We start from the raw sequence: 287,905 nt of genomic DNA, 5'->3' as shown, positions 1-287,905 counted from the left end.
ATATTATGTCCAGCAGCACAGTAAATCTCTTTACCACATGATGAATTCAAATGCATGAGTAATGCTTTATTCTCTGACACATGTCTACAATGTCAACAGGCGAGAGGGGGAATTTTCAGTTCTTAAATGTGATCCATTGTTGACTGGGATGTCTTGTGGCACATTTTCTGTCTTCTTTCCTCTCCAACTGAATCCTTCTTTTCCTAGCTGAAGCCTTGAGTTTGGTTTTAAATCTTAGGGCCCACCCTCCCACACTTGGAACATGCAGTGTGGAGGGTAATGGTAGGGTTTAGATTATTATAGTTGGGTCTGTGCTGAACCAGCTGACTCTTAAGTCAAATCACATGTTGGCCTTTTCCATAATTCTAATAACTGACCTTCAACCTTCCTTGAATCACCATTCTCATGCCATTTTTTCCCCTTTGGTTTTGATTACTTTCTTCTTAACTCCTTTTACAAGTCTCTTACCTCTGGAATTCGAAGGTTATTTCTCCTACCCCATTACACGCCAATATAGTTATTATCCAATCTACTGTCTTAGTTATGGTTTCTATTTCTGTGAGAAGATATCATGACCATGGCAACACTTATAAAATAAAACATTTCATTGGAGCTGGCTTACAGTTCAGAGGTTTAGCCTATTATCATCATGACAGGAAGCAGGGTAGCACACAGGCAGACATTGTGCTGGAGAGGTAGCTGAGAGGTCTCCATCTGGATCTGAAGGGTGCAGGGAGACCTGACTTGAGCATTTGAAACCTCAAAGCTCATCCCCGGCGACGTACTTCTTCCAACAAGGTCACATATTCTAACAGTGCCACTCCTTGGTGGCCAAATATTCAAATACATGAGTCTACGTGAGCTTACATCTTTAATGTTCTTTTGACCTAGATTTCCAGCTCGCCGTCCCTTCTCTGACACGGCTGTTTCTTGTTTTCTAGTCTTGAATGCTATTTCCTTCAACTGCCAGCTGCTGTCTTGCTTAGTCATTCAGCCCGAGTGAACATCCTGCCATTACCCCCAGTTATGTCCTGCCCCCTGTCCATTACCCCCAGGTAGGTATATCCTGCCTCCTGTCCTTTCCAACTGCAGTTAACCCATCTATGTTTAACTACCAGAAGATGTGACATAGATGATTAGTTGTATGTGTGTAAAGAGTCTTATTTTTCATACACGAATACCATGATCCAAGAAATAAAAGATTTTGCCCATAACTATTATGACTCTGATCTCCACATTTGGACTAAGGAAAATCAATCCCTTACCCAGTGTTGAGAATCGAAAGCCCCAATGCTTCAAGCATGCTAGGCAAGCACTTTAAACACAAAGTCACATAACAGCCCAAAAAGTCTTTTATTATTGAATTTTTTAAGTTAAAATATAATTATACCCCCACCAAATGTTTCCTCCCTCCAACCCCTCCTATATCCTACAATTGCTTCTCAAATTCATGACCTCTTTTTCTTTAATTATTATTGTTACACACACATACACACACACTCATGTGGGTGCACACACATTTGCATAATTATATAAATAAAACCTACTGTGTCCATTTAATACTGCTTGTAAGTATATGATTGAATGGGTGAGCACTTAGAATTGGGTGACCAGTTAGGGGGCTCAGTCATCACCGAGGAAGCCTATTTCTCCCTTTCTTAGCTCTCTTAGCTGCCTGCAGTTTTTTTGTCTAGGGGTAGGATCTTCTTAAGAGTTCCCCTTCCATGTTTGCATGTCTCTGGTGTCCTGTTTGTTCTGGTCCTGTTTAAGCAGTTATGCAGTTAAAGGGTCTTGGGTGAAGCTTCCCCGTTATTTCTTGGAGACATACTTTCACAGCAGATTTTTTTCTGGTCTTCTGGCATTTCCAATCTTCCCACCACTCTACCCTGGTGTTTCCTGGGGCCTGGGTGCAGGAGATGTGCTGTAGATATATTCATTGGCACCCCAGGAAGTCTTAACAGCATTGGTTGAGTGTGCTAATACGGCCAAATACCAAAGGTATTTGTCATTTGTATATTGGTAAATCTGTTGACTGCAAATGAATGATCTCAGTATAACAAACAATTCTTAGATTTAATATATGTATAGCAAAGAGCTTAAAAGAATACTGTTTTTAAAAGACATCCTTAGTACAGGCAATTCATGTCTAACGAACAATAAAGATCACTCAACATTGGGGCACATATAGCACGGAGGTTTGCAGACTTCTATATAGAATATTTTTTAAAACAATTTAACTACTTTATTTAATGTCTACACCTACTTCGTAGAATACATTGTTTTCAGGTTACAGGTGGCAAAGCTGAGGCACAGAAAGGATTAGTAACAAACTCAGAACTGATCAGCTGTGTGATGTTACAGCCACCATGTAAACCTCTTCCACTTTGAGATTATGGCGTGATCCGTGTGAAGCTGAATCAGGACAGAGGTGGGGGTGTTGATCCTTGCCTGGAACTACTGTGGAAGGATCAAAGGAAAAGTCTGTGTGTAGTAAGGCCCAAGTATAAAATGATTCTTAGCGTAAGGTTCATATAACACTAGGACATTAAATCGAGCAGTTCTAACTTACTGCACTGTGCTCTGGCCTAAACGCCCCCCTTCAGGGTAAGTCAGTCGTTGGGAAGACAGAAGAGGGGAGCAGTAAAAGGGTCTATCATGCAAAATCACTTTTGCCTTGGCTTCAGAAAATGGCCTTCATTTTTTTAAATATGCAAAGTTTTGCTTGACTACTGATCGTTAAGTCTTCCACTGGGAATGTGAATAATTTTTAAACATTCTTGATTTTTATCAAACAGCAAAAATGTCCATAGGAAGAGGCCAGCAGATTATCTCTGAACCTTAAGAAAAACTTGAAAAAAAAAAAAAAGTCTTGAAGAAACGCATCCTAAAAAAATAATCGTTTTTCCATCATCCAATTCCAGCTCAATTCCCAGCTGATTAAATTCTTATTATAGGGCGACATTACCCACAAGCGAAAACACAAGGGAGATTTTAAGTCGCTTTGTAAACAAATACTAACGTTTCAGATGAACGTTGCTAAACATGACGATCGTGGAGCAGAAAGAATTTTATTATCAGGACAAGATAGTACAGGGGAGTATGTGGGAGGAGCTCTGGGTGTAGCGGGTGACTGTTTTCTGTAACACTCAAGCTCGCCTCCGGCTTCTGTACAAGGGACACCCTCAATAGCAGCCTATCTGATAGCTTCTGCGAATATCTAAGAAAATCGAAACAAGGGCGAAGGCGTGGAGGGACAACATCTTCTGAACAAAACATTCTCAAGGATATGCGTTCGTTATTTTGTTTTACGGCTCTAGCTTTTATCACTCTCTTGTCTGACTCCTTCCCCTTGGCCAGTTCCGTTAATCCTCTTGAGGCTCCACCCTCCTCTAGCTGGTTCTTTCTCTCTGGGCTCATTAAAGCTGCTGCGAGCCTTGCTTCCCTCTGCCCTTCGCCTTTGTAGAAATCTTAGAGACGGGATGTATATTCTGAAACTTCGGAGGGTTTCTAAGTGGCGCTGAGCATGCTCAATAGCTCCGAGGGAAGGTTTGCTCTCCAGCAGCTGACCTTATTCGACCTCTCCAGAAATAGATATTTAACTCTCTGAACTCCTGTTTAAGTATAGGATTTGTTTTGGCTCTCTCTTCACTTTTAAGGTTCAAAGGGAAGAGGCGAGGAGTCCAGGGTCTCACCGCCCACGCAGCCAATGAGAAGCCTGGGGGGTGGAGCCTGGCCAGCTCTGGCTGCTGAGGGACTCGCCCCCGGTGGATGCGGTGGAGTTTGAGCTTTTTGCTGCATCCGTCCCTGAAGAACAAAATAAGAGTAAGGGAGACAAGCTGCAGAGCATGGGAGGCTGTGGGGTTTTCTGAAACCTTTGCTGGGCTCTCCGCGGAGCATGAGCTTTTAAAAGGAGTTCTTTGGAGAAAAATCCATTTGTGTTCGCTGGAAAAATGATACACATGCTAAATGCAGCAGCCTATCGGGTGAAATGGACCAGATCCGGTGCTGCTAAAAGGGCTGCCTGCCTGGTGGCTGCGGCATATGCTCTGAAAACCCTCTATCCCATCCTTGGCAGGCGTTTAAAGCAGCCTGGCCACCGGAAGGCGAAAGCAGAAGATTACCCGCCTGCAGAGAACAGAGAAAGACTGCATTGCACAGAGATCATCTGTAAAAAACCTGCGCCGGGACTAAATGCAGATTTCTTCAAACAGCTACTGGAACTTCGGAAAATCCTCTTTCCAAAACTTGTGACCACTGAAACGGGGTGGCTCTGCCTCCACTCGGTGGCTCTAATCTCACGAACGTTTCTGTCTATCTACGTGGCTGGTCTGGATGGGAAAATCGTGAAAAGCATCGTGGAAAAGAAGCCTCGGACTTTCATCATCAAACTAGTCAAGTGGCTTATGATTGCCGTCCCCGCTACCTTTGTCAACAGCGCTATCAGGTACCTGGAGTGCAAACTGGCATTGGCCTTTAGAACTCGCTTAGTGGACCATGCCTATGAGACCTATTTTGCAAATCAGACTTATTATAAGGTGATAAATATGGACGGGAGGCTGGCAAACCCTGACCAGTCTCTAACTGAAGACATTATGATGTTCTCGCAATCGGTGGCTCACCTGTATTCCAACCTTACCAAACCGATTTTAGATGTAATTCTAACCTCCTATACCCTCATCCGGACAGCTACATCCAGAGGAGCAAGCCCCATCGGGCCCACCCTGTTAGCAGGGCTCGTGGTGTATGCCACTGCTAAAGTCCTGAAAGCTTGCTCGCCCAAATTTGGTACTCTGGTGGCTGAAGAAGCTCATAGAAAGGGCTACTTGCGGTACGTTCACTCCAGAATCATAGCCAATGTGGAAGAAATTGCCTTCTACAGAGGACATAAGGTAAGACAGGCATTAAAGCAACGGGTGAAATGTGAGACTGTCCAAGCAGCCACTCTTCTGCTAGATACCATCTGTTGTCTTGTTGACAGACCCACTTTCCAAGCATTTTACAGTCCTCTGGTAGCTAAGTCATGCTAAAATACATTAGCCCTTTAAATCATCAGCCGTTAGAGAGCTAAAGAGTCTGAACTTTTCTGGAGTTTCAGGAGAATAAAATGTCTGATCTTTTTTAAGTGGTCTGCATAGCTTCTGTTACGCCAGTATGACTGTAATGAATGAACTCAAAGGCATTTTCTTAAAACTTAAGCATTAACTTGGTGAAGGGTTCTGTACACTGTGAAGAAAACGCACATCTGGGAGCTGAGAGTAAACCTCTGGGTTGAAATGGAGATGTCAGGGTAGTCTCCTTTGTTGTTCTTTTGTGTTCAAGGGGGATAACTGCTTTCACCAAGGAGATGGCTCAGACAGTTCTGCAAAACTGATCAATGAAAGTGTGCAGATTAAGAAATGCAGAAAAGTTTCTAATAATGGCATTTCCTTTATTTACTTTTAGCTCATGCCAAGAACGTAACTTTGACAGAGATAATTAAATTTTGCCTAAGAGAGGAGTAAAAACTAAGATTAGCGGGGACAGGAGGAGGAAGGAGCACTATTTTTTTTTTTTTTTTTGGTTCTTTTTTTCGGGGCTGGGGACCGAACCCAGGGCCTTGCGCTTCCTAGGCAAGCGCTCTACCACTGAGCTAAATCCCCAACCCAGGAGCACTATTTTTAAATGCTACAGATCCTTAACAGTTGAATAATTAGCCCAGTTATATAAAATTGCGGTGTATTATAGTGGCTTCAGAATGATATAAACTGAGTACGATATAAACTGAGGGTGGGGACATCTGAAATATAATACCAATGGTTTGGCAATACATACTAAAGTATTTAAAAATATTGTTTAACTACCAAGCAGAATGATGTTCCTTTTAAAGCACCAAGAATTATCATTGTTTCTTTCTCAATAGCAGAAACAATCCAAAGGAAAAAAAAAAATCTAAACTAATTTAGGACTTGGAATATGCTTTGTGTTCTGTGTCCTGATTTGTTGTTTTTTGAACCATTGAACTCAGTGTAAATTAGTAGATTGTTTACTTAAAAGACAAAAATCAGTGAAATTGAGCCAATTCAAAAATGGTCTAATTATACACATTTTGTTCGTTTTCGTATATTTTCAAATCCTCAAGAATGATATGGGTTTAACAATGCTTACTTGTATCTTTATAAAAATATTTAATTTTAACTTCTCAAAAGTATTAAATTATAATTACACCTCTCTCTCTCTCTCTCTCTCTCTCTCTCTCTCTCTCTCTCTCTCTCTTGAGAATTATACCCAATGCCTTATGTACATCAGCAGTAGGCTAGTGTTCTAACACTGAGCTATGTTTCTATCTCCCTCCTGTGTATTTCAAACAATATTATATTTACCAGATAATGTGTTATCATAAGTAATGCTAAATTACGACTAATTCTAGTTGTAGACCTGTATCAACAGTGGCTATACTAAATACAGCAAAATAATACAGCTACACCATGAAAGAGAACCTTAATCAATGGCAATGTTCGTTTCCACAGCTCAGGCTGCACTCATTCTTGTCTTTTCCCCCCTTTTCAGGTAGAAATGAAGCAACTGCAGAAGTGTTACAAGGCTTTAGCTTACCAGATGAACCTTATTCTATCCAAACGTTTGTGGTACATCATGATAGAACAGTTCCTGATGAAGTATGTGTGGAGCGGCTGTGGACTAATTATGGTGGCCATACCTATCATCACTGCAACAGGCTTTGCAGATGGTGGTAATAACATTCACGCTTAATCTTGAATATACGCTTAACATTGTTTCTCTTGAAGAGGCCGTTGCATGTCCCCTGTGTTACTATGTAGACAGCTAGTATCTGTTGTTGCTTGTACTCAGAAACAGTGACGGGTTTTCACGTTCAATAATCAGACCACCAGTAGGAAAGAAGCAACAGGTAGCTCAAGGAACCTTACTCACCAAGGTCTCTAACCCAGTGTCTCTGGAAGTCTGCCTTAGAGCAATTTCAGTTATACTGCCCAGTGGCTTTCCAGTTTACATTTAACCACAAATCAAATCAGTATCTTCAGAAAGAGTATGACGTAAGCGTACCTCGTGGTTTGGTCTTAGCATCCCATAGGATTAAGCATGTAAATGTTCTGTAACTGAATGTATCCTGATTCGTGATTTGAAAGCTGATTGGCTACATTAGATAATCAGGAATGCTATTTCAGGGTGTATGTGTGCATCTTGGAACGGGTTCTCCTCTATTTGTAGTAATACAGACATCTTCCCATGACATGATTGGGTTTAGGAGGTTGGGACTCACCAAGCTGCAGTTACGTAATTCTATCCTATCCCTGCCTCTATAGTTTTTTTCTTTTGGTATAACAAAGAAAAGTAAGGGCAAGAGAGACAAGGGCGTAATGCTCTTTCTGTATGAGTTTTGAGTCTTTACTGGTAGGAAGGAAGGGGTTACAGCTAGAGTTCAGCTTCCATAGGTTCACATTCAAGAATTCAGCCAAGCGCAGAACAGAAATCAGAGTCTAAAGCAAAAGCAGAGAAAATGTGTCCATGACCAGCACATAACTTTTATTCTCAACAGAGCTCATTATAATGACTGTTTCTATAGCATTTACGTCACATGAAATATTGCAGATAATCTGGAGACATTTAAAGAACATGGGGTGATATAAACCCTGTAATCACTATAGTGGTTTCTCTAAGCAACTTGGATCTCAGACTCCTCAGGGGCCCTGAACCAGCCTCCCCATTCCCCACAGATGTGCAAGAATGGCTTTAGTTAATGAAGAAGGATTTTCTGCTCTCCAAAAACCAAATATCCCCCTTCTTTAGAAACTACTTGATCAAAAACTTAGGGGTGAACCTAGAGCAGAATTTTGAGGGAAACAGTGTTTGATTTCAAACCTGGCCCCAATGATTCCTACTAAGACCCTCAAACTCTCCCAAGCCTTGGTTCCCTCTTCTGGGAAAGTAAAACGGGAAAGATTTCTTCAGAGGGGTTTGTGAGACTTAGCACAGAGATGCTTATGAAAGATATAGCTGTTATACCTAAGGTTAGGTAGAAGCTACTAGAACACAAAAGACAACACTTAGAATAATGTTGATGACGTGGAGTCTTTTATAGTTGTTTATATACAGCTCAGTCTTAATGACTATTGTTTAAATTAAGGTAATAAAAACAAGGGAAAATATAATATTTTTATTTTTAAAGTTACTCCCATGGCTTAGTTCATTTTATTTTTAAAATGTCTATTTGAGTCATTATTAAGCTAAATATGTTCGTTTAGGAGAACTGTGACCTGCAGGTACTTCTTTGTGGACAGCACTAAACACATAGTAAATATACTCCACAAGGAAGCTGCCAAGTAGAAACCGTGGAAATTGAGTTTTATCTGGTTTTATGTGTTCAAATTTACCAAGAAAACATTTAAAATTTCTATTGTAAAAGTTATTCTTAGTACTAGTATTTGAGACAAAATCCGTTTGTAAAGAGAGAACTACTTTTCCAAAGGAGTGTTTACAGTAAAAAAGAAGACACTGAAAAATGTACACCCTTAAGATTTGCTAAGAAATTGGCGAAATATAAATTAAAAAGTTATTTCTTAAACTAATCACATTCATCGAAAGGTTCCATATCTAATCCACATTAGATCTAATGCCCACAAGAAGATTATAATACAATGTTGTTGGCAGTGTTTGGTCTTATTAGAAACCTCTGGTGTACTCCACACAGAATAGAAAAAAATAATGTAGCTATTAATGGTGACAAATTAACCCCACAGAGGTTAGTAAGAAGTAAACATGTATGCCATGAAACTAACTAGCTCACTTACGGAGAGGTAATGAGGTGTCTAAAAATAAACCCTACAAACAGCGACAATAACAGCCGAAAGAAACATGTGATGATTCAATTGGAAGTGAAACAGAGTAGCAGAGAAAGCTCATTCCAAAGAACGGCTTGCAGATGTAGGCAACCGGAGAGCCCCTCAGAAGACAAAAGGACCCATCTGCAGAACGAGACTTGAGAGTGTTTCAGAAATGAAATGAAAGTTGCTGTGTGTGAACATGTGTTCAAGCTACTAAATCGATGTGACTTCTGGTGACCTAACCAAGTGAAAATACCATTTCACTCAGTGAAAACAGCTGTTTTTCACGTACTGATACCAGTTTCAGGTTTCAGGTCTAGGAATTATATGCCACATTCTCTAGTCTCGTCTTAAATGTTAATTTAAGGTCAGGGGTGGTGGTGCAAGCCTTTAATCCCAGCACTCTGGAGGGAGAGGCAGGTGGATTTCTGGGAGTTCCAGGATATCCTGGATCTACAAAGCGAGTTCCAGGACATCTAGGGCTATGTAGAAAAGACCCTGTCTCAGAAAATACATATAATTTAAACTTAATCACTTAGGTGCCTCTTTTGTTACAGATAAAATAGTTGCATGATACTGTATTTCAAAGAGTAAGAAGGTGGCAGGGGTTTGGTGGTGAGAGAATCAAAGGCTAAGGCAGCGCCCAGTGGTTAAGAGCACTTGCCGCTCTTACAGGAAACTGGAGATTTGTTCCCAACCCCAACACCTCTGTTGAGTAGTTCACTGTGTTTGTATCCCCAGTGCCAAGACTCCTTTTCTGGTCTGCATAGGTAGCACCTCTCCTCAAAGGCACATACCCACCTGCCCCCAAGTACATAGGTAGTTGGAAATATATAATCAAAGTTTCAAAGTATGAAACAGAGTAGCAAAAAAAGAGAAAAAGAGGATGAATAATATTGAGGAAGGGGTGGGTAGGAGGTGGGGATAAAGAGAGATGAGGGGGAAGCATGGCCTGATGGACTAGTTAACCAAGCTTTAGGGGGACTATATAAATGTATAGGCCTTAGTTTTCTTAACCGTGTGGATATCCTTCGGAGCTGCTGTGAAATTGTAATGTGCTGGTATGCTTTGAAATGGCGCTTCGTGAGTAGTAAGTCAAGTGTCGGCTCTTGTCAGCGTTCATTATATTCCCAGTCTCTGGGCTCTGGAATGAGAGTGCTTGGGCTTACATATGGGCAGCTCTGCTTACAAGTGCCCATTCTGCTTTTCTGTGGTTCAAATCCCTCCTATTTAAAATAGGGGAAGTTAGCAGGATTGTGCTGAGGATCAGTGCTAAGCTTAGTACGGTGCCTGCCCGTTGGAAATGCTTAATGGACAGTTGCTGGTGTCATTACTATTGTTGAAAGGAGCAAGGATTTGAAAGTGTCTAGGAAGTCAGAAGTAGGAACAGTTTGGGTCAGTGATTCTCAACATGACCCCTTTGGGTCATGACCTTTCACAGGGGTCGCCTATCCGATACCCTGCATATCCAATGTTTATATCACAATTCATAACAATATCAAAATTACAGTAGTATCAAAAATAATTTTCTGGTCGAGGGTCAACACAACACAAAAACTATATTAAAGGGTCACAATATTAAGAAGCTTGAAAATCACTGGGTTTGGAGAAAGAAGCTGTATAATTTTTGTCAACAGGAGAAAAAGATAGCCATCTCTGTTGGGGATCTACTGGGCCACCCTTTTACAATGTCAAGTGAATGTTCATAGTTAGGATAGGCTATTTATATTTAAAACAAGAATTACTACTAGAAGCATGTTGCTTTCCCCTTCAGAAGAGGGCCTCGGAGCCTCTAGTCTGGAGCTCTTGGATTGTCTAAAAATCACATAGGAGCACTAGGAATGGGAGACACTATATAACTCCTGGCATACTGCCTTTCCTCCTGGACCACAGTCGCCACACTGAAACTTGCTCTGTAGATTGATAGGAGGAACTGTTGGGCCAATCACTGAAAGGGAAACATACGAATATTTATTCTGTTTATTGTTTTAAGGCTATGTATCCCTTTCTTTGTACTAAGAGAGAGAAAGAGATTACAGATGAAAATGTTAGTGGTGTCTTTGCTCTTCATTAAAGAATCAAATTGTGCTGAGAAATGGCTAGGTAGGCAGCTTAGGTCATGGGTTCATATGTGACACTAAGGCAGTTGATGGCTGCATGCAGGACTAACGTTACTGGCTCCTGCTTCCGTGATGCCTACATAAGAACGAGGCAGTTTAAAAGTTACACACTATGAGAAAATATTTATTTTGTTGCTGAAAGCGTGGAGAAAACCCAGAAGGCATTAATCTGCCAAAGTAACATGGAAGCTATAATTCCGTATCAACCTTTATCCCTCTGAGCAGTTGGGTTTTTTTTTTTTTTCTCTTGACAGAGGTTGCCAGTGAAAGGTCAAACCCCTTTTAACCCACATTCATAAATTCCAGCGATCAAGTTGGCCAGATGGTAAAAACCCAAGCCTTTTCTTAGTTTAGCTCAAGAGGAACTCACTATTTTGGTAGCTGGCTGAGAATCCCACGGGCCTTTCTCTTGCCATGAAGCGCATCTCGTTATATTTTGGAAGTAGAGTCAAGCATGGGCTACACCTGTAACCCTAGTACCCAGGAGGCTGAAGCTGGAGGATCGCAACATAAAGACTAGGCCAGTCTGGACTACAGAGTGAGAAGAATCGAATGTGTAAATCCCAAAGGACTGACAGAGAAGGGCACGTCAGTGACTCAGCTGAGCTATAGAATGATAAATGTTTGGGAAAGAAGAAAAATGTCAAAATCATGAGGGTCAGATCTGTTTAAATTCCTCTTAAAGAAACCATACCATTTTTTTTATTCTGGTTAATAGGTTGGTATAAGTGTATGGGTATATGGTGTACATACATGTTTGAATGAGCCAGTGCATGTGTGCATGTGTGCACATTGGTGCATAGGTACGAAGACCAGAAGTCAATGTCAGGCATCTCTGAGATAACTCTCCACTATTATTGTTTATTTACTTTTAATTTTTTAAATAATATTTTTTATTATTTAAAAATATCATATGTGAATCTATACATTTATTACTGTGCGTGTCTCTGTGTATGTATGAACCGTAGGCACATGTGTACCGACCGCATCGTGCACATGGAGGTAAGAAGACAGCTTTTGGGAATCGGTTGTCTCCTACCGTGTAGGTTCTGGGGATCAAACTCAGGAATTAGGCTTGGCAGCAAGTGACTTTACCCACTGAACCATCCCAACAGCAACCCCTCCCCCACCTCTCTTCTTCTTTTAAACCTGATGCTCGTTGATTTTTTTGCTGGCTGGCCAGTGAGCCCCAGAGACCCTCCTATTCCTCCAGTGCTAAAGTGAGCACTATGCCCCAATATTTTTAAACAGTAGGGGTAGAAGAAATCCAAACTGGGGTCCTCACACCCACACAGAGGGCACTTTACTGAGCCACCGTGGCAGCCTCAAGTGAGCACTTTTCCTGAGACTGGCAGGAGAGTTTGTCACACAGCTGTAAGAGTTAGCAGGAGCGGGGGATACAGGAAAAGTCCAAAGGAGGCTAAATGGAATAAGCTAATGGATTTATTTCTGCTCATTCTTGTTCTAAAAATAATACCGCGAAAGGAAACTTCTAATAAAAGCGAATACACACATGGTGTTTATTGTATTTAATAATATAATAATTAAGTATTGTTTCTAGGAAATTGCCGATAGTCATGAGATATCGTTATTTTAGCCATCATTTAATTGGTATAAAATAAGACAGCAACTTGGGGGGAAAAAAAACTCAATAGTTCTGTGATTTTTCTCGTAGATCTGGAGGACGGCCCTAAGCAGGCTATGGTTAGCGATCGGACTGAGGCCTTTACCACTGCTCGGAATTTACTGGCCTCTGGAGCTGACGCGATTGAGAGGATTATGTCTTCATACAAAGAGGTACTTTAATTTCTTGCCTATTTGCTTAAAATATGAATGCATCTGAAAATAAAGCAAAATGTAATGCACTGCAACTTTAGAAACAGGTCTCTCTCTCCCTCTCTCCCTCTCTCCCTCTCCTCAAAACTGCCCAGGGTATAATTGATGTCAAGGGAAGAAACTGAAGTGAGGTGTTCTGTTATTCCTGCTTACAAGCATGACTTTACCTTCTTTAAATGAAAAGAACAAAAAGGAATTATTGCTCTTATGTGGCCTGGAGAGCCCATGCTTCATTTCCATTCAGACTTCATCACTTACGAATCACATGATCTCCTCAAGCTTCTTGTCTGTCTGTATCCCTGTTTCCGTGCTTGTAAATTGGAGTCGTGGCAGCAGTGATTTTGTAGGGTGTTGAAAGTTCATAATGTGGAGTGCGTGGGTCAATGCATTTCAATGTTCAATGCGTGTAAGTTAATAATGCCAGCTTTATATCTTGCAAACTTTGTTCATCCTCCATTGAGGTAGTCTCTCCAGTAACATGATTCCGCTTCCGGCCATCTTTGAAGCATGGGTGGGCTTCTCTGTCTCTCTCACATCGACATGGTTCTTTCCTCTGCACCTGACCCTGAACTCGCTGAGAGCAGGGGCCGATGTACCCATCTTTCTACCATCCATTTAAAATTCCATTAATTAATTTTGCAGATAATACAGCCAAGAGAGTTGTTAGAGTACCATTGTGAATTCATCTCTTAAATTAACTAGAGTGTGATACCATTTCAAAGTTTCCAGAGTTTCTTACAGAACTGACCTATTGAATTGGATCTTATTTTTCCATAAAACCAATGGTTCAGTACCTCTTATTGAAAACACTCATATTTTAAAATGTCAAACAGAAGTCTTAATCATCTGGGGACCTGGTTTTTGGGAAAACTTTTTCCACGAGTTCATTTTAAGATTAAAATTATTATTATAATTATTTTTATTTTAACTATTATTAACGTTAAAGGGAAAAAACATTACCCATCTCCCATCAAAACATGCTACATTCCATACGGACGGTCACTTAACCATTCTAGATTATCTCCAGTGATAAAAATGACTTTATTTATCCTGACTTTGCAAGCTCTGAGTCTAAGAATATTCATTCTTACAAGCTCAGTGCTACTAAGACAGGAAAAGAAACATTGTGTCTTCTCCACAAGCTCCAGGGGAGCAAAGCTTCGTTTGCATTCAGGATTTGACATTCCACCACAAACCCGTGGTGTCCCAAAGCGTTCTGTCTTCTGTACACTGTTAGTCTCTATAGATATTCCTGTGCCCACCCCAGTCTGCTTACCCATTGCCTCCTGTTCTTTTTGAATCTCTCCGTAATCTTTGTTCTATTTTTTTTCTATGCCAGTATTTATGTTTGCCCAATGTGCTGTTTGGTTTATGTCAATCGGACACAAAGCCGGCCATAACTGGAAAGAAGGGACCTTAATTTAAACAATGCCTCCACTAAGGCTGGCCTGTAACCAAGTCCATGTGGAGTGTCATATTGGTTAATACTTGATGTGGAAGCATTAAGCACTGTGGGGGGTTAGTGCCACCTGCTACCCCCTAGCAGGTGGCCCTAAGTTCTATAAGAAAGTGCACTGTGCATGTCATGGGAACAAGCTGTGAGCGTCATTCCTTCATGGCTTCCGCTTCAGCTCCTGCCTTGACGTTCTGCCCTGACATCCCTCGGCGATAGTGTGACCCATGAGCTTTAAGATGTGGTAAACCCTCTCCTCCTCAAGTTGCCTTTGGTTGTGGTGTTTTACCATATCAGTAGAAATCCTAAGACACCCATGTTTCTTTTAAATCCGTATTTTGTCAAACCACCCTCTCTATGCCTCTTTGTAAGAGCCCAAGACTTTCTTTCAGATGACATCTCAAAAGCGGTCCTTTAGATAGCATCAAAAATACATCAATAAGTGGTCAAATTACAGGTTTCCCTTCTGTGGAAGGCCTGTGACACCTACTCATTATGTAGTTTAAGCTCTCCCCACACAAAGATCTCAGCCATCTGCCGGCTTCACCCAGGTTAATCTACATATGACAGTTAGGAGGAGACAGTCTTTTGTGACATGCATACTTATCGGTGTCAGGTTCCCTATTCTCTTTCTGAGGCAAACGACGTGGATAAGACTGTCACCTTTCCCAGCCCCCTGAAAGCAAGCTGTGCTGACATAATAGGACAACAGCAGGAGCTTGACCCAGATGGACAGCTGGCTGAACCAGAGGGAAGCATCCTTCCTTCCTCGCAGCTTTGTGAGCGAAAGCATCTCATAATCTTAGCTAGAAAAAAAGAATTCATGTATTTATAGCTTCCCCCAAGCATTTAAATCACATTCAGCCTGAAAAGAAGCCAGAGTGTGGGACTAATACAGAGGCCTCCAGACGCCTCTCCCCATGCTCACTTTCGCAACCTGTGCCCTCTAGCACATATATTCCTCTGCTCAGACAGGAACTGTGGCAATATTTGGCTTAGGAGCATTCATTTATAAAGAAGGGGGGAGAAGTACTTTTCTGCTGTTTAAAATATTCATCTCCACGTGTGCCTAAACACAGGGCTCTTGGTGCTGTTTGTGCTGAGGGGAAAGCTTCGGACTGTATTTGGAGACCGCACATCCAGCTGGATGACTCGTTTGCTTTCGAAAATGTCAGCTAGTCAATAGAATTAGGGCTTGTGTTATTGTTCTGTTTCAAATTTTCGAAAATACGTGTGTAACCGTGGAGGCCTGAACCTGGGGCCTCACGTATGCTGGGCAGATGTTCCACCTGTGAGACACTTACACGGTCTGATCGTCTACTGCAAAGTATGAGGCCAGTCCGCACTACATAGCGAGACTCTGACTGGAAACAAAGAGACTAACCAACAGAAACATGTCTAATGCAGGCCAAATCAGACAATGTAACTAGGAGACCCTCACAGCTCACTAATGTTGTGAAAGTTTCTCGTTTCATTTTGAACACTAAAGTAAACTAATAGCTTTGTTTTACAATGCCAGTGACTTCCCTTACTGTCCCCAATAAGGCTCTTGACTATTGTTCCCTTCGGTCATCTGATATATTGGGGTTTTTGTTGTTGTTGTTGTTGTGCCCAATAAAGTGGAATCTTTAGCAATAAATCAAGAAGTTTACGTAGTACATGTTTTTTAAAAATCGTCTACCCTGGCTCTATTAACTCACCCTTTATATGTTAATTTCAGATCACTGAACTAGCGGGTTATACTGCCAGAGTGTACAACATGTTCTGGGTCTTCGATGAAGTGAAGAGAGGCATTTATAAGAGAACTGTCACTCAGGAGCCTGAAAACAATAGCAAGAGTGGAGGTGGCCTGGAGCTGCCCCTCAGTGACACCCTGGCAATCAAAGGTGATTCACTTCAAGGTTTGGTGTTGCTTTGTGTAGTTTGTTGGGTTTTTTTGTTTGTTTGTTTGTTTGTTTTTTGTTGTTGTTGTTGTTGTTGTTTTGTTTTTTTACAGTTTTCTTATCGGTTATTGTCGTTTTATGAAAAGAACTAAAGGTTTCTTCTTTAGGAAGCAGCTCTCGGTAATTACAAGAAACTGGTATTTAATTAGCCTCTGTGTTCGTGTTATAGTTGTAGGAGCAGGGATGAGTAGTGGGACCCTAAGGAAATGAGACACTTAATCTCAGGGAAACCGTGTTTGCCTTGTATTCGCAGACAGCTCACGTAGCACACGTGGCTGCATGAACTGTCTGCTTTTAAATTTTGAACTGATAAATAGCATTAGTGATAGTGCCATATTGTTTCTCATTATTCTGGGTTTCTAAATGTTTACCATGTCTTGACATATATCACTTCTTGATTCCTTTCTTGGAACTGTACTTTTTTTCCCTCTCTTGTAGGAAATAGGGGAACAGAGTAACCCTAAACGTTGGGGCTTGGTTACATCAGCTATAGCTTATGCCTACTAGGCCAAAGATATTGATATTCGATTGTAAAGCTATTTTTATCAGACAGATTTTCTAAATCGATTAAAAACAGGTAGATAGTAAGCTGACTTCACGTGTTTTTTCTATGACTTACTAGTGTGAATTATCTTTATAATTGAGTTCGCCCATCCTGTTGTATCATTCTTCCAGTTAAACTAGAAGTAATGAGGTGGTAGCCTTTGCAACTTCAACCGTTCTTTGGTTACAGGGACAGTCATTGATGTGGACCATGGAATCCTTTGTGAAAATGTTCCCATAATCACGCCAGCGGGAGAAGTGGTGGCTTCCAGTCTGAACTTCAAAGTAAGATGATATCCAAGAATCTTCTGATTGTTGGCCTCACACTAATAGAAAACAACTCAGAATTCATGTACCTTATGGTAAATGCTTGGAGAGGAGCGTGTGGAAAGGGGAGATCCGAAAGGTATGCACAGTGTCTCAGTTGCAGACGCAGTAACTTCCTCAGAAAGCAGAGTGGAAAGAGAAGCGCAAGCTCTGCCGCTTTGGTGCCAGACTGAAAATCAAATTACAGAACACTGGGGACTTGGGACATAGCTCTGGGCAAACAAGAGGAAATCTCGGAAATTAGTATCTGGGAATGAATTTTAACTTCGTATACAGGTTGTCAGGAAATATGTTAAGACGATACTTTTACATGCTCTCTGAAATACAGTCATTCCCCAGAGGTCCATTATCAAATTTAGTTTTACTAATCCAGGTTTCCTGACTTTCATTTTGACTTTAAATGATCAGAAGATTCGTGGACTCGACTCTAGTTTTTGATCCTGTTGAAAATAATTTATTTAATATCCTGCATCTTAATTGCAAAAAAAAAAAAAAAAAAAAAGAGAGAGAGAGTGCCAAAAAACATTTTGGTAAACTGGAGGACCTGGTTTTAAGGCTTTGTGAGACGTAAACATACACATTACACTTCGTATAAAATGGCTGACGGGCTGTGCTAGTTGCTTACGTATCCGTACACATGCAAGTGTCCCGTCGGGTCCTGCTTTCAGGGGATTTATTTGGGGTTGAGCTATCTCGAGGCTTTCGGAGTGAGGCACAGCTGAGCACCAGGCAGGAACGTGTTGAAAGGAAGGTCCTTACTGCAAGCTGGGTGGAGAACAGAGAAAGAGAATTTGTGTCAGGCCGAGGTATGGCCCAAGGACACATTCCTACTAACCTCCTTCCTCCACATGGGACTCATGCCTGAGGCTTTCCACCACCCTCCAGAATGTGCCAGAAATTGGAGATTTGGTGATCAACACGTGATCCTACGGAAGACATTTCAGATTTAAACTATAGGAACTATAATAAAGACATTTGAGCTGTTTGATCAAAGGCATGACCAGTCCCCCATTCAAATTATGAGCATCACAATACTAATGATTTTGGAGTAGATCCTAGCCTAGGCTCAGTTATTCGAGATATATTTGCAGTTGTACAGGTTTACTGGAAGTTGAAAAGAGAGGTCGAGATGTGTTGAACACAGGGAAATCCTGTTAATAAATTGAAGAGGAATTGTTTGGCTGGGATTTATTATTCAATTATAAACCGGTAGAGTGGTTTTATTATTAGGATATGACATGTGCACCAATTAGCTACTTGTTGCAAATATGTAACATTTTATTTCCTCTTACTAGTTCAGCAGTTTAGCTAGCTAAGTGGATGAAGTGCTTGCCTAACCCACAAAGCTCGAGTTCAGTCCTCACCCTGAAAAAAAGGAATGAAACTGGTTCTGTTACTGTTTGGGTCCATTTAGGTAACATAATACTAGTTCTCATTGCTTTAGTTTTTAAATAAAGAGATGACAAAGCTTTCAAAGTTGCTGTCTTCTAACCGTGTCTCTGTAAAAGCATCATACACTGAGGAAAAACTCAGAGCTAAGTCTCTTGTATGAAATAAGCAATAATCCACCGGGAGAGTCTTACAGATTTTTAACTGAAGATAGACATTGTTGTAACATACTGTTTATAGGTTATTACTTTTCTCTTCAGAACGTGTAATTTAATTCTAATCTCCCTGGAATAGGATAAAAAAAGTTGTGTTTCTTCCATATTGGTTGGGAAATATATACTTTTTAAGGAAAATTACATTTATCCCTTTGTTGGTCTTCAAAATTAAAGTTATGACTTACGGGGGGAAAAATCCAAAATGTGGGATTTTCTTTTCCTCGCACTGTCTTAACATAAGTTAACTGAGAAGTTATGTTAAGAAAATGTAATCATAATTTACTGAGAAATTACGTTAGGAAAATATTAACATGAAAAAAGTCCTCAGTTATCAGTTTTAAAGTGTTAAATTTCTAAGAACTCCTGACGGGAATTGATAGTTTAAAACATTTTAGGAATGCGCTGCTCACCGTGGCATGTACCTTCCAAAACTCTTTTTGGATGGTGCTCAGGTATCTATCAAGTGAATCACCCGTCATCAAGAAGTCTAGCGGAAGAGAAGAACCAAGACAGAGCTCCTTCTTGGTAGCTTCTCCCAGAACGTTCTGGAACACTAGCAATCCACCTTTGCTTTGACTCTTGGTGTCTTCCTTTTTTTTTGGAAACATGGATGTTTGTATCCATTCAATGAAAATACACATGCATAGACATCCTCCATTCCATGAAAAGGTGCATGCATAGACATCCTGTGGATTTCTATCTCTCTTCCCCTCATCTTCATTTTTGCATCCCTGATTAGAAAGCAAGTCAAATTTGTAAGCTGCGTCCTGCTCCTTGCACATGTGGTCCCCTGCACATGTCTGATAGGAAGGCAACCTCTCTACCCTATCAAACTGAATGCAAGTCAAGAAGTCTAACTATTTAAACTTAATAGATAACCAAGACAAGTGATAGAGGGGAGCTTCCAGTTAGTGATTAATAAGTAAACTTGTTTTATGGAATGAATAATATATGGATATGATCTCCACTTAAGAGAGAGGGTGATTATTATATGTATATATGTTCTTCCCAGATATCCTTAAGGGATAGGTTCCAGGACACCCAAATCTGATAGCATTCAACCGTTCAGTTTTATACAGGAAAAGAGTCTGTATATATTTGATACAGATGCAGCCTTTCTTTTCTTCAAGTAATTACAATCCCCAGTTGGCTGACTCCTCAGAAGGGCAGTTCTGACTATACGGAGACTTGGCTATACGTGTTTAAACCCAACCCTAGGCATATGCTACACTACAGTTCCCTTGCTTTCCTCTGTCTTGGCTTCATAAACATATTTTTTACATCTATAAATGCACCAGACTTAGACTAATATTATCTTTCTTATTATGTGCTTTTGTGATCTTTCAGCATTCCATACACTAATATAAAAAATTAAGAACCCACCTGGCTCCTGGGATAAATGTGCTTTTAGTATATTCAACTTTCAGTTGCATTGGATTTTATATTAGTTTAATTAGATAGTAATATAAGTAAAATAAAATCTAATTTTAACTTAAACCCTATGATTCGATTTTCTCTCATGTGTAGTTAATTTCTCTATCTGTGTGCAGATTCAAAATATCTCAGTTGAAGTGTCGGAGAGCCAGTGTTCTTTCCAAAAAGTGTCAATATTTTTGCAATTAATTATTTTATGATACTTTTAGCTCCAGAGAATAGCCGAAGTTAAACTCGAAGTTGCAATCCTGATATATATTATTTGCTGTCTTCACTATCCAAGATTATCATAGGGTTGGATACTTAAAAAAAAAACATTTTTAAATGCTCCCAGATGAAATAATTATTGAACATTGCAGCTTATGATTCTATTTCTGACTTCAGGTAGAAGAAGGGATGCATCTTTTGATAACCGGCCCCAATGGTTGTGGGAAAAGCTCTCTGTTCAGAATCTTAAGTGGGCTCTGGCCTGTGTATGAAGGAGTCCTTTATAAACCACCTCCCCAACATATGTTCTATATTCCACAGAGGTAAGACTTTTTTTTATATCAATTAGAAACAGTTGCTTTTGTAATTAAGTTGCGCTCATCTCTCAGGCTCTTCGGGTTACGCTCATTTAAGGTATTTTCACGGAGAGAAACTGTTGGGGAAATAAGGTGAGGCTCAGTTACTCCCTGAGTTCCGTCTTACTGCCTTGACGGTAATAGACCCTGGATCCATGCCACTTCCTGTAGTTTTCAGATCTGACAGCACGTTAAGAGTGTTCAAAGACTTCAGATGTCTTAGGAAAGAGTAAATGGCTCCAAAGAATAATTCGATGTCATATTGCCTTCTTACAGACAAAAATATAGGGCTCCGGTTCTACTCAGGCCTTTCTATCACGTTTTATACTTTAGTGTCCTGAGGTTGTCCACTCATGCTGCAGGGCCTTCTTAAGATCTTTACTGTGACTATGCTAGATAATAAATCTTAACTACCTTAACTGACAGTGCATTAAGACACGTTGTTTTTCCCCAAAATCGTTGGCCGTCTTCCCTCATAACCACACAGAAGCATCTGAACACAAGGTTATATCCTTGAGAATTAGAGTACTCATTGTGGCGACAAAAAGTCAACTGTAAATGAAAAATTAGCTCCCTTGGTCCAGAGATTTCTCCAAGTGTCCGCCAGGTTCAATAGACACTCCGTGTATTCTCTCTGGGTCATCTTGTGTGTCGCCCGGGTTAAGCAGACAGTCACAGTGTTCCCTCGGGACCAGAGGACTGCTCTGAGGTGAGCCACCACACATCCAGGATGGGGATGTAAGGCTGGAGCACAAGGACGTGTCACACCGATGCCACACAACATCGGACACTTTAGTCCGCTCTTTGCTAGTACACGGTGCGACCATTCTTCAGTTGGCCTGAGTTTTAGGCCATAAGCAGCAACTGGGTTCTGCGAACTTATTTTCTTTCAACTGAGACTCACGGTGGAGGCAGCAGGATGCTGTCTGGTGTGCAGGAAGATATTGTTAGCACCTGTGTTTGACACAGCTAGAATGCCACACGGCGCCAGGAGCATCGTTTCCTTTCTGTCCTTTTGGAAACCTTGGCTTTATCGCCTCCGTTTATGTTTTACAAGTGAATGTAGCATATAGCTTTACTTCAGCTTTGTACTTAAGCAATAAATATAGAACCATGAGGAAAAAATGGTCTATAAGAAGCATATTCTTGGGGTTGGGGATTTAGCTCAGTGGTAGAGCCTTGCCTAAAAGGCCCTGGGTTCGGTCCTCAGCTCAAAAAAAAAAAAAAAAAAAAAGAAAAGAAAGGAACATATTCTTAACAAAAATAAGGGTGTAAAGAAAAACTACCATTTTACCCTTTAGATATTTCACATATTATATGAATGAAACACTCCTTGAATATATTTGTGTGTGTGTGTGTGTGTGTGTGTGTGTGTGTGTGTGTGTGTGTGTGGTGTGTGTGTGTAGTGGCAGGAGTTTTCGAAGAGATGGGCAAGTTTATGAAAGTGACCTTTACCCTCAGAGTGAACCAACCATGATGTTTTATAATAAGCAGAGATCATTAGGAAATTTTGTCTTATGAAATGTATTTTTGCCTAAGCAAAAATGTCAACTCCAACCCAGTTAAGAAAAAAAAATAAGCAGGAGTGGTCTATATTTTAATTTTTAAATGATTTTGCCTTCAATCAGTTCACCTTAATTATATGCATCTAGAGGCACGGGGAATTGTGTTTAACCTTACAATTTTACAGAGTCCCAATCCTGTTTTTGCTTAACAATTACTTAAAACACAAACGTAAACTAAGAAAATCTAATTGTAGCATTTATTACTAGTATCCTGGAAGGAAGTAGGTTTTTTTTTCAAGTAGATTCTGAAATGATCACATAATATTTTATTACGTAAAAGAAGATGACAGTCTGACCTCTTTTAAAATATGACACTAAGTGATCTAAGAGGATCACATAAATGGCTCCTATGATTAATTCTTTACTACTTCTTACTGCCCTCTAGTAACAGAATGTAAGATCACTACTAGTTTGGCAGAAAAAAAAAACAAAATAGAATTGGGGGCCCAAGTATGAACTCTGGAAGTCATTAAATAGTCTCACACTTAATCACTATGATTGAAGGATTTCTCCTTAGAGGCTGGGTCTCCTTATACATTGATTAAATGGAAAATACATTGCTCCTTTCACTGGGATAAACTCAGTAGGTTTTATGAGAGCGGGTTTCTTATGTTGTGTGGTAAGCAAAATAACACTGTTCAGGGTGGAGTCAGCACTTGGGTTTTACCAAACTTTCACACACAGAGACCCAAACAAAAACTCTCTGGCTCGAGTTGTACGTTGGGAAACAAGCATTCCTGAGAAATTATGAAACCGCCCTAGTATTTCCCCAGTTGGTGTCTTCTAATGTGTTAGCAATGCTAATAAGAAGAAGCAGATCTTTAGAAATCTGAGCCATAGTACAAGAATACAGAGTTGTTCTCTGTAAACTGAGTTCAAACCGTTTTCCCTCACCCCGTCTCTTCCAGGACAGAATAGAAAAGCTGGCACATCTGTAGGATTTAACACAGAGCATTTTGCCTGAAACATACATTAGGCGGTGAATGGCAGGATCTAGGGGACTTTGCTCAAATGGTACTGAGATATATATTCTGGCATTTCCAACCGAGACTGAATGTCCTGTACATTATCACTGCACTCCTTAACCAGGTGACTGATGCCCATCACCCCTGCTGGATCAGCTCTCCTGACTCTCAGGAAGCATCATCCACTTGGGCATCTCCTGAATTATTTCGTCAGTTCTCGGTGTGTTTTCCTCTTCTTCCCGGACCTCTGAGGATAAAGCTTATGACCCTCTGTTCTTGCTTTCATTTCTCTGCTAATCTATGACCCATCACTCACCCACTTATGCCTTGGCGAGTTTCCGTGTGCCTGCCGCTGTCCCAGCCCCCAAAGCCAGAATTAACCTGTGTTTGTTGAGTTTTCTTCCTCATCAACTCTATCAATGCCCTAGCAGTCCTCAAAGTGGGACACAGAAATGGGACTTTAGAGAAGGGATAGGAATTGTAGAGGGCAGGGAAGAACGGCAGACTGGCAAACCTTTCCTTGCTTTAGTTAACCCTCAGAGGATCATCTGTGTGCTTCACACTCTCTTCTCGGTGACCTACCACTCAATACTTCAAATGTCCCCACTGTCACTATTCTTACCTGGAAGAAACCTCTCAGGCCAGGAGTGTTAACAGATCGTCTTACTCCTCAAAACCACCTGTCCATATGCTACACATCAAACAGTCTGAGAGAGATTCGGTCCTCCTACAGTCATAAATCAAAATCTGTATAAATTCTATCCAGCTATAACTCTTGAGTCTTGGGAAATAAAACTTCTGCAAAACGAGAGAAGAAGTGTTCTTATAAGGATTGTGTTGACATAAACCTCCTGGGGTGGTCAATGCTTGTGCTGGATCCACACACACGCCCAATGAGCTTTACCCCAGAACGGAATGACTGACAGACAGATTTCCCTTCTATTGGCAAACCTACCCGGCATTTTACACTGTGAACCGTCTGTCTGCTTCGTTACTCGCGCTGGGTATGTTGCCTACTCCTCTTTTCTGAAGCAGTGAACAGGGCTCAGTAGACGGAGGCTGATTTAGGCTTTATAAGTTCTAGACGCGAAGAGTCAAATGGCGTGATTTTCGTAAGAGTAAATACCTCTTTTGAGTTGAGTAGCTCTCGTTTTGCTACAAACCATAAGAGTATTAGGAAAGATATTATGCATTCAGGACGCAGATCCTGAGCTTGCTATGTATGAAAAAGAGCGGTGACATGATTGGTTCAAGCTGCGCATTTTTCAGTGACTGACAGCGAGTATTCATGATTAGCTCCGCCTTCTTTCTGGCCAAACAGCCACAGAAATTGGCTATAACTCTTCGACCGTACACTCCCCATAGCTTAGAGTTTAAAATGTTGTCGACTTTTTTATCAATATTGTCCAGTGAAACTTTATAATTTTAAATTTCCACCTTCTATTCATTTAAATCATTCTTTTTCCTCTCACTTCTTTAGAGCGATTTGTGCTCAACTCAGGAAGTATTTAGCATTTTAAGTTATTGTTTGAGGGACTCTGAGCACAAAGATGGGGATCCTTCTTTTCAGTGTTCTCTCCTTTTTCCCCCTTTGTTTCAAATATAAAATAATAAAAAAAACAGAAAAATCTAACAAACAATAAATTTATATAAAAAAATCAGTTCAATGCTAGCACAGAAAAATAAGAATGTAATGCAAATTTTTAAAGTAGCTAAGATGTTTGTAATAACTAGTAGCCATAAAACATAATTATTGGGGAGGGATCTCATCTTAAATACCCTTACTATGGGAGCTAATAGTTTTTTAAAAATAAGTATATATGTACGATTTCACAGAAAAACAATTACAATTTCTTGCTAAAACTCCTTCCCAGGAGGAGCAAAAATTATTTCAGGAGTACGTATTTCAGATGTTTCTACTACAGCCTTGAAAACCGAATAGGAAATTAAGCATTACGAAACTATAATTATTTTTGCTTCATCTGTCAACCACAGAAAATAGCTGTTTTTCAAATTTAAATATTATTACAATGTATTATTCATGTATGTGAACACAATAAAGCTATCTTCAGACACACCAGAAGAGGGCATCAGATCCCATTACAGATGGCTGTGAGCCACATGTGGTTGCTGGGAATTGAACTCAGGACCTGTGAAAGATCAGTCAGTGCTCCTAATCGCTGAGCCATATCTCTAGTACCCCTGCAGTGTTATTCATAATTATGTAATACATACTTTTATTGTTCAAATACATAAAAATTATTTCCAGCATGTGATTTATATATAAATATATAAAATAATACATAAATATGTTAAGTACTAATATATAATTATTCATTCTTGATCTGAGTGCTGTATTAAAAATACAGTATTAAGAAATCAAGGCTTAAAAAATAAGAAATCGTAAGTACTAAGTACTTTGGTGACGTTGCAGGGTTACCCTGCTTCTATAACAATGAAGGCGTCTGAGGACTCTAAGCGTTTTGAGCCCTTTGAAGCCCTGTAAACTGCATCAGTGAACTACACGGCACCAAAAGAAAGGATCCAGATAAACTCAAAGTATTTTCCTACGTACTCAACCGGATCTATCTTTAGTCTCCCACAGATGCCTATTGCCCACTAACCATATTATGTCTAATAAAATTTACCATAGGGTAAAAGCGAGCAGACAATACTCTGAGGAGGTCAGTTACTCCACATTCACTTGTTTTTCTTTCCCCTCAGGAGACTTTTTCTCAGTGTTAGGGATCAACCAGCACTGAGCAGAAGGCAAGCACTACCTCAGGGAGCTACACCTCCTTTAAGTTTCGCTTTCACTTGGAGAACACAGGAGAAACAAACCATTTTGTTGAATTACAGACCAATCATTGAGTGCCTTCCTTGGTGCCTGTGGGTTTTTGGGTTTTTGTTGTTGTTTGTTTGTTTGTTTTGGGTTTTTGGATTTTTTTAAATTTACATTTCAAATGTTATTCCCTTTCCCAGCTTCCCCTCCATAAACCCCCTTATTCTATTCCCCCTCCCACTTCATCTATGAAGGTGTTTTCCCCTCCAACCATCCACCCCTTCCCGCCTCCCTGCCCTGACATTCCCTACACTGCAGGGGAAGGGTCAAGCTTTGGCAGGACCAAGGGCTTCTCCTTCCATTGGTGCCCAACAAGGCCATTCTCTGCTACATATGCAGTTGGAGCCATGGGTCAGTCCATGTATAGTCTTTGGGTGGTGGTGTAGTCCCAGGGAGCTCTGGTTGGTTAGTATTGTTGTTCGTATGGGGTTGCAAGCCCCTTCAGCTCCTTCAATCCTTTCTCTAACTCCTGATGGGGACCCCGTTCTCAGTTCAATGGTTGGCTGCTAGCATTCACCTCTGTATTTGTCAGGCTCTGGCAGAGCCTCTCAGGAGACAGCTATATCAGGCTCCTGTCAGCATGCACTTCTTGGCATCAGCAATATTATCTAGGGTTGGTGGCTGTACATAAGAGCTAGATCCCCAGGTGGGGCAGGCTCTGAATGGCCGTTCCTTCAGTCTCTGCTCCAAACTTTGTCTCCATATCTCCTCCTATGAATATTTTTGTTCCCTTTTCTAAGACACTTTGGTTGTTCTTCTTCTTGAACTTCATGTGGTCTGTGGATTGTATCTTGGATAATTTGAGCTTTTGAACTAATATCCACTTATCAGTGAGTGCACACAGTGTATGTTTTATTTGTGATTGGGGTTACCTCACTCAGGATGGTATTTTCTAGTTCAATCCATTTGCCTATGAATTTCATGAAGTCATTGTTTCTGATAGCTGAGTAGTACTCCATTGTGTAGATGTACACACCTTTTCTGTATCCATTCCTCTGTTGAAGGGCATCTGGGTTCTTTCCAGCCCCTTGCTATTATAAATAAGGCTGCTATGAATGTAGTAGAGCGTGTTTCCTTGTTATATGTTGGAGCACCTTTGGGTATGTGCCCAGCACTGGTATAACTGGGTCCTCAGGTAGTACTATGTTCAATTTTCTGAGGAACCTCCAGACTGATTTCTAGAGTGGTTGTACCAGCTTCCAATCCCACCAACAATGGAGGAGTGCTCCTCTTTCTCCACATCCTTGTCAGCAACAGATCAAAAAATGGCTGAGTTTTTGATCTTAGCCATTCTGACTGGTGTGAGGCAGAATCTCAGGGTTGATTTGATTTGCATTTCCCTGATGAATAAGGATGTTGAACATTTCTTTAGGTGCTTCTCAGCCATTCTATATTCCTTAGCTGAGAATTCTTTGTTTAGTTCTGAACCCCATTTTTAAACAGGTTTATTTGATTCTCTGGAGTTTAACTTCTTGAGTTCTTTGTTTATATTAGATATTAGCTCTCTATCAGCTGTAAGATTAGTAAAGATCTTTTCCCAATCTGGCGGTTGCCATTTTGTCCTAATGACAGTGTCCTTTGCCTTACAGAAGCTTTGCAATTTTTTGAGGTCCCATGTGTTGATACTTGATCTTAGAGCATAAGCCATTGATGCTCTGTTCTGGAATTTTTCCCAGGCCCATGTGTTTGAGGGTCTTCGCTGCTTTTTCTTCTATTAATTTGAGTGTATCTGGTTTTATGTGTAGGTCTTTGATCCACTTAGACTTGAGCTTTGTACAGGGCAATAAGAATGGATCGATTTGCATTCTTCTACATGCTGACCTCCAGTTGAACCAGCACCATTTGTTGAAAATGCTATCTTTTTACCACTGGATGGTTTTAGCTCCTTTGTCAAAGATCAAGTGACCATAGCTGTGTGGAATTGTTTCAAGTTTCTCTCCATTTAGTTTGATGTTGGCTACTGGTTTGCTGTATATTGTTTTTACTATGTTTAGGTATGGACCTTGAATTCCTGATTTTTCCAAGACTTTTAACATGAAGGGCTGTTGAATTTTGTCAAATGCTTTCTCGGCATCTAATGAGATGATCATGGGTTTTTTTTTCTTTGAGTTCTTTTATGTAATGGATTACGTTGATGGATTTCCGTATCTTAAACCATCCCTGCATTCCTGGGATGAAGCCCACTTGATCGTGATGGATGATTGTTTTCATGTGTTCTTGGATTAGGTTTGCGAGAATTTTATTGAGGACTTTTGTGTCAATATCCATATGGGGAATTGGTCTGAAGTTCTCTTTCTTTGTTGGGTCTTTGTATGGTTTAGGTATAAGCATAATTGTGGCTTCATAGAAGGAATTGGGTAGCATTCCTTCTGTTTCTATTTTGTGGAATAGTTTGGACAGTATTGGTAGTGGGTCTTCTATGAAGGTCTGAGAGAATTCTTGTGCCTGTGTTATAGTCAACAATCTCACCGCATTACTTCATTCTGCTGCTTCATTCTGTACCGACAATAAACTGAATGAAATCAGTGACGTTACAAACAAATTAGGTCAAGTTCAGAGTCGAGTGGCAGTACTGTCATAGTGAGACTGGGTATATCCCAGAACCACCTCTCTACAGCTCATCATCACACCCGTTGCTGTATACCGTATAGCATAGAGCATAGTAAGCATGCCAAAACGTGGATGTGAATGATGACGTCACCGACTATCAGCCCTCCGCGAGGCTGCATGGCGAAGCCTTCAGAGGCACTCATAGACTGGATGCGCAGCCGTGGTTTTATCATTGCAGTCTTGAGTGTGCCACGCGGCAGGGCTGCTCTTTGCGTTAATGTCTATGCTTTAGGCAAAGGTGGAAGGACATCTACATCTCCTGATCTGTGCTAAATCGGAGCTAGCGTCCATTTAAAGGCAGTAAGCGTTTGCTTTCCTAAGGTCCTGAGTAGTTGATGAGCGCCCTGCGACAGCCGCTCAGTGGTCCTACTTTCAACCAATGTGACTGTTACTATTCTTAGACGTGCATTTAAGAAACATCCGAGGGGTTGGGGATTTGGCTCAGTGGTAGAGCGCTTGCCTACCAGCTCCGGAAAAAAAAAAGGAAAAAAAAAAGATATAAACCAAGAAACATCCGCATGCGACTGCTTAAGAGGATTACATAATCAAATGAACGTGGACTGTAGGCGTGCTATAAGAAAACATAGAACGGAAAAGGAGAGTAAAGAGAAGGAGAGTCTTTAAATGTATAGGGGAAACGTGACCGGAAGTGGTGCAGCCATCTTGGAAAGTTGCCTAGACAGTTCTTTGCCCCCACAGTTCCATTCACTGTGGAACGCATCGTGCCCCAAAGAAGGAAACTCTGAAATATCCTTCAGTAGATGAATGGATGAAGCAAATGCGGCACCCACCCGAAATACAATGTTAGAGTGTGATTCAGCCCTAGAAAGGAACGCGGCACATTCTCAAACACACTTGTCGTTCAGAAGGACTCAGTCACAAGAAGGCACAGACTGTGTGAGTCTGTGTGTTTGGAACAATCAGAATAGACGAAACCATGGAGACAGAAAACAGATTAGCTGCACCAAGCAGCCAGATGACAGTGTGTGATCCCAGCTATGGAGCTACGGAGTAGGAGCCAAGGGAAATATTCTCATATTGGGAGTGATGGCCACCTGAATTTGTATTAAAAAAAAAAAAACCACTGAATTATAGATATTAAAGGCTGATATAATATTTGAATCATGTGCCAAGTTAAACAAAGATACTCAAGTGGTCCCTTGTATTACATATATGTGTAGCTGAAACACAAACTTTCATTTCAAATACTCATTAAGTATGTTACAAAATAATTGCACACTAGTTAGCCCTCAAAGAAACACTATAAATACTGTGAAAATGTAAGTGGGCATTTGGTCTGCAAAACATATTTGTATTTAAAGACTTCTTTCTCCTCAGGAAAGCACATAGAGCTGGTGTGATTTTTTTAAAGGATTTTTTTAAATGTGTGTAAGTGCTTTGCCTGTGTGTGTTTCCATGTCCACATGAGTACCTGGTATGTATGGAAATCTGAGCAGGATATTAAATCTGGTGGGACTTGCAGGCAATTGTGAACTGCCATGTGGGTGCTGGGAAGCAAATGTGCTCTTAGCTGCTGAGCTGCAAGGGCTATCCCTTGCTGTCTGTATAAGACAGACCCCTCAGCTAAGATGGCCTGATGTTCCTCACAGAGCCACTCAGGTTGTACAGGCTTTACGGAGTCTCTGCCTGTGTTAGTTTCCACTGCTGCTACCACAGAAAACCAGTAGTTTGCAGCAATGGAGAGCCATTCCCTCACAGTTTGGGACTTACAGGCCAAGCTCTTATCAGTTTACCGTTTGTGTGACGGATCAGATGGAAGGCAGAAAGGTGTTGCAGTAGGTAAAGCATTTTCTATGTAAGCAAAAAGAAGTCCACCATATTGCCTACAGGATGTGACCTTCTGAAAGGGTGGCTTTCAGATGTCCCAGATGGGATGGAATTAGGAAACTGTTTTTAACCACTTTATAATTAATTGAGGCTATGTAGCCAAAGTTACTTAATTTTTTCCACTCCTATACCTCTCTTCCTCTGTTCTGTGGCCATCATATCTCTCTGATACTTAAAAACAACATCCAGTTTCTTGCTTTTCAACTAATTGTTTAGTTAATTTTATTTATCAATTAGTAACATTTTAACGTGACCATAAAATCGAAAGTTGTATTGAAAAGACGTGGCACACATCTTTAACCCCAGCACTTCAGAGACAGCAGCAGGCAGATCTCTATGAGTTTCAGGTCAGTGTGGTCTACAAAGACAGTGTCAGGACAGCCAGGGCTACAAAGCAAAACTCTGTCTCCAAAAATAAAGAAAAGAAAAAGAAAGAGGGAGGGAGGAAGAAAGAAGGAAAAGAAAATGAAAAGAACGAAGTAAAGATATAGAAAGAAGAAAGAAGAAAAGAAAGAGAAAGAAAGAAAGAGAGAGAGACAGAGAGAGAGAGAGACAGAGACAGAGAGAGACAGAGAGAGACAGAGAAAGAAAGAAAGATGTTTAGAAAGGATGTTTTCTGTCTGTTCTACTCTATCCATTTCACCTCCTTGGGGGACCTCACTAATCTCTGGTTCACTTTTCCTGTTTCTTTCCGTAGGTGCAAACAAATGTATGTATTTATATCACCCTTCATTTTCTTTTCATAGAAGGTGACATACTGTCTACCTCTGGTTCTCAACTGGGGACAGCTTCATCACCTAGGGATATTTGTCCCCTTGGGGAGACTTGTAGCCAATTCTTTGATCATGTTTGAGAAGATGCTACTGACATCTAGTGGATAGAGTCCAGGTATACCACAAACCTTCCCACAGCAGGACGCCCTAGGCAAGGACAGCTCACCCACAGCCAGCCTGTCCGGGCTGCCTTTGAGGTGTCCTGATCGGGGTCTGCCTTTACATTTTCCTTTTGAGCTGAATGATGGTCACAGGACTGACTCTGTAGTACTTATGTGTGCCTGCCTGGTCCTTTCAGCACATCATAGTAGCTACAGACAGACAGTGGTGCGTCATAGTAGCTACAGACAGACAGTGGTGCGTCATAGTAGCTACAGACAGACAGTGGTGCGTCATAGTAGCTACAGACAGACAGTGGTGCATCACAGTAGCTACAGACAGACAGTGGTGCATCACAGTAGCTACAGACAGACAGTGGTGCATCACAGTAGCTACAGACAGACAGTGGTACATCAGAGTAGCTACAGACAGACAGTGGTGCATCAGAGTAACTACAGACAGACAGTGGTGCATCACAGTAGCTACAGACAGACAGTGGTGCATCATAGTGACTACAGACAGACAGTGGTACATCACAGTAGCTACAGACAGACAGTGGTGCATCACAGTAGCTACAGACAGACAGTGGTGCATCACAGTAGCTACAGACAGACAGTGGTGCATCACAGTAGCTACAGACAGACAGTGGTGCATCACAGTAGCTACAGACAGACAGTGGTGCATCACAGTAGCTACAGACAGACAGTGGTGCATCACATGACTACAGACAGACAGTGGTGCATCACAGTAGCTACAGACAGACAGTGGTGCATCAGAGTAGCTACAGACAGACAGTGGTGCATCAGAGTAGCTACAGACAGACAGACAGTGGTGCATCACAGTAGCTACAGACAGACAGTGGTGCATCACAGTAGCTACAGACAGACAGTGGTGCATCACAGTAGCTACAGACAGACGGTGGTGGATCACAGTAGCTACAGACAGACAGTGGTGCATCACAGTAGCTACAGATAGTTGACTCAAGGATTCTCTCTGCTCAGTCTTTCCCTTGGTTTTCATGCAATTTGCATTATAATGGGTAAGCTTAGGCAAGTTTCCCTTTGGGGCGTTTTGAGAAGATATCCTCCTCCAAGAAAATTCCCCAAAGTGAGTCGAAAAGCAAATGGCACGTCAATTCGCCCCATTTCCACCAAGGAGGTCGGATATTCAGCATTGTAATGGAACGTCTGTTTTACCCCATGGGCCTGTCAGCTGACAGAATTATCAAGCTGTTGAAGTTTTGCCTATCTGATGCACAAGAAAACTGATGTCATTTTAATTTATATTTTCTTATTAATATCTTGCCTTTTAGCTTATTTGGTTACATGACTGTCAAAACTCCAGGTTTTATGTTTAGTGCAAATAATTTTAGATGTTCAGAAACAGTTGCTATCAAACATGTATGTATTAATTCAGGTTTTCTAGATGAACAGAACTAATGGAACATAGACAGACAGACAGACAGATAAGAAATAGGTAGAAGAGAGATTGATAGAGATATTGATTTAATTAAGAAAATGATTCAATTAAAGGATATATATATATATATATATATATGAAGGATTTATTACAGTGGTATACAGGCTGTGGTCCACCTAGTCCAACAATGGCTGTCTACCAACAGAAAGTTCAGTAATCCAGTTGTTCAGTCTACAAGACTGGATGTCTCAGCTGGTCTTCAGTATACACTGGAATCCTAAAGAAGTAGTCTCTGATGCCAGTGAAGGAATGGACTTGCTAGTGAGGAGAGAGCAAGCAGGCAACGACGGAAGCTCCCTCCTCCCCTGTCCTTTATATAGGCTGTCACCAGAAGGCCTAGCCCAAATTAAAGCTGGCTCTTCCCACCTCAGAGATCAAGATTGAAAGTCTGTCTTCCCACTTCACATGGTTTACTCACGAACGGAAGTTCCTCACTGCTGCACCCAGACTCTTGAGTCTTAGTTAGTTCCGGATTTAAATGACAACCAAGAATAGCCCATCACGATGGTAAAACAAAATATTTTTATAGAAGATATCAAATGGTTTCTTAAAAACTTTCCTGCATGTATATCGCAGTATTTTTTCCATAAAGCAGGTATTATTTTTGAAGCGCGTCCAGGAAACATAATATAATCCTATAATTTAAATGTTATAATTTAAATGTGTGTTCCAGAATGTCACTCGGGATACGTTAACATAACCTCTACACTAGGATTCACATGCGCTTGGTGTTTCGTAGGCCGTACATGTCTATTGGAAGTCTTCGGGATCAAGTCATTTATCCTGACTCGGTGGATGACATGCATGAGAAAGGTTATACAGACCGAGACCTGGAGCGCATTCTGCACAGCGTCCACCTCTACCACATAGTCCAAAGAGAAGGAGGTAGAATGCGTCATTAATCTTAAATGTGGTTCAACTTTCTATACTATGCGAGTTTGGGCTGTGTGTGATGGTGTGTACCAGTCTTCTTAGCACTTGAGACACAGAGAGAAGAGGAGCAGGAACTCAAAGTCACCGTCCCCTCTGCGGCAAGTTTGAGACTAGTCCAGGTCACATCGAAACGTCGTCTCAAAAAGAAATCAATTAATTGAATCAATAAACTTCTGTTTGGTATTGGTTACCAGATACCCAGATACCCAACGGAAGCAGCCTACGGGTTGACTTCCCCTTTCGCTCATAGGTGTCAGATTGTCATGGTGTCGATGTTCGATGAGCTCGATGTTCTCACCAGAGCTGGCTTTCTCCTTCTCCTCCTTTGTCCTTCTTGGGCTTAACTTTAAGCCAGATCTTCTCTGTCAGTCAGTCCTCTCTGGAAGCACCCTCACTAAGACACACAGGTGACTTCCACAACGGGTGACTCTAACTCTAGTCAAGCTGACAATGTGACGACCTGTGTCCCAGGTGTCTATGAAGCCTGTGGTTTCATTTGAATATATGACATTATTAGACCGTAAGCATATAAGTAGAGGTTTATGATTTTTTTCCCATTATTGATATCTTGGTTTTGCTTAAATTGTGTTTAATACAGCACACTACAGTCCTCTTATTGAGTAACCATAACACCACATGTAGCGTCTAAAGACCTTGGTATTTAAAAGCACAAGTGTCCTGAGTTCACTGACGTGCTTGCTAGATGTATGTGAAGTCTACGATGAACCATGTGCTTGCCAGCTCTCTCAGGTTACATCAAATGGAATTTTTGGAAGTGGCTCTCACACAACTTGTTTGTTTTTAGTCCCACAATTTTTCTAATACACACACACACACACACACACACACACACACACACACACACACGCAGGCACGCATGAGCGCAAACACCCGCAGACATAGTTAGACCACAAGTTAGAAATTACAAAACACAGACCTTTGTTGTAGGTTCCTTTAGCATAAGACGTATAGGAAAGAGTGGGACTATGCATACATAGGAGCTTTCGATCCAACTATTTCCTAACAGTTGTGCTTTCAAATGTATCGATAAGTCACATGATTTTATAGCACAGAAAACTACCTAAAGAGCAAGCCAGAGTTCTAGGTTGATCTGTGCATGTGTGGATCTCATGCTCTGTTTCCCAGCCTAATTACATTATTTCGAGGGGAAAAAAAAAGTACAGTAGGTGCTTATGAATATCGGCTTTAGACTCAGAGTCAAATCCTAATTACCACTGCTTTCTGCATCCTTAATGGTAAGATGGAAATACATTTTTAACATGTCTGTGAATATGTAAATGACACTATCTATACGTGTAGCGTTTACTGTGAGGGCTCATGCATACCAAGCACACATGAATCCTGATCCTTACAGTAAGCAAATGAAGCAGGCAGGAAAGGCATCACTACATTTCTCTTTACGGCGTCTGCGCTTGGAGGGAAGCAGATTTTTCCTTTAGTGTCACATGGCCAATGCCTTCTCGGTTTCAAAAGACCTTGACAGTATAAGTTCTACATATTATGGGAAGATTAATTGAGTTTGGAATCCAGTAATCCAAGTAGAAATTTAAAATAAACATGAAATACTCAATTTTTTTAGTCATGACATTGTAGAACTATTTTTAAGATGTGCCAAGCCTAGAGTTCTATACCTCCTTGCTTTGGACACATAACAAACTTCATTTGTTCTTTTTCCCATAAAGAAAGAAACCAAAGCATCTAAGCGGTGCGGGGGAAAATACTTCCAATTCTTAGTCTACGGCTTCCTTTGGAAGAAGCCTGTTGGAATTATGTAGATTAGCTGAAATGGGAAAATAACTACGTCTCATTCCCGTAAACAGGTTCCAAAGTAGGGAAAAAATACAACAGGTACAAAGAGACACAGTGGGAACTCTACGCATGCTCAGGAAGCAGGGAAAGGCTTTTCCGGTCAGCTGTCTTGGTCACGGTAAACGAGCATCAAGCATGGTGGGTGTTGCCAGGGCTGCTGATGGAAGCCTCGCGGTTCAGCAGAACAAAGGGTGCCGTGAATTAAAAATAGGTAAAAGTTAGCTTTCCTTTGACTGAAAAAGACTTTTCTCTTGTGCTCTGTTCTCGGCGCAGGGAACAGACCGTTCCCACCAGCGCCGTCCTCAGCAGCGCGGTCCTCAGCATCCTCAAGACATCAGTTGCATTTCATAATTACTATAACGTTGGGCCACAGAAAAGTATTGTTTCAAATTTTATTTTTCCCAGAGGCAAGCCAGCATTTTTAAGTTTCAATATAGCCGTATAAAGATCTTTTTTTAAATAATGTCGAACAATATTCCCTCTAAAGAGATCAACCTGATGTTGTCAGTTGATATTAAGGCCTTTCACTCCAGATACTACTGTATTAATTTTATTTTTTAAAAAATTAGTCATCAGTTGTATGTATGTAAGGAAGTAAGGTACCTGGGGAGGCCAAGCGTTGGATCATTTGGAGTTGACCTTACAGGTGGCTGCGGGCCACTTAACATGGGTGCTAGGATCCAAACTCAGGTCCTCTGCAAGGCCAGTATGTGCTCTTTCTTAACCACAGTCCTGGTATTTATTGTGTCTTTGGTTTTTTTATTTGATATATTTGTATTGGATTTTTATTTACATTTCAAATGTTATCCCCTTTCCTGGTTTCCCCTCTGCAAACCCCCATCCCATCCCCTCTCCCCCCTGCTTCTATGATGCTCCCCCACTCACCCACCCACTCTCACTTCATCGCCCTGCATTCCCCTACACTGGAGCATCGAGCCTTCACAAGACCCCTCCCATTGATGCCTGACAAGGCCATCCTCTGCTACATATGCAGCTAGCATCATGGGTCACTCCATGTGTACTCTTCGGTTGGTGGTTTAGTTCCCGGGAGCTCTGGGAGAAGGGAGGTCTGATTGGTTGATATCGTTGTTCTTCCTATGGATCTGCAAACCCCTTCAGCCCCTACAGTCCTTCCCCTAACTCCTCCGCTGGGGTCCCCGTGCTCAGTCCGATGGTTGACTGTGAGCATCAGCACTGCATTTGTCAGACTCTGGCAGAGCCTCTCTGGAGACAGCCATACCAGGCTCCTGTCAGCAAGCTCTTCTTGGAATCAGCAATAGAGTCTGGGTTTGGTGGCTGCATATGGGTGGATCCCCAGGTGAGGCAGTCTCTGGAGGGCCTTTCCTTCAGTCTCTGCTCCACTCTTTGTCCCCTTATTTCCTTTAGACAGGAGCAATTCTGGGTCAAAATTTTGGATATGGGTGGGTGGCCCCATCCCTCATCCGGGGGCGGTGCCTAACCTCTGGATACGGTCTCTAGAGGTTCTCTCTCTCTCTCTCTCTCTCCTTCGTTGGGTATTTCAGCTGATGTCATCCCCATGGGTCCTGGGAGCCTCTGGCTTTCTGTATTATGTCTTCTTCTCTCTCGTTTCTCTCACCTCCCCTAACTCCTCCTTTCTCACCCTGCATTTACTTCAAATATGTTACTTTTATTGTATTTCCGTTGTAACTTTTGGAACACAGAACACTTCCAGACTTTTTCAAATTTCAAAAATAACATAAGATGTATCCTTAAAAATATCCTAACCATCCTTGTTCTCTCTAATTTCCATCTTCCTACTTTGTTTAGTTTCTTATTCATAAATCCAGGCTCTTTTTTTTTCTTTTGAAACAGAGTATCACGGCATAGCCCAGGCTGGTCCCCAATTCATGATCCTCCTGCTCCTGCCCCTGTCCCAGGATTGCAGGCATGTTACAATGAGCTTGGTTTAATTTTTCATGTTCTAAACTATGCGGCAAATTTTATAATAATTCCCAAAGAAAGAACCCATAAAGATGACTCCTGACTTAACAACATACGTTATTCTGTCGAAGGTGCTGGCTGACCTTTTGCATTCTAAAAGATAAACCCATGTTCTTTTAATCCACAAAAGAATTAAGTAATTGATCTGATCATTTGTTTTCTCAGGCACCCATGGTAATAAAACAAAGATTCTATGCCTTCCTGTACCTAAAGCCAGGTTTACTTAGACAGGTTAATAATGATACAGCTAAGGGAGAAGGTGGGTGTGTGGAGCGTGGTCTTCCTCCAATGGGAGAATTAAAGCCAGAGCAGCGAAGCTGTGGAAATGTTGCCTTTAATGTTTGTCAAGTGTGGGCAGTCATTTTTTTCTCCTCTGAAAGTTGGAGTCTGCAAAAATAGAGCCATGGTTTTGTTCTCAAGTCGTCTTTTCAAGACAATTATGTAAGATAGTCATTTAAAAATTTTCAGCTATTACAGAAGTGTTAACTTACAACTATCAGATGTGTGCCTGGTATGTGTGTCTCTGCATTTTCAGAAGCACGGCCATGGTATATGCTGTTCTGAAACTTGGGTTCTCGTTCAAATGTTTCTGGTCCTGTTTTCACATTAGGATAGCGAGATAGTCATATAGATACATATGCCTGCCTTGCAAAATGATATTGAGCAATCAGTCATTAGAATGTTCTAAGAGATAGAGCTGCATAAACTGTGAAAACATCAAATAAACCTAGATATGGGCCCTAGCTCTGAGAGACAAGTGTAACTCAGATGTTTCTATTTCTCCGTGAGTTTTTGGATCACCCACTTGTAAAACGCAAATAAAGGCCGCTATCTCGTAAGCTGTGGAATAATGGAGACTTGCATAAAGTACCAGGCTTGTGGGAACTGTTTAACCTAGTTCCTCCCACACGGTTTTGGGACTTGGCAATCGTCCTATGCAAATTATTAGATCTTCTCTCCCACTGCCCTCAAAAAATCAGCATATGCTCACCAACCCTTTGAACAGACTGAGTAACAAACACACTTCATCGGTGCCAGTGCTTACAACTCTTTCAAGACGTCTATCCGTGTGAGGAATTACTATCATATTTAAACTAAAATACTCAGACACATGGCTCTTAAGGCTGGCCACCTGCTCTACGGAACACAGGGCCCCTCCTGTTTCCAATCAAAGCAGGCCAGGAACCACTCGTCCAGAGTAGATGTGGTGACAAGTCAACGAGTCTCTGCAACCTGTATGTTTAGTTGTTTGTCTGTCTGCTTTTACTTTCCAGGATGGGATGCAGTCATGGATTGGAAAGATGTCCTTTCAGGAGGGGAGAAACAGAGAATGGGGATGGCACGGATGTTTTACCATAAGTAAGTGCGCCGCGTTCAGGGAACCCATCGTCATTACTGATAGAACAAGACAGGACTCAGCAGGACGAGGCAGTCTCGTCTTAGGTTAGATAACAACTGACCGGGAGACTGGACAGATGGCTCAGTGGTTAGAGATGCTCCCACCAGCGAGCCCTTAGACCTTCCTCGTGTCGCCACCCAATACAGTTCCTCATGCTGTGGTGACCCCCAACTATAAAATCATTGCGTTGCTGCTTCATAACTGTGATTTTGCCTCTGTTATTAATCGTAATGTAAGTATCTGATATGTGACACCCCCCCCACGGGGATCACAGCCCACAGGTTGGGAACCCCTGCCCTAGACCCATGTGGTGGAAAGGGACTCAACAGCTACTGCACATTGTCCTCTGCTTTCCACACACACCGTGGTGCACACACCACACACGCGCTCACACACACGCGCTCACACGCACATGCTCACACACCTGCAAGTAAATGACAGACAGTCAATAAATCCGAGAAGTACTTTTAAAACCAGAGATAGGAGAAGACAGGGGGACCGGATGGCATGTTTAAAAATAATGTATCTTAGGAAAGTTGTATAAAATCTTTACTTTTAGGTTTGCTTACGTTTTATTGTAGTAGATTCCCCAGGTGTTTTAGTTCGTTAGGTGCCTTCCATTGGGTAACGTAGATAAAAGACTATCTGGAGTGCTAGGTTAAATGTCCATGTGTTCTAAAGTTTGAGATAGGATTTTCACGAGATTTCAAATGTGAAGAATATGTAACCTCAGCGTCACTGGTTAAACCAGTGGCTGCCCATTTGGGAATTTCTCTGAATTGTTAAATTGGATCTAAATCAGACTCGCTGAAATATATTATCAATAATCATACCTCAAATACATTATTTTATATGTTATACATTATAATTAATTATAAATAAAACATAATTATTCAGGTGGATCTAATTCAAGTTTAAGTAGTCTCTTAATCTACTTTTCCTTCCTCAACTGTTTAGAGTTAAAATTAGTAAAAAAAAATAAAAGAAAGAAAAGAAAAGAAAGAAAGAAAGAAAGAAAGAGAAAAGAAAAAGAATGTGCTCACACATCTCAGTGAACTCAGAAAAATCGAGATGCAAGAAATAATTTTAATTAATTATTTTATTTATCTGTATCCCAAATGTTGCCCCTGCCAGTTCACCCTCCCAGAGTTTTTCACCTCCCCCCATCACCTCGTCTTCGCCTCTGAGAGGATACTCTTCGTCCTCCTTCCAAGTCTCTACAGGATTAGATATATCCTCTCCCACTGAGGCCAGACATTGCAGTCCTCTACTACACATGTGCTGGGAGCCTCGGACCAGCCCATGTATGTTCTTTGGTTGTTGACTTAGTCTCTGGGAGCTCCCAGGTAGACCAGTTAGTTGACACTGTTGGTCTTCCTAAGGGGTTGCATCCCCTTCAAGTCCTTCAGTCCTTCCCCTAACTCTTCCCTGGGGACCCCCAACCTCAGTCCAATGCTTGACTGTAAGTATCTGCATCTGCCTTAGTCAGCTGCTGGTACAGCCTCTCAGAGGACATCCATGCTAGGCTCCTGTCTGCAAGCACAGCATGGCATCAGTAATGGAGTCAGGGTTTGGTGCCCACCCATGCTATGGATTCTAAGTTGGTCTAGTTACTAGACGGCCTTTCCTAGTCTCTGCTCCATTTTTGTCCCTGCATTTCTTTAAACAGGAACAATTCTGGGTCAAAATTTTTGAAGATGGGTAGGTGGCTCCTGTCCACTGGGGGGGCCCTATCCTGAGGCAACCCAGACCCAAAAGGACATTCATGGTTTGTACTCACTGATGAGACGTTATTAGCTGAAGAGTACAGAATACTGTTGCTAGAACCCACAGCCCATAAGAAGTTTGACAAGAAGGGAGGCCCAAGTGTGGATGCTTCAATCCCACTTAGAAGGGGGAAAGAAATATCACGGAAAACAGAGGGAGTGATGGTCCTGGGTGGGAGATCTGAGGATGAGGAAAGGGGGACAGGATCGGGTGGGGGTGGTAGTGGGGGAGACAGGAGAAAAGCCCAGAGGGCCAGGAGAATGAATGGAAATATGCAGCTGCCAGGGGTAGGGGGAACCTCTAGAAAGTTCCAGAAACCTGAAATGTGAGAGGATCCCAGGATTCAATGGCGTGACCTTACGTGAAATGCCCAACAATGGGGAAATGGAATCTAAAGAGACCTCCAGTCTTGTGGTATAATTAAAAAAGCACACGACCAGTTCTGCAAGTTCCCACTCCTCAAGGAGCAGAGAAACGCTCTAGCCATTTCTCTGTCAGCCAGTTTCAAACACTGTCCCCTTGGCGGGTTGTTACCAAGCCTGACACACACATCACGTTCCACTAGCACGGCCCCACACCACACTAGCCCCAAGCACTCTATAGCCTAGCATGGCTTCCTGTCACGGACCCTGCGCACCCTCCCAACAATCCAGTTAAGTCATGACTCAACAAACTGTAAGCCAACAAGATTTATGTGTTAAATGATCAATGTACAAGAACAATCCACACAATTACCTTACAACCAATTGATAAGGATATAAACCGCCCACCTATATAAGATAAATATGCCTATAGAAATCCATCCCTTAAGAAACATTCATAACAACCTGTATCTGTGTAGAGATGCATGGCGAGGATCGTCTGCCTCCTTGGTGCTTCTCCCTTTCTGCTCCTCCCTTCCCTTCTAAAACTGCTCCCGCATCCCTTTCTTCTCATCCAATGACAAGCCTCGTTTTTTTTTTCTTGTGTCTGCCTTCACTTGCATAAGGACATCAACCTACAATCTGTAGATGACAAGAAATAATTTTTATAAATCTTTTCTTTGTGACTTCAGCTTCATAGAGTTCAAGAATTTCTAAGCAAAAGCGCTAAGGAGGAAATCCAGACACTGTTCTCATCCATCCATTCTGTTTCTAGTGTTCTTCTCTGGAATAAATTTTCAGCCTCACTTAATGCCTAAGTTTCTCTTGTGGTCTAAAACCCTTTTATACCTATCTATTCAACACAAAATCAGTTTTACAGATAAAGAAAAGATCTTGCCACAGTCAAAGATGGTCTGAAATTCTCTCCTGAGAGCTGAGATTGGCAGTATGTTGCACTACAGGGGGCTAAGTGTTGTATTTTGTTGTTCTCTCAGTTACATTGTAATCTTTAAAGGTCCGATCTTTGCTCCCTCCTGCCTCAGCCTAATTTTATTATTACATTTTATCTATCTGTCTATCTATGTGTCTACCTGTGAATCTGTCATTTATCTATCTATGCGTCTAACCTACCCACCTATTATTTATCACATGTATATCATTTGTCTATCCGTCATCTATCTGTCCATCCTTTCACCCATATATATTCTCAGTGTGTATGTGTACATGCGTTTGTGCATGTGTGCGTATGTGCATATGTGTATATGTGTCTCACCTGACTATAAGAACAATTTGCAAGAAATACACTCTCTCCTTCTACCTTGTGAGTTCTGGGATCCAACCACTGCTGTCAGACTTGGCAGCCGGAAGCTCTACCAGATGAGCCATTTTTTTTCTAGCTTACATTTCATATTACATTTCATATTACTGACTTTTGTCATTTAGGGTGCTGCACATTTTAGGTTGGTCAATTGGCTTATAATCTCATTCTTCTAACTTCCTTTTTTTTTTCATAAAGGCAGGCAATCAGAGCAAAACGATTGGTTAGATTTAGGTCCAAGCCTTTTTCCTGAGATCATAGCACATATTGTTTATTATCAACAGAACACACCTTAATCATATGTTTCTTTAAGAAACACAGATAAGTAAAAAGAATGTAAAACTTCCTATCCCATTAGCTGTGAGGAAACAATGTTAACATTTTGAATAAATTTCTTCCTGGTCTTGCTGCACACAGCTGGCTGTCATCTTAATTGTTCTCATAATTTATAGCGTATATATCCCTTATGCTTATATGTTTCACATGCTATCATATGCCTCTCTTTGTTGTTATATGATGCTTGGCTAGAGTTTATCATCATTATAATAATTATATACTAAGTACATTTTAAGTATCTGATTCAATAAGTTGTTACAATGTAGGGACATTAAATGACATAATGTTCGCCTCACCCAACATCTCAACCAAAATAGAGAATGTTTCTATTACCCGGAGAAAGGGTCTCAGTTCCCTTTTCACTCATGTTCTACATACACCCACTTCTGCTTTTATTGGTTTCTCTTCTTTACCGTCTCATGTAAGTGAAGTCATACACTATATAGTTTTGTGTTCAGCTGTGGATTTTAGTGAGAAATGTTAGTTGTCTTAGTAATGTCTTAATATATGTATTACTAATAATAAGCTTACATTGTTAGTCTAAGGATAGAGGGTACATTTAAAAAAAAATGAACCAAATTCTACCAACTCTGGATTTTTTCATGCTGATCTTTGAAATGCTCGCTCCAAGGAGACACAAGGACACACTGTAGCTTGACAGTTCGGACCAGCTGTTAGCCCATCTCTGTGAGCTGGCTTGGGTTTCGTCCATAAATACTCAGTAATATGATCAGCAACACAGCCTGCGAGGTGTGCTGCAGTGAACTGCAAATGTGACCATTTTTCCGTGTCCCTGTGTCAATAAGACAAGCCCTTCAGTGAGAACAAGAGACATGAGTAAAGAAAGGATTTTAACCCAATGTTTCAAGTATTGGACTAATCAGTAAAATGTATTAGGTATACCATAACAATGAGTGAAAATTAAGTGAATTCTGTGAGATCAAGGACAAGCAAATAGTAAACTCATTTTGCAAATGGATCAAATAAATTAGAAAGTTAAAGCCAGTGAAGGAAAAGAGTAATGTTGAGTAAATGCCTCTTCCCCTGCTCTCGGGGTCAGTGCAGTTATGACAGTGAGATTATAACACAGAAGCTTTGATAGGAAAGATCTGAGCTAGCGACAGCAGAGAACTCCGGTCAGAAATTATAGGAAGCATTGCAGTAGAATGTGCTCTGTGAGATCCTTACAATTCTAACATTTAAAGAATGACCGGGAAAATCCTTTCTTGAGGGGTTAGGTTTCTTCCTTCACATATCCTACACTATTTGTGATTCGTCGAGAGGGAGAAAAAGGAGCAAAGGTCTAGGAGATGATGTCATTTAACACTGTAAGTGTTAGTTTTACAAGTGCCCAATCCCAGCTGTGTTGTTTGGTATATTTACACACACACACACACACACACACACACACACACACACACACACACACACACACACACACACACACACACACACACACACACACACACACACACACACACACCTAGCCTAGCCCTGCCAAGGAAACAAAAAGCGTATGACTCAGCTTACATTCCTTACAAGTTGCTATGACAACAGAAAATAAAATATACATCTTTTTTTTTTCGAAAATCTTCTTTCACTCAAAGTGCTCTAAAAAGGAAGGCACAAAGTTCGATGAACAACGAGAAGAGCTTTATGCAAAGAGAAGGATTTATTACATCTTTCTCTTGCATACTTTTCTTCGCCTTCTCTGTTCAAATCAAGTCACAATCAATAATTATCACGCAGAAAAGCAATATTCGATACAGAATAATCAAACCCCCAGAGCTAGTTCTTCACGGTTGTCTTCAGGGAAGTGCATGGGGCGACAGAGATGTCGTTAGCTCTTGTATCTGTCAGCCTTCAGCTCCGTCTCCAGAACAGGTAACGGGATCCCATTAATAAACAAACGTATGTTAGGAAAAAGAAATTAGGAAGCTAAGAAATCATTTATGTAAAATGAGAGCTTTCTATTAATTTGGTTTTGGAGGCCATGAATTTGAAAATAGCACAAGGTGGGGTACACAGGAGGGTGTGGGAAGGGGAAATTATATGATATAATTATATTAGAATCTCAAAAAAATCAAACTATAGAAATAAAATTAATTTCATGGTGAAAACTGCCTTCGAATACTTGGAAACTAATCTTCAAAACTAAAATGAAAACATCCAATGACGGTGTTCACATCGACTTTAGTCTTGTCGACTAAGCTAGGCTGGGTTGCTGGCCAAGTGGAATAAGAAAACAGCTGCTTTTTGCTTTACCAATTACCAACCTGAATATTGCCACATTTTTCTCAGCCCCTCCAAAGTTGTCAGGGTACAACGGTTGTCCGAAGAAAGACACAGTTCCAGGGCAGATTCACTCAGTTATTTCTCTCTTCTTTTTAGACCGAAGTACGCATTGCTGGACGAGTGCACCAGTGCTGTGAGCATTGACGTGGAAGGAAAGATATTTCAGGCTGCTATCGGGGCTGGCATTTCCTTACTGTCTATAACGCACAGGCCTTCTCTGTGGTAGGTGCTCACGGCAGCCTCCTGTGGGAGGGACGTGTTGTCTCTTCTTCTTCTTAAAAGATAACGTTGCTAAACTTTTCTGTGTAGAGTATAAAACATTTCATTTGTTTTCTACCTGTATTTCTCTGATATTCCTCCTAATATTTTAACTCCCTCTGGCCTAAGGTAACCTTAATGCGTTATGTGGAAACGAGCATCACCTTCTAGTCATTTTGAAAAGCCACGAGAGAATCCGATGGTTGATCTGTACTAAAAACTATTTATCATAACACTAGAATGTACTGTGAAAGATTATGGAGTGGGTTAGGGTTAGGGTATGATTACAAAATTCTTTTAATATTTACTTTAAAATGCAGTGGTGGGGTGTATGTTAAAATTCTATAGCTTAGTATTTCTAAAATTATCAAGTTAAAGGAATCATAGGAAATAAAAAATAATAAAATAATAATAATAATAAAGTTTATTTTTTGTTATTTGTTTTAAGAAAATAAAAAAGAACCTGGTAGGAGCAGGCATTAAATCTCTCATAACCATTTATACGATGGTGACGAATCAGTGGAGATGGCAGACATCATAAACAGTGCCATCCATCTTCTTAAAGGGGAACGACCTACTCAGCAAGTACCTTTAACCCACTGAGCCATCTCACTGTTCCTGGCTTCCATAGTTTAGTGATAGGGTTAGGGGGCTTTTGTTTTGTTTTTTTATTTTGTAATCTTCAGCTTGCTATATAAATACTATATATATATATATATATATATATATATATATATATGAAGGTCAGTATTTTCCAATGTATATTTTTATTATTGTATATGTTTTTTCATACAATATATTCTGACCAGGGTTCCCCTCTCCCCAACTCCTGCCACATTCTCATTTCCCTACCCACCCAATTCACATTCCCTCTCTCTCTCTCTCTCTCTCCTCTCCTCCTCCCTCCCCCTCCCTCCCTCCCTCTCTTTCTCTTCTCTTCTCTTTTCTCCTCCTCCTTCCTCTCTCTCTCTCTCTCTCTCTCTCTCTCTCTCTCTCTCTCTCTAGAAAAACCAACAGGCATAGCAATAACAACAGGCAAGCAAACAAACAGGAAAAAGAACCAAAGAAAAAAACTACATACAAAAGTAAACACACACTTTTGCTCATACAATAATCCCATACAATCACAACATCAGAAGCAATAATACATAAGACCTGTAAGGTTTAAAAAGAAATACCCAAACAAAGCATTATGGGACACAAGAACCTCCAGAAATGCCATTGAGTCTGGTTTGTGTTGACCACCTGTTGCTGCCCACAGGGCCTGCCCTAAAGTGTGGTTTATATCGGCGTGGTGAGGTGAGGTTCGAGAAAAATATTTTTTATTTGCCAGTGGTTCTTGATTGGATCTAGCTTCTTGGTGAGGGATGGTGGTTTGTGTCTACTCCCCCCTCGGCACTGGAACCCTCCCATGGCTTATCCCTCCCGTGCAGGCCCTGTGCATGCTTCCACAGTCTCTGAGTTCAGTGTGCATCAGTTCTGCAGTGTCTGCAAGGCCTCGTTTCCTAGGAGCTCTCCTTCCCCTCTGGCTCCTTAGTTCTCTCACCATTCTTCTCTACAGGGCTGCTCTGGCCCTGAGGGGAGGCATTTGATGGAGACATCCCATATAGGATTACGGGTTCCGAGGGCTCATACTCTCCACGTGTTGTCTAGCTGTGGGTCTCCGTATTTGTTCCCGTCGACTGCAGGAGGAAGCTTCTCTGATGCTGGCCGAGCACAGTGCTGATTTACGAATACAGCAAAACATGATAGGAGTCGCTTTATTGCTAGTTCCTTTAGCAGAACAGCAGCATTCGATTTAACTTTAGGTCACGGCCTACCTGGTGTTAGGTTCTTGGACAACCAAACCGTGCTGGTACGGGTTCCGTATCGTGGTGTGGACCTTAAATTCAACCAGGTAATAGTTGGTTATTTTGTGCTACTATGGCACCGGCAGGCAGGTGACCGTTGTGTGGCGTTTATAGTGGTGCACGTTTCATTGCTGGGTTAGTATTTACCTGCCTCCTCCGGTGATGTGCAGAGTACTTTCCAGTTCTGTGACATGAACTCTAGTCAGTAGCGATGAACCCTCCAGGTAGGCACTTGCCGGACATCTCCATGGGTAATGAGTTATGCAGGTGTTGTCCTCAGCAACAGGGCTTCACAATCAGTTTGTGGCAAGCAACTAACAGACTTACCCGGGGTTGTCTGGGGGTTTTCACGGGGCCCCTTTGGACAACAACTCAATTATGTATATCCCATCCCTGATGCTGGAGTTTTCATTTGGTGACAAGTGACATCAATACGGAGGCTTTGTCTCCAACATTACGTGGTGATTCCATTCAAGTTTCCTTTTCTATATGTGTATATACTTTAGGAAATGTCTAGTGATAGCTTCCGATAGCCCTCAAATGTCCCTTAGTCTTACCTGTCTCTCCACGTCTTCCCTGCTTTACCTTCCTCTCTCCCCCACCCCCCGTTAGCCCTCTCATTCCAGCCCTTTCATCGGCCCATAACTGTCTATCCTATTTCCTCTTCTTTGGGAGTTCCTTCCCTCCCCGACTGACCCACCGCTCTATACCTAACCTCTGTGGTTATAAGGATGGCGGCCTGTTTATTGAAGGCTAAGCAGCTCACCTCCGCATAGAGGGTAGAAGCTGATTGAGAAGGCTGACCGTTCATAATAAATAACAACTACTTGAAGTAAGATGAAAGACTGAAGACGGAAAATGTGGAGAATCATGAGCCAGTCGATCTAAGTGACCCTGTACAGTGGCTCACAAATGGATCAACTCTGCCAGCCACGGTCTATCCAACCATCCCACAATCCTCTGCTGGTGGCCTGGGCTTCCCTTAAGACAAGGATGGATTCCCTCCCATCTTTCAGTTCTGTTCCTCTACGCAGCTCCTAGGTAGCTGAACCATGAGAGAAGAGATCTATGTGGCAGTAGGAGGCTGTTTCTAAAAGACTCCCGCGGCAGTCGTGTAAAAGTGATTCTACATTATTATTACCGAGAAAGTTGCACTCAAGTAGAATCCGTCCCAGGGGGGCGGTGTTACGTAGATAGAGAAGCTTCGCTGGTGGTTGCTTTACTTCCTTTCGTTTTTCTCGGTGTGGTCTTTTTTCCTCAGTTCCCTGTCCTTACTTCTGTTCTAAGGACGCTTCATTATTTATTCAAAACACGTATTCATTCAGAAGATATTATGGGGGTAAATTAAAACAAGAATGGTCTTCCTGGGGCTGGACAGATGGTTCAATGGTTAAGAGCACTGACTGCTCTTCCAGAGGTCCTGAGTTCAAATCCCAGCAAGCACATGGTGGCTCACAACCATCTGTAATGAGATACGATGCCCTCTTCTGCTGTGTCTGAAGACAGCTATAGTGTGCTTATATATAAATAAAGTAATTCTCTTTTAAAAAAATAGTCTTCCTTTGTAAATTATATGTACTCAAAATATTAAGCAAATTCAGGAACATCAAGAAGAATTTCTTAAAGATGAGAGACTTTAGACTTTAGCAATTCCACTGTTCACCTTAGGTAACATTAGAACTCAGATGTCAATTAGCCACATTTACTAAAATTTGCCTTTGAGCATCAGCTAGAACGTTCTATAGCTAAAATGACTTTTAAGATTATGACGAATAACACTTCGTTTTAATTACACAGGAAATACCATACCCACCTATTGCAGTTCGATGGAGAAGGAGGTTGGCGCTTTGAACAGTTGGACACTGCTATCCGCTTAACGTTAAGCGAGGAGAAACAGAAGTTGGAGTCGCAGCTCGCTGGAATTCCCAAAATGCAGCAGAGACTCAATGAACTGTGCAAAATTTTGGGGGAAGACTCGGTGCTGAAAACGATCCAAACTGCCGAGGACACATCCTAACTGACCTTGACATGTTTTAAGTTAACTTCTAGGTGACGCCTCAGAGACTCTTTCTTTACTGCATGCAGTATGTTAAGCTAAGTGAAGAGAAAGCAAGCCAGCAAAAAAAAAAGTATTTTGTATGATTTTAGCATCGAGGAAATATGATAACTTTTTCGAATGAAAAAGAAAAATCGAAAGAATTAGTTGCGGTTAGTCATGACTCAGGTTAGTGCCCCGTGAGAGGGTAGCTCACCTGTAAAGTGGGTTTCTAGACTAGGAGAGTGTGTATGGTTCTTCCTGGGAGAGAATGCCCCAAAACAAGACAGCAGGGGCACCAGCTGGGCTGATGTCATCTGTGTGGAATTAGAACTTTGAGGGCTCTTTCAACCCAGGTAACGGGGACAATAGGTGCAACACCCTGAATCTATAGTCAGCACTGCTAGGGGCCAACTCAAACTGTGTACAAAGTAGCAGGCGGTTTGATACATAGTTTCAGTCTGAAAAAGGTGTATCTGAATGACAGTGGTTGGAAACAAGCACGGCTAGACAAGTATAAAGTACTGTATTAAATTTTTTCATACCTTGAGCATCTTAATACAGATACAGAAATTAACATTAATAAAAATTGTGTGTATGTGTTTAAAAAAAACCCTTTTATGTTTTAAAAAGAGAATTGCCCATACATAAGAGGACGGTCTGAACAATACTTGTTCTGGCTGCCGCTTGACTCTGCAGTCCTATCTAGTATGGTTGCTGTTCAGAAATACTGCCTGTCTGGTGCCCAAAATGGCATTTTAGAAACTTGATTGCTGCCCTAAATATGGATCCTGGAAATCACAGTTATGTTCCTACAATCATTTTATCTTACTCCATCTTTGAAGCAATCTTTTAAGACATACAAGTTTTTGTTCCTTTTTCTTCTGAAACGCACACACACACACACACACTCAGATTTACTTTAATCACATGATTTATTTTGGAAGAGCTGTAGAGATCAATGAAGGTCTCCCTCCCCCACACACCAGATCCAGTGCTGTCATCACTAATGGCCCTTAAATTTAAATGGGATATAATGTTGGTTTTAAAATGATGTGGACCAGGCAGATGGCTGGAAATGGTTGTAGGCAAAGCAGGGCATAAGGGAAAAATTAAAGCAGATAAATAAGTTTTATTCAGGCATAAAAGAATGACAGTTGCTTCTCTTGTAGGGGACCTGAGTTCCATTGCCAACATCCACATGGTGGCTCAAACGTGTGTCTAATTCCAGCTTCAGGGGATCTGACAACCTCTTCTGGACTCCAGGGATCCTGCATACATGTAGTCCTCATACACACATACATGCAGACAAAACATTCATAGCATTAAAAATCAATAAATCTGAAAGATAGTAAGGATATTGAAAGCTGGCAATGTTGATGTTATCATCACTTAATTACTGTTTGCGAGAAGTGAAAATTGAGTGAGAAATGCAATGGGCGATGGTCAATGCAGCTCGGCTGTGCACACCCACCTGATGCCGAAGTGTCTGCTCAGGAGGGCAGTACATTGCACTTCCGGTAAGCTTCACGCTGCTGAAGACGACCGAGACCCTCACGTCATACGAAATACAGTGCATCTGGAGTACAAAACCACGACTAATGCTTTAATCTCATCCTCTCTCAGACATGACGAGGTATGTGAAAACCCGAGATGAACAGTTTTAGAGGCTTAAGGTTTTGTTTCCGTATTTAGACAGCGCTTTAGCAGACACTAACTCTCAATAACAGACGGTTTGGAAGACAGACCCCCTAGAAGTCATTCACAATGATGGTCGTGAGAAATTGCAGCATTTCCACATTTTCAATTCCACAAAAATCTACACAATTTGAATTACCAATCACTGCGACCACCTTACACAAAACAATACCAGGTCATAATCGGTACCTTTGTATTTGTCTGTTACTGCTACTTCTTACTAATAATGTGGGACACGAATGAAATATTTGGTTTAGCAAAAGTATAAACCCAGAAATTGACACTGAATTTAAAAAAAAAAAAAAAAACAATTCACTAATCTTTAACAACCGTTACCCAGGTTATAGTGCTAAAGGAGAATCATTTGAAGCAAGGGTCTTCTATTAGCTCTGACAAGCACAAGAGGAAAATTGAAAGTTCACGTTTGAAATTATACCATTTCAGACTTAAAATAAACCATGTAAGACCTGATACCATACATTTTCAAGCTTTGCGAAGGATGCCAACATCAATGCTACATTTGGAACTAGACCTTATTTAATAGATGTTACCAGCGAGCTGTATCAAATTAAATAAGACTCATTACACAGTGGACGGGGTTCAACGATGTTTGGAATTCTAGTCACGAAATTTAAATGTTAAGGTTTCAGGACTAACTGTCTGTTTCCCAGCAGTCTTTTGGTAACTACTGATTTTTCTGAACTGCTCTTCTGAGCCAGAGTACCCTCCGTCTTAGAGGGAGAACCCGATGTGAATCTGTGTTGTGTATAATCTGACTCTTTCCAAAGTGCTCCCACGGGAGACCAGAGCTGATACTCTGACAGGCATACTTGTGAAAACACAAAGACCACTGAGACCTCTTCTTTGACTAGGACAAAGAATAATAAGGAAAACGAAGGATAGCTTCATCTGTCAAACTACTTTTTATTTTCCTCAGAAGAGGTGTAAATGTATGGAGTTCGATTATTTCGGGGAATAACTCAAAACCTGCATTGTGACATCCGATCTCTGGAGCATGCTATGGTACGCCAAGCACCCAAGCATGAGTCTCACACTGTGTTCACTCTTACAGATGAGATAATTGCTAAAATACTCTTGAGTCACAAGGTCGGTGATCGTACTTGAAAACCAGCCCAGTTTACACTATGTTTAAACGGGAAGAGTTTTCCTTTGATAGCAATTTGACTTTTGACCCAAATTTTGGCGTGTCAATAAAGGTATAAACAAACGTGTTGGTTTTTTATCTGGGGCATTAATCCCAAGTAGAAGTATGTATTTGCGGAAGGTGAAGTTTAATCTCCTTTTCTTGGAATAGGTTTTTGACTGTGTAGCCTAAAGGGTGTGTTACACATTGGAACCCTGAGGAAGTTTCGTGCTTTAAGTTGTGATGAATGTGGTAACGGATATTAAATTATTTGTGTAAAGAGATGCCTCTGATATAATTACTCTGAGCAAAGTGTCCCTGATTGAGTGTGGAGTGCTTCCCCACGCCCAGCACATCACGGAGCCGCCGCTCCATGTACAGCAGCTGAGAGTCTGCCTGGGAACTTTAAGTACTGCCACGTGAAAGTTTGCAGATGGATCTGTGTTTAAAAAAAAAAAAAAAAAAAAACATATCCCCTTCACTTCTGGTGAGTTTTCTTATTGCCTGGTGCAAAGGGATCTCCTTTAATGCAAAAACTTCAGGAGCACTTGTCCTCCAGTCAGCTTGAGCTGTGTGGGTGAAAGTGAACAGGAAGAATGTTTCCATGGTGAGCATCACTGTGACGGTGGGGGAGAATAGCACCGTGGGTACCTGATGGTCCTCTCTGCCGTCCACGCACCAGGACTTGAGGATCTTAGGTCTGAATGTTTGGTTCCTAGTTGGTGGTCAGTATTGGAAGGATTAGGGGGTGTGGCCTCATTCGAGGAGCTGTCTCACTGGGGGCGGGCTTAAAGGTTCAAAAATCCCACATACCAGGCCTAGTCTCATCAGATAAGATGTTTAAGTTCTTAGTCACTGCTCTAGCCCCTGCTTTCCTGTCTGCCTGTTGTCATGCTTCCCTCTGTGATGATTATAGACTCGTCTCTGAAACTGTAAGCATTCCTCTAATTAAAAACGTCCTTTTATTAGTTCCCTTGGTCCTGGTGTCTTCTCGCAGCAATAGAAAAGTAGCGATGGCAAGATTCATGACAAATTCTTTAATCACCCTGAAAAGAAAAATTTCCTCGGTTTTCAGAGGAGTTACAAGTCACGTCAGTGATGTAAAGTGCCTGATTTCTATTCGATGAGTAACTGTTGGGTTTGTGACTACATATACCTGAGTTACACCTTGAGCGGTGGTGCCTCACACATAGTCCATCATTTAAACAGAGGCAGGAGGATCACCATAAGTCTGAGGACATCCTGGGCCACACCATAGGTCCCTGGCTATCCAGGGCTACAGGATAAGATCCTATCTCAAAGGTGGAACAAAACAAAACTGCATAACATTTCCCAAATAGTTGTTTAAATAACAATTTTTCCATTAATCATTATGCCCGGTGTTGTGCTGAACTCTAGGAATGAACGTGACCTCTTTTCCAGGCTTAAAGCCCATAGAACCTGACAAATGGAGATTATTAATGAGAAGGAAAGTCAGTAACTGCGCCTTGTTTACTAAGTAGACGTGAAGCACTGCCCGTACATACTTTGATTCGTTAAATTGCACAAACTAAGCTCTAATACTGGAGAGAAAGGTTGAGGAGTTCATGCCTCTTAAAGTGGCATCTGAGCTGCTTTGATTCAAGTTTGATACCAGCAGCGTGTGAGTGCAGCTCTGTGTCTCCATTCAGTTGTGTTAGGGCCGTGGGAAATTTGTGTAACATATTATAATTTTAATATTTTTATTCTCCATTAAGAATGTGGTTGTATCGAAGGGGGATGGCATGAGGCGACTTTTAAAAGTTCTGAGGAATTCATCCCCCATCCAGTTACAACTTATAGACTGGAGAGATGACTGAGCCCGGCTGCTGATCCGGAAGACCCAGCCCAACTCCTAATACTCCTGCGGCAACTCCCAATGGCCCGAAACTCCAGTTCTGAGGAGCCGATGTCCTCTCTCCTCACCTCCAAGGACATGAGTGGTGAACAGACTTAATGTGAAGGCTAATTACCCATCCACATAAAAATAAAATAAAATAAAAATGTTTATTGACACTTTCAAGTTACCAGCTACCGTGCTACTGATTCAGACAGACAAGACACTGTCTCGACACTGTGTTTGAAACACTTTGGTAGACATACTGAACAACTGTCAACCTATAATGCAGATAAACAGCCTATGTGTTTTGTAGTAATCTGTATGTCCTGCTTACGCTGCTCTGTTCTAACTAGTAAGCAATAAATATATTCTCAGAGCAAGTTCTCTTGATTACACTGAGAATCGTGTGACCTACTTTGCCAGTAGGACCTCTAATGCATTTTGTCTCTAAAATCTATGAAATTATTTTAAGTTCAGAACATCTATAATGAACCAATTTTGTAGATCCCAGAGTATGTGTTCTATATCAACACAAACTATAAGCTAGAGTGTGAAAACTGTAAAATGCAAAAGCAGTCATTACAAAAGCAAATAGATAAGCATGTTGTCATAGGCTGCGATCCCAGCACTGAGGGGTATAGGCAAAGGATCACTGAAAATTAGAGGCTGCTTGGGCTACATCATGAGTTTTAGTCAGTGTTTTCTAGCCTGACTCTGTCTCTACCACAACAACGACAACAAAAAATGAAACAAAAGACTTCCAAAGTTAAACACATTTAAAATTACTTGAAAATCTCAGTAATTAATACAATTCATAAGATATATGGTGGTTTGAATAAGAATGCCCCCATAGATTCAGATATTTGAAAGCTTAGTCATCAGGGAGTAGCACTACTTGAGAAGGATTAGGAGGTGTGGCCTCGTTAGAGGAGGTGTGTCACTTCCTTGAAACTTTGGGGTTTCAAAGGCCCAAGCCAGTTGGAGAGATGGCTCAGCGTTTAAGAGCTCCGACTGCTCTTCCAGAGGTCCTGAGTTCAATCCCCAGCAACCACATGGTGGCTCACAACCATCTGTAATGGGATCTGGTGTATCTGAAGAAAGCTACAGTGGACTCCCATACAAAAGCCCAAGCCAGTCCCAGTGTCCCTCTCTTCCTGCTGCCTGGATATCCGGAATGTAGAACGCTGGGCTATCATATCTGCCTATGAGCCACCAGGCTTTCCACCAGGAGGATAATGTACCAGACCCCTGGAACTGTAAGCAAGCCCCAATTAAATGCTTCCCTTTATAAGAGAGTTACTGTAGTCATGGTGTCTCTTGACAGCAATAGAACACTAAGGCAAGGTGATTAAGTGTCACTGATTTCATATCAGAAAATAGGTCACATCCCAATGAAACAAACCAAAAAAACCTACTAAATACTAAATATTCTTCTGGCTCGACTCTTTAAAAATACGTGGCTTAATCCATGTAAAACAGGGACAGTGATATATGTCAAATATAGTTCCTTTTGTAAAAGTAAACAATATTCTAGAGCTATCTTGGGGCTCCCAATAGAGAGGGCTAAAAGAAGTCCTATAGGAGGCATTTTACTGGGAAGCTGTTCCAGTGAGATGCTTTCTGGCGTACAAATGCTCATACCTTCAGAGTGACAGAAAGTGGTGACGGTTTCTATGTTGAGACCGCCTTATATTCCTCCCTATGGAATATGTTTCTAAGATCTACGTGGAAGGGGTTTAACCAAGGCTTATGTAAATTCAACCACTGGTATTTTCCTGGAGCCTATGGACACGTGTGCATGCCTGCATATACATGCATGATCGGTTTCATACATAGCAATGTAAGATTTGAGGACTTAAGTAAATGAAGAATTCTTTTTGTACTATGGCTAAAAAAAAACCCAACATTTATCATCTTTAGCTCTCTGTGTGTGTGCGTGTGCGTGTGTGTGTGTGTGTGTGTGTGTGTGTTAAATGTATTCACATCACCAAAAACAGATCTGTAGACCTTTTTAATCAAGCAAATCTAAGACTCTTGAACCATTAAACAACTTCCATTTCTCTTCCGACATGACTCCTAGTTAGGTTCTATTGTCATGCTAAAACACTAACCAAAACCAACTAGGGGGAAGGAAGGGATTTTTTTTTCCTTCCAGGTTACAGTCCATTACTGATGGAAAGCTAAGGCAGTAGGTAAAGCAGAAACCATGCTGTCTACTTGCTTGCTCCCTCTGGTTTACTCAGCTACTTTTCTTCCACAGTTCAGGACACTCCTTGTAGTGGTCTGGGACCTCCTACACCAACCAGCAACCAAGAAAACACTCCACAGACATGTTCCTGGGTCATTCTGATGGAGGCCATTGCTCAGGTGAACGTCCCTCTTCCCAGGTGACTACAATGCATATCAGATTCACAAAAGCTGACCAGCACAATCACCATTTCCTTTGCGTCTCTGTGACTTTGACCACACTCAATGGGATATACACTATTTGTCACTTCTCACTTAGCGTGTTTCACTCAGTGTGAAGGTCTCAAGCAGAGTGCAGCACATTACAGGATCCATCCCTTCTTATGGATCAGTGAGGACTTGACAGCGTATTTTGCTTGTGAGTTGCTTCTCCCCTTTGGCTCCTGTGAAGCACTGGAGTGCCTTCAGATTCATGCCCAACGTGGTACTGCAGAATTTAGCATTCCCATGAGGAATGCACAGGGCTTCCAATCCCACCCCCACTGTTTTTCCAGCACTGGCTGTTTTTTGGCTTTTTGTTAATAGCCATTCTAAGACACATGGATGCTTAACATTGGGGTACACTATTTCCCATTTGTATAAAATCTTTGGAGAAGTGTCTTTTCGAGCCTCTGCTTAAAGAACTGTTTTTAGAAAATTAGAATATGTTTCATGGTATTCAAGGTCCATGTTGCTTGGACCTCAATCTATCTTCTGTAGATAACCTCATTATTCCTCTTCTAGTCCTGTTTCTCGCTTCCTTAGTCCGGCATGCTTGGTGTTATTTTCTCTCAGATTATTCATTTATTTTATTTACTACTTTTACTTGTTCTTCATCCAAAAATGTCCTTCTCTCCAAATTTTCATCTTTCGAAATCGTATTTTACTTTAAAGAAATCTAAAATTCTTTTTATATGCTTTTTTTTTCTTTCTTGTCCTGTTTACAGAAGGCTTTCATTCGTTTACCAATACACGTTTACTAATAATTAATTCATTTAAGCATTCGCTTATCACATCCAAAATTGTCTGTCAAACAATGCCTTGTCAACAAATCATCCAGTTTTATTTTTTATGTACTGTATTATTTTCATTAATCTTTTGCATTCTTTATGTCTAACACCCCTTTCTCTCATTCTATTCGTTCTTTGAGAACTTCGTTCAATGTATTCTAATCATCTCCACCGCTCCCCCAGGTCTCCTTCATTCATCCCTTCTCCCCACCCCCTTCTTACCTCCCAACTTTCTGGCCTCTTGTCTTTTAACAATCACTTACAGTTTGTACTGTCCACTTGCTCTTGGGTGTGTGGTCTGTGGAGTGTGGCCAACCTACTAGGGACCACACCTTTAAGAAGACAGACTTTCCTTCTCCCAACAACTATGCATTTCCAACATCTCCTTAGCTAGGGATGGGACTTTATGCCCACCTACCCTCTCCACGTTGTTTGTTCCGGCTTGAGTTTGCCAAAGGTTTATGCATGATGTCACAGTTTCTGTGAGTTCTATGTGCGCCTGCCTTACTTTATCCAGGAAACACTAGTCATGCACTGTCCCATGCCCTTGACTTCTTGATGAGATCGCTGGTTACGTGAGATTATCCCCACCTTTACAGTGGCGTGTTATTCTAAGGAACGTTTGTGTGAATAGATGGGAACATATATAAATTCCCAAGCAGCTCACAGGCCCCTGGCTCTGCTCAGCACCATTAGCAGGTTTGGCCTGTACCATTTGGAAGTCTGTGGAACCTCAGTGACCAATGCTCCAAAAAGAGGTAACTCATTTACTTCTGCCTGCCACACCCTCTTCTTAGATGATATGCAAACGATTATTACCACCTGCACTGTTCATCACACATAGAGATACGCATACCCAGAGGGAAACCCTTAAAAACTGCTTGTTCAATACGGTAGGAGAAGATGATTGAATTGAAATGTGGCACTAAAGCATCCAAGAAAAAAAACATGAAAGTGACGGTGAGGATGAATATTATCCCAGGTGAGGGAGAGAATTCACCCTTTCCCCCCACATCCTATGTGCTAAACTCCAGTAACTAAAACTGCAATGTTCACTCTTTCTTTTTGTCAGCAGAAAGCTGGAGCTCTTGGTGTTTCATTCTGTTTGCTCCCACTCTTTTTCTCCTCTTCCCTACACTAAGAATCCGTCCACTGCGTTTGATACTTTTTTATCCAACTGGATGCTCTCATGAAAGTACTGAAAATGTTTTTTCTCACTTAAGCAGCACATATACTAAAATTGCAAAAAATGCAATAAAACATTAACTACTTTATTTAAGTCACTTAGTTCCGCTCGCATTCTCTCTCCTGCCCTACTTCCAAAATCCCACAGCACACATTCTTCTTTCTGCTTCATTGAGTGGTTCTCAACATTCCTTATGTGCATGAGGACAAGGTCCAGGCATCTATATATCCTGCTATTTTTATGGATCCCACTGACCATCTGAGATGTCTCTGTGAGTGAGAGAAATTAAAGACATGAACAAATTTCTACCTTAACATTTACATAAAGTGTAATACCATCTGAACAAGGATAGCTAACTCCCAACGACTATAAATTAAAGCAGAAATACATTTAACTGACAGTTGAGCACATTGGAAACACAGCCCTCTCCCCTGCCTGTGGCCAGCTGCTTGGTTGATCCTAACCTTTTGTAACCTCAGGCTGAGCATGCTACTGAGTTAGCTTTTCTGTGCCTTGGGTTTTGGACTCTTTAGATGTGAGGATTAAATATATTGGTACTTACGGAATACTAGAAGGGAGAGAATCCTTATGAACATTCCCAATGCTACACATACTGGAATGACTAATGTTAAAAGACGTCTAATCAGAACCACTCTGGGGATCATTGTGTTTTATGAAGTCACGAAAGAGGAAACGCTAATTCTGGGCAACTACAAGTCCTTTTGGATTGAAATAGCCCGAATGTGAGTCGCTGGAGGACAGAGTCCAGGGCGTGCGTGTCATACCCTTTTGTTGGTGGAGTAAGTAATGATGGGAAGGCTGAACGAGTAAGTGTATGGGGTATTAAGAAAATAAAGAGATAGGTACACCCCAAGGGCATGAAGCTGCCTTCTTTGTTGTCGTTGCAAGAGTCCACACATAAAGAGGATTGTCAAGGGGAGTTCAGAGGTCACTCTGTGACTAGTGGAAAGAATCAAACATCCAGGAGAGGCAGGAAACCTAGACGCAAGGAAAGGGAAGCAACGCCTTCATCTCTTTAAGATGGGAGGAGCCTAAGGCCTAAGACAGGAAGTCAGAGAACGCCCTTGGCTTTGGTGTTTTATGTGGGGCCTGGGTCTTCCACTTCACACCACCGCCTTGTTCAGATACTCCACCCTGCTCTTCCACCCTCTCCCACATTTCTCTTCACAATGTCTACTGGGGACGAGAGCTCTCCCCTCAGGGAGCCTGCGTTCTCTTTTCTTGTCTACCCATGTCTCTTTAACGTTCCTTTACGAGGGCAAGCCAGGTGCATTCCTGCAGCTGCACGCTTTTGCTGTTATTTGGGACAGAATTCTGGAATTACAGGTAAAACGACAGCTAAGGACAGCTGAACCGTAACTCAAATCTTCCAGGAACCCTAACCCTGTTAGTGTGTCCACTTCACGGTTATACCCTCTACCCGCTCTGCCAATGGAGAAAGGGACCTGGGGAGGTGGAAGAGAAAAAAATAAGGATGGGGCTAGGAAATGTCCTCATGTGGTTGCGGTGCAGCAGCAGGGGAAGATGCTTGAAGAGGTGAGGAGAGGCAATCTGGATGCACACGGTCACCTCGCCCTTACTTTCTCAAGTGAAAGTTCCTTTCCAGAGGAACTCAGAAGTGCGGACCTATTTACTACCTACTTTCTCCTTTCTAATCAGAAAATTGGACTTCGGGGCATTATCATTGTGGGGCTTTATTTTGTTTTTGCACGTTTCGTTGTTGTTTATTTTTATTATTTTATGAGACAGCATCTTACTATGTAGCCCATCCTGGAGTTAAGCCCGCAATCCTTCTCCATCAGCGTCCCAAATGCTGGGATTACAGACACACGCCGTCCTGTGTGGTTTTAATCTCTTATATTTGACTAACTATGCTACCTCGAACAGGCTACTGACCAAACCCACCTGGAAAACTCCCAGACAGCCATGACCCGAATGAAGGCTTCTCTTTAGAGTCCCCCAGTAGGAGCTGGGTGCTACTGAGGCAATTCCTCCTTAGGCTACTACAAACCCAGGATGGTCAATCTCAGAGGAACTCCCAACACCACAGTTCAATTCCACCACATTTTTTTCTCCTTTCTTCTTCCTGTCTCTGCAATTTAGTGTCCCAAACATTCATTTCTCTGTACATAAGTATGACAAATAGACCTCTTCTTCTCTTCTCATGGATGGCTGTTGACAGACCCATCGGTTCCACTAATGCCTCGTTTTAGCTATCAGTCCTTCCATACATGGCCCCTTTCTCTCCAAGAACTATTTACCAGAGTTTTCCTATATACAGCAGTTGTTCCTAGGAGTTATCTCTGGCATCCCATTCATAAAGAGGAGAGAGAGAGAGAGAGAGAGAGAGAGAGGAGAGAGAGAGAGAGAGAGGAGAGGGAGAGGGAGAGGGAGGGAGGGAGAGGGAGAGAGAGAGAAAAAAAAAGAGAGAGGAGAGGGAGGGAGAGGGAGAGAGAGAGAACAAAACCTGCTTCTCTTACCTCCTAAGCCATAGCTTCTTTCCAGATTCACCATCAAGTTAAAGAAACATTTGTTTCCTTCTAGTTCTGCCATTGAACCCTCTTCCATAATTCCACCAACCTATCCCTAGCAGATTTTAAAATGCTATGTGAGAGTGAGCACAGACTGAAAATTGCAACAACTTTAATTTCAGTTCAAGTCACTGCCACAAGTCCAACACCAGGTTAACAACCCCACGCCGTTTGTGCTTGGCAATTGGGAAGCACAGGGTTCTCTGTCTCTCAAGGGGCATCGAGGTAGGGCAATGAACACCGCTAGAACCCAGCACAAAGAAATCAGAGTGATTTTTCACAGTCAAAAGCAAATTCTAAGCTGTTAGAAGGAAGAGCACTGTCTGACGTCAAGGATCCTGATCATGAGACTTGGTTGAAAGAGTGGTCAGTGAGGAAATGAATGAATGGGTCATAGAGAAGTAGAGGAAACAGGTAAAAGCACTAAGTGATTTCAAAATGCCAGCTATGGGTGAGGTCACACTACAAAAGCCATAAGGGCAATGTGGCTGTCAGTGGCAAGATCAGCACAGCCTCCATGAGCAGAGAAGCAGACACCAGCTGTATTAGTTACTGTTTTCATTGCCCTGACAAAAGCAACTCGAGGAAGGGTTCGTTTGGGCCTGCAGTTCTAGGGTACAGTCCATCATGACGGTGAAGGTCCGACAGCAGTGGAGTGAGACAGCTGACCACTCCACATCAGGTACAGCTCTCTGGTCTCCTGTCCACCCTACTTGCCTGCTCTGCTCCTCTGCCTTCCCTGCCTCTTCATCATAGTGACTTTGGGAGCTGTGGTGTGCCCTGTAGTAAACCTTTTTGCTTGCAAATGCTTATCGTAATAAGTCATTGGTCTGGTCCAAAGCCTCAGGCATCTGCGACTCCAACAAGGCTGCCTTCCCATCTCTCCATCGCATATTCGTTAATCATAGTGAAGCCTGCTTCCCCACCCCACCCCCACCTGCACCCCTACCCCAAGGGCCAGCACGGGTGCTTGGGCATCTCTATCAGCATGTTCATTAGTTTCGGTTAAAATTAGATTTTGGCTTATTTCATGTTTATAAATCGTCGATCTAATTTTAAACATCATGGTATGGGAGGCTTGTGTGTGTGCTTTTTTGTAAAATATTATTCAAACATAAGACTATATTCAAGTACATTTAAATAAATGTGATGCTGACAGCAAATTTTTCTGGCAGGTTTTTTTGAAAATTTCTATACTTTCTTTTAAAAAATATTTTTGTTAATTGAATTTGTCCATAGATAATTTTGTATGGGTATGAAGTACAATGAAGTACACACTGACCAATCTCACTCCATACCTCCCTAACCCTCAACCCCTTAGTCTCATTCTTTCTCTCTCTCTCTCTCTCTCTCTCTCTCTCTCTCTCTCTCTCTCTCTCTTTTGCCTGCTCTCGCTCTCTCTCCTTCATCTTCTATTTGCTCTGTTTTGTGACCCACTGAGTGTAATCAGGGCTATGTGTTTCCCCATGAGTTTGAGTTATCCATTGGAACTTGATAGGTTCAGAAGTTGACACATATAACATGGATTCATCTTCTTCCAAAACCTATCAATAGCCAATAGAGATTTGCCCCGTCTACCAAATAGCCAATAGAGATTTGCCTCATCTACCAACCTGTCTTCAGCATAGAGTCCTACCAGAACTGCCCCTTCTGCCTGCCTGATAGCCACCCCATCTACGACCTCACCCAGTGCTCATCGTCTGACCAGTGAGCTGAGACCACTTCAGACACTCCATTCACAAACCAAGAAGGGTGGCCCCAAAACTGAACGCCGAACATCATCCAGCTGGCTTACACCTGACAGACTTGGAATAATACCAAACAAGGATCCAAACAACCAATCCACAAAAGCAGACCGGTTATCCACACCAAGGAACACTACCAAAAAGCTAATTTCAGATTCCCAGGTCCTATTACAAAAATAAAAACAACATAAATAACCAAGACAGTGTGTCTCGTTCACAAACTATAACTCCTATTATAATGTTCTCTGAGAAAAACCATCTAGCTAATATAGAGAATGATAATTTCAAAACAGAAACTTTAATATGTTCAAGGAACTCAAAGGAGGTATGAACAGGTTCCTGAATGGTACCATGGAAACACACCACAAGTTGAGTGAAACAATTAAAATAATTGAAGATGTAAATACGGAATTTAACAAAAACGAAAAGGTAAAACTCAAAAGCTTAGGAGACAAAACAAAGAACTCAAAGTATCAACAAAAGAAAATTATATCATGTAGAAAATGAATATATTCAGGCAAGGAAAATTTTAAATCTAAAAAAAAAAAATGCCCAAAGACAGTAACAAACATGTAAGAAATCTGACACAGTATTTTAAAAGACCAAACATATAAATAATAGATAGAAAACAAGAAGAAAACCATATCAAAGCACAGGACATGTTTTCTACAAAATCATAAAAGGGTTCTCAAACCTGAAGAAAGAGATTGCTATTGAAGTATGAGAAGCAAAGTACAACGACACCAAATAGACAGGGCCAGAAAAAGAACTGTCCCAGGCCACAGAATAATCAAAATATCAAATGTACAGAACAAAAAGGAGGACATTAGAAGCTGCAAGAGACAAAGACCAACTCCCATCAAATGGTAGAATCATCAGAATAACACCTGACTGTTCAGTAGAAACTTGGAAGGCCAGGTAGACCTGGACTGAGGCCAGTCCAAACTATCACAGCCAGAGAAATGATCAGTCATGATAAATGGAGAATAAGAAATGTTCCATCACAAAGGCAGATGTAAGAAATCTGTGTTCGCTAATCAGCTTCTCATAGGACACTGGAAGAAATACTTCTGTCTGGAAGGAAGATTAAGCACCCTCGAGGACACAAGAAAAATATAATCCCGCAACAGTTAACCAAAGGAATTCGAAGAATACAACAATGAAGTAAAAGAAAGTAAAATTATTCGATAATAACTCATAGTATCACTTACCTAATAAAAGGGCACAGAATGGATGAGAAAACGGATCTATGTTATTGCTACCTTCAGGAAACACACTTCACCATCAATGATACACAGCACCTTAGGGTAAAGGATTTAAAAAGGTATTCCAAGCAAATGGAGCAAAGAAACAAATAGGTGTATCTACTCCAATATCTGACAAAATAGACTTCAAACTAAAACCAGAATAAGACAGAGAAGAACCAGAGAAAGAATATTCTCTGAAAGACAGAGAAGAATATTTCATCATCAAGTGAAAAATCCAATTAGAGCATAATAGAATTCTAAACATTTATGTGCCAAGTACAACAGCACACCAATAAAAACCAATATTAGATCTAAATTTACAGATTGACCACCAACACAGGAATAGAGGAAGATTTCATTCTCACCAAAAGACAGATCATCCAGACAAAGACTAAATAGAAAAACGCTGGTGCTAAATGACATCATAAATTGCAATGGGCACCACAGATGTCTACATTCCATCAAAATACCAGGATACATGGTAACTCAGGAACTTTCTTCAAACTTAGTCACACATTAAGATATGGAGCAAGTCTCAAAAATTTAGAAAAATTGAAACAATACCTTGCATATAATCTGATCACAAAGAAACAAAGCCAGTTATCAAAACTAGAAATTACAGAAGGTACAAAACTCATGGAAGCTAAACAACAGACCGCTGGGTGGAAACCAATCCAAGGGAAAAATTGAGAAGGAAGTTAAAGATTTTCTAAAATTTAATTAAAATGAAAACCCAACCTACCAGACTCTGTAGAATACAATGAAAAGGCAGTACTAAGAAACTATTTACAGCACCAAGAACCTACATCAAAGAACTGCAAAGAGTATAATAAATAAGTTCATGCTGTACTGAAAGGACTTGGAAAAACAAGAACAACCCAAAGAAGACAATGAGAAGAAATAATAAAAGTTATAGACACAATTAGTGAAATAGAAGTGAAAAAAAATCAATGACATGAAGAGCTGTTTATTTGAAAAGACTAAGAATACTGAGAGATCATTTGCTAAATTAAAGAGACAAAGCTGATCTAAATCAAGAAAACCATAGATGAAAATGGAAATAATCTCACAAATACTGTGGAAATGCAGAGAACCATACAGACATACATTTTTAAAATATATGGTACTGGAGAGATGGCTCAGCGGTTAAGAGCACTGACTGCTCTTCCAGAGGTCCTGCGTTCAATTCCCAGCAACCAGATGGTGGCTTACAACCATCTGTAATAGGATCCGATGTCCTCTTCTGGTGTATCTGAAGAGAGCAACAGAGTATTTAAATATAATAATAAATAAATCTTTTTTTAAAAAAAATTCTATACTCCACTAAACTGGAAAACCAAAAAAAGATGGATGAATTCCTTGAAACATAGGGCCTACTATAGTCAAACAAAGATGAAGTAAATGAGTTAAATGGATCAAGAGCAACCAATTTGATAGAAGTAGTAATTAAAAATTTTCTAACTAAAAAAATAGCCAAAGTCCAGATAGATATACTGTAGAATTTGAAATACTGTCAATGAACAACTAACACTGATACTCCTCAAATTATTCCATAAAATAGAAAAGGAAGGAATACTTTCAAACTTTTTGCCTGAAGCCAGGATTACTGTGATACTAAAACCAGATAATGACACAACAAAAAATTGTCAGTCAATCTTTCTAATGAACCCGGATGCAAAACATTCTCAACAAAATACTTGTCTCAATAAAATACTTGTAAACCAAATTCAAGAACACATAAAAAACAAACAATGACAAAACAACAGCAGCAGCAGCAGCAGCAACAACAACAGCCCTATCCCTCAGATTAAGCTTACTTCGTTTCAAAGAGTCAGGGATAGTTCCATTGATAAATTGATAAATTACATAAGGACACTCAAAGACAAAATTCCCATGATTATCTGATTGGATGCAGGAAATTCTGAAATTCTTTTGACACAACCCAACTCCCCTTGAGCCCTAGAGACTCTAGGGCTATATGGACGTAACTCAACATAATAAAGACCCAAGCCCACAGCCAAAGTCACTGTAGTGGTTTCAGTAAGAATGGCTGGCCCTCATGAGCTCATATGTTTGAATATTGGTTCCCTAGTTGGTTGAACTGTTTAGAAAAGACAAGAAATGTGACCTTCTTGGACAAGATTTATTCTTGGGTGTGGGCTTCGGGGTTTCAAAAGCCTAGGCCATTCCCATTTAGTGTTCTCTCTGTCTCTGTCTCTGTCTCTGTGTCTCTGTCTCACTCTCCTCTGTGTCTCTATCTTTCTCCTGTATGCCTCTCTATCTCTGTCTCTCTTACTCTCTCCTCTCTGTCTCTCTCTGTCTTTCCATCTCTGTCTCTGTCTGTCTCTCTGTCTCTGTCTCTGTTTCTGTCTCTGTTTCTCTCTCTCTCTCTCTCTCTCTCTCTCTCTCTCTCTCTCTGTGTGTGTGTGTGTGTGTGTGTGTGTGTGTGTGTGTGTGTGTGTGTGTGTGATGTTTGAGATTAGGATGTAAGCCCTCAGCTACTGCTCCAGCACTATGCCCACTGCCATGATACCCAGCATGATGGTTGTGAACTTACGCTCTGAGGCTCCAAGCGCCTACTAAACTAGTTCTTCTATAAATTCTCTTGGTGGTGGTATTTTGTCACAGCAACCAAAAAGTAACAAATTCAGCACAGTGGAAGAGATGGAGTCAGGATTTCCCCCCAAGGATTCAGGGTGATAACGTTCAAATAAGAGGATAGTGTGAGCAACAAAAAGAAAGACCGAAGTCTCCCACGTTGCGGACACCGCAAAATGTGCTCCTTATAGCCAGGTGTGCTGGTCCATGCCTGGAGTCCCAGAACACAGGTGATAGAAGTGGGAAGACCAAGGCCAGCCTGGGCTACGTGAGATGCTGTCTTAAAAACTAAAATTGAAAAGCTAAATACAGTGTTCCTTCTAAACTACTGCTTGTTTGATAATTTCAATGTTTGGAAGGAGGCTTCACTCACTCCCTCACTCCATAACCCAGACTGGCCTGGCACTCAAGTCACCCAGAGCAGTCTTGCACATACAGCAATCCTCCTGCCTCTGCTCCCTGAGTGCTGGGATTACAGGTGTAAACTGCTCATCTCACTCGTGTCTTTATTTCTTTATTTGTTTATATTCCAAACCACATTTTTGACCTTGTAGGATATTTACATTTTAGGGTTTGTATTTGTTTCTGGGTATAAATACCTTTCTACAAGCCATACATTTTAAGATGTGATTGCTCAACATTAAGATATTATTAAGACTTAAAGTAGCTTAGAGACCTAAGTAAAGACAAATTTTAATTTTTTGAAACTTACACAAAAATCAACCTGAGTTGTTTCACGTATAGAGGTGTTGCGTTCTTAACGAATATGAGGGTTAAATTCAATAGGATCCGTTGAGCTAGAAATGATAGGTCATGCCTGCATTCCCCGCACGCAGGAGGCAGAGGAGAAAGGTCACTAGTTCTAGGCCCGCACTGACCACAGAAGGACCACACCTCAAAGAAAACAAAGCAGGTGCAATCCACAAGCTAGCTTTGCTGCTGAGAAAGAAAAATAAATATTTTTACTGTGGCACAGTGATTCTCAACCTCCCCGATGCTGTGACCTTTAATACATGTTGTGGTGACCCCCAACCATAAAGTTATTTTTCTTGCTACTGTAATTTTGCTGCTGTTATAAATTATGCTGTAAATACCTGTGTTTTCCAATGGTCTTTGGCGACCCATGTGAAAGGATCAGTTACTCTTCCAAACGAGTCGCAACCCACAGCTCTTCTAACACGGATTTAAAGGTACAGTGCACAGGGAGCTGGACGGATGGCTCAGCTTTTAACAAAACTTGCTGCTCTGGTACCCAGCTTTGTGGTACCTTGCTGCACCTACATGGTGGCTCACCACCATCTGTGACTCTAGTTCCAGAGAAACGGACACTCTCTTCTGGCCCCTGCAGGCACCAGGCACACATGTGGTACCCAGACATACATGCAAGCAAGACATAAATGAAAAACAAAAAGCAAATAATTAAAAAAGTTAGTTCACAAGGGAGAAAACTTGGAAAAGAAAATTCAACCTATATGTAGTGATTTAAGATAGCAAATTCCGTCTCGTCTTAACAACAGTAAACAAGGACAGAACTTACAAGAGAGCTAAGATTTGGTTTTAACCCATAGATAAATTGTATGGTTTTAATTAGAAATTCGTGGATGATTTGAATGCCCAGTTTCCTGTCTTTAAGTCGGGAGGTGGGAGAGATGATTTCATGCAGCTGGGTGCGCTGAAGTTTCTGATTCCCAGTGTGCTCAGGGTGAATGGACTACAGAAGCAAATGGCCCGGGAGGACAGATGGACAGGCAGAAAGTCAGGTAGTAAGAGGAAACCTCGAAGTGGAGGCAGGGTCAGACAGCTTGAATCAGGGAGAGAAGAAACTACAGATCACTGATTCCTGAGCGGACTTTGTACCGTGAGCTTACTTATTTTTCTTTGTACAAAAATCCTGTGAGGTCTTATTTTTACAAGACTTGGAAGTGGGAGGACAAAATAGCATTCCAAATAAGAGACTTGAAACTACACTGTTACTTTTTGAAATTCAAAGTCAAGGCCCTTGCAACATTTCGTAACAAGGGAGCTTGCGAGCACTGAAGGTAAACTGGAACCCAGCTGGCCTTTCCTCGTCAGAGCTGCAACCCCTAGTTGGATCAACAACTGGACTAGCAGAGGCATGATCGATGTGACAGGGCCACCACCCTGCTGCACACCTACCCACCTACTTAGGTTCCTGTGGAACTGGAAGTCAGGGGTGGAGTCCACTAATGACTCCCAGATTTACAGCTTCTAGCACAGCACATCAGTTTAAGTGGGCGGGGAAAAACTACAACGATTTGGAGCAAAGGAGCGATTTCTGCTCTCTGGTTCCACAAAGAACGGCTTCCCACGGAGAGATTCTTTGTGGCTTTTGTTTAAGGAGGATAGCTTTATCTTCCTTCCTGTCGGCCTGATGTTCTTGGTTTTACTTTATTCCATTACGTGCAGTAGTGGATCTATAGCCAAAGGCTAAGGATGGGTTGTGTTTGGTAAAACACTACGCTGGGTTCCAGGCAATACTTAGAGACGGTAAAGAGTTTTAAATGGCATTTCTCAGTGAGGCAAAAAAAAAAAAAAAAAAAGACTGGTGCCAGGGGATGCCTTTGAGTTCTAAATGCTGAATGGCATGTGGGTTTTTTTTCTTTTGTTGTTGTTGTTTGTTTGTTTGTTTTCTGGAGCTGAGGACCAAACCCAGGGCCTTGCGCTTGCTAGGCAAGTGCTCTACCACTGAGCTAAATACCCAACCCCAGGGATGAGAACTGAACCCACCTTTACATGATGCATAAGCACTCCAATACTGATCAACAAGCACCAAGTAATATTTAAGGAACATTTGAGGAGGCTGGACGGATAGCTCAACCGTTAAGAACACAGATTGTTCTTCCCAAGGACCTGGGTTCAATTCCCACCACCCACATAATGGTTAACAACTGCCTATAACTCTACTTCCGGGGATCCAACACCCTCTTCTGGCTTCAGTAGCCAACACATGCATATAGTAATGCACAGGACTACCTGCGGGCAAAAGACTTGCATACTTAAATAAAAATAAAATCTCATACAAATAAAAATATTTTAAAAATATTTGAATTATCTCACAAAAATACATATGGAACATATGTGGAAGTATTTCTATCTGGAAGTGTATATACGGTATTTTCCCTGTGATGTAGGTCTCGCTCAAGCAAAAGCTTTATATGGATATTTTAAATACATTTTTCTTAAAATATTATTAAATACCAGAAAAAAATTTGAACCCTTGATGCTACTTTATTGCTCTCTTGAGGAAATACATTTTGAGTTCATCACAATAGTTCTTTTCATTTATTACACTAATTGTTTGATATAAAGAGAGCAGTTGCCACAGTGTGCATATGGAAACGAGGATAACTTGTGGGAGTTGGTTCTCTTTTTCCACCAGGTAGGACTCGACTTAGGTCATCAGACTTGAAGTCAAGCGCCTTTACCCACTGGGCCACAGTAACTTTATTACCAATAGTAAGAATAAGCATGTTTGCAATACTAAAAAAAAAAAAAATCAAGATATATAAAGCAAAACCCTTGAATCTTTCTCTTTAACTCTATCCCATAACACATCCCCTATGAACAATTTAACTTGTTAATTTCCAATACCAACAGATATGTTGCTTCTATGTTTTTTACACTGTTTTTGAAGATTACAATAGACATCTTTGTGCAGAGAGGCTTCCACGGGGTTACTTCGCCATGTCTCTTTCCAAAGAGTCTAGCGTTCCTTCTGGGAATGCACCTCTGGTACTTGTGATTTAAACACAAAATGTCCCTCACAGGCTCAAACATTGAAATACTTGGTCCCCAGTTGGTGCTGCTGTTTGAGCAGGCTTAAGAGGTGTGGTCTTGGTGGCTGGAGTATGTCACTGGCGGTGAGCTTTGAAAGTCCATAGGCTCTCCCTACTCTTAGTTTACTCTCTTTCTTGCGTGTGATGGATGAGGAGCTCTGATCTTCTTGATCTTGTTGCTGTGTCGATTGCTTGCTGCTATGCCTTCCTTCCCTGATGAACTCTAATTTTTCTGGAATGATACCCAAAATAAAGTCTTTTTTCTTTATTTTACCTGTCTTAAGTAAAATAAAAGTAAGTCACCTTTGGTCATATGTTTTGTTTTGTTTTCTTTTGTTTTTTTTTAATTAACTTGAGTATTTCTTATATACATTTCGAGTGTTATTCCCTTTCCTGGTTTCCGGGCAAACATCCCCCTCCCCCCTCCCCTTCCTTATGGGTGTTCCCCTCCCCACCCTCCCCCCATTGCCGCCCTCCCCCAACAGTCTAGTTCACTGGGGTTCAGTCTTAGCAGGACCCAGGGCTTCCCCTTCCACTGGTGCTCTTACTAGGATATTCATTGCTACCTATGAGGTCAGAGTCCAGGGTCAGTCCATGTATAGTCTTTAAGTAGTGGCTTAGTCCCTGGAAGCTCTGGTTGCTTGGCAGGTCATATGTTTTATCGCGGCGACAGAAGAGTAACTAATAAAAGATCGAGCTGTTGTCGTCGTTACTGTTTTTTGAGGTGGACGTTCCTCCTGAGTTGCTTCTGCTAGCTCAAAACCCCTGTATGCCGTCACCACCTACACACGCCCGACTTCTACAGCAGCTGGGATTGGAAGCCAACGTGCCGCCACACCCAACATCACTTTACCTCGTCCTTCTCTGACTCTTTAGAACACGCTTTCAAATGTCAAGTTTGTTAGTTCTGTCTGTTGATTTTTGTGGTTCTGTGCTGGCAACTGAATGCATGGCCTGAATGAATGAGAAACGTGCTTTCCCTCTGGATCCCTGCCATGCAAACTCACTCTGGAAAGTTCCATCGACTATGCTTCCCGTTCATCTCAAGGCCTGCCACCGCGCTGAGGCTTCTCACAGTCCACAGTCCTTGGTTTCTTGACTTCTTTACCAAGATGTCACACATTCCTAAACTTTCTTTCTTTCTTTCTTTCTTTTTTTTAAAGATTTATTTATTTATTTTATGTACAGCATTCTGCCTGCATATGTGACTGCAGCCAGAAGAGGGCACCAGTTCTCATTACAGATGGTTGTGAGCCACCATGTGGTTGCTGGGAATTGAACTCATGACCTCTGGAAGAGCAGTCAGTGCTCTTAACTGCTGAGACATCTCTCCAGCACCCCCCCCCCTTTTTTTTCCGGAGCTGGGGACTGAACCCAGGGCCTTGCGCTTGCTAGGCAAGCGCTCTACCACTGAGCTAAATCCCCAACCTAAACTTTCTTCCTCTACATGGAACGACTCCCACTTCTGAATTTTGATTTCTCCTGATGCCTTTTTCTGCTCTTGCTTCTTCCCCTCCCCCTCCCAAGTGGTCCTAGGACACCTATTAATCCAACTAACTGAGTTTTCGAATCCCATCTGTTCCCTCAGACATGTTAACAATCTTCCCCAAATAAGGTAATTGAAGCTTTTGGGAGTGAGGTTTCTTAATCATCTTTGGGATTGTGTGATAGGTGAGTGGCCCTAACCACTGTCTGGGAATATAGGAGTCATGCTAGGTTGTCATGAAGACTAAGAAGGCCTGGACAGCATTTAATGTTCAGACTTCTCAGAATACATGTCCTCCACAACCCAAGGTGTACACAAAGATTGTTTCCCAACAATAAATATTGAGTCTTCTAATAATCCAATCAAAACAGGAAGGTGGTCTACAGCTCAGGGGTTCCATAGACAGGATGAAGCCTATCCTTCACCCCACTGTCTGAACTATGTATCGCTCAAAACTGGTCAGCAGCACCTAGCACATTCTGTGCCTCCTTGTGTTAATCTTTCTGCCCTACTCAAGGGAACTGGTCCTTTCCTGTCTTTTAACAAATCTAGTTAAGCATAAACACAATAACTACTGTACTGTCCAGACTTGCTTAGAGCCACTGAGAAATTAGAAGTGTCACAAGGAACTTCATCAAATCCAGGGTTATTTTCCAAAACATCATAACTTAGATGATCTTAAATAAATTACAAATGCCCTCTTCCATTTCGTACTCGGCCTAAAGAAACTTGTTGTTAAGGAACACCTTTTTCTTTCTGTTTCATGAAGGATTGGGTAGGGTTTCAGCTAGACTTAAGCTGTGATACTGTAGTAATCTTGGCAGGGTTTAATGAGATACTCGTTCAACACACACACACACACACACACACACACACATAAAACAAACATTGTAAGGGCTCCTTTCCTCTTATCCCTCTCAAAGTTGGTGGAGTCACTTTCGCTGTCCTCTCAATGGTAGGAATAAATGCTGGCCTCCATGTGTCGCATCATCTCCCTCCCTCTCCCAGTGCCCTCAGTCTCTGTGCTTCCAATGTTTTAGATGACAAGTTGAGGGTGGAGACATCTTTGGTTCTGTGCTTGGCTATTTCACTTAGCACAGTGTACCAAGGGTTGGTCGATTCATGCTGAAGCATCCATGCTGAGTCATTTTCCTTTCAAGGGTGAATATTATAAATTCAATGTGTTTACCACATCCTGCTTACTCACTTGCTAAGGGTCTCTCTTCCACACTTCAACTTCGCTCAACAGCAATGCTGTCAACACAAGGGCATACTTATCTCCTGAGACTCTGCTTCCTGTCTGTCACCCACAGGTAGAATTGCTGGCTAAGACAATACTTTATTTATTTACTTACTTACTTACTTTTGGAGGAATCTTCATATTGTCTCTCACAGTGACTGAGCCATTTTACATTTCTCCACATGTTTATCAGCGGCTTCCATGCTGACGTTGTTCTTTTAACAGTAGCTATCTTAAATTAAAAAGCGCTCCAGCCCTGTTAGTTACCGAGGAGGTAGAAGAACGGAAGCAAAGGAAACAGACAGCAGAAGAGAGCGTGAAGATGTATAGTGTTCAGTCAAGGTGTGAGGAGGACTCACCTGTCCATCGAGGAAGTAAATTTTAAAATCACAAGAGGGGGTGAAGCAAAAGCTAAAATGCCTCCCAGTGCTAGGTGTTGGAGAGGATAGGTAGGCTCCCTCGGTGAGCTTGCAGACACTATGGCTGAAGAAGTACATCCAGTTCTACTCCTGCACCGCAAGCCAACAGCGCCGTTCCCAGGCCGTGCAAGACCATGAGGAAATGTATGACATAACTGTGTTTAGGCTTGAGCTTTCGGGTTGCAAGCCTTGGCCCTTGACAACCCTGACAAGCTACATTTAGCCGCCCACCTAGGGAAAAGCGGAGAAAGATTTACTCAACCACACGTGGAAGAAAAACGAGCAAAGGGTCCAGATACCCCAGGTTAGTCTTGCTGTGTGTGGGTTGGGGTGGGGTGTGGGTACTGATAAGAGCTAGGTATAAATAGAAGAACTGGGACAAGAGATAAGTATAATTAGTCAGTCCCGGTCAAGGTGTTGTCACATCCATCGTTATGCCAGCCTCTGTGAGAAAGTTGTTATATTCGTTAGTCTTGTTTCTACAAGATGATCTGCTCCGGGGAGTAACCCATTTCACTTCTCACAGCTCTTTGGTTTTTACAGAATCCCAGTTTCCATGCTGTTATTTTTCCCTCTGTGCTTTAAACTTCTCCTCCAAATGGTTAAATGCATTCCAGACGTTAAAAGGAGACCACCATTACGGCTGAAGGGCCTGAACAACCCAACCGTTGTTTGGTGAAGTGGGTGTGCCTGGGAAGAGCCAACACTGAGGCACGTGACCATTGGCTTTTACTCTAACTCAGGAACTGGCCGTGTCCTTTCCCCACTGACTGGGTTCTGACCTCACAATCTTATTTACTTGGCTAGTCTGAGGAGAGACATAGAGGACAGGAACAGAAAGAGGAAGGGAGAAAAAGGTCACTACTCCGGGCCATCAAATTCCCAGAAAAGAGCAGTGGGCCTTACTTTGTGTGAACAAAGGCTGATCTGCCGAGGATGATGAACACACTTACGTCAAAATCTTACAAGGTAGGGGAGATTAAAAGGATTTTAATTCCTTGTCCTAAACATGAGTGGTATAGTATTTGAGAGAAAAAGACTGTTTGGTCTTTCTTACAGCACCCTGGACATTTCTTCCACCTTGCTAATGTCCTCGTGTGCGACCTGAGTTGATTTTCTTATTCACCGATCTCCATCCCTATTTTAAAGATGGCGTCCTGGACTCTCTCTCGTGTGCTGCTATTTTTGTACCTTTGGCTTCAGTTATTGCCGAATTGGTGGCTTGTGGAGGTGACACGGTGGCTTTTGTCCTCTCACCCCCTTTTTGTATTTGTCACATTTTATGCACTCATTGAAAGAGATTTGTCCAACACTTTTTAGTTTTCATTTTTTTCCTACCCCCACTTACGTTTTATTTTATGTGAGTCCTTTTGACCAGTTATCCTCCCCTGGGACTCTAATATCCACAACTATGTAAGGAATGTACTGACTTCAGGGTAACAAAAATAAAAGATAAAATTTTAAAAAATGACTTGACAGCAGTCCTGGTGCTGCCATGTGAAAGACACTGACGGCAAAGGACACTGAAAGAAAAAAAATAGTTGCATAAATAGCGAGGACATAGGTGTGGTTGAGGAGAAGGGTTTATTGCAGATATGAGGGAGAACACAGGCAGATTGAACTGGGCCAGCAGAATGACCCAGTAGTGAAAGGGAAGAGGGGGTTGGGGGAAAGAGGATAGAGGGAGGCAAGATGACCAAGAGAGGTCGGGAAACACAGGCAGCCAGGAGCCAAGAAAGCCTGTGTAACTAAAATGGCCAAGTTAGCTGGAGAAGAGAAACAGAAGCCCAGCCTCTGGGGTTTAGGGTAGGGAGCTGACTGACTCGCTGGGCAGAGCCACAGGTACTCACTCAGTGGTGCTGGAAGAGCTGGCTAGCATCTGCTCTCATATATTAATAAGCCTCTCAGTTAGCCATTTTCCCTGGATTTCTTTACCACCTAAAAATAGTTCATTTTATTTACTTACTTACTTGTTTATTTTTGACCTAAGACCTATCCATGTGAAAACACAGCTCTTAACTCAAAGGAGAGCAGAAGTAATTTATTCAGGAGTAAATCTGAATCATCGTGGCCTGAAAACACAAATTCAGCACAACTCTCCTTCCATGGTTCCAATATGGAAGCAGTTTGATGGAGTAAGGGAACAAATGGTGCTATAAATCAAGGCATTTTAAAAATAAATTGGGGGAAACATCAGAGAGGCAAGTTACACTTGATGGTAAGAACTGCTATAGGTTTTTGATACTGTCTAGCAGTACCCTTGGCCCCCTGATTAGTATGAAACTGGGGTTTTACTAAGCTAATACCTTCCTAAAAGGTTTTCATCTGTTTTTCAGGGTGTTAAGTCCTGGGTTCTAGCAGGATGCTAGGTCGGGCACAGAGGGGAAGCAAGGAATGGCTATTTAGAACTACAAAGATTACCCAAGATAGCTTACAATTAGGGTCTACATTTGCAATACTCGAAGCTCTCCAGTCATTGAAGTTCTAATCAACTAGTCTCTTCCAGTGCACTTTCTGTCGTGAATTCTCATTCACAGACTGCTAATAATTAGGAAATAATAACAGTCATGGTTTTTGTTTTTGTTTTTTGTTTTTTTTTTTTTGAAATACGGCTGTGCTAGAACTTACATGTAAACCAGACTAGCCTAGAACTCATAGACATCTATGTGCTTTCACCACCATTCCTGGCTACGGAAAAATATTTTGACAAAAATCATAGAAAAAGTTTCCTCTAATTTAAAGAAATAGATCTCTTCCAAGGTACAAGAGGCATATAAAACACCAGATCGGACCAGAAATTTCTCACAACATATAAAAGCCAAAAACACTAAAGAACAAAGAAAGGATATTAAAAGCTGCAAGAAAAAATACCAAGTAACATCTAAAGGAGGCACGTTATAATAATATCTGACTTTTTTCAATGGAGACTCTAAAAACCAGAAAGGCCTGGGTTCTACAAGCTTTGAGACACCACCGATGGCAGACCAGACTGTTATACCCAGAAAAACTATCAAGTCAACAGAGATAGAAAAACATTGCAAGGTGTAAACAAACCGAAGCCATTTACAGCCACCAATCCTGCCCCATAGAAGGCACCAGAAGGAAACTTTTGATCTGAAGGGAAGATGAACGACACACAAGGACTCAAATCACCTCAGAAGAGTTAAACGAAAGAGAGAGGGAATCCCCAAACCACAAGAACAAAACAACAGGAACCAATAAATATTGTTTGTTAATAACTCTTAATGCCAATGTATCAAAATCCATTAAAGAGACACAAACTAACAGATTTAATTTGAAAATAGGATCCGTTTTCTGATGCGTTCAAAGAACCATCCAGGACAGATATCTAAACTTAGAGTCAAAGGATAGCAAAGGGTATTCCAGTCAAATATACTCAAGAAGCAAATAGGTATAGTTATTTTAATTTTGACAAGATAGACTTCAAATTGAAACTAATCAAAAGAGACAAGGGAGGACAATGCATACTTCATCAAAGGACAAAGATCCAACAAGAGGCTACTATAATTCTAAACATTTATACACAAACACAAGAGTATCCAATTTCATAAAATAAACACCAGTAAATCTAAAACCATAATTGACTCTAACACTGTAACTGTAGGCAAACTGATTATCCCACTCTCACTACTAGACAAGCAATCTAGGCAAAAACTAAGTAACGACATAAATCAGTTGGCCCTAACGGACATCTACAGAACATTACCCCCAAACTTCTCAGCGCCTTTTCTTCTCAACACCTCATGGAACTTTCTCTAAAATTGTTGTAAAAATATAAAAAATAAAAAAGTATTGTTGTCTTTTACCCCGCTGGGTCCAGCACCGTGGTGCCCCAAGATATCTGCTAGCTATCTTGGTGGAATCACATCCTATACTCAAACCCTCACATGAAAGAACACACAACACAATAATCTTAGATCCAATTGATAAGATATTATTGCCCACTTAAACATACAAACCCCAGTACCATCCAACCCTTAGGAACATTAATAACAACGTGTAAATACACAGAGCACAATCTTAACATCACCAGCCATGGCTTCTCACCCTCTCCTCTCCCTCTCTTCCTTTCTCTCTGTCTCCTCCTCTTCCTTCAAACTTCTCTCCCGCCCATCCTTCCTTCTCCTCCAATGACAGGCCTCCTTCTATCCTGTACCTGCCCCTCACCTGTACTTTACAAATTCAATGGGGAGGTGGTTCTGGTGAAGTCACCTGAGTTCTGAGTACGTGACTAGGCAGCTGTCCTTGGGGCAGTGGAATTAGCATCAAAATACAGATAACTTCAAGGCAAACCACAACATTAAATGGGCCACATATTCGGACACAAAGCAAATATGAAAGGGTATGAGAGAATTAAGATAACACCACACATCCTATGTGACCACCAAAGATTAAGACTGGACATGAACAATAGAGATGCTAGAAACTGTACAAACCCATGCCTTTCGTAGATAACTTATTCCACCAATAAATCCATCAGTGCTGGAAATGGGCTAAATCTTGATGAGTCATTTACCAAAAAGGGTCCCATGGGCCTCCCCAAACATCACAAGCCACTGTCAAGGTTTTTGGTTACTCTCCCTACCCTGATGCTATTGTAAAGAACACACCTTCCTCATCTCATTAAACATGGAGAGATTGAACTGGTGCCCAAATAGAAGTTTCACTCCTACGGAGTAGTATTCTTGGTCTTTGCACATGGCTGGAGGGGGAAAGTTATCACCAGTGTGCACCAGCTACAAATCTTACAGCAGAGACCTGCCTGCAAGAATACCAAGGCGGTAATGGCACGGTGTTGTAGGAACAGCAAACCACTATTTTGTTGGATTTCAGGCTCACTCCAAGAGATGGAACCCATGCGGGATGCTGATGATGTGGGCGAGAACCCGAGACTATATAGGTCATTGGCCTAAGGGGAGAGCGGTTGCTATTACTCTGCAAAAGGAAGGCAGTAATAAAATTACTCCTAATGACATATTTCTGTACCCACATGTCAGGGTGTTGCTCAACCTTCATCAAAGAAGCTTCATCTTGAAGTATATGATAATTAACCCAGAGACTCACAAGTGCACGGGATGTGGACAGTGAGAGGCTTTAGAGCACCCAACCCTAAATGGTATGTCTTTATCCCACCCCTTCCTTCAAGGCTCATGCGTTTATGTGGAAGGAGGAGACAGAAAGATTGTAAGAGCCAGAGGCCCTGGATGATTCCAAGGAGACAGCGTCTTCAAGGGACAACAAAACTGATAAAGCCATCTGGAGAGATCAGAAGTTTATGCCTAAGACCTGCACAGGCTCAAGCCAGATGTGTTACCAGTACCAACAGGGGAAGCAGTCATGAGTTTTCATCCCTAACTAGGAAGCTATGGGCATTTGATACCTGCTGGGAAAGGGATAATCAGTTTTCTCTAATGCAGTGTCCTTGTATATATCCAGCATATGCTAGGGTAGGCCTCAACCGGTATTCGTTGGCCAACACAAAAGGGCTCCATGTTTTTCTGCACATGTTTTGATTGGTGTGTGTTTTGATTCACTATAAAAGGGGATGTTCATCCAGTAATGGGGCCTGGAAAGATGTCTCAATGATTGAGCTGCTCCTGCAGACAACCTCAGTTCAGCTTTCAGCACCTACACAGTAGTTCACGAGTATCTAAGCCACCAGTTCCAATGAGTCTGACCCCACCCCCACCCACTGGGCCTCCACAGGCACAGGGCACACATGTGGTTCACAAACATACAAACAGGCAAAGCACTCATATGCATAAAACAAAGATAAACAATTCTTTCCAAAAAATTAAAATGTTTAAATAGTAATTAAAACATTGAAAGCCAGATGACTTGTTATACTAATGGAATTTCTTCAGGCATAATTTCTTGCTCTGATCTCCTGGTCTGGCTTCCTCCAAGTGACCAACTGTGACTTGGGATATAGAATATTAATAAACCTCTTCTTCTCCATGTTGCTTTTGGCCATCAGATGTCTTTATCATCAGGTACCTCTAAAACATAACAAATATTTTTAGCAAAGTATCAGGATATAAAATGAACACAATAACCAAGAGTTTTCATATATATATCAGTGATGAATTTTCTAAGAAAGATTTCTTTTTGCCAATGAAGTTTTTTTTTTTTATTCACATTTTTTTTAGCTTTAAAAGTTCCAGGAATAGGGTTGAGGATTTAGCTCAGTGGTAGAGCTCTTGCCTAGCAAGCGCAAGGCCCTGGGTTCGATCCTCAGCTCAGGGAAAAAAAAAGTCCCAGGAATCAAGTTAAACAAGGAAGTAAAAAAACAAACTTTTATGGTGAAAATCTTAAGACACTAAGGAAGTAACTGGTAGACAATAACTATCTTACTGAAATTAAGCTATAGAGACACTATTCACAGAACTGTAAAAGGCAATCCTGAAATTCAAACAAAAGCACAAAAGGTTTTAAATATCTAAAGTAACTCTCATTAGAAGGAGCAACACTACAGGTATCATAATACCTAACTTCAACTTGTATTTTAGAACCAAGAACAGCACAATGCAGACCCAGACTAGAAATGTAGACAATGGAATAAGGGCCCAGAAATGAACCCATATGGCAACAGTGACCTGATTCTAAACAATAAAAACAAATCTTTCAAAAACATAACTTAGCTGAGAAAGAAGCCTCTTAAACAGATGGTGAGGTTTCCACAGACAAGAGTATAGAACTAGTTCCCTGTTTCCCTTTCTGCACAAAAAAATCTATTAAATTCAAATTAATAATCCTTAATGGGATCTCCTTAAACTTTGAAAGTTGCAAACAGGAAAACACACTGGAGATATAAGCAAGGATTTTCTGAATAGACCCCAACAGCACAGGAAATAATCTCAAGAATAATACATGGGATGGTATGAAAATTAAACGCATCTCAGCACTAAGAGCGGTCCATGGAATGAGGCTAAGTCTCTGTGAAATACAGAACAGACAGACGATTATGTCCAGCGTGTTTAGGAAGTGCAAAGGTAGACACTGCAAACTAAATGTCCCAATCAACAAATGGCCTAGATAGCTAAATACAATTGGTCTCAAAGGATTCTGACAGTGCTGAGATAGAATCGCTAAGAGATTTTTTTAACTTAAAAAATGTATCCATTGTTGTTGTCATCATGATCGTCGTCATCATCACCATTGTCGTCATCGTCACCGCCATCGTCAACATTGTCGTCATCATCATCATCACCATCTGTACACACACATGCCAGGCACACATGTTCATGCTAATCACGTCAACATGCTCCTGCAGTAAATACTTTTACCTGCTTGATCGGTCCCACCAGAACCTTCAAGGTGGTTTTAACTTTCACTTCCCTGGCAGCTGGGAGGCTAACCACATCTTAAAGTATTTATTGGCATTTGTATTTCTTCCTTCAAGACCCATTTTCTTCAGTTATCAGAGTCTTCTGTTGATTGGGAATTTTAGTTTGTGGTGTTTTACGTTCACGTTTCTTACACATCCTATGTTTTAATCTCCTGCCTGCTTTATTTCCATATTTTTTATTGTTTTATTTTGTCCCTTTTCTTTGGTTGGGAATTTCACACATGCACATATGTTTCATATGAGTTTTGGTCAAATCCACTCCATTCCCTCACCCACCAACTCCTGCTCTGCCACCTTCCCTTTCCAATTTCATGAGGTCTGGTTTCCCAAACCCACTGAATCCACTTTGTGTTGTCTGTGTGTGTAAGCTTTAGGAGCATGTCCGGGAACACACATAGCCTCTCGGGTTCTGCCTTCCAGAAGAAAGGCTTCTCCCTCTCCCAGTAGTTACCAACTGCCAATAGCTGCACAGATAGCAACACTGTTGCCACCCCCCTCCTCCAAGCTGGAATAACTTAGCCTTTGACAGGTCTTATACATTCTGTCACAAACACCGAGAGGGCATGCGTCCAGCTGTGTGGCTGTGTCTGGAAAGCAGTTTCTTTATGGTCATCCACTGCCTCAGGGTCTAATAATTTCCCCACTCTCTGGATGAGATGATTCCATAGGCGAGGCAAGAGGAGTATGCTATATATGTCCCTCAGTGAGGAAAGGAAGGAGCTAAGGAGTTTCCCCTGCAGGACAATAAACTCCAGCTCTCGGGCTATAAAGGAACCTATCAGCTGTAGTAGCAATCCCTCTTCCTGTAGCTAGGCTACCAGAGTATGTCAACACTGAAATCAAAACACAACTATTTTTTTCTGTGGTGTTTCATTCAAACCGAGGTAGCTAGCCAGTTCTTATTAGTTTGTTTTTACATTTCAGTCTCCAATAACTTTAAATCAAAGTAATTATTAGTACATCCTGGAATACTGTATAGGTTGCCTTGGTTAGAAATGTGTTCATGTGTTCACCATTTAAAATACTAATGAGTGTGTGTACACATGCACATGTGCATGTGCACACATACGGGTATAGATTCTACAGTGCAAACTTTATTTCTGTCTAGATTTTACCTGTGATTTTTCTTTTTTTTTTTTTTATTTTCTTCGATGCCCTTCACAAAACAGTCAGCAGGTAATAATATCACAGCTTATCTAATGTATTTCATAACGCATTAGAGCAGAGGAAGCAAGCACAATGGAGTGAGTTTAGAAAAAAAACTTTAACCAGAAATAATAATTATAAACCACAAAATGTGATATTTTAGCATAAAATAGGGGAAGAAGAGTAATGGGTTGTTGTAGAAGCCTCCTAATCAGATCTGTGGATTCTGATCAGTTCACCATGACTCACTAGGAGATTCTGGGTGTGTCCCGGTGTCATTCGGCATTTTGTTTCCTCAGAGGCAAGCAAGGCAAGGAGGATATTACTCATCCTACCTCACAGGGAAGATGTTTGGACTATCTAATTAGGAACTGTAGAGGATCATTAAAACGCACCATATAATTACTTTTGAATGCACATCTTATCCTATGCAATTAAATGAAAAAAAAAGGTAATTTGTTTCATTTTCCTAGTTATCTCTATTTATTTCAAATTTTTAATATTTTTGATATATACATATTTTTTAATTACTTTCTTCCCCACCCCCTCCTATCTCTCTCTCACCCCTATCAACCTTCTCTCCTCCGGTCCCTTTCTCAAGTTTATGACTTCTGGTTTTGCTTTGTGACAAATTTAGTTCAACTAGGGCCATCTGTGGCACCTCTGGATAGGACGCGTTCATTGGGGACTGATGAGGTCATTAATGGGTACACAAATAAAGCAACGATTGCCCTACTCTCTAGGCCTATCCGTTGTAAACTGTTAGTGGAGGGCTGGATGCCTTGAGCACTTCCTCCCCCTGTGCCTTCCTGCTCATGCCCTGTTCCTTTGTAGTCCATATTCATCCATGCGGGATCCATGCTACGCCCGGGGTAAGAAGGCAGTGCCCAGTCTTACTCCCTATCTTCCCGCTTTCACAGTCTTTCTGCCCCTTCTTTTGCAATGTTCCCTAAGCCTCAAAGGGGTTGGCGTAAATGTCTTCTTCATCGGCTGTACACTCACCTGTCATCATTCTTAACGCCTTGGGCAACCCCAAGTTCCCGCATTCCCACTATTTACTGGAAGCGGGAGCTTCTCTGATTCAGGATGAGAGTCCATGTGTATAAATGATAGGCATGGTGGCACTCGCCCTTAATCCCGGCACTTTGCAGGCAAAGACAGGCAGATCTCTGAGTTCAAGGCCAGCCTAGTCTACAGAGTGAGTTCCAGGCCAGAAAGCAAGAGAAGACCTGGCCCTCCCCCCAAAAAATAATAAAATAAATAAATATATTGATAAATGGCAGCTTGATGTTGCCAACTTAGCTAAATAACAATACGAAGTTCCTCGCCAGGGTCTGGCTCTCCCCTGATGTGGGCTTTTGACCAGGTTGACTGAATCATGCGTGTGAAACAGTTTTAAAATCCAATCCAAGAACGATTTTTGTCCTGGTTAGGTTTTTTTTTTGTTTTTGTTTTTTTGTCAACTTGGCTCAAGCTAGAGCCATCTGAGAAAAAGAGAACCTCAATAGAGAAAAATGCCTCCACAAGACAGGCTGGTGGCAAATCTTTAGGGCTTTTCTTGATTAATGATTGATACGGGGAGAACCCAGCCCATTGTGGGCGGGCCCTCGGCTGGGAAGGTGGTCTTGGAGCGTGTAAGAAAGCAAACCAACAAACCGAGCAAGCCAGGGAAGTGAGCCAGGAAGCAGTGTTCCTCCACGGTCTCGGCCTCTAGGTTCCTGCCCTGAGTTCCCGCTTTGACTTCCCCGGGTGATGGGCTGTGCCCTTTAAGCCAAATAAATCATTTCCTCCCCAAGTTGTTTTTGGTTGTGGCGTTTGCCCCAGCAATAGAAACTTAACTATTATGGCTATTTCACAAGCGGGCACATCTTGCCTGGCAGGTTTTGATTGAAGTTCATAAGATTCACAGCTGAGCAGGACCGCTGACGTCCCTTCTCCCCAGCAGCCTGCATAACATCTCCAGCACTATGAAGGTTTGCCAGTGGGAAGGCAGCTTCCGGATCGGTCCTCGCTTGTTATATGGTGTCTTCAGCAATAGAGTCTTATCTAGTTCCGGGGGGAGGGGGGCCACAACAAATGGTGAGAAGCTGTATTTTAAGGGGAGCCTCTGGAGCCTGTCGGACCAACTCATAAGGAGGGCGTTACACATATCTTAGCTGATATGGCTGTGATGAAACACCACGACCAAAAGCAGCTTGAGGAGGACAGGGTGTATTTCGCTTACATATTCCAAGTCCACTGATGGAAGACAAGGCAGGAACTCAAACAGGGTGGGAACCTTCAGGCAGGAAGTGAGGCAGAGGCCATGGAGGAGTGCTGCTTTCTGGCTTGCTCCTTGAGGCTCGCTCAACCTGTAGCGCCACCCACAATGAACAGCCCCTCCCCCATTAATCACTAATTAAGAAAATATCCTACAGGCTTGCTTACAGCTCCATCTTATGAAGGCATTTTCTCAACTGAGGCTCCCTTCTCTCAGATTACTATAGATTTTATCAAGTGGACCCAAAACTAACCAGCACATACATATAAATGGGACTGTTTAATAACCCATGGTTTCTGCGTGTAGTAGAGATTTCCAGCCATGCACAGTATCTCCCTTAAAATTATTTTAAAATAATAAATCATGTTTTAAAATGGTGTTTTCAGGTGGATTTTCCAGATTGTTATTGTTTTAGTTAACCCTCCCCCATCTCTTCTACCCTCCACCTTATCCTTGCTTAAAATTCTTCACCCTCAAAATTGTTGGTCCATGTTTCCTACATTCATACTTTCATATTCCCTACGTTCTACTACATCCCAATCTCTTAAGGCCCCTCTCCGGTTCTCTGGCCTCTACACCCAATGTTAGGTATTTAAGGCTAGGATTCACGTAGCAGGGAGAGAAAGAAATATAGAAGCGGCTAATAGACACCTTTAACAGTGTTCAACATCGCAGCCATTAGGGAAATGAACTGTTTAGCTCTTCACGGGCTCTGAGGAGGATTTTATATGACGTCTTGCATTCCTCCTCACGAAAGAATCTTCGCGATAGGATGCTTGTGTTGAATATGGCGGTGTTTTTCTAACTTCAATTTGAGAAGGAATTGGAAACCCAATGAATCATCGTTGTGCATGAACGCAGAAGAAGGTCTAATATACCGGGGTTTGCAGTGCAATCCATCCTTTAACAACTCAGGAAGTCTTCCTGCACACTTAACTTTAGATTCATCGTAAGAGGTCACCGTGAGGTAATATCTCTTTACTATGTAAGTTATTCTCAAATTACCTTATACAGTGAAGATATCAGACCTGAAGTCACATTATCACTTAGTGAGTAGAACATTGGAATTTAGGACTGAACTTCAGCAATTGGTATCTATGAACTATTTGGATAATTCTTTAAAATTGCTCCTCTTTGCCTCTGATTATTTATTTATTTATTTATTTTATTTATAAGTACACTGTAGCTGTCTTCAGACACACCAGAAGAGGGCATCGGATCCCATTACAGACGATTGTGAGCCACCATGTGGTTGCTGGGAGTTGAACTCAGGACCTCTGGAAGAGTAGTCAGGTGCTCTTAACCGCTGAGCCGTCTCTCCAGCCCCTGACTCTGATGTTTGATTTACAGAAATCAACCTAAACACAATAAATACTCTCAAAACTCCAAACATGAAATCACATTTGCCAGAAGCTTTTTTCAAATTGCATGTTGAAAAAAAATTACCTATATTCCTGGAAGTGAGCGTCATAAAGCTGTCACACTGGAGAACGTTTGCCCTCGATAAAAACACGTATGTGAGTGGCGGCCCTGCAGAGAATGTGTCTGAGAAGACGAGTTGGCACTGAGTCCAGAGAATACAAATTGTAGCAAAAATACTTACAACTAATCCACTGAAGAATTTCAGGAAATTGTCCCAGGCTTGCAGAACCTAATTTCACGAAGCCTCAGGTATAGACAAGTACTGACAGATCCATTCTTAGAGAAGTAGTGTCTTGGTGGTGGCCAACTTGCAAAGTAAGATTAGAGACCTGCTAATAGGAAGGGAAAAGCAAATGCAACTGTGGTTCTTCTTGGCTCTCATTCCAGTACCAGACACCCGTGGTCTAAAACTGTCTTCCGAGGTTTGATTACTTATTCATGTGGTATGGGGGGCGGGATAAAATGGGTGGGGGGAGTAGGTATGATGTCTGCATATATGTGCACAGAGGCAGAGGCCAGAGGATTACGTCCAGTATCTCACTCTGTTACTATCCGCTTATTACCTTGAGATGGGGTCTTTTGTTAGACTTGGAACTAGGCTGGCGCTCGTCAGCAAACCCCAGTGATCCTCCTGCCTCCAAACCCATTCCGGCTACAGAGGCTGCAGCTGTGAGGTTAGGTCTCGATGGCTGATGGTTTTGCTTTTTGGTGGTTTTCTTTGTTTTTGTAAGTGGTGCTGGGATCTAAACATGGGTTCTCGTGCCCAAGCAGAAAATTCTCTTACTTATTTCTTTAGTCCCCATGATGGTTTTTAGAAAGCACCAGAAGCTTGCCCATTTGCCTTTTTTTGGTATCTATAAGTCTTACAGGAACTGTTAACATTTGCTAATAGGCTACTTTTAGTTTTAGAGAGAGGTTTACTATCCATTCATAGGCGGTATCTTGAGAGGCTGAGCTAGTGAACAGAGGTCCCTTCTAGCAGGAAGGGTCCCAGGAAACAGGACCGCATGGAGCTGCTAGGGGATTTTATAGGATGGGAACCAGAAACCGTGGCGAAGTACTGGAAGAGGATTGGCAGTGCATTCTGACAGTTCAGCTGCAGGACACCCAAGAGCCTTTTCTTGGTTTCAGTCACACGGCCATGTGTAACCTCTACGTAGGAGTACACCTTTAGAAGACAAGCAAGACACGTAGGCCAGAGCCCTCTCCAGACATTCCTGGACTCCTACAGGAACATTCTCAAGCCTGCTGTTTTGAGGTCCCTGCCTGGTGTTATCAGCTTCACTCTTCTCGCCTCCCCTCAGGCCGAAGAGGAAATCCTGAAAGCAGTTCTCAACCAGACCTGTGATCAGAGCTTCAGACACCCTTGGCATTTGTGGCCTCCAGTCACAACAGAACCAACGATATCTTGGGCTTATAGAGGAGGGCATGAATCAAGGTCCTTATCTCTAAACAGCCCGTCCCTACATAGGCTCCGTTTTAGTTGATAAATTATTTAAATCGGCATACCAACTTTGCTTGTAGCTGGGAGGTACTCCCACATCTGGGCTGGGGAGCTACACGGGTACGGAAAGACGAGACATCATTTAACAATTCACTCACAGTGCTTTTCTCGTTCCTGTTTTACTTTGGGTGTGTGTGGGTGGGTGGGGGTTTGAGGTTTCCTTCACACCGCAAGTCAGCAGGGTGGGACCACCTTTGTGCCATTCCAGTGGCTGTCAAAACTAAGCCATTAACCATAGTGACCAGGGAGTTTTGAACAAATACATACAATCCCTCCTTGGCCCTACGCTTAGTTGGGCATTAATAGATCGAGATGTGAGACCCGGAGAGCCTGTTGTAGAGAACGCTGTTCCATCCAGGCCATGTTTTCTGTTCATTCCCTTGGGAATCATCTTCTAACTGATGACTTACCACGTGCTCTGTGCACGATCCTTCTCATTTGATGCTTTAGGTCCTGTGCGGAGTACGTTTTATTCCTTCATCGCTGAAGAAGAGACTAACACAGAAATCAAATGGGGGGCTTCAGAGTCAATCCCCAATATGTCTAACATCAGAACACTTGCTCAGACTTGACCCAAGCAGCTTTTTTTTTTTTTTGGGTTCTTTTTTCCGGAGCTGGGGACCGAACCCAGGGCCTTGCGCTTCCTAGGGCAAGCGCCTACCACTGAGCTAAATCCCCAACCCCCAAGCAGCTTTTATTTCATCGCATTTTTTTTCCCTTTCTGGCTCCCTACTTACTCAGATTTTATAAGTTTGGCAACTGTTTCCAAGAAATTTGTTGACAGTAGTTTTCAAATGCTCCTTACCCCAGTAAATATTCACAGAACCTTAAAAACAGGCTTTCCTCTTCGGGTACTAAGATGTATTTTTAGGTCAGAGTTTTCTATGCACGCTTTAGTATCTCTGACCGATCACATTCTCAAATATTACACTAAGCTGACTGGGTTTAGAAGATGCATGGCCCGTGGAATTCTTTTATTCTATTGCAACATTAAAATAAAACACGTCCGTTTCTAAGGAGCATCAAAATTCAAATTCCTTGCTCATTGGAACAATAGTCTAGGTAGATAATAAAGACTTAAGTCTTTATAAAAAGATTGTATTTTTATTTTTAATTATGTACATGCATGTGTCTCTCTATGTGTGCCTGCTTAGGCTAGAAGACAACACCAGATGTCCTGGGGCTGAAGTTGGTTGTGAGCCACCCAACCTGGGCGCTAGAATCCAAACTGGTCCTCTACAAGAACAGTGTACAGCCCTAACTGCTGAGCCATCTCTCCAGCCCCAAACCCAAATGCTAATGGTGATTAAAATATAAATATTAGCCTATTATTTACTAGTAAAATTTGTTGGGCCATGTGGTAGTTTGAAAGAGAATGGCCTCCATAGGCTCTTATGTTTGAACATTTGTTCCCCAGTTAGTGGAACTGTTTGGGAAGGATTAGGAGGTATGGCCTTGGTGGAGGAGATGTGTTGCAAGGCGGTGAACTTTGAAGTTTCAAAAGCCCATGCCATGCCCAGTGCCTACCCCCTTTGCCCCCTCAGCTTGTAGATCTCCATCCACTATCCACTATCATGCCTGCTGGTCTGCTGCCCTGCTACCCACCAGGATGACAGTGGACTAACTCCCTGAAACTATAAACAAGCACCCAATCAGATGCTCCCTTCGATAAGTTTCCTTGGTCATGGAATTTCACCACAGCAATAAAACAGTCTTTAAGACAAAGGTCCTGAGTTCAATTCCCAGCACCCACTTGGTGGTTCACAACCACCTATAATGAGATCCGACACCATCTTCTAGTGTGTCTGAAGACAGCTACAGGGTACTCACATGCACAAAAAAAATAAATCATTAAAAAGAAATAAAGACAGGCAATGGTGTAAAAAAAAAGGCACGCCCATTAAGCATATTATGAACAAAACATAAAAATCCTACACACTGTATCTCATCTTTCAGAATTAAGAAATGCAAACCTCGGGTTTGGGAGATAGCTCAGTGGTTAAGAGCACTGGCTGCTCTTCGAGAGGTCCTGAGTTCAATTCCCAGCAGCAACATGGTGGCTCACAACCATCTGTAATGGAATCTGATGCCCTCTTCTGATGTGTCTGAAGACAGTGGCAATGTACTTACATATATAAAATAAATAAATTATTAAAAAAAAAGAAGTGCAAGCCTCTATTTCTGGCTATTTAGAAAACGAAAACTCCATACACCCACGTGTTGAAACATGAAGGCTAGGAACTGTTTCAAGTGCTATTCTGTATGGTATTTTAGTTGCTGGGAAGTTTGTCTCTCCCGGATTTTACAACATCCACATTCAACAGACTTCACCAAGCAGATCTTGCTGCTGTGTGAGCATAGTCTGCCCAGCCAGAGAAGACTTTCCTCTGCCACAAGAAGACAGCTTTCCACTCTGTCCTTTATAACTATAAACTCTCCTCATTCGCTGTTCTTTCAGTAAGAATTATTTATTGATTTCTATGTGCCGGGCGTTACAATCTGCTTTTACGTCACATATCAGAGTGAGGTCAACGAAAAAGCGCTGAGAGCTTCGCAGCTTTGAGTTTTTCCCTCCTAACGGAGCATAGTGAACAAGGGGTTCATTCTCGTACCTACTTTATGATAATTCCTTATACCTATAAATAGAATTCATCAAGTCCAATAACACAATTGCACCCAGCAGAGCAAAACATGAAAAAGTAATCATTCTGACAGGTGACAAAGAAAACGTCCTTCCTCATCAAGATTTCCAGCACCTTCATCTTTAATATCCAAGATCAAGGATCACTTATTAAATTAAGTCATAGTTAACAAGAGCCTATCAGCTGCTTTGAGACTTAGATAACGTGTAGGAAAGAAATTGTCTGGGGTTATTACTCGATGATAACCTCTCTGGTTAAATAGTTCATTTTTGATGTTTTTAATTGAAATAGTTAATACATCACTTTTCCCATTCCCATCCTCTCCCCATTCCCCCATATACCCTCCCTCAACTCTTCCTACACCCTCCACTCTCATTGATAGCCTCCTTTGCTTTGACTATTATTGTTACACACACACACACACACACACACACACACACACACACACACACACACACATTCATACAAATTCAATCTGATAAGTCCATTTGGGTGGGTGATGTGTATTTGTTATATAAAATATCAAGGCTACTCACACTGGACTGGACAACCAATACAAGGTTTCATCCACGGGAGAGGCTAATTCTTCTCCTAACAGTCACTGATTCCCTGTAATTCTTTATGTAAAGTTGGGGCCCCAAGATATTTACCCCCTTCCGTGTTAATATTCCAGTCATGTTTATGCAGCCATTTCTAGGAGAGACTGTTTAACAACAGACTTCCTGGTGTTCTCGTTCTTACCATCTACCAAGCCCCTGTGCTGTGTTATTCCCTGAGCCATAGGTGCAGAGACGCACTCATGGAGCCTGGACTCCCCTGCTCCGGTGATCTCTGCATTGTGTCCTGTATGGTTCTCTGTGATGCTTGCCATTAGAGATAAAAAAGAGGCTTCTTTGGTGAAGGGTTAGTAACCGTACTTCTTTGTGGGTATAAAGGTAAGAATTAGATGTAGTAAAGAATTATACTATTCTTGCAAAGTTGCGGGTATATTTTTGAGGGTCCATGAGATCACTAGCCCCTGGAAGCTGGTCAGATGTTCAGGATCAGGGATAATTTCTCTCCTGTTGAGTTGTCTTAAGTCCGGTTAGGTAGCCGTTGCCTTGTCATTGATTCGCAAGTGCTGTTTACTGCTCATGGCTCACAAGTTGTAGCTGGGCAGGACTATTTAATTAGCTCCATCACTTGGCAGCTTGCACAGTATTTTCTGTAAACACAGAAGCTAGACTACAAAAGGGGAGGCAGTCAGTTAGACCTAGTTTGGACCGTGCAAGTTTTGTGTCCTCAATGTGCTCTGTCTTCAGCAACAGGTGCTGTGATGGTTCGAATAAAATGGCCCCCATGGGCTCACAGGGAGGACCTCTCTTAGGAGGATTTGTTGGAGTGGGTGTGGCTTTGTCATAGGAAGTGCATCTCTAGGGGGTGGGCTTTGAGGTCTCAGAAGCTCAAACCAGGCCTAGAGCTGCCTGATGCCTGCAGACCAAGATGTAGAACTCCCGGCTCCTTCTCTAGCACCATGCTTGCCTGTGTGTCCCCATGCTTCCTGCCATGATAATGATAGACCAACCCACTAAACCTGTAGGAGAGTCCTAAGTAAATGTTTTCCTTTATAAAACTTACCAAGGTCATGGTGTCTCTTCACAGCAATAGAAACCCTAACTAAATCAGGGACCCACCCTTGACTGAAAGGTAACCAAGGGCTGCATCAGTAATCTCTTATTGTTTTGTGAGTCATTTGGACTAACCAGGACCAACTTATTAGAAAGGAGGTACTGGGGTCTTTGCTAGTGTATGGTTTTTATGGGAGCATTGTCAGTCCAAGTGGTTTAATTTCCATATATATCCATATATTTAGATTTAGTAAGTTATTATATTTAGATTTAGTAAGCTATATATTTATATTTAGTAAATATAAAATAATAAGATTGCTTAAGACTTTACCAAGAAACCTTGTTGCTATTTGTCCCTTGTCCCTTCTTCATCTGGACTGACCTCCCTCTCCCCTCCCCTGTTGGTGTCCCCCATTTCCCAGTTTATTTCATCTGTATCCTGCTATTCTCCTCCCTTCAGGCCCCATGGTCCCTTTATACTTTCCTGGGTTTTCACTGTGATATACTTATAGCTGAGGATTTGGAGGTGGGAACATCAGGTTGGGGGAGACAACGTAATGTTTGTCTTGCTGTGTCTAGGTTAACTCACTCAATAGAATCTTAGGCCTGTTCATTTACCTGCAGGTTTCCTGGTTTCTTTGTTCTTTATAGCCAACAGCATTCCATAGTGTATCTGTCCCACATTTTCAGCATCCATTCATATGCTGAGAGGCATTTGGGTTTTCTCCAGTTCCTGGCTAGCCGTGAGTATGACCGAGCAGATATCCACAGAGTAAGATGCTGAGTCCTTTGGGCATATGCCAAGGAGCGGTTATAGCTGGGTCACACGGGAGACTTGCTTTCATTTCCTGAGGATTCTCCAAACTGATTTCCAGAGGGTCCTGTGCCAATGTGCATCCCCACCAGCACTGAATGAGGGCTCCATTTCCTCCACCTGCATTCGTCATCAGTCGCCTTGTTGACTTTAGCCATTCTTACTGGCGTGCGATGGCAACCGGATTCACATAATATATTGGTAAAACAGACAAACATTGATGAGCAGATAGAATGGGAGGTAGGAGAGTTACAAGGGATGGTTGAATGGTCAGGGGATCAGATCAGAAATATGCAAAAAAACAAATGTCTATGAGATGCACTTGGAATTCCACTTCCTTTTGTATTGCCCCTGCAAAAAATTAATAAAACCATACATAGGAACAGATTAAGTATTATTTATTACATTTGTGAGGCATGTTGGGGGTGCTGACAAGAGCTAATTAGCTTCTGAGGAGTCTGACTTAATGAACAGAGCAGTGTCATTGTTTTATGATTCGGTCACTTATCAGAACAGCCTCCGTTAAAAGCCACTCCAGCCCCCTGACCCATTGCCGTGTCTCCCTTTCTGTCCCTTAACTTCCACCCTCTTATGATTTGGTAAGACCTCCCTCAGATCTGTGTCTGTCAACCTTAGACTTCCCAATCTTCCAAACTACAAGAAATGAGTTTCTTTACGAAACTCCCAGTCTACAGTGTTCTTGTTGTAACAACTCGAAGACACTTGGAAATAATAATAATAATAATAATAATAATAATAATAATAATAATAGTAATAACAGCCAGTTAAACTGGACTTGTATTCAACACAGCAGTTCATCACAGACTTAAGCAATCTCTGTGTTAACCTTAATGCTGTTTACAGTCTTTTAATATTATGAATAGCAAGAGATTAATGTAAGCACACTTCTGAGTGTGACCTTGGGCTGCACCCCGGAGGCAGAGGTGAAGGCTTTGTGCCTTTAAAGCACTTTGCCGTAGAAACTGCTGGTGAGCATGTGCGGGCAGTGCAGAGAAAGCACGCTGTTGCAGCTGAGCCATCTTGGGTAGGCTTCAGGTTTCAGGACAAACAATACGACTGCTGCTACTTCAAGCATGACTAACAGCTGAATGTCAGGGGCATTCATTCCTACAGAGAGAAAGAAAATGTGAGAAGCCACAAAGTCTTCACAGAGCACCAGAACTAAGCTGTGGGAGGGACTGTGGCTGCTAAGTAGTCAGTCAGCCCTGTCAGCTCCAGAGAGGGTGGGGCTGGGAAGGGTCAAGCCATCTCTGGAGCTGCATTCACCTTAGCTGTGCTGTTACCTTCTATACTTCTGGTATGGTTTTCACTGAGCTCCAGTCTAGCTTCCTATCTGTGAAAAGGCATTTCCCCTTGAAATGGCCACAGTGGTAGTCTGATCCCAGATCCTAATAAAGACCTACTAGTTTGTTGGTACTATTGGTACATGACAACCTTATTACACACATACTCACACACACACACACACACACACACACAGAGAGAGAGAGAGAGAGAGAGAGAGAGAGAGAGAGAGAGCACTTCTTAGGTCCTTACATAGTCTTCAGCCATATTGGGAAAGAAATGGTTTTGCTTGAGTCAGGAATGAGATTAGCTGCTGTTAGGGGACAATCAAGGAAATATCCCAGAAGCAGAAAGCAGGTTTACTGAACACACTGTATGAGTAGAATTATCCCTGCATGGGAGGGACTTGGAACATTCTCATTCATTTGTGTACTTATTCACGGATTCATATGTACTGAATATCCGTATAGAAGCCGGCTGTCCATCACAGGAGGATCAAAGGGAAGTATTTCAAAGGTATGGCTTTAAAGGAGATGACAGTCTGAATCAGGGGTCCAGTCTTTTTCACCTACATTTGAACTTAGACTTTAAGCAAACTGTATATTTGTACGTATATACTTGTGTGTGTGTGTGTGTATAGTTTATAGATCAAAACAAATTGTTTATATATGTGTGTGCATATATATATATAATATATTCTATAAACTGCTGCTACTGTATACATACATATTTTTTTATAGATTAAAGCCAATTGGATATATGTGTGTGTGTATGTGTATATATACAGTTTATAGATTAAGATCAGTTGGATATATGTGTGTGGGTATGTGTGTATATACAGTTTATAGATTAAGATCAGTTGGATATATGTGTGTGTGTATGTGTGTATATACAGTTTATAGATTAAGATTAATTGGAGATATATATATATGCATATATATGCATGTGTGTGTCTGTGTGTGTGTGTGTGTGTGTGTGTGTGTGTGTGTACACATTTTCAAAGTGTGGTTTCCTGTGTTCAGCTTCCAGTGGGATTGAAGAAGCAGAGGGATTATCAGGGCCAGGACGGGCTGAGTGTCTTGTAGAGCCCGCTGGGAGGTCCTGCAGTTGAGCTTCAGAGCTGTATTTGGGAATATGTTCATTTCATACGTATCTAGAGTTAGCAGGTGGTGGTATGTCACAGCCCTACATTCTAAAAGCAAGTATGCCTTGCCTCAAAGCTACGTCTACATCAGTTTATCATTACACAGGTCAGAGAAAAAAATGATGTGCTTGGTGTGAGGCAAAAAGTTATAAATAAAATCAGTACTAGATAGGCTAAGGAAGTTTTCAAAATAGATTAAGACCAATTGGGTTTATTCTGGGTGCCGCCTACATGCACTAAGGAAAACAACACATAAGGTTACGCGTTGGCTACTTCAGAGAAGTAGGGAAGCCTTCCTGTCAGCCATTCTGCCATGTTTGAAGGCACAGAGAACAGAGGCTGTGCACACTGGGAAGGCTGACAGTGCCCAGTCACCAATCCCAGGATGACGCAATAACAGAAAACTGCTTTTTTTTTTAATTTATTTATTTATTTTATGTATATGTGTACACTGCCTTTGTCTTCAGACACACTGGAAGAAGGCATCGAATCCCATTACAGATGGTTGTGAGCCACCATGTGGTTGCTGGGAATTGAACTCAGGACCTCTGGAAGAGCAGTCGGTGCTCTTAACCCCTGAGCCATCTCTCCAGCCCAACAGAAAACTTCTGATGAGAGGCAGCGCTGCAACTAGATAAGAGGCAGATTACCCCACTGGCTGTGCCCTCCAGAACCCAGATATTAAAGAAGAAAGAAAGAAAAATTGCAAAAGCGAAAGAAATCTGGCATCCTTGAAGGTTGTAAAGAAACACACTGGTTTATAACCAGAATTTTTTGTTTTATTATTTTAATTTTTTAATTTGTTTTCATGTGCATTGGTCTTCTGCCTGCATGTATGTCTGTGTGAGGATGTCGGTCCTCTGGAACTCAAATTACAGACAGTTGTGAGGTGCCATGTGGGAGCTGGGAATTGAACTCAGGTCCTCTGGAAAAGCAGCCAGTGCTCTTAACCATGAAACCACCTTTCTAGTCCCTTTTTGTTTTATTTTTGAGATTATGATATAATTATATAATTCTTGCCCTTTACCTCCCTCCAAATCCCTCAAATACTGCTCCTTACATTCTTTCAATACCCACTTTTAAAATTAATTATATTTCATGCATATGTGTACAAATCTATCTACATATATATTCCTAAATATAATCGTCTTGGTCTACGTAACGTTACTTATATGTATATTTTTAAGGCTCACTATTCGGTTTTGGACACCCAGTTGGCGTGCTGTTCCCTAGGGAAGACTATTTTCCCCACTCAGGTTTCTCACTGGCCTCAAGTTGCTTGTGTGCAATTGAGGCCTTATGACTTTCCAACATCCATGTTACACATCTGATAGCCTCATTACTGCTCAGCTCACGCTCAGGCAGCCCTGTTGGTAAGCCTTTATGGTTGTAGTTTCTGACGTCACTAGGAGACACACTCTCAAAGCAAACACCCTGACCCTCTAACTGGCTTCAAGGAAGCCCATGATAGGGCCTTTCCCAACCACCTCACAGCTCACTGGGAACCTCTGCTGTGTGTGAGAGAATAATTTATTTACTCCTTTCTTCCATTTGCATGTTTTTCCTTTCACACCCATATCAGAATTAATGAAATACCAACATCATGTATTCCTGCAGTTTTGTGGCCCGTAAGTTATGTTACCAACGGCCTTGCTTTGGCCACAGCGTCAGGAGAGATGACTTCTTTGTGTTTGCGAGTCACCGCTGAAGAACGCCTTTGGTTTATTCCCCTGCTCGGTTCTTAAGAGGGCAGAACAATTGTGATTTCTGTTGTTGTTATTAATTTGAAAAGTCACCCTTCAGTTAGCACCCACCCCAAGGCTTGCCAAGTCAAGTACTTCAATAGAGAGGGAAGGTGACTTTCGGGTCAGGCGCCAACCACAGGGGAAGTGTTCACAGGTCACACGTATTGGGTTCACTTGTTAGGAAACTCTTAGAGATGGAGGGCAGAGCCCTGTGGCGGGGAAGCGTGGAAACGCTTTGGTTGCTACCACTTCGAGAGGTTGCTCACAACACAGCCTTAGGTGTGGCTTAGTACCACAGGTCCTGTCTTGCTGCTTGTTAGTGCTAAAGACACAGGGGGTGTATACCCAGTACTCCTGGACAAACTAAAACGAAGAGCAGCCGTTGAGAGCACAGGCGAGAAGTGGAGGGAGTAGAAAGGGAAGAACAGAAAGAAAGGGAGTTTTCTGGCTCTAAGGCCACTATTACTCATTAGTCCAGGAATCACTCAGAAATATCAGGGTATCTGTCCCACTTCGACGACTAGAAATCCTGTTTAAACGTCTGCTCCCTAACTGTTGCTTTTTGAGCTGCACTTTCCTGCGTGGGTGTAGCTGGTAACAAGGGTGGACAGCACACACTCGCAATCCCAGTACCCAAGAGGCTACGGGAGAAGGATTGTGAGCTGCAGAGCAGGCCGAATCTCAGAAACAATCCAACAAAATACATTGAGTCCCACCTGCAAAACTCAACCGAGGTCATCTGAGCCGCCGACCCACCCGGAAAGAATCCGTAAACACTCCCAAGGGATTCTAATGGGTAGTCAATGTTCAAAACCCAGTGATTTGGAGGCAAGAATTCAAGTAGCTACAAGAAAGTAGTACACGGCGGCGTAGAACCGGAGGGAGGGAGGCTGCGCGGATTATGCTGCGCGATCTGAATTTCTCTGCAGCGCGTCGGGACCACTTCCATACTGTAACCCTTACAAACTGTGGTCGATGTCTACTTTAATCTTTATTACTGGCTCGGAAAGCTGCCTACTGAGTGAAAATGAAAAAAAAAGGTTTGGGAGAGCAATGCAGATGATGTCATAATACGGGAGGGAAAAACTGTGTGTGGGTGCAGATAAAAATCTGCAGGGATCCACAACAGAATTCATTGTAGTCGCTTCTGTTGGAGTTAGAGCTGCTCGGTATTTACAACGGATATGTTTACGTTAAATGGTTAATTACAATTTTTCCCCCTCAACCCGGTAATCAAGCCTTCACTGATCAGCCGAAGGCACAGGCGATACAAAACCTCAGTTTAAATTCATCGCTAGCTTCAGGGTTGCCAGGGCTCAGAGCACTGAGCCGGAAGTGAGTGCATCAAGCAGAAATGTATTCATGCTCCAGTTCTTAGCGGGTCTGATGGGGGTAGGCTGGCTTCCTTAGCTATGTTAACCCCACAGTCAGGGAATCCCAGAGCTCAATTGTGCTAGCTGCCCAGGTCCCCTGATAGCTCCAGGACACAAGAGCATGAAACAGCCCTCCCAAGGGTTCAAGTGTTTTTAAATGGAATTTGGGAACTTAGTCTGAATGTAGCTGCCAGGAGACTATTCGTCCCAACTTGCCTTTAATACACGCTTCTCAACAACAGCAGTATCAACGAGATCTGCAAACACCCCAACTAATCTTTGATATGGCATCAAGGAGAAAAAAAAAAAGAAAGAAAAAAAAATGACAGCACGTTCAGCAAAGGTACCTAAAATGCTGAAACAATTATGGTATAAAAAAATGTGTGTCATTTGGTTTATGCAAACCCTCAGGGAATTAAAAATAAAAGTTCTGATTCCTGAGAATGTTGACCCTAACCTAATGCCAAGGTCTCTCTATGAAGTTTCCTCTCATCGCCAAAAGTCAGTACCTCCCTTTGATGATGCCATGAGCACCTCCCGAATGCCAGTTCACAAATGATTTGGTATTTCAAAAGGAACGGACCTGTCCAGTTAGTAATGGTTGGATTTTAGCTTATGTTTACTGCAAAATAAAACCCGTTTGGAACCTTGAAAGAATAACACAGTGCAGAGGAGGACACTTGTTTTCCTTCCACGGAAGCTGGGAAAAGAAATCTTGCTACCAAAGAGAGTCACTTTGGCCTGAATCCTTCCTGCCTCGCCTTCCTTCTCTCCCCTGGGTTTAATAACTATTATGACTTTATAATAGCCAGGCCTTTGATTTTTATTTTTGTTAGGGTTTTTTTTTTTCTTTTCTTTTTTTCGGAGCTGGGGACCGAACCCAGGGCCTTGCGCTTCCTAGGCAAGGGCTCTACCACTGAGCTAAATCCCCAACCCCTTTGTTAGGGTTTTAAAAACACCTACGAACGTACTTCTTTTTCCTGAACTTTAAATAAATCAATATACCTAATAATTTTGTGTCTAATTTTTTTCCCTCAACCTTATCGTTTTGTATGTTGGTCATGGTTGTGTGAAATGTATTTGTTTTGGTTGCTAAACAGTATGCTGGTGCACACATACATACTTGAAAATACATTTTTATTAGGTCTTTGTGAAGTTTGTGTGTGTACAATGTACTTTTATTGTATTTAGACCCTTAGTGATCCCCTATTCCCACCCCCACCTCCCCAGCCCTGCCCAATTCTGTGTTTTTTACTATTATTATTATTATTATTATTATTATTATTATTATTATTACTACATATAAAACTCTAACTTGCGTTACCCATATACTCATGCGTGAGGAAACATCCACTGGAGCACGGTTGACTTGCTACTGACCACACCCTTTAAGAAAACTGACTCTCCCTCCTCAAGAAGCCATCACCTGCCAACATTTCCTCAGCCGAGGGTGGGAGCTTCTGAGGCTCTCTCCTCTTCTTGCTGGAATGACGACTGGTTTGGTCTTGAGCAGGTCTTGCACAGGCAGCCATGGCTGCCGCGAGGTTCGCTAAGTGCACTGGTCCTATCCTGTCCGTCCTCTCGGACCTCTGCTCATAGAGCATTTCTGCCCCTTCTTCACCAACGGCCTCTGAGCCTTCAGGGGACGATGTAAGAGACAGATGCCCCACTTGTGGCTGAGCCCTGAGACATGCTTACAGTCTGTGCTTTGACCAGGTGCGAGCTTCTGAATTAACCCTTTGTCCACGCACAAAGACGCTTCTCTGAAGGATTTGAAAGCGGCACTAGTATAAGGTACTGAAAGGACCCCGGAACCAAGTTCTCAGCACAAAGGAGGTTTACTTGGCCCAGGAAGGCAGAGGGACAAAGACAGGAGACACAGGAAGAGGGAGAAGGGAAGAAAGGGAGCAACGGAGAGAGGAAAGAAATGTTTGTCCTGGGGTTGGGGATTTAGCTCAGTGGTAGAGCGCTTGCCTAGGAAGCGCAAGGCCCTGGATTCGGTCCCCAGCTCCGGAAAAAAAAAAAGAAAGAAAAAAGAAATGTTTGTCCTCAGTGAACAAAGGACAGCTTCCGGACAGAGAGGAGACAGACGTGGCAATATAGGCAAAGGGCAGTTTATAAAGATCAAAGGGGAAACCCCGTGTTAGGATGAGGTGTTTACTTTTAATTGGGCATGTTAGTTAGGTGAGCCAAAGGGCGCTTTAGATTGTTGACTTCAATATTTTGATAACTAGACCTTGGTAGTCAGCCTCAGGAGGAACCAGCAGCCAAATAAGGAAACAGACCTTGGTGTGTAGACTTAGGAGTGTGATCTAATGATTTTTAACATGGCAGAGGGAATGGGAGAGAAGGGCAAGGCCAGCCGGAGCCATCTCGAGTGGGCTAGCGTTCCTTCAGGTATAGAAATACGAATTTTGAAAACAGTGCAAAGATGACTGTAGTGGGTTCACACCCCGGGCCTGTGAACTCCCCAGCCATAAATTATCGAGCAGATCCCAGTACTAGGCACTCATCCTATAGAGTGGGCCTTAAATCCCATCAGAAAGCAGGTGGTAATCTTCATAAAGTTCCTGTCAGTATTCACTCATGGGCAAGTCTTACTACGCCGTGAACCATGTTTTTAACTCTTGGTTTCTCTGCCTTCAGACATCAACTCTTTATTCTTTCCATGGTTAAGGAAGCTAAAGGGCATGGTAGAAGTACAGAGACGCTTGGTAAATCACGGCTAGGCCTGCCACTCTGCTGAGGTATTCTTGAAACAGCAGAGCATTTGCACCTCCTGTGAGACAAGTAACTGCTCACTCCCTGCGCGCTTTGCTCCTGTTAAGCTGCTACCACAGCTGTGGGACAGGTGCATGGACAATTCTTTAAATGTGGCAAAGAGCCTTCCTGCCTTCGCCCACTTCTCAGTGGGTGGTCCTGAGACACTGGGGTGGGGGGAGGCAAAGGCATGTGCTTCCACCAATCTGTTCATTAGGAATGACCTCCCAGGGAGACCATGGGCCCCACTGATCTGCTCATTAGCAATTACTACTCTATAGGAATGACTCCTTTTCAGAATGAATGTAGCAAGGACAATTGCCATTTTGTAACATTGGAAAGTTCCTTCTTGGGCAAGCACAAGAGTAAACTGAAATCTAGGAATTTCTGCCCTGTTAACAGTGAAGCCGGTAACCAAACTCTGAAAGGGAGAAGAGTCATTGCAACCTAGCAGCAAAAGTACAAGTCATCTTGATTAGAAGCGATAAATCCTCGATTGACATAAAAGGCAAACATGGGAACAGATTTCCACACACAGTATTACGTTAGGGGGCTTTAGAAACAATTTATAGAATCATTGAGATTTCTAACCAGTAGATACCTCTAGTAAACAGCTGTCTCTTCTTCAAGGTTCCCACCCTATTTGGATTAGAATAGTCTTTGGGAGTTGCTGGCTGGGACCCGTCAGTTCAGTAATGAAACCAGTGACTCCAGCAGCAAGCAGGCAGTGGGGGAGAGATCCACAAAAGCAGGTCACAGTGTGGAATGGAGGCGCCATCACCGTAAAAATCAGTGATAATACATTTAGGGACAATCTCTTGTAGATCAAATAGAAAATTTGGCTGGTAAACAAAGAAAGTTAATGCTTTAACTGTTATTTCCGAAATGTTCCCATCCTCTACTGAGACCAAATTTCCTATAACTGTAAAGGAAGATGTTTTGTAAGATTAGTAGGATAAATGGAAACTTACATTCAAAGGCCACGTTCTGGCAGTATAATAGAGGATTTCAAAAAAAAAATCATTTCTCAATCTCTACAGTCTAGGCTCAGCTGTAGTCAAGATTTCATACTTAATCCACTGCTATGTGCTTGCTTTTGTGCATACATGCATACATGCATGCGTGCAAGTGTGTGTGTGCACTCATGTTGTATGTTGCATGTGTGTGCATGTTGTGTGTGTGTGTTTGAGTATGCATGTTGTATGTTGCATGTTTCTGTGTGTGTGTGTGTGTGTGTGTGTGTGTGTGTGTGTGTGTAAAAGATGGTAAGATCGAGTCTCAAGGACTGAATATTCACCCATAATAGTCAGCATGAAGAATTCACCATGCTGAAAAGACTTCACACAAATGCCAGGCCCGTCCATTCTTTTTTGGTTGGATCTGACCTACCTGTTGTCACATCTGTAGAAGCCCATTTTCTTAAGCACTAAATAATCAAAGCTGGTAACAACTCAAGGGCAATGTGGAAGCCCCTCTGTGTAAGACACACCAGAAGAGGGCATCAGATCTCATTTCAGATGATTGTGAGCCACCATGTGGTTGCTGGGAATTGAACTCAGGACCTCTGGAAGAGCAGTCAGTGCTCTTAACCGCTGAGCCCTCTCTCCAGTCCACATTTTTAATTTCTAGTAAAATAATCTTAAATGTTTTACACTTAGATATCTGACACATTTTACTATCTGAGATATTTGAGGACTCTTCCTTGAGCTGCTCAGTTCTCCCTGCAGAAGACAAACAGAACTACCCCACTCCTGCATCAATGTGCCTGGGGATGGCCAGAACAGGAACAGTGTGGCCAGAAGAGAAGAAGAGCTGATGTGGTGCCCTGGGTTGAGTGTGTTAGTTTTTGACCCTTGGATGCTTGACTAGAAAACTACCCTCTTTGTCAATGACCACATTTGGAAGCATTAAATGAGAACCAGGGCGGCCTGTCACAGAATACACTTCCAACTGGACCATTTTTTCCTCACCTCAGTATTGTCAGTGATCAGGGAAATGATTGTAATATATTTAAAATATGATTTTACTACAAGAAGAAAGAAAAAGAAAAGAAAGAAAGAAAGAAAAGAAAAGAAAGAAAAAAAGAAAAAAAAAAAGGAAAGCCACAGGGATTCTATGTGTTTATTAATAAATACACAAATGCATGTGTATGCTATAAACTGACACTCATGCTGGGGTGAGTTGTTCAGAACCTCCTAACTAATGATCAGGCCTCTGTTAGTGTGAGATTAAACTCTCCTTTTTTTAAGTGAAGATGGACGCTTAAACAAATTGATAAAATGCTCATCAGTGTGAAGTTCAAAGCAGAGGCAACAACATATCATAGCAGATATCGCTGGTCTATTTTACTGATAATTTTCTATTTTGTTTTAAATTCATATTAAAAGCAACTGAGGGGGCAGGAGGATGGGGAGGGGAACACCCACAGAGAAGGGAGGGGAGGGTTAGGGGGATGTTGGCCTGAAACTGGGAAAGGGAATAACATTTGAAATGTAAATAAGAAATACCCAATTTAATAAAGATGGAAAGAAAAAAGAAAAGTGAATTTAAAATATTAAAAAAAAGCAGCCCAGGAGCAGCAGGAGCCCTGCCTGAGACACCGCCGGATCCTGAAGGAAACAGACCGGGTAAACAGTTCTCTGCACCCAAATCCCATGGGGGAGAGCTAAACCTTCAGAGAGGCAGACACGCCTGAAACCAGAAGAGACTGCTCTCTGCACACATTACTGATTCCAGAGGAAAAACACCGAGGCCATCTGGAACCCTGGTGCACTTGAGAGGCTCCCGGAAGAGGCAAGAACCCCGCAGAACTCGAGCCCTGGTCGCTGCCAATCCAGGAGAGCCAGGCACGCCCTGTGTTTCATGAAGCAGAACCCCGAGCCCGAACTTGAGCCTCAGGGCCACAGGTAAGACCAACTTTCCCTGCTGCAAGGCCCTGTCTTGGGGAGGGTCCTGCCTGGTGAACTCAAGGCACAGGTCCAAATTCAGGAACAGCTGAAGACCTGTAGAAAGGAAAAATTACCCAGGGAGGGCCCCTGGTGCGGAGCCCCAAAGGCACTCTGTCCCACCTATAACTGAGAACTGAAAGAGAGGAAAACAGGTAAGACCAACTTTTCTGCTGCAAGTGACCTGCCTGGACTCAGACATCCACAGGCCTGAAGACCAGGACAGTTTAAGCCACTGTCCCCTTAAATAAAGAGAGAACAAAGTAAGCACTCCTGAATAGGACAGTTTGATGGCAAAGTAACACTAGAGATAATTTGATGCGAGGCAATATGGAACCCAAGCAACAGAAACCAAGACTACATGGCACCATCAGAGCCCAATTCTCCCATCAAAACAAACATGAAATATCCAAACACACCAGAAAAGCAAGATCTAGATTCAAAATCATATTTGACCATGATGCTGGAGAACTTCAAGAAAGACATGATGAACTCCTTAGAGAACAAGTAGAAGCCTACAGAGGAATCTAAAAAATGCCTGAAAGAATTCAGAAAACATAAATAAACAAGTAGAAGCCCATAGAGAGGAGAGACAAAAAATCCCTGAAAGAATTCCAGGAAAACACAATCAAACAGTGGAAGGAATTAAAATGGAAAATAGAAGCAATCAAGAAAAGAACACAGGAAACAACCCTGGATATAGAAAACCAAAAGAAGAGACAAGGAGCTGTAGATACAAGCTTCACCAACAGAATACAAGAGATGGAAGAGAGAATCTCAGGAGCAGAAGATTCCATAGAAATCATGGACTCAACTGTCAAAGATAATGTAAAAGCAGAAAAGCTACTGGTCCAAAACATACAGGAAATCCAGGACTCAATGAGAAGATCAAACCTAAGGATAATAGGTATAGAAGAGAGTGAAGACTCCCAGCTCAAAGGACCAGTACATATCTTCAACAAAATCATAGAAGAAAACTTCCCTAACCTAAAAAAAGAGATACCCATAGGCATACAAGAAGCCTACAGAACTCCAAATAGATTGGACCAGAAAAGAAACACCTCCCGTCACATAATACTCAAAACACCAAACGCACAAAATAAAGAATATTAAAAGCAGTAAGGAAAAAGGTCAAACATATAAAGGCAGACCTATCAGAATCACACCAGACTTTTTTAAGCCAGAAACTATGAAGGCCAGAAGATCCTGGACTGATGTCATACAGACCCTAAGAGAACACAAATGCCAGCCCAGGCTACTGTATCCTGCAAAACTCTCAATTAATATAGATGGAGAAACCAAGATATTCCATGACAAAACCAAATTTACACAATATCTTTCTACAAATCCAGCGCTACAAAGGATAATAAATGGTAAAGCCCAACATAAGGAGGCAAGCTATACCCAAGAAGAAGCAAGAAACTAATCGTCTTGGCAACAAAACAAAGAGAAGAAAAGCACACAAACATAACACATCCAAGTATGAATATAACAGGAAGCAATAATCACTATTCCTTAATATCTCTCAACATCAATGGCCTCAACTCCCCAATAAAAAGACATAGATTAACAAACTGGATACGCTACGAGGACCCTGCATTCTGCTGCCTACAGGAAACACACCTCAGAGACAAAGACAGACACTACCTCAGAGTGAAAGGCTGGAAAACAACTTTCCAGGCAAATGGTCGGAAGAAGCAAGCTGGAGTAGCCATTCTAATATCAAATAAAGTCAATTTTCAACTAAAAGTCATCAAAAAAGATAAGGAAGGACACTTTATATTTATCAAAGGAAAAATCCACCAAGATGAACTCTCAATCCCAAATATCTATGCCCCAAATACAAGGGCACCTACATACGTAAAAGAAACCTTACTAAAGCTCAAAACACACATTGCACCTCACACAATAATAGTAGGAGATTTCAACACCCCACTCTCATCAATGGACAGATCATGGAAACAGAAATTAAACAGAGACGTAGACAGACTAAGAGAAGTCATGAGCCAAATGGACTTAACGGATATTTATAGAACGTTCTACCCTAAAGCAAAAGGATATACCTTCTTCTCAGCTCCTCATGGTACTTTCTCCAAAATTGACCATATAATTGGTCAAAAAACGGGCCTCAACAGGTACAGGAAGATAGAAATAATCCCATGTGTGCTATCAGACCACCACGGCCTAAAGCTGGTCTTCAATAACAATAAGGGAAGAATGCCCACATATACGTGGAAATTGAACAATGCTCTACTCAATGATAACCTGGTCAAGGAAGAAATAAAGAAAGAAATTAAAAACTTTTTAGAATTTAATGAAAATGAAGGTACAACATACCCAAACTTATGGGACACGATGAGAGCTGTGCTAAGAGGAAAACTCATAGCGCTGAGTGCCTGCAGAAAGAAACAGGAAAGAGCATATGTCAGCAGCTTGACAGCACACCTAAAAGCTCTAGAACAAAAAGAAGCAAATACACCCAGGAGGAGTAGAAGGCAGGAAATAATCAAACTCAGAGCTGAAATCAACCAAGTAGAAACAAAAAGGACCATAGAAAGAATCAACAGAACAAAAAGTTGGTTCTTTGAGAAAATCAAAAAGATAGATAAACCCTTAGCCAGACTAACGAGAGGACACAGAGAGTGTGTCCAAATTAACAAAATCAGAAATGAAAAGGGAGACATAACTACAGATTCAGAGGAAATTCAAAAAATCATCAGATCTTACTATAAAAGCCTATACTCAACAAAACTTGAAAATCTGCAGGAAATGGACAATTTCCTAGACAGATACCAGGTACCAAAGTTAAATCAAGAACAGATAAACCAGTTAAACAACCCCTGCTCCTAAGGAAATAGAAGCAGTCATTAAAGGTCTCCCAACCAAAAAGAGCCCAGGTCCAGACGGGTTTAGTGCAGAATTCTATCAGACCTTCATAGAAGACCTCATACCAATATTATCAAACTATTCCACAAAATTGAAACAGATGGAGCACTACCCGAACTCCTTCTATGAAGCCACAATTACTCTTATACCTAAACCACACAAAGACCCAACAAAGAAAGAGAACTTCAGACCAATTTCCCTTATGAATATCGACGCAAAATTACTCAATAAAATTCTGGCAAACCGAATCCAAGAGCACATCAAAACAATCATCCACCATGATCAAGTAGGCTTCATCCAGGCATGCAGGGATGGTTCAATATACGGAAAACCATCAACGTGATCCATTATATAAACAAACTGAAAGAACAAAACCACATGATCATTTCATTAGATGCTGAGAAAGCATTTGACAAAATTCAACACCCCTTCATGATAAAAGTCCTGGAAAGAATAGGAATCCAAGGCCCATACCTAAACATAGTAAAAGCCATATACAGCAAACCAGTGGCTAACATTAAACTAAATGGAAGAAACTTGAAACAATCCCACTAAAAATCAGGGACTAGACAAGGCTGCCCACTCTCTCCTACTTATTCAATATAGTTCTTGAAGTTCTAGCCAGAGCAATCAGACAACAAAAAGGAGGTCAAGGGATACAGATCGGAAAAGAAGAAGTCAAAATATCACTATTTGCAGATGATATGATAGTATATTTAAGTGATCCCAAAAGTTCTGCCAGGGAACTACTAAAGCTGATAAACAACTTCAGCAAAGTGGCTGGGTATAAAATTAACTCAAATAAATCAGTAGCCTTCCTCTACACAAAAGAGAAACAAGCCGAGAAAGAAATTAGGGAAACGACACCCTTCATAATAGACCCAAATAATATAAAGTACCTCGGTGTGACTTTAACCAAGCAAGTAAAAGATTTGTACAACAAGAACTTGAAGACTCTGAAGAAAGAAATTGAAGAAGACCTCAGAAGATGGAAAGATCTCCCATGCTCATGGATTGGCAGGATTAATATAGTAAAAATGGCCATTCTGCCAAAAGCGATCTACAGATTCAATGCAATCCCCATCAAAATACCAATCCAATTCTTCAAAGAGTTAGACAGAACAATTTGCAAATTCATCTGGAATAACAAAAAACCCAGGATAGCTAAAACTATCCTCAACAATAAAAGGACTTCAGGGGGAATCGCTATCCCTGAACTCAAGCAGTATTACAGAGCAATAGTGATAAAAACTGCATGGTATTGGTACAGAGACAGACAGACAGACCAATGGAATAGAATTGAAGACCCAGAAATGAACCCACACACCTATGGTCACTTGATTTTTGACAAAGGAGGCCAAACCATCCAATGGAAAAAAGATAGCATTTTCAGCAAATGGTGCTGGTTCAACTGGAGGTCAACATGTAGAAGAATGCAGATCGATCCATGCTTATCACCCTGTACAAAGCTTAAGTCCAAGTGGATCAAGGACCTCCACATCAAACCAGACACACTCAAACTAATAGAAGAAAAACTAGGGAAGCATCTGGAACACATGGGCACTGGAAAAATTTCCTGAACAAAACACCAATGGCTTATGCTCTAAGATCAAGAATCGACAAATGGGATCTCATAAAACTACAAAACTTCTGTAAGGCAAAGGACATTGTGGTCAGGACAAAACGGCAACCAACAGATTGGGAAAAGATCTTTACCAATCCTACAACAGATAGAGGCCTTATATCCAAAATATACAAAGAACTCAAAAAGTTAGACCGCAGGGAGACAAATAACCCTATTAAAAAATGGGGTTCAGAGCTAAACAAAGAATTCACAGCTGAGGAATGCCGAATGGCTGAGAAACACCTAAAGAAATGTTCAACATCTTTAGTCATCAGGGAAATGCAAATCAAAACAACCCTGAGATTTCACCTCACACCAGTGAGAATGGCTAAGATCAAAAACTCAGGTGACAGCAAATGTTGGCGAGGATGCGGAGAAAGAGGAACACTCCTCCATTGTTGGTGGGGTTGCAGACTGGTACAACCATTCTGGAAATCAGTCTGGAGGTTTCTCAGAAAATTGGACATTGAACTGCCTGAGGATCCAGCTATACCTCTCTTGGGCATATACCCAAAAGATGCCCCAACATATAAAAAAGGCACGTGCTCCACTATGTTCATCGCAGCCTTATTTATAATAGCCAGAAGCTGGAAAGAACCCAGATGCCCTTCAACAGAGGAATGGATACAGAAAATGTGGTACATCTACACAATGGAATATTAATCAGCTATCAAAAACAACGACTTTATGAAATTCGTAGGCAAATGGTTGGAACTGGAAAATATCATTCTGAGTGAGCTAACCCAATCACAGAAAGACATACATGGTATGCACTCACTGATAAGTGGCTATTAGCCCAAATGCTTGAATTACCCTAGTTTCCTAGAACAAATGAAACTCAAGACGGATGATCAAAATGTGAAGGTTTCACTCCTTCTTTAAAAGGGGAACAAGAATACCCTTGGCAGGGAAGAGAGAGGCAAAGATTAAAACAGAGACTGAAGGAACACCCATTCAGAGCCTGCCTCACATGTGGCCCATACATATAGAGCCACCCAATTAGACAAGATGGATGAAGCAAAGAAGTGCAGACCGACAGGAGCCGGATGTAGATCGAACCTGAGAGACACAGCCAGAATACAGCAAACACAGAGGCGAATGCCAGCAGCAAACCACTGAACTGAGAATAGGACCCCCGTTGAAGGAATCAGAGAATGAACTGGAAGAGCTTGAAGGGCTTGAGACCCCATATGTACAACAATGCCAAGCAACCAGAGCTTCCAGGGACTAAGCCACTACCTAAAGACTATACATGGACTGACCCTGGACTCTGACCTCATAGGTAGCAATGAATATCCTAGTAAGAGCACCAGTGGAAGGGGAAGCCCTGGGTCCTGCTAAGACTGAACCCCCCCAGTGAACTAGACTGTCGGGGGGGGCAATGGGGGAGGGTGGGGGGAACACCCATAAGGAAGGGGGAGGAAGGGGATGTTTGCCGAAACCAGGAAAGGAATAACACTTTCGAAATGTACATAAGAAATGCTCAAGTTAATAAAAAAAAAAATCAAGTATATATCCAATGAAGCATACATATATCACTTATTTATGAAAATTACTCTACAAAATTAACTATATATATATATATATATATATATACTCTATTTACAGTAAAAATGATGACAGGTTAGTTCCTAAAAAAAAAAAAAAAAAAAGCAACTGAGCTTATACCAGTAAATATTTTAAATGATTAAAGAGCCGATTCAGAATATCAAGAAAAAAAAAAAACCATATAAACCTGGAAGGTATATATCCATAAGTAACAGAAGTAAAGTTTGTCTTGTTTTCAAATGTGTCTCACATACATATGTGTTTGTGTGCTCACACATCTGTGATAGTAATGATAGTTGTGCACACGTAATGGGGTAGCTGAGATTTTCTTTATCTAAGTCTGTTCTCTCTCACTCTGAGTAGACATTTTTAACAGTTGAAATATTTAACTGGTAATCTCAGCCACTGATTTGGAAGAGATCGTCCAGATGGCCTTTGGGAGGAAACGACGTTAAATCTAAATCAGGAAACCCTTCTGATTAGTTACTCCTCTCTTGGAGGGAGTCAACCTTGATAAGCAGCTTAACAAGACAAAGACTCCTGTTGGCTGTGGTTGTAAAGGGCTCCTTGAATCTGATGAGGCAGTGACAGAACGGAACGTCTAAGAAGCATGAAAGGCACAAAGGGTGAAACTGGGCCAGAACGCGCTCCAAAGAACCGTTTCCTCCAATTAGGCGTCACTCCCTGTCTTTCTTACCTCTCAACAATGCCTTCCTACTGTGAATACATGAAGGGATAGATCCCTTCACTAGATCCAGAGTCCTTGTGCTCTGTCACTGAAGAGACCGTCACAGGCACACCCAGAGTGTGCTTTGTTAATTCCCCTGGTGTGTCTTAAGCTGATCGAGTTGACAGTAGAAATTAATAAAATAAAAATAGTTAAAGAGCACGTTGTCCCTCGGTCTCCACGAGAAAACGAAAACAGGAACTCATGTATGACAGAATGTGAAGAGACCGACGATATGGCTCATTGAGTAAAGAGGCTTGCTGCCAGACCTGACAGCCTCAGTTTGATCCCCAGAACCCATTTGATGGTTGGAGATAACTGAGCGAAATCAAATTGGATAGACATCACTTGATGTATTCCTAAGCAACCCACATCGTACATAGTCAGTGGCTAAGCAGTGTGCACGGAGCACCTCTGCCAGAAGAAAGCTAGCAGTGCGTGTGTTTGTCAGTCAGATTGACTTGCCCTTCTTAAGTACTATGCCAAGCTCCCATTTCTACAGTTAAGGTCTGCAGGGGACTGTCCGTGAGTGAGGGTGCGCAATGCATCATCTAACAGCACAAGGAGGTTCTCCTATCTCCCAACAGGTTCTCTTTAAGGTCCTACTGAAACCTGCAGATGAGGAAGTCAGTCAATGGGGCCATTCATTCTGGAGCACAAAGAGAGAGAGCTGGGAAGCAAACTTTCTGGTCTCCACATTCAGATCCATTGGTCACTGATTCTCTCTGTGATAAAAGGCATAGCCTTCAGCAACAGGGGTAGAAAATGAGGAAGGCTTCACAGCAGGGATGACAGCAGGCTTAAGTCATCTTAAGGAGTGCAGAACTCCTGGTTAAGAGACAATAGTAGCGTGCAGCTAAGGGGGTTGGGAATTTTAGAGCCCTGAGAGAAAGGTCCCCATTCAATGCCCTGGGAATGCTATGGAAGGAGGGAAAACTGAGGAAGGGGCAAGAAAAGGGAGGACTCTGACTTCCATTCTGACATAGCTGCTCTGTCCTTTTTGTTTGTTTCTGTTTAAGAGGTGAGAATGTTGATATTTTACTACGTTTTAGTTTAAAAACTTTTACAGATGAAAAAAACTAAACTGTAAGGGGAGGGGGTGGGAAAAAGAAAAAAAAAACTAAACCGTAAGTGTGGTGCTTCTAAAGATGCCAATCCTCTATTGTGGGGTTAATGGCATAGCGCTGGGGGCAGGTCTGTAGTTTTCTGTTCAGTACTTCCTGCATTCACACTCTTGGCCCTGGACTCAGAAAACGTTCATCTCCTCTCTCACCAAGTGTCTCCTAATGATGTTCTGGCCGAAGAGGATGCTTCAGGTGAAGATCTGAAGACTCAGTTCCATCAGGACCACTGAGGTCTCCCATCACACAGTTTATCTGCCTGGAGGCTATAAAGACATGCCCAAAACATAGAGCAGATTCACCAGTGGCACCAAGATTCCTGAATGAACAAGTTGTGACAATTGGTCTAAGGCGGCCCCTGAACAATGCCAGGATCTGGGGATTTTTCTGGACTTTGAATTGTTCACTTTCAGAAGACTCACCAAAGGAGGCAGCTCATACTGCTGGGTGTGGTGGTCTCCTGGCAGCCATATTGCTCAGAGTCCAGTCAGGGATGGAGACCTTCAGATACTTCAGGAACTGGGGTAATACCTCTATCATCCCCACGTACATGTCTGTCTAGGTCTGTAGATCAGCTCCTGGGTCAGTGTTACCCAGGGCTTGGAGAGAACGGGTCAAGGTATTGAGTTTCAAGCTCGACATGGTCTCTAACAGCCTGGCGAGATCCACGTGCTAACCACTTTGCTCCTCTGCTCTTTGTGGCCTTTGGTGAAGTATGACAGGGCTCAGCAGGTGTCACCAGAGCCTTGCAAGGATCTAGGTTGGACAAGATTCATGGATGGGATGCTGTCATTGTGACAGGTATGGTTGCCGACATAAAGGCCATCATAAAGGTAACGTAAATCATAAAGCATAAAACATAAAAATGATAAAACATAAATCATAAAGGTGACATAAAGGCATTCCTTAGGGATATGATATCTATGAATTCTGGGCTTACTAGATATATTAATGAGTGCCCACACAGACTCCTCTCAACCAAAGGCAGCCATGCCCTTTCATGGTGAACTGAATCTTCCCAGAAGTTCCTGAAATAATATTGGTCAGAAGTAAGGTTTCCTACTTCATGTGGGAGTGACGTGAGAACTTCAGGAAGTCCACTAACCTGGGAAGGAGCTCAGCTCAACAACCAATAGAATCTTTCCATGAAAGTATTTTCCTGGCAGCCGGAGTAGCCAGGAAACCCAGGACTGGATGGGAGCTACTCATACCTTTTTTATTTCTTCCAGCCTGAGGCTGATCCCTATGACTGGTATTTGTGATGTCACAGCGTAGCAGTAGTTTTGGCTATACTGCTTTGGCTCCCGGTGGTCACACGCACGCACGCACGCACTCGCCCAGGAGCTCTTTGGGTTTGCAGATACAAGATACACACAGTTAACTATTGACATGCTGTGACTAGCTCAAAGGCTGGCCACTCCTAAACGTTCCCTTGCCAGCAAATGCTCCCCTCCAGTACTTCTGAGACTCCTAACTCTTCCCTTGCTACCCTAGATCCACTGGCCACTGGTGCCTTCCCCGGTTTCTTACACAGCTGGTTGGCTTTCTCTCCTGCAGCTCTTAAGTCCCGTCCATCTCTCCCAAGTCATGACGATTCTCCCTCATCCTTTTTCCCAGTTCCTAACGCACATAATCTAAAAGTTGCATCCCTCTCTCTCCAACCAGCTATTGTCCACTGGATCTTTATTGATCAATCAAAAACCAACTGAAGACAAGGACCTTCAGCATTTGAACATGCAGATTCCCGATTAATTCAAAGCGTTAGAACCAATCCCCAACATCATATCAGCAGAGAATCAGAGGTGATTTCCCTTTAAGGCGTGTTCTCTTTTGACCTTCTGGGACCTTCAGGCTGATGGGCCTCATCTGCTATTACCTCATATATGCATCTTTGCCTAGGTACATTTTCCCAGCCTGTCTTCTGGAGTGCTTTCTTCTGAGGTGGAGTCCCTGATGAGATTCACCATGCTCCAACATATTGCTGTAATCAGAGGATTATTAACAACAACAAAGAAGAATACAGAAGGGAGGCTAGCTGAGAAGAATAAGGGAGCGACTGGGAGTGGGACGAAAGAGGGTATGGGAACAAATATGATCACAATAAATTCTAGACATGTATTAAAAATAATAATAAAACCCACTTTAGTATAATTGATATGTGCTAAGAAAAACAGTAAATGAAAAAAAAAATTTTAAGCAAGAGAATCTAACCTGCTAGCATAAAATGTCTTGTGCATCTCGTAGACTAAATATCTCTAAATTTCCCAAGAACAAGATAAACAGCTCACTCACATTTTCTCAAACAAAGGTAGCACCACAGTGATTTGAGTCACTGGACAAGCTACTTTGGGAAAACCAAATGAGAAGATCTTTCCTTGGCTCAGTATCTTCAGGTGATGTAATGTTTTAATAGGCTCCACCTTGTCTGGTAGGATCACTTTATCTGTTGAGTTCTGGGAGGACAGCTTGGGATACCAAAAGGAAAAAAAAAGTGAAGCCTAAAGTCCTTTAGGTACTCTGTACAAGGGAGTTAGAAACAGACAGACAGACAGACAGACAAAAACAAACAATAATTTAACATCATAGCACATTGAGAATATAACATGTCACTATCTGCCCCCTACCGGTGGCATTTACTATGGCGGGATCTGTGCTGTGTAAAGCACACAGTTGTGTAGATAAAGCCCTGCCGGATAAGAATTCACAACTAACAAAGGAAGGACGTTAGTGATCTTGCAGCTCTTGTTAGCCCTGCACAGTCACACGGTGAGTCTTTAAGAAAGTTTTCTGCCTCGTGTGGACCTGCTGCGTTTAGTCATGTTTGAAGAATCACCAAGTGAATCATCTGTGCTCAGGAAGGAAGTCGCTTTGCTACAAAGTAGATTGCTGGAATGCTTCCTGAATATGCTAATAGGGAAGGGAAGGTAAACAATGGGAATGAGCTTCCTATTTCTTCCGCACTCCGCCTCTCCCAGGCCGCTTCTCAATTTATTTTTAACCCAAGCACATTCAAGATAAGTGTATCATACATGGGAAGGTGCCTTTGGTTGGAATTTACTCCAAACATATTTTTGCCTTTGACACCACAAGCTTTTCTTTCTTTTGAAAAATGTGAGAACTTATTTTTCACTTTAGAAATACAGACAGGTGGTCAGTGTTTATGATTCAAAAGCCGAACAAACCGTTTCTTCCCTAAAAAACTCACTTGTGGGGACAATTTTGGAATTTTTGTTTGTTTAAAAAAACAGACAAAGTATAAGACTATATTTTCATTTTAATCCCAGATGTGGGACTATGTGGCTAATTCAGACTGTCTGAAGCAGTTATGACTTGCCTCACGGTCTAGCAGACGCATGGTTTTGCTAGCTGCAGATAGTTTTTGTTATCGTGTGACATTAGAAATTCTGGAAACTTTTCAGAGAGTATATAAATACAAGGATGCCCAAGAGGCAGGATCAGTGGTTGTTGATCGTTTAAGGAGGTTGAGAGTGGTTTTTCAGTAGCCTTGGTCAAATAAGAAACAAAAGATAAGAAATTAAATTCTAAGATTTTGCTAATTCCTCTCTTCCCTCTATCCTTGTTTCTCTCCTAGGCAGTGTTAGGTGGTGAACTGGGGGAGAGGGAGTAAAGGATGGGAAAAGAATAACCCACAAAGTAGCAAAGACCAGCGATCTTCATCCCTAAGAAAAATTCATAGAAAATGAGGAATATTCTTGAAGGATGAGGATATTTTTTAGATTTCTATTTTTAGATCATAAAAAGGTAGAGTTCAATAAAAATGGCCTAAACTTTATGCTTTATTTTATATACATTGATGATTAAACCTAAAAGATTAGTAGGAATATAATTATAATAGTAATACTTGTGAGGCCAATAATCTCTAATTTCTATAGTGCCAGGAAGCACTAAGTGTTTTAAGTGAACTATCCTCTCTAACCATCCCTACTTCCTCCTGGGAGTACAGTATACAGACTATATTACTTTCATTCTATAGATGAGGAAACTGGACATTTTTTAAACAAACAAACAAAAAAACACCACCAACAACAACAACAGCAACAACAACAAAAAACCCCAAAAACTTCTCTAAGATAATATTTGTACTGAGTGGCAAAGCTGGGTCCAAACTTGATTAGCTATTCTCAAATGTTCTACTCATAATCAGTATCTCACAATATTCTGGGAACACAGCCAAGAAAGAAAGAGAGGACAAAGACATTTCACAAGCAACACTACAGCAATACGTGACTCTGAGGGCCTTGCCACGGTCTTTTGACTGGGTTTGCAGTATCAGATAAAACTTCCTTCTATCAAATAGGCTTCGAATCCAAGCAGAGAAAGCAGTTGGTTTTCTCCTAACAACTATACTACTACTGCACTTGGTTAAGAGGCTACATCTTGTTGGTCTAGTTTGATATTGTAGCTCATGGGGTTCTTGGCTGATTAAGATCTCCTCTTCTTCTCTCCTCTTCTCTTCTCTTCTCTTCTCTTCTCTTCTCTTCTCTTCTCTTCTCTTCTCTTCTCTCCTCTCCCCTCCCCTCCCCTCTCCTCTCCTCCCCTCCCCTCTCCTCTCCTCTCCTCCCCTCCCCTCCCCTCCCCTCTCCTCTCCCCTCTCCCTCTCCTCTCCTCTCCCCTCCTCTCCTCCCCTCCCCTCTTCCCTCCCTCCCCCCTCCTCTCTCCTCCCCCCCTCTCCTCTCCTCTCCTCGCCTCTCCTCTCCTCTCCTCTCCTCTTCTCTCCTCTCCCTCCCCTCCTCCCCTCCCTCCTCCCTCTCCTCCTCCCCTCCCCCCCTCCCCTCCCCTCTCCTCTCCTCTCTCCTCTCCCCCCCCCCCTCCCGCCCCCTCCCCTCCCCTTCCTCCCTTCCCTCCCCTCCCCTCTCTTCTCTCCTCTCCTCTCCTCTCCTCTCCTCTCCTCTCCTCTCCTCTCTTCTCCCCTCCCTTTCCCTCCTCTCACCTCTCCTTCTCTCCTCTCTTCTCCTCTCCTCTCCTCCTCTTCCCTTCTCTTCTCTTCTCTCCTCTCCTCTCCTCTCCTCTTCTCTCCTCTCCTCTCCTCTGCTCTCCTCTCCTCTCCTCTTCTCTTCTCAGACTATGAAACCTAGCTGGGATGGAGAAGGCTTCCATCTCAGTTACTACTTGATTTCCCTATATTATGCCACCAAAGAGTGAAGTGACTTTGTCCACAGGATCTCACTATCTAGGTCTGGAGACCACCAAAAGGAATTACAAAATACTGTATTGTTCTGAGGACCTGTAGGGCCTCCCTGACCAGAAACTCCTGAGGACACTTCTGTCCGCCCTCCCCCTTTGTTTCTCCCATCCTCCCTTTCTCTTCCTATATAAATCTTTCGTACATGGCATCTCCTCTCTACCTAACATTTTACCCTTTCTCAAACCACTTCCCTGCACTGACATCTTCCCATATTTCTAGCCTCTATAAAAACTACCATTGGACTTAGCACAGGGACCCCAGTGGAGGAGTTAGAGAAAGGACTGAAAGAGCTGAAAGGGTTTGCAACCCCATAGGAAGAGCAAAAATAGCAACCAACTAGACACCCAGAGCTCCCAGGGACTAAACCACCAACCAAAGAGTACACATGGAGGGACCCATGTCTCCAGCCCCATATGTAGTAGAGGATGACCTTATCTAGCATCAATAGGAGGGGAAGTCCTTGGTTCTGTGAAGGCTCAATGCCCCAGTATAGGGAAATGCCAGGATGGGGAGGTGGAAGTGGGTGAGTGGATGGGTGAGCACCCTCATAGAAACAGGGGGAGGAAGGATGGCATAGGGTGTTTCCAGAGGGGAAACTGGGAAAGGGTTTGAACATCTGAAATGTAAATAAAGAAAATATCCAATTAAAAAAACTATAAGTTGAATATATAAATTTAGAGATTCAAAGCTCAGACTCACATATGAGAGAGAACGTGCAGATTATGTTTTCCTGTGCCTATGGTTCTTCACCCAAATATACATACTCATCTTATTCAATTACGTGAAAATTTCATTTTGTTTATAAATGAGTAAAATCTCATCATGTGGAGAAGGACTGCAATTGAGAAGTAAAGTGAATAAGTAAATAAATAAGTAAGTAATTGGAAAAGAATTCCATCATGTATTTGCACCACATTTTCACTATCCTGTCAGCAGCAGTTGGTGGACATCTAGGCTTATCCCAAGCTACACAATAGAGTTCTTTGAATATGTGCCCAGAAGTGGTATAGTTGGGTAATACAGTAGTTCTATTCTTATCTTTTGGAGAAATTCTCATACTATTTCCATAACAGTAATTTAGATTCACTAACTGTGAATAAGGGTTCCTCTTTCCCTACCTCACCAGTGTTAGCATTTTGTCTAGGCTCCGCCCTACCGTTACCTGGCAACAGTCAGGTGTGCTTGACTCACTCCATAAAAGAGGCTGCTTACCTCCTCCTCTCTCTTGCCCTCTTGCTCTTACTCTCTCTTCTTGATCCTACTTCCCCTCTCTCCCCATTCTCCTCTCCCCCTCTGTTTCCATGATCTCATGGCCAGTCTCTCCTCCTCCTCCTCTCTCTCTCTCTCTCTCTCTCTCTCTCTCTCTCTCTCTCTCTCTCAATCTCTTTCTCCCTTTCTCCCTTTCTCTGGCTCTACTCCCTCAACTCCCCACCCCCATGCCCTGAATAAACTCTATTCTATACTGTCCTGCGGCTGGTCCCCTGAGGCACTCCCTTCCCCCACACATCCACCAAGCATATTTCTTCTCTATTTTTATAAAACACAACAATTAGTATTTGTTGTCATTTAGGTTCTTGTTTGTTTTGTGTGTGTTCTTTTTATTATATTTTTTTTTTTGTTCTTTTTTTCGGAGCTGGGGATCGAACCCAGGGCCTTGCGCTTCCTAGGCAAGCGCTCTACCACTGAGCTAAATCCCCAACCCCAATTATATTTTTATTTACTTAAAACAGTTTTAAAATTTAAATATATTTTGATCATATTCTTTCCTTCTCCCAAGACCTTCCAGATCCTCTCCCCATACCGACCCAACATTAAGTTCTTTCTCAAAAAACAAATAAAAACCCAATAAAACAATAAGCCACCAAAACTAAATATCTTACTGCTGTGAGCAGACACCATGACCAAGGTAACTCTTATAAGGACCTTTTCTTTTCTTTGATATTTTCTTTATTTGCATTTCAAATGTTATCCCCTTTCCCAGTTTCCCCTCTGGAAACCCCCTATCCCATCCCCTCCTCCTGATTCTATGAGGGTGCTCCCCCACCTAATCACCCACTCCTTCCTCCCTCCCTGCCCTGACATTCCCCTTCACTAAAGCATGGAGCTTTCACAGGACCAAGAGCCTATTCTCCCACTGAGGCCTGACAATGCCAACCTTTGCTACATATGTAACTGGAGTCATGGGTTGCTCCATGTGTATTCTTTGGTTGGTGGTTAGTCCTTGGGAGCTCTGTGTGGTCTGGTTGGTTGATATTGTTGTTCTTTCTATGGGGTTGCAAACCCCTTCAGCAAGGACAACACTTAAATGGGGCTGGCTTGCAGGTTCAGAGGTTCAGTCCATTATCATTAATGTGTGAGCATGGCAGCATCTAGGCGGGCATTGTATGGGAGGAGCTGAGAGTTCTACCTCTTCATCTGAAGGCTGATAGGAGAAAACTAGCTCTCACATGGTTAGGAGGAAGGTCTCATTGCCCACCCCAACAGTGACACACTTTTTCCAACAAGGCTACACCTCCTCATAGTGCCACTCCCTGGGCCAAGCATATTCAACCAACACACTAAATAAAAACAGAAAACAAAAGTACATCCTAAAGGAAAAACAAAACCCAATAAATTCTAAACACACACACACACACACACACACACACACAGAGAGAGAGAGAGAGAGAGAGAGAGAGAGAGAGAGAGACAGACAGACAGACAACTGTGGAGTCCATTCTATGTTAGTGAACTACTCCTGCACATGAGGCCTGTTCTGGAGTGGTTTATATAGCCTGTGCCACTCTATTGGAGAAAACTGATTTTCTCTCTCCCAACAGGTATAAGGGATAGTTCAGTTGTTAACCTTTACCCTGGAGGCTAGGTATTCATATTCATTCATTCATTCATTCATTCATTCACTCACTCACTCATTCATGGACCTAGAATAAAGACAAATAATAGTTGCCAAAAGAAAAAAAAATATAGTGATAAATGATGATCGATTACATGTATAGATCAGAGCCTTGTTCGGCTATCATCAGAAAAGCTTCTTCCTGAAGCAGGTGGAGACAAATATGGAGAACCACAGCCAGACACTGAGCAGAGAGTGAGACCTTGAAACACTCAGCCTTAAATGGGATGTCTCCATCAAATCGTCCTCTCAGAGCTCAGAGAACTTCGCAGAGTAGGAGGTGAAAAGAGTGTGTAGTGACAATTCTGGAACTTTGGTTTCTTTTATAAAACACACCCCCCACCCTCACCCCCCACACACAGAGAAATATGTTTCAAAACAGAATATGTTTTTACTTTAGTCCCAGGTGTGATAATTCGGGACTGCTTCAGACTGCCTACAGCAGCTGACTATGATTTGCCTCATGCTCTAGTAGAGGCATGATTTTGCCATCTGCAGATAGTTTCTGAGATTGGGTGGCATTTGGAACTCTGGGAACTTTTTGGAGGGTATATGTAAATGCTAGGATCCCAAGATACTGGGTGAGTGGTTGTTGGTCACTGGGGGTGGGGGTGGGAGAGTTGGTTGAAAGTTGTTAGTAATTGTGCTCAAAGGAAAAACAAAATAAAGAAAATTAGATTCAAGGGTCTCTCTCTCTCCTCCTTCTCTATCCTTCTTTCTCTCCTATCTAGTGATAGTGGGTGAGATCTGGGGGCATAAAGGGTAGGAAAAAAGGAGATCCCGCTAGGTCACGAAGGTCAACTACAAGAGTGTAAGGGCCAGAGAGGATGGGGAACACCAAGAAAACAAGGCCTTCTACATCAACATAAAGTTCATGTGAACTCACAAAGCCTAAGTGTGCATGCACAAGGCCTGCACGAGTCTGCACCAAGTCCTCCTCATAGACACTGTGGTTTCCAGTTTAGTGTTTTTTATGGGGTTCATGAGGGTGCAGATGAGTGGGTCCCCGATTTTTATGGCTTCTCTTGAGTTCTTTTCCTTCGGTTGATTTGTATAACTTCAATGTGGTAGGTTTTTGTTTTTGTTTTTGTTTTTTTTGTCATATCTCATACTTTATTTTGTAATATGTCATTTGCTTTCTTGATAATAGCCATTCTAATTGGGGTGAGATGAAATCTCAAAGTAGTTTTAATTTTCATTTTCTGTTGGCTAGTGGCGGTGTAAACCATTTTAAGTGCTTGTCAGCCATTTTGTGTTTCTTCTTTCAGGCATTCGCCATTCAGATCTATAGCTTACTTTGGATTGGTACGTTTGTTTTCCTGATGTTTTGGTTTTCGACTTCTTTGTGTGTTGTAAATATTAATCCTCTTTTGTGTGAAGAGCTGGCGAAGATACACTCCCATTCAATAGGCTGCCTTTCTTTACGATTATTTTCTTTGCTATACAGATGCCCTTTAAGTACATTAAGTCTCATTTATCAATTGTTGGTCTTTTTTTTTCTAAGCAAGTCCTTACCTAGCCCATTAGTGCTACAAATAATTTTAAGAGAGCTCATTTACGATTTTTTTAGTTTTATTTATTTTTATCTCTTGTGTGTTGAAGATTTATAACTCTAGCTCTTGCTGGAGTTATATGTTTATGAGCCGTCATGTGGGGGCTGGGACGCAAACCTAGGTCCTCTGTGAGAGCAACAGGTGTTCTTAACTGTCTTCAGCCTCAGGAAGGCTATTTTGAGAATAATTTTCAAGTTCTTCATTTTATTTAAAACATTTACTATTGACCCAAACTTTATCTCTCAAGATGGAGCTAATTAGAGGGTAAAGTCGAAGCTGTGAGACAAGGATTATAAATGCAGATTTCAGATGTAAAGTAACCCATCTTAGAAGACCGGGGTGGCTTACAACTGTGATTTCAACACTTACGAGGATAAGGAAGGAGTAGTGTTTTAGGGGTGAGTTTTACGCCAGTCCCAGAGGAAAATTCTCAATAAAATGCCCACCCTTAAATCTGATTTAGCGTGAAGAGACACATCTTTATATGGGTTTCTGGACAGCAGATCAGTAAAGATAAGAAGAGTTTGTCACAATGGAAACTTGTCCGGTTAACATTCCTGAAAGGTTACACAGCCAGGCTTCCAACTGAGGGGCAAAGATTTGAGTGACTTGTTCGTGGTGAGCTCATGGTGAGTCAAATAACCAGTAGAACCAAAAGCAGGGCCTTTATTTAATAACTTACTCATCGTGGTGGAGCAAGTACTGCTTGTTCAGGCTGGGCTTATCAAAATGGAAGGCGTCACAATAGAAGAAAAGAGAAGAGAAGAATAGAGATATTATGGTGGCAAAGGGGAAGATTCTGTGTACTTTGGACTAAACAAGCAATGTAATTATGTCACATTCACCAGAAGGATTAAGACCAAGAGTATTCAGCAAAAACCAAAACATGCAATTATTTTAATTATATTTAAGATGAGCAGAAATAGATATTAACATTGTTCTTCCTCCCTTTTGATTTTATTATTAAGACTCATAAAATCCTTCAACTACTCCCCACAGTGTTCCCTTTAGAAAACTGGCCTTTCAAAGTGAGTCTTACCATATACCTTTTGGTAAGAAGAATGGTTAAAAAAAATCACAGGGTTGGGGATTTAGCTCAGTGGTAGAGCGCTTGCCTAGCAAACGCAAGGCCCTGGGTTCAGTCCCCAGCTCCGAAAAAAAGAAAAAAAAATCTGCTTTTGCTGGTGTAACAAAACATCTAGGTAATTTGTGATGAACAGAAGTGAATCCTTCACTTTTGGAGGAAGGAAAGTTTAAGACCGAGACAGCTGTTCAGGTGTGGGTCTTCATGAGATGATGAAGGCCTACATGCTAGTGGGGACATGAAGGGGAAGGGAAAGAATCTCTCAAATGCACGGGAAGAAACAAATCCACCCCCTTGTAATGAACCTGTCCCTGTAATGAAAACATGAACCCACTCATGAGGACGGAGACCCTGGCCCCAACACCTGACAGACGCTCCTCCTCCTAATGTTCTCATGATGACCATCTAATTTCACCATGGATTTTGGAAAGGACGAAGATATGATTCATAACATGTGTTCGTCCATTCTAAGGATTTTCTTGCCATAGGATTGGGTGGCGATATGTAAAGTATGACAGTTGAAATGTCCAGTTGCCTTTCATAATAATTTGAAACAGAACCAGGGGATGTGGATGTGTAGCACCATCATGACAGCCAAGGTTCCACAATGGAAGAGAGCCACAAAGTTGTACTTTGAAGAACTTGCTCACACAATTCCTGAGGACTGACAAGTCTGAAGTGAGTGAGGCAAACCTGAGAGGAATAAAGTCAAGCCTAATGTCTGCTTTTGAAACAAAATTCTTTCTTTGCGGAGAAACCTTTCAGTTCGCTTAGAAGACTCTAACAGATTAGAGGAGGTTCACACACAATATTAGCAAAGGGTCAGTGATAGTAAATGCTATATTTACAAAATAATGTTGAGTTTGTTTGTTTTTCTCAGGTGCCATGGAACAGAACAGCAGCTTAGTAAACTTAAGAAATCCAGATATGTCATTCACCTAAGAACTAAATTAGGAGTTCACTAGTTAAAAGTTCACCAATTCAATTTTGTAATCTGTCTCTCGAATATTAGTAGGAGGGCTGTTACTATTTAACAGGAAAATCATTTTAATCACAATGGACTTGCTTTCACTGTTTCATGATTATATAGAATCCATTATTTTTATTTACCTCCTCTTTTATTCACTCATTTACCTCCTCTAAGCTTTGTGATCCCAAAGAATCTACCATGCTTAGAGTTTTATTTGTCCAATGAAGAGACACTGACACAATGGCTTCCTCCATTATACTACCAGAAGAGCTAATTCAGAGATCAAGAAAGTGGTTGACCCAGATAAAATTAAGACACTCAAATTACAGTGTATTGGGTCATATAGCATGGAACTGGGGAAAGAGAGAGAGAAGTTTACTACAGTTAAAACAGGTTATAGGAGGAGTACCACAGTCCCCGAATCCCTCGTGCAGCATGAGCATCCCCCTCTCCTACTTTGCTGCATCAAAATTCTTGGCTTTGGAAATCAGAGTTGGGCTGGTGAGATGGCTCAGTAGACAGAAGTACTTGCTGCTAAGAGTGACAACCTAAGTTCAATTCCTGGGCCCCACAGATAAAATGAGAACTGACTTCTGCAAGTTATCCTTTGATTTTCACCTGTGTGCCATAATGTTCATAAGTGTGAACCCCCACCCCATCCAAATATGTATATATATATATATATATATATATATATATATATATAGTATATAGTATATGGTGTATGTTTATGTATATACTTAAGAAAAAGAAGAAAATCAGACTTAAGAAACTCAAGGACAAATACACCTAGACATAACTCAGCAGGCAGGTAAGCCTGGTGAGCCACTACCACTTTGTGTTTCTTGGGCTAAGAATACATGGAATACCAACAGTCAGAGTGTGTTACCTCAGCTATGGTTACTGTGACTGTGAATTAGTTTTTATGTATTTCTGCCCATTTGTAAATGACACTTTCTCACTATACTCTCCATTAACTCCGTCTGTTTTGGTATGACCTGAAGATTATCAATGTACTCTTGATATTTTCATTTTATAATTTTACCTGCTATACATGTGGTTTTTGTTGTTCTTGTTTGTTTTTTGTTGTTGTTGTTGTTTGTTTGTTTGTTTGCTTTTCTGAGACAGGATTTCTCTTTGTAGCCCTGGCTGTCCTGGACTCTGTAGACCAGGCTGGCTTCAAACTCAAAGACCTGTCTGCCTCTGCCTCCGGAGTGCTAGGATTTAAGGTATGCACCACCACACCAATCTTATAAGTGCTTATTTACTCATTGTTTATATTTTAAATCCTCTAAGAATTACCTTCACATCATAAACTAATATTTCCTCGATTGTTTATGCCCTAACGTTTTTCAGAATCTTACCCACACTACTTACTTTGTCTTTTCTAACATAATATAATTTTAAAATAATGTGTATATTACACTTCTGGAAGAAATGAACCAAGTTTATAAGCCTGAAGCTCAGTAGGTAATCTTGACAACCCATCATAAACTACAGCTACATTTTGGAATTTTCCCTATCACGACTTGGACTCAAAGCCAACTACAGATACAAGTGTAGATTACAAGTATGGTCTTTGAGCTTGCATAACTCTCCATGTCGAAGGAGAACAAGTCATGACTATCACCGAGAATCACGTCACAATGCACAGCAATATAACAGAGGAGGAGATGGCCTCTTGTGGAGACTAGCATAATCTTAGAAGAGCCATTGAGGTTGGAACTGATGAGTAAGAGCTTCCAGATTCTGGGCTGCAAGCAGGACGCCAATAATGCACGCCATCCGGGGACGATGCTGAAAAACAAGAGCACAGAACCTGAACAGGGCAGAGGCAAGTTCGGACTAGCTGGAGTTAGAGGATTAATAGCCTTTCTAGGAGTTAGAGGATTAATAAGGTAAGGTGATGTATATGTATGACATGGAGAACCACACAGGCCTGTATCAAGATGTCGGACATTAATGGTGATTAGAAAAGACATTTGGGCTAGGGTCTGACATAACCAGGTTTGTCTTCCAAGATATCACCAGGTTTGGGTTAGATGGCTTAGATTCTGATCTCGGTTTCTACCTCAAGGCTCTGAGAAACTGTGCTGTTCTGCCAGCCTCTCCAGTTCAGTCCAAGCAGCACCCATGAGCTAACATCAACATCTTCTACCTCTCAGCCAACACTCCCCCTTTAAGCACACGCTGAGTACACACCGTACTTTCCAGCCAGAGTCCCAGATGATGTTCCCACCTATCTGCTTATGCAGATCTTGGCTGTCACCCTTTATAGTACAATTTCTGTCTATGCCAATGTAAACTGAAAACATACGACGTATCGTGTTAGAACATATTCAGGTCAACTTCCCCTTTCCACCCTACAGTGCGTCCCAAAAAGAAGTTTGCAGTGTTTTATTAATTGAGCTCTTAGTCATGTGCTCTTAGTGAGTTGAGTTCTTAGTCACTGAGTTCTTAGACGGTTTCCTACGTTTTCATTTGGAAGTCTCACTGCCACATAGCTTTAGTCAGTTAATTTTTGTAGAAAATTTCTAAGAAAAACAAAAAGCAAAAAACGTGAGGGTGCAAACTTTCTAGGCAGTTCGAAATAACATTATTGATCAGTCACAGGGACTCTTGCTCTCTTGTTCTTGCTCCTGCCCTCTTTCTGTTTTCCCCTTTGTCCCTTCTCTCCCCATTCCCCTCCCCCCTTCCCTCCTTGTGCCTCTACTCCTCTCCTCTTCTTGTCTCTCCTTGCCTCGTCCTCTTGTTAAACCTTTCCACGTGGAAAAAAAAATCATGCACCGGCAAACCATATTTTTTTCCAAGAGTATTCAAAGAATCCAAATGCAAGGCGGATGATGCTGCTTCAGGGTTGCAGTGTGGGGTGACGTAGAAAGCAAGGAGTCCATCGCTCTGCCGATGGCTTACACTGGCTGAACTCGAGGCCTCAGCTGCCCCTGCTGGCTCCTGAAAAGGCTCTGCTTAATCTGCCTGAAGACACTGAAACTCTTTTGTTGTGAATGACAGGCATTCAGGTGCCACTCAGGGTTGGGCAACGCCCCTTTTTACCAGAGCCTGGGAAACTTTATGGGTCCTGGACTGAATGAAAGTGTTCTCTCCAAGAACAAAGGCTCAAATGTCTGTTATCTGTCAGGCTCGCAGGAAGCAACTGAAGGAGAATTTAAATTAAAGAATGTCTAAAATGTAGTGGAATGGTAAGAAATGGATTGACATTTTTATTTTTGAACTCCATTTTGCTTTGGTTTTATCCGAAGTAGGAGACAAAGCAGTTTTGCTGCTGACTTTTAAGTTAAAGGTATTTAGACAACCTTAGTGGGAAAGAACGAGATCATAATTCGATCAGTTGTATTCAATAATACATCATCGATGGTTTCTGTCCAAGGCACAGCTCTGGGGAGCATGCATATAATTAAATCTCCAGAGCATAGTGCACAGGGACCTTATAATTAAATTAGTTCAAAAAGCAACCAATAATACCAGACTCCTCATAATTCAAAGCACAGAAAGAATGTTGAGACAAGAAGGAAAAGGGAGGTTGCCAGAATTCAAAAGGAAAAAAACAAAGTAAATTCAACACAAACGCCTCAATTTCAAATGGTCAGTGAGAGAACGCCAGGTGAGTGAGTTAGGGTGCCTGAAGAGGGACTGCGATAAGACGCCCTGGAGCTGGACTTACAGGCCTTTGTGAGCCACCAGGCACGGGTACACGGAACTGTATTCAGGTCTTTGCAAGAGGATGGAGTACTTTAACTGCTGGAGCCTTCTAAACGCCCTCTCTAATTTTTGTGGGTTCTAAGTCTACGTGGTCATGGTGAGTGATCTTTTTGATGTGTTCTTGGATTCAGTTTGCAAGAATTTGGGGATTCTGTCTTTAAAGTTCATGATAGTTCCTCATCTCAGTGTGAATACAAAAAGGACAGATATAGTACACCAAGGTATTTTTAAAAAACTGTGTGTGCATACATGGTCTGTGTGCTACAGGTATGTCTGGTGTCTGTGAAGGTCAGAAGAAGGCATCAGATCCCCTAAAACAGGAGTTACAGTTATGAGCTGCTATGTGTGCATTGGGAATTGAACCCTGGCCCTCTAGAAGAAGAGCAAGTGCTCTTAACCCCTGAGCCATCTCTCCAGTCCCACAACAGGTGTTCTTGATACACATATTAATACACACATGCACACACATATGTATAAATAACACATATTTAGGGAGAAAGAAAGGAGACTCTAACACCTCTTATTGTGACTAATTTACAATGTAACCTCTATCAAAGGTGTATCTGCATAGGAAAACATTATGTAAAAGAGTTAGACCATGTGTCATAGTAAGTTTCCAAGGAGGATCTTGAAGTATGTCTCTGATGGACAAAGGAGGGCTTTTACGACAAGTTTCTGGGATTGAGAGAAATAGAGTATCTTGGTACACTCAAAATAGTGATTAGTAAATGTCATGTTTCAATGCACCTCTTATTTCCAAAGTACTCAAGATTATCTTTTTGTGCTTATTTGAATATTTTGTTAGTCTTATTTTATTGCTAACTTGTCTGGATTCACCAGCTGTGGGGCCTTTTATAAATCATTAAAGCCTGTTTTCCTCTGTTTCAACTGTAATATATGGATATCACCTAGCTTTAAGATTATTGTGAAGATTCCTTAGTGACCTGTGCCCACACAGGCCACCAACTCCAAGCATACTCTTTCTTTTTTTCCCCAAGCATGCCTTTGACCCACAGTTCACACCTCTTCAGGAATGAGCACTACACCTTGACTACCCCACCCAACCCTGTAACCTTCTTGAGAAACATATGTCCAGCTCCTGCCTTCCTGCATTCTTCTGGTAGGGAGGCCCAACTTGTACTGCTAACCCAATCCACCCCACTTGCACACTTGGCCCTTTTCTCAGCAGACACTAAATTTGTGCTGCCAAATCTATCCATCTCCAGGATCTTAGGGTAATTTGTATCTAGGGAGGAGTATTAGACTCATACCAGCAACTCACCCTACCCTGCCAGTTGCCAGAGGACCACTGTATCCTTGCCTAATTTTACCATCCTGTACTGGCTGGTTTTGTGTGTCAACTTGGTAAATGCTGGAGAGGAAATGCCTCCGTGAGACCCAGCTGTAAGGCATTTTCTCAATTAGTGATTAAGGGGAAAAGGGCCCAGCCCATGGTGGGTGGTGCCGTCCCTGGGCTGGTTGGTCCTGGGTTCTATAAGAAAGCAAGCTGTGCAAGCCAGGGAAAGTAATCAGTAAGCAGCACCCCTTCATGGCCTCTGCCTCAGCTCCTGCCTCCGAGTTCCTGCCCTGTGTGAGTTCCTGTCCTGATTTCCATGGGTGATGAGCAGCAGTGTGGAAGTGTAAGCTGAATAAACCCTTTCCTCCACAACTTGCTTCTTGGTCATGGTGTTTTGTGCAGGAATAGAAACCCTGACTAAGTCTCAACTCTGCTCTTTGTGTAGGCATCCTAGACTCATGTCACCGACTCCACGAACATCCGTTGCCTGAGGAAACATTCTGAACATCTCCCAGAGACTCCTGGAGACTTGTTATGAGAATCCTTTAATGCTCTGAAAGCTCTGCTCCCTCCCATAGCAACCTTACTGACCTTGAGCTGAGCTTATTCTACTCCTGAAACCTCATTAACACTGAACTGCTCAACGGCTGAGCCCTCAGTGCCACAGAGCTGGTCACTCACCTATGCATTGAGACAATAGGCAACGGAGTTCTCAGCGACCATTCTAAGAAGATAATGATTTAAAAATAACAATAAAAACCATGACCAAGGAACTCAAAGTGGGTACAAATAAACACTGGAACGAAGAATGCGAAACCACCAAGAGACAGTTGAGCAAAATAGCGAAAGCGATTCAAGCCACAGAGTACAGAATTTACTAGAGATAGAATCTCTGAAGAAAAAGCCAATATGATATAAAGCTGGAAATGAAAAAAATTCAAGAATTCAAACAAAAATCCAGGGAGGAAAACGAAACCCAAATGGCCGAAAAGTATCTTTAAAGACTGTGCAGCATCCTTAGCCAGCAGGGGAATGCAAATTAAAGGCATGTCAGGACTCCATCTCCTCCCAGTTTGCATGGGAACGGTCAGAAAAACAAGACGAAACAAAACAAGTGCTGGTGTGGATGGAGGGGAAAGGAAACTTTCATTTTCTGCTGGTCAGGGTGCTAACCAGTGTACCCACTGTGGAAATCAGTGTGGAGGTTCTTCACGAAGCTTAAAAAAAATCAGCCTACCATGTGATCCACCTAAACCCAATGACTCCATGATAAAGACAACTGATAAACAGATAATAAAAACCCGTCATACGTTCTCAATGAAATATTAGTCTGCTGTTTTAAGAAAAGTAAAATGATAAAATTTGCAGGTTAATTGGATGGCGCTAGAAACCATCATTCTGAGTAAGGTAACCCAGACCCACAAGGACAAATGCTGGGTTTTTCCTCTCACTTGCGGATGCCCTCTTAGAGTTTTGGCACACGTTTGTTTCTTCTGAAATGCCTATAGAGGACAGGAAATTATTAAGGGGCTATGAGGAAGGGCTTTCAAAAGAAGAGGGACAGAATGCGCTGGTATAAAGGGGTAACATGGACTGATGGAAAAAGTCGTTAAATTATGGGGGATGGGGGTAGAGGATAAGTTAGAGGAGGGAGTATGGGGAAGGATAACTAATATTAAAGACCTTTCAAAAAGTTCTTGTGGGACCCCACCCCTGAAGTGCACACTACATTAAGATGGAGTTATCCCATGACAGGGTGCACACAACATTAAAATGGAGTTATCCCATGACAGGGTGCACACAACATTAAAATGGAGTTATCCCATGACAGGGCAACAATACATACTAAGAGCTGATAAATAAAAGGTCCAGCGAGTGTCAGGAACAGGTTACTTCTTTTGGAATTGTTGACCATGGAGCTTTCCTTATTGTTTATTGAGTTGCTCCTACTTGTTTGGGTAAATATTAAAAAATAGGGAACCTGCACTAACACCCATAGGGCCACATGGCACTATGGGGTGTCTTTATCTCAGTGGCTCCACACTGCCCCCAAGTACTCTCAGACCCAAGCAGTCTGCAAGCCCAGAGTGGTCCCTTGCCGGTTCCTGCACCGGAGGGCCATCTAGAACTAACCATAATTTATCTCTGGTTAGTATCTCTCCCGGTGGCTCTCTACTAGCCTCAAACTCTCCGGTCCCAGCTGCCTTGTCAAAATCAAGGCTTAACAAACTGCAACCCAACCATCAGATTTATAGTAAAATTCTCAATCTACGATACATCCCCACAATAAACTCACAACCAAATGATAACGCTATAAACCGCTTACCTAGATAAGATAAACTGCCCTATAGAAATCCATCCCTTAAGAAACATTCATAACAACCTGCATCTATGTAGAGATGCATGGCGAGGATCCTTTACGTCTGCCTCCATGTTGTCTCTCCTCTCTTCTGCTTCTCCCTCTCCTTCTAAAATCTGTTTCCTCCTCCCTCCCTTCTCATTCAATGACAGGTCTCGTTTTATCTTGTGTCTGCCTTCACCTGCATAATGACATCAGCCTGCACCTACTTAGAGGCTGGGGAGTAATCATTAATCGTACCGTGCTGAGCACCCTGAGAGCCACAGTAGTGATTGGCCTAGCAAGGCTAACGCATTGGTATAGTAGTGGAACAAACATCACTGGAGTCACCAATCACTTTCTGCTTGGATTTAGGCTTACTCCATAAGATGAAACCCATAGCTGGTACCGTTATCAGGCTGAGAACCTGTGGCTAGACAGGGCCTACGGTAGGGTCTACCACTGTTATTTTGCTTGAAGAGCCTAGCATTATTACAACTTCTAATGGCATCACTATGCCCGTAGATCAACGTATCTCTCAACTCTCGTCTGAGAGTTGCAGTAGACTATGATCAAAACGGAGAGCCACAACTGACCAAGGTACAGAGAATGAGAGACTAGAAAATTCCCAGACACAGACGGAACATGTATATATCATCTCCACCTCCACATGATTCAGGGATCTTTATTGGGGAGGTGATGAAAAGGTTGTAAAACTTAGAGGTGACGGAAGACTACACAAACAAGCAGTGTTTTCTGGATACGGCAGAGCAACTTCATGCAGTGGTTACAGCACGCGCTAAGCCCGTGCAAGCCTATGCCAGACCATATCCTAGCACAGAGAGGGAGTTAGACATGAAATCCTACTTCTGGCTGGGGAACAATTGGCAATTGTTAGCTGCCAGGATTCGGGATAGCCCTCACAAGTTGACATCAGTCCAGTAGAACACCACACATTCAAGAATTGTGTCTTCATGGGTTAAAAAAAAAAAAAGGACACAAAGTAGGGTGGGTATGGAAAGGAGGTAATGAGTCTGGGAAGATGTGGGCCTTGTGGAGAAAATAAAAGAAGCCCAAAAAATAAGAATAAGAATAAGTTTTACCTAAAACACTGTGTGAACGCTTGGCACGCTGCAGAAAGTCTACGAGAGGATCAAGTCTCTGCCAATGCTTGGGATTTTGTCTGCATGTTATTGTTACCAACGGCCTGTGAGATAAGAAAAGTTACGAGCTTCCAAAACAGCAGGATGGGAACAAAAGGAGGCCTACCCTCATTTTCAAGCAAGAAGTCAAGAGGGAAGACTGATGGATCCCGAAACACGTCTACAGCATTCCCAGAGGTGCTCCGTTAGACTCCATAGCCTTGAGAACTACCACCCTTTTGTCTGATGCTTCACATTCGGGCCCCTAGATAAGCCAAGTAAAGTTCTAGATGAGGTCCATCTGTAGGGTTTCAGTCTTATATGACCTGTTTATATTGAGGCAGTGTCTGCTACTGATCTTTGAAGCTTTTTAGAAACATCTTTTCTTTTTTAAAATTTTTTTTTAATTTTATTTTTCTTGGATATTTTATGTATTTACATTCCAAATGTTATCCCTCTTTCCCCCCTCTCCCATACCCCTTCCCCGTCCCCCTGCTTCTATGAGGATGTTTCTACTACTACCCACCCACTTCAACCTCACTGCCCTGGCATTCCCCTACACTGGGGAAATGAGCCTTCACAGGACCAAGGGCTTTTCCTCCAATTGATGCTGGACAATGACATCCTCTACTACATCTGTGACTGGAGTCATGGGTCCCTCCATGTGTACTCATTGGTTGGTGGTTTAGTCCCTGGGAGCTCTGGTGGAATTTGGTTGGTTGATAGTGTTGTTGCAAACCCCTTCAGCTCCCTCGGTCTTTTCTCTAACTCTGCCATTGGAGTCCCCGTGCTTAGTCCAATGGTTAGCTGCAAGCATCCTCATCTGTACCAGTAGGGCTCTGGCAGAGCCTCTTAGGAGACACCCATAACTGACTCCTGTCAGCAAGCACATCTTGGCATCAGCAATAGTGACTGGGTTTGGTGGCTGCATATGAACATCTTTTCTTATTAAAGGACAATGTATAATTGTGGTCTAATAGTCATATCACCCCATCTTATCAAATCCAAGATAGCTGACAATCTTCTGTTATTCTGACAATCTTCCGTTATGTCATTCTTTCTCCATCACCTTCAATTTGAACTGCAGTTTCTCTCCTTACATATTATGGCATATTCTGACCTGCTCTGATTATTGTAACGAATAGCATAAATTCGATGGCTAAGGTAACAATCTATTTCTCACATTCTTCTATATGCACTGATGGCTTTGCTTGCATGTATATATGCATGTATGTATGTATGTATGTATGTGTGTGTATGTACATATGTATGTATGTATGTATGTATGTATGTACATCTGTATGTATATACGTATGTATGTGTGAGGGTGCCAGATCCTATGGAACTGGAATTTTAGACAGCTGTAAGCTGCTATGTGGCAGCTGGGACTCGAACCCTGGTCCCCTGAAAGAGCAGCCAGTGCTCTTAACCACTGAGCCACCTCTCCAGTCCCTATTTCTCACATTCTTAAGGCTGGGAATTCTGAGATCAACATGCTTTCCTATTTGGCTACTGTCTAGGTCAGGGTTTCTATTCCTGTACAAAACAAGAAGCAAGTTGGGGAGGAAAGGGTTTATTCAGTTTACACTTCCACATTGCTGTTCATCATCAAAGGAAGTCAGGAGAGGAACTCAGGCAGGTCAAGAAGCAGGAGCTGATGCAGAGGCCATGGAGGGTGCTGCTTACTGGATTGCTTCCCCTGGCTTGCTCAGCTTGCTCTCTTATAGAACCCAAGACCACCAGCCCAGGGATGGCACCACCCACAATGGGTTGGGTCCTCCCCACTTGATCACTAATTGAAAAAAATGCCTTACAGCTGGATCTCATGGAGGCATTTCCTCAAGGGAGGCTCCTTTCTCTGTGGTAACTCCAGCTGTGTCAAGTTGACACACAAAACCTGTCAGTACAGCTACCGTGAGGGTTTCTTCCTGTCTGGCTTCTTGCTCTGTCCTCATATCCCTGCATCTGTTGGGAGGGGAGAGGGGGGGACAGTGCTTTCTGGTGCATCTTTTTACAAAGGCATTAGTTCTGTCATAAGGGTCCTGCCATCTATCATTTCCCACCTTGGGCATCAATGACTCAACACATGAACTTTCTGGGGAACAGACATTTGGGAAAGCACCACTCTCTGAAGATAGAAGCAGGGGCCTCATACACAGGACCCGAGACCTGTCTTCTAGCGTTTACTTGTATCTGTAGATTGGACTCCAAAGTGGAAAGTAAGGAAGGCAGGAGTTGTAATGTGTCAAGACGTGCTACAACCAGTAAAAACAACAAAAATAAGGAATAAAAAAGGAAGAAAAAAATTTAGTATCTGGAATAATTACAAAATTGTGACCATCAGAAAAAAATACCCTTGATAGATATTGCTAAGTGAAAGCACAAATCTCTCTTTCTACACATAGGCACACACGCACAGATATACACACAGACACACATACACAGATACACACAGACACACACAGACACAAACACATACAGACATACGCACAATACATACACACAGATATACAGAGACAAAAACAAAGATATACACATAGACTCACACACAGAGTCTCACACATACAGATATATACACATAGACACACAGAGATGTACACATAGACACCCACAGTGCACACACACACACCACACACACACACACACACACTACACAGATACACGCACAGACACACTCACAGCACATACACAGATATATAATATATACATACTCACAGACACACAGACACAGGGAGAGAGAGAGAGAGAGAGAGAGAGAGAGAGAGAGAGAAGATTTTAAGTGAGGCTGCAGAGTTGAGAGCAGCTGAGATCTCAAAGGCTGTACCAGGTCAGGGGAGAAACTGTGGGTTCAGGTCCAAAAGGGTGATGAAGCAGGCAGACAAGAATGGAGAACGTTCGGTCAACAGATAGGATCCCAAGTCTAGCCAAGGCCTTGAGGACGTTAAGGAATTCTCTGCCTGTTGGTCCTTGACTCACATTGGGTATGGGATGACCAATGAGTAGGGCGATGCTAGAGAGCCAGCTCTTCAGGGGGTTGGGTGAAGGAGTTACACTCTTTCCTCAGTTGTATAAGACACTGGCCTGGTTCCCTGATATGATTTAAGACTCTCTTGAGCCCCTACAATCTCAGTTCACCTCGAAGACTTAATAAGGTAGCTTCCTTTCTACTCCAAGGAATACCGTCTCAGTACACCCTCATGCTTTCCTTCCTATACCACGGAACAAGCCCTTCACTTCATCTGTGCTGTTTGCTTGGTGCCAGACAGATGGTGCAGTCCGCTAGTCCATCCTGGTATGCAAAGTGGAGTAAACCGATGTTTTAAAAATGGAGTGTCTCAGGGCAAGGTCCAGCCTGAAACCCACTCTTCCCACCCTCCCTCTTTCCCTCCCTCCCCTTTCTTTCCTTTTCATACTATAGAATAACTTAGAGTAGGGCATAAGGTGATCTCGACAACTTTTGTTTCTCGCTTATCTTAATTATCATCTCCAATCATTTTATCACACATCACACTTACCTACGTGCATATGTATATAAAAGGCCAAGGAGGGGTTGAAGGGCTAGGGACTCTATTTGTATGCTGAAGGTACAGAGCAGACACAGATGTCAGGAAAGTCTCTGTGGAGGCCAGATAAGAAGTTGTCACCTGAAGGGCCAGGTGACAAGCAGTTTTAAGTATCACTTCAAAGTGAGCTGTGTGTCATGTGCCCTCGGGACAGACCTACCCTTTGACAATTTTCCTGGATAAATGACAGGTGATGGTCACTCTGTCTGCTGCATCTGATCTTTTATAGTCCCAGGTGAAGGTGGGGTAAATCTGCATAATCGATAAGATCAAGGGTCAAGGTAGCTGCTGCATTTTGATAGACTCACTGACATAATTATTTATTAATGCAGATAAAAGACCAGCGTGTGCCCCGTGATGTGCTGGCAGACTTTGCTTGTACGAACACGATGCAGCGTCATTCTACCTTGGCTCTTATTCTCAAAACAGAATATCTCAGTTAAAACCCATTGCTTTATAAAGGGGAATGACTCATGGATAGGTACAGTCTGAAAACTGGGGTTCTCTACAGCAGCGGACCTTGAAGCAGGCCAGCTTCTTTCTAGAAGCAATTAGGAAAGAGGTAAGTAAGTTCAGAAGAAAAATCAACACAATGGGAGAATAATGTTGGTGCATAAATAGGAGGTACTGGAAGTTTTTTTTTTTAATTAAAAACAGATAAAATTATCCTTTGGCAATGGAGTTCTATATTACTACTCCTCCCCACGCCCCAACCCCCAACAAGCAAACATCCCTCCTCCTCCAAACCCACAGAGAACCAAGTTGTAATGAATGACTGTCTCCAGCTGCCAGTCAAGTTTGGTCCTGCACGTTAGTGAGGGAGAGAAAAGGGGGGAGGGGGAAGCATGCCTCTTAAGAACTTGGCTCTAAGCCAGCGTGACTCAATAGCTATAATTTGCATTTGAATGCAATTAACTGGGCCAGTGCTTTGGGGTAATCAAGCTGTCTGCAACACACAGAGGCTGGAAACTCAACAAAAGTACGAAACGCGTACAGGGGGTTTTGTTCTTTGAATTTCCCTTAGCTGTGGGTATCTTAGGTATCATTTTCAATTTAGAAATTATCTAAATTTTATCTTTTATTTATTTATTTATTTTTTGGCTTTCAAGTAAAGATTTAGTTACTTACCTAACTTTAGCAGAAGTGATTCACAAACTTCTTTCAAGATAAACAGATAAGAAGAAGGAAAAGGAGAAAATTCCCATTAATATTAAAAATAGAGATGAGAAAATGTGTTCATGGTATATAGATAAAATGTTGATTTTTTTTCAGTAATGTTAAGATTCACTAAAAGTAAACGAGCACAATCTGGCGGGTGGTGGAGGTGGGAAGATACAGAGTTCAAAGTGATTTTACCTATTCAGGGAGTTTGAAGCCAGACTGGTCTGTCTATCCCAGACCTTGTCTCAAAACCACAAAACTTAGCTAGCAAAAACATGTTAACAATTGCTTGTCTATAAAATGAATGACTCCTTCGAGAATTTAAGCTGACCCTTCTCTTAATTTCCAGCATACAATGTTCATAAACAGCAAACAGCATATGTACGATATGATTTTCTAAACCCCAAAGGGAAAAAAAAATGGGTGTAGTGAAGCTAATGTTGGAGAATTAAGAGCCCCGGAGGAGTCAGTTGTGTTAGCAGTTGTGTTAATTTGTCGCAGTCTACCAGTAATTTATTGCGTAATACCTGTGAGGTGAGGATTGTGGGGGAAGTTGCGGGGTAGCAATGGTGATGGCCCTCAGTTCTCCCCTTAACTGTAAAATGATCGGAGGTGGATTGGAATCTAAGATGGTTTTGATCTCTAAAACGTGCTGGTTTAGAGAATGTCAGGTGCCCTGGTTTCCTTCCTGAGGGTGTGAACGCTCCCCCTTTCAGACACTGTGGTCTGGAAACAAGTTTTCTGAGAACTACAACCGGGAGGCAACTGCTTATTTACTATGAAAACGTGTTCCCTGTTGACATCAAAGCCTAGTACGCCCTTCTTCTGGAAACCGCCGATTTACTTATTCAACCGATAAGTACAGGCTGCCCTCTCGGGTACTCTACGTGGAGTTCTGCCCTTTATAAATTGCTAATCTAGTTGAAGAGTTAGAACATGATCATTACCACAACAAAGACAAAAGGAAAACACAGTACAGAGCGGGCAGAAGGAAAAGTCCCGGATGTGGTTCAAGGGGAGGGGGCAGAGTAAGCGAGGACTGATTCAGGTCTTGCTTCTGTGTTCAGTTGAACATGAAATATAGATAATGATTTTTATATAAATAGAAAAATCGTGGGGAAGCCTTCATTTCCTGCACATATGTAACGCAGGTGTAATAGTTTTATGTTTCTGTGTACTTTTTAGAGTCATTGAGAAAATTAATGCACGTACTTAGCGCAGTACACGATGTTACAGACGGGGTCTGGGGGCGGGGGGCATCAAGAGAACCATTCGGGAATAGCAGATTTGTTGTTGCAGTATTAAGTATTAGCTTGCTAAAGTTTTTTTTTTTTAACCCAAAATGTTTCTGGGCAGATACAGTTGTCTAGACATGCTTCTCGAAGCTAAAAGGGAAAAAAAATCTTTTTGCTTGCAGCAAAAAGGAAGAGTTGAATAACTTTTAATGAGTGATTAGAATGTGGAAACCAGAAAAACAGAGGAGATGGCCTAGAGGAAGAAATCTCGTGAGGCTGCTCCAGTGCGTGCTGTGGCTTCTCTGCGGCTGTCTGTACAGGGTGCACTGGAAGGTTCTCCCTCTGATAGACAGGTGCGCCTTCTCTAACGTGACCGTAGAATTGCTCAAAGGCCATCAACACCTTGGGTTGTTTGGATGTCTGGACTTCTGGAACTGCAAGAAATACATTTGTTATTGCTAAGTTACAAAGTCCTGTGTTTGAAAAGACACCCAAAATAAAGTTAGCTAGCAGCCTGTTAGGCGCCTATAGGGAGCTAGCAAAGTTAGAGCGGTTCTTTCAGTAACCAAAATAGCTCCTCTAGAAGGAAACTCATTTCTACACAGGAAGCTGAGATGTAGAGGCTTGCCTACCTTGTCCCAAAGCTACATAATCACGCAGCTAATATTAAGCCATACCTATGATGTCACATTTATCCATAGCTGGAGGATCTATAGAAATATCCATAGAAAGACTGATGAGTAAAACAGAAGCCATCGCTACTCTCTTGAATCAAACATCGGAGATGGGGGGAAGGAGGCAAAGACCAACAAAAGCAGCAGAATGTCACCCAGGGATGACGACTGACAAGACACAAACCATTGAGCATACAGGAGTCCATCACCAGCCCCCTCGCACAGAGGGAACCCTATCCTTAGTAAGGGTTCTAGGTTTAATGCTTCTTTGTCTTGCAATTCTTAATTTTGTCTTTACACCCGTGCTTTGTTAAACGAGGCCTGATAAGGCACTGGCAGGTAAGCAGCGTAATTATGAATACATAGCATGCATGTCCTCCGTTTCTTGTGGCTCTGTTCGTAGGTAGCATTTCCTAATCTCCCCCAAGCCTGGAATTCTGCAGGTAACAGAGCTCCCCTGGAGAGTTCAGTGAGGGTCACTGTCAGGGAGTGTAGGAGGTAGACTCACTTCAAGTTGAGGAAGAATTTGACATTCCAAAACAACATCACACAAACACTGACACCAAAGAACCCAGACTTAACACTTTCTTACCCAGGGAGCCAACCTCAGGCTCTGACAATGCTAAACGAAAGGGAGTGAAAAGTTAGCTTCCCTTCACAGTCCTTCCGTTGTTCATTTTAACATATGTATACGTGCGTCCGGGGTAGGTATGTGTGCTTCTGAGTGCCGGTGTCCTCAGAGTTGAATGGACAGTGTCAGGTCCCCTGGGACTGGAATTACAGTTGTGAGCCTCCTGGTCTAGGTACTGGGGAGAATTGTATACAAGCTCTTTGATACAGCTTCTTCATTTCCTGTTTACAAGTGTTAATCCCGAAGATGAGAGAGGAAAGACCACAGACCCAACTCATCATGGCCAAACCGATTAAAGCAAGCTTTTTGAATCTTGTGCAGGGACTGCCTCCCTCTAAGGTGGGGTTCAAGAGGTCAGCATTGGATGTGAGCAAGGTGAGGTTTTCATAGTTCAGGGGGAGGAGATTTCCAAGTGGGGCATTTAGTGGGCAAAGCAGGTGGGGTTGCAGGAACACAACAAAAACATAACAAATTAGTCATAATGACCTCCAAAACAAAGAGGTGGGTGCAAGATGGTCATAAGGTAGTCATGACAACAGGTAGTCCTTTTGAAACAAAGGTAGGGTGGCAAGATGGTGACGGTGAAGGCAACTTTCTGAAACAAAGAGGTGGTTGTCATTTCCTGGAACAGGCAGTTCAGAACCATTTGAAGTTACGGTCACAGGTGGAGCATAGGCTAATCCTTGAGAAACAGATTGAATCATAGACAGGAGTGAGCCTAGTCTGTCTTTACCATAAGATGCCTTTCAAGCCCAAGTTGGAGGCAGGCTGGTTCATCCCAAGCCTGAGTTAGTAGAATGGAGATGTACTAAGTGAAAGACCTCAGTTGTAGAGCACGAACCATGTACCAAGCCCTGGGTTTGTTTTCTGGGATGGAGCTCCCTAGCCCCAAGTGGTATCATGATTTCTTTTTTCTTTTTATTTAATGTATGCGAACACACTGTCTCCCTCTTCAGACACACCAGCAGAGTGCATGGGATCCCATTACAGATGGTTGTGAGCCACCATGTGGTTGCTGGGAATCGAACTCAGGACCTCTGGAGGAACAGTCAGTGCTCTTAACCGCTGAGCCATCTCTCCAGCCCATGATTTCTGAGTTACTTTTGTGCATTGTTCCTACCATTTACTTTAGAATGAATGAAATGCATATTCGTGTATGAATTTATGAATAGGAATTGTATAGTTTTTATGACTTCACACGCATCAAATGCTTTTTGCATTCCCATTTGAATTGGCATGGCAGGATGTGAGGACGGATAGCAAACTTCACAGAAATAATCTAGAAATCCTACTGTATAGGGGGACCATGTTTCTTTACAAACAGAACGTGGTAACTAAGGAGTCCTTAGAGGGGAGAAGCCTCATATTTATATTCAACGACATTTTATTCACATCTCTAACACTATTATCATGTACAGATTATGGTTTTGCATGAGTAGTGCAAATCTATAAATTGGCCTTTGGGGAAACTACACTTAAACTGATCCTGAAATATTAAAAAAAAAAAAACAACAACAAACAAACAAAAAACCAACCAACCAACAAAACAAAGGAAAAAAAACCCAAAAAACAAAAAACAACAAACAAAAAACCAACCAACCAACAAAACAAAGAAAAAAAAAAACCCAAAAAACAAAAAACAACAAACAAAAAACCAACCAACCAACAAAACAAAGAAAAAAAAACAAAAACAAAAACAAAATGAGGCCATGAACAAACTTAGGGAAAGAACATTCCGGGTAAAGGGAATCGTTACTCTAAAGACTCCCAGAAGGCAAAGGTATGGTGTCCGGGAACCAGAAGACCCACATCACCAGAAAGCAGTGGTTAAGGAGCAGAGCTAAGATGAGGCCAGAGTGTGAAGGGCCCAGGTCTAGAAGAATTTAGGCTCTTCATGTGAGGTGACCAGTGGAAAGTTTCAGATCTGGGGATGGCAGGAGTGGCTTATGTCATCCTGTTAGTGTGGAGGCAAGAGGGGACTCTGGGAGCCCATCCTGGACTTTTTAATAATTGTAGAATTTACCCTTCTCTGAAGCACTTGTTATAGGCCTATCATAATTTCTAACGTACATACAGACTTTCAAACACCAGAACTAAACAGTTAGTTCTTTGTAGCCCGGGCTGGAGAGGTGGCTCAGTGGTTAAGAGCACTGACTGCTCTTCCAGAGGTCCTGAGTTCAAATTCCAGCAACCACATGGTGGCTCACAACCGTCTGAGATCTGATGCCCTCTTCTGGTGTGTCTGAAGACAGCTATAGTGGACTCACATATAATAAATAAATAAATCTTATAAAAAGTTCTTCGTAGCCGTGGCATTGGCTTATTCTCCACATCCCTAGTGTCCAGCGCTTTTTGCACATAGCAGTCGTCTTCCTAAGCATTCAGTAAATAAATGTTCGGGACAGGATTTGAACCCTTGCGTGGCAAAAAGCTCTGTCTTTGGGATTTTCTTTAATGTGAGTTTATTAATTGGAAGGACAAGAAAATAATACGTATAAAGAATTTTCAAACAAATATTATTCGAATTCAATATTATTATTCATCAATTTTAGAACCTTCGGCATGTAGGGTTCTGAAGTTTTATGTGACCTTTGACTGCAACCGTGTCCAATGGGAACCTGAAACCACCGATGATGTTACTGATGCCATTCGGCCACACATTTCAGTCTGGTGGCTTGGGACTAGAGTTGGCCAGACATAATCTGAGGTTGGTTTTGCACGGTGTGTCCATTTTGTGCTGAATTACTGGTTAATCTTTAAAACTAAGGTGTTTTCACACAAGGATTTGATTTTTTTGCCTTTTCACCCGAGAAACAGCAAACTTGCAACAGAACCAGAAACATAGCAGCACAGGCCAGGAGATCCAGTTCAGGCAGAACGGGGACAGCTACTTCCTTAGGAAGGGCCGGTCTTCTCGGTTTTAGTCTATATACTCTGGAGTTTGCGTCCTCCGCCCCCTTACGCTGCCTGCCCAGTTCTTGTAGCATGTCCTGTGACATCTCTTTTTGACACACATGGGTACTGTTGCTATTTAAAGGGAAGACTTTGAAAAGGTAATAATTTATGTCGCTTTGTTGCTAAGTGTGTTCTGTTGTGCTTGTCCTTTGTGACGCACATTTATCTCAGAAACAAGGTGGTCAAACCAGATCCATCCAGGCCTGGACCTATCAAGTTAGGACGGATGTGGCTCCATTATGTTGGCGGATAAATATCGAGGCTAGGCCAGGCTCTCCAGGGGGAAGGCAGAGGACAGCTTTGCTACCAGTTTGGCACGCAGAAGGACGCTACGACCTTGTTTGTTTTTAACCTTCCACTTACGCTGTCTGTAACGATTTAAAGGTGGCAAGATAAGAAACAGCATGCAGGACTATCTCTAAGAATAAATACCACAGGCCTTCTTCCCATGGGTATAGAAAGCTCAGACTTCTTTCCTCACCCAATATACACTGCCTCTTCGGACACTCTCTGATCAGGGCGACACAGGTGTGTGATTTTAGTTTCTATCTGCTTGGGCCAGTGCTTTTATTTGGATAGCGATATTTAATCTGTTATACTGTTTTGTGTGAACCCACATGTTTATTTACAGAAATGTACGGAACAGTCCACAAAAGATACTCTGTGGCAAAGCTAACAAAGGCTGTTTCCACAGAGCTATCTAAAGGCATGTGGAAGGACAAAGATGACGTGCAGAACGCACAATGGAACACTGTTGACAGAATCCCGGGATCCCGGGAGGAGCTTTTGAAAGGCCAGCAGGGAAAGAAAATCCGTTTGCAAGGATTTACCACGGTGCACGCCTCCATGGAAAGCAGTTGTGGAAACGCTTGGCAGTACCAGGGTCCGGGGCACGTAGCATGTTCCTAAGACTGAACTGTAATGCACTGACGAGGCTGAGTGGGTAAAACGTTCCACGTCCCAAGGGATCGGGCAGAGGGCAGAGCCGGGTCTGGAAAGGGGTCAAGGTCCGTGCTGCTAAAGGGGCAGGTGGCTGCGGGGACGCGCCTCCGGGGGATGGGAAGGGGAGGGGGTCGGCTCGCCTCCGCGCGGTGCCGCGCCCGCCTGGCCGTGCCGCCGGGGCGGGGCGCACCGGACCGGCCACGGCTGACGCAGGGCAGCGCGGAGCCCGGCGAGTGGGGGCAAGGGGCGGCGCCGCCCTGAGTCACCGCCCCCTCCCGCGCCTCGGCGCCGCCACCTTTCCATTCAGTCGCCCAACATGGCTGGAGCACGGCGGTGAGCCCTCGCCACCGTCACCGCCACCGCCGCCGCCGTCACCACCGCCGCCGCCTGCCCCGAACACTCGGCACTGTGCTGGGACCCGGGCGGCCGCAGGCATGTTGGGCGCCGCGGACGAGAGCTCGGTGCGCGTGGCTGTCAGGTGAGCTGCGGGTGGGAAGGAAAGCTGAGGCGAGCGAGCGAGCGAGCGGGCGGGCGGGCTCTCCTGCTGCCCGCTCCCGGGCCGGTGCGTCGCATCGCGGCTTCTCCGGGAACAGCAGCAGCCGCCCCGCACCCCCACACTCCTGCGGATCGGGCGCCGCTCGCTGCACCGGAGCCTCACGTTTGGCCTCCGGGTGAGCGCCTCCCGGTGTCCCCGGGAGTCGCCGCCGCGGCTGCCGCCCTGCAGGTGGGCCCGAGGTGTCTGTCCCTTGCCCTTCCCCGGCCCAGCCCCCGCCGCACCCGGCTCGGAGCCGCAGACAAAGCGTCGCGGTGACAAGCGCGCGGCCCGCGCCCACTCGGGTCCCCACGGTGCCGCGCGTCGCGACACCTGGCCTCGCAGGTGACCTGGTAGGGTGTGTGTTGCGGGACTTCTGCACCCGTTGGAGGTCCGGAGAAGGCAAGCAACGTCAGCAAGCCTGAGGGTTAGTTAGATGGGCGACTGGGAGAAACCACCTGAGGTTAGTTAAGCACCGTGGATGTTGACAGTGACATCACACACGCCTGGGGTTGAGTTTTGAATTGCTGGCTAGGTTACATACAGTGTTGTGGTTAGTGACGGGGACATGGATATTCGATGTAATTTGGCTGTTTTGATGCATCGCCAGAACTCCGACGGTTGCTCTTGGAAAAGTGCAGCATCATCACACTGAAAAATTAATGAAGCATTCATCCTCTGATAAAATGGAGCGATGGCTTCCATCGCTCTGATAAAATACGGCTAACTCATTTACAATTTAAAGATTATAAAGGTAGCCTGTCTTCAGAGAAATCTAGAAATTAGTAAACATCTGTTGTCAACGTCTTAGTCGAACAATTACTACAAGTTACATAACGTAAGCGTTCCTATTGTTATTTTAGTGACAAATCTTTATTAAGCTCAGGTTTGCATGTCCTGGGTCTTTAATTGTCTTAAGGGATAAAAGGAAATGGGAAGGTATATTGATTCCTTTATTTTGCAGATAATGCAATTACCTCAGAACAGAGATGACAGTTTTATGATTCTTTACACACTCCTGTTGTAAAACATTGAAAATTTGATTCCGCTTTTCTGTTTTTCCCGGACTATATTTTCCATTACTAGATGAGATAGTTTTTCCTATTCATCCTACTAACTTTCTTTGGGCCTTAAAATATGAATCAGCGTGTGCACCAGGGCCAGGTAAATGGAAGGCAAAGACAGGAAGGCCATTAAGAGCCTGTTTTATTAGGACCTCTGATTATGAATGGTGGGAGAGTGGGGGAGGACCTGAAACACAGAATGATATTGAAAGTGGAAATTTGCTTGTGAGAAACCATCTTTTAATAAAGATTTGAGATTCATATGCGTGCATCTTCTACAATGTCATTGATGAATTTGTTGATCATTCTATTAAACCTCATCTTGCTTCCAATGGAAGCGAACAGAGTCGTGACTGACTGGGCCTAAGGTGGTAATGACCAATAAATATCTCATGTTACATTACATTACATTACATTACATTGCCTTACCTTACCTTACATTACAGAATGATGTGGGTCTGATTTTTTGAGGAGAAGGTTCATTTGTCATTTGGCCTTCCACATGCTAGGAAAACAGGTGTGTGAGCCGTCGGGGACTAACATTGTAAAGGTTCAGTTTGTTGAAACTGGGATTTTTTTTTCCCATTAAATACATTGCTGTCTTGTCTGAACCCTTTAAACTTATTATAATGGGCTAAAAAGAGCTTTTATTCACATACCATTATAATATTTATAAAGTACTCACACCAATGGTTCTCAGTCTTTCTAATGCTGCTTGTGACACTTTAATACAGTTCATGTTATGGTGACACCCCCAACCATAAAATTATTTTCGTGGCTACTCCATAACTGTAATTTTGTTCCTGTGATGAATCATAATTTAAACATCTGTGATTTCCTTAGGCGACGCCTGTGAAAGGGTTGTTTGACCCCCAGAGAGGTTGCAACCCACAGGTTGAAAACCACTGGCACTTTCTACCACACGTATGGGAATTCCGTCCCGTGTCTGCTACTCTGATTTCTGAGCTGAAATCAGTAATAAATGCTGCACATAAACCATATATCAGAGTCAAGACAGCGTTCACGTGTTTTATATCAGGCAAAAAAAAAAAAAAAAACCCTCATTCCTCATAATCTGTGACTTTAATGTTGTTATTTTTATGTCTGTCTTACTGACCGGAGCAGGAAGATTATTAAGTCAACCTTTCAAAATTAAACTGGTAGTCTATGACAGAAGCAGGGTCCCAACCCAGAAAGCTTACATTTACAGCCCAGGTTCTTATCCCTGAAGCCCGTACAGATGAGAGACAAGACTGTGCCTCACCAAGTTTTACTCAGCTTAAAAGGCCCTCTGCTTCTTCCTGATCCTGTATGAGGTCGGTTACAGCTGAATAGCCTTGGCAGGCTATTCCTATCTCGACATCCTGGAGGAGAGACAGTCCACAAAGAGAGGGGCTGAACAGAACTTTTCCTGTGTCCTCCAAGCCAACCTGTTTCCCAGTTGGGGCAAACTTCATCATCGGCAGGAGTAAATATATACAAGTGTGGTGTCTGGACACAAAATTAACAGAGGCATTTGACCCATCTCTCTCCTTTAATGAATAACAAGGGGATGGGCTGTGTTTCATGAAAGTAAGAGCTCTCCAGGTGCTTGTATTCTTCTTCTTTTAATTGGATTTTTATTTACATTTCACACTTTATCCCCTTTCCCGGTTTCCCCACCAGAAACCCGATATCCCATCCCCTCTCCTGCTTCTATGAGGGTGCTCCCCCACCCACCCACCCACTCCCACCTCCCCACCCTAGCATTCCCCTACACTGGGGCATGGAGCCTTCACAGAAACAAGGGCAAGGGCCTTTCCTCCCACTGATGCCCGACAAGGCCCATCTTCTGCTACATATGCAGCTGGAGCCATAGGTCCATCCCTGTGTACTCTTTGGTTGGTGGTTTAGTCCCTGGGAGCTCTGGGAGATCTGGTTGGTTGATATTGTTGTTCTTCCTATGGGGCTGCAAATCCCTTCAGCTCCTTCAGTCCGTTCTTTAACTCCTCCATTGGGGTCCCCATTCTCAGTTCAATGGATGACTTCCAGCATCAGCCCCTGTATTTGTTAGGCTCTGGCCGAGCCTCTCAGGGGACAGCTGTATCAGGCTCCTGTCAGCATTCACTTCTTGGCATCCGCCATAGTGTCTGGGCTTGGTGGCTGTATATGGGCTGGATCCCTACTGGACTTAGAGGTTTGGTAAAATAGGTGCCTGAGACGCATAGATCTTTGGGGGAGAAGATGCGGAACAGAAAGTCTCTCACTGAGGGAGAATGGTTTTATTCAGCTTCTGAGGGTATTTTGTATGAGTCGTCCTTAGGTTGTCTTTCATTGCGAAGGGATATGGATGGATTCAGAAGAGAACCCTGATGTTCAATCTCACGTGGCAGTTGGACACCTGAAATAGGGTTAGGCTACATAACTAAAATTCAAGTTTAAATTAATTTTTTCACTTATCTGTAGTGCGTGCATGTGTGTGTTTGTGTGTGTACACGCGCGTGACACACCTTTGTGACAACCAGAAAGCAGTCTGCGGGACTCATTTTTCTCCTCCTTACCATGTAGAGGACGGGAGTTTATCTGAGGTCCTGTTTTAAGCCTTGACAGCAAGCACCTCCTTATATTTTTGACCCAAATTTAAACTTAAATTTAAAAGCTGCTCTTGGGTCCGGTTCCTAGAAACTTTTACGTGTGCTTGCGTATCTCAGTTACGTGCGTTCACTTCTTCCCAGCTGTAAAGTTCATGATATCTAAATACCGATAAAACTGTCTCTGATGAAAATTTTGTGTTACAGTTAACCCGTGCCTTGTGCTTATGGTTTCAGTCGGAAAAACGGAATCACTTAGCTCTGTAATTTTTATCTGGTTTACACGTTGACAAATGTACCCTAAGACAGAGAATATACCTCGTCTAGATTTTTCTCTTTAGAGCATTAAAAAAGCCACGCGTGTTTCATTCCACTTTAATTAAGTGTCAGGAAGCAAGTGCTCCATGAATGAACTGCGGACAAAGCGTGCCCTAAGACAGAACGCTGAGCATTAATAGCAGTCCTGTCTTGCTGACACGTGCCCATGTGAACATGCGTTTAGGTACTTCATGGCATTTACAAAATGGAGCACAGCACGCTCTCCATTCTTAATTGTCCTATACCCCATCGATCGTTCACTTAACTAGAAACTGTAAAATCAGCAAAACAATTCAAGTTCTTTATGTAAGAATTTGAGACATTAGGAAATGATGTGGCCCTTTTTGCTTCCTTTCTCTGAATGTTGACAAGAATTTGTTACTTTCTCCTTTTCAAAACCGTATCTTGCAGAATTCCCCAAGGAGTCCTTACCGAGGGAGATTCCGAAAGGCCCTTGATATTTTCATATAATTGTGTATGGCAACTCAGATTCCTGTGCTTGGCTTCGGCAGGGCTCTAATATCCTTGACAGAGAGTTTGGAATAGTGTCTAATATCAAACCAACCTACCTTCCTTCCTTCCTTCCTTCCTTCCTTCCTTCCTTCCTTCCTTCCTTCCTTCCTTCCTCCTGAGACAGGGTTTCTCTGTGTAGCTCTGACTGTCTTTGAACTCACTCTGTAGACCAGGCTGGCTTTGAACTCAAAAGAGATCAGGCTGTTTCTGCCTCTGAGTGTTGGGCCTAAAGGCATGTGCCACTGTGCCCTGCTCAAATTCGTGTTTAGTTTGCTGTGCTCCTAGCTTTCTGAAGCTTGCTTTGTTTGCTTATTTATTTGAGACAGGGACTCACTGTGTTGCACTGGTTAGTTTGGGACTGGCTTCGTAGACCAGGCCAGCCTTGAACTCAGAGATCCACTTACACCAGCCTCCTTTGTCTCCTGGGATCGTTAGTTTTGGAAATACTAGAGAGGAAAGAGACGAGACCAAAGAGATAGAAGGTGCTGGGAGTTGAAAGTCAACCATATCCTTTCATTTATAAAACATGGGTTAACTCTTTTTCTTCCGATAAGGGTTCATAACTGTCCAACTTTCCTCTCTATTGCCGTGATAAGCACAAGGACCAAAAATAGCTTGGGGGAGGAAAGGGTTTATTTGACCTTACACATCCTGATCACAGTCTGTCATTGAGGAAAGTCAGGGCAGGAGCTCAAGCGTGAACCGTGGGGGAACAGTGTTTTCCTATATAACCCAGGGGGGAGGTAGCTCCAATCAGAGTGCTGGGCCCGCCCACATCTATCATTGGTCAAGAAAATGCCTACAGACACGCCCACAGGCCAGTCTGACGGAGGCAGCTCCTCCGTTGAGGTTCTTTCTTCCCAGGTGACTAGAGTTTGTGTAAAGTTGACAAAAACTCACCAGCCCTTAAGGGTAAAAGGTGTGGTGGAACAGGCTTATTAGAATAGCGCCGGATTTCAGGTTTCGTATTTCATTACCGTGGCTGCTTGCCCTCCTGCTGTCTGACTTGCTAACTGCCTGCTGTTCTGATGAGTGGGTCTGGGGTAGTGAATGTGTACCAGGGCTTTCAGTGAAGCCGTGAAGACAGACCTTTCCCGGGAGGCTAACACCATAATCTGCTCTTCGGTCTCATCGATTTTTCTTCCAAACAATGCAATATTTATTCTGGGTTTTCTTCCCTAAGACATACTGCATGCCTGTGAGACTCTGACTTAGGAATCATTATTTTCTGGGCAAATTATTCGTGGTCTGGTATTATCCAGATGACGAAGCAAGATGCATATCTGTAAAAGGCAATATAGACTTCAGATGATTGGAGCAGTTTCGATCCTAAGCAGCAAATTGGCCGGTATTTTAGTATTTCCTCTGAACCGGGCATTTATGAACTGTCTTTCATCTGTTTTTTTCCCCTGTGGATTAACTCTTTAATCTTCTCAGAGTGTGAAAATAGTTTTCCTTCGGTTGCAGTTTCATTTCAAGCAAGTGACAGTCCAGTCAGAGAGTATTTCCGTGATTATTATGAGACATTGCTGTATGTTTAAGAAGTACATTAAAATCCACTTGCCATTTGTTTCTTAGAAGTTAGCGAAATTGTGTGTTAAACATAGTTTTGGTGTCCTAGAATTATTGGCAAAGTGGGTTTTAGAGCAAAAAGGCCCCTCCAGCAGTCTAGCTGCTCAGCGCTCCTTAACTGAGAGTTGACGGCAGAGGCCCAGAGATGTAGACGCCTCTATCTGAGGTCACACAGCAGTCTTCTGTTGATTTGCAGTGTGGACCTAGGACTTTATGTTTTTCTTGAATCCTCTAGAAATGAGGTATATATAACTTGATGGCATTAGGTACCGATAGTTTTAACTCTTTAAGGACATGTATTGAAACTTGAGCTGGCGGTAGGATGAGTGTCTCCACTATTGCTGTCCATTTGTTTTGCTTCATGAATCTCTCAACTCTAGGACTTAACTAGTAATTCTGATAAAGACCTTGCAAAGGTAAAGAAAGAAAGGCCCTTGTGGCAGAAACCCAGTCTAAGGTTTTGCGATCCTGGCATATTGAAATATGAAAACTATCAGAACTGTGTTGTTAAAAAAAAATATCATACAAGCTTTTGTTTTGATTTGTTTCGTTTTGCTGTTGTTTGTTTTTTGAAGACAGGGTATCTCCGGGTAACAGAACCCTGGCTTGCCTGGACTTTGTAGACCAGGCTGGTCTTGAACTTGTAGAGAGCCGCCTGAGTGCTGGGATGAAGGGCGTGTGCTGCCACACCTGGCTTATACAAGATATCTTTAGTATTTGCATATAACACATTGGGCTTTCACAACAGTCTTATAAGTGCAATAGCTAACAGTCTAATTATGAAATAATTTAAAGCATACCCATTTCCCTTCCCTCCCTTACGAATTCTAGGCCCGGGGCATGTGGTTACCGCCTAAGCCCCATCTTGGTTCTTAAGTGGTCCCTCCACCCCCCAATATACTAAAGAATTATCACATCTTCCAGTAATGATCTTACTTTAGGGAAGGCGGCAGGAGAATAGGAGGGGGCAAGGATTGTTTGTAGAGATTGGGAAGGGGACACAGAGACAGAAGTCTGATTTTGAGGGTGCTGTTTGCAGGTTGCTTCACTACACAGCCGGTTAACCACGTCATTTCGGGATCTCTCAGCCTTGTTTCAGAGGGACACAAAGAACGGATCATGTTTTGGTCATAAGGGAGGCTGGTCATCTAAAAAGTATGCATCCCTTTATAGAGAGCTTTTGGGGCCACCCTGTTCTTAGCATCACAGTCCCTTTTCCTATAATGCCCACCTCCTTCCTCCACAATAAAACACATCGTGCCTTTTTTGTTTCTTTTATAAAGAAGGTGGTAATGTTTTACATGGACGGCATCATTACAGTTGAGTATTTGAATGTTTCTTATTATCGACAGGAAGCAAATAGATATCTAAATGTCCAGAGGTCGTTCACACTTTAACCTTGGGGTTAATCTAACTGGGACGGTTCAGCTGCATTCTCTGTTCCGGTAAGAGGAAAGAACAAGAAAAGAGTTCGGCTGTCGATGTGGGAAGATAAGACTATTAGGCCCCCTCATCAGCTAAGCCTCCAAGGGTAGATCAAGGATTAGACATAATTCCCTACTTTGGAAAGCTGTCACTAGGCATGAAGGTATCTCAGACCTCTGAATATGGTGAGGAAATTATATCTACACGTATATAATATGGAATATTATATAAATATTTCAGAGTAGACATTCACATTTTTTTTTGGCGTAGCTACAAAGTCAGACAGTGTTCCGAATCAGAGAGACCCCTTCTGGCCAGCAGAAATAAGAGACCCTAGGGAAGACAAGCCGAGGTCCCTTATCACGGTGTGCCAGTGAGGTGCAGAACATCTCTGTCCTCGACAGGAGTCATTCTAATCTTTAGTGTTTGGATCTCAGTTCACGTATTCATCACATAATGATTGAATGTCAATCATGTACTGGTATTACATAAACTATTGTGACAGAAACTATTAATAATAAGGGCTAGCCAGACTTATTTTTTTCCTGTCCAGTCTCTCTTTTATTGCATATTTTTTATCTATATTTTAAATGTTATCCCCTTTCCCGGTTTCCCCTCCAGAAACTCGATATCCCATCCCCCTCTCCCTGCTTCTATGAGGGTGCTTGCTCACCCACCCATCCACCCACCCACCCACCCACCCCCCTACCACCTCCCCAGCCTGACATTCCCTTACACTGGGGCATTGAGCCTTGACAGGACCAAGGGCCTCTCCTCCCATTGATGCTGCCTATGCAGATGGAGCCATAGATCCATCCCTATGTACTCTTGGGATGGTGGTTTAATCCCTGGGAGCCCTGGGGGAGTCTGGTTGGCTGATATTGTTGTTGTTCTTATGGGGTTGCAAACTCCTTCTGCTAGCTAGACTTATAGCACAGTAGGACGAGCCCTGAATAGATGGTCTGGTGTCTGTTGCAGTCTGAGTTCTTGCCTGTGTCAACCATGGTCTTGCTGGGTACTCTCTTTGGGAAAGGATTAAAAAAGATGACCACGTAAAAGTGCTTTTGCTTTCCGTGAACGTGGAAAGCGGTTTTGCCGCGGACTGGGAAGGTAATGTTACAGATGAATTTGGTAGAGTGTGTCTTTCGCTTACATTACAGACTCCGGTGATTGGCTTAGTCCTTCCAAGGTGTGTGACCCATTGCTGCCTGCTTTTGATTGTTTGATTGCTTTATGGCAGTGAATGGTACAACACCGTGTAAATACCTAAGGCCCTCGCTGATGAGCCACCCGCCTTTACATATATAAAGCACATACCACCCTGCCCTGCTGTGCCGAATTTCTCTTTACAGTTTAGAAGAATACACCATTTTAATTTTTTTCCCAAATAGTCTTTCAGTTGACACGGTTTTGAGGTAGGTGTGTGTGTGTGGGGGGGTGGTGAGACGGAGGAGGAAGAGAGAGAGAGAGAGAGAGAGAGAGAGAGAGAGAGGTGTTACTACTATACTAAGGATTAGATTTTGAGTTGAACTGTTGTTAATTTGTTTCACATAAGGTGATAGGGACAAAATTAGATCCTAACTTGTGAGTGTTCTTTCTGGATTGCTTACATACGAGTTTTGAAACCATAGGTAATGTTTTATCGTGCTTTTTCTCTTCAATGTTGGCAATAAGTGACCACATTGTAGAATGGATTCAAGAATACTTCAGTGCGTAAACTAGCAGGGCAGAGATCTGCATGTTACAGTAAATTTGTTTGTCATTGCTATTGTGTGTGTATAAAATGATGTGTTTGGACCCTTGGATGGAGGTCAGAGGGCAGCTGTGGAGGGTGAGTTGTCTCTGTCCAACTTCATATGGGATCCAGAAACTAAATTCAGGTTCAGAATTGTGCAATAATAACATTTACTGAGCAGGGAAGGGCCTTTAGTCTCTGGGCTGTCGGACCAGGCCCTCTTTTACTGTATTCATTTTCTTTGGTATCTAGAGTTGATGGGGTGGTGAGATACCCAGAGCCATCGGAAGCCTTCTTTATGGACATTTTCAAGGAAGACTGGTACTTACAAACAGGAAATGCATCTGAGGCTCTTCAAGTCTGACTGTCTCTAGGTCCGTTTTTAATTTTATAAGGAAATCAGTTTATTCAATTTTCCCCATTATTGAAGTAATATCACATTAACAAGAGTACCGCGGGACAGAGGAAGAAGACGACCGACCGTAGTCCACTGTCTAATACAGTGACGGTTAGAATTCTGCTGTATTTCTTTCAGTCTTTTCTCATACGTGTTTTCCTATCTTAGTCAGGTAATCGGCATGTATCCTTGGTAGCCTGAGCCTGACACCCTCACTTTACAGTGTTTTCCAGAAACTTACATTAAGGAATCACATTTCGAATACGCATTCCCCTCTCCCTTTTCAGTAATTTAATGTGATGGATGTTAGATTCAGTAAATTGAACCAGTAAGCGTTGTTTAGTACAGATATAGATGTAAACGCTGTGCTGTCATCTCCTTTTATTGTTCCCGATGCGTGTTCACTGGCAGTAACCTTACCTTCGGCCTTTTCCTGAGGTCAAAGGTTGGGGTGCTGCTCACCCAGAATGGGCAAGCTTCTGAGAAAAAGACGGACTGATGGTTAATCGGAACTTTGCACCTCAGATCAAGACACACTTATGAGAGCATTGTAGACGTTTGCCTTAAGTACTATACTAAACCACTGGTGATGAGCCCAATATAGGGTTGTAACCGGGCCGGCCGCGGAGAGGCTCTGTGAGGCACCTCTCTCACTTTCTGTCTCAGTTCAGCCCAGAGAACCTGTTTCCAGCAGTCTACTGCTCACCTGGTGTGCATCTGTCCTGTCCCAAACCGGAAGCTGTGGATGAACCATGAACTCGAGATTGTGGATCTCATTCCTGGCTCCCTGGCTTCTTCAACCCAAGTGTAGCATCCATTTCTTTGACTGCCAGTGCATGCAAGACAATGCAGCATCGTGTTCTGGGTCGGATTTTCATTGGTTAGCTTGCCTTCTTAGTTGTCCCTGGTTTTATTTTTAAACTGATTTCTTATGTAATTAGACTTTACTCCTTCCTCCCCACCAGTTCGGTTCTTGTCTTTGAATGTAAAATTTCTTTCGTTAGCTTTAGTTTATTTTCTATCACTCCGGGACATCCCGTTTTTCATTTATCTTTCACACGATTCCCGAGAGTATTGCTGTCAACATTGAGTAATTCAAAGGCTTTTAATGATGCTGGACTTCTAAGTTTGAGCATAATTTGATACCAGTTTTGTGACAGTTAGTATCTTCTGATGCTTGGATTGTATTTATTCTATTTTTAGAAAACGTTGTTAGAGCGTGTGGGTGGTTGTGATCTGTGTCGGTTAATTCCAGTGTCTACTAAGGCCAGGCTGTGAGGCGGGTGCCTCAGTGGTCTCGTCAGCCTTGCTCATTTGTAACGTGAGACAACTGCTCCTGTCCAGAACAGCGGTTGACGATCAGTGAGGATGACTTGGGATAGTCTGGTAATGTGGGTGGGAACTATCTCATCCACATTCCATTATTTTCTTCCCTTTCACTAGAGCACTACAAGTGGAAACAGTGCATTAGTTGCTCAAATGTTGAAAGTCTACATGGCCTGAATAGGTGAGAATAATTTGTGATACATTTGTTGTTGGAATTAAAGGGATACTATATTAAATTGTAGTATTAAATTATAGTAATTGTACTATATTAAATTGTATCATACATATATAAGAGCATGTATGCAGGCAAGTGTGTCTATATGTTATGTGTTTCTATCTGTATTTGTATATATAGGAATATGTATATACGTATTAAATGATAGCTATATCTGTCTGACTTTTCGCAATGATGCCAGAAATATACATTGGCATTTAATAAATCATTTCAAGTGGCAATTACGACTGCCGTTATTGTTTTTTCCCATAGCAGACAAATAACTTGACAGAGGGACTATTTAGTTCAGCGGTGATGTACTTTGGGTAAGTAAGGCATTTGTCTCGGGGTAGGTACTTCTTCCTCATCCCCACCCGGAGTTAACAGAGTGGTCATTGGCATTGTTTGTTAAAAATCAGGGGCATTGGACCTAATTTACATTTGCATGTGAGTGGGCATACCTCACTGTGAAAGTCTGGATCAGTCTTAAACCCCCAAGGAGGTCGGAGCAGAGATCTTTTTGCCATACCAAGCTGTTATTTAAAGATTTATTAAGGTAATACGACTTATCATTGATTACACTCGTACTTGTAGGGTCTTAGTTTTTATTTAAATCTATTTTGTTTGTCCTGTCTTGGGTTTTTGCCTTGATTGGTTTATATAACTTTCTCTGGATGTTGAAACCAAGCACAAGTGATTAAGTAAAAATTTGAAAATTTCCTTTCTGTGAGGGAAGCCTAACCTCTTTTGTTCCAATGGGGCTCTCTTTGAACCTACCTGGGCTCCTCAGAATTGAAAGTTGCCATTAGACTGTGTTTGCGTGTGGGCGCTGTCACCAGTCTAACCTTGGGCACTTTGTGAATCATTTCACCTCCGTGTCACCCAGGCCTGTGGCAAGTTAGCTGTCCAGCTTTCCCTTTTATCCTATGACCCCCGGAGGGCTGTAGTACATTCGGGGATTCACGTAAACTGTAATCAAGAATCCATGACTTGGATATAGAACGAATGTGAGATACAGACAGAGGTTCACACACACAGACAGACCCCTGAACAGAACTCACCAAGAGACTGAATGAACCTAGATAATACAGTCTAAAATATATTAGCATTAGCAAACAAGCTGATTCTTGCTTTCTAATATTTACTGATCAGAGTTTGTTGGGAAACTTTGAAAGTTTTGTGCTTACCTTTGCATAAATATAAACATAATAATCTGACTGGCTCTTTTGTTGTGGCCTTAGAATGCGTGTGCAGGACAGCTGGGCATCTTTTGATAAAGACAGCAGTACAAGGGTAAGCCACTTATGTTTTGCGTTTGCTCACTGAGAGGCTGGTTCGTCTAGGCCAGTGTTTGTGCTTTTCAAAGAAACATCACTAATTAGGCGTGTGTCTTAGTTACTTTTTTTTTTAATTGCTGTTAGGAGACACGATGACTAAGGTAAGTTTTAAAAGAGTTCATTATGGCTCACAGCTCCAAAGGGTTAGTTAAAGTCCCTGGTCATCAAGGCAGGGAGCATGGCAGCAGGCAGGCAGGCATGGTGCTGGAGAGCTTACATCTTGATTCATAGGCGATGGATGGATGGATGGATGGATATAGATGATTGATAGATAATAGATAGAGATAGAGATAGGTGGGTGGGTGGATAGACAGACAGACAGACAGTTCTTTCCAAGCAGTTCCACCAACTCCAAACCAAGCGTTCACGTATGTGAGCCTTTGAGGGCATTCTCATTAAGCTACCGTAGGGTGGAGTGCAGGAGGAGGACGGGAAGGTTCGAAGGCACCGATTTTGGTTCTGCGCCGTGCCTAAATTCCCAAGCACAAATACGATGACTCGAGGCAGCAAAGCCATGTTAGCATAGCGTCTGCCGAGGAACTTCTAAGGGCTGGTTGATTTCTTCTCTCCTCTTGGCTCTACATTTCCCATTAATTCAGTTTTATTCCTTCTGAAATTGACATCTTCGTGCTTGTTTATGAGATACAGACTTATAATTTAATAAACTGCAAACCACGTGGTCATTCAGTCAAGGTGTTTGAAACCTTCCGGCTCTTCTTTGGCTATTCTGTAACCTGTAGCCTGTGCTCTCCAGCCCTTTGCTCCCTAATTGTGTCTGAGTCCCCACTGGCCCGCCTCCTCTTCTCACCCTCGGAGATCTCTCTCCCACCTTTTGCTTCTGAGTGGCGATGATCATTTCTCCCGACCTGTCCTCTCCTTACTGAGCTAAGTCGGTCCTCCAAGCTGACTGACTCACAGTTAAATGGATGCGGTAATGAGAGGTCATTAGCAGAGAGCTACATACACTGCTCAGAGAATGAAGACATTCTGCTCTCTCTGCCAGGCAGAAGAGCCACCTGACTCTAACCTTCTGAGACAGCATCCTCGTTACCCACAGTGCCATATAAGAAAGGACAAGTACCATTCACAGTCACAGTTAAAATCCCCACATCGACAGTGCAGGCCGTGCTTACGTATTTTAGATGCTTTGTGTATATTCGAATCAGAGTCATAGTCTCTATTTCCCTGAAAAAAAAAAAAAAAAGCACCCCCCCAAGAATTTCTGCTTCCAGAAGCAATCGTCTTTGTAATTCCTTTGAATATTAGATATAGTTATATTCATGCGATAACATTTCCTTTATAATCTCGTCTTTAAAACGTGCCTTGGCCAGTGTCGGTCTTTGAGTTTACGTTTCTTTACGTCAGTTCCCCTGATTCGTTGCGGGGTGTGGTAAAGGGTCCTGTAGAAAAATTATGCGACACCTCTTTGTGACTCAGGTCTTGAGTGTGAAGTGAATTATATCTTTGTTTTGTACAAACATTTAGTAGGGATTTACTAAAAAGCTCATGGTATAGTGGGAATTACTTAGACCTATCCTAGTAGCAAAAGAGTTGAAGTTTTAAGGGCGGTAAGGGTTCTCATCTCTGACCATTCCATTTAAGTTTGGCTCAGACTTAATATATATCACCGTAGCGGGAAATATCAAAAAAGGATTTTACACCATTCCACGCTAGCACCGGCTACTCTCTGGCCCCAGAGGCCGTCTCCCTGCCTCCATGGCAAGCCCCAGCAGTGACCACTCATCTCTCTTAAGTAACCGTGGCGGGTCACTGCCAAGCCAGCCCCATGTAACCACTGCCTGTCTTGCGGTTAGCTGTCACAAATCCCCATAGCCCAGCAAAATCAAAACTCTAGTGACTTGTAAGTTATCAATCAGATTTATATCAGTCAATTCTCAATCCACAAAGCGTCCGCACAATGAACTCAGAGCAAATTGATATTGATATAAACTGCCCACCTAGATCAGACAAATTATCCATCCCTTATGAGATTGACCTACCTATGGCTATATAAAGCCACTTCGATCTGGGTCGTCCTTCTCTTCCTCCATCTTCCTTCCTTATCCTTCTCCATACTCTCTGTCCCATCTCTAAAATTCTCAGCCGGCCTTTCTTTCTCACTGCCCAATCACAGACCTTGCCTTATCTTGTGCCCGCCCTCACCTGCATATAGACATCAACCCATCTATCACTGTAGTTGTTTCAACTTGCTATTGAAACCTGCTAAGAACAGAAGAAAGGCTCAATGTGCTCTGCTAGGGTAGTGCGTGATGAGTTGGCTATGGATCTTGCCCGTAAAGAATTCAGTCCAAGGGCTGGGGATGCAGCTACATAGATTACTTGAATGCCTGAAGCCCTGGATTTAACCCCTAAAAGAAGAGAGCAGAGGGAGAAAAAAGATGAACTCGGCTTGGTTAGGAGAGTCTGCATGTCAGTACAAGACCTCAAGGCTCTTTTATAAAACGTGCCAAAAACGAAGGTGCTCACACCATGTGTAACCTGTTGGAGGAGTCGGCCCTGGCAGCCATTGTAATCACAATAGCCACCTTTGGAGGCAGAAGCAAGGACTTCATTATTTTCCATGGTGGCAATTTAAGGACTTAATGATTAAGTCCCATGAAATCCAGTCATTGCAACGTCATAATCTTCAGTATTATGCCTAACCTTCTTAATGCTTTTCCAACTCTGTACTAATCTTGTTTTTTTCATTTCCTTCATATAAACTTCAATATATATATATATACATATATATACATATACATATATATCATCTATCTATCTATCATCTATCTATCTATCTCTTATCTATATCACAAAGATTTATGAGCAGCTGTTCATTCATACCCACAGAAACGTAAGTGCACGCATACATCTGAGCATGCATGTAAATCCTCACACATCATCCACATATCCTTTTCCTGGTAGTTAATAGTGTTTACTGCTTGGTCAGCTTTGATTTGACCGCGATAGACACAATAGCCTCTGTGGAATTTTTCTAGACTATTTCCTTTCTGATGCCATTTTGGTGCAACTTAAACGTCTCCTTTTATTTGCATATCTCTTTTCCTATGTGTCCTCATCAATCCCAGTGGATTTTTTTCCCCCCTGGGTAGAATGATGGTGTGTTGAGATACAAAGATCTCAACAAGGACCCCAGGTATGCTGAACATTTGCCACTGGTAGAGTTCTGTTGTCATTAACAGCTCCAGTCCTCAGTCTTCTGTTAGGTGTGCCTTTGAGATAGTAGCAGGCACATGGCTTCCCAAGAGGAAAGTGAGTTTTAGAGGAAATTGATGTTTTCGAGAGAGTGATGAGATCAGTAGCTCTGTGTCAAGTTGACATGCTCTGAATACCGGGCATCGCGATAGGAGGATGTCAGGTTGTCTGTGGACGTATGAGCTTGGATCATAGGGAAGCCGTCTGCTTCAAAGATCGATGCGGAAGAGTCAGTATTTAATTGGTTGCAGCCAGGGAAAGGTGTGCATTTACCCTGGAAGAGTGAACTTCAGATTCGTGTGAATAAACCCAGATAGCACGTTAGGATCAGTATGCAATAAAAAGTGTGTTGTTTTTGTTTTGGTGGCCTGGGACTGACAGCTGCTCCCCCCTTGTTTGTTTATTTATTTAAACTTTGAGATAGGTTCTTACCTAGGACTTTGAATCCCTGCTATGACTCAGGACAGCCTTGAGCCTCTCCATTCCTTCCACTTTAGCCTCCAGAGTAGCTCACGCTTGTATGGCTCATGTTGTCTGAATATGGTATCCATCTCTCTCCTTAATTCTTACATTTTTATAAGAATTCGCTTCCACATACCCCTAGATGCCAACACTGTAGCTTCTGTCTTAGCAGAGACTCACGTACTGTATTTTTCTCCTCTCCCAGTGCTAAGAGTTCACATCGTTTTTACTTTAGCTCTGGTCTTTACTATGTAGTGGCTGAATTACTGCTCCTGTCTGCTAACCATGGACAGAATACAGCTACATTTTACGTAGCCCCTGGTTTCTTGTAGGTTAGAGAGAGAATACTCATAACTTCTCATCTGAGTCTTCTGATCGGTTTGTGTTATTCTAATTTTAAGATGGCAGGGGCACATGCCTTTAATCCCGGCGCCCGGAAGGCAGAGGTAGGCAGCCTTCTCTGAGTTCCAGATCAGCCTGGTCGACAGAGAGAGTTCCAAGACAATCAAGGCTATGCAGAGAAACCCCATCTTGAAAAACAGCAAACAACAACAACAAAAAAATAAATGACAAAGAATAAACGAAAAAGATGAGTAAGACTCACCTAGACCATACCAAGAATTAAAAGCCAGGGCTTCTGACTTAGCGACGTATTGTTCTGCTCTGTCCTACCTTGTTCCAGGCTTCTCGGACAAGAATTTCATTTCGTTGCCTTCAGATTGTTTTCTATCCCCACTCTCACTCTGAGCACATCTCTACTGATCTCTTGGCCTCTTTGTTCCTGACATGGCCTGTGTTTTGAAGTTAGGCCATCTAACACTAACATGTTTCTAACGGTTCCCAGCGTCTGACCAGATCCTGTTCTTAAACACAGAGCCATCCCACTCTTCAGAGGTTCATTCAGGATCTCAGAAGAACAGAACAGTCTTTCTGCTTCGCCATCTTCCTTCGTTTCTTTTTAGACTTGATGCAGGCATCGACTTATTTAGCCGAATGAACTAGACCTTTATTCTTGGCCTTCCAGTAGCCTGAGCCCAGAAACTGAACTTTTGGCCCTGCCTTGTATCGCGGTTTGAGGCATTTGCGCTGTTTTGCCATTCACTGTGCCTTAGCGACTGCCCGTGCTTTCTGCTCAGTTCATCATCGAACTCTGTGACCAACATCGACCACAAGGCATCACTGTATTCACAGAGGGCTTAGCACAGACTCTCCCATCTACTAAAGTAAGCAATTTTTTTTTTGTCACTTAATGACTAGTTTCACAGTGTCCAGAACAGTGATCAATTCATGAGAGACCTTTAATATTTTTTTGGGCTGACTGAAGTTTTGATGTCGATCAGAGTAGAGCATTGTGGTCATTCTGCTGACATCTGCCTGAGGCGCTTGCACATCCATTGAGACGTTTATCTCATACTCAGGATGCTCTTTGCCTAATGCTGTGTCTATCGATTCTGACCTGCCTGCCTGAGGGCTGTTCTTTCTAGGGGTGCTTCGGTGACATTTTGTCTGACCCTGTGGGACTCTCTGGTCCTTTAGGCATCAAATTGAGTTGGATCAAATGCTTATCATCCCCACTGAACATCCTCTAAAAACTATTTAAAAGCTTTTAAAAATCGCTTTTCCAAAGAGTGACTTTTCTGGCTGCATTGGTATTACACAGCTGTCAACTAAATATCAAGTTATTGTCATTGAGTAAACTTTAGAGCCAGTGAGCATGAAACACTTTCAGTGGAAACAAGTTCTCTGTCCCTGTCCTTTGCAACTGGATGGTCCTAAGCCATCCAGTGAAGGGATTTGAAGGTTTCTGTCGTTACCCAAAGGAAAGTGAATATGCATCCTGGTTTCTGTGTTGCTTGTGGAGGCTGAGCTGTCGTCCCAAGTCACCAAAAGCAATGGCAATTTTTTGAAGGATATAAAGTGATATCTTATTAAAACTTTGGTCCACTCATTATTCACAGTGTGGAATAATATGTAGAATTTCATATGTGACTTTAATCCCATAGTCCACATTAAATGGACAAACAGTAGGCTGCTTGAATACATGTATCCCCAGATACATGTATGATTCTTTTCACTTCCCATGGCATGGCCAGCTTTGAAATAATTTGTATCAGTGAGTCCTTATAGTATTTAGTATCTGTCAGTATTTTACACAGAACAAAGACGTGAGTGTGATAGGGACACATGGTGACACTTCCTGCTTGTCCCTAAGAGACCTCGTTTGAAAGTATTCTTTCTCTCCCGTCAGAGAGACCAGGGGTTAGGTGTTGATGCTCTGCTTAAATGGAGTAGTGAAGAATAGGCATCAGCAAGAGGAAAGAATGGACCAGTTGTTTCCAAAGCAGGAGAAAGAAACTGGGCACCCAATGCAAGCTATTAATTTACCTATTTAACCTAGAAACAATGACTTTTAAATACTGCTGTGTCGAAATAAAGTTCCAGTGGGTTTTGTCTCTCATCCCTTACCCGTCTTGAATGTAGAGCCTTGTAAGCGTCTGCATGCGTCTGCCGAAGAGCTGCATCCTCAACTCCAGTTATCCTGTACCTTACCTCCTAATGAACTGCTTTCTTCTTTTAAAAGATAAAGTTGAATAATATGCATAGGTAATTCTGATGCATATTTGAATTAAAGGCTAGAAGAGAAATTGTGTGTTCTTAAGAAGGGGGCGTGGTGAATGGTGCCTTTGGCTTCACATCTCAGAACCATATCACAAGTCCTCCAGAGTAACAGAAAGGGAATTCACCTTTGCCTATTCTAAATGAGAGACTCTATTTTCCTTACTCCATAAATATGCGTGTTTTTTGGTATTCCCGTAAATTATATAAACTTGTAAGCCTAGAAATAGTTTTAGGGTAGCATTTAAAAGCAAAAGCACTAAGTCAATTTTGGAGTAAATATTATAAAATGACTGAAGTGTCAACTTTCATCTACTTAGTGGCGGAAGAGGCTTAAACCACCACCTCGTTTCTGTTTCCTGTGGTGTGCCATTATTCTTAGTGACTGGTTAACCATCAGCATATATTTGCAGATGTCTAGAGCAGGTAATAAAGACATAAATAAAGCCTGTTCAAATGGTCACAGTATGTTGTCATGTGCGTGGACTTTAGGTCTGCTGTAATGCACCCTTAAACATTGTATTCCTGGAAAGCGACTTTTTGTTCCTGGCCTTTACTTCTTTCTGTGTTCCTTGGTTGTTAAGAATCAAAGCCATTCTGGGTGTGGGGGTGTGTCCCTTTAGCTCTAGCATTTAAGAGGCAGAGGCAAGGGCAAGGCAAGATCTCTTACTGAGTCTGAGGCCGACCTGGTCTACATAGGGAATTCCATGCCAGCCAAAGCTGCATAGTGAGATCTTGTCTCAAAACATCAAAACAAAACCCAGCCTATTTTTAGGTAAACTTGAATCATATTTATTAGATTGCTTCTATTTAAAATGCGATGAATTTGAAAGCAGTACCATAAGGCATAGCGTTCAATAGATTTTCCTACTGACTTGCAGCTCTTGTTACAGTACAGACTCTAATCAGGGGAATAGTGACAGACTCCTGGGAAACAGCCTGGGAGTAGACTGGTTCATGGCGATGTGAAGTTTGAGGCCAACTTGGGCTACATAATAAGACACTGCTGGAAAATAAAAATAAGTTTAAAAAGTATGCATATCATTTAGGAGGTCTGGGGTTGAACCTGAGAGCTTGCTACCTAATAAACGCATCACTGCTGACGGATCAATCAATGGATAGTGAGGCTCTAAGATGCAAATTATATCACCAAATAGCTGACCTTTGTGTCTAAGAGCTAGGGTTCAGACACGCCAGACGTTAAATAATTCCTCATGACAAGAGTTGGTTGGGCGCTAATAGAGATATGGACAGCATTGCAGTTGGAAATTAATAATGACAACTGCTTCCTGGCAACCAAGGTAAGTTTAAAGTTGGCTTTGAAGGAAGGATGAATTGGGAAGGTGAAAGGAAAGGCTTTGCAAAGAGGAGGATGGTATCAAGGAGGGTTGTGAATTCTCAGGGCATCCTCTCTCCGGGGGAGGGAGAGAGTTCTACAGTTTCTTCCTTTTCTATTCTGTAGAAAGCTTTTGTTTTATTGTCATCTCCCTGGCTGCTTCCCACTTCAGTTGTACTGCAGCAGAAATAGGATGATTCAGGCTCTCTGAAGGGCCGTCCTGTGAGCTGTCTATTTATTGGCTACTGTGCTTGTGCTGACTAGTCGTATGTCAACCTGAAACAAGCTAGAGTCACTGGAGAGCAGGGAGTCTCAACTGAGAAAATTCTTCAGTAAGTTCAGCCTATATTCAGGCCTGTCGGGTGTTACATTAGTTAATGATTGATGTGGGAGGGCCTAGCCCATTGGGGGTGGGGTCACCTCTGAGCTGGTGGTCCTGGGTTCTGTCGGAAAGCAGGCTGAGCAAGCCACGGAGAGCAAGCCAATAAGCAGCGCCCTCTCCATGGCCTTTGATTTAGCTCCTGCCTCCAGGTTCCTGCGCTGTGTGAGTTCCAGTCCTGACTTCCTTCGATGATGATCAGCAATGTGGAAGTGTAAGCTGAAATAAACCCTTTCCGCCCAAGCGGCTTAGGTCATGGCGTTTCATATCATAGCAATGGTCACCCAGTGAAGACAATGCTTTTTGCTGTGACAGATTGCCACAGGGAAGCAAGGGAAGAATTTATTTTGCCTCAAAATACAGAGAGTTAAGAAGAAGCAGAGAGATGGCTCAGCGGTTAAGAACATTGACTGCTCTTCTGGAGGTCCTGAGTTCAATTCCCAGCAACCACACGGTGGCTCACAGCCATCTGTAATGAGATCTGATGCCCTCTTCTGGTGTGTCTGAAGACAGTGTACTCACATACATTAAATAAATAATAAGAAAAAGTCATCAACCGTCAATAGTCCCCGTGATTCTTTATAAAAAGAAAAAAAGAAAAAGAAGCGGAGAGCTCAGGTTAAATGTAGGACTGATCTATAACCCTCAAGCCTGCTCCTTTGACCTGCGGACAGCCAGGTGCCATGTCCGGAAGGTTCCGCCATCTTCTGATGATGCAGTTGTGGACCAAGTGTCGAAGACACGAGCTTATCAACCTGTTACATATACACTGGAAAAAGAGTACGTGTTCCACAGTGGCTATGTTTAGTGTTCTGTAGACGCCAGATAGATCGAAATAGTTAATAGTATTGATTAAATCTTTTGTATCCCCGATAAGTGTTTGTCTCTTGCTTTATTCCTGAACAAATCCATTTGCTCCAAATGTAATAGTGGGAGATTTTTATACAATTTCAGAATAGGGCATGATCTGTGTGAATTGAAAAATCACTCTATGTAATTAGGTAGATCACTGGTTTTGGCTCATGAGGGAATTGACTAGAGGAATATTCTTATCTTAGTTTGGGTTACTACTGCTGTGACGAAACGCGTAGTTAAGACAACTTACTAAGAATATCTGCCTGGGGGCTTGGCTACATTTGCAATGGGTTAGTCCATGCCTACCATGGTGGGGCGTGTGGCAACAGGCAGGCATAGTGCTGGAGCAGCAGCTGAAAGCTCACACCCTGATCCAAAGGTAGCAGGCAGAGAAGGGGAAAGTGATACAGGGCTTGGTGTGGGCTTTTGACACCACAAAGCCTACCTCCTGTGGCACACCTCCTCCATCATTCCCAAGTAGTTCTGTCAACTGAGGACCAACCATTCAAATATATGAATCTCTGTAGGAAAGTCTTATTCGAGTTCCAGTTTGTTAAAAATTATCGCTTGAATACAGTTAAATAATAGGGTTTACTATGAGGAAAACTGAAATGAGGCAAGAGAGGAACGAGTCAGAAAATACACAAGATTTTTTTTTTTTTTTTTGAGAAGAAACAAGAGCAAAAGATGAATTGGTGAAGTGAAGCCAAGAAATAAGGAGGCAGTCATTTGCCTTGAAAACCTTCAAGTCTGACTGCCAAGTGAAGTGATAGATAGAGGCCTATGATGTTCCGGGCTGTGTCCATCCAGAGGGAGTGCTGACAGAGCTTTGATTGGGCACTGTTACAGCTTGGGCAGAAACTCCGTCAGAGTCTCCCTGTTCAGTGTGATGCTTTGGGGATTCAGTCCTTGAGTTCCTTACCAGTTGATTCTACTTTCTGTGGCCTTGGAATTGGATGCCTACAGAGAAGACTGTTCCAGCTCAAGGAGACACAGTCACATTGTAATGAACTTGAAATACCACAAGACCTTGATTTGCATTGTATCCAAACATATGTTAATTAAAAGGTGGAAATTTCCTAACATTTTTTTGGAGGAGGAATAATAGCTTCCCCCTCCCCTTTTAACATAGTGTGCTCTGTACCTTGAAGCTGCTGTTGGGGTTTCCAGAAGGGTTTTGAGGTGTTCTCAGGATGGGTGTCCAGGAAGGCTGAGATTCTATATACAAAATAAAGCGTTAGTCATACATATAATGACAGTTCGTAACTGTCCAGTTACTGTTTGTCTGTCACTGAGAATCTGTAGTTTCCTTATTGCATGTTTTTATTTTCATGGCTGAGGTAAGCTTGACCAGCTCCATGTTTTCAGTCACCAGGGTGAACAAGGCAGTCTTCTGTTTCAAACACAGGACCGTCTGTTAGTCGGAAACATCTGACGATGGTGTGGGACTCTGAGCGGTCGGTTTTGGAAAGTGTGTACACACTTCATAAAGCGGCTGCACGGAAGAGTGCCCTTAGCTTTTTGTTCCCTCATCGGGGATATTTAAAGAACTGGAGGAAACCTTCCAAGCGTGCTTTGCTTGACTCTCACCGCAGCTGTACATTTACTAGATGGCTACATTTTACATAACACCCTTGGTTTGTCTTACGTGGATGTTATTTCTTTTAAAAAAAATAAAATGTAGACATTCTTAAACAATGTTGCAGTTATTTTGTGTAGACATTTAAAAACAGTCCTGTATTTTTACTTAGTCTCTTTGGAAGCTGTTTAATGTTAAGGAAAACTGAACAGTAAGTTGTAAAGCATGAGTTTGCTGGGTAAATACTTAAGATTTGTCTCTATTATGCATTTCAATAGCTATCTTCTGTTTCTTTCTTAAATTGGAAGAAAGGTGCAAGGGAAGTTTCCTTTCTGTTGGAAGAATTTGTTTAGGATTGTAGGCTTGAAATAGTAACGTATCTTACTTGGAGTAACATAAATATTTCCAAACTGGTGTGAACGTAGTATTGACATCTTGCTAATTTGCCAAGAGAAAGAATTCAAGATTATATAATTCTTTGAAATGTATATAACATTCAGTTTAGGAACATAGCAGCAGTCTTATTTATTTTAAAATTATGTATGGCACACCGTTGGGACTGTGTTTCTGCCCAAGCTGTAACAGTGCCCAATCAAAGCTCTGTCAGCACTCCCTCTGGATGGACACAGCCCGGAACATCGTAGGCCTCTATCTATCACTTCACTTGGCAGTCAGACTTGAAGGTTTTCAAGGCAAACGACTGCCTCCTTATTTCTTGGCTTCACTTCACCAATTCATCTTTTGCTCTTGTTTCTTCTCAAAAAAAAAAAAATCTTGTGTATTTTCTGACTCGTTCCTCTCTTGCCTCATTTCAGTTTTCCTCATAGTAAACCCTATTATTTAACTGTATTCAAGCGATAATTTTTAACAAACTGAAACTCGAATAAGACTTTCCTTCATTTTACATACTGGAAGTTAGACTAATGGGAACTGAATAACTTCCCTTAAGCCACCATGACAGTGACAGCTGAGCTGGGCTAGAAGATAGGCTTCAACGCCTGCAACTATAATGTAAGTTATCTAAGCTAGAAGTGTCAAACATATACATGTACAAATATACAGAACATGTATGTATGATATATATATATATACATATATATGTTAAAGCTATTATACAACACAGTTGAAAATTCTAATTATAGAAGTTACTATGTTGTTCATATTTTAGCAATTTTTATTTTTAATTTTTGAGGTTTGGGGTGATCTCAACATATTTTTAGATGATAAACTTGCTTATCTTGAAGACTGTAGACTGAGTTGCATAAGGGGCAAAGGCCATGTATTCTCTTTGTTTCTCACTGCCTAGCCTGGTCTTCTGTAGAGAATGCCCAGCGAATCTTTAACGAATAAATCCGTGCATGTGTGAAGGAACGATTCACAGCTTTGGTGTCAAGAAGGATCATCTGAAAGGAATCCACATTCTTGCACCACTGTGGGAAAGGCTCGTTATTGGACTCTCGGTTTCCAAGTGGGGATAATACACATTCTTGAATCAGGAGTCCATGGTGGGCAGTTATCAAGAAGTACAGTGAGCATATAAATATACATCTTCATAAAAGTATGACTATACAGTACAGGACACCATAGGATTGCTTTACAGTTTTTACGTTTTCTGGAGACCTTCAGTAAATAAAACAAGGTGTGTTGATCAGTTTTACCAACTTGACTCAAGCTAGGGTCGTCTGGGAAGAGGAAACATTAATTGAGAAAATGTTCCATAGACTGGCCTATGGGTCAATCTACTGGAAAATGTTTTTCTTAATTCAGGATTGATGTGGAAGGACCCAGGCCACTGTGGGTGGTGCTACCCCTGGGTGGGTGGTCCTGGGTGGCAGAGAAAGACAAGGTGCGTGACCCTTGGAGAGCAGCCCAGTAAGCATGGTCTCTGCTCCAGTCCTTGCCTGCTTGAGTTCCCTCAGTGCCTCCCCTTCATGATGAAAGGTGAAATCATCCCATTGCTCCTAAATTCCTTTTGGTTGTGGCATTTATCATGATAGAAAGAAAAGTAGCACATCGCGGGTGGGGATTAATTTCGAAGCAGCGTGATTTTAGAAACATCTCAGAACTCTTCAGAGAACAAGTAAAGGACCTAGTTCTAAACCTAGCCCAGGACCGTCATGGTAGTGTGTGGGCATAAGAATCAGGTTTCTCCTTGTCTCACTTCAGAGGTGATTTGATAGTACAGGCTTGTTTCTAATGTTTTGTTCCATGTTTAGTAGAGAGATCCATTTGTGTAATATATAATACAGTTTCCTTAGTATCTCTTCCCAATGTGTATAAAATTCCCTTAAAGGTACATTTCTCTTCTAGAACTGGCTTTTTGTTGTTGTTGTTTGTATAGAACAGAGTTTATTCAGGGCATGGGGAGGGGAGTTGAGTAGGTAGTGGGGCAGAGAAAGGCAGAGAGAGACCAGAGAAGGGGAAGGGGAGGAGGGGAGGGGAAGGGGAAGGGGGGGAGAGAAGGGAAGGAAAGAGATGAGGAAGAGGAGGGGGAAGGGGAAGGGGAAGGAAGGAAGATGGGGAGGAAGAGGGGGAAGGGGAAGGAAAGGAGATGGGGAGGAGGAGGGGGAAGGGGAAGGGGAGGAGGAGGAGAAGAGTAGAGGCCGGCCATGAACACATGGAGAGAAGCGGGGAGGGGAATGGGGAGAGAAGGGACAAGGGGGAAGAGGGTAAGAAAACAAGAGAGAGCAAGATCGAGCATGAGGAATCTTTATCAGTCATTCACAGTATTCCCAGTGTGTGGTTTTGATAGGTTACTTATTTTCGTTCATTGCCCTGTACAGTTGCAGTTCAGGACCAACTTGAGAAAGTTTATTCAATCAGTGGTTTAAATGATGCTTTGGATAAACTGGCTTCTATATTTGCTAAGTTCTTTATTATTATTATTTATTATTATTAATTATTTACATCCAACAATCCTGAGATCTTATTTCTTGAAGGTATGTGTCCATTAAAATACCCCTTTCTTCAAAATACTTGGGAGGTTTGAGCAGAGGAAGTGTTTTGCACACTTAGGAAGTTCTGCCTGTTTCATATGCCAGGCACTGGTTTAATTCAGCATTTGGTGCTTAGCGTCCCTCTGTGTATTCTCAGCTTGTTCTGGGCCGTGGTTTGAGCTTGCTCCTGTGTCTGGATAACCCTGGGAGTCGGCCTTTACTCTTCCAAGAGCATTTCATTGTCATCAGTATTTAATTGCCAATAACCTAAAATTTTGCCTTAAGCATTTTTTCACACTAAAACGTGTTTTCCAAAATTTTCTGTTTAAAGACAAGTGAATAAAGAGTTTACTTTGAGTTTCCTTGCTTACTACTCCATTTCCCCACCTATCAGTCTTGTTCCTTTGACCTGGGAGTGAATTCTGGTCTTGGTATCCTTCTCTACTAACCATTCGGCTCTAAAGAAAATTCTGAAAACTTCTGACTGCATGGTTATTGCGCCTACGTGTTTTGATGTCTCCCTTAATGTTCTTCTTAATGATCTTGATTTTTTTAAAAAAATTATTCTCCTTTAAGTTTCCATAGCATCTTCAAATTCTTCTTTTAATACTCCAGTTTATCTCGCATTTCTAAAGTAACACGTTGACCTTCTCCGAAACACAAAATGTGAGGATAAATTCCTGTGTTGCTTATCTCGGTTTCTTAATTACTATTGATATCTCTCTCTCTAAAAGTGACTTATTTTGGAAACTATAACTTATAAAATTTATGTAAATGATGATTTTATTACTCGATACATAGTTGTTTAACACGTTAGATTTTTTTTTTTTTTTTTTGGCCATGATTTCTGATGATTTGTCAGAGCTTGACATCTTGATGCATTTCTCCCGAGTTTTCAAGTGGGAATAAAATAGAAGAGTTTTATCTCAAACTGTCTTTTCTCTAATTTTGAATCTTGCTTGACACTCTACAATATTACTAGAATTAGCAAGAAAATAGCGTTACCTAAAGCCCTCCCTTTCTGCCCTATAGAGATCTGAGTGCCCAAGCCCGGGGAGCATCCAACTTGAGCAAGGGGATGTGTGTACCTTAGAAAAGAGCCTGAAAGGACAGATGGAGGAGTGCATTAAAACAATGTTAGCTCTCTGGCTACACTGTTCTCCTTCTCTTGTGAGTAGACTCCACCTAAGCCATGCTGTACCCAGGAGATGTGGCGGTAAATGTCTGACATAATGTAATGTAATGACATAAATGTCTACAGAAGCAATGACAAGGATGCTGCTTCACCCTTTCTTTTTCTTTGAATCCCCCTGATGTTTGGAATAAGTCATTTGAGGTAGATTCACATAAAATATGTTTAGACTTCTTTACCTTCACTCTCTGCTAGGTTAGTGCTTTCTCCCCGTGGCTCTCAATGGGAAGTCTGTTTATTTGGAGAGCCAGTTGTGTCTCCCTGGGTGTTTGATAAGGAAAATGGCACGATTTCCTTTTCTCTCTTTTACATCGAACATCTCATACTAATTTGGCCCCGATGGAAAATTCCACCAGCCTTTTGTTGCTATTGGTTCTGCTGTGTTTCTGCACCGAAGCTGAAATCCTGGTTGGTTGTAGCTTGGGACAGATGACTCAGTCTTTTTGGTTTCCTTGTCCGTTATCATGGGTGACCTCTCTGGGTTCCTCATAGGACCTCTCTTCTTTTCTGACCTTAGATTCATTTTCTAGTTTTTCTCCTTTTCAGTCGTGATCCCCTGGTTAGGCATATCTATCTCTTAGTCTCTCTGTATATCTTGTGTTCTCCAACCTTGCAGCCAAATAGGTTACATCAGTTTTTGATAACTTGCTTCTCGGGAGCCTCTCACTGCCGATACTGTTTCTTTTCAGCAAGTAACAAACCGTGGCCAAGCCTAGCTGCCCTTGTACTTGAAGGCCTCTCAGTGTTCACTTTTCTTTCTCTCGCTTTTGTTTGCTTTGGGCTGCTCCTGACCCTGTTCCCCCGCATCCAAGCCTGTTTATCAGGGAGCCTGAGCGGGCAGCTAGCCCTCTTGAGACTCACAGAGAGCAGATGGTCTTGTTTTTTGAGGCGTGGAAACAATGGCAAAAGGGAACCGGGTCCCTTGCTTTTGTTCACTCAGCCGTGAAGGAGCAGAGCCGGGATTCAAATCCCGATCATTTAAGCTGACACGGGAATCTGCTCAGTCAGCTTGGTACAGTACGGACCACTTGGTGCAAAGCCTGTGTCTGTGAGTGCCGGCATGACTGTCTCTGGACTTTCTGTGGCTTTTCTTCCACTCTTGATTGGGGCAGTCTAGTGAATTTTTAAAGTGTTTTGCAGTCTGTCCTATAATTCATGAAATATTCGCCTCATAGACCCAACGGAGATAGACAGTCCATAGATACTGATTTAAAATACATCCCGAGAAGGGAGGTGAGGAGAGAGGGGTGGTTAGAGCAGGTGATGGGAAGAAGCAGTTGATGAGGAGGACCCTTGGATTTGGAGTCAGTGGGCCGCAGAAGCCAGCAGAATCAGATGGTCGTACATACCATGGGAGAGTCAAATCAGCAGCTTGCTTTGGAGGGGCCAGGTCCCCTGGAAGGGAACTCATATATGCCAACTCTGGGCTTTGGTACCAATCATGAATGACATGATTGCTCCTAGGTATGGTTGAGGCGAAGGCTTTATTGTAGGTAGGAGGGTTTCTTTGAGATCTTATTAACAATACCGCAAATAGTCATCACATGCTACCAAGTACCAGGAATGGGTTACTCCTTGAGTTGATGGCCAAAGGAATCCCCTCAAACATTAAGTCTCTGACTAATATTATTGGTTACTGTCTGCAACCTGATGGGAAGGCGCCATTGCTGAATGCTGTTGAACATGGAGAAATAGAGCTGGCGCCCAAGTAGAAGTTTTACCTTTACTGGCTGGCCTTCACGGTGCTGGAGGGCAGTGTGTGTGCTACTAGAGGAGGAAAAGAATCAATACCATATAGCCACATACGTTGGGATCTACAGTAGTGACCTGCTAGGAAGACGTACTTGTGGAGTAGTGGCACGAATGTTACGGCAGTAACCAACCACTTTCTGTAAGGCCTACTCCATGAGCTGGAACCCATGTTCGACAGTGTTAAATGGCAGGAACACAAGGCAAGGTTGTCAGCGTTCCTCTGCTAAATGAATATAACCATAAATAACCATAAAATGACCTCTAGTGACCTATGGTTAAACCCATGGATCAGTGCATTGCTCAGCACCACCAGAGAAGCTTTTTCTTGTAGTAGATAGTAATTAACAGATGTGCCCGCAACTAGACGATATGTGGACAGTGTGGGGCTTTCGAGTACTTAGCCCTAAGTAGAACGTCTTCATCAAAAACCTCTGCTCAAGGTTCAGGGCTCTGTGTGAAAGAGGACATGGGAAGATGGTAGGAGCCAGGGGTGAATGACTCCAGGGAAACAGCACCATCTTCCAGACACAGCAGGATGAGTTCCAAATAAGAATTCACGAAGCCTGTGACAGCACATGCCAAGAACTGTGCAAGTTCTATCGGGACAAAGTTTCAGTGTGGAAAAGGTGAAGTGGGCACAAAGTCACGGCACTAACCGGAAAGCTGTTTGCAATTGGAAGAGGAGAGAGAATGTTTTCCATTGGAGTAACACTGTATAGCAACCACACTCCAGGCAAGGTCCTATGCTCAGGAGAAGGTGGCCAACCCAAAACGGGACTCCTTGTGTGTGTGTGTGTGAGTGTGTGTGTGTGTGTGTGTGTGTGTGTGTGTGTGTATGTGTGAATGTGTGTATGTGTGTGAATGTGTGTGAATGTGTGTGTGGAGTGTGTGTGAGGTGTGTGTGAGGTGAATGTGTGTGAGTGGAGTGTGAGGAGGTGTGAGTGTGTGTGAGTGTGGGTGTGTGAGTGTGTGTGTGAGTGTGTGTGTGTGTGTGTGAGTGTGTGAGTGTGTGTGTGTGTGTGTGTGTGAGTGTGAGTGTGAGTGTGTGTGTGTGTGAGTGTGTGAGTGTGTGTGAGTGTGTGTGAGTGTGTGTGTGAATGTGTGTGTGTGTGTATGCTCTTTGGGGGGTTATTTTGACTTTTTTTGTTTAGAGAGATAAAACAATGTGAAGAGGATCTGGGATGAGTTGGAAGAGGAGGAAAACAAACAATATGTGAATTTTTAAAAAGACAGTAACGACAGAATAAGGCCGCGATGGAGGAATAACAGCTGACATAGCCCTCTATCCTCCATGCATGGACTGTACACATGAGCACTTGCCTGCACATGGAGAATAAGTCTGCAAGATAGAATGGTATCTGAAATGCAAACAGGAAAGACAAAGATCTGTGTGTCTGTCTGTAGGCTCTTTAATACCCTCCAAAGCCCTGAGCCTCACAACAGCCTAAGGACTTTGTTTTGATGCCGATCATTTCTGTTTTACAGACTGGGAATGTGTTCTGTTTCCCGTCAGGAGTTTTTTTATTTTTTTATTTTTAGCAGAAAAACAATGTGTTTTTAATCATTTTATAAGAGGCAAACTAAAGTAAATATATGCATAATAAAGAACTGCATATATGCACAAAACAACCCACCATGCTTGTTTAACGTTGCGCATATGTGGCATGCATCTGGGGATGAGTTTGGGGATGAGGTGAACTTTTGACTCTCATTTCTGGAGAGACCGATTCTCCTTCCCTTAACAGCCCTTGGTTGTCTGTCGTTTAATTTAATTATCATTGTTTTTTTAAAAAGCCAGAGGTATACGGTGTAGCTCTGTAGTTATGGCTGGCATAGAACTCACAGAGGTTGTATGGCTGTCTTTAGATGTTTGGGCTCTGATTGCTTATGAATTATCAGAACTGTGAGTATTGATACGTCTGCCTCCCGAGGGCTGATATGAAGAGCGTGTATTACCATACCTAAACAAAAATTAAATATAAATTCATATATATATATGTATATATATATATGTTGTGTGTCTGTGCATGCCCATGTTTATGTGTGTATCTCGTTACACACCTTCAGAGTCAAGGTCAGAGGACAGCTCGCTGGAGTCTAGTCACTGTTTCCACCGTGTGAGTTCGAGGGAATGGATTTTAGGTCGTCTGACTCAGCAGCAGGCACCTGTAAGTGCTGAGGCTTGACTTTGGCCCAGGTTCCTAAGTCCAAATGTCTCGATTAAGGTTAACCAGCATGCCATGTATCACATCCGTCTCGCAGATTCTCATACACAAGAGCTGTAGAATCTCCGTAGTTTCCGTCGACTTTGGATACTATTTTAGGGTAAGGAGTACTGTCTGTAAAATATTAACACAGGAAGATTGCAGAATAGCACCACAGTTTTAAACGTTTAAATGAAATGCGTTAGAAAAGCGCCTGTTAATGTTTTATTTATGTCTAATTTTTTGCAAGGAGATGGGCCCAGAGTAGCATCGGGAATTTTCTGAGAGAAACCACACATAATTTCCTGTAAGATTTGGTTTAGGAAAATGAGATTTAAATTCGTGGAAGAGATAAGTAGAAAAAGACTACATTCGGCCTTAACGAGACTACATTCGACGTTAACACAGCCTGTGCACTGCGGAGTGTACCAGACTTATCAAAGAGGGGAAAAGTTGGCTTCGGAGAAGCTCTTCTTGGCTGCCCCTGAGCATTGATTAGCATCTGAATGGTGGAGTGAAAGGAGCTGAAACCAAGCATTCCCCAACCGGGAGCGCTAAGGATTTCTGCCAGATGGATTCATTGTTGTTAGACACTCAAGGCCTGGCATAGCCAGCTAGGACTTCTCCAGGCGGCCGAGCCACCGAATCCATTTCTTCTGCTTCTGTTGCTGTTCGAGGCCCAGCATTGTACGGCTCGAAACCTCATCCGTTTTTCTTCTCTTTCCGTGCTCTTCCTAACAAAGCCGAGAGGTTTATTGTGAGACTGAAATGACGTTAGATCAAGTCATCCGAGAGCCCCGTACAGTGCCAGGTACATCGTATGTGCTTTGATGCTCAACCTAGCCCAACCTTTGTAATATTTCTTTTCTTTTTTCTTCTTTTTTTCTTTTTGGTAAGTTCTCACTCCACCGTGACCCTAGTGATAATTAAAAGTTTTAGTCTTTTCCATCAGTCCTTTGGAGAAAATATTTTTAAAAAAATCATCTTTTAGCCTAATAGCACTTAATATAGTCTTGGTTTCCCAGGCAATAGAGCCAGGAACACATGCTCTTTCGGGAGTACAGTCCTGGTGTTGCAAGACTTAGGGAAAGAGGAAGCCAAGCAGAGGAGAGATGGTGGACACAGGGCACCTCATGATTGATTTCTTCTTACCCTGTTAGTTTCACTGGTGACCCTTTGCATCCTGCCCATGGGGTAGGCCTCCATTTGGGCAGAAATGGGAGGAGACATGTGTAGCTAAGCTGCAGTAGGTCTCTCGCAGTGCTGTGGGCTCTCTCTTGATGATGCTAAGGTAGAGTAGGTGGTTAAACGGGTAGTGCAGGAGGGGCTCAGAGATCTGGGAAGGGGCGAGACTGAGTTCGGTACACAGCAGATTCTTGACCATGCTATTTATTTCTGAAAGGTTTTCATGTGACGATGCTCATTTTTAATACACATATCAGATTGTCATTCTTATAGGACGCATTTTCCCACAAGCTCAGCCTTTTACTCTCGGATCATTGAGAGCAATGATGTCACTGTCCTGAATCCCTTCAGCCCGGGGCTATGAGAACACAATGCCACAAATGCTCTCACTGAGGAAAGCACCAACCGCTTCTTTGTCCCCCCGGCTGAGGGAACCCCTCCTCTGGTCAGTTTGACCTTTCCACTTGCCATTTACTTCCTGGCCAGCATAAATGATTGGCAGAGGCGGTGTGCTGAATTACGTGATTTAACAAAGAAACAAAAGGAGTAACCGGCTGCTTATGAATGTAGCCGGTCTCGGGAGCTAACCAGGGAGGAAAGGCTGAGCAACCCAAAGGTAATCTCCTCTCTGCTCAGCAAAATACATCATACGCATGGCTGCGATCCGAGGGCAGCGGTCCACGGTTGCATCGGTGATGGGAACTGTGAGAAATGGTGGTTGGTATGTGCTATGGTAGATGTGTGCAATTTGATAGATGTGTATCTGACTCTGTAGTTTTCCAGGCCGGTCTATTCCCATGTAGCTTCAACTATCTATGGCCTTCCTTTACTCAAAATACCAAATATTCATTTACCCTTTGGGGGAAAAAAAAAGACAGCTCCATGTCCTGCTTGTTCACTCCCGTGTATCTTATTCTCTGACTTTTACATTCATCACTTTCTGCTTTTTGGAAATTATTCCGGTTTGTAGCGTTTGTGTTAACCGTTATCTAATGTCTGTAATACAGGTGTGTTTCCCAACCAAATTGTAATCCCCCTCCATGAGCTCAAAGACGTGGTTCAGATCTTTCTGTACTGTTCAGATGGCATCATTTTCAAGTGAACTTGGGCTATCTGAATTTAGAATTCGAAAGATAACTCGGATGAATTTCGGATGTGTACACACCTCCACTGTGTGCCACCTAAACCTGAGGATTAGCGAGATTTGGTTCTTGTTCCCGAAGTTTGCCGTCGGAACTCTCTTCAAGCTGAGGAAACAGAAGTGGTTAGCATCAGGTGCTCCTCCTCCAGATGCATGCTTCGGAGATGAGGCCAGCATACATTATGCTGAGCTCCCAGCCATGGCTCCTTCCGTCTTGGAAATAATAAATAATTATACTCCATTATTATAATGTTGATTACTCAATTATCCGATTACCATCACGGGGGAGGGCTGCAGCCAGATGAGCAGCATAACCCAGGGAACGTCACTGCCGTTGGAGAAGAGCCGTGTGTTGGCTTGAACTTGGCTTTCGGTAGTTGATATATTACTTTTCTCATCTTTAAAAGAGTGGTAAATATTACCAACGTCAGGGTGCTGTACAGCCTGAAAGCAGCACGTGGGTGTGTGCCTAATAGATACTTAATGAAGGACAAGCATTGTGTTATTCCTCGGTACCGTTGTTGGTCGTACTCTTTGGCTGTCACGAGTACAGATCTCCAGTTCTTTGACGCAGCCAGGCAAGGGCTCAGTTGCTAGGAGTGCTTGTCACTCTGGCAAAGGATCGAACTTTGGTTCCCAGCACCCACATTAGATGGCCCACAGAAGCCAGTAACTCCAGCTCCAGGGGATCAGATACACTTTTCTGGCCTTCTCTGTCACTTGCACACGCAGGTGCCTCTAAACACACACAAGCACATACATAAGAATACATCTTTAAAGCCCTGACTTGCCTGGCACTTGCTATGTAGAGCAGGCTGGTCTTGAATTCAAAGAGGTCTGCTTCTGCCTCCTGAGTGCTGGGATTAAAGGCATATTTCACAGTGCCCAGCCCTCGGTTTTTAATGAGCAAGTTTTATGGTTTAGAAAGCTGTCTTACTTTACATACATAACTTCTTGTTACTTTTTAAATGATATAACATGAGTGTTAGGACTCCATGTCCATGCTTGTTATACCGAATCATGTTTGGTGTAACACATGAAAGTCATCCCACAGTTGTGTGCTATAACTAGCTTCTTAGTTTTCTCTTCTTTGAATACATTCTAGTCTCTTCAGTAAGAACTTTCTTTTAAACTATTTTTAAAAGATTTATGTGTTTTTATTTATGTGTACGGATGTTTGACTACATGCGTGTTTGGGTACCATATTTATGTCCGGTACACACAGAGTTCAGAAGACATCATTGGATCCCTTGGGCTGGAGTTACAGACGGATGTGAGCTGCCATGTGGGTGCTGGTGTGAAGCCTGGGTCCTCCACAGCAAGAGCTTTTAACCATTAAGGAAACTACCCAGCTCCCAGGTACTACCTTTAAGAAAAGGAATAATCTGCTTGCCTTTCATTGGAGACTTGGGATTTTCATTGGTTTCCTATTAGAATAGCTCTCTATTATTTTGCATATTAATAACATTGTATATTTCTGTCTTATACCTGTTGCATACCTCAAGTAAACAGCAGTTATTTCAAAGGCTCTTATTCAAATCATTTACGTACACGAAAATAGTGTGGTTGTTCTGAGAAGCAGGGAGTGGCTTGCATAACCAGGAGAGTGGCTCAAAAGGTTTCTTCCCCTTTAAGTAGCTTAAGTAGCTTCCATTTTTTTTATATCCTCCTATGAAAATGCAGGGTGGAAAGAATGCTGTTAGAGGGTTCAGTGTATGGGAGAGGAGATTCAAAGATGGATTAGCGATTCATTTACAGTCACACGAATTGGTTAGATTTGTTGCTGTGGGTGGGAGCAGGGCAAGTAGACCAAACGAGGTTAGGGTGTGTAGGGATAATGTAATACTGGGGAGATGAGGAAGGTATCAAATCGGTGAATTCAGAATTGCGTAATATCCCAGCAGATCGAGGAGCAGAAGGTGAAAACCACTTGTAACATTTCAAAATAGGTAGACCAAATGTGAACTGAATTTACTCACGCCGCTGTGAATTAAAATGTTAAAGAGTTATGATAACCGGTAAGTAATGGCTGGGAATATTCCATCAGCAGACGACGGACCACAGGCTGGGAATCTGGCATGCTCCAGAAATGTCATCCAGTGGGGATACATGTATTTTAACCCCCAGGAAACTCTTTGTTGCCTCAAAATGGCTTACAAATATTACTTGGCTTTTGGGAATTTTGTGCTTGTGACAGTGGCAAACAGACCCCAGTGGAAAGAGATCTGCTTTTTGGTGCCAATTGGGGCATCAAGATTATGTGCCACAGGGCTATTCTTTATGAACGGATATCCTGTGGTCCTCTTCTGAAGTCTGTGCTAGATATTAGAACGTTTGTTTTTCGGTATCCATCTTGAATGTGTAAAGCAGACTTCTGTACTTCAGAGACATGAAAAGCGCCATGCGGTGTGTGGAAAAGAGGCCGAGAACACACCCACTTCTTACTTTGTTCATTACTTTCCACTGTTCTCTGACTTTCAGGAGACGCTAATGTGTACATAGGCTTTTTATTGAGTCAATTTTAGGTAAATGTTGAATGAATTTAATCTATATGAGATTTTTCTTCCCATTTTTGGCTTTACATTTGTGGGGATTTTATTTTATTTTAATTTATTTATTTTAAATGTACACTGAGCTGTCTTCAATCTGACACACCAGAACAGGGCATCGGATCTCATTATAGGTGGTTGTGAGCCACCATGTGGTTGCTGGGAGTTGAACTCAGGACCCCTGGAAGAGCAGTCAGTGCTCTTGACCTCTGAGCCATCTCTCCAGCTTGGGGGTGAGGGTGTTAATGTGTATTATTTTTCATGGTCTGATCTAATGGTCCTGGAAACTTCTTTTCTGGGAGAATGGGTACCTTCCAAGCTTCTTGCATAAAAGAGGCCAAGGTTTGTTCTTCGTATGGAATAGTCTGAGGGGTTGTGGTCTAGCTGTGTGCCTCTGTGTATCTGAGTGCTATGTCCTCTTCAGAATCCTTGAGGCTCTTGGCCAGTTCGAGGGGCTTATCTCCAAGTTACCACAGTCACACCCACAATGAAAAGTCTGAATTTTTAACTTTTGGCTTCTGTGCTCTGCAAGTCCCTAATTTTGTGGAGGAATAGTTAAAGAGGTGATAAATTGTTGGGCTTTTCCTCCCTCTGTCTAGGGGGATAGGCTGGGCTCTCAGGGGTTTTATCAAGCTGGAAACTTCCCTTCCCTGTCGAAACCATACCGTGTGGAACTGGAGGAGCAGACATTTAACCAGCGAAGACTCTTCTTACTAGCCGTTCAGCCAACGTCTACTAGCAGGTGTCGCACGTGACTCTCCTCAGAGCTGAGCTTCCTTGTCGAGCCAGTGTAGACTTTAGAAGCCTTTTCTTACTTTTCTTCAAGCTGCAGGGGTTGCATGCGCTCCGTTGCAGGGCTGAGCTCTCTGTGGAGCCAGTAGAGTTGACTTGTCTCGGAGGACTTTTATGAAGCATCAGAAAGAAACCAAGATGAAACATACCAGCATTTTAGTCCCTAATTAATTATCCTTAACATATCCCTTTAAGCTAGAAGGCTTAGTTCGTTCTTTAAGTGTGTTCTGGATACTTTTATACCAACTTTACACAGCTAAAGTCCTCTAAGAGGAGTCAACCTCCATTAAGAAAATGTTTCCATAAGTCCAGCTGTACACAAGCCTGAAGGGCATTTTCTTAATCAGTGATTGATGTGGGAAGGCTGCTGTGGGTGGTGCCATCTCTGGGCTGGTCCTAGATTCTATAAGAAAGCAGGCTGATCAAGCCATGGGGAGCAAGCCAGTAAGCAGCATCCCTCCATGGCCTCTGCATCAGCTCCTGCCTCCAGGTTCCTGCCCTGCTTGAGTTCCTATCTAGACTTCTTTGATGATGAACTGTGATATGAAAATGTAAGCTGAATAAACCCTTTCTTCCTCAAGCTGCTCTGGTCACAGCAGTAGAAACTCTTAACTGAGACAAAGTGTAAAGGGAAGTTCTCAGAAAGAAAGATAAGTCATGACTGCACAAAGATTCTACAGAGCTAAACATCCATCCAATCGGAAACCCGTGATTGTGGAGAATTAAGAGGTTGCAAAGCCAGATACAAATTATCTTGGGCTGCTTCTAGTTCCCATAATAACCACTCATTCTCCACTCTGGTGTCTTCCCTAACATCTTTTTGACTATCAGGTAGAAGCTTTAGAATTAGTCTTAGCCGACTGCTGGCTTCCGACAATCCAAACTTGAGGATGATCATCAGGTAGCATCCGAGGCCTTCGGTAGAGTTTCCTGCCCTTGGTTGTAATTGGCGCTGCGATCTCCCAATAGTGTACTTGGTAAATGCCTTACTACCAGGTTCTTTGTTCTAACTGTGGAAGTCTCCATGTAATGGCTTTTGCTTTGGAACATGTTATTCCAGATAATCCGGATCTAAGTTCTCAGGCTATGTTGACTTCGTTTGGGCTCATCTCCTTGGCCTATGGAAGAGAAGGTTGGGCTTGGTATTGGCGCTGGCTCCCTAACGGTCAAGGAGGTAGCTAGTGAATGTTTTGTTCCATCGTAAAGGTCAGCAGCTTGTCATCTGGCAGATTCCTGTGTTCTCCTTACTCACTACTTAGTTCAATCTCTCTACATCAGTAAACCTAGGGTGGCAACTACCTCCGGCTGCCGGAGTCCATGTTAGTTAGGGCATAGGTTGGGCTGTTTGGACAAAGAGCTCAAATTACAAGGGCTCAATTAAAGTAGAAGTTGCTGCTCTTCGAGATTAAAGGCAATTTATAAACAGCCTAGAGCTCATAAGTTCATTGTGTTGGGGATCCAGGATCCTGTTCTGTTGTCTCACTGTTCCTTCCATGTTGATCTGGTCACATGATTCAAGATGGCAGTATGTCACTTTGGTCTGCTCTCTGGACAGGGATGATTCATCCTTTGTACATAAGGATATACTGTTGGCTTTAACCTGGACTTGACCGTCTAGCTACACAGAGGCTTAAGACGTGCAGGGAAACTGGGTCAACAATTAATAGCAAGAATATAAATAAATAAATAAATAAATAAATAAATAAATAAATAAGAGACTGGATTTTGGATTTTTACTTTACAAAAAGTAAAGTACTTGTTTGAATTTTGAAGACTAAGAGAAAACCAAACCCCAAGTAAACAAAGTTTTTTTTTTTTTTTTTTTTTTACCACATTGAAGGTTAATGGTTGGATAGGATAAGCCACAGTAGTCTAGGTTTTGGCCCCCGCCTGTGTGGTATAGAAAACTTGATTGCCTTTATAACGATTTCCTTTGCAGTTCACTTTCTAGAGGCCGCGGTGAACATGCACTTGTGTATTGTATTTGAAACCCTGTGTTTAAAAATTCATTTCTTTACCCGTGAGATTTTCCTCTCATTAATATTTAAGGAAGGATAACGTACAGTGTAGACCCAAAATAGCACCGAGTCTCAGCTTTTACATCGAGATCCCCCTAACTACAAGGAAATAAAATCTGTAATGTTACAGTTCAACCGGACATTTCTGAGTCTTCAAGTCTTATCCAAAAACCTAGCGTGCACTTTGCATTCTCTACTTTGTATACTGGCCCTGTGCACCACAGTAACGTTTACAGTTCTTATCTATCCAGTGCAAAGTTGACGTTCCGGGAGGATGTGCACCAGGTTTTCTCTTTCCCTATAGATGCAGTGCTCAGTCCGAAGGGAATGGTTGCTAAGACTGGGTAGTTCTTATACAGAGCACACACTACATGTTTGATTTGTGTTTCTGAACACCCAATGAGCGAAAAGATACTTGGTTTGCCCCTCAGCTTCCCTGTTTGTCCAGTGGTTGCTTTCTCATCTTAATTTCCTGTTCTTTAAGCTGAATCAAAACTTTCTTTCTGCCCCCATCCCCAAAGTGAAGTTTTGACTACGGTGCATGGCGCCTAAGGCAGGGCAGTTATCCTGTGATCTTTGCCCCCTATTCCTTGCTCTGTGTCATCAACCCCCTTGGCTTGAGGCGGACAGCGACTGTGCCTTGCTGGAAATCAGTTGAACAGGCAAAAGTGGTGAGACGTCCCTTGTTATGTAGAGACGAAGGCTTGGTGGATTGGAACAACAGCTTCTCCTGTGGTAAGTGCCTCACTCTGGGAGGTCCCCCAGGCTGGAGGTTAGATCTGAGACCTGGCCATGTGCCAGCAAGAAAATACAGCTCTCACTTTTACTCAATAAGCCACTAAACTCTTCAATAACTCGAATGAGCTCAATTCCAGCTAAGAGCCATCCCAAGCCTCGAGCTCACATTCCAGCCTGGTGAACCTCTAGCTGTGACATTTGACTTATAGAAACTAGGTTCTGGCATATGCATTTTGTTTGTGTGTATTTATGTATGCATGTATGTGTGTGTGTATGTTAGTATGTGAGTACTTTTGTGCATGCATATTCATGTATGTATGTATACATGTTTGTATGTATTAGTATGTGAGTACTTTTGTGCATGCATATTCATGTATGTATGTATGTATGTTTGTATGTATTAGTATGTGAATACTTTTGTGCATGCATATTCATGTATGTATGTATGTATGTTTGTATGTATTAGTATGTGAGTACTTTTGTGCATGCATATTTATGTATGTATGTATGTATGTTCGTATGTATTAGTATGTGAATACTTTTGTGCATGCGTATGGACATATGTGCATATTGAGGCCAGAGTTATAACTTACTGTCTTATTTTGGGGGACTGGCTCTTTTACTGGACCTGGAACTCACCAGTTCAGCCAGACTGTCTGGCCAGTGAGCTCTGGTGACCCACTTGTCTCTGTCTTCCCCGTGTTGGGGGTTATAAGTATGCATTGCTGTGCCTAGCTTCTCTGTGCAAGCTGTGGATAATCTAACACAGGTCCTATGCTTGCAGGGCAAACATTTTACCAAAGGAGCCATCTTTCAAAAGCCTCTGTGTTTGCTTAGAACAGTAAACTGGTTACATAGTAATAAAAGCAAATACTCAAAGTCCTGCTACTTGAGAGGCAAAAAATAAAGTTCATGCTCTACACCCCATCTCCCTACGTCCTGATGTGACTATGTGGACTGGGGCTGCTTCTCCAAAGCCGGCGGACTGGAGCCTGCAACCTAGAACTGGATCTACAAATTTCCACTTTCGTTTCATTTCCTTGTTTGAGTTTGGCTTGTAAACCACGTGCCTGTTTGCTTGATGGATTTCTTTTAGATGAGCATAAAGGTGGGCTAGTTCGATCTTGGTGGCCATGCTGAAATTGTGTATAACCGTATTGACTTCCAGGCACTTGCGTCGTCTCAGTGGTCCAACAGCTCTCTAGAAACAATAGACTTCGTCCTTATAATCAGAAGCTTTCTTAGGTGAAAAGGGTACAGCTTTGCTCGTTGATTCATTTTCTGTTTCTGTTTCCTCAGAATGTGCCTATCAAAGTCCTCTTTCCTCTTCCTCCTCATGCAAGCCTTTTCCGTCATTATCTCCCACCTAGGTTTTGGAGGCAGCATGACATTACTGTCACTTGAAGATTATTCAGTGTTAGCCACGTCCTCAGCATCAAAATGCAAATTTCCATAAGCTCCCGTGTGATGCGATCCGTATGGTCCTGTAGCACGTTGAGTTACAGTTGATTTGTTTTTGCCTTATTTCCTGTATGGCATAGCAAAATTATAGATGGCAGGGACTTAAAATTTATCCTCTCTTTCTCCTATGTATTTCTCAGTAGAGCACAGTGTTATACAAATGAAGGATTGATTTTTCTTTTAATGGAATTGATTCTGGGAGGATGTCTTTCCCTGTTTTCTGGAAACAATTGATTCTTATAGTTGGCTTCAAATCTGGTTTAGCCCGCCATTCTGTCAAGAAGGCAAGAACCATTATGGTCACCTTGTCTGAGGGCGAAGCTAATGGCTTTAGATAGCTCTTAATGTCAAAAAAACAAAAGCAAACCTCTAATGGCTTCTCACTCAGTGTCTTAGACTTGGGTCTTACCTTTACTGCCTGAGCTAATGGACAACAGGATCCCTGGAACTTCAATGCAGAAAGAAGATCCAGTTCATTTACCAAAGATACTTTGTTCTCTTTAAGTGTTTCTTTCGAACATTCAGGAGGTAAAATGTCCCGGGGGAAAGCCGAGTTGCTCAGGTTCTTCCACTTTCAATTCTGAGTACATGTCAATGGTAATGGGTGTTTTAAAGTTAACGGGGAGATTAAATAGGCAGGAGTCACAGGGACTGCTGTTTGCAACTTTCTGTCACAGGCTTCATGAGCTACTGTCAAGTTCCATGCATGGCATTCGTCTGACCTCCTAAGTGGCAAGCACTCTGAAAAACAAAGCAACTGTATCTTAGCTATTGAAAACTTGATTTTATTGAAAGGAAATTTTATTTCACATGCTCCTGTGTGATCTGTGCATGTCTTTAAAAATACAGTATTCTAATTGTGTAGGAGATTGAAAAAAATATTATTATTTAACAAAAGTTGACTCGTTCCTTGTGTCTTATTGATATTCTTCAGGCCAGGTCTGCCTCATTACACTTCGCAAGCAGGGTAACTGAAGATGCAGAGTTATTTTTATAGTGAATTCAGTGCAGTATAAAAATAATTTAATTTTGTCTTACTTAGTGCAGCATAAGAGAACAATTTAATAATTATGACTAGTATACTGTACCTCCTAAGACATTTTTCTAGTAACATATCTTAAATAATTAAATACACAGTGCTATGTTATGGAAAAGGAGCGTTCAGACATGATCTAAGGTTTAGTAACAATCCAGTTATGTCTGTTTGTGTGTGTGTGTGTGTGTGTGTGTGTGTGTGTGTGTGTGTGTGTGTGTGTGATGTGATGTGCTGTGTGTTTGTTCCTGGGTATAAGAGCATGTGTGGGCGGAGGCTGGAGGATAACGTTGAGTAGATTCCTCAGGAGCCATCATCTTGTTGCTTGAGACATATTGGACCAGAGTAATAAGGTTGATTTTCAAGATTCGGAGTTTTTTTTTTTTTTTTTTATATTTATTTATTTGTGTTATGGAGGTGAGTACACTGTCTCTGTCTTCCGACACACCAGTAGAGGGCATCAGATCCCATTATAGGTGGTTATGAGCCACCATGTGGGTGCTGGGAATTGAACTCAGGACCTCTGGAAGAGCAGTCAGTGCTCTTAACCACTGAGTCATCTCTCCAGCCATAACGATTCGTTTTTATTTTATGCATATGAATGCATATGCATATAGGTTTCTGTAGCAGGTAGGTGCAGTGCCCTCAGAGGTCAGAAGAGAGAGCGTTACATCCCGCCATGTACCCACATGTACTCAGAACTGAACCCAGAACTACTCCTCAAGAGTAGTCAGTGCTCTTTAACTGCCGAGCCAGCCGTCTCTTCAGCCCCACTAAGATTGTATTTAGTAGGAGAAATATGGTGGAAGAAGTGGCATTGTTTTGGGGGTGTGGCCAGGGTACCCTAGCAGATGGGGTTAAGGTCTCCTCCAAGCATCGTTGCTCCTTACTGCTTCAGAAAGTTTGGCCTGGCCTAACAATGTGTTGGAGTCACTCGGAGAGCCTACTCACAATGTAGAGTTTGGGTCCCACCTCTGGAAATTCTGATTTAACATGTTTGGGTGGGACGTGGGAATCTGCATTAGCGTTTACTGAGAACAAAGTAAACACGTTGAACTTACTGGGCCGTTCCGTCATGGGGCCAGGCCTGAGAACTGGTACCATTCTTATCTGTTGCCAGTAGCTGACACTCCCTCTGTGGCTTCAACCTGTTTTTGGCATGCTGATTATTGATACACTTCCTTGTCCTTTTGACTGAGGTATGCAGCTCCACGGTCGTACAGGATCACCTGCTATTAGTGCCCCATGAGTTCTGTACCTCAGATGGTTCTATTTCCCGCGGCTCCCATGGAATGATTGCTAGTTGGGCCCTTGTTTCCTTCACAATTGACCTAGTTTGAACAGTGGATTATAAGATGGTTGTTAACTATGCCTTAACAGTTTGAGGCACTCACTACCTGTTCAAAGGAAGCTGGAGGTCAAGAATTAGTTTCCCTTGCCATTGTAACGAATTGTCACAAGGCTTTAAGGAGCACGGAGATTCTTTTCCGAGAGTTCAAAAATCCTAAAGTGGGTCGGCGGGGCTGTATTCTTTCTGGAAGCTTTGGGGTGAATCTTCCATTGTTTGTGAAGCTACATGTATTCTTTGGTTTTTGATCTGTTATTTTTATAGAGTCGTATCTGTTTTTCTCATAAAGGAATAATCTAATAAGAGGATAGTATTAGTAGGCAGTATAGAATTCAATACTCTCTTACTTTCCAAAAGCATATATAGTTTCATTTATAATTTTGCAAAAGCGATTTAGGAAATTCCATGCCGTAATTATAACAGGCTAAGTTGTATCTTATTGTATTTGAGATAGTTTTCTATGCCGTGGGCTTCCATGCATAATTATAACGGGCTAAGTTGTATCTTATTGTATTTGAGATAGTTTTCTATGCCGTGGGCTGGCCTTCTCCTTGCTACTTTGTAGCTAAAACTGACCTTGAGCTCTGAATCCTCCTGCTTTTACATCCCTAGGGCTGACGCTGCACTGCTGGCTTTAGTATTCATGCAGTGTCTTATCCCTTAGAAAGCATGAGGAAAAGGGGGTCTTACAGTTCCTATGGTGTGCTGGGAATGTCGAGAACAGAAAGTAGATGGTTAAGATGGGATAGAGGCTACCTTGATGTGGCATCTGTTTACTGGAGTGGACTAGAGAAGGGTTAAAAGGTGGACCAGAAACCTTAGTGGCTTGATATCATGACAAAATGATAGCTGCTCTAACTTTTAGAAAATTAAAAATAAGTAAAACGTAATTCAGCTTAAGACTCCAATGGAGGACCAGTAAGTGACAGCCATGAGGAAGATCACTGAGCACAGCAGAGCTAAGGAGGACAAAGGCTCGGTGCCCAGGCTCTGCTGGTGACAGTTTACTAGGAAGAGCAGCAGTGTCAATCAGGGAGGTACCAGAAGAGCAGGTTACAGATAGGTGTGAGCAAAAGGGCCTCGGAGAGTGGGAATCGGGTCAGGTCATTGGGTGAACTAGAAAACTACCACTGCGGCACGGGATGAGATCAGCATCCCTCAAGGAACAGAACAAAGCGAAACAGAGTTAGCCAAGGTGTGCACGCCACAGGAAGTTCCCAATGCCCACAGAACCGGATCAGGGACGGCAGTGCTTTTTACTGACCTGGTAAGGAAGTCAACAGTGGCCAAGTGTAGAAAGAAGGGTGGTGGCTCTCTTCCTTCTTGGAAAACATCTTAACCGGTCAGTTAGCAAAAGCAAGGCTTATTTATCCCTTGGAAGTGGGAGAGCTGATACTGTAAAAGTTCGAAGAGCACTGTTTCCACGCCTTTGAAAATATGGGTTTGGTTGTCTGCGTCCTTGTACTTGGGTTAACATTAGTGTTACTGGTCTAGTTTTGACAGGACATATGGGTTCTTGCGCACACAATGGTTTGCTATAAATTCCAGCAGCAGGGCATTATTTATCTCTGCAGTACCTACAGTCACTAGCATTCCAGTCTTTAGCATCCAGTTCACACAATTCAGAGTAAGAACTTACTTTACCATAATAATTACAATTCCCTCTAAACCAAACTAGTTACCTAGGGAGTTCCGTTTCTGAATGAAGTTCTCTTATTGGTGACAGAGATATAAACAATTATAATAACGACGTGAGAAAATCCCCATTTTGTAAAGATGTAGTTCAATTTCAGGGCGTTCTTGCCTGACATACAAGAGGCCCTGGGTTCTCTTTTCAGCAACGCCTTCCTCTCTCTATTAGACACACACACACACACACACACACAGTGTTTGAAAATAGGGGGGAACTGGTTGTGAAGAATGGTTTCAGTGGAAGAGGGAGTGGGGATGTGTGAGAAAATGACCACGTTCACTAGAGACGTGTCTGAAATTGCCAGTGAATTAACAGAATGCCATCAAGTTCCCAATGGAGCTGGATCTGTGACTCAGGGTGTAGAGAACTTGATGCTCTTGTAGAGCACCCGAGTTCAGCTCCCAGAAGCCACTCGAGGTGGCTTGCAACCTCTCATAATTCCAGCTCCAGGGGATATGACAATCTCTCCTGGACTTTGCAGGCACCGGCGCACATGCGGTAGACATACATACAGACACACACAAGTCCACACGAAAAGGTTCTTGGTGTATCCCACACTGAGGTGAAGGACAGTGTGAAGAGAGCTTGGTTAATCATTACTGTGAAAAAAAATTGGAATTGTGCCTGTTCTTTGCAGATGAAGGGGTGAAACACTCCACTTGATTATCTTTGGCGTTATGTCTAGACACAGTTGTGTGCCTGTATCCATAGGTAATGCTCAGCGCTGAATTTATAACTCAGGCTTTTCAAAGTGTGCTTAAAAAAGAAAATTAAAGCGGAAGTTAAAGGAGACAAAAAGTAAATATTACAAAGTTCGTGGAAGACCTGGAGTCATTTGTGATATCATGCTGCCTGGAGAGGAAACTAGTTTAGGGATATTCAAATGACCTTGTAGTAATAGTACCTGCAATGTATACACACCTTAGGCTTCCATTGCCACACGGTGTCTCATCTGTTCAAGATGCCGCCGTGTGGGTTTGGCAGTGATATCTTAGAGATGTTTCATGGGTGAAGGAATTGAGGCGGAGAGAGTAACTTACCCAGAGTTGGGGCTAGTGTGGGTGAAGACCTATGAGGAGTTTGATATTAAATATCTGATCACAAGGTGGCAAGCTCGCCTTTTACCATTTCATGAGTAGTGGCAGAGATACAGTACTCCAGTTGGAGCCTAAGACCTTTTATCCCTCACAGGACCTTCAGTTCTGCGATGTGCATATTTTAAGCTGGCTTCCCATTCCCTCCTGACCCGGTAGATGCAGTGCAGAGGCACCCATTGTGTGGATGCTGTGCACGCAGTCAGGAGAAATGTCGTCATAAGAAGGCTTGGGGATTCACTGCTCAGATGGGAAGCAAAAGCAAAAGGCAACCTTTGTCTGATGGAAGATGCTCCCTTTTAAGGTTGCGTGCTGAAAACAAGATTTGGTCTCTTGGCTTATTTAATATATTCAGATATAAAAAAAATAGTTTGGCTATTGTGAAGGCAAAAAATGGGAGGCAAGGCAGGATTTTGACAAAGTTGCCAGATTCGTTCTCGGAATGTCCTGGGACTTTCGGATGGCACCACTAGAGTCATAGTCATTTCCCCAGTGGCCACCAGAATACGGGTTGGCTGTCTCATGCTGGAGTTCATAATAGGAATGAGGAAGAAGACGAAAGGCATTCGACCAATAATGGGCGTAGTGTGTAGCAGGAAAAGGGAGTTTATTGCTTCTTTTAAAAGGCTGACATAGAAAAGCTTTGCTTTGTTTTCTTCATTAGTTAAAATGTGACTTGAACCCATAGTGAACCTTAAAAATACCAAGCTAAGCTCTTCATCTTATAGCTTATAGCAAATGAGAGATCATTAGAGTGTCATTGAATAGTGTTTTTTAAAAAGTTTTATTTATTATATGTAAGTACCCTGTAGCTGTCTTCAGATACACCAGAACAGAGAACAGGGCATCATATCTCATTATAGATAGTTGTGAGCCACCATGTGGTTGCTGGGCTTTGAACTCAGGACCTCTGGAAGAGTAGTCAGTGCTCTTAACCACTGAGTTATCTCTCCAGCCCCAAACAGTGTTTAAGAATGAGTTTTTTCTACCTAAGCAGGAGCATTGGGGCAAACTCTTTCGAGCTGGTATAGTTTATCAGAGTCCGTGAGGAAACACTTGTGCAATTACTCCCTTTTATGTCATTTGTAAGATGTATTCTCTATCTGTAGAGAGTCGCTAGTGGAGAGAGAGAAATTCAGTTGGATGTCTACTATATGAAAATCATGAACAGGTGTCCGGAGGAGTAAATAATTCAGCTCAAGGAAGGGTAAAGAGTGTCAAAGTCTGTGAGACGGTAACATTTTATAAACAGTTGGCAGATACAGAGGGGATCCATGTTCCAGGTCCGTAGTTCAGGGAAGCACATAGCTGAGCCCTCATGGAAGCCTAAAGAATATCATAGTAGCTTGATGTGAATCAAGTGACTTGGATGTGTACTCCTGTGACATAGGAAGAATTCAGATCACAACACTTAGATCCCAAGCTGAATGCGGACGTTTCCTGGCAATGACTGACGAAGTTAGGTAGTTTGCAGAATTGGTTATGTAGTGGGAATCCAGAAAACAAGGATGCTCACAGCAGAGGTTAGGAAAACAGGAGGTTATGGATCAAATTACATTGTATTCTTTTCCATCTATCTGTCTGTCCATCCACCCACCCACTCACCCATCCATATGGGTCAAATTACATTTTATTCTTTTCCATCTGTCTATATATCCCACCCATATCTGTCTGTCTGTCCATCCGTCCATCCATCCGTCCATCCGTCCATCCGTCCATCCGTCCATCCATCCATCCATCCATCCATCCATCCATCCATCCACCCACCCACCCACCCACGAGACAGGCTCTTGCAGTGCATTCCTGGGTGTCCAGGAACATGCTATGAAGATCAGGGTGGACTGGAACTCACAGATTGTCCAGCTCCTGTCTCCTACATGCTGGAATTAAAGGCATGTGCCACTACATTTGACCTAGAAAAAGTTTTCCAGCAATGCTGACATAAGACGACCTACATTCTGTCAGAACACTGGGTTTCCTGTAAGCGCAGGAACTGCTGCTGCACGCTGAGGGAAAGGTTCAGACGTGAGGTGAGGGCTGCATCTTTCGCGTTTCTTCACCTTGAAATTCACAAAGCTTGTGTTGTGGTTCTCTTTCACACCTTCAACCCAGTTACAACAAATTATAGTGTTTAGGACTTCATAATTACAGAGGTAGCATAATTATATGTGTAATTATGTATTTGTAATAGTTTAGATGTATAGATATAATTATAGATAAGTAATCTATAATTATTTATATGTTATATATAGTTTACCAATATAATCTTGATGGACAGTATTAGAATATTTCATTCTAAAGAGTTAGGCCATTTGTTTTACGCAGGTCTCCCTTTAGGAAGCCACTTGAACTGTATCGACTTGTATGATTATACATTTTAAAAACCTGCAAGGATTTTTGAAAAGTTTTAGCCAAAATGCTTATATTGCAAAATGTACAGTTCATTGTCAGGGTTAGATATGTACGTTTCATGATGTGATACTGTGCATAAAACTACTAAGAAATGGAGTTTGAAAATATGCAGTGGCAAATCTCAAGATTCTTTCTCTTTTGCTTCTTAGTTTTTGGTAAGGGGAGACATTGTTTCTTTTCTTGTCTGATCTCAGATTCTTTCAGTATTGCAGTTGTAGCTACATAAACGTGGAGCTCTTTTCATTAGAAGCAGTGAGCTGGGCTTGAACTTAAAGCGAGAAAATTTTCACTCAGATGTGATTAGGGATTTGGCCAGCTTAAAAGGCTAATTTTTGAAGGAGGATTGAGAGAAAATTTCGCAGGGAACCTTTTTTTTTTAATTTAAAAAAAATTTTTTTTTTATTTTTTTATTAACTGAGTATTTCTTATTTACATTTCGAATGTTATTCCCTTTCCCGGTTTCCGGGCCAACATCCCCCAACTCCTTCCCCTCCCTTCTATATGGGTGTTCCCCTCCCCATCCTCCCCCCATTTAACGCCCTCCCCCCAACAATCAAGTTCACTGGGGTTCAGTCTTAGCAGGACCAAGGGCTTCCTTCCACTGGTGATCTTACTAGGATATTCATTGCTACCTATGAGGTTGGAGCCCAGGGTCAGTCCATGTATAGTCTTTGGGTAGTGGCTTAGTCCCTGGAAGCTCTGGTTGCTTGGCATTGTTGTTCATATGGGGTCTCGAGCTCCTTCAAGCTCTTCCAGTTCTTTCTCTGATTCTTTCAACGGGGGTCCTGTTCTCAGTTCAGTGGTTTGCTGCTGGCCTTCGCCTCTGTATTTGCTGTATTCTGGCTGTGTCTCTCAGGAGAGATCTACATCCGGCTCCTGTCGGCCTGCACTTCTTTGCTTCATCCATCTTGTCTAATTGGGTGGCTGTATATGTATGGGCCACATGTGGGGCCGGCTCTGAATGGGGCAGGGAACCTTTGAGGAAAGTCCCCACTTTTCTGCGTCGTGGGAGGCCATCTCAGACGTTGCCCTTGCCCGTGTCTGGTAGAAAAAGGGCTCAGCTTGTCTTGTTGACAGCTAAAACCATGTTTTCCCCTCCGCCCATGCGAATGAATGGACCCGGGCACCATCTGTATTTTAAGCAGATCCTCCCTTCGATTAGCAAGAGTAGTCATCAGGTGAGCATAGGTTAGGAGGTCAGTGTAAAGACAGAATGACAATGGGATTCTAAAATGGGCTGACAGATCTGCAATTCAAATGGCCCCAAATTTTTCTCAGTTGTGTTGAAACACCACAAATGGAAAGTGAACAGTCCAGTCAGTCAGCTTATGGGCATAATAATTTACTCAAGATCGAGTAACTGGTTTCAGAGACGAGCACAGTGCTCACTCTTATGATTAGATTGTGTTCTACTACAACGGATTTATTATGTTCTCGGAGTGGCCTGGCCGTCCTAAAGCTGGTAGAGAGCAGGGGCCTGGAGTTAATGAGGTGGCCTCCTGGGGAGAGAGAGCATACCGAGCGCATATAAGATTTTGTGCTGGAGGGCAAAGAGGCCAGAGGAGCATCCAGATTCGCTGCTGTCTGGATAGAGATTGGAACTGAGGTGTCCAATTTGGTAAGGGAGTCTTGAATAGAAGTGGGGGGGGGCGTCTGGGAAAGGGGACATGTATTTGAAGGCACAAGAGCAAAAAGAGTGCAGCTTGTTTGTGAACGGGTGAGAAACCCTCACCACTTTCCTCAACAATGGAAATCCTCTTTGAATGCAAGGAGTAGGGAGACGAAGCAGAGAATGACACAGGTGGAGTTTGGTGACCCCACGACCTGCTTCTTACAAGTACCGATGTGCGTTGTGCAGAACAGACGTCTGGGGACAGGATTGGGTGGAGACTTTGAGAGGAGTAAGAGATAGCGAGGGCCTTCATTAGGGGGATGTGAAGGGTGAGAAAAACCGTGGTGGACTGAACACTGCTTAACGAGAACACACAGAACAAGAGGGTCGAAGTGCTGTTACCATGGGCTGTTTTACAAATGTATTACTTTTTAAATTGTCTTTTTAAGTGTGGCCTACAGCGATAGGCTTTGCCGTGGATTCTTTGCCGTGTGTTGTTAGACATTTTATTCTCGTTCATTCCTCTCCCCAACTACCCTCTCCCACGTCCGTCCGTGCCCTTCCTAAGCAGTTTCTTTTCACCCCATTACTCTCACCTACTGCTTTTTTTTTTTTTATCGTCCTTAAGATCTCTTCTTCCACCCCATGGTCCTTCATTTAGTTTTATGATCCATATACGTCTATATAAATGTATGCATAAATCATTTCAAATTTAAGTTCACTGGCTGTTTTATGGTCTCTAATCATAGCTTCTTGTAAGGAGCTTTTCCATTGTTGCATATTAACCCCTTGCCTTTTCTTTTTCAACGCCCCCCCCCGTGTGTGTACATATGTGCACAGAAGTCAGTCAGAGAGGATGTTAGATCCCTGTAGCCATAGTTATGTACAGTTAAGAGCTACCTGTTGTGGGCCCTGGGACCAAACTCCAGTCCTCTGCAAGAGCAGGAGTGTTCTCACTGGAGAGCTATCTCTCCATCCATCTTTGTCTTCCCATAGTGTAGTGTCCTACAGTAAAACAGTGCTAGATCTAGAATTATGGGAATTATGGTTCCCCTGCACGGTGAGGACATTGGTGAGCTACAGTGAGAGAACTGTAGCCTGAGCTTCTCGATGGGCACACCATGGCTCTTTCCCTCGTGCCTAACAGACTCCTTGGTGGCTGTTCTCTTTCTTTAAAGCAAACGTTATTGGAAATGCTAGCAAAGAAGAACAATACCACAGGAAAGAAATAGCATTGCATAAGTAAGTGGAATTTGTGCCTACCTCAGTATTATCTTTTCTACCCTCCTGTCTTTGCATCACATCTGGACTTGTGCTTGAGTTACTCTTAATAAATACAGATGGACTTATTCTACCTCACTTGTTTTGAGTTTGACCTTTGATCTCATGGAACAGGGATGTGGCACTTAATGCCTTTAAAATCGTGATACTTTTTCTGCCTTTATTATGTGTTTGTCGTGTGGTTGTCGTGTTTTTCTGTGTTAAACGGCTCGTGTTTCTCCATGGCCAGCAGGGATCTGTTAAGACACCACCGAGCACTGGTGCTTCAGCCCTGGATGTCGTGTCTGTAGAGTAAATAGAATGTACCTACAGTCTAGTTTGCTCCTTACGAACGTATCATCATACTCACTTTCCTTCTTCGAGGAGAAGCTTTGAACATACCAACAGGATTCAGAACAGGGAAGTCCTGGCCTCTGGACGGGTGGGATGGGTACATGCCATGATCTTCCGTGTGAAGGAGGACAGCCCATATGATTTCCCTGGCCTTTGCTTTAGAGAGAAAATATTGGAACTTCTCTTTGTCTCTGTTGTTAATTTGGCTTGGAACACTCTTGCTCCTGATGCGTCTTAGTCCCTGTCCACACAGTAAAGTTGTCATATGCGTGTGTATCATTAGCAAACGATTACCGGTATATGCGTGTATTGTGGAAATCTACTTAAACATGTTACGGTATCGTAAGTCACCGTCAAATGTGTTCAGAAACTGCTGGTGAGAAGTTGGAGAATGTGAGTCAGATGTCTCAGGGTACCAGGGTTTAAATGTTATCTGTAATGTTTCATTTTTAGATGGTATACTTTAATAAACTCTACATTCTATACTAAAAAATATTTCATTTTTATGGTAAATGTTAGAGAGTCAGAGGACAACAGCGACTAAGTGGCAGAGTTTATTTGACTGTCCATTCCTTACAGCTGATGAAACGTATGTACCCGATAAAGATTTAATTTTAAGAGGAACTTCATACTCTTGTTCCTCTTAAAATTATTTTGGGGATTACTAAGTAACCCATTGGGTTTGTTAGGCAAGTCATTTTAGTTGCCGAAGTTAATTCAGGGTAGGCTGATTTATTTAAATTTTTTGGCCAAGAAATTAGAGCCCTTAAATTCTTTTCTGATTATTTCTTTTCTGATGACTCTTCCTTCTTTTCTGAGTATAATAATCTATCATCTCTTTTTGGACTCTTCTTCACAGAATAAGACCACAGCTTGCCAAAGAAAAGATTGAAGGCTGCCATATCTGCACGTCAGTCACACCAGGGGAGCCTCAGGTCTTCCTAGGGAAAGATAAGGCCTTTACTTTTGATTATGTGTTTGACATCGACTCCCAGCAGGAGCAGATCTACACTCAATGCATTGAAAAACTCATCGAAGGCTGTTTCGAAGGATACAATGCTACGGTGTTTGCGTATGGACAAGTAAATGCCTTATTGTTTTCATGGGAATTACAATTCAGTTTCCATTGTCATGTCTTGCGGCCTTGGTAATATGAACTGTCTGCCATTCTCTTGTTCTTTTGTTCAGACCGGAGCAGGGAAGACATACACGATGGGAACCGGATTTGACGTCAACATCATGGAGGAAGAGCAAGGCATCATCTCTCGAGCTGTTAAACACCTTTTCAAGAGTATTGAAGAGAAAAAAACCTCAGCCATTAAAAATGGGGTTCCCCCTCCTGAATTCAAAGTGAACGCTCAGTTCCTAGAGGTAGTGGACTCATCAATTTCCTTTCGATTCCACCCGTAACAGCAGATCCTCGTAATGGGATAGTCCTTTGCATACAATACTCAGTCAATGTTGTTTTAGTAAATTAGCATTAGTTAATAGGTACTAATATACCTTACTCTTGGGTGCAAAATAATGTTGACATGTACACTGTAAATGCTTGACAGTATCTATAGATTAAAGTACAATTAACATTGCTTATTTCTGAACCGTTCCTTAACAAGTGATAAACTATTGTGGGTAATTTGGGTAGGGTTATAAAGCACTAGGAATTAAGAAAGTCTTATCAAAAGGGAGGGGACAAGCCGAGACGTGGCCTCAGAGGCTGATGGTGTCTGTGCAGAGTGCAAAGATTATTAGGTCAGGATGAGTTTACGATAGCTAGTCTGGTAGGGAGCTCTGCCAGTGGAAGAAAATGTGGGCCCTTGAGTAGTGCTGTAGTTAGATGGACTGCTTGCTGCATTGTAATTCGGAATTGGGTTGACTTTACCGATGCCAAGGAAAATCTTTTAGAAATGAAAGATAGGGAAAATGGATGTTTTGGTGGGTGAGGATGCTTGCTGTCAAGCCTGAGGACCCGAGTTCCAACCCTGAGACCCATCCGGTGGAAGGAGAGAACCAAACTCTCTACACGTGTACCATGGCATGCGTGCCCCACACATACACATAAATAGATACACGCATATAGTAAAAGGCAAAACGGAAGTAAACAACCGGGGATTAGTTACCATCCCATTTGCCAACTGGAATCGCAACTAGCATATTCACAGTTACCAAGTGATGGGATCAGCCTGGGCGCCCACTGACAGATAAATGCATAAAGAAGATATGAAAGTCACACACACGCGTGTGCCTACACACAGAGTGGAGCCCTAGCCAGCCTTCAGAGTGAAATTAGGTAACTTGCAAGAAGATGGGGGGAACTGGAAATCATCTAGTTATGTGGAGTAAGCCAGACTCGCAAAGATGGATATCAGAGGTTCTTTTGTATTTGTTAAACAAAAAACAAACAAACAAACAAAAAAGCCCAACAAATAAAAAACAACAAAAACCAAAAAAAAAAAAGAAATAAAAAGGGTAGAGGAAGAGAGGAAGGAACTAGGGAAGGAAAAAGCAGGTGAATATTTACCTGAACTACATTGTGTGTGTGTGTGTGTGTGTGTGTGTGTGTGTGTGTGTGTGTGTGTGTGTGTGTGAAATGTCCCAATAAAACCGATCTTTTTTTACATTAATGAGTGAGAAAGGAATTAGTAAGTGGAAACACGCTGAACGGGATAAGTATAAGGAAAAAGAAATACAGGTGAAATCGTAAAACTTTTAAAATTCTTAGCATCTCTGACCTTTCAGTTGGGTGTGGTGGGTCATTTCTTTAATCCCAGCATCTGAAGTGGGGGCCTCAGTGAGTTCAAAGACAGCCTGGTCTTCTGAGGGAGTCCTAGGCCAGCCCAGGGCTACTCAGTGACACACCCCACCCTCCAAGGACAGCCTGATCTACAGAGAGTCTCAGGCAGCCAGGTCTACCTCTAGTGAGACCCCACACCTAATACCCCACCCCTAACCTCCTCCCACAAGTAGAAAGTTCCTCTGCCCTAACCTTTGGCTCTGCCTACATCTAAGATATACTGGTCCAAGTTTGCTAATTTGTCTTTGCTTCTGTCTTGTGAAGCAGTCGTAGGTCATCTTAGTTTTTGTGCCTGGGTTATTTGTCATGATGAAGTCACTTCCTCTTTATTCTTATAGCTAATCTGACATTCACTTCAGTATTCATGGATTTATGATGATACGGCAACTCATAGCTGTATGAAGGGAGAGCTGTCATTCTGAGGGCTGTTGAGCATATTGAAGATGCTATGCCAAGCACAACCCCTTCGATAGCGTTAACCGTTTAATGTGTCTTCCCCTCAGCTCTATAATGAAGAGGTCCTTGACTTGTTTGACACCACCCGGGATATTGATGCAAAAAATAAAAAGTCAAATATAAGAATTCACGAAGATTCGACTGGCGGGATTTATACTGTGGGAGTCACAACACGCACTGTGAATACAGAACCGGAGGTGACTGCGCCGTTAAAATATAAAGTATAGGTGGCTTTCGAAACTGTCCTTACCGATAGTACCCTCAAGATAAAATGCATAGGATGGCTTTCCTTCAGGGCACGGATTTAAAAATCTCGTCTGCCTTCTATGTGTCCCCCCGTCCCTGAAGAACATCATTATAAAAGTGTGGGAATCCTAGCAAGATGGTTGTGTAAGGTACCTGACGCCCAGTCTTCCATTTTTTTAGAATTCACACGATGGAAGGAAAACCAATCCCCAAACTTCCAAATGTTGCTTTCTGATCCTACACACGCACCATGGCGGATGTCTACATGCTGACATGAATTAACGCCAACATAAATTTAATGTGATGCGGATGCTAACAGGATCGCATCTTGGCTTTTATAGGGAAACATTTGAGAAAAAAAAATCTTAAAAAAAAAAATGAGAAGAGAAAGCTTAAACAGGGTAGCCTAACTAATCCAGATTATTGTGGGGTTGTCCCTACCCTAAGCGTTCTACTGTAACAGTTTGGAATAGAAGCCGCAGATGTCAGCATAGGACGGACAATGGAACTTAGTGTTTTCTCCCAGTCAAAGAAGAATGCGCCATTATGCGGGGAAGTTCGGCTCAAATGCGCCTGTAACAAAAAAACGACAGGATGAGAGGTCTTCCATTATGTCATTCAGCACAGAGGGTTTTAGCCGTCAGCTCAGACAAGGTTGGCCGGGGCCTGTGTGAGTGTCGTCCAGTGAAGCCTTTCTTCCCCGTTGCAGATGATGCAGTGTCTGAAGCTGGGCGCTCTCTCGCGCACCACGGCGAGTACCCAGATGAATGTGCAGAGCTCGCGCTCCCATGCCATTTTTACCATTCACGTGTGTCAAACCAGGGTGTGTCCCCAAACAGACGCTGTGAGTTCTGTTTCCTTGTTTCTTAGCCTTTTAGCCTTTAGATCCTTGAATCCTCCGCATCTTTGGAGAGGCGTTTGGTCCAATTTTATTTTTATTTATTTTTCTTTCTCTTAGTTTCCTTCCTATCTATCTATGTATCTATCTATGTATCTATCTATGTATCTATCTATGTATCTATGTATCTATCTATGTATCTATCTATGTATCTATCTATGTATGTATCTATGTATGTATCTATGTATGTATCTATGTATGTATCTATGTATCTATGTATCTATGTATCTATGTATCTATCTATCTATCTATCTATCTATCTATCTATCTATCTATCTATCTATCTATCTGAAACTGACCAATTGTGTAAGACTTTGGGGGAACAAACAGAAATACCGAATATCTGTTTGTTCTGGCCAAGGGTAGGTGCTGTCCTTTAGCTCTGTGTGGTGAGGGCTGTTGGTATATTTCCCTTTATCAGCAGAGCCCTCCTTTCTGTGCAGCTGGATTTTGCTTTCCAAACCTTTTCTCTGACGTTGCCATTTATGTTCTCCTGGCTACGCGACTGCTTCTCCAGCTGTGAAAGGGAGTGGGTGGGGACAAGCTGACGGTGTGTTTGATGTCGCACTAAGGAGGCATTTTTGATTATGTCCCGCCGTCACAGGAGAACGTAACCGATAATAAGATGATGTCCGAATCCCCGCAGATGAATGAGTTTGAAACGCTGACCGCGAAGTTTCACTTCGTTGACCTGGCAGGATCGGAAAGGTTGAAGAGAACCGGAGCTACAGGCGAGAGGGCAAAAGAGGGCATTTCCATCAACTGCGGGCTTGTAAGACCACAAGAGACTCGCGCCCTCCCTGCTGTCCCTCTCTGTTTAACTTGGTTGGCTTGGTGTGCAAGTATGTAGTGCAGGCTTGCCTCACAACGATTCTCCTGCCTCAGACTTTGCCGTCCTGGAGTTAATAGGCATACGTTATCAGGCCCAGCTTTCTTTTCTCTGCTGTAATTCATAATATGTCTCAAGGAAACCCTTCTTGACTGGCTTGAAGGATGGAGTAACAGTAATACACTGACCCTCTGACCACGTGGTCTATTACCCCAGCCCCACATCACGGGCTTTCATAACTGTGTTAGTTTGGCTCGCCCAACCTTTAAAGTATGTGCAAAAGCAATGTTTTTAAACTTCTTCCCACATTTGAAAACATACATTCAAAACAAACCCTTAACGTTAAGCATTTCACTGGACAAGACATAAGGTCTCCTCCCCTGACATCTAGTGACACTTGTTCTATTGACTGTGTCGGCTTTTCAAAAGCTTTTTAACAATTTCTTTTTATTTCTATTATTATTTTTTGGTATCCCAGAGTTTGATTTATTTTGTCCAAAGTCCAGAGATTTATCCATTTTTTAAAAAAAATAACTTATATTAAGAATTAATTTTAATACTATGCCACCTAGTGGTATTTTGATAGGAAAACGCATTGTGGTTGGAGTTAGCACAAGGTTTCATTATGTGCAGGAAAATGTTTTAGACCAAGCTTTTTGCATGACTCTTTTGATCTCCTCGTTATAAAATTAGACATTTGTTCCCGTGTAAGTAACAGCACTGCTAAATCCCTGTGACGGCGGCATCTGGTCACGTCTCTCTCTGTCCAGTAGCGGGACTTCCAAACATGAGGGTTTTTTGTTTGTTTGCTCGTTCGTTTTTCATTAGTGCCCACTTCTCCTGGCATGATTACATTTCTGTTAGGAATTGCCCAGTGAAGCTCTTAGAGAGACCCTGACCGCTCACAGCCCACACCGACAGTCTCCCTAGTAGTCAGGCCTGAGTCCTCCACTTTGAATATTGTCTCAGATGTATTAGGACGTGTGTCCAGCAAGGGACAGAATCCATTGCTCAACTTCCTGTAGAGGCTGTGGAACTTTGGTGTGGCCGGCACTTAATTCCGTAGATTCTGGAAAAAAGAGGCCAAGATACAGCATGACTCATGCCACTTTGCTGGATGATGACTTGGCCATGACAGTCCGGGTTTCTGGTTGTCTCACTACTGAAAGTTGATCTGACTTGTGTGGAGAATGTGTTCCTCGTAGAGAACCCGCCCATCCATGGCAGGGAAAACAGTAGCAGAGGCAGAAAGAGTAGCTATAGAAATCTTAACGATTTACCTTTTATGCAGTTGGATATTGAATACATTGAACACATAGAATTTCATTATATTTCTAAGGTCAGTTTTACTCGTGTAGTGAGCCCTTGCTCAGGGAAATGACACATATATCCCATGTGGCTATGGTAGGCTTTCGTCATATAAAACATCTGTATTATAACAAGACACTTTTAAGCAGCTTGGAACTTACTAAAAAGTCTGATTTAAAGTGAGAAAAACTTAAAATACGAATTAGTTAGTTTCGTGAAGCCGTAACCTGAGCTCCAGGCGTGGTCAGACTTTGTCAGTCTTTAAACATTTCTGTTTTTCAGGAAAGGTCTCTCAGATCTTAAGTGTTATGAGCAGCACATACGTTTCTAAGCTTATATGTATATGAAAATACGAATAGGAATTAAATCCAAACACGGGTTCTTAATTTTTATCCTGTCTCCATTTTGTCTCCTACGGGCTGTCCATCGATTTTCCTCTCTCCCCTTTTCTCTGTTAGTTGGCTCTTGGAAATGTCATCAGTGCCTTGGGGACAAGAGCAAGAGAGCCACCCGTCCCTTACAGAGACTCTAAGCTGACAAGACTCTTGCAGGATTCCCTTGGGGGAATAGGTAGGTATTCTTCCTTGTTCTAGGTTTTGATTACGTATCATTTTTAAATTGTATCTGTAAGATGATTCGGAAGAACCGCTTTTATGGGGTTGGGGATTTAGCTCAGTGGTAGAGCACTTGCGCCCTGGGTTTGGTCCTTAGCTCAGGGTGGGGGTGGGGGTGGGGTTGGGGGTGGGGGTGGGGAACTGCTTTTATTTTAAAGCAAATTAATAGGATGAAGAAGTGGCAGTTATCCTAGATACCTAAAATGTGTAAATCATTTTACATGTAATAATTTCAAGTAGTACTAATAATATTCTTTGGGGGGTAGTGCTGGTATTTATATTTTAGTGATAGCGAGTTAAACTCGGGGGAAGTTAGACGATTTATTCAAAACCACGTAGTTTCTGAAGGAAGTCAGTAACACGTTTGTTCTCCAATGGTGTCGCTTCAGATTGGCACACAGGAGAGGCCACGAGAATTTCGTTCACAATAAGTGAAGCCTCCTTAGTTAGTCGTTTAAATGTCATTGGCGGTTCCCACAAAGTCTAAAATCGGAGCTTGTTTTGTGCGTGGAGAAAGTTTTCAGAAAAGGTCGGCTGAACGGAACACGGGGCGTTTGCTGAGTAACTGTTGGCTTCTGTGGTCTTCCCTTCTAAGCCTTGGCACTGTAGGACTCCATAGTTAAACATTTCCTTCTGCTGCACAGCCCGCTCTTTCTGCTCCATCGGATGTATAAATGGAAACTTTGTTCTTGGCATTTGAATCCATCCATAGCCCAATTCAACACGTTGAACATGCTCAATAAACTCCCCTTATTATGCTTTTAGTGGTCTGAAAGTCATGTGTATTGAGTGGAGGGCACACAACGGACAATCTGGGAATTAAGTCTCTTTTCAGACAGCTATTTTTTTAAAAAAAAAGACTTTTGAATAAATTTGAATTTAGGTTTAAAGTCAGTTTGCCTCAGAAAAAGAGCTGCGTTTAATTCAGCAGCGTTTTAAAATATTTCTTCCTTTTATGTAATGCTGGCATGGTCTAATCTCTCTTTGAATGTATTGCATGTTTGCATGCAATATGGCTTTCGTTGTTGCGTATTTTTAAACCTGGTTTTTGTATTTTCTGTCTGATTTTTGGGATTATTCTAGGTTTTATAACGAAGTAAAATATTGTTTTTGAGTCCAATGAACATTTTCTTACTTCTACCCTCCCTCCCTCTCTCCCTTCATCCCTCCTTCCCTCCGTCCCTTCCTTCCTTCCTTTCTTCCTTCCTTCCTTCCTTTCTTTTTTTAAAAAAAGATTTATTTCCTATGTATGCAGCATTCTGCCTGCATGTATGCCTGCAGGCCAGAAGAGGGCATCAGATCTCATTACAGATGGTTGTGAGCCACCATGTGGTTGCTGGGATTTGAACTCAGGACCTCTGGAAGAGCAGCCAGTGCTCTTAACCACTGAGCCATCTCTCCAGCCTCTTCTTTTCTTTCTTTTGTTTTCCTTTTTTTTTTTTTTTTTTTTTTTTTTTGAGACAGAGTCTATCTGTATAGCCCTGGCTTTCCTGGAAATTCCTATGTTAGACCAGGCTGGCCTTGAGCTCACAGGGATCTACTTGCCCGGCCTCCAAAGAGCTGGGAGTAAAGGTGTGTACAACCGCACTCAGTCCTCTATTTCTTTAAAGTTACAGTTCTATAACTTTAACTATGAAACAAAGCAGGCCAGCTGCGTGTTCTGCCCCTTGCACATTTATCTAGTTTGAATATGTTCACCCCCTTGAAAGCTTGCTTGCTCTGCAAGCATACGGAGCTGTTTTCACTGGGGAGCTTGCCTGATTATAGAGGTTCAGTCAGTGGCTCCTTACCTGTATCCTAATGACGAGTTGTCCTTAGAGGAGACGACCCTCTCTGATTCCAACCTTACTGTGCTATTTCTGTCTAAACTTTCAGGATCGACTACCTAGCTCAAAAGCATTGTACTTTGTTTAAAGTACAATGGGGAAGTAGAATAGGTCCTCCCCTCTTTTTGTAGCTGGAACAAATCACACATAAATGAAAAAATAGGATAAAGTTTAAGTATCAATATTTGTGTGCATAATTTAAAGTTATAGTTTTCAATAAACCATCTTTTATATGTTATTATTATATATGTATGTATATATAATTATATCAGATGTATAATTATGCATCTAGTTATAATACTGTATATTGCAATTTAAAAATTTTGCGCTCAAAATTCTGGAAATGCTGAAAAACATAAAGCCCGAGTAAGACCAATTGTATTTCTAAATTATAATATATATTCCACATATATTGTTTTGCTATGCTATACGGCATAACTGAGAGAAATAGATCACCATATTACCAATTGTTTCTTCTAAGTTAAAGATACCTTCTTTAAAATAGAATTATGAAAAGTAAGCATCTTCTGATGTTTGCAAGCTAGTTCTTGAGACATATACTTTTGAGTTTTGTTTAACACACGATATATTTTTCCTTCCTTGCTCAAAGATAGCCAGCTCCTCGACTTCCCGACTTTCTTAGTTCCTACTTAATAAGCCCCGATCTTAATGCTTTTTAAACTTGTGAAATGCAAGCCTCCCTGCCTTCCAATTTGTAGTTGACTACTGCTGTCCGTAACTGACCCCCGATTGCCCCATTTGTGACTCACTGCGTGAGTCTGGACTGGTCTGGACTGCCGACAGCGAGATGAGCTCATTGTTTACAGGAGGCTCAGATGCTCCAGAGGCTTGAAGCGTGCTCACACCCAGTCTCTCTTCTTACCGTCTGTAATATGGGATTGCAGTCGGCGCTTTGCAGAACGGTGCAGCAGACCGCACCTGAGACTGTCGTCTTCTCTAGGCAGCATCCTATCGGTTCTTTCTTTTAATTGGCTACCGTATTTTCATCATCAGGGTATAGCTAGAGAGGTATATGTTATCTCAATTTAACGACCTCTCCCAAGCATCATGTGTCCATCCATCGTGTTTGCTTAGGCATATTTTATACAATACAGTAGGACGCTTGATAACTAAGATGCATCCAGGTACCATGTCACGTATTCGGAAGTACCTTGAAGAATTACACTTGATGGGCCCTCTCATTTAGTGGCTGAAGTAGGTAAAACATTCGTGAAGGTGCTCATGTACTGGATAAGGAGGAAAAGTTCTAACGGTGCCAGAGGCGGAGGAGGAAAAGTACAGCCGAGCGGGGTGTTCGCTGACAGAATGCTCAACGGTAGTCCTAGCAGAGAGGAAGGAATGAGGGAGAGCCGGTATGGTAGCCTATTCCGTTAATGCCGGCGCTCCGGAGGCAGATGCAGGTAGATCTCCGTGAGTTTGAGGCTGGCTATGTAGCTGTGTTCCAGGTCATCCAGGGACATACAGTGAGACCCTGTCTCAAAAAAAAAAAAAATTAGTAAGAGGAGAGAAGATATAGAATATGACCTTTCAATTTGCTGTGTTTTTGAGATAAGGTCTCACTGTTGCCCAGGTTGTTTTGTACTTATTATCCTCCTGCATCAGCTTCAGCTTCCTCAACGCCCAGTAGGACACAGTTGAGATTCCAGGGGGAAAAGAAGCAATTAAGGAGATTACTGATTAGGACCGATTGCCATTAAATTGGGTCCTTTGTTTGTATGTGCATATATATCTATATATATCTATATCTATATATACATATATATATACATACATACATATATATAAAATGAATGAGTACACTGTAGCTGTCTTCAGACACACAAGAAGAGGGCATCAGGTCCCATTACAGATGGTTGTGAGCCACCATGTGGTTGCTGGGACTTGAACTCAGGACCTCTGGAAGAGCAGTCAGTGCTCCTAAGCGCTGAGCCGTCTCTGCAGCCCAAATTGGATCTTTAAGTGGAAGTTTAATATGCTAACTATGTTCACATTTTCCTGAGTTTGAGTGTGTCCATGAAGAAACCGGAGATCCACGCGTGCATTTTCCTCAATTGCTTGCCTTGTTAGTTTTTGAGGTAGGGTCTCTTTCTGAATTTGGAGCTCACCGATTAGCTAGATGACCCGTCCAGCAAGCCCATTTAAGTGGCTGCTGAGGGATCCAAATTTAGTCCCTTATTCTTGTGTGGCAAGCACTTTACCGACTGAGCCATTTCCATTTCTATAATAGAGGACAATGACACCAATGCCAAGAAACAGTGACACTAAAACACAGATCAATACACTCATATTGTCCGGCCTCAGGTTTCCAGCATGTTTCCCTATAAATAGTTGCATTTCATGAGGATACGGTAAGCTGGGAGGCTTCTGTGGAAAACGAAAGCTTGAATAGTTGCGAAGGAGTCAGCCTATGTCTGCTCACCTTCGTGTCATGAGGCACAACGTTATGGCAGTAGGAGCCTGCAGCGAAGAATGCTGTTCGCTTTGTGGTTGATCAGGAAGTAGAGAAAGAATGTCGATACCCCACTGCTGGTACAGAGTGTCAAATTGGATTGCAAGGGTCCAGGAGAACCTGCATGTCATTCATCGACAGGCATATTAGCTGGGTATATAAGCGTTCAATGAGTCAGTTTAACAGGACTTTTATTTCCATTGTTTTCCTGTCTGGTCAGAAGTTAAATAATGAGCTGATTATTCAACCACGAATGATGCTTTGTACTGTGAAAAGTAAGGATATACCCTATGCTTCTTTCGTTTGAACATGATTACATTTTGAATAAGATTCATAACTGAATCGAGCCAAAATGTCAGTGAGAAGGAAGAATTTTTTTAAACAATTTAAAAAGAATTACATTTATTTTCTATGTGTATGTGTGAGTACCTACATGTATGCCTGTTTACTACTTGGTTGCAGCGTCCCTGGAGGCCAGAAGTGGTATTGCATCCCTTGGGACAGGAGTTACAGAGGATTGTGAGCTGATATGTGGATGCTGGGAGTCGAATCCAGGTTCTCTGCCAGAGGAGCTAGTACTCTTAACCACAAAGCCATCTCTCCAGCCCTCGTAGAATCTTTAAGAAAATAACTTTAATATTTAATGTATATGAGTACACTGTAGTTGTCTTCAGACACACCAGAAGAGGGCATCAGATCCCATTACAGATGGCTGTGAGCCACCATGTGGTTGCTGGGATTTGAACTCAGGTCCTCTGGAAGAGCAGTCAGAGCTCTTAACCACTGAGCCATCTCTCCAGCCCGAAATTAGTTTTTCAACGTGCTATATTTATAGTTAAAACGATAATAGAATTATTGTGTGCCCTGCCTCAAAAAGTTTACATAGAATCGAGAGATACATTGTCAAGATATTATGAATCAAAGAACATATGTATCCTTTCTCTCCTGCCTTACCTAAGTAAATAAAAGCCTTCTGTTAAGATGGTCTTAAATCAGGAAGGCTTTTAAAGTTGACTTGATTTGCAAGTTGGTAACACCAATTTTTTTTTTTAAATAATCTTCAAGAGAAGATGCTATTTAAATGGCAGGAACTTGAAAATGTGCATTTCAGTATTGGCTTTTGTTTCTACAACTAATTGTTATCTGTCACTTTCAGCCAAACAATCATGATAGCATGCGTCAGCCCTTCAGACCGGGATTTTATGGAGACATTAAACACTCTGAAATACGCCAACAGAGCTAGAAATATTAAGAACAAGGTGATGGTCAATCAAGACAGAGCCAGTCAGCAAATCAACGCTCTCCGAAGTGAGATCACACGGCTTCAGATGGAGCTCATGGAATACAAAACAGTAAGCTCAAAGCGCTGACGGCCTCCCCTGACTGAGCGAAGGCTCCTGTGTCCTGAGTACAGTCTTGACCTTTTTGGAGCGGATACATGTATTAGCCTTGGAGAGAGTCCTCGGGAAGCCAGACTGTCTAGAATTCTTCAAAAGGCTCCTTACCCAGTCTATAATTCTTCTGACTAATGCGCCGTGAAAGATTGGAGTCGAAGGGAATGGATTTATTTTGCCTTGGGGCTGGGTAGATAAAAAGGCTGTTGGTTATAGAACTGTGTGATCTTGGGGTGTCTTTAAAGAAAACTCTCGTGTACTTAAGGCCTGTATTAACCAACGGGGGGTTGGGGGGGTGGTGATTTTTCTTTTCAAGGGTAAAAGAATCATCGACGAGGAAGGTGTGGAAAGCATCAACGATATGTTTCATGAGAATGCTATGCTCCAGACGGAAAATAATAATCTGCGTGTAAGAATAAAAGCCATGCAGGAGACTGTTGATGCGCTTAGGGCCAGAATCACGCAGCTTGTCAGTGAGCAGGCCAACCAAGTTCTTGCCCGAGCAGGTACGTGTTTAGGGTGTGGTCGGCGGGAGATTAACTTCTGAAGGACATGAAACATTCTTTATGTTGATTATTTACTGCAAATAGTTGGAGTCGAAATGCTGGACTTTGACATACAAGCCCTAATTTTAAGTTAAATACCCAATTTGGAAAAAAAAAATCAATAAATTCCTATATAAACAAAACGCTCCCTTTGCAATATTTTCTTTCATGATCTGTTCGCGTAACTCAAGGTCGGAAATTTGTTGTAGGAATTGTGCTTTATTTTGACATTAACTTTTCCGAATTAGGCCCTCATGCATGGCCAGGCAAGTGCTAAGTCATTGAGCTATACTTCCAATACCGGGGAGTCTCGGTTTTAAAATAAAATTTTTCATTTCATATTTTGTCTTGCAGGCGAAGGGAATGAAGAGATTAGTAATATGATTCACAGTTACATCAAAGAAATCGAAGATCTCAGGTATGGCTTTCTAAAATACGTAATGCGTGTCAGTCTTTGCAGTTTTCATAATATTTCTGTGTGCTGGGACGAATGTTCATGAGCTGTTAGTGTTGCTATTTCGAGCCTGTGGTCATTAGAGAACCAGACCCTTGGCTTTCCGGGAACATCATATTCCAAAGCTAATTTCCTCTGTCTCCCTTCTCCTGTTACCTTTCCACATTCTCCTCTTTTACTGCTATTGCCAGATCTTCATTGGACATCCCCAAACCCAAGGTATAACAGGCAGGTGTACTCCATGTTGGTGACGTCATCCTTAACCCTTTTCATGCCTGTGGATCTTTTACCATCACCCGGAAACAGACCCAGGTCTCCGAATCATCTTTAAATTTTTGAACCTCCTATTTCTTCCTGTTCCCTTCTCCTTCTTTACGAGATCCGCTGAGATCCTGCCTTCTCTTGTACAAGCATTTGCATTTCAGTAGACACCTGCAGATGCTCACATTTGAGCGAGGCTGCTATGGATGGGAGACAGGCATGGCATAAAGAGGCCACCCTCTAGTAGAGTTTAATACCGTATGTGACAGAGGTTTTTAGGAACAGTATCCCGGTTCTGCACAGCATCCAGCCTAAACAGAGTGTCTCTACTCTGACCAGGAGTGCTCCTCCCTGAGCGGTCTAGAACTTATTCTCAGACCAATCTGTCCTCACTTTGTAGACCCCTTATTTACTTTGCTGGGAGAACCAGCTCCTCTCTTGGTTTCTGGAAGTCCTCCTCCATTTGTGGGCCGCCTGTCTTCACTCTTCACCTCCTTTTCTCCCTGGTTTCTGGCCAGTGGTTGCCGCCGCTTGTGTTTTCCGGTGCTTGTGGTCGGCTTCTACTTTTCTGTCCTGTTATTCTAAAGCTGCGTGCAAACCTTGGTCTCACCGTTGGCCAAATGACACGACTGCCTCATTATTTCCTAGGAAACTGCCAAGATGATCTCCACTCCTAGAGACTAAAAGCAGCACGTAATACCTTCACTTCACAGTTAAGAGACCATAACCAGAGGTCAGGCATGGCCCCAGGTGAGGGATGGGGCCACCCACCCACCTCAAAAATATTAATCAAAAGGAAATGCAGGGACAAATGGAGCAGAGACTGAAGGAAAGGACATCCAGAGACTGCCCCACCTAGGGATCAATCCATATGCAGCCACCAAACCCAGACTCTATTGCTGGTGCCAAGAAGTGCTTACTGACAGGAGCTCGGTATAGCTGTCCCCTGAGAGGCTCTGCCAGAGCTGGACCAATACAGATGCAGATGCACACAGCCAAACATTGGACTGAGTCCAATGGGGGACGTTAGGGCAAAGAGTGTAGGAGCTGAAAGGATTTGCAACCTCATGGGAAGAACAACAATATCAACCAAGCAGACATCCCATTGGTCCCAGGGACTAAACCACCATTCAAAGCATACACACGGAGTGACCCATGGCTCCAGCTGCATATGTAGCAGAGGATGGCCTTATCTGGCATCAGTGGAAAGGGAGCCTTTTGGTCCTGTGGAGGCTAGATAACTCAGGATAGGGGAATGCTAGGGCACTGAGGCAGGAGTGGGTGGGTGGGTAGGTGGGGAAGCACCCTCACAGAGGCAGGGGGAGGGGATGGGGGATGGGGATGGGGGGACTGGGAAGGGAATAACATTTGAAATGTAAATAAATAAAATAACCAATAAGAAAAGCTTTTCTTTGAGGCTTTTATGGGACAGAGATGACTTAGGCCGAGTCCTGTCAGTTGTCAAACCCTTTCCTTGGATGGGTTAATACTTAGTTTCATATTCCCAACTTTGACATGGCTTTGATGGCTCTTTAATTAGATGTGTCCCCACCCTGAAGACGAGTGTCCTAGAGCTCCAGGTTTGTGATGCACCCTGTAAAAACAGTTGACATATTGAACTGTGCATGAACTCCGAATTCAGATATGAGTGCCCAGATTGATGTTTAGGCTACTTTTACCCTGAGGCGTTTGCTCCCTGCCCTCTCTGGGTTTTACCATGTCCGTCTATAAGAAAAGATAATGCTCGCAAGCCTCACAAGGTTAGTACAGGCTTGAGTGAAACAGAGGCCTCCGAAGATTTTTACTCTGTAGGGTGCTGTGCAGTTCCAGGGCATCGCATGGCTCAACTTTTCAAGCTCTGTTTTCGCCTACCAATCCCCTTTTCATCCATACTTCTGTCAAAGCTCATTCTCATGAAGTTTATTCGCAACTTCCTTAAGCTAAGAGAAATTAACCTGAATGGTCTGAATGTATCGCAGTTTACTTAAAATCTTATTTTTCAAGTTACAAAATCATCGGAGTGACCTTTCGATAAAACGAAGCAATCACCACTTAACCCTTGAATTTGGGAATATTAAAACTTTTGTGAGAAAATAGACAAGGAGTTTGTTACATTTCTACTGTTTCCAGAGCCGAGAACATTTTGCTTTATTCCTTCAGTTATTCTCAGTAGTACATTTTTATAAGTGTGTGTGTCATCTATCTGATCTTTTTTTAAAATATAAGATTTATTTATTTATTATATATAAAGCATGCCGTAACTGTCCTCAGACACACCAGAAGAGGGCATCGGATCCCATTACAGATGGTTGTGAGCCACCATGTGGTTGCTGGGACTTGAACTCAGGACCTCTGGAGGAGCAGTCAGTGCTCTAACCACTGAGCCATCTCTCCAGCCTATCTCTTGTTTGAAATACAACTGTGCATCATGAGCAATTTTTTTTTAATGTGAAGCATTTTTCTGGTGATTTGTTTCCAGGTTTCTACAGCACTACCTTGTGTTTATAATTAATTTATTTTACTGCTGTTGGATAATGACATTTCTAAGTTTTATTAGAATTGTTATTATTTTCAATTATGGTTACAGATTGGCACGTTTTAAATTCATTGCATAATTGGTTCTCCTAGCAACCCTGTGGATACTATTTTAATCCCTGTTTACCTGGGGAAGAGTCAAGGCTTTTAGAGCCTGATCATCAGGCCAGACCCAGCGAGTGTCTGATGAAATCTAAGCCGGGATTCTGCTCCTTCCCTGGGACGTCGAATACTTCCTCCTTCCAATCATAACGCCGCAGCAGCAGCACACGTGTTTCTGTGCTCCACGAGGAGTGCAAAGAGAGGGAGAAAGACGCATTCCCTCTCTAGCCTATAGAAAAGCAGCTTTTGTCCATGTGCTGCAGCCCATGGAAGTGAAGCCCTCAAGGTTTCAGCCCCTACCAAATGCATGCAAGCCTTGGAAATGCAACAAAATTACAATACATTGCCTGCTGTTTGTTATGCAATAGAGTCTAAAATATGTATTATTGGTCGATGGTTTATTATATTTTCCTTTCATCTTCAACTTGCTGTGCCCAGGCTTTGTGCTACACTGAAACTATAGAAAAGTATGACCTATAGGCTGAGGTGGGTGTGTTCCCTGTGTGCACGGAGCTGATGGTTACACAGCCGTGTCCTGGAGCTCAGCGCTAGAAAGGAAGCTTCGTGATGTCAATATAGCGATTTTTAAAAATGTTGTCATAAAAAAAAAGTTTCTACTTAAAGATACTTTTTTTTTTTCCCCATCAGGGCAAAATTATTAGAAAGCGAGGCTGTGAACGAGAACCTTCGGAAGAGCTTGACCAGAGCCACGGCGAGATCTCCTTTCTTCAGCGCGTCGTCCGCTTTCTCGTCGACCATACTGTCTTCAGACAAAGAAACCATCGAAATTATAGATCTGGCGAAGAAAGATTTGGAGAAGCTGAAGAGGAAGGAGAAGAGGAAGAAGAAGAGGTAGCATTATAAAAATGAACGTTTTTCTGTTACAGGACGTTTAATCTGTAGTGGCAGCATGTATGCAGTCTTGTCGGACAGTTCCGAATACGTGAGAAGCCATTAAGTCAGCTTACAGTTACAGTGATAGACGTTCTAGTGATATATATATATATATATATATCATATATATATATGAGAAGTAAGTTTAGCTGTAAGCGTGTAGTAATGAGTAGTGCCTAGCCTGTGACAGTAATTAGATTTTATCATGTCGCTCCTTCACCTTGCCGCTTTTGCACTCCATCCATCTTGCTTTCTCTCGAAGCCTCCGTGTCCCATTGTCAGTAACAGCGTTTCGTTCCCTCCTCCCATTTCCTCATAGAACTGCATAGTCAATGAGGCGTTCTAACCCTGCTCCGAAACAGATCAACTGAGGGCTGACTAATCCATCGGAATATCATTTGGCCTCTAAATATTTCCCCGCAGGGTTTCTAATCTGGTTGTACATAAGCCCTTCCTGCTGTTTCAGGTTCTCTGGAATCTCTCAGGGAATTATTTAGCATCCCACCACTGCGGTGGACCCACCTGCGTCTGATAATATCCCTCCCCCACCAAAGTCAGCTGGGAAAAGAAAAGGGAAAAACTGAAAACTTGACCATTTGTAATGTGTGAGTGGTTAAATACTCCAATTTCATTCATATTTATCTATGGATGCTGTAGTGCCATCCAGTGACTTACAAAGAATGTATTCGAGCATGCCACCGAAACTCAATTCAATCCTTGTGGCTAGATATTCAAAGGGAGGCCAAGCCAACTTCTTTTCCAGTCTTGCTACAGGGAGTCTTTGGAACATTATAGACATTTTACTGGTTGTTTTGTTCAGTTTACTTAAAAACAAGTATTTAGAAAACAAGACACTCCCTCCTTGAACAGTAGGGTTGATAAAGTGATTAAAACTTAGACCGGTTAGGCTAACCTGGCCTTGTGTCTTTAAGGTAGAAAAGAATAGATAAACTACTACAAACAAGTTACACAGGATGACTGGGGGCCATTGGATTCTTGAGCTAGTAGTGTTTTCATAGGTACCACTCATGCCTATGTCAGCAACGGTAGGACATAGGTCATGCCTAGCTCTCCATGACAGAGGACAGCTGCATTACACTGAGGACCACAGGATTGTGGAAATGAATGTTCGCCTTGTGTGTGAATGAAGGGCTTATGGTTTACTTGCCAAATTCACTTCAGGAGATGGCGGGACTCGTTTTGAAGGGCCCAGGCACTTTGTGTTCATGGGTAAGCAACCATAAGTAGGAGTGTGTTTTTCAGGGTCCTAAGCTGAGTCTGCCCTTTCCACTTTAAATGAAATTTAGATAATGCATTAGTAACTTGTTAGATATGAAATATGAAAAATATCTTAGGGTTTTACTGCTGTGAACAGACACCGTGACCAAGACAACTCTTATAAGGACGAAATTTAACTGGGGCTGGCTTACAGGTTCAGAGGGTCAGTCCATTTTCATCAAGACAGGAATATGGCAGCATTCAGGTAGGTGTGGTGTAGGAGGAACTGAGAGTTCTACACCTTCATCTGAAGGATACTAGAAGAATAGCCTCTTGGCAGCTATGAGGAGGGTCTACCCCAAGAGTGACACATTTCCTCCAACAAGGCCACACCTACTCTAACAAGGCCACACCTCCTAATAGTGTCAACTCCCTAGGCCAAGCCTATTCAAACCATCACAAAAAATAAATAGGGATCCTAATCAAATGTTTTCTATATTTTTTATAGTGGCTCTAGGAACCCTGTACCTCTGGTTCAGACTCCTTTTGTGAAAATGCATGTAAATAAGCACTCAGTAGATAAGCATTACTCGTGGAAAATAGTTGTTCTATTTGTCCTGGTCCATTTATCTTGGAACTCCACCCACTGTAAGGGAACAAAGCAGTTGTTTCACGATGCTCTTCTGGATTGACCCAGGCAGTGTATGAAGGAGATAGTGAGGCATGCTAATCACAGCGTCTTCTCAAACGACCCAGATGAGGGAAGCATGTACTTCACGTGCACATGGGGTAAAACATTGGTGAGCATAATCAGCCAGCTAGATGAGTAAAAGATTGCCATGAGAAAACCAATCGGTGTTTCTGAAGCCAGCGCTCACACCCTGTGCCTCTGTCAAACACATACATGGGTGGTCTGTGTGATTGAAATGTTTATTTCGTGTACCATACCCATACGAAAGTCTGGAGAATCAGTGTGTGACTCACGGCACTGCACATGAAGTTCATAGAACTTAAAGAAATTAGTCTTGTTCTACAGACGAGTCTTCTGAAAACCTGGGCTGCTTGAGACGGTTCAGTATTGAAGCAAACAAACACATACGAAAGGCTTGCTCACAAGCCTGGAGACCTGAGTTCAGTCCCCGGAACCCTTAGCTGAAGGAGAAAACTACCTCCTGGGAGTGTCCTCTGACTCCTAAGGGCACATCCCACTCACACAGCTACAGACACACGCGTGCACACACGCACACACACACTCTCACACGGTTACACACACACACACACACACACACACACGCATGCACACACATGCACGTACTCACAGTTACACATGCACACACAGTTACACACACAGACACAAACACATGCACACACATGCGTGTACTCACACAGTTACATGCACATACAGACATGAACACACACACACACACACCCACACATGCACACATGCAGACACGCATGCACAGACATAACCACACACACACACACATACATACACACACTAAGGAAACCTAAACAAAAAGCGTTTCACTAGTCACATTTAGGTCCAAGTAACTTTTAGGGTTATGTAATATAAATCCTTGTCTTAAAAATTTAAATGAAACTCCCATCTTGGTCAGAGGCCTGAAGTAAAGCAAACACACACACAAAAAAAGGGTTTCAGCAGCAGCAAAAACAGCAATTATAATGATAATCATAGAACGTTTTGATTTTTACTGGTAGGCCATATTAAAGCATTGTAGTTCCTTAGCGTCAGCACAAGCTTGGATTACACTGATCTGGGGGCTCGGGGAGCTCGTTGTTTTGTGTGTATAGATAAAGGAAATTTACCACTCACACATTTCGTCTGATGCCTTTGGATATGTGGCTTTAAATGACCCAGGATACAGAGCTCGGAGGGTCTTTCAGACCCCTCTACTTGCACTGAATGGTGTTGGGTTGAAACTTCGGGAACACAGATCTTTTTGTGTGCAGTTTTCCTTTTTCTATTCACTGTGCTTGACTCTCTGATCCCTGGTGAACATCTCTCTGTAGAACTTTTTCCTCAAATGGCTAGTCTCATGTTATCATAGCACTACATAAACAGGTTGTAAGAGACAACCACAGCCCAAGAAATAGAAATCACATGAAACTACAGATTGTGAGACTAAAAGAGAACTTTACTTAATCATTTATAACTCAACTCTGTCTCTAATTGTTTTAAATATGAATGATTCCAAAAGGATTTGCGGGGTTCTAGACAGAGTACGCTGTGTGCAGATTGCAATGTGCCTAATCAGAGCCTAGCACATCTCTGTTGTCTGCGTGACAAATATTCACATATAGTACATTCCATTGAGTAAAGATTCCTAGCTTTGGATATTGGATATCATTTACGTTAGAGTTTGAAACCTATATATCTGTTCTTTTTGTTCTGTTTTGTTTTTACTATTCTGGTTAAAGAACAACCTTACTAATGGAAAGTACTAAAGCCCCCATTTTATCTCCCCCCTCCTTTGCCTGAGTAGTGAAATCCTACTCCCAACCTTGTGAGATTTTTATCTTTAACAAGATTGTTTTTTGTTCTTTCTCTCATCGATCGTATAACGCTCACATTCATTCGTCTGTAATGCCATCTCATATAATTTTCATATGAGTTTCTAAGTTTAGATTTAGCAATGATTTTATGTATGGTAGAACGAATGAGGTTCTTAAAGTAGTAACTTGTATGTTGTATTGGTATGATCATTATGGTATAAAGGCATTACTTAATAAAGGTCTTTTCATGATACATTAAAAGTCTTCTGAAGGATTTAAATGGAAGAGGATGTTATTGAAAGTGGGCTTTACCATTGGGGGAAATATTAAAATTGATACATTTCTGGCTAAATATAGCAATAGCATCCCAACAAGATTTGTTGACTCCTATAATGGAGGCCGCATTTTGCTATTAAAGAACTTCCACGGGTTATCTGTGGTTGTTGTCTTAGATGAAATACTATGAATTTTCTGCTTTGTATTCCTAGAGAATGTATTGCCTTTTTACTGTGTATTTGTCCTTTAATGATATCTCTAAGATTTATTTTAACGTCTTTGAGCTCATGAACCATTTCTCTTCTTACCACTTTTGCTTTTACTGTCTGGTTTGCCCTTCATTGGCTTGGCCTTCCCATACTGTGCCTCGTGATTTTGAAGGCTACAGAAACTTGAGGAAAGCAGTCGAGAAGAAAGAAGGTTGGAATATTTCCCAGGTTTTTTTTTTTTGGTTTTTGTTTGTTTTTTAAATTAAAATGTCATTTAAATATTTAATTTCCATTTGCAAGAAAATGTGCTATATAGCGTTGTAGATTGCTTGAGACTAGAGTAGCTGTCTTCTCCTTAAAGTAGCGACTTCCATAGAAATAGCAGAAAAGTCAAAGTGTGTAAGTTTAACCCTGTAGGCACCTGAATTAAAGCGCAAGCAATTTCGCTAACGTTCAAATAAACTGCGAGAAGAATGATTATTGCTTAACCCTTTTTAGTCAAAGTAAATGAACCTTCAAACCACAGCCGGCATTTCTGTATTTCCGTATTTAGGGGGAGCGTGTGAGCAGAGTGGGAATCATCCGCTGAGCAGCGCTTGTCTTTTGGTTGTAACAAATGCCAGTGCGTGGGTAGACTCATCCCTTCCTTACTGCTGCAAGTTGTAGGAAACATCGAAATGGTAAAAAGGGCAGAAGGAACTGTGGCCCTCTTAAAGCCAGATGGATAAGGAACTCTGAACTTCAAACTAGAAAACAAAACAATGTTTTTAACTTTTCAAACGTATTCTAAGTGGACATTAAAATGTGGGCAGTTTCCCCTTTTCCATTTAAAACCTAGGAGCGAGTTGCTGATATCCGTAACATGGACCCACCCCTGAGAATGACTAACTATTTAGAGAAGTAGACGTTGGTGTGGTGCAAGAACCTTTATCTATAGAGCGTTCTAAACAAGTCGCCAAATCATATAACCCAACTGGTTAAGTAGTTTTAAAACAAACGCAGTCAGCCCAGAAGCTCTGTGTTTCAGATCATCTCTTACTGAAAGTTGAAGCTTGAGAACTTGCTCCTTGTGGTTAAACGACTGATTTACTTTAAGTATATTCAATCACAAATTAGTTTATGATCCATTTCCCCTTAGTTTTACTCCATCTGCCATATTGAGTGTAGATTCTGAGCATGTATTCTGTGAGCTTATAACTTAAAAAGAATTTCTGTAACCAGCATGTAATTACAGTCACTTGTAGCTCACGCCAGAGCTCAACTAAGCGTCATTAATTTAGGACAACATATACTTATCAGAAAAATCAAAAAATTATAAATGCAACATTTCTTCTATTTAGAAAGGGCAGAATACGACGAACCTTTAAATTTATGGGTGGGGACATGTTGCCACGTTAAATTATTCAGCCCTTGAGATATATATGGAGATATAAGTCCGGGCTGCTTCCGACTTTCACGGGATCACACGGGACAGCAGAAGCAGGGCAGTTTAGTGTTCTAGGACCGTGTCTCAGTCATCAGTATCCGTTTCCCTGACATGAAGATCTGACGCAGTTGGACAGAGATGGAGCCTGACTGTCTGTACTGAGTTCCTGGGGCCGTGTTTCACTCCAAGAGCCAGCCCTTCTGCTCTTAGTCCCTTCTGTGGAAGACGTCTCAGGGCCACAATTTCTCTTTTATTCGCCAGATGAACATATCAATTTTTTATGTTCCTTCTAGTACCCAAGATCCTGATTTTATTAAAAAAAAAAGTATAACTTTAATTACAGTCCATTATTCTTTAGATAGCTATTTGGAATATCAATTTGTTTGCATTTAGCAAAGAAAAAAATCGAATGCCTGAGATACAATATTAATATCACCTTTAACTTTAAAGTGGCAACTTAACTTTGAAGGTGATTCTCGGAAGCATGTGACGACACAGCTACGATGTTGATTTTCTTTTTCTGTGTTAGAGTACAAAGAGGATTTATGATTGGAGATATAAGTCAGTGATAAACGTTCACGAGACTGGATATTGAGGGAGCAGGAGAGTATGTTAGTCAGATAGCCAAATAAAGTAGGGTGGTCGTAATTCCAAGAAAAGGGATTTTAGAAGATACAATTATCTGAGAGTCAGCTATGGTGGAGGTTGAATACCACACCGGTCATAAGTAAGGAGGAGGAGGAGACCTAATGAGAAACGTGCTTCCTCTCTCCCACATTCCTCCTAGAGTCTTAAATCTTGGCTCAGCCTCTGGCACAGTTGTATTCGAACGTGCATTACTGGCCTTTTAATGTGATCGGGTTTGCCATAACCGTGCACTCAGAAGGGTTCCTAGCTTTCCCCCCGTTTATTTTCCTCTAGTACAGTGACCTAATGGCATTACTGCAGTTTATTTGACTCTACTGCCTTTCTTATTGGCTTTTACTTCTCCCTGCAAAGGCCGACACTGTGTTCTGTGTATCTTTATATTCCAAATCGGACTTCCCCACTCTAAGTTAAGGTATGCGAGACATGCAGGACTACTGAGACACAAGCATTCGTGTAACTCAGAGGGATTGACTTACTTAGTAAGCAGTCGTGTAGCTTATGATGTGTAGGCCCTGGGTAGTTAATTGAATGATAAGCCAAATACATGTGACTCTTATTCTCAAGAGACATTTAGTTCAGTGAGAATGACAGATCCAATAAATAGTCACACAAATAAACAAAACTGGAAAGTACCTATGAGGGAAAAAAATCACTTATATTCTTATTGTTTTGAGTATAAAAATATACGTAAGAATATGGACCTGGAGTTAAATGTTAGAGTTTAATAATAACAGGGCCCAAAGGAGGTCAAATTATTTACCTATAACCTAGAAACAGGCCCCAGTATCCACCAGGAAGTTCTTTAATGAAGCAGACTATTTAACGGAAAAGGGTGATGATCGCAAAGCTCTCTCTAGAGGGGTTTTGTTTGGAAATATTGCTTTATTAGAATGTTCTTTTTTAATCCTAAAGATTTTTAAATTCCACCATAACTCAAACCGTACCGGCTGTTTAAGATTTGTTATATTAAGACTAACTTGCTTAGATGTCGGAGTCCAGTGAGCTGAAGTGTAACTTCTGTGCACAGTTTGTCATGCAGGGTAAACCCAAGAAAGAGCAGAGTGATCTGGGTTAAAATTCACTCACTGTACTCGGCCACCTTCACTTAAGACTCCCAGGGCTGAGCAAGTTTAGTTCTGACTGTGGTCTCACACCACCGTGTGGTTATGTCTGTAGGGATCAGGTAGCTGGAGGAGAAGTCGTCAGGTTTTTATGGTGAAAGCTTGTGCTAGACCCTAGAATTTCTTGTTCAGTTGGAGGGCAGCCCGAACTTCAGTTTTTGGAACCAAAGACCCACTGTGAGGCTATGATGGGAAATCACCCTGTGCTGTGCAAATGTCCTAAGGAGGAGGGGGGCAGGGACCACAAAACCGAAAGCAGAAATGATGGGTACAGCCCGTGGAGGCAGACTCACTGTGAGCATAGTGGCTTTTGAACCTTTAAAATGATCAGGATACTGACAAGAACAATTGTATAGCCTTGTGTTCAGATGAGACAAGTTTTCATGAGTTTAGATAGGGAACCCAAACTTTCTGTTTTGGATTCTTTTTCGTTTACACTGTAGTGCATTGTAGTAAATTGGCCGCTCCTGCGATGTAAGCTTGCTGTCTCTTTAGATCCAGTACTTCACTCTGTGACCTGTTGTCAGCATTTCTAGAAGCTAAACTTTCTTCAGTTATGGGGAAATTTTACTTGGTTGGTCAAGTGGTCATATCTGCTTTTCTTTAATTGTCAGACAGGGCAGCCTGGCTTAGCTTTTCTTTCCTTATTTTATTTTATTTATTTATTTTTTTACAAATTGTTATTTTAAAAACTAAATCTGAGGGGAGAAAAAAAATAAAGACTTTCCCTTTGTCCTTAACTCATATTCCTTTCTCTTTCTGTTTTCTAAAGTGTCACTGGGAAAGAGAATAATGCAGACCCTGACCAGGAGAAGAAAGAAGAAAAGGGCATCTCAGAGAAAGAAAGCAATGAGCTGGACGTGGTGAGTACGGCACCGTAAGCACAAACCGCGGTCACTGACTTACCTGTGCGAACGGAGGGGCGGTGTTACCCTAGCCACGGCTTCCTCGCTCGAGGACTTTCCTCCTCAGTTGTGAACGTCTAGGTACTGACAAATCTCAGCGTCGTGATTTGTGAAAACTGTGTGGTGTGCGTGTGCAGATAGGGGTACCGAGAGAGATAAGGAATTTGTTTTAAAAAGGCAAAGTTATTGCATAAGAACCTGAGACTCTGTGAGTGATTTTTCTAAACTAAAGAGAAGCAAAATTCAGTGTCTGTGGAGGTGGCTTGGTGAGTAAACGCACTTGACAGGTACAGGCGTGTGGGCTTTCTGAGATCCCCTGGTATCCGTATGAAAACTGTGCAGGGCCTGACACCCGGGCTGGCGTGTCAGGGCACTAAGTTTCTGGGAGTTCGCTGATCAGCCAGCCTGACCAAAAGAGCAAGTTCAGGTTCAGTGACAGTCCCTGCTGAAGAGAGTATTGTGGAAAATGTTAGAGGAAGACACTGGACATCCTGCTCTGGCGTCTGTGTGTATAAGCATTAGTGAACACCCCCCCACACACACACACATGAGCATCCACAGACAGACAGACAGACAGACACACACACACACACACACATGAGCATGTATACACACACACACACAAACATGCACACACACACAAACACATATACACACACAAACATGCACACACAAACATGCACACACAAACATGCACACACACACATGAGCCTGCACACACACAAACATGCACATACACACATGAGCCTGCACACACACGAACACACACACACACACCTGAACATTCACACACATACACACATGAACATACACATGAGCATGTATGTACACACACATGAGCATACACACACAGACATACCACACACACACATGAACATACACACATACTCACACACTCACACATGAGCATGCACACGCAGACACACACATGAACATGCACGCACGCGCGCGCACGCGCGCGCACACACACACACACACAGCCCTGTGCTTCTGTGATGTATACTCCAGGATCTCTCTGACTGAGATTTGCTTGCCAGTATTGTACTGTTAATGCTTCCCATTTTAGGATGAGAATCAAGAAGCGAGTGACCATGAGGATGAGGAAGACGAGGAAGAGGAAGATGAGGAAGAAGATGACATCGAAGGAGAAGAAAGCTCTGATGAATCAGATTCCGAATCAGATGAAAAAGGTACCTGCCCCTTAGCACGAAGGGAGAAAAATCAGACTGGGAAGCTGTTTAGGTTTTGATAGAAAACTCAACGTTTTTTATTTTATTGCCAATGAAAGCACTTTTCATGACCTGTAAGACCACACTAGACTCAGGCATGCCCTAGGCAGGACAGATGTTCCTTTCTGTGCTAGATTTGGTCACTATGACTTTCACATTTATTTTAGTGTAGGCAGTACCTGCTGTCAGCCAGTGTGAACAGTCTGTCTTTTTAGACTACGGTATGTCCAGAAATTTTCCCACAAGGTTGCTGAGTGACTACTTGAACGTAGATAATGTCTTTACATTCTTGTTTTGTGCGACGACGATGACGATCCTTCAGCCCACTTCCGGTCTTTTTGTTTTTATCTTCTGTGACTAGCTAACTATCAGGCCGACCTAGCAAACATCACGTGCGAAATTGCGATCAAGCAGAAGCTGATCGACGAACTAGAGAACAGCCAGAAGCGCCTGCAGACACTGAAGAAGCAGTATGAGGAGAAGCTGATGATGCTTCAGCATAAGATCCGGGACACGCAGCTGGAGAGGGACCAGGTTCTCCAGAACCTAGGTGGGTCTTCCACAGAGGCTCATTCCTTCCTTACTCAGGGCGCCCGAGCCAGAAAGCAAGCCTAGCCGTCGATAAACGATTTGAGTAGAGCGAGGACTCCTGAGGTAGAAGGGCTCAGGCACCGTCGTGTCCCGGGTATCAGGAGTTCCGAGTCTGTAAATAAAGTCTGTGTCTCAAAAGCTGTGCATTTCCTCCCTTCCCCCCCAGGCTCGGTGGAGTCCTACTCTGAGGAAAAAGCCAAAAAGGTAAAGTGCGAATACGAGAAGAAGCTGCACGCTATGAACAAAGAGCTTCAGCGACTGCAGACGGCCCAGAAGGAGCACGCCAGGCTGCTCAAAAACCAGTCTCAGTACGAAAAGCAGCTCAAGAAACTGCAGCAAGACGTCACAGAAATGAAGAAAACTAAGGTACCGAGGCTGCTCCTGTTCCGCTCGGATGGCCCCGGGGTTGGGTAGCCTGGGACAGAACTGTTATTGTGGTTGTTTCCTGAACCAATACAAAAGTAGCCCTCGATATTTACGGCCAGTTCAAGATGGGAGCGGATGCACCCTGGTCTGTGTCTCTGACCTCACTCTCCTTCACCAAGAGCTGGTAGCTATAGTTTGGTGTGTCCCTCCCACGCATGGAGGAGCTCTGTGTGGATGCCTCAGGTTCTGTGCAGGGATTGATCGTTCTAAATCTTGCACCAACGTCAAGTAGTGTCCTTAACATAACCACATGGACCTGCTGTAAGACGTGAGCAAATTGTGCTGTGCAGTTGCCGTGATAGCGGTAGCCATATTCATTAGGTTTGTTCCCTGTACCTGGACCTGGTATAAGCACTTTCGGGTAGCAACCCGTTGAGTCTTCACAGAACACAGAAAGTCAGTGTCTACAGAGGTTATATAACCTGTTCAGGCTCACCCGGCTACTGATGGTGAGCACCAAATCTGCATTGTAGGGCACTACTTAATTTAGCAAAAGTATGTTGGAGGTAAGGCTATCCGAAACAGTCCTCCGCTGAAAGGCGGAGTGGACGCCTTGTGCTTCCGTATTAAGTGTTTGGAACGAGAGAACTCCCGTCTGTGAGATCTACCAGATGTATCTGGTGCTGGAGCGGTGTTCAGTACTATCCATCCATACCTTCAGGTTCGCCTAATGAAGCAGATGAAGGAAGAGCAAGAGAAGGCCAGGCTGACAGAATCCAGGAGGAACCGGGAAATCGCTCAGCTCAAAAAGGATCAGCGCAAACGAGATGTGAGTGAGGCCCTCTGTCGGATGTGAGCGCCACGCTTTGTATGAGGGAATCCCTCTGTTGGATGAGAGCGCCCTGCTTTGTACAAGGGAATCCCTCTGTTGGATGAGAGCACCCCGCTTTGTACGGGAGCGTTATATAAGTAGTGGAAAGTTTTCTAAACTATACTTAAGGATGGGTTGAGGGCTGGTTATAGAAAATGACTTTTATTATGCTGTGTGGATTATAATTCAGCATAAAAGTTTAGGGCGGACTCATGGCGAGGGATGGACACAACGATGTGTCCCCTGCCCATGATAAACCAGTCCTCTGTAGAGGATACTTTTTTCTGAGAACTGAAAACACTTTTGTCTTCACCTTCAGAATTCTACTTTCATAAATTCAGATTTTGAAAAGTAGTTTAAATCACAAAAAAGTAGTTAAAAATCTTTACTTTTTTATTGCATTTGGTTGCAGAGAGGAGGGGAGGGGGACGAGAGGGAGAGGGAGAGGGAGAGGGAGAGGGAGGCAGGTAGGTGTACAAGTGACATGGTACTCAAATGGAGGTCAAAGGGCAGCCTTGTGGAGATAGTTCTCGTCCTCTACCGTGTATGTCCTGGGGATAGAACTCAGGTCGTCGAGTTTGGCTGCAAGCGCCTTTGCCCACTGAGGGATTTTGCTGGCACTTTAATCTCATTTGTAAGTAGAAAAAAAAAAAAACGATTGCTTGGTAATAGAAGGTGGGAACTGAAGCAGACACCATGGAGAAACACTGCTTACTGGCTAGCTTTCCATGGTTTGCTCAGCCTGCTTTCTTATACAATTCAGAACCTCTTGCACAGGGGTGACATTGCCTGCAGCAGACTAGGGTCTCCCATGTCAATTAAAAATAAAACAAAACAGACGTGCCCCACAGGACAGACTTACGGGAACAACCTCTCAGTTAAGGCTCCCACTCCCCCGGTGACTCAAACTTGTGTCACGTTGAGAAGACTTAACCATCACACCCAAGTTTCTATCAAGTACTCATTGGACAGCCTATGTTTTTTCCCTGGGTTTGAAGCAACTTTAATTATTGTGTGTATCAAAAAAAGCTCTTGAAAATAGCCATATCTCTTCCCGTTTGTGTCTCAGAATGATCCAATGGAAAACGTCTGTAAAATATGTCATGGGTTTGTTTTTTTTTTTTTCACTTGATATTCCTAACCTTTGGGCACTCATAAGCCATGGCGCAAGTGTGGCTGTCAGAGGACAACATTCAAGAGCCATCTCTCTCCTGACACCTCGTAGTTTGGAGGACTGAACTCAGGTCGTTCCGTTCGCATGTTGTCATCCCATCAGCCTAGAGATGGCTGTTTCCACGTCTCTGCTTGTCCTATTAAAGTAGCAATATCGAATGATGGATACAAGATTGCTAACCCAGCTTATGCTAAGAACCCGTATTTTTTTGGCAGTAAGAGGAAGTGTTTTAGCGTCAGAGTAGGACCTACTGTGGTTCAGCGGGGCTGTTTCAACATATCGCATCTTAATTTATAGCATCAACTTAGACTTCTAGAAGCCCAGAAAAGAAATCAAGAAGTGGTTCTGCGGCGCAAAACTGAAGAGGTACCGTGAACAGGTTTACCGTTTTTGCTTTGGGATAAATGATGTATTCCTTCTTTTCATTCCTTACCTTGTGGTGCTAGGGATTAACCCTGGGCCTTTGCATGTGACTGGCAAATCGTCCACCCTTCTACCCGACACCCATAACGTCCCTTCTACAGACAGAGACTAGATCAACCCTGATGCCGTTGCAGGTTACAGCTCTCCGTAGACAAGTGAGGCCCATGTCTGATAAAGTAGCGGGAAAAGTTACTCGGAAGCTGAGCTCATCCGAGAGCCCTGCCCCAGACGCAGGCTCCAGCGTGACTTCAGGGGAAGCAGATGCCTCACGGCCAGGCACCCAGCAGAAAATGAGGATTCCGGTGGCAAGAGTCCAGGCGTTACCAACCCCTACAACGAATGGCACCAGGTCCTACTGATTCTTATCCCCTCCCCTCCCCCCTTTACAATCCTTGTGGGCGTTCATAAATGAATGCTGTATAAATGGAACAGGCGTCATCATTGGGTGTGCGCAGCCAAATAAAGGCATGGGTAGTTATGTTTGTCTCTGTAAATGACTACAGGAAAAGGTATCAGAGGAAAGGATTCACTGGCCGGGTGTTCACTTCCAAGACGGCCCGCATGAAGTGGCAGTTGCTGGAGCGCCGGGTGACCGAGATCATCATGCAGAAGATGACCATTTCCAACATGGAGGCAGACATGAACAGACTCCTCAGGGTATGGGCAACGGAGGCAACACGCCTCCTTAGCTGACAGGCTGTCTTACGTTGTGCCAGGGAAACGTTAGTAGTGAGTGAACCCCAAAGGTCCACCAAGGAGCCGAATCCAGTGTGATCATTTTAGGGTCTCTTTATTTACGCTCGAGCTCGGGCCACGCCACTGTCTCTGATGCAGGAGAATGAGAGGGGGCCCTGAGGCCAGTTATAGGCAAGCATTTATAGAGGCAAGAAGAGGGTATCTAGCCTGGTATACATCAGATTTGGGGGGTGGGGTGCATTATGGCCTTTAACATAATTGGCTGGTGCTGGGAGCCAAACCATAAACTTAATTTCTGTTTTCCTGATGGGTGGTTGTTAGGCAGTGACGTGTCCGGGGCGGCCTTGTAACTTGGAGGTTCAGATTTGTTGGGGAATAACCTGGAAACCGGTGCTAAATGTAGGCTTTGTTAAGGGTGGGGGTAGCCTAGAAACTGGTGCTGGGTACCAGCCTGTTAGTTAACTTGAGTTCACCCTCAGGTCAGGTTCTCTAAGATAGAGGCTGAACCCAAGGGATCTGGCCTCTCATCTACTCCCCCACACTGACTCCTTGGAAGCATTGAATGCTGTCTCCATCGTCGTTCTGTCTTGGCTGTACCGTGTCTGAGTAGACGAAAGGTCATTTCTTGAATCAGTTTGTTTTTATTTGTTTGTTTTTTCTATAGCAACGGGAAGAGCTCACAAAAAGGCGAGAGAAACTTTCAAAAAGGAGAGAGAAGATATCGAAGGAGAGTGGAGAGGGAGATAAAAACCTGGTTAACATCAGCGAGGAGATGGAGTCCCTGACCGCGAACATAGATTACATCAACGACAGTATTGCTGACTGTCAGGCCAACATCATGCAGATGGAGGAAGCGAAGGTCTGTCTTGGCTTTGTTTGTTCTCGAGACAAGGCCCCTCGCCCTGGCTGTCCTCAGGCTCTATGTAGATGACAATGACCTTCAATCTCTGATCCTCCTGCCCCTACCTGCCAGATTCCAGAAGTACGAGTTGGCAGGATGCTCAGGGTTCTAAAGATATTTAAGAGATTAAGGAAGAGAACTTTCGTGTTGTAGATCTTTAAAAGTACTTGGAAGTTTTACTTATTTCATTTTTTTTTTTCTTTTTCTTTTTTTCGGAGCTGGGGACCGAACCCAGGGCCTTGCGTTTGCTAGGCAAGCGCTCTACCACTGAGCTAAATCCCCAACCCCTACTTATTTCATTTTTAAAAATTATTTATTTAACGTATGAGTGCTCTGCGGCGTGCACAGCCACATGTCAGAAGAGGGCCTCAGACGCTCTTAGAGATGCTCATGAACCACCGTGTAGTTGCTGGGAATTGAACTCAGGACAAGAGCAGCCAGTGCTCTTAGCTGCCGACCCCCCCTTGAATTTTTATATGAAGGTATTTTCTACTCATTGGTTCAATCTGATTCTTAGGTTGTGTGCATGTAGTAGGTATGGTTCAGTCTGATTTCCCTACTCACCTTGGGACAGTCTTTATTATATCGCGTGTATCATTTATTATGTCTTGCCTTGAACCTTTAACTGCCAAGCCATGTCTACTTTTGACTGGAACACATGTTTCTTAGTGTAGGGATCATGCTATATTTTTTTTCTGAGCCGTTTCATTGACTTATCCAGTACTGTCAAGTAAATACAGGCCTGCTGCCTTCTGTTTAAATATATCCAGATTAAAGTAATGATTGTTACACACCGGTTTGATGTAGGAAGAAGGGGAGACATTGGATGTCACCGCTGTCATCAATGCCTGCACGCTGACAGAAGCTCGGTATCTGCTAGATCACTTCCTGTCAATGGGCATCAATAAGGTGAGATTTAACTCTTCTATTCCTGAAAGCGTAAATCGACTGATTTGGTATTTCATGGCTCTCTCCGGTGACCCTCCTCTTGGCAGAAGGAATAAAATTCTTAACGGCAAAAAAATTGGTTTTAGAGCTTAGATAAAATGTAATAAATATGGCTCTGTTACACTTGTTTATTAGAGCAAGTGAACAAAGAAGAAAGAGAGCCCATTTTGTCTTAACAAAAGGTTCTCAAGAAAATAGATTTTGTATCACAATTGGCTTGCTACTAGTTTTGTACAGGTCAAAAGAAACTCAGAGGAAAACAGTGTAGCACCCTACTCTTCTGAATGCAATACTGATTTGCCACCAGTAGGGCACTTACTCCCGGTTGGTGAAGGTGGTGACAGCCCAGTCCCTTGCTCCCCGCCTTGGACCTCTGTTAGACCCTTAGGCTGTGTTCTCACAGTCACTTTGTGCCAGCAAAGTAGGTGTTAATCCATAGCACTTCACCTATAGGAGCTGAGAGTCTGGAGGCTGGCATCTTGTGCACAGGGAAACTTCTCTAAGGACTCTGCATGAAGTAATTAGAGGAGCTGGCTGGTAGTAAGGTCGGTCTGATGCCAGGGTCCGCGGCTTCAACGTCTTCACGTACTGAGTTTTGTTTTCCCAAGTGGGAGACATTTGGCTCTTGGGGCTATTGTTTCAGGGTCTTCAGGCTGCCCAGAAAGAGGCTCAGATTAAAGTCCTGGAAGGTCGACTCAAGCAAACAGAAATCACGAGCGCAACTCAGAACCAACTCCTGTTCCATATGCTGAAAGAGAAGGCGGAGCTAAACCCGGAGCTCGATGCGTTGCTAGGCAACGCGCTGCAAGGTAATTTGGATTAAACTCCCTTAGATGAGTTGCATGGTAGCTTTGCCGTCTGGACATTATTGTATCTATATCTCCTTCCTCTACGGCTGGTTAGAATAGATGCTATACTGACCTACGCTTTTAATAAATACCCTCTCTTAATCGGCATGTGTATTAAATATGGGGGAAAGTACTCACTGCCGTTCCAAGAAGCGATTACCAACTCGAGGTTATTTAACCTTATTAAACCGTTGGATACAGGAGACTAAGAAAGTTTCTGAATTAGTTATTAAGGTTCCTTAAACGATTAACCAAGTTTTGTTCCCTTTACGCTGCATACCTAACCGTACTGTGTTATAGCATCCATTCTGTGTGGTACGTAATCTTGTGCTATGTGAGAGCTTTAACGTTGGACTCGTTTTGATTGGAGTATTGCCTTTTTGTTTCCTTCCGCTGTTGTTTATCCAGATCTAGATAGCGCCCCACTAGGTGAGTACATTTAGCTTTCTGTGTACCCAACAGTTGCATGAGTCACTAATTGTCCTGTGCACTAATTGTGGTACATATTTGAAAATGTTGTATTGGTAGCCACCGTTTTTTGCATGATACTGTATTCATAATAAAAAAAAAAAAAAACCACTAAGTCTCTTTTTTTTTTCCTTAAGCCTTCTCTATTTTTGAAATCCTTAGATGGTAGGAGAGTTGTGCTTGATCTAATAGTCCTCAGAGCATCTTAGATGTGGAATTTCTAAGTTCTTTTATTTTCCTTACAGCAAAACATGGAATATATGTTCCTCTTAAATTTTTAAATATATCTATTAACTTTCATCCATTGTTTTAACCTCATGAATAACTTTCTTTTCTCTACATATTCTCATCTAGTCTGTCTAAAAATAAAATTAGGAGTATAAGTATATATATCTTACAAATTGAATATAGCATGACGACTATTTGAACATATTGATACTGTGTTTTAATCATAAGCACCATATTTTCAGCCTAAAAGGGGTTGTAGAGACCATCGCACACAGAGGTTTCGGTTTTTTTCTTGCTGGTGACTTCCACGTGACCTATTCTCACTGGTCATATCTTTACCTGCTCTTAGCGGTGATCTGTGTAGACTCAGGAGAGTGGAGGAATTTCATAGCTAGTGGTATGATAGAATGCGAAATTTGGAACAGTTTTATTTAATTAATGTTGTTTACGAATATGGTCTTTCATGTCTTTTTGACCTTTCTTTTCTTTGATTATACAACTCTTCAAAGTTTTCCAAGTACTTCTTGGTAAAGGAAAGGAAAATAACCCAAAGATTAAGAGCAGTTACCTTTCTGTGTTCGTAGACAAAACACAGTCCACAAATTTTTACTTTTGAAAATGATAAGCTCTTACACAAGTAGAATACAGGCCCTATAAGATTTTTATACCGTTACTGTGGAAAAAATAATTCTGTGAGGTCGACCATGGTGTGTATATATATATATATAATATACACACATATGTGTATATATACATATATACATGTATGTATATATGTATATTATATATACATATATATTATACATAAATAACTCATTTGAAGGTACTTATCAATCTATGAGAAGGATAAATAATAATAATTCCATGAGGTCAACCATATTATATATTTATATATTTATATGTGTGTGTGTCATTTGAAGGTACTTGTCAAGGTATGACAAGGATGAATAATAATTCCATGAGTTTGATCATGGTGTATATTATATATGTATATATGCATATATATGTATGTATACATATATATATATGTATATATATACATACACACACAGAGAGACACACACACGCACACATCATCTGAAGGTACTTTTTAAGCTATGACGAGGATGGATAAAAGACTAATCAAGAACAATTCGGACTGATGAAAAGGCACCATGTTCCACTGAGTACCTTTTTGCCATCCTGCACGTCGTCAAGCAGACTTGCTTCCTCTTCCCTTCAGTCCCCTCCCATCCCTGACTCTTCCTTTGCTATCTCCTTTTCCCAATTCCTCCTCTTCCGTTTCCTCCTTGTTCTGCCTTTTTCCCCCCATCCCTGCCTTTTCTTCCAGTCCTCCTCCCCTCCCCCTCCCACTTTGTTTCTCCCTTCCTACTTCTTCGTCGCCCTCGCTCCCCCTCTCTCTGGTCTTTTTAGTGCCGCAGCTTAACATGCATTCCGTGGCGCAGAGGAGGAGATGCTCAACGACGTTTTGTGCAAGGAAATATCAGATGGCTTATTGAAGTTGTTCTGCTTATAGAAGCCGAGAGTGCAAATGTTGTCTATTTGATAGAAACTGTCGCTCGTGGCAGAAAATTTCTGTAGAGTTTACAGCTTCAAGTAAGAGGAACTGGGGGTAAAACGTGGAAGGACTAAACTAATGGATATTCAACTGGAAAAACCAGACCATTAGTTATGTGTTTGCATCTAGACCTAGGGGACAGCCTTTCTTACTTTGCTGTTGACAAGGATAGCTTGAGGGTTAAGGTATTAGATGTTAATCAGAATGTACATAGGTTTGCAAAGAAGGTCTTTCTGAAAGGAAGCAGTCACAGGGTTGAAGTATTAGTTCTATCTTATGTACTACTTTTTAATAGAAAGATATAACTTGTGTTTTAAAAAACCTAATAAAAAAGAAAAGCACAAACATTTGATTAACTTCCAGTGGTGTTAGGTTGTAAAACTCTTTGTAAAACTCTTCCCTGGTTTGGACTAGCAGGACACCTCGGAGTTCTGTGTCTGCTCTAATCTGAATGCTGCTAAGTGAGATCATGTCTGACAGCCTTGTGCTAGAATTAAGACCTATGTGCTACTCAGATGAAATGCTTCATATCGGCGTTGGCTTTGAGGATCTATCTTAAGCTGGTGACCGAGTGGGGTGGAGTCCTCTTGGCTCTGGCCAAGTTGTTTCTATAAAGTATAGGTTATCTCTAGAAGGCACATATATATTCATGGTCAGGAGTTAAGAATTTTTCTTAAACTGTTTGAATTTCTGCTCAATGTTTCAAGTTCTGTTTTCACCAGTGTCTGTAAGAAAAATTATAATAGATCACATTCAACTGCAGTCAGCAAGCAGAGAGTGCTAACTGGAGATGGGGCAGGACAAGGCTGGAAACTCTCAAAGCCCACCCCAGGGACGGCTCTCCCCCCTCCAAGGCTGCACTACCTCACTGTCTTTCTCTACCTACTGGGAACCAAAGGTTCAAATCCCTGAGCCCATGAGAAACATTTTTCATTCAAACCTCCATAGCTAGTCATTTCTTCACAACCTTATTTTTATATTATTAACTCATCTTAGCCAGTCAGTATTCTGAGGACTAAGTCCGTCAGCCTCTTTTGAACGAAGGCTTTGAGATGCCCATTGCCTGCAAGGCCACCATTTCCTTCCCCTGTCTGTGAATCCTAAGCATGGTTTTTACACAGTGTTTCCAAATATCATTAACCCTTCATGTACTCAGTGGTCGAAGGAAGGAAACATTAGAGAGGAGGAAGTGAGTTGACTCCTGTCCGTAGTGTTCTAACGTTATATAAATGGGCGAATCACGAACATATACATTTAAACCATATCACAATATCATTTAGTCTTGTGAAAAAAAATGTCAGTTAAAAAAAAAACTGCATGCGTGTTAGAGGGTTGCTGACAGAGAGTTTAATTTTTTGTAGCTGTTTTGGCGACTGATTTCCTACTTAGTTACTGATTTCTTAGTTTTATGTTTGGTTTCCCTGTTCTTATTTTCAGTTTTATTGGGGGCGGATATTGTTTGTTACTTTTCTGGCCTGCTGCAGTTGCCACGATGTGGCAGTTGTTCGGTCCCAGTAGTTTACAGAACTGTTGCATGCACACCTATTCTTGTCTGTGTCCTCTGTGTACCTGTGACTGAGATGCATGCTGGCGTGTGACGTCCGAATCTTCACGCATCCTCTTTCTACTTGAGGCTTCAAAGGGGGAGAAATATTTTGCTAAGCTTGCGAAACCGGTACAGTTCTCAAGAACGTTTATATGTAGAGAGTGTTAGTGATTGGCCACATGCACCGAAGGGGGCTCAGGAAGCATTTGTTGTGAGGAGCTGCTGCTGCTGCTGCTGCTGCTGCTGCTTCTTTTTCTCCTTTTCTTCTTCTTCTTCTTCTTCTTCTTCTTCTTCTTCTTCTTCTTCTTCTTCTTCTTCTTCTTCTTCTTCTTCTTCTTCCTCCTCCTCCTCCTCCTCCTCCTCCTCCTTCTTTCTTCTTCTTCCTCCTTTCTTCTTCTTCCTTTCTTCTTCTTCTCTTCCTCTTCCTCTTCCTCCTCCTCCTCTTTTTCTTCTTCTTCTTCTTCCTCTTCCTCTTCTTCTCCTCCTCTTCCTCCTCCTCTTCCTCCTCCTTCTTCTTTCTTCTTCTTTCCTTCTTCTTCTTCTTCTTCTTCTTCTTCTTCTTCTTCTTCTTCTTCTTCTTCTTCTTCTTCTTCTTCTTCTTCTCCTTCTTCTTCCTCCTCCTCCTCCTCCTTCCTCCTCCTCTTCCCTCCTCTTCCTCCTCCTCTTCCTCTTCCTCCTCTTCCTCCTCCTCTTCCTCTTCCTCTTCTTCTTCCTCCTCCTCCTCTTCCTCTTCCTCCCCCCTCTTCCTCCTCCTCCTCCTCCTCCCCCCCCCCCCCCCCCCCCCCTCCCCCCCCCCCCCCCCCCCTCCCCCCCCCCCCCCTCCTTTTCTTCTTCTTCTTCTTCTTCTTCTTCTTCTTCTTCTTCTTCTTCTTCTTCTTCTTCTTCTTCTTCTTCTTCTTCTTCTTCTTCTAATCAGTGGATTTGTCTGTTTGGATAGGACACACCTAAAAAGTAATGGTACATGCTCACATAAATATCTAATCTAATTCCCATTCTCTGATACTGCTTTTCCACGTCCCGCCATTCAAACTCACGGTTCTTCTCTGCTGAACACCCGTCTCCTCCTCCTAGCAATGCAAGTAATGGCGGGAGTGATTCTCCTCAGTCTGTCTGCATTGACTCAGAAGCCCAATCCAAAGTGCCCCGTTGAGAGGCCAAGCTGATGTGCATGCGTTTAGCCTAGGGACTGGGTTCCCATCCAACTTGTGCAACTCTGTCACTTTTCGCTTTGTTCTAGAAGATGAAGAGGACAGCAGTGAGGAAGACGGCCCTTTACACAGCCCGGGGTCAGAGGGAAGGTGAGAGACTCGGGGGCCACCACGCTTGACTTACTTCTGGAACGTCTTCTCTTAAGATTTAGTTTTCCCTTCTCATTCTGTGTGCACGTGTGTGTGTCTGTGGAGATGTGCACATGAGTGTGGGAGCCTGCATAGGTCAGAGAAGGGGTCAGATGGATCCCTTAGAACTGGAGCTGCAGGGGACTGCGGTGCTGGGAACCGAACTCAGATCCTCTATAAGAGCCGTAAGTGTTCTTAACCACTGAGCCATCTCTCCTGCCCATCGTACAGGACTGTTAAAACTTAAATCTTACTGCACTAAGCGATTATCCTAACATAGGAATAATTTTGAATTTTGTGACTAGAAACAGCGATACTGAACGCTAAGCAAAGCCGTTGCCTAGCGCTCATAAATTTTAAAATTAAATATGGGAATAATTAAGGAAGAAAACGGAATTTATTTTTTAATAAGTCCACCTGGATTTTAACCGTTACCTTCCTGTGTTTTCCGTGGGTATAGTTTTTTCGTGGTTAGAGATACAAAGGACGTACAATTCTGTATAGTAAGTTTACATTGAGTCTCACGATTGATCTTTATTTTTTATTTCTGTGCAGCACGTTGTCTTCGGATCTGATGAAGCTTTGTGGCGAGGTGAAACCTAAGAACAAGGTAAGGAAAATCACGAATATTGGGCAGAGACTTTTCCACTGTCCTCCACCTAACTATTAAACTCATAGGCTTCAGGTCTCTCTCTTAGTAGAGTGGCCGTGGGAATGCTTTTACTCAAATTCTCTCACTTGAAAGTAAAAACGAGGCAATTAAATAATTTAATAGGTAAATTAGTGAATATAATTATTAGATTAAAAACTAAAATCCTTAAAAAATAAGAAATTTATTTTATAGTCTCTATTAGATAATAATTAAAAAAAATTTTTTTTTAAAAACTTCTCAGCAGAAACCTAAGCTTTTACACTGTTTATACTTGATACACTGTATTATGGAGCTGATTCTTAAGCCGTTGCTTAGCTGGGTAATAGACTCCATAAGGGCGTGCAGTATCAACCGTTTAAGTCGACGGGGTGATTGTGAAAATCCAGCACGCCAGCTTTTTGTTCGCTGGTCTTAAGTGGTTCTTCCTTTTAAGCGTTCTGAGGTTGTTTAAAATAAAAATTTAATTTTTTTTGTCTTATGCATGTAATGCATGTTTATAGGGATTTAAAACTAGGCGGTGCGCATTGTTAAATGAGAAGGAATCGCACAGCCCTGAGGCTGTATCGTTGTGCTTGACATTCAGTGGATTAACTCACGGCTTTAAGGCAGTGGGAAACAAGGAGCCCTTGCAGCACCTTGAACAAGGGCATAGACTCGCATCTTGAAAAGCAATGGCATGCAGATGGACAGGGTAGTTTTAAGGACCACCAAAGCTAATCAGGGAATGTAACTGGATAATCAGGCTCTCCCGCAGTGGCTGTCAGTGGGAGCCAGGGGTCCTGCCCTATCTCACCATGCAGTTTTGCTCATTTTGTTTTTCTTTGAATACAGGCCCAAGGCTTTCAGATTCTCCATCCCCCCCACCCTTGATAAATTTTAATTAAATATGGATTTTTAGTGTAAATTTAAATTTTTTAAAAAATACTCGTGAGGCTACTGAAAACATATCTTGTGATTTTTTTTTTTATTTTGTTGTGGATGATCAAACAATTTACCCAAACTCAAAACATTCCATTGTGGTTTGGATCCAGTGTAAGCGGAGAGGGGAGTCTTGTACAGTGATGCCAGAGAGACTTGTGAAGTGGTGGCCGCGGAACGGTCTGCACCACTGTGGTTAGGACATAGTGAGGGAGAGGTACTCTCTGCCCTAGCGCCTTTGTAATGAGGAGGCGGGCTGGAAGGGCAAAAGGTGTGCACAGGGCTTTCTCATTCCCAAATCTCAAACCCTTCTGCTGCTTGCTACTTCCGAACTGTAAAGATGCGACAGAGATCTCCTTTCCTTTTCATTCTTTGAATAACAGGGTCATTTAAGATGTAAGAAGGGCGACCGTGGTATTGTGTTAATGACAAAGAGTAAAAAGTCGAATGCAGCAGAGCAAACTCTTCAGTGGGCAGAGTAAACGCCTTATTTAGCATATAAGGAGGAATAGGTGCACCGAAAATAGAAATTAATATTAACAAAGCATTTAATGATGGGCAGTGTTAGAATTTAGTTGAAGATTACTGCAATGGGTTTTCTTTTGGCTTAATTCCTTCCCACTCCCTTTTTTCATTTCTTTGTCTTGTCTGTCTGTCCGTCAGTCTGTCTGACTGACTGACTGACTAACTGTCTTTGTGTGTGTTTCTTTCCCTCAGTCTCTCTGTATGTGTATCTGTCTGTCTGTCTGTGTCTGTTTCTCTCTGTGTGTCTCTGTTTCTCTCTGTCTCTCTGTCTCTAACTCCATCTCTCTCCTTTCTATCTGTGTCTATTTCTCTGTGTCTCTGTCTCTCTTCCTCCCTCTCTCCTCCTCCCCTTCCCCTTTCCCCTCCCCTTCCCCTCTCCTTCCCCTCTCCCTCTTTCTCTTTAAAAGCAGTTACCTGTTGAGGGAGCTGGTCACTTGTGGCTGTTTCATGACCACTGTCACTGTTGGTGACAATGATGTTAGTGACCTTTGACTGACTTTGCTACTTCTTTTGGAGTTACCACAGGCAGATGTATAGTGTCCCTGTACTTTTGCTTCCTCACTTGTAAACAAGTTACCTCTCCACACCTGACATAATGAAGAATTAGAACTGTTCCCGGCACAGATGTGCAATCCAAATGCTGGTCATTATTGTGGCCTTGAAAGGTCTTAACTGGCTAAAATGCTGCCTTGTTGCTGTCATTCGTTGTCATTCGTGTTATCTTTGACACACGTGGAAGGAAAGATGTGCTAAATGTTTTTATCTATGAATAATAATAACCACTTCTGTTCCTCAATCAAGTTCTGGGCACAAGTTTGCTTCTGATTCCATTCTCTCCATTCTCTAACTAGGCTCGAAGGAGAACCACCACTCAGATGGAGTTGCTGTATGCAGATAGCAGTGAAGTAGCCTCAGACACTAGTGCAGGAGACGCCTCCTTGCCTGGCCCTCTGACGCCTGTTGCAGAAGGGCAAGAGACTGGAATGAATACAGAGACAAGTGTCCCTTCTGCTAGGGACAAAGAGCTTCTCCCCCCATCTGGCTTACCTCCTAAGATAGGCAGCATGTAAGTCTGGCCTTGCTACACTAACTCCTCTTCTATGGCATTTTTCTTGTGTTCATTAATATGCATGCTGCTAATTTCTTATTTCTGTTTTAAAAAATGAATAATCGACTTCTGGTTTTTGAAGTCATTCCCGTTAGGTACTGATTTTTGTTTGTACACGGGTGTGTGTGTGTGTGACTGTGTGTCTATGTGCTCTTGTGCCTAGAGGAGGGCTGAAGTTGAAGTTGTATGTTATGCCCATTGGCATGGACCTTTCACAGTACTCAGAGTTCACTCTCTAGGCCAGCAAGCTTCTCCCTGGAGTTCCCTTTCCCTGCCTGCATTGGGCTGGGATTATGGGAGGGCTGCCCTACTCACCTGCTTTTTATGTAGGTCCGAGACATCCAAGTTGTTTATCATTTTTGTGCACTCAGCACTCTCCCTAGGCAGGACTCTCTCCAGCCTAACCTGTAATGTTTTAGATAGTCAAAATAATTTAATAATTTCTTTTTTTTAACTTGCTTTGTTCAATCTCCAAGTTTTAGGGTAACTCTGAGTAATCATTATAGGCACGGTATATCTAGAAACACGTTAGGTTAAAGTTATAGAAATAAACTACATGTCAACAAAAGCCTTAAAGCCTTGAGATTTGCCCCAAGTTTTCTACATTCTAGTTGTAATAACCCGGTAGGATTGTAAATTGTGGCTGACCCCTTTAAAAGGAAAAAAAATAACAAACAAACAAACAAATTATAACCTTTGCGTATTTCAGGTTTTCATATTTTATTTTAATTTAATTTTTTTTGAGACATGGTCTCACTGTGTAGCTGTGGATGTCATGGAATTTGCTATGTAGACCAGGCTAGCCTCTGGCTCCCAAGGGCTGAGATTAAAGATATGTATTACCCCAACCATCTTTCCTGACACTTTTCCTTGAAGCTGATTGTATGTCTGGGATGAATGGAGTGAATAAAGAAGGAAATCCCTATTGAAAAATATCTAAAACAGCAAAGCTCTTCTCATTAAAACAAGTGTTGTATAGCACGGAATGTATGAGCATATTCTCTTCACTTCTGTTCTGAGTGTGAGTGTGTGTGTGTGTGTGTGTGTGTGTGTTGGTAGTTTCATTAAAATTAGAACTTTATTTCCCTTTTTATACATCAGTTCTTTTTAGATGTTCATTTTTATTATTTGTATATGAGTGTTTTGCACGGGCGTGTGTCCTGGAGGTCAGAAGAACATGTCTGATACCCTGGAACCGTAGTTACAGATGCCCGTGACCCACCATGTGGGTGCCGGGGATTGAACCTGGGACCTTTGAAAGAGCAGCCAGTGCTCTTACCCACCGAGCAATCTCTCCGGCTCCCCACTTGTAAAGATTCTTAGTGATGTTTTCGCAAACTAACTCTTACGTAGCAAATGGTTTCTGATACGAGTGCACATGTGTGAGAAATATTACCCCGAAAGCAGCATGCGATGTACGGCTCCACAGATAATGCAAAGTAATGAACTTGCTACGTGTGTGTTCTCCGTGACATTCTTCCTGTTGTGAAGGCATTCCCATTACCTTCCACTCAGCAGCAGCATCTTCTAGCTTCAGTTACCAAATTAACTTTAACGACAGGATTTTCCTGCATGTGCTTATGTGATTAATGTTGGAGGCTGCTAACCAGGGTAGCCATGGCTTCCGTGCTGTGACAGGACCAGGGCACAGCAGTTTTAATCAAGGTAGTGACACCGGATGAGGGACAGCTAGAGACTTGCGTGTGTTCAGCGTTTAGTCTGCCTTGTGACAGGCACTTTAAGAACTTCAGGACTAAGTCTGTGGCCTGGAATCTCCATACAGGTAATATATCTACTTATAAATGTCTCCTTCATTCAGATTATAGACAAATGCCTTTTTTGACTTGGTCTCTTCATACAGTTTTCCTCTACATTTTCATGAGCTCGGGGGGGCTGGACTTAGGAATCCCTACACTTTCTTCTTCCCTTGTCTGAGGCGGTCTCTTGGTGCCTCAGCTGGCATGGAGCTGTGTGGCCAAGGCTAATGACTCCGCCTCCTACATGCTAAGACCCCATGCCTGTATCACCCTGTCAGACCCAGGCTCTTAGAAGTTTAAGTCTGTGCATGCGCTTGGCCCGGGAGCGCCTACAGTCCCCATGGCACCACCTTCATTTCCTTACCACGGACAGAATGCAGAATTGCTGGGATTCTTCAGACATGTGAGATTTAATGATCAGTGCCGGTTGTGGAAACTCATCCCATGTCTTTTCCTTCTAAGTGCAGCTTGCTGAGACGAGCACTGTTTATCATTGTGTCCACGCAGCTCTGAGTCCCTAAGTTTTATCTGTTCGGCAACCGCTCCACACTTCTGCTCTTAATCCCTGAAGGTTTTTGACACAGGGTCTCGTTCATTGTTATCCCAGGCTGCCTTTAAAAGATAAAATAAAATCACTGTGCAGGCCAGGATCCAGAACTATAATTCCTGTTTCTATTGAACCCAGTATCTCAATGATTGAGAATGATTGAGAAAATACGGGATGGGAGAAAAGTCAGTAACTTAAAAGTAAACCAAGCAGGCAAATTGCTCTCAAGATTGTGGAGCTGGAGTTGGCCGTTTTACCTGTGAAGTGAGAGGTCGGGCTTTTTAACTCTACGCTGTCTAACGTTGAATTTGGTTTGCCTCGTGGATGTGGAATTCAGGGTTTTACTCAAACAACCTGTTGTCCCAGTCTCTTAAATGCTGGGGTTACAAGCTCGAGCCACCACACCTAGCTTTTACAATCTAAAGTTAACGACAAGAATAGGTCATTACTAAAATATATGAAATTCCTAATGGATGTCTGAATCCAGTTCGGTAAAAATAATTGTCATTATTGGTCTTGCGTGGCTACTTATATTGCGATTCTCTTGTTTCCTTATTGTTTTATTTCTCAGATTCTAGTAGTTTTCTTCTTGTAAAACTTTAAAGTAATTTTCCTTCAGATCGAACAATTTCTGACAAAACCTGGGTCCTTAAACTATCTATCCTGCTTATTTGGCAATATTATTAATGTTCACATTAAAGATACAGACTTGCACATAATTAATAAAACTGCTAACTTAAAAATTTGTGATCGTTGAGCTCCTAACAATGAAAAGTAAGTCATGTATTTTCCTATTCGAGATCCCCCCCCAACAAGAAATAAATTTAGAGCTTTTAGATCAGATTGACTGTCGAGGTTTTTAAATGTAGACATCTTAAAAATAATTAAAATAAAAACGGGCAAGTAAGTAAGTAAAAAGATAATTAAAATTGTTTCCTATTGTAGTTCCAGGCAGCCATCTGTATCAGAAAAAAAAGTACCAGAGCCTTCCCCTGTAACAAGGAGAAAGGCATATGAGAAAGCAGACAAAGCAAAGACCAAGGAGCAGAAACAGTAAGTCCAAGTCCTCAGTCCTTTTCATCTACTCGGTGGCTTAAAGGTCCCCTGCAGCCGACGCTGGCCGGCTGGCCGCAGGGCAGCTGCTGACTGTGTGCTTATGCTGGCTTCGCATACACGAGAGAGAACTCTTGGCTTGGCTAACGGTCTTCTGGCTTCACGGTCACACGTCCACCGTTCATATACTTGAACGCTTTCCTCCCTGTGCACACCACTAACACTTTCCTCAGTTATTTCCCTGTATCCCTGAACGCACTACTATGCTTTCTGACTAAAAGCTATCGAGCCCCCCTTTCAAATTGTCTTCCGTGAAATTTCAAAAATTAATTTCACCTGTCCTCTGAAACGGACTTGCCCTTCTCCCTCCCTCAAGTGACCATAGACTCTGTATTGCTAAGACGGCACGGCGTGGGGGACATTTCCTTCCTTCTCACATTCGGACTGTTGACGTCATCCTCAGTCATCTCTTTCCTGTTTCCTGGGGGTTAGTTAGCGGTGCAGAGTATAGACTGCCGCACCCTTTGCAGGGGTGCTCATCAACGACACCACCACCACAACTCACAGAAGTTGAGTGAATTAACATCATCCTGTAAAACACCCCAACCTCCTTATTTATCCCAAATGCTATTTGGGGGAGATGGGTTCATGGCAGAAAGCACCTGTGCCCGTCTGCACTGAGATATCAGGAAACTTACTGTATTCTTTTGCTTCGTTAACCTAAAGACGTGTTCATATATTTTCTGTCCCTCAGAGGACAAATCTTATACCCCCACTCTCTTCTCCTGTGCCTAGAAATAACTTAACTCCTTTTCTACATTGACCATCGGTGGAGCTGACTTGACTGGCCCGCTAGCTTTCCTTCTATTCATCCTTGCTTTCTGTAGCTTTAAAGAAGGGAGTCGCCTCTTTCCTGGAGCCCAGGGTCTCAGGAGTTGTTGAGAAACGGTAGACTGGAGAAAACGAATGACTTAAAAGTCAACTGATTAGGCCAGTTGGTCTTGAGCGCTTTGGGCCAGCCTCTTCCCCTGCACAGCAAGCAGCTTGCTCTCAACTCTATTTAGATTTGTAATGAAGTTGGGCTTGCCTCGCAGATGAGGATTTTGGATCTCACTAGGGTGACTCTTCTCTCCACTGCCGGCTTCTTGACTTCTTGTGGCCAGTGTGACCAAGTGCGGCAAAATTGTTTTCTTACAATTTGTTCGGAGAGCATAATCTCCACCCCCCGCCCCCAGAAAAAGGAATTCTATCAATAAAAAGAATTTTTTTTACAAAGCATGTTTCTAGAACGTTCCTAACAAAGCATAACCAACTAAAGCCACCTGTTCAATGTTCTTTTTTCTTGTAGCTCAGATTCTGGCGCTTCCGAGACTAGCCTCTCACCTCCTTCCTCCCCACCAAGCCGGCCCCGTAACGAACTGAATGTGTTTAATCGCCTTACCGTTTCTCAGGGAAGTGCGCCAGTTCAGCAGGATAAGTATGTCGTGGAAGAGAGCCCTGGCCTCCCACCCTGGACTCCGTACCCCCTAGAACAGTCCGTGCGGACCTTTTGCCCGAGCTGTTTGGGAGGTGGAGTCCACCATATTTTTGTACCTTTTTTTTTTTTTTTTATGGAAAGGAGCCGTGTGGCCAGACTTAAGAGATCATTTCCCTGCTGAACGCTGCTCCCCTCAGTGCACGGCTGTGCTTTCAGTTCTCGTCTCGCCTAGTCCTGTGCAAGGAAATTAGAATTAAAAAACAAACAAACAAACAAAAAAAAGAATCTTCGAACATTCGATGTTGTCCAAAAACTTATTTGGAACTCCCAGCTTCCCTAAGCTCCCCAAAAGTGTCTAACTCCGACAGACTCTATTGGAAATGTGGCGAAGGTGTCACCGTTGGTAGACAAGACAGCTTACAAAGGCCGCATGCTCCTAACATTTGGGGGTCCTAGATAAATCTCCCGTAAGCTCCAGTGATTGTGTTATCCGAATCAAACATGGCCCTCGTGGTTGGAGGATGTGGGACTGGAAGGCTAGGATGTGGAGAGAGGCTAGGATGTGGAAAAATATCGTTTTTTTTTTTTAAACTAACGTAGAAGTAAAAAGGTGTCCCCGTGCTGAGCCAGGACCTTTCTTCTAAAAAGTCAGTGATCATGTGACTGTCGTGATGTAGTCGTGTGCCCTGGCTTGTCTGCTTGCCATTCGAATAACCCCTTTGTGAGTGTATGCACTTAACATCCTCCCTCCTCCCAGCCACAAGCGGTTGGCTTCCTGTGCTGTTATCGTCCCGCATGCCACATCTCCGAAATTTATAGGCTGCCATTTAAAAAGTTCTGTCTAATACTGCTTAGATCGGACTAAATGGCTCTATAAATGTAATTATACGCATTATTTGGAAATCATTTTTTAATCCGCTCGATTCACAAATCAGTTACTTAGATATTCCTTCTTAATTTTTTTAAAAATGTACTCACCAGAGGGCATGCCCTTTAAATTGACCCAGAAAGGCAAATATTGTGCTAGTGAACAAAGCAGCCCTTGCTGTCAGTCAGCTGGCCCATCATGGAGGAGGGTAGGGCACTAGTAAACATATCGCAGAAGTCCGTTTTCACTACTATCTGAAGACTTGGTAAATTCCAGGTACTCTTCATTCACAATAGTTCTAAAACCTTCTGTCACATGCAGGATATGGTGGCTCACACGTGTAACCCAGCACTTAAGATGCTGAAATGGGGGACTGGGGGGCAGACTGTACATCCAAGGCCAGATTGGGCTACATAGTGGCTTTCAGAACAATCTGGGGTACAGATTAAGACCTGTCTCGCCTTTTCTTTTCTGTCAGTCTTAACAATCTTAATAATCTCCTCGTGGTCTACTATTTCGTTATAAATATATTTAATGGACAGCACTAATTTTATGGCTATTATCCCCATAAGTAATATATTGATTCAACTGAACTCATGCTTTGAAAATTCCCTTCTTCTTGTCTGCCTTTCTTTGAGCCCCGTTTTGCAGACTGTCATTTTTCATCCATGCCATGCGGACCTCACAGTTTGGCTCTCCACGGGTTTCAGGCCACCGCTACCTTCCCCATTCTCCCCAGGTCACTACACAGTTTTAAGTTCCTAACAGCCAGTGCACTGCAGTCCGCCGGGTGGAGTGCAGGAAGTGTCTTACCTAACCAGTTATTACGGAGGGACCTCTTAGTCAGAACTCTGGTTTTGGAAATAAGTTAAAACCACGGGTTTTTAAACTTGCAAATATAGAATGAATTTGCCAAACTTCCACACTAGAACCTAGCTAAAACAGCAATTACCAAGCTAATTCCGTGCAGAGTTACTAGAACGTTCTTTTTGAGGTAGTCATCAAATTCAGCCTTGCAGTGACGTTGTTACTGTTCCTCGCTGGTTCCTGAGTTTAAGCGGAGGTGGAATCTATGGGTTAGTAATAGGTACAGAGTTTCTGTCCCCTAAACTTGGTGGAAAACCAAAAGCTGCCAGCCCCCTCCCCTTGTGTCTCATTTAACTATTCTTCAAACTTGCCGATTTCCGATGCAAACAGAAAGGGAGTGTTTACAAAATTCCGTTCTCCACACTGCTGGTTTCAGTCTGTTGTCAGTGTCTTGCCTGTTTGGATATCTGTTCTTTTTCCTCACGACTCTAACTCTTTCACTGTAGGTCTGATGAAAGTGACCCCTCTTTGTCGGAGGTACACAGGTACTCTCTTCCTCTTTCTCCTATGTCCCTGAATTCCACTGCTGTCCTAAACGCTGCCTAGGATTCCTGAGCAAATCTAAAAAAGCTCAGTTTTTTTTTTTTTAATTGCATGCATAGCTCACTGTAAACCTTGTAAGAGCACTAATATTTTAAAGCGTTAGTTTCAATGTATCCCGTGAGTTTATCTTGTGACGTAGAAGGCAAATACTTGTGGAAGCGTAGAGGCTTATTTGTTGTTGCCTGTATAACAAGATAATCATGGAAAGGATAATCATGTGTCACCACTCCCAAGGTCAGAAGGATGGGACCTTAGGGCTGAGCAGTCCTGCTGCTTCTAAGGCTAGGAGCTGCGTGGGTGTCTTTTCCTGTGGGTTTAAGCAATTAGAAGTAAAAGGTTTATTTTGTAACCGCATACTAGATTCTAAAAAGTATACAGTCGTGACAAAATCGGAAGAAAATCTTATATCTAATTTTTTAAAACTGATAAATGAAGTTTAAAAAAAATAGCATTACCGTTTTTTCATGTTACGGATTTGGGAAGGGACTTTATTTCTTTCTCTTTTTCTCTTGTTCCCTCCCTCCACACTTACCCATTTGTCTCCTCTTTCCCTTGTTTTCCTTGTCTTATGGTCATTTTTCTGAACATCAGCAGATCCTCCAGAAGGTAGGCAGGGGAAGGGAGAAGAAATTAATCTCGAAGTATTATCCACTGGTTTGCATGGGAAAAAATGAGAGCATTTTTCTTTTTCCTCTCCACTCAGATCAACTTTCATACACATTTACATAATTTAGTCTAAGTTAAAGAAATGTTTTAATGGTCATTTTTATATTTCAGGATGTGAACAGATTAATGAGGAGACAATAAAAATACCTTATGCGTACTTTCAGAACCCATATTTCCCCATCATCTTAGTGGTGACTGAGAGAAAAATATTAACAGCCCTAATATGCTGAATGGTTTAGAACACTGTAATCACCTAGTGAATACTTGGAATACGTTTACCTTTCAGCACTGAGATTAATTTCCTTCAGAACGCTAGATAACCAGTGGTATTGACAGCTGTCTCAGAGGGATGCAGAAAGACTGGAGTTTCGAATCTCCAGCGCGCGCGCCCGCAATGCCCGGGCAGCTGTAGAGGCCTATGACTGGGCAGCACTAGGGGAGCAGAGACAGAGGACCCTGGCGCAGAGCAGCAGAAATAGTGAGAGATTTGCCTCAGCACACAAGGCGGAAAGACACCTGACCACAGCCTTAGGCCTGCTCATATTGTGACACTTGTGCCTGTCCCCAGTGGCGTGAGCCCACACATGTGGGAGCATGCAAACATATATGCATGTCACACATACGTGTGCAGGAACAAAGACTGTGTAAGAGTAACAAAAGCTCCCTGCTTCCCTGGAAGTTAGCTGGGCTAGGCATGTTAGCTTGGTACCCCATGTTGTGTCGGGAGGCACAACTGGTCCCCTGGCCTGTTCCTTTATGTGGTATCAGGAGACGCGGTGTTGGCCAGCTCAGTGGTTTTACTGTGCAGCTGTGTTCTCGGGATGGTTTGCGTCACTGAGTCACAAACAGCTCTCACACTGCTAACACGGTTTTGTAGTTACTTCTTCTCTATGTGTACAGTGACCGTAGCATCTTCCAGAAGGATAACACTCCTTAAATGCTCAAAGCATGTCTGCAAACTTCACAGCGCTCAGAGTAGCGTTTCTCCCATTTCAGTTTTCATTTGTTTAAATTCTTACATTACAAACAAGTTACGGGAATTGATTCCAATCTGAAATTTTGCATGCAGGCAAATAAATTGGAATATACATACATACATACATACATACATACATACATACATACATACATACACACACATTCATATATACATATGTATATATGTATATTTATCTTTGTATATCCAGAGATAATCTCCAGGATCCCTTTTGGAGATATGGAATTTCTTTCACTCCAAAGTTTAAAAAAAAAGAAAAGAAAGAAAAGAAAAAGAAGAAGACAAGGAACTACAGTATAACAAGACCTTAAATAATGTTCTTAAAATTAGCCTGTTTACCTCCTGTATGTTTCTATCCATTGTGGGTTTTTTTTTTCTTTTTTTTTTTTTGCCAGCTTCATTCAGCTATATGAGACCTAATTTAGTCTCTTTTGTGTGTATATGTGACACCACTCTAAATATTTTAGTTTCACAATTATGTCCGTTTCCCCACACACACATACTTCTATCATCTTGACAGTTTTATTTTATTTTTTCCTGAAGTTGGAAAGATTCTAGTGTTTGGTGTTCATAAAACACAGCATCTAGAGCTAAATAAAGTCCATTCCTGAGGCGGTCTGAGCAGAATGCAGATGGCCTGGCATGACGTCCTACTGTGTTTACTTCTTGAGCAAACCCTTGGCAATTTCGATAGAGAAACCACAAATAGTTTCGCTTTACCTTAAACTCGACAGGCACCACCCTCTCTCTAGAAGTTAGTCTTCTTTTATTTTTAAAAATTTTTATTGCATATTTTATTTATTTACATTTCAAATGTTATCCTCTTTCTTGGTTCCCTCTGGAAAGCCCCCCCCATCTTAGCCCTCCACCCCTTACCTTCATGAGGATGCTCTCCCTCCCGATTCCCTGCCCTGACATTTCCTTACACTGGGGCATCGAGCCTTCCCATGACCAAGGGCCTCTCCTCTCATTGATGTCTGACAAGGCCATCCTCTGCTACACATGCGGATGGAGCCATGGGTCCATCCCTGTGTACTCTTTGTTTGGTGGTTTAGTCCATGGGAGATATGATTCTCTCCTATCTTTGACTGTAGGATAGGTTTAAATTTTACCCAGTGATCATGTTAATGCTGCACATAACTGACATCCTGTTTGGGTAATCCCCCCCCAGGCAATCCAGTACAATATCCTCCTATTAAGTTATCAATTTAATTAGCAAGCTGCTTCTGTTATTAGAGCCAGTGAAGGATTGCTTAAATCCCAAAGGTCTTCCAGATTGACCCTTTGCCCCTGGTGTGCCTTCTTCAAGCACACGAGTTCCACAGTTACATCACTCTTTCTGACAGGCATCCTCTGATGGACTTTATCAGAGTCATCGTGTATCCTCGTTCATCATCTACAAACCCTCCAGGGAGCAACCCCCTAAGATTGGCGAGTGTGTTATGTCTTAAACTGATGGGCATTTACTTTTAAAAAGTGTTTATGATGATTTGTCCGATATTTTTCCATGTGAGGCTCAACCAGAAGTTAATATCTGGGGGTTTTTTTGAGGTGGTTCTGCCCCCTTTATTGATCTTTGATTTCTAAGAGCGCTTAGGGTGATGTTTTCCTCCTCTATGGAATTGTCCTTCAGAGAATTATGAGTAGCAATGCTAACAGTTTCAAAACAGAAACATTTGACGTTGTAGCTCACAGCAAGAAGAATTAGCAACATGTTTGAGTGACCGATGTGTGTTTGAGTGACCGTTTCTGGCCGTCTTCCCTCCTCCCGATGCTCATTTGCATTCATAAACCCCTTGAACGTCAGGGGCACACAGGGCACTGATAACCTTTTTGGTCTCCAGTGCATGGCCCCCCCTCAGACCAGACAGACGCTCATGAGGAGGAATACTGTAGGATACAGAGATAGTTATCTGTAAGCCGTTCCCCGAGTTACATCTTTCACTTTAAAATCTTTGAGATCATCAAAGGTTTTCTTCCCACCCCTTTAAGTTGCTGATGCCAGAACATCACCATTTCCCTAAATGCCTTTCTATCCATATTTCTATTTTTTTTCCCCATTTTTCTTTGAGAACTGCTTTCTGTGTGCCTTAGGTCTCATGTGTCACGCTTTGTCCAGTACATTCTTTTTAGGCTTAGAATTTCATTCTGCTCGATGTAAAGTCATGGCTTTGAGTCACTCATTTCTACTTCCTTGTTGGTCAGACCAAGGAAGAACTGTCAGAGGAGGGATGGAGCGGTTAGGAAGAAAATCCAGTCATGTCATTCCATCCTCTCAGTGCTTGTGGAACTGGTTACTGGCGGACACCCAATGAGTTCCGCCCTGCTGTCGCTTCTCACGTTACCCACTTCCTTGTGACTAAAAGAATCAAGGGAACAGTCTGGATATTATTAATTGCTTATAAGGGATTTTTAAGGAAACTGTGGGGAGGGGGGAAGTAAACCTAGTTTAATAATAGAGATACTGAAGTCGATCTTTCCCCCCACCTCAGGGGCATTATCAACCCATTTCCTGCCTGCAGAGGAATCAGAGCGTCTTCCCTTCAGTGTGTTCACATAGCTGAGGGGCACACAAAAGCTGTGCTCTGCGTGGATTCTACTGATGACCTTCTCTTCACTGGATCAAAAGGTGCTAGAAATGGCTGGGAAAGATGGCTCAGTGGTGAGGGCTGCCCCGGGGTCTTCTATAGGATTTTTAGTTGTTGCCAACTCCCAAGTCATGCAGCCCACAACTGCCAGAAACTCCAGTTTCTGGGAATCTGGCGCCCTCTTCTGGCCTTCACACACACCTGCACTCATGTGCACATACCTCCACATAAACACGCATGCACACGAAATGAACTTAAGAAACAGTGCTGGTAACCATCCAATGCTCACATGTATCTATTTAAAAATAGCTTTTAAACAGGATTATGAAAAGACTATTTAATTCAAGTGAATCCGATAGGCCGGTTTGAGGATCTAAATTGCACAAAATCTAAAAATCTCTGGTTAGTAGGGAAGGGAGTGAATCCGCTGTTTAGTTCTGTGAATGCAGTTGGTGAGAGAATGCTTCTCCCTTTGGTGATTGACACCGAGTACCACGTTCTAGATTTTTGAAATGGATGGTATTGGAGATTTATAAGAGATAATTAAAATTTACAGCGTGGCAAAAACTCAGTAGCAGCCACCATTTCTTAGTACCACATCAGAGGTTGTGAGCCATGACACAAATATGCATTAATACCACAGCTCCCGTGAGCTACATGCTGTAGCCTCATGTTACAGATGAAGGAACTCAAGAAAGTAAAATGGTTTTTCTGTGTTAATTTAGCTAGTAGATTTAGAGACCTCCAACCCTGCACCCTTAGACCCTTTGCTGCGTTTAAGAAACTAAAACAATGGGGCAGATAGCAGACCTCCTTCTCTTTGTTTGTTCCCTTTACCTACCTTGACTATGAAATTACCACAGACATTCAAGGCTGCCCTATGGTGCTTAGTTCAGGAAAATTGCAAAGTACCCTCATCCTTTGCTGTTTCGTTCCCACGGTGGGATGTTGTTTAAATAATTTTTGCTGGTAAAAAAGCCTAAAATAGTTCATATGTCTTCTGCTTTCTTTGTTTCAGATCGTACTTGTAAAGTTTGGAATCTCGTGACTGGACAGGAAATTATGTCATTAGGGGTTCACCCCAACAACGTTGTGTCTGTAAAATACTGTAATTACACCAGTCTAGTCTTCACAGTGTCAACATCTTATATTAAGGTGTGGGATATCAGAGAGTCAGCGAAGTGCATTCGAACATTAACGTAAGTACTTTTTGAGAACAGCGTGAAGAGTGAATAGTTCTGTTGTTTTTATAAAATACAATAGAATATAAGGCTGCGTATGTATTTTAGTTTTTTTAAAAATACCTAGCTAATCCTCAGAGGATGCTTAAGTGTTCACATAAACGCGCAGACACAATATGGCAGGAAATCTTAGAGCACAACAAAGAATGGAGCGTGAGAACGAAAAGGTGGATTGGACTCTGCTTTTACCAAGTGTGGATTTCGTCTTTTCCCTTTCCCAAGCGCTGAGGCCATGCTCAAGCACACTGTTTACTACTTTAAGGAATTACGTGACTTAAATAAGTATCAGTCGTTGGAAGATGGCTGGTCGTTGTTGGTAGAAAGGAAGTATTTACAACCTTTCACTAACCTTGAAATAACCAAGCGCCTTTTAGGATGGGCACACTTCCTGTGTTGCAGCTAGCAGGAGTGTTCTAACTACAGCTTGTGTTGGACAGTCAGGGCAAGAGTCCTTTCTCACTGTGTGCTGTTTTAATGTCTGAAAACTACAAAACGAATAATTAGTATTTTGATTGTAAAATTGACATTCCTTCCCCTTTTCCTGAATCAAAATTGAAGTGAACTCAGTAACTGTATACATGAGGAAAGAGAACGTTGAATTAGTTTCTAATTAACAGTAGAGATTGCTAGCTGTTAAGAGTTCCTTACTCCAGAGTCCCTGTTTCCTTCCCTGGATAGGACGCCCGATCGTTCCAGAAGTTCTGCAGAGAAAGAATTCCCTATCTCCAGTTAGAAAGGTCTCAGTTGAAGCTGCTCATTATTGTCAAGACAGAAAGATTGGTTTTTAACCTTGTATTTTAAATGTTATCAGGGAAAAGATTTCAAAGTTAGAAACAACTCGTCATGTAAATTTTTTAGAGGAAATACAAGTAAACTGCGGGTAACTTTTCAAAAACCAAGTGGAGGGTCTATTCGACTAAAGATGGCAGTAGTTGAAATGTCCCACTCAGCGTTCTTAATCTTAGAAAACAATTCTGATATACGAATGAATACTGGTGAGCCAGGCCAGCAGAGGGCTCAGGCAAACTACAGGAGACTGTACTGCCCCTGAGTCATTGCAATATTCATTGAGATTTAATCTAGGACCCAGGGTCATTCATAAAGGATGTTTTAGTCTTCTCTGTCTTATGACATGGGGTTTTGTAGCATAATAGACACACACATTAAGAATTTAAACCGTAGCATCCTGGTTTTTTCATACACATGTTCTCTTAGTTGGCCAATACTCATTCTTGGTGTGACCAAGTGCTGGATACTGTGTCAGGCTCCATGCATGCAAGTGGCCGTGAGCCGAGGTAGGTCCTGCTGTTGACTACAGAGAGGCTCTTAAGAACTCAGCTGCCAGCCAAGCTCGGATCTGAAAACACAACTTCCTTTACTTTGCCTTGTACCTACTAGGTCTTCAGGCCAAGTTACTCTGGGAGAAGCTTGTTCTGCAAGCACCAGCCGGACAGTGGCTATTCCTTCCGGAGAGAGCCAGATCAATCAAATTGCACTAAACCCAACTGGCACATTCCTCTACGCGGCCTCTGGAAATGCTGTCAGAATGTGGGACCTCAAAAGGTAGCGCTTTTAGAGACTGTATCTCATGTGTATGTCAAACGAAGCTTTCGAAACTGATGACATTAATGCTTGTGGAATTTGGTTTCCACATGTCCTCTAGTTCACATTTTTTTTGTTTGTTTGCTTGTTTGTTTGGGAGACAGTTTCTCTGTGTTGCCCTGGCTATCCTATAACTCGCTCTGTAGACCAGGCTGGCCTTGAACTGAGAGATTCACCTGCCTCTGCCTCCGCAGTGCTGGGATTAAAGGCACCACCAATGCCCTTTCTGGCTCACATCTTAAAAAAAATGTTTCAACCTATATTTCATTTTGGGTAGAGCCATACAATTTACATATTCAATGGGGGCGAAAAAGGAGTGATTTGATAAGATTTAAGCAGAATTGTTTCTTTAATTGCTTTATTAGTACAAATCTATGTTTTAGTATCAGAACTAAATACAGGTTTAGTTTAACAAAATGACTAGAAAACAGTTTTTAAGGAACCGTATTATTAACGTCCTAGAAGTTAAAGGCATTGCTGTATTCCAGCAGCTTGCTCTGAGATAGGACTGCCATATAAACTCATTACCTTCTGACAACTGATGGCATGTGTTAATAGAAAAGGAGTTGGAGAGGGAGGAGGGAGTTCTTGCTATTTAGCTCAGCGTGCCCTGGAACTTCCTGAGTTCAAAAGAAGGTTGGGTCAACAGCCATGACCCACCATGCCTTGGTAGCCTTGTTTATTCTTCCACCTGTCAGATATCTAGTCTACCCATGTTCAGTCTTAATAATGAATAATGAAAAGGCTCTCCTATTTCTCATACACGCAGTAGCACACAGATGTGGATGCATACAGATATGTTACATACGTACATATGTGGATGGTGTATGTGCATGTGTTGTATGTAATATGTGCATGTATAGAATAAAATAACCTCACTTTGATAGCCTCATTGATGTTGTAAGTAGTGATATCAATATCTTATTCAATTACACATAGAGTCTTAGAAAGATTAGTCATTGAAGGTGACTTTCATACATTCATATATTTAATAGATTGAAGTTTATTTGTAGGGGTTAAGATTATCTCTTGACAATTTCTCAGAATTTGGTGTGATTCATACGTTACATTAAACTTTGGGATAGGATCTAAGTAGTTCCCAGCTTCTGTCATAGGATATTAGTTTGGCCATTTCTATTTAGTCAACGCAGAGTTTCAAGAGGCAGGATCTGAAATTGAAAGGAAAATCAATGAATAATATTGTGAGCAAACATAGATTGTATGAGTCTTCTTCCACCTTGCTGTGAAGCGCTCTCAACGGTCGTTTTGTTTCTCTTTAAAGGTTTCAGTCTACAGGAAAGCTAACAGGACACCTGGGCCCTGTTATGTGCCTTACGGTAGACCAGATCTCCAACGGACAGGACCTAATCATCACGGGCTCAAAAGACCACTACATCAAAGTGTGTATGAGAAGAGTTTAAATTACATTTTCTTGAGTGATAGGTTTGAAGTATTCACTAATCTAAGCCCTGCCCCACTTCTCTTTTCTTTCTCCTCGTAACCATTGAGGTTAATTGGGTTTTTGCTTTGCAAGAGAGCAGGTGGGGATTATTTACTGGATCGTGGGTGACTTGCCCTGATCCTCAATGATTATGCTATTTAGCATAGATACTCCCCCTCCTCCAGTAAGTATTAGCTGTCGATTGCTCCTTGGGGAGGGGGAGGAGGCTCACGAATGCCTCCCTCATCTATGACTAGTGTTGAGAGGCCACAGGCTTCAGAAGGTCTTTTGCAGATATCCAGAGCTGCTGTGAGTTTCTGAGCTCACTGGCCAGGTCAGGTCTAGAAGACAGTGTTTCACAGCCCTCCCCATCCTCTAGCTCTCTCTTTCTGCCCCCCTCTTCTGCGATGTTTCTTGCGCATTGCAGGTGTGAACTGGATGTTCTTCTTGCACCTGACATGGTGCAGCAGTCACTTTTTCTCAGAACTTTGCAAGATCACTTTCTCTTAACCAGTCACCTAGCCCCCAATTTTACCCTTTGCTTCTTTTGTTTTTGCAATCTTTTCTTTATTTGTAGTTACTGATTTGGTTGTTTTTGTTTTGAGAAAGGGTCTTAGGTAGTTTGTGCTGGCCTTGAACTCGCTCTGTGGTCAAAATGACTTGGACAACTAGTCTTACAGCATCTAGCTCTCAAGTGTAGGGACTGTAAATGGGTACCACTACACCTAGTGTCCTAGTTTACTTCTCTGTTGCTGTGATAAAATTTCTGACCAAAACCTACTTGGGGAAAAGAGAGTTGATTGCATTATTGATTATAGGCCAGCATTAAGGGAACACAAGGCAGGGACTCAAGGTAGGACTCTGGAAGTAGGAACTGAAGTAGAGACCACAGGAGAATACTGCTTATGGGCTTTCTCCATGCTCATGGTTAGCTAACTTTCTTACACAGGTAGCTTCTTATACCTTTCTTATACATCCATAGGCTAACGAGCCTATGGATGGTACCACTCCAAATGGTCTCTTCCACATCAATTGTAAATTATGGAAATGATCCACAGACATGTGCACAGGCCCATCTTATGGAGGCAATTAGTTCCTCAGTTGATGTTCCTTCTTCCCAGATGCGTCAAGTTGACAACCGAGATTAGTCATCACACCCAATTGTATCCTGTTCTAAGGACTGACACTGGGCTTCATACATTCTAGTCAAGAACTGTACCCACTGAACTATATCTGCGTTGACTGATTTTTGATATTAATCAATCATAGGTTGTCTTTTTCAACCATGCAAAGGTGAAAAGGTTGGGAGGGTAGCTTTGGGAAGGTGAAGAAGGAATCTGGGATTGGCATACCACCTGATTTTAGCGGAATAACACAATTTACATATTTCAACCTCAAATACATCCATACGTCATGTCTTCAGCTTTGAGTGTCTCATTTGTTTATTCAGACATGAAAAAAGACCTAATTGCTTTCCTTGAAGTTTGCAGAAGATGTGATGTGCAAATCAAGTGTGTAAAACAGGGCCAAGGGTGTTCCTCAGAGTCCTTTCCCACAGTTAATGCAGTTAGCAGATCCTTTCAATGCACACTCGTGTGGCTTTGAATAAGCACCTGGAGGCGCTCGTCTAAAGGTGAATGGGATGACTCTTTTCTCCCTGGTTCTCTCCGCAGATGTTTGATGTGACTGAAGGGGCTCTTGGAACTGTAAGTCCCACCCACAACTTTGAGCCTCCTCACTATGATGGGATAGAAGCACTGGCCATTCAAGGTGATAACTTATTCAGTGGGTCCAGAGACAACGGAATCAAGAAATGGGACTTAGCTCAGAAAGGCCTTCTTCAGGTAATTCGGAAACTCCACGGGGTGTGAAGTGAATATTTTCGACACCACACAGGAGTCTGTCCAGTAGCTCCATGGTGGTGGCAGTGGGGGCGGGGGGGTGTTTCTATTTAGATTATTGCTGTTCAGCCAGAGATTTCTCTTAGAGACTTCCTTTAATTTTTTTTAAAAATAATTTCATAATCTTTATTATAAAGGCAGCCTGCAAATAAATGTAAACATCACACATCAGATTTGACTAGACCCAAAGTCTAGACAACTGAGAGGTCTTCTGTAGGGGGAGAGTAGGCGTTTGGGTGGAAGCCGTGAAGCTTCGCCTCAGATTCTGTACTTTCCATGTCAGATGTACTGTATGTGTGTGTTAACTTCAGGAGTTTTCACCGCAAGAATGTGAGCCTTCTACTAATGCATGCTAGGATGAAGTAGAACTTCTGCGTAGATCTGCTTATTAAATAGGTCACCTTGAGGCAGAGCAGTTGTACTTGTTCATGGTTTTTAAATATACATCTCTTCCAAGCAGCCCTGAGGTTATCTGGAGGGAAGACCCTCCTCGGTTGTGGGAGCATTTCCTTGAGTTCAACGGGCAGTGCGTCCACACACTACAGCAGGGCCACACCGTGTCAGTGCGCTGACCATTGCCCTTCACTCCTAGCTTTAAGGGGGAAAAAAGATGAGAGAACAGAGAGAGCTGTTTATAATTCTTAGCACCATCAGTGCTCCATGGGTCTATTTGGAGGGATTACAGCTGCTGCCCCCTTCCCTGCTTTCAACCTGCAAGCTAAAGACAGAATGAACCAGTAGCATGAACATTAATAGAAAACACTTGACAGCAGGTGCATATACCGTGTTCAGGTGCTTTCAAACACATATATTCATTTATTCATGGCTGTGATTTTCTTGTGTTGTGAATATAAATGTTTATAGATAAAATCTGGTCATGCTATCGTCGCATAGTTTTTGTGCTTGTCATGATGTATATAGTTAAACTCCCCTTTCCTTAAGCTTTGTCTGGCAAAGTGAATGATTTCGTGATGTGGTTCTTTTAATCCACATGCCAGCTTGTAGTTTACAAACTTGTTTGATTATGTACGATTGGGGTAGAAAAGAGGAGAAAAAATTTTTCTCTGTTTCTGAGTCTTTTTTAAATTCTATAGATTCCTGATATTTCTGTCTTTAGTACTGACAACAGTGATGGAAACTGGGAAGCAACTTGTAGATTCATTGCCTAAACGGCTGAATGTATGAAAATGGATATGGTAACTTTAAGGACGTTCTGTATTCCTTGCCCTGAGTTCTACCACTAAAAGCACGGCGTGACCAGGGGTGTGACTGCTCGTTTTGTAAGGTTCCTCTTAAGTTCTGCTCTCTCCCTTCTCTTCAGCAAGTCCCAAATGCACATAAGGACTGGGTCTGTGCCCTGGGCTTGGTGCCAGGCCATCCGATTTTGCTTAGTGGCTGCAGAGGGGGCATTCTGAAACTCTGGAATGTGGATACTTTCGTGCCAGTTGGAGAGATGAGAGGCCATGACAGCCCCATCAATGCCATAAGTGTTAACTCCACCCACGTCTTCACTGCAGCTGAGTAAGTTTCCTCTTGTGGGTCCGCTCTGGGTGCGTTGTTTGTACTCACACTTAACAAATGCTGTAGGCCATAAGTACTTAGAAACACTGAGCACACAGATCGCTCTCTCATGGCAGCCTTCCTGTCATTACCTTTCTTTATCTTTAATACGATCTTGCTGTTTAGCCCAGGGTGGTTTAGAACTCATCACCTTCTGTCTTAGCCACCCTAGAAATGGGATCGTAGTAGCTTGCCATCATCACCCCTGGCTCCTAAATTATGATTTTTTTTATCTCTATGGAGAGCTTTGAGTTCCAGCTGACCAGAATGTTAGGCTACTTCTATATTAGAGCCTGCTGCCAGATCTTTTTTTTTGGTGACTTAGGGAGGACCCTGTATGCTCAGAAGAGAAGGGGAGGGGGAATGGGGAAGGATTGTGGGAGGGAGTGACCAGGAGGGGGGCAATGAGCAGGAAGTAAAGTGAGTAAGTTAAAAATATTTTTTTTTAATTTAAAAAAAGGAAAAAGAATTCATTAATGACAAATTTTGAAACTTTTTGTCTTCAGAAAAGCGGCTTATTTGCTATTAATTATACTTAGAACAAATTATTTTTAACAGTCGTTGTGCTTCTCTCTCCATTTAATATGTCAGAATGTGGTGGTAGCATCTGTTTCCCCTCTCCCCTGAATAGTTGGATTGACGAATTCATTTCTTGCTTTTCTGATGACTCACAATGAATTTTCTGTGCGCTGGGTCTTAATCTAGACTCTTAGGAAGGGAAAACAAAGCAGGGCAGACACAAATTCTACCTTCTCTTCTGGCCAGATGCAGAAGAAAACAGCAAGGTGAAAAGCGGAACCAGTGACATCAGAGCAGTGGTGGAGCCACAGATCAGGGGGTCTGAGGAGCGGGAGGTCTCTGCCCCAGGTGGTGCAGAAAAGTTGTAGGCAGGAAGCATTCTGCGTTTGCCTTTCTCCTGCAACATCAAACGTGTTTGACTTGCACTAAACATTAAAGATCCCCTCTTTTTAAAAGGTTTCCCTGAGGAATTCTGAGAGCTGTTTCTTGACCTCTTTGCCTCTGTCCATATGCCCATTTTAAATGTACTGTTTTGCAGTGATCGAACGGTGAGAATCTGGAAAGCCCACAACTTGCAAGATGGTCAAATCTCTGACACAGGCGACCCGGGGGAGGACAGTACCAGTAACTAACGTGAGTGGGGATAAGCCAGAAGCCGAAAGTGCGATGATGCCCCGTGTTCCTTACTGAAAACGGTATCCTGCACGTATTACTGATGGAATCAACTGGAAATATTATCTCAATCCGTCTGCTAGATCCCGTGTATCCTAATCAAATTGTTCTGTCTTGTATGTGAAATATTAATATCTACCAACACACACACTTCCTAAGATCGATGTATGGCTTGAATCACACTTTTACTGTGGCTGAATTTTTTTTGTGCCTAGCTATAAAAAAAAAGACACTTCAAATTATTTGAGTTATTAAGACATCTGCTTTTGTGACAGTCAGAAGCATACCCAGAATAAAACACGCCTACCCGTTAACTCGTTCAAATAATGTGGTTATAACTTACACGTTTAAACATATATTGGGACTGTTAATCAGATTGTAGTCTGTTCATCAGGAATTTTGTTGGCGTAGAAGGGGTTCTAAATTTCAAGGGTCTTTCGGTGTAATGGAATGACAAAATGAGGACTTACTGGTCATTTTTCATAGTTGGCATAGTCTACTAAGAAAGAACAATTTGTGCTAAACTGCTCATGTTTACCTGTATTGACCAAAGCTTTCAGTTGTTCTACGTTCCGTGCTCAGGATTAAAATGCCGCACAACTGTTGTGTCGGCAGTGCTGGGCACCTACTCTGTGACGGCGAGCTGTTGATTTCCTAACAGAAAGATATCTTGATCTATTTTCCTATGGAATTGTTTCTATTATTACCTTTTCATTTCTTTTTATTTAATAGTAATAGCTCCTTTCTCTCTCCTCTGATTTTTATATGCTGCTAAATATATTTTAAATATACTGTGTTTGCACACATTGGTAGACTATTATCATTTGTGGTGGGAGCCAGTGTAAATAGGTAGATTGTAAAGAGAGACTATCTTGCATTATGACTGTATGAATTTCGATTGGGTTTTGTTACAGGATGTATAATTTATCCGTCTGCTCAGAGTATTAATTTGTAAATTCTGCAAGGTTAATTTTATGTAATGGTATAACTTTTGAAATTATTGTCTTGTGTTATTGTTTTTATTTTGCCCTGAAAATATTTGTTTGTAAATGAAAGTTTAGCTTAAATAAACGTGTGCTATGAATTGTTTTTATTACACTAGCCTTTTTCTAATTGTAAGAAAATTTCAGTGTTGGCAAATCTTTTTTGTCCGTGTGTGATGTGAGGAAAGATTAGCGAACCATTCTTTTCTTTGCTCATGAGACATGAAATGATTTTGAAAGGCTCCAGTTGTGACCTCATCTTGACGAACTGTGGAAACACTGGTTAAACCAATTGATGTAATTGAGGGATTCAAACATAGAAAATAACAACAAAAAATGATCGTCATAAATGTGAGGGTAGTGGCCGTGCATCCCTGCCAAGAAGGGCGTCAACAGAGACAAAATGGCAGAACAGCAGGAGCTGCAGAGGAGGCTTCAGGTCCAACCTCTGTGCTGTATTTTTTTTTTCTTTAACTTAGCTTCCAAATACTACCTGCTTGGTTTATGTTGAGTTGCACATCTATTTCTCTGTCTTGCTTTATGCATATGTATGGTGTAGGGACCATATGTAGGGAAAACATTTTTTTTTAATTAAGCGACGTATTTTCCCTTAATTTGAAAAATTCCCTGAATATTTCCCAGCCTGAGAGCCTAACCACCGAGTCCTTGTTCCAGTCTCTGCCATTCTAGTTTTCTACAGCCTTTGGAAAAAAAAAAAAAAGTGAAGATGGTTGTTATCCAAGGAGCACACCAAAGCAGGCTGGACCTCAACAAAATACAAATCAAAACTGCAGTGAGAGGCCATCTGACTCGGCGTGAGAATGGCCTATTGGAAAACGTACAAAGGAAACAGTGCTGGAGGAAGTGTAGATTAGGCCAGCCTGTAGCAAGTTCAAAGCTAGCCTCAGCGACCAGCCAGACCTTTCCAAAGCTAAGGGCTGAAGAGATAGCTCAGTGCTGGAATGAACAGGTAGCGTGTTCCACTGTCAAAAACACCAACAAAGAACAGTCAACTTCCACAAAACTCCAAGATGCATCAAAACAACACCCCCCCCCCCCCAAAAAAAGAAAGAAATCTAAGCCATATAATCTAGAATACCATGCCTGGATATTTATCTGAAGGAAATTCTCACAGCAATTGTGGTGGCTTGAATAAAAATGGCCCCGTGGACCCATAGGGCATGGCACTATTTGGAGGTGTGGCCTTGCTGGAGGAGGTGTGGCCTTGTTAAAGTAGATGTGGCTTTCTTGGAAGAAGTGTGTCACTATGGGGCAGGGCTTTAAGGTCTCAAATGCTCAAGCCAGGTCACTTTCTTGCTGGAGGTAGAACTCTCAGCCATCTTTGTAGCACCATATATGCCTGCCTGCCGCTACTCTTCCCGCCATGATGATAATGGACTAGATTTCTGAACTGTAAACCAGCCCCAGTCATTATTTTCCTTTAGAGGAGTGGCTGAAGTCATGATGCCTATGGATAGCAATAAAACCCTAACTCGGATGGCAAGCATCACACTGTCCAGGATGTGGTTAGCCCCTTTCAACAGATGGAGAAATGAAACGGTATACGTACACACGGAAAAGAAACTTCGTGGTTCGCTGGGTAGTGGATGCTATGAGTCATCATATCAAGGGATAGAATCCAGACACAGAAAAGTTGTTTAATTTGAGGAAAAGAAGAGAGAGAATGGGGAGGGATTAGGGAGCAAGGATTTAAGCTGAGTTCCGTGTGACTATGGAAATGCTACAAGCACACCCTTAAATCTGCAAGGTTATTATTATGCCTCCAGTGACTGCTTTTAAATTTAAAGGGAAGGGAGGTAGGTACCCATTTTGGCCTACTGCTATATAATTCCTCCTAAGAGTTGAGGGAACATTTGTCCCTTTTAAGTCTGAATTTCCATATTAGTCTAAAAAAATGGTATGAGCCTATGTAGTTAATGGTTCATTTAAAACCATCCTGGGAGCGTCTTGTGCATAGTACAACTGGATTTTGCCTATACTACACAAGCTTCATATACAGAGGTTCTATGTCCAGGGCTGTTTGGTACTGTACAACACAGGAAGAAACCACTTACTCTGGGCGTGGTACCTGTGTGCACAGCTTAAACGAAACAATATAATGGCAAGTTTCGGGACATGAGAGTGCTTTAGAACTAGAGGTTAAAATAGGCTCTAACTAGCAAGGCCAGTTCAAAATGCTGAATTTCTTCCTTTAAAACTATTCTTGGAAATAATTGGAAACAACAACTGACTCGTTGTATTTTAACTAAAAATCCAAACTTTAGGGTCCTTGATGCTTTCTAACAATACTTTGAATAATTTCTCTAGAACTAGTGACCCATTATTCCGTGGCTGTAAATGAAATTTCTGATCTGAACTTTGCTTGAGATTGACATCCCTTCTGTTGCCGTCAGGGTCCAAATCATTAGCGGTGGTCACCTCTGTGAAGACGTTAGCTTTAGTGTGTTAAGACACTCAGGTAACGGGGCCACAGGGAGGGCTCGATGGGAGCTGCTGTCTTTGCTCCCTGGTGCTGTACCTGATTGAGGAAATGAGACAAGAAACTTACATGTACAGGATCCTAAAACTTTTGCCATCCCCGTGAAGTCCTTGGCACCACTCAACAACGAATTATACTTCTAACTTTGCCACACATTGCCCCTCCTCTTGCATCTTAGAAATGACTCCCTAAAGCTACAGAAAACAGATTTTGAACTGTAATTCAGTGGTTAAAAACGTTGGGACGAAATGAACCTATCTAATGGTGTTAGTGGGTGCTATGACCCTTTCCCATGGAAGTGATTACACAATGTAGATGTTGCTCTCCTTGTGAAATCTGTGGGTGTCTATCTAGTCGACGAGAGCTACCACAATGAGGTGTGATTTTGGACATTGACACTGTCTGTACAATGGCTAAATCCCATTGTCTGGAATCTTAGGAACTCTTCTTCACTCTGTCTAATAACCTCAGTAAGTCCTTTTCCTGACCTAACTGGCAGCTTGGTTGACGTTCTCACAGCTAAGACAAGTAATGAAGAGTCCTGGGAACAGAGTTTCCAGTCCCTGGAAATGGCGTAAGACAGCAGCAACGGAATCAACAGCTTGTGATGACTTTCTTGTTTAACCTTTAGACGTTTCCTGGGGGGTAGTTCATTGTAGAGGAAGGCCTCCAGGTCTGCCAAGCCTTCCAGGATGAAGATGCTTTTAAGTAGAGGTTGCTATACCCTTCCCGGGTGTTCCAAGGACACCTCTTATTTAAAAAATAATAATAATCTTTTTTTTTTTTTTGTGAAGTATCATTGCTTTCTTTCTTTGATACTGATATTTCGCCCAGATAAATCAGGAAAAGGTTGAGCTTTAGATTTTGGTTTTAGTTGGTGAGGTTTGCTGCTTGTTTTGAGACAGGGCATCGTGATGGGGACCAAGTTGCTTCAAAACTATGACCCTCCGGCCCCTGCCTTCCAATTCCCCTGGGATTCCGGGGCTGCATATTGTACCATTTGAGTTTGCTTGTTTTTATTCCAAGTAAAGCAAAGGTATACATAGATTTCCCCCACGAAACCAACATCTTTGACTCAAGAAAAAAAAATATTTTCTGGAGCAGGAACACCGATTATGAAACATAATCTGAACAGAACATCCCGATAGAGGGAGAATGAGACATGGACTGCAGTGCCCATCCGTGTGAGCAAAACCTGTGGGTTCTTTATTCTTCCACTGTTCTCCACACCTTTCCCATGCTTTCAACACCCTAAAACTAGATGGGAGAGGGGGAAAAAAGGACAGAGAGGAAAGGGGGTGACATTATCATTAGATGACTTCCCGCTGATTAGGGGTGTCAAGGTCCTTAGGGAGAGTATGGTTTTCCTCATCAGGATATCTAATTTTTGTTTCCTCTTTCTTCTACTTAACAAACCACCATCAACAACAACCTTCAATTCCCCCATCTCTCCTCGCCCTAGCATTTACAGACCTTCTGAGAAGTCCCCAGAATTCCAAATGTCATGCATTCATAGAAACTATCTCCTGCTGGCAAAACCACACCCCTGCTGGATCATGAGGCCAATCTTAGGCAGCTGCTGCAGTCGGTCTGAAGTAACACCACATCCCCACACCTGGATTAAAATGAAAGCACATTTCTATTTCCGAGTGTTTTTTAGAAAAGCCAAATCAGGTGCAACATGCCTTGTCTTTTCTTTTTCTTGAGAGTTTCTTACTGCGATACAAAATCAAAGTACAGTCTAATGCAGAGATAGGAGGGCCAGCCCGGGAGACACATGCTTGTACCACGTGATTCACCGTCAGTTCAGATGTTGGTTCTACTCTTCACAGCCCAGTTGGCATGGAGAAAGCTCTGGACTGGTTAGAAGTAGTAGGAGTCAGTGCTTTTCACTTCAACTGCATTGGGCAGTCACCTGGGGTCTGTTAAAACGTAGACTGCCTGGCTCTCTTCGATACTTCGACTCACAAGAATCTGTACATCTAGTTATTGTACTCCCCAGATAACACAGGAGCTACTGGGAGAGCCTTCACTTTGAGACTCACAGCTCTGAGGGGATTCTGGTCCGCACAGCCCTGAGAACCAGTTTAAACCCACAGAAATGCTGTATTTTCCTCAGGATGGTTGTTGGTCAGGTCTCGATCCTACTCTACCTGAGGGTAAGTGTTACCACTCTAGGACTGGGAGAAGTTAGCCCCACATGTCTGCGGCTCTCATCATTCCTGAAGGCCATGAGAGGAATGTGACTTTCAAGTAATGACAATAACAACAGCTTGAGGAGATCCTGACCCAGCTGCGCGTGATTCCCCACTGTGTGAGATAGCCAGCGACCTTGTTTAAGTTCACCGGGCCTGGAGATTCCTCCCTAGTCCTTTAAGGTAGTGTAATAACCTCAAAGTTATCCGTTGATGTAGGCTTAATGGAAGAATTTATTGGGAGGCAATTTAGAGGGATTTAATAGTTCCAGGATCAGCTTTCTGGAAAGCACCATGCCTAAAACTCCTGGACGACGTTTTGCTTAATTTTAATTTCAAGTAAATGGAAAACTAAAGACTGGCTTCTCTCTTTCTGAGAGGCGATGCTTGAATTCCAGCATAGAGAGGCAGCAATGCGAAATAACATGTAAAGGAGAGGGGAGGCGGAGTACTCCACAGAGTATAGCGAGTTGTGGGTCTGGTGACATGGGAGCTTGGACTGTGCTTCCCCTGAGGAAACTGAGACAGGGTTCTGATTGGGTGGCAAAGTATTCTGTGGATAACGTAGGGAAGGTAACATATCTTTATGTAGCAAAACCCATTTGAGGCCATTTGAGTGATCTCCTGGGAGTGTTTCCTTGGCATAGAGTAGGTGCCAGGCTTAGAAATGGAAAGAATGCTCATGACTGGACAGAGAAAAAGATTCCAAAGGGTCTTTTGCATGTGGCAGTGCGTGGGTGATAGATTGATTTGATGCATGTAGTGTCTTGGAAGGAAGGACGAAGAGGTTAAAATATGGAAGCCATGCTTGACACCCCCAACCTAGTGCTGTGTGTGGTCTTGTACTGTCCAACCCTTCCTCCATCTCCACTGCTACTCCATGCCAACGTCCCCTGGCTTCTAGGCCTTCTTGGTTGGATTAGTTATCTTTCTGTTGTGTTCGTAGGACTTCATTACAACAGTCGGCTTAGAGAGGGAAGGGGGTTATTTTGGATGACGAGCCCAGAGGGGAAGCCATCTCTCATAGTGGAGAAAGCAGAGCAGCAATGTAATGACCCACACGAGACAGTTATTGACAACCACCACGCGCGCTGATTGAGCCAATTATGTTGTAAGTATTTTTTTATTGGTGGCCAGACCAAGAGCAGGCTTGTGCCTCTGAAAAGTCTCTTGGGGCTCAACTTCAAGGATACAGAGTTTTTGAAGGCAAAAGTCTCATAGGCCAAAATGTGCATGAAAGTTGGAAGAGGATCGGAGTAACCGTGAAACATGTCTTCTTATCAGAATGTAGTAGTTATTTTAAACGTAACTTGCCAATTATTTTGATTAATACATAGTCAAGGCCATAGAAATCTCGAATTCTTGCCAAGGCAGATGTGACCATTAGGGGAAGGGTAGAGGGCTGAGAACTGTCTAAGTAGACACAAAATGGAGTCAAAAGAGGACAGTTTTACCTTCGTCATTTCAGTGGGAGCATGAGGCTGCCAAAAGCCAGGAAGCAAGAGTGATCATATTTCATCTACGCACTGGAAAAAAGAAGAGAACATGGAGTAGACCAGGTTGTAGAACCTCATAGTCATGTGCCTCCTCCAGCAAGGTTCACTTCCTAAGGGTTTCATTACTTTCCTAAACAGCACCATCCACCGGGCACCAGGCACTCACATCTATGAGCCTACAGAGGAGATTACCTGAAGTGGAAATTTCTAGTTTCTTTGGAGACTCAGTCAGTTGTGTCATGTGATGTTTTTCTGGAAACTGCCTTAGGAGAGGATGTTTTGCTGAAGCAGACATGTGAGAGGATGTTTTATCGAGAACAGGCACGTGGTGTTTTTCTGGAGGCTGTCTTGTGAGAGGGCATATGATGTTTTCTTGGAGTGGACATTTGAGAGGACGTGTGGTGTTTAGAAAGAATATGAATATAACCCCACAAACAGCAAGAGGACACTCTTGCGTTGGTTCACCTTGCAACACTTGCAAATGGTGCAAAGAACTCCTCGTGGAATTCCGGATGAATCTTGCCACTTTTGTGAACGAGTGCCAAATGGGAGGAGTCTTACGGTTTCTTCTGGATCGAGCCTCTGCTTCTAGTTGCTGTTGGTTTCTGATGATTGTCACCTGGACGGGACTGCCACTACTGGTTCGTGTTTGGAATCACCACAAAGAACTACTTCTAAGCAGATTCACATCCTCCTTGTCCTGTTAACCATCTTTCCTCCTTACCTTTGGTTGGTGCTAGAAGGGAGGTTGAAGTATTTAAGAATCCTTATTAAAGTACGTTGCAAAAAAGTCTAATCCTACAATTACCTATTCAAACCATGGCTGTCATCTGCTCTAATCACACTTTTAGACATCTCCTGGGCGTTATTTTTCAAGTAAAACTATATTCAAGTTCCCTATGCTTAGAAGGACTCAGAGAATTCCCACACTTCTCCAGGCAATGACAAATGGCTCTGGAACTGTTTCCTCATAAACTTTTATCCAGCACTTAGAGTCCTTAGACTCTTTTAACCCTCTTATCTACCAGAACTTACTTCAAACATGACCCCCCCCCCATATGAAGTCATGACCCCCAAATACCAAGCAATAACAGACCTAAGCAGTGAACTTCCTTGACCTGGAATGTTTTGAATTTTTAAATTTACTGTTATTTATGTGTATGTGTGTGTACCCATGTGTCTGTGTGAACACAGTGTCCATGCAGGTTCTTACAGCAGCCAGAAGAGGGCGTCCTGGAGTAGGAGTTCCAGACAGGGAGCCAAACCCTGTTCAGTTCAAAAGGAGCAAGTGTTTTTAACACTAATCCATCTCTGTCGCATGAGCCTGGTATACTTTTGTTTGAAAGGTTATTAATTATTAATTCAGTTTACGTGAATGAAAGGGATTCATCTTTTCTTCCTTGTAAGAGTCTTAGGCTTTGCAAGGCATTGCTCAGTCACGAATGCTGATCTGTGGCTTCTTACATTTGTCAGTGATGTCGTGAGTGTAGGTATCTGAAGTTGTCCTGTCACAGAGGTGGATTCTGAGTTAGGACTCAGATTTGAGGCTATTTCTATGGGATGGATGTTCTTTCAGGAAATAAACAGAGGAGATAGAGAAAGCTTGCTTTCTTCCCTTTTTTCTTTTTCATTCTTCTCTCTCTCTCTCTCTCTCTCTCTCTCTCTGTGTGTGTGTGTGTGTGTGTGTGTGTGTGTGTGTGTGTGTGTGTGTGTGTGTGTGTGTGTGTGTGTGTGTGTGTGTGTATCTCTGTCTTAGGGTTTTACTGCTGTGAACAGATACCATGACCAAGGTAACTCTTATAAGGAGTTTAATTATGGCTAGCTTACGGGTTCAGCAGTTTAGTCCATTATCCTCAAGGTAGGAGGGAGCATGGTAGAGTCCAGGCAGGCATGGTGCAGGAGGAGCTGAGAGTTCTACATCTTGTTCTGAAGGCAAACAGGAGAGGATTGGCTTCCAGGCAGAATGGATGAGGGTCTTAAAGCCCACATCCACTATGACACATCTACTCCAACAAGGAGTAGCCACGCTCTGGGTCAAGCATATTTAAACCACCACACTATCCTATCCTATCCTATCCTATCCTATCTATCTATCTATCTATCTATCTATCTATCTATCTATCTATCTATCTACCCAATACCTATCTACCTATCTACCTACCTGTACTGGCTGGTTTTATGTGTCAACTTGACACAAGCTGAAATTATCACAGAGAAAGGAACCTCAGTTGAGGAAATGCCTCCATGAGACCCAACTGTAAGACCCAACTAGTGATCAAGTGGGGAGGGTCCATTGTGGGTGGTGCCAACCCTGGTCTGGTAGTCTTGGGTTCTATAAGAAAGCAAGTTGAGCAAAACTGGGGAAGCAAGCCAGTAAGTAACATCCCTCCATGGCCTCTGCATCAGCTTCTGCTTCCTGCCATGTGTGAGTTCCAGTCCTGACTTCCTTTGGTGATGAGCAGCAATGTGGAAGTGTAAGCTGAATAAACCCTTTCTTCCCCAACTTGCTTCTTGGTCATGGTGTTTGTGCAGGAATAGGAACCCTGACTAAGACACTACCTATATCTCATCTATCTATAATAATCTTTTACTTATTTATTTACTTATGCCATATCACACAACATAATATGAACAACCCACAGATCATATGTGCATAAAAGCAGAGGCAAAATGGGCACTGTTCTGATGCATGTTTCTAATCATATCTCTTGACCCCAAAGAGATTGAAATTTTCTGGACCTTGCAGCCAAGTTAATAATATTCCTTGATTCAATTTAAGTTCTTGCACTTGACCTGCTATCCTACTATGTACTTGGCCTGTTTAACTTGCCTTTAAGAAAACAGTGTAAGCAACCTTATTATACCTTAGATTTCCCACACAAAATCACCTTTTACAACCTAAGCTAACTGTATAACTTTAATCTGTTTTTTTTTTTAAAGGAGCGTCAATTGAGAAAAAGAAAAATTTTTCATGGTCAATAATGTAAAAACGTGTTCTCCAAAAATTTACAGTTTACTTAGAAACTTCACTCATTCGTAAAAACAATTTGAATTGCTATTCTCTGAAAGCTCAATTTGGTGATTGCCTGCATTAAATAACACAAACGTATCCTATTAAGAATAAAACTACAGCTTTCCATGTGAATCTGCTGAGCATCCGGGGTTGATATCCATGAGCTCAGGAAATAAGTCACTGGCGCTGACTGTTTCCGTGGTAGCTTCTCTCTCCTGCTGCTCTCCTGTACTTTATGCTGACAGTGGGATTGCAGAGTAGGGGAATTCAACTCTTTTAACAGAACACAAAATGTTTTGGGGCGATGACAGGAAATGGAAAGGAATTAAAAGGACATTTATCGAATTTGCCAACCTTGCTCCCTATTTGAGATTATTAGTAGATGCATAAATTCAAAGCTGTGTAAGGGTTTTAGCTTAAGAAACCAAACTGTTGACTAGTGTAGTGGGATTGCTGATGTTCTGCGTGTGCTCTTTAGTTGAGCACATTTCAGTTTGTCAGGATCACTGACCTGGGCTCTTTGGATGCTGAGGCAGGCAAATTAGTCAGCAACGGGAGCAACTTACTCTGTGGAGTGAGATGCCGTGGGGGGAAATAGCACGATCATTGGGACAGCATCACCTTTCAGTTGATGGATATGAGAAAACTGTTCTTGATTTGCTGCAAAACAATCTTACCTATGCAGATTTTTTTTTTTTGAAACACTACCAGGAACACTTTTCAGCAATTCCACGAGGGGGCACTGATGTCCCCTGCAATGTTGGTGACTGAAGCTAGAAAATGCATCCCACCTTTGGAACTTCAATAGGTGTGTGTGTGGGAACATTAACGTATCATGAGTTCCCACAGATATTAAGGCAAATTAGGAATCAAGTTTCAGCAGAGGACAGGATGGCTAAATGGCGTGCATACAGCAAAGCAACTAAGTTGCACTAGGTCAAATGGAGCAGCAGTTTGAGCAGTTGGTTGAATCCTAATTCTTGATGTTTATCAAGAGATGGAAGGACTTTGCTCTGACAGAAGGTACCAGTCTGTGATGGTTTGTATATGCTTAGCCCAGGAAGTAGCAGTATTAGAAGGAGTGGCCGTGTTGTAGTTAGGTGTGTCACTGTGGGTGTGGCCGATATGATTCTTATCCTAGCCTTCAGATGAAGATGTAGAACTCTTAGCTCCTCCTGCACCATACCTACCTAGATGCTACCCTGTTCCTGCCTTGATGATAAAGAACTAAACCTTTGAACCTGTAAGCCAGCCCCAATTAAAGGTTGTCCTTACAAGAGTTGCCTTGGTCATGGTGTCTGTTCATAGCAGTAAAACCCTAACTAAGAGACCATCCTGTGAAAGTACACAGGCAAGGTTTCTATAACGGATGACAAGAGGCAGGATAACTTATAAAGAACTCAAGACTTTAATGGGTTCTGGTTATTGATTTCGCTTAACTAGTCAGGGAGATTTTGCTGTGAGAAGAATGGAATTGTTTCTGCTGGTGGTGTCTGGTTTTCTAAGGGCATCTGGCCCTTAGTAACACTGAAAGAAGCAGGGTGATATAGTCAAATGAAAGAGTGTTGTTCATGCAGGTGAAGCCAGAACCAAAGCTTACTGTATTCCAACTTTTACCTCTGCCAGTAATTCTGTGGGATTGGATGAAGTCATTTGAACTGTCAAGCCAATGTCCTAAATAATGTGGACAACTTTCTCTTCTGTTCTTAGGGAGAAACAAAGTAAGGCATGCCTCAGTTTTTAGCTGAAAAGTGCTGTGACATAGACAAGAGTAAGGCTCTGCTAGCTATGCCAGCCACTAGCCAAATACTTAGGCTTGACCATATCTGAGAAAGAAAGAGGTAGTTAAAACAAAAATGCTTAAAAACTTAGGGAATTTTTTTTTAAACGAGTGGCAAGATTCTGCAAGCTCTAGATTCTAAGATATGCAGAAATTATCTGAGCCCTATATCAGCCCCTGTGGTGGTTTGTATATCTCAGCTCAGGGTAGCACTCTTAGAAGGTGTGGCCCTGTTGGAGTAGTTGTGGCCTTTTTAGAGTAAGTCTGCCATTGTGAGTGTGGGCTTTAAGACCTTCATGCTAGCAGCCTTCAGAGGAAGATGTAGAACTCTCAGCTCCTCCTGCACCATGCCTGTCCGCATGCTGCCATGTTCTCACCTTGATGATAATGGACTGAACCTCTGAACCTGTAAGCTAGTTCTAGTTAAAGGTTGTCCTTACAAGAGTTGCCTTGGTCATGGTGTCTGTTCACAGCTGTAAAACTCTAACTTAAATAGCCCCTAAGCATACCTATGGAGAAAAGCCACAAAGTTTGACCTGGAGGACCTGGGTCTTCTATAATACCTTAAGCAGTTACTCATCACACTCCTAACCCGAGTGTTCTTACTGGAAAAGATATCAATCTCTACATAATTGAATGAAAAAGGACAGTGTTGAGAGTGCTCAGGGGCCCCACTCAATAACACATAGGTTACCACAGTCAGAGATCTCGACCTTGTAGTGAACTCGTGCCCAGCACGTCCAGACCTACAGCCACAGTCACACTGTGGATTCCACAGTTGACTAAAATGAAGTGATTTTATGAAGTGATTAATGACTGTGCTATTCCCACATAATATGGCAGAACTCTTAAAACTAAAAAAGAAATGTCTGCTTCCCTGATAAAGACTTCTAAAATACTAGGAGTTACTCTTGGTAGGTCTAGTCATTCAAAGAAAAGATTGGTCCTCCCTCAACCGTACTTTCTTCCTCCCAGAGGAAGATGAAGATGACAAAATGGCCTCATGATTTTGAACAAAGAATTCCATGGACTTAAGTCAATAGGGAGGATGTAGACTCCCCCAGAAACCCTGACTAGGTTGTATTTATAGATGAGAGCTCTTCTTATTAAGCTTGGGGTCCAGTAAGTCACATATGCGATAGCTAACATTCCTGACATTCTGGAAAGCAACATCTTTCCTCCAGGGACTGGAACTCAGTTGACTGAACTAATAGCCCCCTAAACAGAGCCCTAGAGCAGGTCAGAGCAAGAGGGTCACCATATGTGCTGCTTCTAAATATGTCTTTGCAATTCTCCATGCCGATGCCTTCTTCCTGCTGTCACCTCCCCTTGTCAGTGTCACCAAGAAACAGAATAACTTTTCACTGATGTCTCAGCCCAAGAAAGTAGCAGGTGTCTATTAAAAAGGACATCAAAGGGGAACAAAGGAAGTGCCTGAAGGACACAGGCGGGTACTCAATACTATCAAAGAAGCAGCTAATCAAGTTATGACTGTGGCCCCTCTAGTGTGGGTGACCCCAGTGCTCTTCTGAGGGAATAGTACAAGTGCAGAATAGATCATCATCCGACCATCAGGGTGGTTTAGAAGGATTGTGGAAAATTGCTCTCTGTGCCATGGGTAAATGGGAAAAAATTAAAGACCCTTTTGCAGTGTTTCATCTGGGCAAAGCTGTATAGAACTCAACAACTGACAAGAAGACAAATTTGGGAGGAAATTTGGACAATGAGGAAAATATGAACTGTGGTGGAGCGCTGATTGGCTTACTCTCCTAGAAACACAAAAGAGACAGGATCCTATTCTAGGGAAGAATGGCAGCTAGGTTTCACCCACATGTCTCTAAACAAAGGCAAACAATTACTCTTAGAATGGGTAGACCCCTTCACCAATTAATTGGAGTCCTTTCCATGTGAGATAGCACAGCCTCAGAGTGAATGGAACCCCAAGATTTGGACTGTTGCGGACAATTCCCATTGGTAATGGGCTTGACCTTCGTAGTCTCCATGACAAAAAAGAAGCTCCCTGCCCTGAGAACACAATTTAATCTCCATTGTGCCTGAAGCCCAGTCCTTTGAGAAAGTAGAACGAAATAATTATGGGCTCTTTGGGGAACGTGCATAGAAGTTGATTCAAGAGTTTAGCTTTCCTGTGACTTCTTTAGTCCCTTTGGCACTGGGTCAAATAAGAAACACTTTAGTACTCTTGGTCCCTATGAGAAGCTGTAGGGAGCTTCTCTCACAAATGACTGACCTCCTCCTCCTCCTCTTCCTTCTTCTCCTCCTCCTCCTCCTCCTCTTCTCCTCCTCCTCCTCCTCCTTCTTCCTCCTTCCTCCTCCTCCTTTCCTCCTCCTTCTTCCTCATCTTCTTTATCATCTTATTTTTCCTCCCCCTCCTCTTCTTCCCCCCTTTCTTCCTCCTCCTTTGCATTTATCTTCATCTTCTTTTGTTTTTGTTTTATTTATTTATTTATTTATTTATTTATTTATTTATTTATTTTTGAGACAGGGTTTCTCTGTATAGTCCTGGCTGTCCTGGAGTTCATTCTGTAGGCCAGGCTAGCCTTGAACTCACAGAGATTCTCTACCTGTCTCTACCTCCAGTGTGTTGGAATCAAAAGGAATATGCTGCCACTGCCCAGGATGACTTCTTAACATAAAGAAATTGAAAACTAAAACATGTAACCTTTGGGGTTCATTTCTGGTAGTCTCTTTGTCCTGTACTTTCCAAGGATTTCCCAACTCGAGAGAAGCCTTCCTCCTTGTCAACAACGAGACAACCTAATATGTCTCCTCGAGAGAATAGCAAATAGACTGATACCACTGGAGCATCACAAGACCATCTCACTCTCTGGGTTCTGATTTATTTCCCTGGCCCTCACCGCATTTCTTCTTTCCTGACTCCCCTGCTCTGTTATCTGGGAACACCTTCTCTCAGTCCCTATGCTTTGCCACACATGGCTAAACTAGGTTACATTATAGGATCCCTTTTCCTGGTTGTCCTAATTTGTGCTTTACTACCCTTTGAGTCCTCTGACCATGGGATGAAAGGGGCGTCTCTCTGCTTGATGACCTTTAGATAACTATGGTTCTGACAGAGCTCCAACACCAGGAGGAAATCAGTCATTTTGTGTGCTGACAAAAGGCAAATCATTCCTTGCAACCTACCCCATCTCTCTCTCTCTCTCTCTCTCTCTCTCTCTCTCTCTCTCTCTCTCTCTCTCTCTCTCTCTCTCTCAACCATTGTGTGGTAGTTTAAGTCAGAATGGCCCCCATAGGCTCATATATTTGAATGCTTGGTCACTAGGGATTAGGAAGTATGACATTGTTGGAGTGGGTGTGGTCTTATTGGAAGAAGTGTGTCACTGGGGGTGAGCTTTGGAATTTCAAATGTTCAAATCATACCCAGTGTCTCTCTTCCTGACACCTGTCAATCTTCACGTAGAACTCTCACTACCACTCCAGTGCCATGCCTGCCTGCATGACACCATGCTTCCCTCCATGACGACAATGGATTAAATCTCTGAACTGTTAGCAAGCCCCCAGTTAAATGCGTTCCTTGATAAGAGTTGCAGTAGTCACAGTGTCTTTTTCACAGCAACAGTGACTAAAACACATTAGAAAGTACACAATTCTTGCAGCAGGGGCAGCATCTTCTCTCAGAAGCCCTTCCACTTCTATTTCTTTCTTAATAAACGATTGGTTGCATGTTCTTTCTTCTGCGTTCACAGTCCTCATCATTCATGGGACAGCATCCTAGGGGGTCACAGACCAGAAGCAAGTAACAGGTCTGTCCATCCCCTGCAGAATAAAATTACCCATTCCAGAAAATCCAAGAAGCACAAAATACCTGGAGAGATGTTAGGAAGATGTGAGGAGTGCCTGTCCCTTTAAGGACAACTGTGCCATCCGTATATACTCCAGAAGTCCTCCCTTGACACTGTCTCAGGCAGACCCTTGCTACTCAGCCTTTCCACGGAGAGTACCTTTTCTTTGCCCACTTTCTATCTTCCTTTTATTGACATTTGCCGAAAGCTGAAGCCTGCTTGCACGACACCCAGCTTTCTTTCTCTCTTTCTAAAGTCACCTGTGTGCAGCTGCTCACAGACGCCTGCTGCTAAGCTGCACGCTTTGTTGTCCTCTGACGTTGAAAGCAACCTTTCTCCTCCTCCTCCTCCTCCTCCTCCTCCTCCTCCTCCTCCTCCTCCTCCTCCTGCTATGATCTCCAGCTTCCCCGTCCTGTTGTTTTCCTCCCAAATTCCAATCTAATTGTCCTTGAATTTCCCGTTGACTTTGTTTTAAAATCTTTTTCTATCTCTCCAAAACCTGCCCAAAGCATCCTTTTTTTTTTTCCTGTCAACCGAACAAACCATAGGGACACTTGCATTTTCTGTTTATAACAGCTAAGAAATGGAATGATTCTGGTTGTCCATCAACAGATGTGCGAGTTAGGAGAAGACGGTGCACGTGCACAGTGGAGTTTTCTTCACAGAAGAAGAGAACTGAAATCATGACCTTTGCCAAAAATTTGACCGGAGGAAGTGAAAGTTATCAAGCCAGACTCAGGAAGATAAATACCACTCAGAGCTATCGTTACCCATGTGAATGGCTCACTTTCCTATGGCACTATCATAGATTATTAGGCAAGCTTCTTAGAATATATAAACAGATCCCCAAAGTTTTCACTAACCCCAAAGCGAAGAGTGTCATCAGAGAAACTCGCCTGAGCAGAGATTTTCCCACGTCGGTGAAGCCCGTCTGCATAAGGTTTCTACCAGAGAACATTGTTTTCTAAATTTCTTTGCTTTATTTCTATAAAAAGTCTTATAAAACTCTTAGCACATTGTATTGGGGATAATTTAGCATTTGGGATCATTTAAATCTGTCTTCCCTGGCCATGGTCACTCAGATTTGTAAATAAATAAAAAATAAATAAATACATAAATAAATTATTTAATAAATAAATGAATAAATAATTTTGTGTCATTTTTGAGGTGAAAGCTATGTTTTTTCTTATATAATCATTATTTCTGTGTGTATGCAGGACATGAAAATAAAAACAGGGACACGAACAGCGATAGTTTTGCTGAAAGACCACATTTCCCAGTGTCCTTTGCGGACTAAGGAAGTCATTTCTGGCTCTAAAGGGCCTCATCCAATCTTCCTTTGTAAGCATTTTGGCTGTCCTCATGCATGGTTGGCTAAACGCTACCTTGTGGATGAACAAGGTCTTGCTTAAGGTTAGACCACGTCTCTTTCTTTGCGTCTTCTGTCTCTCTATAGCTGCCTGTTTAATAATCTAATAGAAGTGAATATCTTAATAGAGAGAGAGAAGAAGAAAATATAAATATCAAATAAGATAAAGAAAGGGAAAACGTGAAAATTCTCTAAGAAAAGCAATGACGTCATACGCTAATTTAATTATCTAACTTAGAAACAGCACCATCGCCTCAGTTGCCTGTTAACTGTCCTGATGGATTCTCACTGCGGTCGGTCAGTGGCAGCAGTCGCAGTCAAGCTGAGTTCCTTCTGGTGGTCACATGGTCCTTTGCAGTCCTTACCTAATCACTTCCGTTTTCTCAATTTTTCTTTTTCTCTTTCAGGCTCCTTCGGCTTTCATCACACCGGTATTTTTGATATTACTCTGGCCCGCTCTACACATGCCTACCGCAGAGCTTACCCACGTAGTACCCTCTCTCTACTTATGTCAGTCTTCCTGTAGACGTCCATATACTTCAGTCTCGTAATTTTATTTATTTATTTATTTATTTATTTATTTATTTATTTATTTATTTATTTATTTATTTTAGTATTTTTAAGGGATGCCCGTTATCACCATTTCTGGCTGGCTTACCTCAAATTCCAACCCCAACCTGCAGAAATGCCTTATTAGTTACTACTTTGTCCTCTTCTTAGAAATCATCTGATCTTATATATCTATATTTTTCCTTGAAGAGTTAACTTGACGATTATCTTCTCTGGGTTTTACGTGCGTAATACACATATCTGTGTGTTTGTGTCATGCTGGGCCGCTTAATGACACAGCTCTAGGTGACAAACCTACCGCTTGTCTCAAACGAAAGGATTTAAAAAACAACAAAACAAAACAATACATCCTGTTTTCTAAAGAATAAAAGGGACACAGGTAGCAATTCAGCTTTTGACAAATAATCAGCCTGTGTGGGTTTTTGTTTTTTTTAACCAAAGAAAGAAACTAAATAAGAGGTAGAAACTAGACTTGGGAATTGTAGCTTCACGCCGATGTATAAAATTAAGTCTTTGTAGGGTGGGAGAAAGGCAGTCAGTCTTTCCACTGAGTAGGTAGAATTTGTTCTTCCAGGTAAAAAGAATCTGCATCTTTACCCCCACCCCTGAAATGTCATGAAGGTGAAGGGCGGTTTTATATCATCACCACCATTTTTAATTCCTGACTGATAGTTCTCACAACCATGAAAAGCCAGCGGGGAATTCCTAAAGAAATCAGCACTTGGAAGTTTGAGCGCCGCCCTCCGCCGCAGGGCATGCTGGGTGGTTTTAAGCCTATTTGCTATTGGTCCTTTTCTCCTCTGCCTATTTTCAAGTTCTTTTCCTCCCGTCAACTGTTTTAATTCTTATTTTCTTCACGCCATTCCTTGCATAGTGAATAAGAAGTCGGCCTCCAGCCCTGACTGTCTGTATAATCTAACGTTATGTTTAGAGGACACATCATATAATAGTTGGTTTTCATCCTTCGGTGGTTTCCTTGTCAAACCGGAGAATATGATTGTCTCTATTTTTCACGCTTGTTCATTGATAATTATCAACTTAGATCAAAGCATAAAGCAGAACAGAATTTATTGGACTGGGTTTCTGTTATGAAAGACGGAGCTTTGGCTTCAGTGACCAATGTGTGATGTTGTTTCTTTTGCTTTTCCTCAATTACAGAGTCACTTTAAATGGTGACCTTCCTTCTATCTCTTGGTTGCTTTTCTTGGAGGGGTGGGTGTGTCCCGTCCACTGTGCGAGGTGAAAATATCACATATATTTGCACTTCTACATTATAAAGAGTTGCCTCACGCTGACAGAAGCTGTCAGTTCTCAGCATCTTCAGTTTGGCACTTTGGAGAGCCAGGGGAGCCAGCAGCGTGAGGTCTAAAAGTTTAAGCATCTTGAGACCCAACAAGAATTACTATTCCAGTTTGCCTCGGAGGCAGGAAAAGACAGATGTCCCGGGTGGAGTCCAACAGAATGACTTCTGTCTTATTCATGGAAGGATGAACCTTATTCTCTTCAGGCCCATGGCTATTTAGATGGCCGCCACATCTATAAGGGCAGTCTAGTTTATTCATCCTATCTGGACGTTATTGGTATCCCCACGTCACTAACAGGAACACCGAGAATAAATACGTTTCTCAACTTTCGGAAATGCTAGGTCCCAAAAGACTCACCCTAAGTTGAAAATGCCCAAGACAAAAGGAATTTCATATATAAAGCCTATCAAACTAAGTAGCTAAGCTTCAAACTGAAGAGAATTTGCTTACCTTCTGTGATCATCCCATCCAGAAAGCTAGGAGTCTATATTGTTAATGACCCGGTGATCTTTTGCTATCTGTAGAGGGAGACATCGCCTAAATCCCCCGGAATGATTATCCTGGACTTTCCCACCCTAGACCTTCATCTTTAACTCCCAGAGAGTAGAGACCAGCCTTAGTAGAGATTTCACACTTAGTTTATAACCTACTGGCCTCTATGCTATCTCGGTCCGAGACCACTCTAGGTCCTAGACCTTTGAACTGCAGAACCCACCTTCACGGTAACGTGTACTTTGTAAAGGAGTTTCTATGTAGTCACATCTTAACTTTTACTGTGCACCTGGAATAAATTGTTGCCTGGAAACCTGGAATGCGAATTATTGTTTCCTGGAAACATTTCCCCAAATTCTATTATATTTATATATATTGACGTTTAAAGTGTCTGACGTCAAACTCCCTGAAATTTTATCCAGGCTGAAGAAGTCAATCAGAACCAAGTTTTCATTTCAGCAGAGATTTCCCTCCGCTGCTTGCCTTGACACCTGCAGACCTCCCCTCAAGTATCAGCTTGGGTTCCTGAATAAAGCAGGCATACAAAAGATAGTGTCAGCCTGGGTTCCTGGGTGGAACACACAATCTAGAGATAGTATCCGTCTAGATGTCTGAGTGACACACACATACTGAGGACAGAATGGGTGACCTCTCAGAGGAAACTGCCTTACGTTGGTTGAATAAACTCATATTGTATCTGAGCTGGAAATGGGAAATCTTTCACCTGTGACAGAACTTCCCTAATTTACATAAAACCAACAGCCGCGTGCCTTTATCGTGACGCACACACGCACGCACGCACGCACGCACGCACGCACGCACGTAGCCTCACGATATCAAATCGAAGCTGGTAATAGTTCATGAGCTTGGCCAGGGCAGCTCAGGAGCGGAGTTTGAGCATGGTATACAGGAGTTTGGAAAGTTTTTTCTGGTCCTTCACCAAGGGTGAGTTAAAAGGAGTCTCCCTGAAATTGTCACAAACAAGGTATGTGTTTCCAGAGAAGTCTCACGGAAAAGTATTTTAAGTAGCAGCAGCGGGAATGGGAGCATTCTGTAAAATACAAGGCAGAGATTCCAGAGCTTATCGTCAAAGTTGGAGGTGAAGTTTCTATGAGTTCGAAGCACTAAAGTAGCTTGAGGTGGAAAGGATAGTTCCTTATTTATTTAGAGAGGGTGACAGCCTTGGCAGCATGACGTCACTGTTGACGTAGTGTTATATGGAACTGTCCATTCCCTTGATACTTGGAAATATTTCATTATGTAAATAGCTCCATGTGTCTCTTCCGCAATAAACTCACGATGTCTAAGTTAATGAAAATAATAATAAATAATAAATAAATAATGTTTCATTATACTAGAATGTTTTCTTTGTGTCTTCAGTAGCCATTGAGATAGAACAGTAGAATAGCCCACTCAAGAATAAAGGCAGTAGGGTAGAAAGACTGAATGATCCAGACCTTTCTTGAGACAAAGAATGTCTTCTTTTTTATTCAATTAATTAATTCATTTATTTTGCATCTAACCATAGTTTCCTCCTCTCTCCTCTTCTCCCAGTTCTTGTTCCCCAACTCCCCTCCTCTCAACCCACTCCTCTTCCATTTCTCTTCAGAAAAGGGGAGGCCTCCCATGGATATCAACCAACCTTGGCAAATCAAGTTGTCACAAGACTAGGTGCAGCAGTAAACAATATCTAATAAGATAATTAAATCATGACTGGTAAGATATTTAAATGAAAATAAGTTGTTTAAAAAAGTTATATGCTCTTCCACAGGGAGGGATTTTTACTGGTACTAACTGAAACATTTTGCTGAACCATGACCAGGGTTTTGCTCTAAGCAAGTCTGTGCAGACCTCTGGGCCTTCTCTTATGGAGAATGCTGGCATTCATTTTGGAGGACTGTGGCTGGCATTCATGTTGGAGGACTGTGGCTGGCATGAGTTCTTCTTGCATTCAGACCCTCCAACCATCCCTGGGACTAGTGAATTAGCAAATTTCTTCACTAGTAGGAGCTTGCCTAAGACACTAAACCACATAGCTTAGAGAACGGGCTTAATTATTTACGGTTCTGTTGAGCTTCATTTTCTTCTGTTGAGCTTGTTCATAGTACAGTTGTGGATTGATCCCTTCCTAGCATTTGTTACGACCCAGTCAAGATGTAGAAGAAAACACCAGTCTCGATATCCTTACCTCGGGCACACTGTCAGGGGTGTAGTAAGCAGAAGAATCTTTGATTCTGCATTACTAACCATCTTAATTAAGTTATTTAACATTTCTGAGTCTTAACTTTCTTTAGGGAAACAGTTCTTACTGGTTTCTGATGGAGCTCAAAAGAGAAGGACTTGATAAGAGTCCTAGTAACAGCTGTATTGAGAGTTTTTGGTTTCTTAAGAAAAGAAAAGAAAGCCCAGTTATGGGATGTGATATGTTTGTGCTTTAATCCCAGGTGTCGAAGATGGGGCTGCTTCAGTTTGTCCGCAGCCATTAACTATGGTTATCTCGTGCTCTAGCAGGGCATGATCTTTGCCCCTACAGATAGTTTAATTCTGGGGGACTCTGGAGAGGGTATAAATGAGAGAGCACCAAGGGCCAGCAGCTGCTACCACTCTATCCCACCCCACCCCACCCCCTGCTGCTGCCCCTGCTGCTGTTGCATTTGCTATAACTGGATTGCTAGGCTGCTGGCTATTCAGATGACGAAGATTGAACTTGCCTCAAGAAAAACAACTATCTTAACCAGCAGGAAGTAGTCTGTTTTGTTGACTGAAAGAGTCTACACTCCCTTTCCCCCTCTAACCTTCTCTCTCTCCTACCTAGTGTTGAGGGCTTGGATGGAATTGAGGTGAAAAAGGGTTGGAAAGCAAGTAGAGATGGGAGAACCCAAGAAACTATTAAAACAATTTTTCCATAGTTGTACTGGTCACTACACATCCAGGATGTTAGCCTTGTACTCCTGACGTGCGAATCCCTGCCATCTGAACACTAGAATGGCAGGTGTGTGTCACCAAACCCAGCTAAAACTCCACCTTTCGTGAGAGAAAGCATGTTGCGAAAAGCATTCACATTTTCTCCTTGTGGAGAGATCTTAACTTTGCTTCAGGGCAATGTTCCACTGTCATACCTTGTTGTCAAGGGCCATTGAGTGGAAGAGCTTGTTGTCCATCATCTGTGAGGTGATTCTGAGACTTTCCTTCTCCCAAATAGGATAAGCTACACAAGGAAAGTCTGTCCCTGGGGCTGGAGAGATGGCTCAGTGGTTAAGAGCACTGACTGCTCTTCCACAGGTCCTGAGTTCAAGTCCCAGCAACCTATTTCTATTTGTTTTAATTTGTTAAGGATTGCTTTTATGTCCTAAAATGAACTTCAAGTTTTTGTATACATTCCAGTTGTTGGATGTGATTCTGTGGATTCAGTTAAATGTATTTGATCTATTTGTTCTGAAATGTCATTAATGATTGGTTTCTAATCTAATATCGAGTGGGTTACTGACATCGCCCAGTACTATCTTATCAGAACCCACTTGTCCTCTTATTCCCATTAATGTTTCCCTTACGAGACAGGGAGCCCCAGTGCTTAGCGTATATATCTTGTCATTTCTTTGTCTTCTGGTGGATTGTTCTCTTTATGAGTGTATAGTGCTATTCTAATTTTTGCTTCAAGTTACTTTATTACATAGAAGTGTAACTGGCGTGGTTATAACTTCCATTTATTTGGCATTGATTCCTGTCCTTCTACTTTTGGTGTACATCTTTGTTAGTGCGTGGCCTTGCTTTTAATTCCGTAGGTTAGTTGGGTGTTCTTCAGTTGGCTAGTGAAGACCATTTACATTTAGAATTATTACTGGCCATGGGGCAGCAACTGGGGGTTGTTCCCTCTTCGGCTTCCGTAGACGAAGTCGGGCAGACCTTCGTCTGGAGTTTTGGCACCCTCCCCCTTCCCCGGGGTCCGGGGTGGCATTGCACCGCGCCCCTCCTGGGGTTGCGTTGCTGCCCCACACGGGCTCCCCCTCCGAGCGCTGCTCCCATTCGCCTCCCTTGGCCAGGTCTCCTTCCCTCCCCCAGCTGCCCAAGTCATGGCGGCTGCTGTGTTTTTCGGATGCGCCTTCGTCGCGTTCCGCCCAGCTTTCGCCCTTTTCCTGATCACTGTAGCTGGAGACCCTCTTTGGGTTATCATCCTGGTGGCGGGAGCCTTTTTCTGGCTGGTCTCCCTGCTCTTGGCCTCTGTGGTCTGGTTCATCTTTGTCCATGTGACAGGCCGACCAGATGCACGGCTCCAGTATGGCCCCCTGATTTTTGGTGCTGCTGTCTCTGTCCTTCTACAGGAAGTGTTCCGTTTTGCCTACTACAAGCTCCTTAAGAAGGCTTCTGAGGGCTTAGCATCACTAAGTGGGGACGAAAGATCACCCATCTCCATCCGACAGATGGCCTATATTTCTGGTCTGTCCTACGGTATCATCAGTGGTGTCTTCCCTGTTACCAATATTTTGGCTGATGCACTTGGGCCAGGTGTGGTTGGGATCCATAGAGACTCACCCTATTACTTCCTGACTTCAGCCTTTCTGACAATAGCCAGTCATTATCCTGCTGCATACCTTTTGGGAAGTTGTGTTCTTTGATGCCTATGAGAGGAGACGGTACTGGGCTTTGGGCCTGGTAGCTGGGAGTCACCTTTTGACTTCAGGACTGACATTCCTGAACCCCTGGTATGAGGCCAGCCTGCTGCCCGTCTATGTAGTCACTGTTTCCATGGGGCTCTGGGCTTTCGACACAGCCAGAGGTTCCCTCCGGAGTAGCCAGCGCAGCCTTTCATGTAAGGACTGACTACCTGGACTGATCGCCCGACAGATCCCATCTGCCTGTCCAGTGCCCATGACTGAACCCAGCCCCAGCCCGGGTCCACTGCCCTCATCCTCCATCTCCTCGCTGATGGGTTCCACTTCCTTCCGGGTTGGCATTATCCATTTGTGACCTGTAGTCTCTAAACTTTCTCAGGAGCAGCCTGGGTGCAGCCCATCAGGGACTGGCGGGCTTGAATCTGCATCTCTCCCCACCCTCTGAGGACCCCCTTGTTGTCCAGGTCTCCCCATGTGTCAATGCTCTACCCTCACCCTGTCCATGATTCACCCCGCTTCCCCTTTGCAGGCCAACGGCAGGAGGATAGTCGTGTGATGGTGTACTGTGCCCTGCGCATCTCACCTGAGGGCTGAGGGAACATGGGGGGACCCCTGGGCCTGGAGTCCCCTCCCGACCTCCTCATCCTGTATTTCTCCATCTCCAGTTCTGGACAGTGCAGGTTGTCAAGAAAAGGGACCTAGACTAGCCATGACCCTGGAGATGAAGTTTCTGGAGGCTCAAGGGTAGATGAGTTAAGTGCGGACATCTTGGTCTTTTTCTCAGGTCTGAAAGGAACCATTTTTTGATATGATAAAGACCCCCAAAATGCCTGTTTTACTTTTTAAGTAGGGAGAGGGAGGAGGTGTGCTGGGAGCCCCCTTGACCTCCTGCAGGCTGTGTCTGCTCCTGAATCTGCTGCTTGTGGTTCACTTCTATCCTATTATCCCTTTGGTCCAGGCCCTGGGGAAAAGGAAGGAAGTGCATGTGTGGGAACAGGTACCACTGGAACTCCTATTTTAACCCCCGTGACCATCAGCCATCAACATCCCTCCTTTCCCTAAGGTGAAGTGGAGGGTGCTGTTGGGGGTCGGCCCACTCCATGGCAGTGCCCCAGAGGAGCCAGACTACCATGGCATCGTAGCCCAAGAGGGCAGGCATTTTTTCTAGATTTTAATTGGGGTGGGGGAGGGCTGCGGTGACTCCAAAACAAATCAGTAGTGGCAGTCCAGTCCAGGTGACAAACATCAAACACCAGAAGAAACCATAAGACTCTGCCACATTCCTTTATTTTTCTGTGTTTCTTAACTTTTCTGTCTTGCTAGTTTTATATTTAGCAGGATGGGAATCTCTTGCAGTTTTATTTGGGAATGTTCTTAGTGAGAAGCCTACAGGTGAGAGATCAATCCCCAGTTCTACTCAGAGAGGAGAAAGTAAATCGTTATGACAGGAATACTACCAAACCACATCGGATACAGAAATTCACTTTAAATAAATCAAAGCCAACCACACTGCCGTCGAATGGCACAGAAAGAAAAATGCCAAGACCAACGTGCACCGTACTATACACATATATTTAACAACCACTTAGGGTAGAAGCACAGATAATATTTGAACAAAGTAAAGGAATGTGGCAGAGAAAAGTAAAGAAAAATTCAGATTAAATAAAGAAGAAACTTACAGAAGGTAGAGAAGACTGCTAAGAAGAGGAGAACTAAGGAGGGGAGAAAAGCACTTGTAAAAAAAAAACTCTATAAGCAAAAATTGTAAACATAAGAGGAGTCGAAACTTATAAGCTGGTATTTAAATATCAAATAATAATTACAAAAGAGGACATGCGGAGGTCATTTTTTTTTTAAACCTCCAGATTATAAAAGCAATGAACTGGGGCAACTTCTTTCTGAATTCTCAAACGTTGGCTCTGCCAGGCAGAAGGGGCGGTCAGCCGCAGTTGGACATTCTTTAAACTGTCCAAACGGGCCCAACAGTACCGCAGTCAGTCCAGCCGCTTCCTTCCTGTGTACCAGCTACGATTTCTGATCACCGTTGGCTCTGTAGCCTGTGTACTGGGCAGGATTCCCACTTACTCCAGAAACTCGCACAGTAGAATCCTTGGTGAGGCTCATATCTAAGTCAAGGGATGTCCCTTGGATGGGGCTATGGAGAAGGCAGATGGAGCAATGGTATAGGGGGACCCATGTCAGTCCTTTGCAATTCTGCTCAGAGTTAAAGGGAAGAAGGCTGCTCCAGGGAGTGCCCACTTGATCAGGCCTTTAGGATTCTCAATCCTGTGATTGGAAAAGTGCATGGGAACTCAATGGGAAGCCATCGAGTCTCTCCAGTGTGGGCTCATTGATCTCCCAGCTCAGCACATGTAAATAGGGTCTAAGCGCCTGTCATCTAGAGGATACAAAACATAGAAAATATAACAACGGCTGTCGCAAAGAGTTCAGAAGGGTGTGGCAGTCTGTCTTTCCTTTTTCTTAAATCTCTGCTCCCGTAACTGAAACTTAAAAGCAAACACAAGGGTACCTAGAATGCCGCAGGCTGAAACAAAAGCAGACACGCCCAGGACAAAGGAGTTTTGATGGGGAACGAACATTTTATATCTGAGGAAAACTGGTCTGGAGATGTCAGGTAGAAATAGGCACTAAGACAAGACAGAGCCTACATCTCCATTCTCCTGACCAAGCAGGCTGATCCTGCCTCGCTTGTAGCAACTCTCCTTGCAGCACCTTGTTTAAACCCCAGTAATTTGTTTTTTGAGTTACTGCTGGGATCCATGCTTTACCCATACTCAATCCTGTGCCTGTACACATCCCAGCATTTGTTAGTAGGCCAATGTTGGAGGCATATGCTGGAAAATGTTTAGATTTCCTCTCGAAATCAGTAAACATATGAAGTAAAACTGTGTCAAAATTAAAACAAAACAAGACACTAAAAAAAAAAACTACTGTGGAGGTCTGGTCTTACCTCCTTAGTCTAATAAAATGAGATATGGTGATCCTCAGAGGACTCAGTAGGGCCAGAAAGTTTTATGGGTGCTGCTACCTTGGTTTATGCCATGTGGTTAAATTAACCAAGATGACGATGAAGCCATGTGGCATTTATGATGTCATTACCAAAGATGTCATGCAAGTCACATGGTTACTTTCTGCTCAAGGTGAATTCAGCTCTATGGTAAATTGAATCCATTCCTTGCCTTCCCTATGGGATCCACATCCTTAAATAGATTGCCAACTGTTATAGTCTTTTCTTAAAACAAAACAAAGACACTTTAGTTAATTTAATAGGTATACAGGAGATAGTATCGATGGCCTCAGCTGGTAGATACCAAATATCAAAATAAACAGGGAAAGGAATTCTATGGTCTAAGCTCAAGGAAGAGGAGTCCGTATGAGGCTATTAGAATCGGTATGGGATTCAAACAGCTTCTAGAGATGGAAAGAGAGATTTAACCACCATCCATGTTTAGTTCAAGACAACAGTTGGTCTGCCTCACTCTCAGGTAGCTGAAGAGACAAGGGAAGGATGGGAGATAAAGGTGCTTTTTAAAAATCCAGACGTTTGTCTTCATGTGGAGAATAACAGCTCAAATCTCCCTCCTCCTATCATCTGGATCTCATTTCACCCTGACCAGAGTAAGGTGAAGTCACTGTGGATAAGACCTTAGACTATTAGTACTGTTTAAGTATCTGTTCTCAGGCTCTAGTCACCAGTTGGCTGACTTCCTAGGGTGGTTACATGAGCTTTGGTTAAAATAGAAGACAAGGGCTGAGGAGATTGCTCAGTGGGTAAATACTGTTGGTCTTTGAGCATGATGACTTGAGATGGAACTTCTGAAATTTGTCCTCTGCCTACTGTATGTGCACTGTGACACACACACACACACACACACACACACACACACTATATATATATATATAGTTATAAGTTATATAGTTTTATATATAGTTATAGTTATATATAGTTATATATACACTTAAAACAGAAATACTGTTATAATAAGTAAAATTTCAGAAGGAAAGAAGTATGGAAATTAAGTCATCCTGCTCAAGATGTTTTTAACCTTTATTGTCCCATAATTGAACCATTGTGCCAACTCTGGTCATATAAAGAGCAAACTGTTAACCTGTTAATTGTTTTCTGTGCCTGATAGATGTTGTTCTGTTTTCCTATGAAATAATCGTATCAGTTCCGGCAAGGAGTGTCGAGTTCATGGATAATTCCCTTCATTTGGGGTGAGCCACGCCTGTCTTCTGAGGTTTTATGTGTCCTGGAATCTAAGGTGACTGCTGGTTTAGGACAAGGACTTACCTCTCGTGCTTCATCCTTGGCTGGAAGGAGCTATGGTAGACAGTGGCTGATTGGCATGATTATTTGCGGTTGTAAGCAAAGCAGACAAGCAGAGGAAACACACAAAATGAGTGTAGACACACCAGACGATCATCCTTTTATCCAATCAGACATTGGACGACCCATCTTAGGGACCTAGGTGAGGACTCAATGCTTTGGAGCAAAAGAACCTTCCGAGTGTCTGTTTAAAGACTGACTAGAATTTTACTTGTATTCATCAAATAAATCAGTGTGCAGGGACCTCAAGTCAGATGGAGTGGTGCAGACATGGTGAAAGGAAAGGCCCAGCAAGGGTCAGGGGAATTGGAAGATCCCACAGGCTATTCCATTTCAAAAATCCTTTGTATCTTTTTTCTATTCCAATAGTCTAAGGTTTTACCACTTTATGTAATTCCTTTGGAAAATGTTCGTGATGCTTATGAAGTTAGACATTGGAGATAATTAGAAGTTCTATTTTGGTGGAGGTAGAGGAGTCCTGTAATCACACATCACATTCTGCAGTAATTATCTTTACTTATGTGCTCTACCCTGTGGCCCAGAAAGTCTGCTTTATTATTATAGGGTGAGTGCTGAAAGCCTCTTGGAAGGAAACATCTGTAATGAGTCTTGTTCTCTTCCTCAGTGGAAGTAAGACAAGTAATACGGAAGTCCCAAGTCGTGTTGCCATGGTTTGCTCACTCTGTACATAGCTAGGTTGATTTACCTGGAAGATTTTGTAAGTAGCAGGAAAGGTTAAGAAAGATGCATTTAGCAAGAGAAAATAAGGCATTCTCCATGATAGCACTTGTATTAGTCAGGATTCTCTATATTTTTGGTTGTGAGCCTAGCCTTTAATGGCTGAGCCATCTCTCCAACCCATCAGGATTCTCTAAAGGAACAGAGCTGATAGAAAGAATATCATAATTGTATATGTCTCTGTGTGTATTAGTTATTAGAGTGTAAGCCACTCTAATAAAACAAACATACATGTATATGTGTATGCATATGTATATACATGCTTGTAATGTGTATATATGGATATACATATGTATATACACTTTACATATTATATAAACATGTATATACTCAAACATGTATATATACACAGATACATATGTACACATACTATATCCATAGGGACACATGTATACACACATGTGTATATATACATACATACGCACATGTACATACACACATATATGTATATGTACTATATCCTTATGTATACATATTATATACATGCATATACATATGCCTGAACATATACATGTATGTTTGTTTTATTAGACTGGCTTACAAGCTATGGTCAGCTAGTCCAACAGTAGCTATCTCCTTATGTGAAGTCTATGAATGTGATAACTGAATGTCTTAGCTGATGTTCAGTATATACTGAAATCCCAAAGTAGGCTCTAATATGAAGGAAAGAAACCTTTTACTTGAAGGGTAATTTGACTCCATTCCTCTAGTTCCCCTCCATCCTCCAAATATAGCAGTTGGTGCCAAACCCTTAGGATTGTGGAGTCATTTAATTGAACTGCCATGTGGGAAGCTTCTGTGCCCTTGCCAGTGCGCTCATAAACTCACTTTCGAGCCTTTTTATCCTTTAGCTTGGAGCTTGTACAGTACACTGAGGGGGGACTCCCCTACCCTTAAAGTTTCTGCATCATATCCAGTACCAGGTGTCTTATATTTCCTGATAAAATACCTTGTCAAAAGCAACTAAAGGGAGGAAGGCTTGACCATGGCACAAAGATCCATTGAACTGTCTCTCATGGCAGCAAAGTTTAAGCTTCTGAATTTGAAGCATCTGGACACATTATATCTGAACTTGAAGCATCTGGACACATTGTGGCTACAGCCAGGAGGGAAAGAGTGGTGGATATTCAGACTCAGCT

The 287,905-nt window shown here is 42.4% G+C and overlaps 3 protein-coding genes across 3 annotated transcripts; all 3 read left to right on the top strand.

The window, feature by feature from the left end:
- Window positions 1–3,653: 3,653 nt before the first annotated feature.
- Window positions 3,654–49,799, top strand: Abcd2 (ATP binding cassette subfamily D member 2). Its single transcript, XM_032885322.1, has 10 exons — window positions 3,654–4,889; window positions 6,547–6,727; window positions 12,633–12,754; window positions 15,967–16,132; window positions 16,923–17,017; window positions 20,482–20,627; window positions 33,581–33,726; window positions 38,841–38,925; window positions 45,140–45,265; window positions 48,949–49,799. The coding sequence occupies exons 1-10, from the start codon at window positions 3,951–3,953 to the stop codon at window positions 49,166–49,168; spliced, it is 2,226 nt and encodes a 741-aa protein (XP_032741213.1). The 5' UTR covers window positions 3,654–3,950; the 3' UTR covers window positions 49,169–49,799.
- Window positions 49,800–142,948: 93,149 nt separating this feature from the next.
- Window positions 142,949–258,640, top strand: Kif21a (kinesin family member 21A). Its single transcript, XM_032885321.1, has 38 exons — window positions 142,949–143,176; window positions 195,778–196,000; window positions 196,107–196,289; window positions 198,213–198,362; window positions 199,121–199,255; window positions 199,914–200,081; window positions 201,905–202,020; window positions 207,513–207,708; window positions 208,067–208,256; window positions 208,650–208,713; window positions 212,296–212,499; window positions 216,931–216,969; window positions 220,726–220,816; window positions 221,925–222,048; window positions 222,449–222,637; window positions 222,845–223,044; window positions 223,766–223,873; window positions 225,387–225,455; window positions 225,647–225,861; window positions 226,016–226,169; window positions 226,873–227,067; window positions 227,917–228,018; window positions 228,701–228,866; window positions 229,314–229,334; window positions 233,943–234,003; window positions 234,598–234,652; window positions 236,989–237,203; window positions 240,495–240,602; window positions 241,951–242,079; window positions 244,261–244,299; window positions 244,949–244,963; window positions 248,513–248,649; window positions 249,627–249,807; window positions 251,248–251,412; window positions 252,734–252,851; window positions 254,566–254,736; window positions 256,115–256,314; window positions 257,411–258,640. Exons 1-38 carry the CDS (start codon window positions 143,133–143,135, stop codon window positions 257,502–257,504), a joined length of 5,034 nt encoding a protein of 1,677 aa, XP_032741212.1. The 5' UTR covers window positions 142,949–143,132; the 3' UTR covers window positions 257,505–258,640.
- A 22,497-nt stretch (window positions 258,641–281,137) lies between these two features.
- Window positions 281,138–281,885, top strand: LOC116890220 (gamma-secretase subunit APH-1A-like). The gene is given in 2 exon segments (XM_032890957.1): window positions 281,138–281,638; window positions 281,640–281,885. Coding segments are annotated over 2 exon segments (747 nt in total).
- Window positions 281,886–287,905: the final 6,020 nt, after the last annotated feature.

The sequence above is a fragment of the Rattus rattus genome, chromosome 1 (genome assembly GCF_011064425.1).
Source record: "Rattus rattus isolate New Zealand chromosome 1, Rrattus_CSIRO_v1, whole genome shotgun sequence".
Classification (NCBI taxonomy): domain Eukaryota; kingdom Metazoa; phylum Chordata; class Mammalia; order Rodentia; family Muridae; genus Rattus; species Rattus rattus.
This window is presented reverse-complemented; position numbering and strand designations above follow the sequence as displayed.

What these genes read in the sequence shown, in the direction of transcription:
- Abcd2 (XM_032885322.1), top strand. Translation starts at nt 3,951, where the DNA reads ATGATACACATGCTAAATGCAGCAGCCTATCGGGTGAAATGGACCAGA. An exon ending in AACAGGCTTTGCAGATGGTG is followed by an intron (nt 6,728 to 12,632) that starts GTAATAACATTC and finishes TTTTTCTCGTAG; the next exon opens with ATCTGGAGGACGGCCCTAAG. An exon ending in TTATGTCTTCATACAAAGAG is followed by an intron (nt 12,755 to 15,966) that starts GTACTTTAATTT and finishes TGTTAATTTCAG; the next exon opens with ATCACTGAACTAGCGGGTTA.
- Kif21a (XM_032885321.1), top strand. Translation starts at nt 143,133, where the DNA reads ATGTTGGGCGCCGCGGACGAGAGCTCGGTGCGCGTGGCTGTCAG. An exon ending in TTCCGAATCAGATGAAAAAG is followed by an intron (nt 222,049 to 222,448) that starts GTACCTGCCCCT and finishes TTCTGTGACTAG; the next exon opens with CTAACTATCAGGCCGACCTA. An exon ending in AAGACCAAGGAGCAGAAACA is followed by an intron (nt 240,603 to 241,950) that starts GTAAGTCCAAGT and finishes TTTTTCTTGTAG; the next exon opens with CTCAGATTCTGGCGCTTCCG.